This window comes from Anabrus simplex, chromosome X (genome assembly GCF_040414725.1).
Source record: "Anabrus simplex isolate iqAnaSimp1 chromosome X, ASM4041472v1, whole genome shotgun sequence".
NCBI lineage: Eukaryota > Metazoa > Arthropoda > Insecta > Orthoptera > Tettigoniidae > Anabrus > Anabrus simplex.
The window spans coordinates 164234487-164503059 of NC_090279.1; the positions used below are offsets into that span (position 1 = coordinate 164234487).

At 39.7% G+C, this 268573-nt stretch overlaps 4 protein-coding genes across 5 annotated transcripts in view; 1 reads left to right on the forward strand and 3 right to left on the reverse strand.

Annotated features, from left to right (window-relative positions):
• The window catches only part of LOC136886745 (fatty acid synthase), a 367163-nt gene extending 283616 nt beyond the window's left edge, over positions 1–83547 (reverse strand). Inside the window, exons 1-8 of the mRNA XM_067159549.2 lie at positions 83447–83547; positions 68141–68352; positions 46499–46651; positions 37798–37971; positions 26854–27054; positions 18366–18604; positions 9267–9497; positions 2562–2759 (exon numbers count right to left, since the gene is read on the reverse strand). Coding sequence (XP_067015650.2) covers positions 2562–2759; positions 9267–9497; positions 18366–18604; positions 26854–27054; positions 37798–37971; positions 46499–46651; positions 68141–68336 — 1392 coding nt within the window. The 5' untranslated portion in view covers positions 68337–68352; positions 83447–83547. The remainder of the gene's footprint in view (positions 1–2561; positions 2760–9266; positions 9498–18365; positions 18605–26853; positions 27055–37797; positions 37972–46498; positions 46652–68140; positions 68353–83446) is intronic.
• Positions 83548–120303: 36756 nt separating this feature from the next.
• On the reverse strand, positions 120304–133650 carry MED31 (mediator complex subunit 31). Of its 2 annotated transcripts, none has more exons than XM_067159680.2 (4): positions 133504–133650; positions 132824–132913; positions 127155–127251; positions 120304–120755 (listed from the first exon to the last, which is right to left on the reverse strand). In XM_067159680.2, exons 1-4 carry the CDS (start codon positions 133640–133642, stop codon positions 120524–120526), a joined length of 558 nt encoding a protein of 185 aa, XP_067015781.2. In that variant the 5' UTR covers positions 133643–133650; the 3' UTR covers positions 120304–120523. The 2 variants fall into 2 exon arrangements, with proteins under 2 accessions (XP_067015781.2, XP_067015780.1); XM_067159679.2 differs by having other exon boundaries at positions 133136–133509.
• A 249-nt stretch (positions 133651–133899) lies between these two features.
• Positions 133900–243453, forward strand: IntS2 (integrator complex subunit 2). Its single transcript, XM_068230522.1, has 18 exons — positions 133900–134183; positions 150139–150277; positions 154493–154715; positions 166510–166640; positions 172876–173049; positions 174715–174884; positions 175767–175964; positions 179197–179380; positions 188373–188521; positions 201437–201650; positions 213481–213691; positions 218441–218584; positions 221156–221308; positions 227742–227916; positions 230692–230917; positions 232617–232727; positions 237674–237887; positions 243182–243453. Exons 1-18 carry the CDS (start codon positions 133900–133902, stop codon positions 243451–243453), a joined length of 3372 nt encoding a protein of 1123 aa, XP_068086623.1.
• A 23559-nt stretch (positions 243454–267012) lies between these two features.
• Positions 267013–268310, reverse strand: LOC137503146 (uncharacterized). The gene is made up of 3 exons (XM_068230620.1): positions 268257–268310; positions 267966–268155; positions 267013–267874 (listed from the first exon to the last, which is right to left on the reverse strand). The coding sequence occupies exons 1-3, from the start codon at positions 268277–268279 to the stop codon at positions 267671–267673; spliced, it is 417 nt and encodes a 138-aa protein (XP_068086721.1). The 5' UTR covers positions 268280–268310; the 3' UTR covers positions 267013–267670.
• Positions 268311–268573: the final 263 nt, after the last annotated feature.

Consider the following 268573-nt stretch of genomic DNA (forward strand, 5'->3'; position numbering starts at 1 on the left):
GATGATGCTGATTTTATTTCAATGATTTTTATAACGTTGCGAAGTTCTGTTTCTGCGCGCTCACACAAAGTGTTTCTGAGTTCGTGAATGTTTTTTCATTGCGGGTGTTATTGTGTGTTTAATTAGGTTTGTATGAGGAATGTGCTGGGGTTGTTTCAGGGTTTGTTCAGTGTGAAATCTCAGTGGAGAGCCTCTTGAAAACTGCATATGTTTCTAAATATTTTTATTTTTGGATGGGGAATTGGTTACAGCACACACCTGATTTTCTGCACCAGCCGCCACTGATCGGAGAAGGATAGCTGTCGTACAATGGAGAGCAGCTTTATGTATTGCATGTGCTTACTGCATGGTTTCCGAACCTGCAATCCGGCAGTAATAGCTCAATAGACCTACTTGCATTGGAGTGACAAGAAATCTGGCGTACCCAAGGAGAGCTGGGAAAGAAATGTGCAAAGAAGCGTGCCTTCAGTCAACGGATGAGGTGATGGCAACTCAGATGGGAAAGTGATCCTCGGGGTAAATGGACCAAGCGACTGATACCACGCTTGGATATCTGGGTTGAAAGTGTTCATGGTGAAGTAAACTATTACCTCACGCAGCTTCTAACAGGACATGGATATTGTTGGAAATTCCTGCATAGAGTGGGCAGAGCGAGTGATGCAGCATGCATATACTGTGATGACATAGATAACGTATTTCACACCTTCTTTGTGTGCGGCCACTGGATGACACAGAGATGTGTGGAAACTGAACTAGGAGAACTAACACCAGATAATATTATTTCTGCAATGCTACGAAACCAGGAATCTTGGGATCGCATGGCAGTGTACGTGGAGGATGTCCTTCATCAGAAGAAGATTTGGAAGCGTACGAACGTTCGTAAAGGAGAAATGAAGAAAGAAGAAGTCTGAAAGACAAAATAAGCATGATATCACCCTGAAGTAATGTGAGAGTGGTTCCGGGGTGATGATACACATCGTGGGAAAAGGGTGTGTGGTTTTTAGTGGGTAAAGAATCCCACACACTTGTGGAGTGTGGACCCTTCACAAGTGTCTTTTGAAGATTTTCCACAGTCCCTCATAATATTATTATTATTATTATTATTATTATTATTATTATTATTATTATTATTATTATTATTATTATTATTGTTGTTGTTGTTATTTCTTATTCACTGATCTCGATAGCTGCAGTCGCTTAAGTGCGGCCAGTATCCAGTATTCGGGAGATAGTGGGTTCGAACCCCACTGTCGGCAGCCCTGAAAATGGTTTTCCGTGGTTTCCCATTTTCACACCAGGCAAATGCTGGGGCTGTACCTTAATTAAGGCCGCGGCCGCTTCCTTCCCACTCCTAGCCCTTTCCTGTCCCATCATCGCCATAAGACCCGTCTGTGTCGGTGCGACGTAAAGCAACTAGAAAAAAAAAATTCTTATTGATATTACTATTGTCACACTAATTGCTGTACTAATTTATAAACTAATCTTCGTTTATCTGTCCTTAGTATTACTTCTTTGTAGAATTACTGTATCGTACCTTTTTCTTTACATTTTACTGTTTAAAGTGGTTAAGTGTAAGAGAGGGCCGTGAGCACTAACTTCGCCAGAAATGTAAGCTAGGAATGAATGAATGAATGAATGAATGAGTCAATCAATCAATCAATCAATCAATCAATCAATCAATCAATCAATCAATCAATCAATCAATCAATCAATCAATCAATCAATCAATCAATCAATCAATCAATCAATCAATCAGACAATCAATCAATCAATCAATCAATCAATCCTTAGCTTATCAAGTTTTTTTTTTTTTTTTTTGAATTGTGGACCTAAGGAACTTCATCTCAGATGCTTGCAACCTTGATGAGTCTTTCTTAGTGAAGGTGCAGGTTTCAATACCATAGGTTAAGATTGGTATGAAGTACTGATTGAACATCACCAGCTTTGATTTTCTTGGTACTTTGGGATCCCAGAGGAGTGTTTGTAGTTGATGGTAAAAGTGAGAGTTCTTCTGCACTATATTTGCCACCTCCTTTGTGGCTAGTGTATCTCGAGATATTTCACTGCCAAGGTATATAAAGCTTTCCACACTTTCTAGTGGATGGTTTCCTAGCATGATGTTTGCTGGTCGTCCCTCTCTGTTTATTGACATCACTATTGTTTTGGGTTCACTTATCTTGAGATTGAACTCCTGGAACTTAACCTTCCATTCAAGTACGCTGCATTGCTGCATTAAAAAGTACATTTTAAAACTTTTACCAGCATTCCTCATTAAATGCTTCCACCAAGGTACCTATATAAATGGAACAAGAGATTGTGTGTATAGTGATGTTAGGAGATTAATGTAATCTACGTGTTCCAGTTTTTTATTCCTAACCTGATATTCCATTCTCTTAGGATTTCCCCCTATTGGCTATCATTTTAGTGTTGGAAAGGCTAATTTTCATATCATACTGCACCCATTTTCAAGTTGCAATGCTAGAAAATTCTGAATTGAATTTTGAAGAGGCTAAAACCTACCATCTCTAACAATCATGTTTAATAAGATGGTGAACACATACGTCATGTAAAATGGTGTCAACTCCTTCTTTCATTCGCGCTGAGACCGCTACCAATCGGGGCAGGGGATCTTCCGGTGCTCCACCATTAACTTTCTCCTTTGTGTTTCTCCGTAGTAGCAGGTGAGCATTTGCACCTCCAAATCCAAAAGAGTTGAGAGCTACCAACTTGCCAGTAAGAGGAGTATTCTCTGCAATCACCTGCAATACAGATACATATCTACATCAGTTAAGTCTTCTATATTACCTTCAACCATTAGACCTATTATTGCACATTTCGGTTCCAAGCATCAAATTACAATTTTCATATCAACAATAGCAAAATTCTGAGTATCGGGCGAGTTGACCGTGTGGTTAGGGGCGCGCAGTTGTGAGCTCGCATCCGGGAGATAGTGGGTTCGAACCCCACTGTCGGGGCAGCCCTGAAGATGGTTTTCAGCAAATGCTGGGGCTGTACCTTAATTAAGGCCACAGCCGCTTCCTTCCCATTCCTAGGCCTTTCCTGTCCCATTGTTGCCATAAGACCTATCTGTGTTGGTGCGACGTAAAGCAAATATTTAAAAAATCTGAGTAATCTCTCTTTGTTATCCTTCACTATTCATGGATTATTTCAAAAACTGTATTATAGTAATACTTCAGTTCTATGTTTTTGAAGGAGAAAAGCTAATAGAAAAGGAAAAGAAATTAGAGAGGATATGGAAGAACACTCTGGATGATTTGCAAAACAAAAAATATTTTTTTAAATTTAAAAAGGTAAAAATAAGATTTAAACCAAAAATATACAAACATAAAATGAAATGGGTATTTACAGATGAGGAATGACAGAAAAGATCAGAACAAATGTAAAACTACTGGACAATTTGGAAAGAAAACCTATCAAAGTAAATTTCCAAAAAAACTGAAGTGGTCCAATAAGGCTGCAGAAGAAGAAGAAGAAGAAGAAGAAGAAGAAGAAGAAGAAGAAGAAGAAGAAGAAGAATAAGAAGAACATTTACAGGTCCAAAATCCCTTTCCCTTTGCTTCAAACTTTGACACTATGAAACCGTAGTAAGACCTGTCTGTGCTGTATGCCTGAGAATGCTTGAACATGGTCCAAAAAAAAATAATAATCAGGAATTTGGAACTGAAAGAACGAAAGATCCTGAGAAAAATCATGGACCCAATTAAAGAGGGAGGTGAATACAGAATCAAGCATAAGAATGAGCTTTACCAACATTTAGAGAGTATAATATCAGCCATGAGAAAGAGGAGACTTATATTCTATGGTCACATAGTCAGATGGACAACAAGAAACTGACCTCAAGAATCTTCAACATCATTTCCAGAGGGAAGGGGACAAGTGCTAAATGGGCGAAACTGGTTATAATAATTTAATAAAACTGATTCCAAGAATATATATTCAACAGGGGTAAATTTAGAATACTGATCAGAACATCTGACACTCTGCAGTCACTGACAACTAAAACCCTGCATCCTGGAGTGGGAGCGAAGTGGACTCCGGAAAGGAAAGCCACCCACAGTGCAAAGATGAAGGAATACTGAGCTAAGAAGAAACCTCACCAGAGTTCAGAAACATGTGGTCCAATGGGCCTCAAGGATACAGGAAGAAGAACAGTAATGTACCCCACCCTCACATTTTGAACTAGCCTCTGCGTAAATGAGCTTTAATGATGATGATGATGGTGATAAATCCCACGACGTGTGAAAATAGAAAACCATGCCTACCGTTATCGATCTAGCTTCTCTCTGAAGACTGAATTCATGCTCAGTTTTCTGTTGTTCAATCAATCAGTCACTACTGATCTGCATTTAGGGCAGTCGCCCAGGTGGCAGATTCCCTATCTGTTGTTTTCCTAGCCTTTTCTTAAATTATTGCAAAGAAATTGGAAATTTATTGAACATCTCCCTTGGTAAGTTATTCCAATCCCTAACTCCACTTCCTATAAACAAATATTTGACCCAATTTGTTCTCTTGAATTCCAACTTTATCTTCATATTGTGATCTTTCCTACTTTTAAAGACACCATCCAAACTTATTCGTCTACTAATGTATTCCCACGCCATCTCTCCACTGAAAGCTTTCCTTATATTAATACCTAGGTATTTCCAATGATCTCCAAAGGGAACTTTCACCCCATCAACACAGTAATTAAAACTGAGAGGACTTTTCCTATTTGTGAAACTCACAACCTGACTTTTATCCCCGTTTATCATCATACCATTGCCTGCTGTCGATCTCACAACATTATTGAGGTCATTTTGCAGTTGCTCACAGTCTTGTAACTTATTTATTACTCTATAGAGATTAACATCATCTGCGAAAAGCCTTATCTCTGATTCAACTTCTTTACACATATCATTGATATATATAAGAAAACATAAAAGTTTAGAGAGTATGATTTTCAGTTTTATTTTGTCATGGCAGAACAAAATAAGGAAACTGTTTCAGGCATAAAATGGAAATTGGAAGTTACATGGAATAAAAGAAAAATTCAAGAAGGTGAGGTCAGCTTGTAAGCTGATCACAAATTACAAAAAATTTTGCAATTTTAAGAAAAGAAATGCTTTTGAATTTAAGCAGAACTAAAACACAGAAGTTTTAAAATAGTCTACATAGATGTTGCAATTTTTACAGTGGTTCAATTAAGGGGAGACCTATACCTTTGAACATAGAAAATGTGGGCTGTATTAATTTTTTTCCACGGCAATGGAAAGGAATATAAAAGGAAATTTAGTATGACAAACACATTATTCCTTAATAATATACCAACATATTTAGAAATCATATAAACCTATGCCATTAAATATAATTAATGATTCAATATGGCAGTGTATCATGGCCACTACTTTGACATTTCCCTGAATATTTTTCTATGATTCTTTTTTTTAAATGATTAGTAATGTTATAGCTACAATATGTACTAGAATCAGTGAAGTCCACCAAGCCTTTTTTCATGAATTTATTTTCAGGTCATCAATTTTTTCATTAATTTTCATTTGAAAATATTTTTAACTCAACCAATAAATCTACCTCTATAATTCTATTACATCTTCTTCTTCTCTATGATATATACATGCATGCAAAATTTCATCTTGATATCTCAGGTCCGTATTCATGAATGAGACTTCGACTTTGACTTAGAAGGCGGTAAGTCGCCATTTCCATTTCATAATCACTGCTTGGAGATAAGTACACTTAGAAGGTGACTTTACTTCCAAGTCACTGTTGTTCCGTACTTAAGTAGACACTGATATCAGAAAATTAATAAAATATTCTGGGTGATTTCCGACAAAAGAGTAGCATTACAAAAATGTTGCAAAGTTTGGGTTGGGAGGAATTGAGAGAAAGAAGATGAGCTGCTCGACTAAGTGGTATGTTACACGTTATAATTCTCATGTTAGGTCCGTATTGAAATGTACGTAAATACAAAGTATGTTACAAGTGTTATTATTTTTTATATCCACCTATTGAATAGGCGAATATGAAGATAAAGTTGCAATTCAAGAGGACAAATTGGGGCAAATATTCATTTATAGGAAGGGGAGTTAGGGATTGGAATAACTTACCAAGGGAGACGTTCAATAAATTTCCAATTTCCTTGAAATAATTTAGGAAAAGGCTAGGAAAACAACAGATAGGGAATCTGCCACCTGGGTGACTGCCCTAAATGCAGATCAGTAGTGATTGATTGATTGAACCAGGAAATTATTCAGTACATTGTGCCTAATTCTCGGCATGTTATTAAAGATGCACAGAACCCAGTTGAATTTTAAATAGAAAATGAGTTCAGATGACAATATAAATTCGACAAACGCACAGTATTAGATGTACTAACAATGTTTAAAGATGAATAAAAGAAATATAATAATCGAGGATCACCCATATATCCAATATGCAATTGCTAATTTTGTTAAGATTAAGCTACAGGTAAGAGTAAAATTATTGTTACTATAGTGTAAAGTTTTTGCACTTCCTACTGATCGTGTTATCTAGTTAGGTTAAGCAATGATCAGTACAGAATAATGCATTCTTATGGTAAATACAATAGCCTTTCACACTTTCATGGTTTTCAGGTAACTTCCAAATTGATTCCGCTGATTTGAGATGAGTAAGCCAGCCCTCAGTACGTAGAATAATCAGAAGAATATCGATCCTGACTGCCCGAAAGAGACCACAGTTTGTTCCGTTACCAAATGAAGTTGAATGTCAAAATAATGCGCGTCATGAGTATGAAAGATCCCGATTTACTGGAGTGGTTGGAGCTATTGATTGCACCCATGTACCAATAATAAGTCCAGGCAGCAACCATGCTAAGGTTTTACGTAATAGGAAAGGAAATTTTAGTTTCAACTGTCAGGGCATAGTCAACCTCGAGATGAAGTTTACTGATTTTTGTGACGGGTTGGCTGGGTTCTACATATGATAATAGAATTTTCAACAACAGCAGGATTTGTTTACAATTTGAAACGGGACAGCGACGTGGATTAATTGTTGGAGATAGCGGTTACGTTTGCAGGCCATTCTTGATGACACCCCTTATTAATCCTCAAACACCGCCTGAGGAAGCATACAATGCCTCTCACATTTTTGTTACAAATGCAGTAGAGAGAACATTCAGAAGCTGGAAGAAAAAATTTCAGTGTTAATCAAGGAAGTTTACATTGAAAGTAAACAACATACCTCTGGTCATTGTGGCCACCGTTGTATTTCATAACATTGCTGCAGATCATGGTCTCCTGAAAGAACCTGATGAAGGGAATGACGATGGTGATCATCATGACCAACCTACACCCCAAATGTTGGGAGCTGTAGCCAGAAGACGTGTCGTAGAATATATTTTAACTGAAACTGTTCTGTGGCTAGCTAAAATAAACAACATTACCCTTTCATAAATGCATTACCGCAATTATGTAATATCATTTGCCTCATAACATTGTTTTATTAATGCCCTAAATTCTATTTCATAATAATTCTGCACATTTATATAATAATAGTGTGTCCATTAATGTCATTTGAGGTTAGGTTAACGCATACATTATTGGTTATATTTTGCTTTTTTTTAATTTGAAGGAGTTCATTCATCGGCACGAGAGTCAACTTATGCACCTCCTCTTGGAATCTCAACCTCGCTGCATCGAACTCCTTCTCCTGCTGAATCTTGAGTTGGTGAAGTTCTTTCATCTGGTCTATATCGACTTCCTTCCTGGCTTGCGGATATGACTTTGCCGCAATTTGTGGTCAAGTCACACATTTGGACATAATGGTACTCTTTCTTGGTTCTGTGGCTTCCTTTCCAGCTGATGATTCTGCCAGTAATGTAGGCCCACTCTCAACTCCTGATGTTTCTTGCACTTAGGGTATGAAACATCACATATCAACATAAGACACACATTCATCTGTCTTTCTACTTTTTCTTGTAGTTTTGTGATCTTGCCTTCTTTCAGCTTTGCTATCACTGCTCTGTGGTCATCCCCAAAGGCTTCCTGAGGTATAGCTGTAACATCCATAAGGTCTTTCCGATGTCCTTTTCCCACTAAAATGTAATCAATTAACATTTTCATTCTTCTGTCTCTCCATTCATACCTGGTAACCTTATGGCTATTTTTCTACCTGAACCATGTGTTTCCTATTAGCAGTTGGTTCCTCTGACTAAAGTCCCCATCTTGATTCTTGTTACCATATTATCAATACGGCCCCAGAATCTTATCTCTTCCCATTTGTGCCTTCAGATCTCCCATTATAATTACTTCCGTGTCTTCTGTGTATTTCTCCACTTCTTTATAGAATTGTTCTGTATTCTCTTCTTTATTTCCAGTTTGTGGAGCATATACTTGGAACAGTACTCATGCTCCTGTTTGACACTGTATCCTTGCTATGATCATTCTATCATTGATCTTCTTCAACTACTCCACATATTCCAGGACTTTCTTTCTAATGATCATTCCTACACCATTTGCTATATCCTGCCGTCTACTGTAAAACAGCCTGTACCCTACCTTCAATTGTCTTTCCCCACTTCCTCTCCATTTTTTTCCACTAAGACAAAGGATGGCTATGTCCTCTCTTTCATTAACTCTGTCAGCTCTTCGGTCTCATCTGTCAGGGTTAGGATCCCGACTGACCCATTTCGGATATATTGCGATACTGGTTTCCCATTTATCACAATTCCCTCAGTAACTGAAGAACTGCACGTTGGCAGGGGACACCTTAGCATTTTCCGAGGCCACACCATATTTGCACTAATTTTTAGGCTGTTATTATGATGGGTTCACCACTTCCAAAAGCATTTTAGAGCTACTGTCAGCAGGTAATTAGGCTGCTCCTGACATGGAGTAAAGATGCCTCCTGCAGCTGCCCCTGACCTGAGGACAGACGATGCCTGACGGGTTCCACTGCCATTTCCCACACCGAGTGGACCATCGCTCCACCTAAGAGAACTCATCCACCCAAAGCCGTTGCTTCTCTTAGGAGGTCGAGTTATTTCTCGCCGCCCAACACTCAGCACAGAGTTGCTGACTATGGTCTACTCTACATCCTTACTATGACCCCTAAATACCATCATAACCATCTTTCCTAGGTACGTACAGTGATGCCCATAAATTACTGTTTTCATCACCAATCGCCCTCATCAACATAGTAATTAAAACGATACTGCAATGATAATCTCGGGAAGAATTCTGCAACAACCCAATAGATTACAAACTTACCTTAAATTTCCCATTCTTAAATCCTTGTACAGCTTCTCTGGGAGTTTTGAAGTTTAAGTTGGCTGCGATGATTCCTGTCTCCATAGCTATAATCACTTTCCCAAGAGCACAAAGACCAGACGCAGGTTCAGAATGCCCAAAGTTAGATTTACTGGCTCCAACAGGCAGCGGAATGTTACGATTCTTGCAGAACACTCGTTCTATTGCACTCAGTTCTTCTGGATCACCCACCTGCAAGAGTTGAAAGTTTAATAAGTTACAAGTGAAAAAACAAATAATAGACATGATATCTTTTGGGTTTTTGCCATGTTAAAGTGACAAACGGCAGGGAATCTTACATTATGCAAACATTTTGCTCTCCATCTTCAGAAGTGAAACTCGATTGGTGACTGTTGTAGCAATGATGATAGGATTAAAATCAATTGACCGATGCTCTATTGGTATAATGATGCTCTTGTTCCTCATAAGAAGGCTTACTGGAAAGAGAGATACCTTCAGCCATGCAGAGTAAATTTGACCACCGATGCATGGCAATACTGATTTTCTCATAACTCCTATATTATAAAAGATGAGTCACAGTTGCAAAAAACTAAATCATTCATTCATTTCCTTGTCCGGTCGCAATTTCCAAAAACTGCAGCTGTGATAGCTTTGTTGTTTCCTCTAAAAATATTTTATAATGTGCATGGGTTGCCCAGGAGGGGACAGACAAAGTAGGAGGTGGCATGGGTCTTGTTCAGCACTGCATCCACACAAGGTGTCTGCATTTGCTGGAAGGATCCCCATTTCTTCAGATTGGTCTTGCATCGCGGGACGCCCACTCTTAAGCTGATGAGGGACCTCCATACAGGGTAAGGTCGGTCGGTGCCAGGAGTTAGTTCTTCCTTTGGTGACATGTCTGTGGGCAGTGAGCTCCTTCATCTGTTAAGACGAGTTCTCTCTGGTGTTCCCTCCAGCGGCAGAGTCCTAGTAAGGAAGCTCTTGCGGGATCTGAGGCGAGACCTTGCAGCTTGGTGACCAAGGAGTGGATTTTGATCGTCATTCTCCTGCTTTGTTCTCTCGGTGTCTGCAGCAGTGGCCCTCCGGATGTCGGGTGGGGCTATTCCAAGAATCGGGTACAGTTTCTGCACTGGCGTTGGTTTTAGGCATCCCAAGATTATCCTTGAAGTATCATTGACTACAGTATCAACCTGTTTAGCATGTAGTGAAGCGTTCCACACAGGATCGGCATACTCACACACACACAGCACAAGTGCAGAAGTCCTCAGAATTTGCGGCCTTGCCCCTCAGGTGCTAACTAAAATGCATGCACTCTAGAATGCTCTGTCAACACTGACTAGTCCAGAGAACATTGGCAGGCTCATTGCAGAGTAAAGCAATTTCTTTCGCAACACCAGATTTTGTTTTGTTTGGTAACAGCGGAAAACAAACTGTTTTTCGATTCTCTATTCCTGCGGTTTATGGGGTCAAAAGATAAGTACATCTGGTAAATGATCAATATTATGTTATACATTTTATTCAAATAGGTTTTTCAGGGAATAGTTTTCTGATAAAAGTTGCCCTTTTCCAGAGTAACTTGGGCCATGCCAAGAACATGCAGGAAAAAATATGCGGCTGCAGGTGGTGAAATTACAATCCCATTCTTACCTCAAGAACGCTTTAGAAGAGATTAAGAAGGGCAGAATAATGGTTTGGTAAGCCTCTTGAGAATTATGCTCTTCCACGATCAACCTTGCAAGACAAGTTAAACAGGAAGCACACGGGAAAAATAGGATGTCCATGCATTCTTTCTGCTGAGGTTTATTTTGATATCTATATTTATTTGCTTTTTTCTGCTTCTTCAACTTTTTCTCTCCACAAATTGGACTTCAAGAGAGTATGATTTTGGTATCTCTTATTAAGTTTATATCTTTCATGAAATTACAAACCAATAACATGTATTTTGTAATATCATTCAATGTTTGTATGCTTAAGATAAACAAATTTGTTTCTTCTTAGGGGAAAATGTGAAGTGTTTGGAAATATCCTGTAAATTTGATCATTATAGATCTGTTTCACCATAAACTGGTTTTAATTTACTTGGACATCCTGCAGATTTTTTAAAACATTCATAGTGGTCAACGTACCTTTAAGTGGAGAAAATTTTGTGTTTTTAGTTATTTGTATGGTGTCTGAAGTTACCCCAAAACACGGGATAACTCCGGCCACTTTTTTGATAATCATAATTCATTACTGAATAGCAATTACAATAATTGTGAACATATACAAAACTGAAGAACAAACATGACAGAACTTACATTACTTTTCTCAGAAAATTAGAGAGAATACTTCACATTTCAATTTTTTAAAATGTACCTAAATGTGGCCTAAGTTACCTGGCCTAATCATTTTATGGTACTGTACGCTACTGTTTGCTGGATTCAACCATAAGAAATAATCGCTCTAGCAGTTCAGATGTTTGCCGATGATTAGCACTTTACAAGGCAGTAATCCAGGGCTTACCTAAGAATTACAGGTCTGTGTCAGTAGCACACGGTATGAAAGCTGGACCATAAAAAATGTGTGACAGAAAGCGCAGAGCTATGGTGCTGGAGAAGGCTTTTGTGTATACCTTGGACTGCCAAGAGGACAAACAAGTAGGTCATTCAGAACATCAATCCAAGTGTACCTCTTGAGGCATTCATTACAAAGTTACAGCTATCTTATTTTGGGCATACTATGAGGAAGTCTGAATCCTTGGAAAAGGCAACCATGCTTTGAATAGTGAAAGGAACTTGAAGACGACGACAGCCAGCATTGAGATGGATAGATTATGAAACCTGCAATGAATATGTCCTTGCAAGATTTGAACAGTCTTGTAGAAAACAGAAGCATCTGGAGACACTCCATCCATGCAGTCACCAGGAGCAGTGTTCACCCTAGGACCTCTTTTAATAGACGCACTGCCCTACCGTTTTTACCGACCACCTGGCTAACATAACCAAGGTATGTGTTACTTACATAATATTAATACATATTTGAGTCATTGGGTATTCCAAATTAAAATACATATACCGTAAAACTGTTAATGAACATAGGTTTTCATGGATCATTGTATTAACATAAAGAAATAAATGTGTAACTGGATTAAAGCCACTATATGTATATTTATTTAATAAAGCTGAGCTTTCTGCCAAATTGCACTGGCCTTCATCAGGACATGTGAAGTTCTGCCTCCGACAGTGAGCAAAGAAATTCTTCGAAGGAACATAGAAGTCATGACCGTACTATCCACGGCCTACCCCACTAACTACTACTCAAGGATCGTCGCGCTGTGCTGTGGTGGTTGGGAGGGAAGTTACTGATTCACTGCTCTCTGTCGTCAGTTTCTTGAGTGCGTCCCGCTGTGCCATGGTGGTGTTATGCATGTATTTCTGCAGTATAGAGGTCTCCATGTATTTGATAACTTGAAGCTGTCTTCCCTGTTAATGTTATTTGGGCTTCCCTTAAAAGTTGAGAATAGAAGTCTTTTACAGGCACGATGACCTTCGCCTGGCCAAAGATGATTTCATGGACTGTACTGTAGAAATGTTCTGCTATGGCAGACTGGCTTATAGCATTCTCCGTGGAGACCTACTGTGTTCTTTCACCCTGGTGCTAACAAGCCTTTTTGTCATGCCAATATATGAGCAACCACAACTACATGGAACTTCATACACACCCGATGTTTCAAGATGTGGTTTTTCTTTGACTGGTCAAAACAGGGATTTGAACTTCCGGTCTGTGGTGAAAACTGGAATTATATTGTACTTTCTAAGAATGAACCCTATTCTGTCAGTTATACCTGCCACATAAGGAAGGAATACTTTTTTTATTTTTAGTCTAGTCCTAGTTGGTACTATCACTGTTAAGCTCCTTGATCGTCACAGCTCGTGCTATGTCTCCTGACGTATAGCTATATATATATATATAGTGGCTTTAATCCAGTTACATATTTATTTCTTTATGCTAACTGAAAAACTGTATTTAAATGATAAATCTTCATTATTGTTGGCATAATTGCATCAATTACATTGGAGTTTAAATATTTAGCTTGACTATCACGTATTGTCATGTGCGAGCGGTGTCTGGATTAGTGTACAATCACATGGGAACACTTCATTCCTTTTGACGTTACAAAACCGTATGGCACTCCACAGCAACCGAGTGGTAAGCTCCGGTGTTACATTATTATGAACGATCAGTAGAATACTAGAACTTCAAAATACTGTTATGTCTTGTCTGTGATAATGATACTAAAAGTAAAATTTTGCAGTTAATGTTTACCTATCTGATATTATTGTTAATGTCCTGAGGGGAATAAACTGAATTTTTTTTACGATGTATTCCCTACCCTGCTACTCACTCCAGCCACCCGGCTGACAGAAAATTTCTGTGGAGAACACTGAGGGGTCGAAGTTGACCTTATGGTACCATATTCACTCCATGTCTGATATCTTATGCTGTGAGTTAGATAATGATTTTTAAAGTAGAAGCCAATTCTTTTCAGTTTCCACTTAGTTAACATATAAACTTTGAGTTTTCCAGTCAGTCAAAACTAACAGAAGATGAAGTAAAGTCTAGAAAATACTTGACAAAGAAAACAATTTATTAACAAATCTCTAAATATCTAATGTTCTGGTATTAGAGGACTACCTATCCTAGGCGGTCAGGAAGAAGAAAAATGTAACCTGTTTAATGTGGATTACATGCCTAACACATTATAGGAGGAGGGCAAGGAAAACGTGAATCACAGGTCTCCTGCACAGTAAGAACCGTCTGCAGTTGTTGTCATGCACTTCCAGAAAATCCAATAGACATAAGCTGAAAGACATTGTCACATGATTACTCTCCGAGACTTGCCACATGTACAATCTGTCACAGATAGGATTGGCAATATTCTCTGGAGGCACAATATCAAAACCATCTGTAAGTCTAATTTCATCATAGGGAATTATTGATTTTGATGTATTAAAGATCCTACTGGTTTAAACCAAGTACAGTAGAGATAATAAAGGACAGTCTGTGAGATATCGAGGGACAGTGATTAGAACTCTGTCTAGCAGTGTGACCTGGATTTACTTAGCCTGTCACAAGAGCGCGTGCATTAGTTTGTAAAATTTTTGGTGTTATTTATGTGTTTGGAATAAGTTAAAATCAGTAAATAATAGCATGTGCCATTCATTGATATCTCCTCTCATCATGATTAGAAAGATATGGGCTATGTTTTGCTGAAGTGCAGAAGAATTCACGGTCTTTCTTCCATGCAGCTCTTTTCAGGCACACCCCCAATGGAGGTGAGCTGCATGTACCATGTCAACCACATACTAGCCCTCCTGCCATTCTTAAATTTCTGGCAGTACCAGGAATCGAACCCAGGACCCTGAGGACAGCAGGTAATAACACTAACCGTTACGCTACAGAGGCGGACTATTCTTCCAGTGACAAAGAGATTTTTTATAGTACTTCCTAAACTTTTGGGCTGTGCGATCCATCTTGTAATAGCTTAAAATATAATAAGCTTATTTTATTCTATAGTGCAGCAGTTAGCCTTCAATAACAATGTGTTGTTGTAGGTGTGAACTGTGTGTTTTGAAATGTCAGAGAAGTGACTTGGATAAGGAATATAAGAAAGAAGAACATTACGCTTGAATAAGAATTATAAGATGCAGTGAATGGTATGTTATATTCTTACTATAATCATACATAAATACTTCTCAAAACATAACTATAGATATAATTTTCATGCTTTTCTTTCTTCCATCCTTCCCTTCAGATTAAAGCCATGATCTGTACCAGCACAAAATCTCCCAAAAAATGAAACATTAAATGCTATCACCCCTTCCAAAAGGGGTAGTCCTTCCAAGAAAAAAAAGACAGAAATGTGCCGATCTGTTTATTGACAAGTGTCTTAAAGTGATGATACAATGTTTTATTAAATGAGGAAATAGATAAATCTAACCACACACGTTGTCAGGATGACAAAACAGCTGTGTTTAATCGTATTTTGAAAAATGTTGTGCATCACATTATTTTATTTTGGAAAGCCTCAAGAAAAGACATTAAGAATGGTACAGAAGGTCATCGTCTTCATTTTGATATCGTAAAATCTGTTTATTTAAAATTATCATTTTGGATGAGGACAAAGAAGAAGAACTTTTAGAAATTTGTCTAATACTATAGTATAAAATTGTTATTGTCATTTTATTTCCTGTACATCAAGAACAGTGTCATTTAATTTGGGAATGTGGACTCTATAATACAACATTCATGTAACTTGAAATTATGCATTTAAGATATTTAGTGTTATTTATTATTCTGCAACTCTACTAAATTAATTTGGTTATTGTGTAAAATTTTATAATGTAAATAACAGTGTAATTAGCATCTGTAGAAGTTAAGGTAATAACTTGTGACGCAGGGTGTACTGACACGTGTAAGAGGTTTTTTCCAGTTTTTTCTTCATATCTGGTAATATGTTAGTTCAGCGGAAAGATTTTTCTAGAAGCACTCTCCGATAGGCCAGAATAAAAACATCTCTTATTGGTGAATGTAAGAGCCGCGAATGTAATTCCCGCGTCCTAATTGGTTATCTCCCGACTGTCCCATTTCCAGCAACCAGCAGCTCTGTGAGAGCGTCTCTAGTTTGTTCATCTTTGATTTGTGACCAGCGAAGGGAGCAGTCGTCTCCTCCGTCTGTCCTGTGATGGGACTACCGGCCTTCCGAGGTGAATACTGTTTGGTTCATGTTTTGGATTTTTAATTTTTGCGCACCAGAGTTTACCCGCGGTATCTTCCACTTGCCAATTTTTAACTTCAAATGACTTAGCCCTTGTGGCTAGTCGTCCCCCCCTCCCCCTTGCTTTTGGAGGTAATCCCCTTTTCTTGGTTTGAACATTCTAATCTAATGTAAATGTCACTTTGTTTTCACATCTTTTAAGTAGCATGTAATGTGTTATTTCCCTTGGGGTTGCCTCCAGTAAACTCTGGGTCAATTTAACGCACGCCACTTTTAAGCTATGTGCCTTTTACTGAAGTGTTTTAGGAAAGGCTGTAACCTAACTAGCCTCTGCATTAAATTTTATTATGTTGCTGCTATCTGTCATTAATAAATGTTTCAACTGGCCCCTTTCTTAATTTCATGTCATAATTTTCACGTTGATTTCTTTTTTTTAAATGTAAATACCCTGCCATTGTCTATAATTCAATAATTGATTGTCATTTTGATTGTTAATTAATTTGGTTGTATCTTAATCCTTTTACCATATTCAGTCAATTTGAGTGTTCAGAAAGGGATTACCGTTAATCTCGTCTTGCTCGAAATGAACTACCTTTCACTGACCTCGTATGGTTCCCTGGTATTTATACCCCGACTCGGTTTCTGAAGTCTTATCATGTGTGGGTGTTACATTTAACTTTATCAAATCTCATTAAGTTTAAATTTTCTTTATTATGTTTATGATTATAATTATTACTGTTGTTTTTGTGCTGTGTAATCTGTAGCGGTTACATAATGCAGATTTCAAGTCATACAAGGCTTCAAGTTGGGCATCAACCCACTCAACTCAGGAGAAAGCGCAGACAAGTGCTGCGGGAAGAAGTAAAAAAGCCAAAACTGGCCCTGAATACCAAGATGAGATGAAGGGAGTAGATTTACAAGACCAGGTCACCGCCCTTTCTTCCATCATGAGGCGAGCAGAAAAATGGTATTTAAAATATTTTTTCTGTCTTCTGGACATTAGTCTTTTCAGTTCCTTTGTAGTGTACTGTAATTTCCCACAACTGGAGTGCAGGAAACCCTACTACACAGACTTCCGTATGGTCATAGTGACACAGTTACTTGCGACCATGCAGCTGCCTGATTACAAGGTCAGGGGACGACCTTCACATAGTGCAGTCCCTCTTAGGCTACAAGTTAGAAACTGGGCTCATTTCCATGTGCATCCCTAGTACTGAAAAGAAGAACAATACCTCTAAGTGATGTTTTGTGTGCTCAAAGCAGAAGAAAAGAAGTGAGGCAACGTGGCAGTGTAAGATTTGCGATATTCCACTACATTTCCCTGATTGCTTGGAAATCTATCACATAAAAACATAATTTTAGGTGATTACATTAGTTCATTCACCTACTGACAAAAATTCAGGTTAATATCTTGTATAGTTCTCTTTTTATAATATATTTTTCATTGTGCTGCACAAATAGCTTCTCCACTGGGATTTAAATCTGAGTCAGTGTGACACGTAGGGATATTTAAATGAGAGTCCATGTGTTAATCCAGTTCAAAAAATTTACTTCTTTATTTTAATACAATGAGCCACAAAAACTATGTTCATTAGTATGTTCAATTATGTATCATTTCTTTAATATTATTTTGGTTATATTATTAATTTTTGTGAATTTACCGTACATTTTGAGTATGTTAAATAAATTGTTCTCTTAGAAAAATTAACATCTTTTGAAGTTATCATCCACAAAAGGTTACGTTCTCTCTCCTCGTAGGGTTCATTCTGCTTTCCAAGTCCTTGATCTTTAGTTGTCATCGGTTGTATGTATGTTTGGGTATTCAGCCCGAAGGCTGGTTTGATCCTCTGCAGCTCCGCCAACAGCTGTCATAAATAGCTTAGGTGTCACTGAAGAGGCATACTAGGGAAATGAGGAGTGATGTAGTTTCCCGTTGCTTTCCTCACCGAGCCAGCCGTTGCTATTACATATCAGTCTGCCAAGCCCACTGAAATGCATGCACCAACCGACCCTATGACCGATATTTTGACACCATTCACAATAGGGACTGGCTGCATAAGCAATAGTATTACTAGCATCACTCATACCTCAGTCACTTTCATATTGTCAAAGCCAAGGATGAGACTGAGACAGGTCAATGAAAGTAACAAATTTGATATAGCCCATACCAGAAGACATAGTGCACTGTAAACACTATATCTTGCCAGCAATTGTACCTGATTTAATTTCTCTTATTTTGTTTTATTGTTTTTTATTGAAAATTTTCCATGTTGTAATTCCTATTTATTTTACAATAGGTTACAATTATGAAAGTCATATTCAATTTCTCTGAAATTTCTTACCCTAGTTCCAGTAGCATGAGCCTCCATGTAGTCAATACTGGCTGGATTAATATTGCACTCCTTGTAGAACTCTTGAAAGAGTGCTTCATGTAATTTAGTAGCAGGGAATGTAATACCTTCAGGCTTGTACCCATCGCAGTTTAACTTAGAATGAATTATAGTGCAGTAGATACGTTTGGCCCCTTTAGCTCTCTGCAGGAAGGCAATCACAGCTGCTTCAGACCGAGCATATCCATCAGCTGGAAACAGAAAGGAATATCTTAATGATGATGATGCTTGTTGTTTAAAGAGGCCTATCATTTAAGGTCATCGATCCCTAATGGTATGAGATGGATGACATCATATGATAATTACAATTTTAAAATGTATAAACTGACTAAAATTTAAAACAAATGAAGATGAATAATGCTGGTGAATTTAAAATAATCAGTGGATCTAATTTGCAACACCTTATTTTCGGTAATCATAATCTATGAGCTAGTTCCGCTCTCTCCACAGATGCTCCTCCCATCCCTCCAAACTTCCCCTCCGTATACACGAACTACAGCCCCAGAATAACACGTAACAGATCTCGACGTGCAGCTGTGCAACACACACAGTGCCAACACTCAACGTAAGTTATCATATATATTTTACACTTTTCTTAGCCCATTAGACGCCGTTTCTTACACAATCTATCTCTAATTTCAGATATTACAGTCTGCAATATAAAGGAAGCCCTCACGTTATCACCTAGAACTTATGTATATTGGTTGACGTCGACATAGTTTTAATCCCAAGATGCACGGCATTACTTAATACTCCAGTTTACAATAGGCATTATCTTAACTCAGCAATGGTGCACGCAATTTCTCATAATTATTTAGTACATCAAGACAACTGTAATATATCATACCAGCATTAATCAAGATAACATCGGAATGAACAAAAACTATCACAAGTTTAAACATTAGAATACTGTGTACTTACCATATTACAAGAATAATGCAGCAACAACAAACCAGTACAAACTAGAGTTAAATGTGGGCCCATTTTATCTTGTTTTTATCATTTCATCCACTTTTAAATGGCCTGTTATAGCGGGTCAAATTTTATGTGTATATATTCATTTTTAATAGACAATGTATGTTCCAATAATATATATGTAAATATGTAATAATTCCACATATACCGTTGTAAACTTTATTTGATGTTTACTAGACTCAGGCTACAATGAGATGACGCTTTATATAATAAGCAACTTTCTAGTCAATGAGAAAAGATCCATTATACTACTGTTATATTTACTTTTTCATGATTTGTCAAATTGGGTCAGTGATATGAAGGCGTTAGTCCTTATGTGATGTTTTTGAAACCGATTTAATGTATAACAGCTGAGGATGACCCCATAGGGGTCGAAACCAGTACTGAATTTACTGCATCTTGTAAATAAACATTGTATTGATAAGGTGGAGGCTTCTACATTATTTTTATATTATTTTCGGTAAGACGAAAGGTTATGGTAGAATAAGACATTGCCTTAAAAGTCAATAATATATCATGCAAATTACTATTTAAAAAAAACACATTAAAATACACAAACACAAACTAAAATAGAGTCAAATTAATAAAGCGTAGTGAATAATAGTACAAAGAAAAATACGAAACACTGAGTTTATATACAGTAAAACAAACCACCATCCCTCATAAAATGGACGACGAGGTCTACTGACTGCTCGTCATCTCACAGGATGAGGGAGATGGTACTCGAGAGTTTTAGACTACGGCGCAGATCGACCAAGTCCACGCACTCCGTAAGAATGTGTACCACGATAAGATGATCGCCGCAAGTACACACCGGAGGGGGTTCTCCTTTCAGTAAATAGGAGTGCGTTACTATACCGTGGCCGATCCGAAGACGACATAATACCACTGTTTCCATCTAACAAGCCCGAAGGGAAGTCCTCCATACCTTTGTTGTACATTATATCGCTCTCAGCTTATTTGGAAGTGGAGTGGCCTGCCACTCATCTCCCAATGGGACATAACCAAATGTCTCAGCTGAGAGCGAATATCACTTGCTGGAACCTTGTAAGGCAATGGGGGCAATGTAACTGCCTCGTTGGCAGCCTTATCAGCTAACTCGTTTCCCTCTACACCCATGTGGCTTGGGAGCCACATAAACGTGATTCTGGTGCTGGCATCCAAACACCCAGAAAGAAATATCTTAACATGGAGAAAAGCTAAACCTATCCTTCCCCTGTATATTCTAATATAATATAAATAATATAATATAATATAATATATATAATATAATATATTCTAATATAACCAAGCAGAATAGCAAATTAAGGAAACAAAGCTATCTACAATCTGCAAAACTTTTAGTGACACTTCGTTTTACAGGGGCGAGGGGCAAGGAGGGAGCTCAAATGTTCCAGTAGAACTGCCAACTGAATGCATCTGAAATCTGAATTGAATCAATAGTATAATTGATGTGGATTTTCCAAACCTTTATTATCTTAAGCCCACAACTGCATCACAAAATGTCTCAACTATTTTTTCATCTGTGATAATATCAAGCATAATAAAATCATTAGCCTGGTCTACCTTTTCTTATCAGGGTTGCCTGGAGGCAGAAAATGTTTTAATCCTATTAATCGTGGGTAAGGATTTTCCCGTATATGCGGCAGCTCAATCGACTTACAAAGGTGAAAGAGCAATGGTTTATTTTATTTTTCTCTATTACAGCAATCTGCTATTTTTGCTTTTATTTCTCTGTGATGTTTCCGAGTAGGAGTTCTAAGGTGTTCCTGTGATGTAATTGGATTTTCCTCCATTCTAATAGGTTTCAAAAGCTCAGTTTTCAGCTATATTATTCTTTGCTTTACTGTATAAATAACGATAGTAGTCAAAGTTTTGCTATTACACCACCAGATGTCTTACCGGCAATATATAATGGACTCACTTTTGGTGTCATAAGTTGTCAATCCGTATCTCGAAGATAACCGAGGTCTACCAATTCAGCACTAGGGAGCCGAAGTGACACCAAAAGTTTCGCGGATAGTATTCTCTCTTTAGCTCTTTAATAGGTTTTATACACTAAGAAATCTTTACCTTTTATCCTTTTAGGTTTACCTTATACATCACATTTTCCCACATCTCTGCACTAATGTCCATGCAAAATTTCCTGTTTTTGTTGTTGCTACCAGTTCTAAGAAACTGAGGATGAAGGAAGAAAGTAGAAAAGGAAATGGAGGAAGAACAATATGGATCTAGAAGAGATAGATCAATTTTTGCATTAAGAAACATGATGGAGAAAAGATGGGATTTAGTGATGACATTTATAGATATTGAGAAGGCATAGGAAAGTGTACCACAGCAACTGGTCTGGATTGCATTGATAAAAAGGAAGGTAAGCAGAGCAGAAGAACAAATGATCAAAGCCATGTATGAAAAGTGTGCAAGTAGTGTGAAGACTAAGAAGGTACAAACAAAATGGTTCAACTTAGAAACAGGACTTTGACAAGAAAGTGTATTATCCCCTTTACTCTTCATCATGTCGGGGATGAAATCCACAAGAGTGTACAAACAAATTTAAAAAAGGAAGCAAAGAGACTAAGGCCTTACTCTTAATTAATGTTATTTGCTTTACGTCCCACTAATTACTTTTATGGTTTTCGGAGACGCCGAGGTGCTGGAATTTTGTCCCGCAGGAGTTCTTTTTACATGCCAGTAAATCTACCGACACGAGGCTGACGTATTTGAGCACCTTCAAATACCAGTGGACTGAGCCAGGATCGAACCTGCCAAGTTGGGGTCAGAAGGCCAGCGCCTCAACCGCCTGAGCCAGTCAGCCCGGCGGCCTTACTCTTTGCAGACAACATAGTAATATGGAGAGAAAATGAAATGGAAGTTCAAGAACAAGTTACCGTAAGGAATTGGGAGATAGAGGAATATGGAATGAAAATAAATGAGAAGAAGAGTAAGACAGTAATGATGACGAGAGGTAATAGAGAAGGAAGAGGGAATATTGAAGTAAGAAGACAATTAGAAGTTGTGAAAAGCTTCAAATATATGAGGAGTATACTTTCAGAAGATTAGTTAGCATTTGTAAGCTGGACAGAGACGATTTGTGGCAGAACTTTGGCAAGAGTGAAGAAAAAGCAGAACCTTGGTGGAATGAAAAGGTGAAGGAGGTTGTTAAAAAAAAAAAAAAAAAACATGGGCAAGAATGGAATAGAGATAGGAAAGAAGGAAATAAGATTAAGTATCAGGAAATTAAAGTGTAAACATGTGGTAAATGAGGATAAGAAAATATGTTGGGAGAGATTCACACAAGAGTTGGAAAAGGATGTAAATGATGGAAAAAGAATGTTGTATGGATTGATAAAAAATAACAGAAAAGATAAAATCTATACAAAACAAGTGAAGGAAGAGAATGGAAATATAATAACAGACCCAGAGGAGATAAGGAATAGGTGGAAAGACTGTTTTGATAAATTCCTGAATGTAATAAATGATGCAGAAGAGAGTGTAGTGGTAAAAGAGGATGATCCAGAAATGGAGAGTGATACTGCAATGGCAGAGTTGTAAATGGCTGTTAAACAAAGGAAAACAGGAAAAGCAGCAGGGATGGATGAAATATGTGTGGAAATCATAAAGGCAGCAGGACCTATTGGTCTACATTGGTTATAAAGGCTGCTAAGGTGTATATGGAGGAAAAAGCAAGTACTGGTGTAAAGGTGTAATACAGTATTTAAGAAAGGTGACAGGAAGATATGTGACAATTGTTGAGGAATTACACTGTTGTTACAAGTAGCCAAAATATTGGAGAGAATAATAAAAAGGAAGATGAAAGGAAAGGTGGAAAGAAATTTAGAAGAAGAGCAGTATGGATTTTGACAGAGCAGATCAACGATAGACCCTATATTTCCCATAAGATTACAGATAGGAAAACAGTAGAAATATAAAAAAAATATGGTGATGATATTCCTTGATCTAGAGAAGGTATATGATAGTGTTAATAGAGAAAAGGTGTGGGGAAACCCTGGAAAGAAAAAGATGTGCAAAGGAATCAAGGGAACTAGTGAAAACAATATATAGAAATGGTTCCAGACTCCAAAGGGGAGAACAGAGTGGTTTAGAAACCAAACTGGACTAAGACAGAGGGAAGTGTATTATCTCCACTTATGTTCATAATGGTTATGGATGAAATTCTAAAGGAATCAAAGGCAACATATCGAGGGAATATGAGAATTATGTTGTTTGCAAATGATATAGTGATATGGGGAGTCAACAATACAGAAGTGCAAATCCAACTAGAGGTTTTTAATGACAATATCAAGAAATATGGTATGAAAATCAGTGTGGAGAAGAGCAAAACAGTGGTGATGACAAGAGAAGGAAGGAATCGTTAGTATAAGGGGACAAAACCTTGAGGTTGCTGAATACTTCAAATTTTTGGGAAGCGAAACAATGCAAGATGCAAGGTTGGATGGGGAGATCAGCAGAAGAGTACAAGTGGGAAATATATTCTACCAGAATGTAAGGAACCTGGTTTGGAACAGAGAAGTTCTGTGAAGAGAAAAGTTTCAGAAGAAAAAAACCAAGGCATGGAATATAATCACTCAGAAACTGGAGAAAGACAGCATAGACAATAAGAAACTACTGTACAAATAGTGTTATCAGAGGTAAAAGGAAACCAATGAATACCATAAAGGCACTTGAAGATGAAAATGGAAATGAAATCATACTTCCAAGGTATTTGAAGTTAGAAACAGAATGCAATAGAATTCCTTCCAGGAAAATGTTTGAATCGGTGCCTTTCCTGTTGATAGTCATTTCAACAGTTTTTGTTTTACTGATGTTTAGTCCATATTCTTTAAACTTGCCATTCCAAAGATTTAGTTTCTTCTATACTTCTCCTTCATTTTCTGCTCAAATCAGAACATCATCTGCAAATATTAGAGTGTTTGGCTCTTAGCAATATTCTTTGATGGACTTTATGATCCAGTCCATAAGAATGATGAACAGGAGTGGTGATAAGGCACTTCCCTGTTGGTTTCAAACCAATCTCATCTTCCATCACCTACTTGGACACAGCTTAAACACTTTTGATAGAGCACCTTTTCTTTATTGATCAGAAAGTTTGGCACACCTATGCCTTCTAGGCAATCCCAGATTAACTCCCTATAATTTCACCAAAATAATTAAATTTATCGACAATTCTGATTTCAAGTTTATCAATATTAATTTTATTTTTGAGTGGTGGATCAGTTTATTCTAAGACCTGTTTTCTGTGCTATTTCCTGCAAAGATATGTTTTGATTCTTAGTTTCCTGAATATTGTTGGATAATAATGCAAGGTCTTCAGAAAACCCCAAACACATTAAACTAATTTTTTTGTTTGTAACTTCCAATTGTTATGGTATGTTTTTAGGATTCTCTTTGAACCATTCTCCCATTACATATTCTAATGCACAGTTAAATAGCAAAGGTAACAAACAGTCACCTTGTCTTAAATCAGTTTTAATAATTAAAATTTCTCCTCTAAACTCAACTTTTGATTTAGTATCAGGTAAAGTAAGTTCCATAAGTTTAATTAGTTTTGGATGAAGCCCAAAATTCCTTAAAATTTTTAATACTGAAGACCTATGTATGCAATAATATGCCCTCTTAAAATCTACAAATATTATTGAAAGAGACTTATTTTGTTTCTTGTAAGATGCTGTAACTAATTTGAGAGTAATGATCTGCTCTGCACAACTCCTCCATGGTCTAAAACCTCCCTTGTACTCTCCTAGCTCTTCTTCTAATTGTTCTTTAATTCTTTCATATAAGATGTGGGAAAAAGTCTTATATGTACAGTCTAGGAGAGATAAGCCCCTGTAATTATCAAGATCACTCTTATCACTTTTTTTTTTTTTGCTTTACGTTGCACCGACACAGATATGTCTTATGGCGACGATGGGGTAGGGAAGGCCTAGGAATTGGAAGGAAGCGACCGTGGCCTTAATTAAGGTACAGCCCCGGCATTTGCCTGGTGTGAAAATGGGAAACCACGGAAAACCATCTTCAGGGCTGCCGACAGTGGGGCTCGAACCCACTATCTCCCCCGATTACTGGATACTGGCCGCACTTAAGCGACTGCAGCTATCGAGCTCGGTACTTTTTTTTTGTGAAGAGGGTGTCGTCTAATGGTTAGGAAATTTTTCTGTGATCCAAATATTTTTAAAGCCATGTATAAGGAAATCCAAACTGTATTACTTGCATATTTCTGCATTTCTACGAAAGTCTGATCTTCTCTGCATGCCTTAACAGTTTTTCAATTCTCCGAGTGCTTTATCTGCTTCTTGGAAAGTTGGAGTCTGTATATTATTAATTTTGGGTTATATTGGAGTATTTGTAGGAATTTATAGGAATTCCTTTGGTTCTGCGCAACTGAAAAGTTTGCTGAATGCTTTTGCCATGATTTCAGCATTTTCACTATTATTATGCACTAATTTACAATTTTCATCATTTAGCATTAAAGTAGGAGGAACATATTTTTGTAATTGTCTTCCAAAAATCTTATAATCATCTCTGGAATTTGTGTTATGATAATTGTCCTCTATAGAATAATTTATTGTCTTTATGAAACATTACATACATACATTATCATTATAGACTGTTATGCCTTTCAGCGTTCAGTCTGCAAGCCTCTGAGAATTTTCTTTATGAAATTTTCTCTTAATTCTTCTAATATTTTGTGTGATTTCTTCGTAACATTTTTGAGGTTGATAGCATTTTCATCACTTTCATTGGTTTGAAATTTTAACAATGCCTGGTGTACCTCTTCATGAAGTTCATCACAATCTGATGTCCTAATACTGTATTTAAAGATAAAATACCACATTGGAAACATAAATAGAGCACATGGTAGTGATTAAATCCAAAATCTTTCTGTGAAATTCTGAATATAGTAAAAAATCTCCAGTATCCTTGTACCAAGCAAAACTAAAATGAGCAATCTATTAAAGAAACTATTCTTTAATTCTTTAATAGATTTAGACAAATCAATACAGGATCAAATAAAATACCTATTATGGTTAAGTTTATTAAAATCAGCAATGTGGAAAGTGTTAAAAGAATGAATGAATGATAGAATGAATGAATGAATGAATGAATGAATGAATGAATGAATGAATGAATCAATCAATCAATCAATCAATCAATCAATCAATCAACCAATCAATCAATCTATCTATCTATCTGTCTTCTAGCTATTATAAATTATTGGAACTGACACATTTTCTGTGCCTGTTCATGGTATGCAAGTGTATCAGATTGCACACAAATCAGACCAGTTCTTCTGGATTCTTAACTTTCTTTTATCAGTATGTGTAATTCAGTCCACGCCCAACAAATACCCTCACAGATGACCTAATTAACATTGAGAAATTCAGATTTGAATCCAAAGAGTTGTCATATTTTCAGCTATTAATGACTTCGTAATCATCATACATACCAGCCTCATCAAAAGACTTCACTCTTCCATCCTGACACAAGACACCGAGGGATGCGAACTGCTGAGTTGTGTAGGGATCTAGACACAAGTTGGATCCTCCCACAATTGCATAATCAATGACTCCAAGACGGAAATCTTCATACGCTTGGTTCATAGCGAAAAGACTAGAAGAACAGGCAGAGTCTGTGGTGTAGCTGGGTCCTACAAAACAGAAAATTATAGTAGCATATAGATCATTACATTTAATGCTGATATGTTACAGGAAGTTGTAAAAGCAAAACTACTACACAGTCATAACAAACCTTTGTAGATTGCATTAAAATATTTGAAAAAAATTGAAAGGTAAAATTCTGGAGGCATGAGGATGATGTATTCACAAAGACGCACACAAAATGCTGTCACTTGTATATACTGTTTTTATTTACAATTATTTACACATCAATAAACCACCATATTGAACAAGTGCCCATCACAAAGAATAAGAAGAAGACTGCACCAGAGGCATGTCAACTACCAACTCAACAAATCCATTTCACATACTTCAAACACTCACTAGTACGACTTCTACGCAAGTTACATCAAAACAACTCCTGTTAAACAATACCTCAACTCCACCAATAAGACCGCCTCATTATTTATGTTGCCAGGCCAGGCTTCTAGAAGGATACGTCACAACATATCTTCTCGTAATTTCTTTTTTTTTTTGTTAGTTAGTTGGTTTACGTCGCACTGACACAGATAGGTCTTATGGCGACGATGGGATAGGAAAGGTCTAGGAGTTGGAAGGAAGCGGCCGTGGCCTTAATTAAGGTACAGCCCCAGCATTTGCCTGGTGTGAAAATGGGAAACCACGGAAAACCATCTTCAGGGCTGCCGACAGTGGGGCTCGAACCCACGATCTCCCGGATGCAAGCTCACAGCCGCGCGCCTCTACGCGCACGGCCAACTCGCCCGGTACTCGTAATTTCTAGAGTGCCTAATATGTTGCCTGGCCAGGCTTCTAGAAGGATATGCCACAACATATCTTCTCGTAATTTCTAGAGTGCCCAATAATGTAAAGAACTTTTTACAACCATCTGGTGTCAAGAATATGCCAATCTGGATATTACAGTGTGTTGCAGAATATTGTAGTGGATTATACATCATATATACAGGTAATAGTAATAATTTATATACTATTTATTACTGTTCTTACATTAAATAAACTCATATTAATATATACAGCACATGTTTCATGACATAACCTCACTAATACGATCATAAATAGTAATAGCAGTAGTACGAATAAGTGGATGTAGACACTTTATTGCCATACCACACAAGTAGTAATAATAATAATAATAATAATAATAATAATAATAATAATAATAATAATAATAATAATAATAATAATAATAATAATAATAATAATAATAATAATAATAATAATAATAATAATAATAACAACAATAATAATAATAATACAAGCTCAATATTGGCATTATTTACCCATGGGTTAAGGAACATTGTATTTCAAGTTATATCAGTCTATTACACTTGCATCAATATCCCCCCTATAACTTGAAACTATTTCAACAGTTTATCACACTCGTCGACTTTGCCTTGGTCATAGATTGTATCTTCTCTCTTCCTCGACGTTGCTGGATGTGCTCTCCTCCTCTTGACCAAGATTGCGCCGTGTCAGGGGTTGGTGTTGCCTCATTGCCAGCCTCTTCCTTGATGATAGCTGATGCGTTCTCCTCATTACCAGATTGTGCTGTGTCATTAGTAGCCTCTCCTCCAGGTGGACCCATGGTAGTACCAGGCTTACTCTGTATGTGCAGTGGTTGGCTGACTCGCCACAACTCTGATGCGTGGACCTTGACAGGAGGGTTGGTCTTTAGTAAGTAGACCCCATGGCCCAACTGCTTATCCACCTCGACGGGACCAACCCACTTAGGTGCGAGACCTGCGTGAAACCCTCCAATCCTATTACTGACTTGGTGGTTTCGTCACAGTACTTGTTGGTCTGGTAGGAAGGTTTGGGTCTCTTCGACATCTGGAGCCTTGGCATGGGTAAGGGATCTCTTCTTGGCCAAAGCAAGCTTCTCCTTGATGTCCTGCTGCTGCTTATGCTGCCACTCTGTTAGGGAGACAGCTGTATCATCTTGACCAGAAGTGGGTGGTGGACTAATCTCCCATTCCCCGGTGCCGTATAACTCTCGACCAAGGATCAGCTCTGCTGCAGAATAGCCAGCGACATGATTAATACGTTGTTGCAGGGCAAAGAGTGACTGTGGTATCTTATGATCGCACAGTCGACGTTCTTTGTCTATTAGGTGGACCCATAGCATCCTGGTTCCATCATTCCATTGGATTGGCCCTTGGGTTGTAGGTAGGGATAGTCCAGTGCTCCCCACACCATTCTCTGATCATTTGCTGCCACTTCCTTGACGTGAGCTGACTCCCGTTGCCTGACAGAATGCACCGTGGATAACCGTAGCGGCTGAATACTTCATCTTGTAGAAGGCTGGTGATGCGCCCCATCGTGGCTTCTGGTATCGGAAAGGCCTCAATCCATCTTGTGAAGAGGTCAGTGATTACTAGGAGTCCTGTTTTACCCCGTGGTGTTTGAGGGTAAGGACCCAAGTCCAGGGCTATGACCTCCAAAGGTTCTTGCTGTCATCTTCCTTGCTGCCTGGAATCTGCCTTCCTGTTGCTCGCCTTGGTGCAGGCGCAGATGTAGCACTGCTTCACATAGTCCAGGATGTTTTTCCGCACGTTGACCCAAAATAATCTTCGTCAGATAGACTGACATGTCTCTTCACCTCCTGGATGTCCAGCTTCTGTGCTGTCATGGAACTTCTCAAGGATGTCCATTGTGTGCTGTCTAGGGATCACCACTACTATAGACGTGTCAGAGAGGTGTGATCTGTACATTAAGAATCCTCCGTCAATCTGGAAGTTCTTGTAGCACATCTTGAATTCCCTTGGAACGAGTCGACTATTGGTGTTCTGTTTCCTAATCCAATGCGTCATGGTCCTACAGGGCTTGTCTTGTTCTTGCCATTGCTTAATTACTTCCAGATCAAGTTCCTTCTTGATGGTCATAAATACAGGTTCCTTGGGCTCACATTGGTGTTTTCGTGGGAACTCCCTCTCGACAATGGTGCTCCTAGCTTCAGGTTCCATCACTGGGTGCCTCGATAAACAGTCTGCTCCTATGTTCATTGATCCTGGGACGTGACACATATCAAAATAAAATTTTGTGATTAACAGAGCCCATAGCATCAATTTAGATTTGGAGCCAGAGACCGAGTTCAACCATTTGAGAGCGGCGTTATCGGTGTAGAGCTGGAACTTCCTTCCCTCCAAGTAGCCTACACCACGGCTAAGGCTTCCTTCTCGGCAGTGCAGTAGCGTTTTTTGGTGGGAGATAGCTATCTGCTGGCATATTCGATGATGTCCGTTTTGCCGTCACTCCTCCCCTGGAATAACACTGCTCCTAGGCCAGAGTCGCTGGCATCCGTCTGCACGCACATCTTCCTTTGAGGGTCGGGATGGGCTAGACTGGGAGCATTGCATATCGCAGCTTTAATGCCTTGGAATGCTGCCTCTTCCTTGCTGCCCCATCGGAACGGGTGGTTGTTATGGAGTAGATCGGTGAGTGGTATTGCCTTCTCTTCAAAGTGTGGCACGGAGCTGCTATACCATCCATACAAGCCAAGGAACTGACGTACTTGTCGCTTGGTCCGTGGGCGCTCAACTTCTTTGATAGCTTGATTCTTCTCCAGTTGCCTTTCTAAGCCTTCAGATGTTAGGACATGGCCAAAATATTCTACACGGGACTGGGCGAAATTCCACTTCTCCACTTGGCAACTCAGTCCATGAATCTTCAGTCATTCCAGCACTTTCTGTAGATGTACAAGGTGTTCTTGAAAATTCTTGCTGTGAATTAAAATGTCATCGAGATACACTTGGCAAAAATCCCCAACATATCCTGACAATATCATCTGATGGCCAAGCAGGCATCAATTTTTGCTGATGAGACAAAGTCTCTTAGTGCATTGGCACTGCCGGTGGCTCCAGTTAGCCTACACAGTGGCCTCCACGGTATGCACTAGCCAGCGTATTGGTAGGTGTGCTAGGTACCAACTGATGAGCCCACCCTAGCACACGAGGGCGAAACGCTGGAAACCAAGAATGAGTTAGCAGGAAAATGTATAATGTCCAATAACGGACCATTTATATTGGTATTATAAATTTACTCATTCAGGACAAATATTTCAGATTCCCTATGGGAATCAACATCTATATCATCTGATGGCCAAGCAGGCATCAATTTTTGCTGATGAGACAAAGTCTCTTAGTGCATTGGCACTGCCAGTGGCTCCAGTTAGCCTACGCAGTGGCCTCCACGGTATGCACTAGCCAGCGTATTGGTAGGTGTGCTAGGTACCAACTGATGAGCCCACCCTAGCACACGAGGGCGAAACGCTGGAAACCAAGAATGAGTTAGCAGGAAAATTTATAATGTCCAATAACGGACCATTTATATTGGTATTATAATACCTTATCCATCAGTCGCATGAAGGTTGCAGGAGCATTTTTCAATCCCAAAGGCATTACTGTAAACTGGTACAATCCTCTCGGTGTCATGAAGGCAGTCAGTGGTCTAGAACTTTCCTCTACCTCCACTTGCCAGTATCCGAAGTTGAGACCCAGTGTGCTGAAAAACCTAGACCCACTTACTTGTTTCAGCGAGTCTTTCAGGTCAGGCATGGGGTAGGCGTCACTCACGGTCTTCGCGTTCAACTTGCAGAAGTCCACACACAGTCGATACTCCCCATTCTTCTTTTACGGTAGGACGATAGGCGAAGCCCAACAGGATGTAGAGGGTTTGATGAGACCTTGCCTTTCCATTTCTTGAATCTTCTGAATGACAAAGTCATGCTTATCCGGGTTGATTGGATATGGACATTGCTTGATGGGTGAGGCAGTGCTGCATTCAATGGTGTGCGTTACAGTGGTAGTCCGTCCTATTTTATTGGTGATGACTTTCAGAAAGTCCTTTAAGGCACATCTCAGCTCCTCTTTTTCACTTGGTCAAAGATGCGTTAACTGGATATCTCCAGGGTCTACGTCGACTTCCACATCCTTGCGAGTCCGGAGATTTCCATCATGCCAGGTGACCCTCAGACGTCTGTCTTTTCCCAAAAAGACTTTATGAGCAGCATAGTCTAGGATCAAATTGTATTTCACCAGAAAGTCATGACTTAATATGATGTCAGGCATTAGGTTCTGAATCATTGCAACGTCAATTACAATAGGCAGGTCCATGCATTTAACAGTTAGGTTAGTCTGTCCTTGGATGGAATAGGTTACCCCGTCCGCTGCTCCCACTATCCTTCCACGATGGTGAGACTTTATAGGCAGTAGTAATCTGGCAACAGTCCCATTGACAGATGAATGGCTTGCTTGGCTGTCGAGTATGGCTGACCAGGCAAGTTGGCCGTGCGCGTAGAGGCGCGCGGCTGTGAGCTTGCATCCGGGAGATAGTAGGTTCGAATCCCACTATCGGCAGCCCTGAAAATGGTTTTTCGTGGTTTCCCATTTTCATACCAGGCAAATGCTGGGGCTGTACCTTAATTAAGGCCATGGCCACTTCCAACTCCTAGGCCTTTCCTATTCCATCGTCGCCATAAGACCTATCTGTGTCGGTGCGACGTAAAGCCCCTAGCAAAAAAAAAAAAAAAGTATGGCTGAAAAATTCTCTTTGCCTATCCTCAAAATGATAATTGTGCAAGGTTGGCCTGTTCTGCTCACAATCTGACCAGTCCCTCTCCTACTTGACCAGGGTTGCTTGTCTGTCATGTCTTGAGGCGCATTCCTGTTCCCGGTCCCATCCCCCCTCAATCCAAAATGGGCCGGACCTAGTTTTCCGACGTCAAGGCTGGGCACTTGTTCTTCAGGTGTCCTGTTCCTCCACACTGGTAGCGCTGGTCTCTTCCGTATCTTTGCTCTTGTGTTCCTCTTTCAGCTGGGCGATGATTCTACGCAGATCATCAAAGAATCTCGGTTGTGATACTTTCACTAGGGGTCGAATCTTATCATAGAGTAGCTCTGTGATGTCTGGTAAGATTTTGATCTCGCTTCCTTCCGGGTGCAGCTGCTTGAAGACCTGGTACTCCTGGAGGACGAACACGCTAGCTCTCATGGCGGGGGGTTGTGCCTCAGTCAGTGGCTTCTTTTTCACAGAGCTCTTCACCCCTTCGGAATTGAACCTAACAAGGAATTCCCACTTGAAGTCCACCCGGTTTAAATTTAAGTTCTTCAAGTTATTCCACCAAGTAGCGGCTTGCCCCTTTAACTGCGGTGTGATGAGTTGAACGAAGATGTCCTCCGGTAGATTAGTCCGTCATAGTAGATTGCGCGATGCCTCGATGAAGCTAGTTGGGTTCTCTTCCCGTTGCCCATGGAATTCCGGAAGGCTCTCTATAATCACCTTCGGGTCTAGGTGTCCTGTATTGCCAGTTACGTAGGTTTGAGGGGGTTAGAGGCGTGTCGACAGGTCCTGTTTGAGTCAGTCTATCTTCTACTGCATGAAGGATCCTTTCTCTTATATTCTGCACATCTCCCTTTATGGTCGAAAACCAGTTTTCTAACCTTTCTTCAACAGCAGAAATACGGCTCCCAAAATTTCCCTCAATGGCAGATATACGGCTTTCAAAATTTCACTCAACAGTAGAATTTCTCTCCTCAGTCTGTTGCTTTAGGCCAGAAACCTGGATTTACACCTCCTCCTTGAGGTTCGAGATGTCGCATTCCAGCTGGCTTACCCTACTATCGATCTGTTCGACCTGTCCCAGTTTTGAACTGATGCCCGATATCTGCTGCGTTAATCGATAGGTGATGTCGCTAATTTGGGAAGGAATTTTTTTCATCTACGGTTGAAATTATCGATTCTAGGCATTGTTCTACTTTGTAAGCCTGCGTGTACACTTGTGATATTTGTCCGGTTAAAATTGTATATGCTTGAGAAATTTTGTCTGAAATTTTGTCATCTACTTTCGGAATTTGGTCTGCAATCTGTTCTGTTAGGGGTGGAATTGAGTGTCTGTCTCATGTTTGTTAACTTAGGACACAATTTGGTAATATTTACCTCATCTTCCGATGTTTCGTCGACCTCAAAAAAAACTTTTGGGATCTTTGCCTTTTTCAAAGAGATCTTCTCGTAACCGCGTCTGCAGTGATTTCTTCTTGCCTTTCGTCGGAAGATTCCTCTTGGCGAGTTCGTCTTTGAGTTGTTGTATGGACATATTTTCTGGTATCACTTGTATTTCGACCTATTTCGCACTTACACTCATATTCACTCAAAAATTATTCTTCAGCCCTGTCACCACGGTCGCCAATGATGTATTCACAAAGACGCACACAAAATGCTGTCACTTGCATAGACTGTTTTTATTTACAATTATTTACATGTCACACATCCATAAACCACCATATTGAACAACTGTCTATCACAAAGAATAAGAAGACTGCACCAGAGACATGTCAACTACCAACTCAACAAATCCATTTCACATACTTCAAACACTCGCTAGTACGACTTCTACACAAGTTACATCAAAACAACTCCTGTTAAACAATACCTCAACTCCACCAACAAGACCGCCTCCTTATATATGTTGCCTGGCCAGGCTTCTAGAAGGATACGTCACAACATATCTTCTCGTAATTTCTAGAGTGCCTAACAATGTAAAGAACTTTTTACAACCATCTAGTGTCAAGAATATGCCAATCTGGATATTACAGTGTGTTGCAGAATATTGTAGTGGATTATACATCAATAACATCATATATACAGGTAATAGTAATAATTTATATACTATTAATTACGGGTTCTTACATTAAATAAACTCGTATTAATATATATACAGCACATGTTTCATGACATAACCTCACAAATAATACGATTATAAATAATAATAATAATAATAATAATAATAATAATAATAATAATAATAATAATAATAATAATAATAATAATAATAATAATAATAAAGCGTAGACTAAAATTATATGGGCATCTAGAAAGATTGGATGAGAAATGGCTACCTAAGGAAATATTCAAGTACATCACTGGACTGAAAGCTTTGATGAAGTGGGTCGAAGAGGTAAAAAGAGATGCAACAGAAAGTGGACTTACAATGGATATGGTTCACAACAGAATAGAATTTAGAAGCTGAGTGGACAGCATCAAAACATTCCAGGAGAAACCACCAAAATGTAGACCCAAGTTGGTCATATCTGAGAAAGAAAGGAAGATTAGAAGTGAAAGGATGAAGAGGTTTTGGTGAAGAAGAAGAAGAAGAAGAAGAAGAAGTCTTGGGTTCAATGTGGTCCATAGATGACCAAATTCGGAAACAAGAAGAAGAATTTGAGCTTGGTATTGGCATTATTTACCTATAGGTTAAAGAACATTGTTTTAAAGTTATATATATGTCTATTACACTTGCATCAGGGAAAAGGACTAAGAATTTTACAAGGTACGGTACAACAAATACAGGGAGATCAAGTTATTATTCGGCTGGGGCTAGTGTAACACTTGGCTGATAGAAAATCAGACATCTTCTTCCACTTATGAGGTGCATTCAATTTATAACACCTGCGATTTTTTTCTCAGAACTGGAAACAGATAGAAACATGCAGTTTGTTTTAAAATAAGCAGTCACTTGTTGTCAATGTGTGATAGAGATGGCAGCACTGTATGGTACAAAGAACCCTAGCAGCAGTGGCAAGAGTGAGGACTGTTATTGATACTTAAAATGGCCATGTTTACATTACAAGATCAGCGTGAAATCATTCGTTTTCTCTATTTGCGTGGTGTGACACCGCTTGAAATTCATCGCCGGTTGAGTGAGACGTGGTGATGGTGTCATGGATGTCTAATGTGCGTTCATGGGTGGGACAGTTTAAAGAAGGCAGAACGTCGTGTGACAACAAAACAAGACAATCTTGGCTTCGCATAAGTCAGTCTGATGACAAGATCGAGCGAGTGAAGAAAGTTGTTTCCGTGGATCGCCGAACAAGTGTGCAACAGATCGCCAACAAAGATGGGATTTCCATGGGATCGATGCACACAATCCTGCATCATCATCATCATCATCATCATCATTTTACAGTTCCAGTTTCTCGGGTACTGCTGGTGAGCCTCTTCCCTTCTGTCTTATTGAGATACATTCTGTTGTTAACGACGTCCTCCAGTGTCCTTCCCCAATCTGCAATGTCCATCTTTACGACATCCATCCAGTGGGTTCTTGGTCTTCCCACCATCCGTTTCCCTGCCACGTAATTAGAAATAGGAAAGGACTTCCACCTTATCAATACTTAATTATTGCACTTATTATGCTACAGTACCGGTTTTGATCCCCTACATAGGGTCGTCTTCAGCTGAAGAATACATTCACATATAGATCATGAAGCTATGATTAAGATTACATGTCTGGGGAATGCCACATGATAACAAATATTTGGTCACGTCCAAATGGGGCATGTCAAAACGGGAACTGGTGTGTATGTCACTATATGTGACAATGCAATTATATGTCTATAACTAGCTCATGTACCCGTGCTTCGCTACAGGATTCTCAGAAAGACTGACTTTGTGGTTTTCCTAACTGAATTGAACATAGGTCATTACAAAAACGTCAGTAGGAATGTAGCGATTGAAAGCAATGTTATCATATAAAATACTTGATCAAATGAAGAACCGCACACTTTCTCACTTTCAACGAACGGTACTAAGGTGCCGATCTAACAGTCCAAAGTTCCAGAGCTGGAATGACCAGGTCGCAGACTGCCGGGAACACTCCTCTGCCATCATTCCGTTAAATTTGCACACTCCTCATTCTAATCAGTGCCTCAGAGTAGAGACTGAATAGCTCAAATGCTATGATGAACCAGTGTGTTACGTACCAGTAGTATCAGAAAATTTATGAACCAGAGGAATGGCATGCTAAAGAAGAAAGTTATCTAACTCCCCAGCTACTTCCCGCCAATATTCAGGCAGGCTGTTACACTCGGTACGACCGGGCAAGTTGGCCGTGTGGTTAGAGTCGTGCAGCTGTGAGCTGGGAGATAGTGGATTCGAACCCCACTACCGGCAGCCCTGAAGTTGGTATTCGGTGGTTTCTCACAGGGTAAGTGCTGGGGCTGTACATTAATTAAGGCAAAGGCCCCTTACTTCACACCCCTAGCCCTGTCCTATCCCATCGTCCCCATAAGACCTACCTGTGTCAGTGCGACGCAAAGCAAATTTTAAAAAAATACTCGGTACGCAGCAGTAATCCTATCTATTGGAGATGAGTGGAAACAGAAGAAACAAGGCACATCACAACAAACAATGGTCAATGTAATGTTATTGTTGATTAATTTTATGAGCTTTCTATATTGTAGGCCTACACATTAGTTTCTTGATTTTCTTTTCTTTAATGTTTTTATAATAAATAAGTATGGAATATAAGTAGGTATAAACTAAATTAAAATTATTCTTTGGTCAAAGTTTCGGCCACAAAAGTTTTCTGATCCATAACCTCATAGAGTTCCTTCCGTTGTCCACACACTGCCATTAGTTTCCGTGTATTTTACCTTGTTTAATTTTGAATTTATGATATGGTTTTAATGATTTTAAACTGTATTCAATGTTCTAAATGTGTTTTTTTCTTTTACAATTGTTAAATTAAGCATGCTCTGCTACAATTTTGTTCATCTAATTTTGGTCTTCACACTACTTACACACATTTCATACATGGTTTTAATAATTTTTACTTCTACTCTTCCTTATCACTTATTTTTATCAATCCATCCCATACCAGTTGCTGTGCTACACTGCCATATGCCTTCTCAATATTTCAATACCATCGCCAGTATCTGAATTAAAATATGTAATGTATAACTTACCAGTGACCCCAAGCCAATGTGTGATTCTGCTGCAAAATAAGCTTCTAGCAGAGCATGAAACTGGATATCCACTTTGTTCATTATTACCAAAAAACCATGCCTTCTCTGTTTCACTGAAACAGGTGCCTATATAAACTCCTGTCCGCGTACCTTTAAGCGAGGCAGGATGTATTCCTAGAAGAAATGAAAGAGAATTGCCATTAGCAAGTATTATTATTAAAACTGTACATATCATAATCATACCAAGGCAGAGTACGTATGTAACCTAAAGTGATAATGTACAGTACTTCTCTAAAACACTTTTTATTTAATTTTTTGAACAACAAAAACAACAACGAACACCACAACAACAACAATAATTTAATTCAATGCCATCTGGCTTCCTGCTCATCAATTTTGACATTCCATTTTACTCTAGGCCTACTAGATGGCAGAGTAAACTTGTTAGAGTAAGCTAACTTGACACGTGCTCTTAAATTGCTATTCAAGAATGAAAACTGTAAAAAGCAATGATTTAATGTTAAAACAGCACCACACACAATTAACAACCAGATATAAACAAACCGACATAAAGATACATTTCACAAGGAGGTTATACAAACTTAAAAGGAGCAAAGAGAGAATGTAAAGATTGGTCACTAAGTCTTTGGAGTTGTTTTGATGTAGATGGAGCCACCACATACTCCCTCCCCAGTGATAATGGAGAGGTATTTAGCTGCAAATCGAACAGTTCGTCCAGAACGGCTACACTTCTCTTCTGCTGCAGCAGATGGAGGATTGGTCTGTGGTTCTTGGTAGGTGGGCTGTTTTTTTTTCATTTTGTGAAGGAAATTTGTCATCTAGAAGGAAGGCAGGTTTCAGTCTGTCTATTGATACAGTCTGTTCACCATTGGGTAATTGAATCACAAAATGTTTCTCTCTTCTAGTAAGCACTTTGAAGGGTCCGTCGTAGATTGGCTGTAATGGTTTCCGAACTGCATCATGACGAACAAATACATGAGAACAAGTTAGAAGGTCAGAGGGAATGAATGTCTTTCTCACTGAGTGGTGTACTGGTTGGACTGGATGTAAGGACTTGATGTGCTCTTTGAGTTTCAAGACAAAGGAGGTTACATCTGTCATTGGTAGCGTCTCCTCCACGAAGTCTGCTGGTAACCTCACTGGTTCTCCATATACAAGTACAGCAGGAGTAGAACCTAAGTGAGGTTGATGATAGATCGGAGACCAATAAGAACTAGCAGAAGTTGGGGCATCCAGTTGCTGGAGAGTTGTGTACGCAGTGCACCTTTCAGTTGAAGATGCCAATGTTCGATCTTCCCATTAGCAGCAGGGTGATACGCGGTTGTTTTGATGTGGTGAATGCCTAGGAGTTTCATCAGGTTACTGAAAAGAGAACAGTCGAACTGTTCGCCTCAGTCAGTGGTGATAACAGATGGTATGCCGTATCGAGCTATCCATGTGTGCACCAGGGCATATGCAACTGTTTCAGCTGTTATATCCATCAGGGGCGTAGCTTCCGGCCAGCTTGAAAATCGATCAATGGCATTAATACCTGGGTGAGCCATATTGTGTAATGCATCAAATGCAAATTTACGGAACTGACTTGGCAAAAATGGTTGGAGTTCTCCTGTAGAAACATCAACAATTAATTCAGCTCCTGATGGTAATGTAATGGTCTTGAACTTGAGTGTTGTCTCTGTAGATTGTTGTAGTTGGCGAAGTTCATCATCAGAGGCCTGTGCTTGGGCAATTTCATCAAATAATAGTTGTGATAGAATGGAAATGGATGAGATGCATGAACAGAAGTCAGCTGGAATATTGTCTTTCCCACGCAGGTACCGTAGGTGAGTCATGAACTGACCAATGAAGTCTAGATGTCGAAGTTGTCTGGGTGACGCTTTATCAAGGTGTTGTTGAAAAGCAAATGTCAAAGGTTTGTGGTCAGTGTAGATGGTAAAATTTTTGCCTTCTAGTAAGTGACAAAAGTACTTTACAGCTGAATAAGCTGCCAATAATTCATGGTCATACGTGCTATAATTCTTCTGTGTATTGGAGAAAGTCTTTGAGAAGAATCCTAGTGGTTCCATCTTTGTGTCACGGATTTGATGTAATGAAGCTCCCATTGCGAAGTCAGATGCGTCAACCAGCAATGCTAACGGTAAGTCCCCTGAAGGATGTGCCAGAAGGGTGGCATTTGCTATTTGTTCCTTAAGTTGTGTGAAGGATTGTACTGCTTCAGGTGTCCAGTTAACCTCTCTGCAGTCACGCTTGCATGTGTCTTTACAAAGACTGAAGAGTAAGCGCTGAGTAGCAGCTGTGTCTGGTAATGACCGGCGATAGAAATTTACTAATCCAAGAAATCGTCTCAATTCAGCAATAGTACGAGGTTGTGGGAATGAGCAAATAGCATCAACATGGTTGGGGAGTGTTTTAATGCCTGAAGATGACACACTGTAGTCTAGGAAGGAAATTTCTGAGGCTCCAAAAACACATTTTGATAGATTCACATTGATACTGTATTTATGCAGTCGTTCAAGGAGGATTCTTAAGTGATCCTCATGCTCTTCTTCATTTTGAGATGCAATCAGGATATCATCGAGATAGCAAAACACAAAGTCCAAATCTCTCAAAATGGAGTCCATGTACCTTTGAAAAGATTGGGCAGCATTTTGGAGACCAAATGGAAGTTTGACAAATTCAAATAAACCAAACGGGGTTATAATAGCTGTCTTGGCCACATCATCTTCTGCTACTGGGATGTGGTGGAAAACCTCTGATTAGGTCAATCTTTGAGAAAATTGTTTTACCTGATAGTCTGGTATTGAAGTCTTGGAGATGAGGTATAGGATACCTGTCTGGAACTGTGATGGCATTGAGGACCCTGTAGTCCCCACAGGGTCACCATGAACCATCTTCTTTCTGTACCATGTGGAGAGGACTGGACCAAGGACTCTTCGAAGGTCTGCAGATACCCAAGTCGATCATTTTCTGGAACTCCATCTTCGCTTGAGCAAGTTTATTGGGAAGCAGTCTTCTCGCTGTGGCAGCGACTGGTGGGCCGATTGTAAAGATGGTGTGGAAAAAATGTATGTCGGTTGCAGTAAATGCTGGATTGTCCCGAAGTAGGCCTGGGTAGTCATGGAGTAGAACAGAGTATTTGTTGTGAGGGTTAAGTAAATGAACACTTCCTGAGACAGGGGATGATACTGGTAGTCCGTGGGTTGATAAATTAGTTGTGCCATCTAGGAGACGTTTGTGTTTTATATCAACTAACAACCCATAGTTATTAAGAAAGTCAGCACCGAGGAGAGATTGCTGAACATCAGCTATTGTGAATGGCCACAAAAAAGATCGTCTCAAAACAAAGTCAAGTGGAATTAAGCGCTCGCCATACATTTTGATTGGTGTCCCGTTAGCTGCATATAGCAGGCGTTTGCAAGCATGCTTTTTATCTTGTGCTGTGGGAGGAAGAACGGACAAATCCACTCCTGAATCGATCAGAAATCGCCTTCCAGAGGAACGGTCTGTAATGAATAAGCGGCGAGAATTTACATGGCCCACGTCACTATGTGCCGCCTCTAGCGAGGGGCCTGAGCATTTCCCTAATCAGAAGAAGTAAGAGTAAAACTGCATGGGGGAGTACACTTCTTCACCTTTTGTCGGTATGTGAAATGGTACCAGCATAATGAACCACGTGGTTGATAATGTTTATGGTGAGGTGAACGGGACTTTGAGCGAGAACGGTACTGTGGTTGATTCAGAACACTATTTATTGATAATGATAATTGTTCAATCTGTTCTTCAAGCCTAGAAATCCTATCGTTGGGTGATGCTGACAGTTGCGACTGAATAGCAGATATGCTAGGGCTCGAGTAATCCAATATTCGGTCTGCTATTGTTGCTAGGTTGTCCAGTGTATCACTGGAAGTTGCTAATATAGACCTTAAATGTACTGGTAGCCTTTGCATGAAAATAGTTCTTAAAAAGTCGTCCTGAACTTGTGTTCCAGCAAGGGTTTGCATTTCTCTGAGTAACTGACTAGGTTTCTTATCACCAAGTTCGATTTCCGTTAAAAGTTTGGTTACCTTTCGTCCTTCTGATTCCTTGAATTCAGTTATAAGACGAGACATCAGGTTTGAGCGATCCTATTATGTAATTAAATTTTGTCAACTCTGCCGTAATACCGGCCATAGCGAATTGTGCTTCGATTTGCATCAGCCATAATTTTACGTTCTTTCGCCAAATGGGTGGTATTTTTACCAAGACACATGCGGTATGTGCATTTCTGTTCTCATAAATGTCTGTTGATAGTGTTCCTTCTGTATTCTCAGTGTTAGACATGTTTACAGAAACACAATAGTCAACGGTTACACTGCACAACACTCGAATGCACACGTTTTTATTTCATCACATCGTTCAAATCACGTCGGGGTCACCACTGTTAGAGTAAGCTAACTTGACACATGCTCTTAAATTGCTATTCAGGAATGAAAACTGTAAAAAGCAATGATTTATTGTTAAAACAGCACCACACACAATTAACAACCAGATATAAACAAACCCACATAAAGATACATTTCACAAGGAGGTTATACAAACTTAAAAGGAGGAAAGAGAGAATGTAAAGATTGGTCACTAAGTCTTTGGAGTCGTTTTGATGTAGATGGAGCCACCACAAACTGAACCTCTCTAGGGCGTTTATGGATGAGTTTTAACCTTTTGACAAGTGCGCAAGCATATGCCTGCAATAATGACGGCCGTATTCGAGTACGGATTTGACCGGTAAACAACCTCTGGGGAGTAAGAATTTAAAAAAAAATTACAATAAAATTATTTATTAGAACTGTGAAAGCTTTCGAGAGACATGAAAACAGATTTTGGATTGAGAAAACACTGTCATTTCAAAACTTTTTAAATGTATCATACTGTTCAAAGCAAGGATGTATGCAGAGAGCGACCTCACAAGTAGAACACTCATAACTCGTTTCTTTCCTCTTCTGTCCTGATCGGGTAATGTGTTTGCACACGTAGCATTGCCTCAGAAGTTTACGCTTCTTTGATTCACTTTGTGGGAGTGGCCTAAAAAATGGTGACCTTCAAGGTGTAATGGATCTTGTGTCCCACCTCCAAACAGGCGTGCAACATTTAGCAGTAAAGTGTTTCTCAAGCAGTTGTCGACAATATATTTACAGTTATATTTACAAAAACCAAAAATATTTACAGCTATGAAAAGCACAAACAACTATCCATATCAGCGGCAATCGTAACACTAGGCTGTAACCTACAGGCTAACGGCGCACCAAACTCTTACACTATAATGAGTAGCCTATACGCATTCCTGTCAGAGACCACCATCACACAGAACTAGGATTTGTACAGTGACACTATTCAAATAATTGAAAAAGTTTTTAAAAAACGCTGCCAGATGTCATATTATGTCACTAAAACAACGAATGCCATGCTCCTTCACATGGAACCAAATGACAAATGCTGTGCTCACTTTATTGACTGTCCTTTGGCGCACTCGTCAACAGGTTAATGAATTTTGTCAGGTAAACCCCAAATGTGCTACCAGAGATATTTTAGATGCCAATGTCGTAAAACACATGGAGTATAGAATGACATTTTTTTTCTGCCCTTTAAAAATCTGACTACCTCTTCCGGGTTTGAAGCCGCCATCTAGGGATCTGGATGCCAAAACTTTACCACTGATCCACATACAGAGTTTGTTTTTAGAAAATGGTCAACGTCTTACCTCTCCCATCTTCATTCGGCTGAACTCCCCTCAATAAAAACTATTGTCAAAAGAAGCGACTTGATCTTCCTTGAAAAACCCTCATCAGCTCCATTAACTTTGACATTTTTCACTGCCTTTCCCTATTTAAGGTATCCATCTAATCAACACACATCATTTCACAAGTGAAAACACATGCAATTTCAATATTCAAATGCAATACGGTACATGTCTCATTTTAATGAAAAACAGTTACCAGCTGATTGTAGCTTCATTAGAGTTTCAGTGCACTGATTGTGTGTTTCTTGAGCTATAGCTCAATAGGTGGAAGAGAAGAAGGACCTAGGAGAGAGAGAGAGAGAGAGAGAGAGAGAGAGAGAGAGAGAGAGAGACACACACATCGTAGTATTCAAGAACGTAGTTACAAGTCCAAATTCACAATCTTGATGAGGTATGGAATTCGGACTCATATGCATTAATATTGTTGTAGTAGAGAAGAAGTCCCCCCACAATAACGGAAGTCTGCCAAGCTCTGAATAAATTAAAAAACTACAAAGCACCAGGAGAAGATAAGACCTTTGCGGAAATCTGGAAATATGCAGGAACATCAGCAAAAGTTGCCCTCCATCAACAACTTGTCTCTATCTGGATAAAAGAAGAACTACCAGAACACTGGACAACAGCCGTCATTCACCCCCTGCACAAAAAAGGAGACAAAACCGACCCTAGTAACTACAGGGGAATCTCGCTCCTACACATAACATAAAAATATTTTCAATAATCATCCTTAATAGGATAAGTTTACAACTTGAGAAAGAACTAGGAGAATATCAAGGAGGTTTCAGGCCCTGGAGGAGCTGTCCTGATCAGATCATGAGTCTTAAGTTGATAATGGATTATAACAGGAGAAGAAACAGAGATATGGTGATAACATTTGTAAATTTCAAGAAAGCGTATGATTGCATCCATAGAGAATCTGTGTTTAAAATGTTAAGACACCTTGGACTACACCCCAAATTAATAAACATAATAAAATTGTCTCTCACCAACACCAAATCAAAAGTGAAGTTTAGGGGTGAAACATCAGAGACATTTGAAATTAAAACTGGACTACAGCAGGGAGATGGGCTTTTCACCACTATTATTTAATTGTGCTCTAGAAATGGTAATGAGGGAATGGTTAAGGAAATATCCCCCCAAAATAAAGATTGGCCAAAAAATCAAAACAAATTGCCTGGGTTTTGCTGATGATTTAGCATTACTAGCAGTGGACATAAAAGAAGCAAAAACCCAAATATCAGAACTTCAAAACGTTGCAAATAAAATTGGCCTCAAAATATCATTTGAAAAAACAGAAATTATGCCCCAAAAACCAACACAACTAAAAGAAATTACCATAAATGGTAATAAAATCAAAATAGTAACTCAGTTTAAATATCTTGGAGAAGTAATAACACATAACCTAAATGAAAAAATATCAATCCAAACAAGAACAAATAGATTAGCTAAAGCACAAAAAAGAAATGTCTATCAATAAATACAAAAATAAAACACTACAACACAGTTATAAAACCGGAAGCTACATATGCAGCAGAAACACTTTTTTACCTGAATAAACAATCAAAGTCTGTCGACTTCAGGAAATTGAAAGGAGGATTGGAAGAACCTGTATCAACAAAAAATACCAGGAAGATGGACAGTGGCGGTTAATACCTAACAAAGTCGTGTACAAAGAGCTAGAACCCATTACAGATACTATGCGTAAGAGGAGACTGGGATTCTTTGGACATATCATGAGGATGCAGGATTCGAGACTTCTGAAACAACTAGTACAACACAATCTCGTCTCAAAAAATACCACAACAGGACGTAAATGGATCAGAGAAGTAAGAGAGGATCTGAAGGAAATAGGCCTTACAACTGAAGAAACCACAAATAAGACAAAATTGAATACAAAACTCAAGAATACAAACCTCCACTTTAACCTTACACAAAACAAAACAAAACAAAACAAAACAAAACAACATGCATATTTTCAATTGAGGAAAGGACACGAAGATCGGAGCGTCTGAAGAAGTACTGGGAGGACCGCAAAGCCCGAACAATCCCTTCAAAGAGACCTGAACGACGGACTGACTAAAGTGATCCTATGTGGTCATAAAAGAGGAAGAAGAAGAAGTGAAGAAGTCTTTTGATATTCTTCGTATCACTGCAAAGTGTAGATACACTTTTACACTCTAAATCATTTATAATCTAAGTCACTTACAATCTTGATGAGATGTAGACTTGAGCATATATGCAAAGTAATGTCCTGATTAAAATATGAGTTGAACAAATATATTACTGCAGTGGAAAGGAAATTCTCATGTCATTTGCTTCCTAGAACATTATTTTACTAGTACGTTCAACACTTGGTTACGTAAGATGAGCCACAATTTGACTTATTTCTCTGCAATTCTTTATTTCATATTTTTCATTTAATATTTTACATTCCTTAAATTTTGTTAATATTTCCTACATTTTTCTAATTTATTTTTCCTTTCTTTTATATCAGCATTGGATAAGAATTCACTCCACCATTTGAATACAAAGAATAAAAATCTTTTAACTTAATTCAAGTGCCTATTCACTTTCATTTTTTAAAGTCATTAATCTCCAGGGATACCATCAATATTTTTACATTGTTTAAAAAAAAAACATTTATTTTGATTTTTTCTATCATCCCTAGAAGTTGGGGTATTGAATTCTAATACACCCCACAGTATATTAGAAAGATGTACTAACAAAGTGTGCGAGGAATTAAGAGGACTAATATTTTGTTGATTTCCTGCAGTGTATTTCTATGTGCTCTCCCCTCTGACTAAATGGCTGGACACAACTCCTAACTGTATGTTGATTTTTCTAATGGTAGCTGTGTAGTATTGAAACGGATGGTAACGAGAGATTTAAGATTTTTTTAAAACTTACCTGCATCAATGATAGCCTCGTAAGTACGTTCCAACAAACAGCGCAACATGGGACACATGGTTTGGGCTTCCTTGTAGTGGTATCCAAAGAAGGACGAGTCAAATTTTGCCAGTTTCTTGATCTTCCCAGAGCGGTATGGTATATTTGGATATTCTGTAGAGTTAACAAGTACATGAACATCACATTCATTTAGTGGTTATTCAGAAGCTTGTTCCATAGTCACCAGTAAAGATAACAAGGAAAAGAGTCTATAGACAAAACAAAGAAACAAATTATTGTAATTGCAACTCTACCTCGTCCTGTTCAAGTGCAGTTAGTGGAGAATCCAGACTCAATGGAGTTATCTAATTCCAGAACTATCTAAGTTAATTTTAGATCATTTTTGATAAGCAGCAAGAAACTGTGATGAGTTAACAGTGCATGTCTAGAAATACATGATCATCAAAAAAGAATACCCATATTTCAAAACATTGATGCTTCAAGTAGAATGAACATATCAAGGAGATTATGGTCTTAAAATGCTGAGGAAATATGGGACGTTTTTCTTTTTTTTACATACCTTAATACTTTTCTATATATGTCCCATTAGTGACACAGAAGACACCGTCATCATTGGTTCCTTCTGCATGAAGAGCATAGGACAGCAAGCTTCCGCCAATGAGTCCTGTTCGAAGTGGTGTACTCAATATTGTCCCACCTGATGTTCACTATTTGTAGGTCTTCTTTGAACATGTGAAGCCATATTTCACATGGTCTGCCTGATTTTCGCCTTCCTCCTGGTGGCTCCCATCGCATAGCGTTCTTCAAGTGTCGGCTGTCTGATAAGCAAAGAATATGGCCGGCTAGATGCATTCGATGTTTCATCACAATATCTTGCAATTTCTTGCAGACACTCTGCCACAAAATTTCCTCCTTGGTGACTTGGTCATGCCAAGTGACACCTAAAATTTTAAGTAGACAACATTGGTGGAATATGTTGAGTTTCCGTGCTGTCTGCATCACAATTTTCCATGTTTCACTGGTATAGATCACTGTTGGCATGATGAGTGTTTTATAAGGTTTGAGTTTTGTTTTTTATCGATTGTTGAAGCAGACCAGATGGGTCGCGCTGAAAGACTGCTGAGGCTTTGTCAATTCTGTAGTGGACATCTACACTGCCATCTTGTGATAAGATGCTACCGAGGTAAGTGAATTGTTTGACTTGCTTGACTGGCTGCTGCCCAACAGTGATCGGTGTGATAGGATGATTACCAATCAATGTGCTTTTTGTTTTATCAATACTAATAAGTAGTTTAAGTTTTCCAGCTTCAGTGTCCAAGCTGTTTATTCATGTCTCACAGAGAGGTACTAGTTTCCACGTCATTGGCAAAATCAAGGTCAGTGAGCTGCATGTGGACAATCCACAAGATTCCAGCACTTGGTCCATTCAGTGCCTTCAGCGTAACAAAATCGATGGTGAGAAGAAACAGAAAGAGTAATAAAATACATCCTTGTCTGACACCTGTATTGATGATGAAAAGTTCCAAGCAACATCTCCTGTTACGATACAGGCTTTTGAAGATATTGATAAATCTATCTGGGACACCACAGCTTCTTACGAGGGTCCATAATGAGTCTCGATGTATGCTATCAAAATCATCGAATCAATAATAATAAGTTTCTTGCCTAGTGCATTGGAGCATGTCTGGAATGACAGCAGTGATCCTTTCTCTAAGAGGCATTAAAAGAGCCATTTAAAGAGCTTCCTACCAAGCAGCCGGATGAGATTTCAACTATGTGCGACTGAAATACATTGATTCACTTCAAGCGTTACTGCAAGTATAAGAATAGCCCGATATTCACAAAATTTGGAATTCCGTATGATAGAACTATGTACATGCATATAATTACATAATTGTTTCACATTTCCTTAGTAATTTAGTTTCATGTGATAGAGTTAGAAGCACTCTTTGAGACAGAGACCCAAGTCACACTCCTGGCAGCAGTACACCGACGTCTTCTTTTTGCCGTGTTTTGAACATACAATGCAACGTCTCTGAGGTTTGGATTTCTCACTCTTGGATGCTAATTTCCTAATAAAATGTCTTTCCTGCAACCTTGAAACTGTATTATCTGATGTGCGCTGGCCTTGAATGTTTTGTTCCCCGCCCGAGCGAGGGTATTTTGTAAACAAACCTTCCATTGGTTGAACCCGATAAGATAACTGCTCAACGTTTGTCCCTGTGACTTGTCTGAATATTATTAGAGAATTCAGGAATCAGAATTCACTGTTGAAAACTTCCCTTATACCTGTATAATTATCCATAGCCTCCCACATGAAATTTTGAAGTACTGGTTCCTCCTCATCGTCACTCTCATCATTTACCACTGCATCCGCTACAGCCACATCATCTATTTCATTATCACTGCTGGTAATACTGTCACTACTACGTCCAACTAAACTTTCATCTGAATTATACAATATTTCAAGCACGTTACTGTCAGTCAAACCACAGCTGAGCGCGGCGCGTCACACGGACTGATGAAGCTGCAGCGAGACCGAAAAGAGCAGGATGAAACTGAATGAGGGGAATAACATTTATGACGAAAAAACCAATTTGATACATATTTCAGATAAAAGGTCGAGACATCGTCTTTCATACGAGATATATACCATGAAGCAAACAGACTTTTTTAAAAGCAGAGCTACGGAAGAAAAAAGGGTCTATACCACGTATAGAGGTTGGCACTGAAGAGTTAAGTCATGTAAATTCTCGCTGTAAACAATGATCTTAATGTATTCCCAGAAGAAGTAGAAGTCCATTGGAATGAGATTAGAGGGAATAGTCCAACCATTCAGAAACTGAGCATTCAGTGCATTGCATACATTGTCTGGTGCATCACAACACTGGTAAGTTATTTTAATTGACGTTAAACAAGCACATTTGAATTGAATTCCACAAATCGAAGCACGCACTGAGTTTTATGCTGGCCAGTCCACATCGTACTGCCCTGGCCTGGCTACACAGCACACATGCAGACGAGCTATTCATAGCAAGGGTTTACATTACTTGGTCAAGGTAAATGTCAGACTAGTACGCATATGACTACTAGCAGCAGTTGAAAAAAAAACCTCCCTTCTTCAGTTTAAGATCATAATTACTCCAATATGTTTACCCTACTTGAAGCAGCAATTTTTAAAAAATATGGATATATTTTTTCGATGGCCCTGTATAATTAGTCTACAAATTACAAAATATTATTAGTTTTCATATCGTATTAGATTCTGAAATATTCTCTGTAATAAATAATACTAAATGGCAAGTTGTATGAAGATAGGAACATGAAAAGGTAAAAATAACAGAATGAATACAATGATAGGTCAGTGTAGGAAGAGGGAACAATTGAAAGAGAGGACATGTTAATGTTATATGCTTTACGTCCCACTAACTACTTTTTAAGGTCTTCGGAGACGCCGAGGTGCCGGAATTTAGTCCCGCAGGAGTTCTTTAACGTGCCAGTAAATCTACCGACACGGGGCTGTCGTATTTGAGCACCTTCAAATACCACCGGACTGAGCCAGGATCGAACCTGCCAAGTTGGGGTTAGAAGGCCAGCGCCTTAACCGTCTGAGCCACTCAGCCCGGCATAAGAGAGGACAAGGACAGACATAAAAACAAAAAGGACAATGGCAATCTCCACATATACATATACTGCCATCTTCAAATAGATAGGATCTCTCTGCATAAATCCCTGTCCTTCTACACTGATCTCTTCTCAGCCCCTGATGAACTCATTTCTGCTTCCCAGATTCATCAGGAGAGTGAGCATCAGCACTCATTGAAGGGCCATCTTGATAGATCTTCAGTCTTGACACTGCAGGAACTTTAGGATAAGAAGACAGCCAGATAAATACAGGAAGTGCAAAGAAACATAGGATAAAGGAGGTGAAAGATTATAAACACAGGACAAAGAAAGAAAGAGAAATAGATCCCATCACGATAAATTACACTAATGGAAAAAGGAAAACATGCAACATCTGCAAGAGCTGTGTTCAGTGGCACCAGGGTATAATAAGTACATACTGTGTGGTCGCTGTGTTAGGCTTGTTTCACACCTACCCGGCTGCCGGGTAACCGGTGCCGGGTACACAGTTGTCAGGGCGAGGAGTGTACAAGACGTTTCACACTTGCCCAGTAAAAGTCGTTGCCGTATGAACGGCACCCGGCTGCCGTGCTATTGTAGCAGGAAGCCGGCAGCCCCCACTGTCCGGGCCGGCTTTTGGGCGAACAAAACCAGATTGGGAGGGTAGTGGGGGCTGTGAGTCAGTGGAATTTTACACATCTAGCCAGCACGGTAGCTGTCTACAGTCTTCTCGAGTGTTGTGTTTTCTTGTTTTTACGCTCTAGTGTATTACATATTTGTTTTTATGGTGGAAATTGACACAGAATGTTTGCACACTCATCCTAAAATAGTTGAAAAAATTGTCGCTGTCATTTCTTAAGTCCTCAAAAAGTATAAAGAACGCCCCAACCTCGTCTCTTCTCATATTGACTGGATGCACCCATAGCAGTCTATTTTTTCTCCTTTTCTTCAAACGCCTATACAAGACCATAAATGCTAGTAATTTATTGCGATCCATTCCAACCCGTGATGTGTACACAACTGCTGCCGTGTTCTTGCCGGGTATATGTGAAAAGGATTCCCATTCTTGCCGGAGCTGGCTACTGGTTACCCAGCAGCCAGGTAGGTGTGAAACAAGCCTTAGCGATTTGTCATGGACATCAGCGATCAGATAGTGCTCAGAAGGCCTGTATGAGTGCACTCTGTTTTGACTCTGCAGGCAGTAACTGTGCTGAGGTTAGAGGTGAACAGTGTTTGCAACATTCATTCCAGGGTACAACCATGCCCTGCCGATGAGAAAGTGTTCCTGTTGAACAACTGCAGCCATTTGAACGGGATGGCATTGTGCGCCTGCGTAAAGCTGGGTGGACATATCGATGGATTGCTGCACATGTTGGGCACGATGTATCGGTGGTGTGTTGCAGCTTTCAGCAGTGGTCTGTGGAACATTTCCACACCTGTAGAGCAGGGTCTGGACATCCGCATAGTACAGACGCACGTCAAGATCGACACATTGTGCGAGCAGCGGTGGCCGACTGAAAACCATCCAGGAAAAAATCCAGTCACATGTTGCACCTGCTGTATCACCAAGGACCATTGGGAACCGTCTACTTGCAGCAGGATTATGATCACATATGCCTCTGGCAAGGCTACCACTGACACCACAACACTGCCAAGCAGGGCTACTCTGGTGTCGTGAACGAGTCAGCAGTGATAAGAGTAGTAGTTCTGTCTGTATGCAAGTGATGGACTTACACGTGTAAGGCCTAGACCTGGTGAGCGGTCTATTCCAGAGTGCATTCGCCCACAACACCCAGGTCCCACCCCAGGCTTCATGGTCTGGGAGGCCATCAGTTAAAACTTGCAGTCGCAGTTGGTGTTTCTGCAGGGTAATGTGCCCTGCTACATAGCACAGCTTGTTGTCCTGTATTACTGCCACTTTTTCAACAGGAAGGTATGTCCATATACAGTTACTGCAATATGCTCTACGTGGTGTACAACAACTGCCCTGGCCAGCGAGATCACTGAATCTCTCGCCAATTGAACATATATGGGATGTGATGAATTGGGAATTTACACATTCTCCAGAGCCTGCAAGAACTATTGCTGAATTGCATCAAAAGGTGCAAGATGCTTGGGACACCTTTATGATCGTTTGCATGCACGAATACATGCCTGCATTGCCACCAGAGGGTAGTACACTGTGTACTGATGCAACTGTTTAAGCACCCTTTATTGTGACTCTGAATTTGTAAACATATACTCCTGAAATGATGAACTACCTGTCACATCATCATCTTCTTTGCATTTTCCCTGTTAATTTGGGATCTGCCTTCTCGCAATGTTTCCACCACTTTAGTCAATCCATAGCATTCCGAGGGCTAATTGGTGAGCCGCATGTCATCTCTCACCCTATCCAGCCAGCCTTTGAGGTCGCCGACCCTCCACGTTCAGTTGAAGGGCAGTCTTTGCAACTGAGATTTCACTGTTACGGAGTACATGTCCGTATCATCGCAGATGTGATTCATGCATTTTCTCTGTGATTGGGGCAATCTTGAATTTCTTCTGCACAGCATCATTCCTGATATGGTCTAGTCGATTCAAGCCATGGACCACCACAGCATCTTAATTTCCATTGCATGAAGTGCCTCTTTGTGCTTCGATGTTATAGGCCAGCATTCAGATCCATAAAGGGCCACGGGTCTAATCACTGTGCAGTATATTTTAGATGCAATGCAATTTTCTTATCACACAGGACTCCATTCATTCATTCATTCATTCATTCATTCATTCATTCATTCATTCATTCATTCATTCATTCATTCATTCACTCGTTTGTTCGTTCATTTATTTATTTATTTATTTATTTATTTATTTACTTATTTATTTATTTATTTATTTATTTATTTATTTATTTATTTATTTATTTATTTATTTATTTATTTATTTATTTATTTATTTATTTTTTTTTTTTTTTTTTAGTTCCGTTCGGGCCTGCTATGGACCACGTGGTTCTTATCTCTAGCAGCTTTCTTCTTTGACCAGTACTCCTTCATTCTTGCACTGTGAATGTCTTTTCGCTCCTGAGTCCATTTCACACCTCCTCCCGGACGTACTGTTTTTTCTGTTAGTGACTGGAGAGAGTTTGATGTTCTGATCAACGTTCTGTACCTATTCCTGTCATAAATTTCACTGGGAGCAATGTCCAATTCTTGAAGGTCTTTTCTGACGAGTCTTGCCCACTTGGCATTAGTCGCTTTCCCTCTAGAGATGGTGTGAAAGATTCTGGAGGTGAGCCTCTGATTGTCCATTCTCATGACATGACCGTAGAAGTTCAATCTCCTCTTCCTCATAGATGTTGTAATGCTCTCCAATTGTTGGTACAGTTCGTTGTTGTGCCTGATTCTGTACTTGCCTTCTTCTTTAATGGGGCCCATGATTTTTCTCAGGATCTTCCTTTCCTTCAGCTCCAGTTTTCTAAGTTGCCCTTTTCTATTTATTTATTTATTTATTTATTTATTTACTTTTCATGTCAGAGTGTTGAGAAACTTAAAAATATAAATATATACAAATAAAAAACAAAATACATTTTATGTCACAAAACATGTTTCACACAATGTCTGCCCAGAAATGGGCAACAGAAATTCCCTCTTCAGTGGCTTGAATCAAGTCTTGAAGTGTACAACGAACAGGGCAGGACTGACAGTCATACAGATGTTGGGTAGTTTGTTGCTCCCTACAATCGCAGAGGTCTGACTGATCTTTTAGATAACCCCATTTTTTTAGGTTATCCTTGGATTTACCTACTCCACTCCTCAAACGATTTAGTGCCTTCCAGGTTTTCCATTCCAAATTATGACCAGGGGGTGGAGATTCAGAAAGCACCATCCAATCAGAAAGGTGCTCCATTTTTCCTCGCCTCATATCACAACGTGCTATTGTTGTTGGTTTATCCAGAGCCTTGGAGGCATTGAGGAAACTTCTCCTGGACTTCAGTCTTCTGGGTGGAGGTCGATGTCCAAATAATGGGTGGTTGCTTGTGAGATCCACCTTCGACCTCTCTTGACTTGCAAACACTTCTCGCCGAATATCTGGAGGAGAAGTACCAGCCAAGCAGTAGAGTTTGTCAGTGGGAGTAGGTTTCAGACACCCAGTTACTATTCTACATGTTTCATTAAGGGCTGCATTCACCCGCCTTCGTATGGGCTGACCTGAACCATACAGGACACGCATACTCAGCTGCAGAGAAACTCAGAGCAAGAGCTGAGGTTCTTAACAAGGTTGGATGGGCTCTCCATTTGCTTGAGCCAAGTTTACGGAGGATGTTATTTCGGGCTGAGACTTTCTGTCCAGAGTTAACACAGTGTTCCTTGTATGTTAGGGTCTGGTCTAAAGTGATACCCAGGTACCTTGGTGTAAAACAGTGCTTCAGTTGCTTACCCTCCCACGTCACGCACAGCTGTCTAGTAGCTTCTCGATTTCGAAGATGAAATGCACACCCCTGGGTCTTAGTCAAGTTTTGCAGTAGCCGGTTCTTCTGATAGTACACTGAATGTTCCTTAAGTGCATTTGAGAGCTGCATTTCAGTGGTTTGAAAGTCATCGCACTGGACAGCTAAAGCCAGGTCATCAGCATAAATGAAGCTTCTTGTATAGGAAGGCCTTGGCTGGTCATTTGTGTAGATGTTAAAGAGGATTGGCGAGAGGACACTGCCCTGAGGAAGTCCATTCCGTTGATCCCTCCACCTACTGCACTTCCCTTGAAACTCAACAAAGAACCGGCGATTCTGCAGGAGAGTTTCAACAATCTTCGTGAAACCATAGTCTCTGGTGAAGTTATAGAGCTTGGTGATCAAAGTTCTATGATGCAATGTGTCATACACTGTTGTAAGGTCCACGAATACCACTCCTATAACTTGGCACCATTTCATCCATGTGGTGCTGACTCTTGTCTTGACATCAGGAATCGTTCTGCAGTCTAAGGTGATGCATGATCCAAGGTATTTGAACTGGGTCACTTTCATTAAGTTGAACCCCACCTACAGTGATCGTGCCATCAGTTTGGTCACCGCATTCCAGGTACTCCATCTTCTTCAGATTTAATTTCATCCCAAATTCTTCAAGACTCACGTTCCAATCTTGTATTTGCTGTTCGAGGCCCTCACGTGTCTTGTTAGCTAATATAACATCGTCCACATTTAATAATGTCCATGGATGCCTGGTCTGGATGTCATTTGTGATGGTGTTCCTGCAGAGTATGAAGAGCAATGTGGACAAGGCTGATCCTTGACGGACACCAACATTGATCTGGAAGGTATCGGACATTCCTGCTGCACACCGTACTGAACTTGTGGTCTTTCGGTACAGAAGTTTCACCCAGTTGATAAAGGCTTCAGGTATACTGTGTAGTTTCGTTGCCAGCCAAATGAGATCATGTGATACTCTGTCGAATTCCTTTTCCAAATCAAGAAAGGCCAACTGAACTTTCTTCCTTTTCTCGTGGTGCTTTTCCATCAATAGACGAAGTGCATGGATGGAGTTTGTTGTTCTGCTGTTTTACACTGGTTAGATGAAACAGTGATGATGTTTCGTAATCTCGCATCTAGAACACGTTCAAAAATTTTCATATGATGCATATGAAGTGGATTGGCCTGTAATTTCAGCAATCCTGTATATCTCCTTTTCCTTTCCAAATTGGAATTGTGATACTGGTCTTCCAGGCCTCTGGTACTACATCCTCTGTAGTAATCTTGTTGAAGAAGTCAGTAAGCCATACTACACCTTGTTCTTCCAGAAGATTCTATACTTTGGCTGGGATATCATCTGCACCAGGCGCTTTCCCAGACTTCATTTTGTTGATGGCAGTAGACACTTTTTCCATAGTGATAGTGGGCACTGGGCCGTGAATGGGATCAGCTGTAAGTAGAGATGGATGAGGGAACTCATTGTTGCATGTATCCTCAAAATACTCCTTCCAGCGACGTATGTCTCTTTTGTAGGAGGAGCCCATTTTTGATAACATGACCTAGATCTTGTGTGGCGCGCTCCATTTGCACTTTTCTTACCATTGTAGATTAGCTTCTAGCCTTCTCTGATATCTCTTGATTTGGCGCCTGCCCATCAAGTTTCTTGAACGAAAGCTGTATCCACATTCCGCTGCTTCAAAGAGGTGGCCAGTTATGGGCTTCGGCCTGTCATTGTCCCAATGTCGACAGTGGCTATTCTGATATGATTTGATGTCTTTTGGTCTAGCTTCTTTAGCCCTCGTCCATTTTCCACATCGTTCAGGCGAAAACGGTGCGCGTCGTGTAGAGGGGACACCCTAGCATTTATATCCGAATGAAGAGGAGTCAACTGCATGTTGATATGACAAAAAATACTCGACCGACGTGTCACCCCGTCTGTCGTCAAGGGCATTTTATACCTACTGCCAGGGTTTCTTGAGGCCACCCCTAACATGGGGAACAGACGCCTTTGCAGCCACTCCTAACATGGAGTACAGACGCGACACGGTGGTTTTCAGTGGCATTTCCTCCAACTGAGGGACCACCACCCTCCCAATGGAACTCCTCCGCCCAAAGCCGTTGGCTCCTTCAGGGTGTTAGGTTCTTTCCCGCCACCCAACACTCGGCGTAGAAATGCTGGCTGCACAGTCTACTCTATTACTGTGGCAGGACAAAACCTGCCCAGACATTAAACTACAGTACCTGTCACATTGCTTGTGAATAAAATCACCTTGTCCTTCAGGATGTTGCACGTTCCTTTTCTGGCAGTGTAGTACTGACTTGACACTTGTTTGTTCCTTTCCAATACTTACATTATCCCAATGGAATTCTCTCCTTCTGATAGTTTTTTAAAAATTTGCTTTAGGTCGCAGTGACACAGTTAGGTCTTATGGCGACGATGGGATGGGAAAGGCGCAGGAGTAGGAAGGAAGTGGCCATGGACGTGATTAAGGTACAGCCCCAACATTCGCTTGGTGTGAAAATGGGAAACAATGGAAAACCATCTTCAGGGCTGCTGACAGTGGGGTTCGAACCCACTATCTCCCGAATACTGGATACTGGCCGCACTTAAGCGACTGCAGCTATCGAGCTCGGTAAAAATGGGTTTTTAGTTTCCTGTCGGCTCAGTAATTCTTCATTCTCTTGGATCCTAACTCCCTTTCTTGATCTGAATTTGCCTGCCCCATTGTCCATCTGTTGATTTTAGTTCTTAGTCTGGATTGTTTGTCTGTGAGTTTTTCGATTATGTCTGTTCTGTTTTTTAAATCATCTTTTGTAATCTGGAGTTCCCTCATATCTTCCTTGATTTCTGCAGTCCTTTTTATGTTGCTCTTACTGTTTCTTAATTTTTCCATAATTCCACTGATGATTCTGTTTTCTGGTGTTCTGAGTAGATATCCAAAGAATGAGTTTCATTTCTTCCTGATTGTGCTTGTTACCGATTTCTTTTCCAGATAGACTACTTGATTAGAAGGTAGTTGCTAGTCTCCAGTATTCATTTTTTGGGTAGTTTTCATTCATGCACATTCTGGTTATTCTTCTTTCTGCATTGGGTATTCTATTTCTGCAGTGTTAGTTGTTTTGAAAATTGTTTTACTTGCGTATGTTATAAATTTCTGGTTGTGTAACTGTTTTATAGGATTTTAATTTTGTTACTATTGAAAGGTCTCTTACCTAGAGGCTGCGGGTTCGATTCCTGGCCAGGTCAGGGAGTTTTACCTGGATCTGAGGGCTGGTTCGAGGTCCGCTCAGCCTACGTGATTACAATTGAGGAGCTATTTGACGATGAGAGGCGGCCCCGGTGTAGAGAGCCAAGAATAACGGCCAAGAGGATTAATCGTGCTGACCACACGGCCACCTCGTAATCTGCAGGTCTCCAGGCTGAGTAGCAGTCACTTGGTAGGCCAAGGCCCTTTGGAGCTGTTGCACCATTGGGTTTTATTATTGAGAGGCCTTTTTTTTGTATAATACAGGGTTTTTATATTAAAGTTGTGCAAGTCAGATGCAACAGTAGTTATACGTTGACCTTGCTATGATGAGCCGCGGTGGCAGAGTTATCTGGAGCCTCAGGTCGGCAGCTGAGCAAAGCAATGGAATTTTAATAAGTGGGATTGATGAATGAAGTCATGTTATTGACTTAGGCAAGAGTTTAGTACTACCATCATGTCTTTTAGCAGTGTAATTTCTGTATGAATGTTTTCTTCTAGTACAGTGTTGCTAAAAAATGAAACGACGTGTTTTCATTGTGGAGTAATGTGCAAATCCTTGTCTGTCAAAAGGCGTTCATTTCAGTTCATTAAAAAAATTCCTGGCAACAACAACCTGCACACAAGAGAGCTACAGGAGAACATTCGGCAAGTTTTATCGATCACGCAGGTTGAGATTCGCAAAGTGTTTACAAACACATTTATGAGGTACCAAATGAGTTTCAGAACTGAGGTACATCTCTTTTAATGCCACGTAAGTATTTAGCCTCTTAGTTTCTCCAGAAATAGTTTTCTATGACTGTTATTTGATACTGAGTTCAGAGGCATGCATAGTGCTCCTGTAGCTCGTGCAAGCTCAGTTCTGGTGAGCTAGCTCATCGTCATGACATTTGAAGTGCCATGCACCGAGTTCTAGCTTACCGAGTTGGGCTGGCTCGTTTGCATAGTACCATCACGCCAGGTGTTTGTTGAATTGCAAGGTAGCAGCACTGCCAGACCCAATCCCATTCAATAGCAGCAAGACAATGAACAACTATTGATGCGGTAACTTCACGAGAAGTAGCAAGGTTGGTCGTTCGAATACAACCGGAACAGATGGTTCCAGTTAACATCTGACAGGACAAACAACTCATAATTCCTCCCAAGGTTTAACAATGCACCAACGAGAACGTTAATCGACAAGAATGGCACAATATTCCAAAAATTTTTATCAGATGAGCAGTAATGAATGATATCAACAATATGTTTCCAACATACATGATTTAACCTATAAAATATTACCATGCTCCTTTCTAAATGAATATTCAAACCCAACATGATCGGCTTTATACCACGGTTCTGGTTTTGTAACAATATACTTACGACATAGGTGTCCATAGCCTCCTTTGAACAAACCAACTGTAAAACTTTCAACCTAATCTTAGCCTACAAGGAATACAAAGCCTGCCCAATAGCCATTCATAGCTGTCCGCCCTGTGGATGCTATATTTGCCACTAGAGGCGCTGCAATTCAACCTCACATGAACACCTCGGTTGGCGGTATTTCTACACGTTGTATGCTTACTGGTGACGTTTACTACGAAAGCTAAATGTTAATACTGGTAGAAATAATGAAACTCAATTATGATTTTGTTTTGTCCGAATCCTTGACTGAATAATCAGCGTTGAGGCCTTCGGTTCAGAAGGTCCCGGATTCGATTGCCGGTCGGATGGGTGATTATAATCACGTCTAATTAATTCTTCTGGCTAGGGGACTGGTGTTTGTGTTTGTTGATATAGTGATTACTAGACCTCAGATTTTTAGGTGCTAAAATGTTATTTTAGCTGCTTAAAACAGACTCTCAAAGAGGCTCTACAATATTTTTAGGCAGCTGCAGTTTTACGTATCTTAATATGCATTATTTAAAACACCGTGTTGATTTTGCTAAATTGATAATAATTCGTTACGGGGAAATATAAAAACAAGTTTCACTCACCTCTTGCTGAAACGTCGCAGAATATATTTTTACCATCCGATGTGAAACGGGTAAACTCTTGTAAATTGAGGATGAATTGTAACCTGACACTTTCGGCTTAATTCACACACTGACCAAATGGGAAAAGGGTATTGTTAAAATACGTCAATCATATTACAATGGTGTACTGTTGCGTACCGTGTTGTAAACAAGGCTCTCGAAATAAAGTTCCTGGAACTAGTTTCCATGCATTCCCTTGCCAAGAACCAACTAGAGAATTATGGATTAAAGCAAAAAGCAGACAAGGTATGGTACAGTAAATACGCAGACCATGTGTCGGCAAAAATTAGGTTACTTATTATTTCTCCTGTTCTGATGATAATAATTTCCTTATGCTTTTGTGTAAGTGGTACCAAGGGTAAGTTACGGAACCCTAGTGACCGCTCCGTCGAGTGCTGCAATGGCATATATTGGAGGGTATTTGGTAAGAGTTGTCGAAGACCACGTGCCATGTCAAGAGTGTGTTGATAAAATTAGTAGTATCCAGAGTCCATCTCCACTAACGTCATTAATAAAAATCGAAGACAGAGGTGGTCTCACGTCTCAGATATCCAAAGCTAAGTTTCGTTTCACTGCTGATGAAACTGGGGCAAGTAAGGGACGAAATGTTATCGGTAACGCTGGGCAGTCCAAAAATAGCACAATCATTAACCGTGTTGCTAAAAATCCTATTCTACAGTGTGGGAAAAGTGATCATCCTGAGGAACAAAGCAGAATAATACTGCAGAAGTTTCTGCACTCCTCTGTCACTAACTACGCTAATGGCATGACAGATGAGTAGCGCCGAGAATACTTCTCGAGAAGAACAACAATTTATGAGAAGAAAATATCAAGGAAAATAGTTAAAGTCGTTCCTTTTCACAGAAAATCTACGGTGCGGTAGTAAAAATATCTAATGCAGACCTTACATCCTTTTAAATGCCAGACATAAATTTCGACAGTTTTGTGTGTTATCTGAAATGAAAATCCACAGCTGAATTGAACTCTTAGGGGTAAAAGGTGAACATTAATTATTTTCTACTTCATTCTGTTCAGTGATGTATATAATATACAGGAAGTATAGTATAGAGGTCAATTTGTGCTGGTTTTAACTCCCGTTACCAATGCTACTGAGTGCTTGATGTGAGGTGGTATACTAGCGCTGCAGCGGTAAAGACGCGCACTACCAGGCGGACACTGTTTCTGAAGAAAGCACTGCGAGTGAGCAGGCTTTGTATTCCTTGTAGGCTAAGACCTAATGTTCATCCATAAAAATGAAATACGGCGTGACGAAAGTCAATGTTCGGCGTCTAAAAATAGCCTAAAAATGCGTAGGCCTGTAGGCCTGTACCGTATGATTTTACAAACTTCTTTTGAGCCTGATTTAAATTTTTTGAAGGAAAAAGTGGGGTTCATCTAGGATTCGTATAAATACGGCTGCACAATTATTCTTTATACGAAAATATGTTCTCTTTCATTTCGAATTTTCTTTACGGAACAGCTGTCGACCAAATACAGTAGAGACAATACACGACACTTACGGATTTCGCCTTGCTAAAATGGGAGACAATTCGATGGTGGCGCTCTTAGTGACTTGACCTGAACAAATCGCGCTAAATTCAAATATCAATGGAAATGTATATACGGAAATGGATAAATAAATTACGTCTAGAAAGACAGTGGTATTGAGATATTAACTTCGAAGTTGCTAAAGCAATTCTGGATAAATGAATGAAGAATTATTTAAAAAGTTATTATTCAAAGACTGAAATCAGACATATAAACAAGGTGTGAAATGGACTGCTGTGAAATAGCTTGATCTTTCATTTAGGCATTACTTTTTAGCTTTAGCATACCTGCCTGAAATCTTACGGTTGGATTTGTCTTTTTTCCTCATTTAAAAACAATGTATCATCACATTAAGACACTTGTCAATAAAAATATCGGCACATTCCTTACACATTTGATGCAATGAATTAACATTTAATAGCTGGACAATTTTCCTCTTAACATGAAGCCTACTAACAGAAAGAAAATCAGAAAGAAAATGTTGTCGATAGTGATGCTTTGAGGAATATTTACGTACAATTAGAGTAAAAATGTCACATACCCTTGGCTGTATAGTCGAAGATTTTTAAAGTCGCTGGCCTGGAAATGATCTGAACAGATCTTATAATTCTTATACAAGCGTAACGCCCCTTCTTTCTTGTACACTTTATCCAAATCGCTTCTGTGACATTTCAAAACCCACAGATCACACATACAACAACACATCGGTATTGAAGGTTAACTGCTGCACTATACAATAAAATATGCGTATTATATTTTAAGCCCGTTAAAACATGGGTCGAGCAGGTCAGAAGATTATGAAGTACTATAAAAATCTCTGTCACTGGAAGAATATATATGCAAACACAATATTACTTATTTATGTTCTTGCAAATACAGTAGAGACAATACACGACACTGAGCGAGATATCGAGGGACAGCTATTGGATCTCACTCTAGCGGATAGACCTGAACGGTACTGATTCTGTCATAAGAGCACGTGCATTTTTGTGTGAAGTTTTTGGTGTTATTTATGCGTTCTCAGTGAGTTGACATAATTAAATAGTAGCATGTGTCATTCCTTGATATCTCCTCTCAACATGAGGGGAAAGGTATGTGCTGTGTTTGGCTACAGTAATTACGAAATAGAGAAAAATGCGCGGTCGTTCTTCAGGTTCCCTCGTGACAAGAACATGTAAGTAATATTGTGTTTGCATATATATTCTTCCAGTGACAGAGATTTTTTATAGTACTTCATAATCTTCTGACCTGCTCGACCTATGTTTAAACGGGCTTAAAATATAATACGCATATTTTATTGTATAGTGCAGCAGTTAACCTTCAATACCGATGTGTTGTTGTAGGTGTGATCTGTGGGTTTTGAAATGTCACAGAAGCGATTTGGATAAAGTGTACAAGAACGAAGGGACGTTACGCTTATATAAGAATTATAAGATCTGTTCAGATCATTTCCAGGCCAGCGACTTTAAAAATCCTCGACTGTACAGCCAAGGGTATGTTACATGTTTACTCTAATTGTACGTAAATATTCCTCAAAGCATCACTATCGACAACATTTTCAAACTTTTCTTTCTTTTATCCCTCTTCTCAGATTAAAGCTGGGATTTTATAGATTTTCTTTCTGTTAGTAGGCTTCATGTTAAGGGGAAAATTGTCCAGCTATTAAATGTTAATTCATTGCATCATATGTGTAAGGAATGTGCCGATATTTTTATTGACAAATGTCTTAATGTGATGATACAATGTTTTTAAATGAGGAAAAAGACAAATCCTATCGTAAGATTTCAGGCAGGTATGCTAAAGGTAAAAAAAGTAATGCATAAATGAAAGATCAAGCCATTTCACAGCAGTCCATTTCACACCTTGTTTATATATCTAATTTCAGTCTTTAAATAATAACCTTTTAAATAATTCTTCATTCATTTATCCAGAATTGCTTTAGCAACTTCGAAGTTAATATCTCAATACCACTTTCTTTCTAGACGTAATTTATTTATCCATTTCCGTATATACATTTCCATTGATATTTGAATTTAGCGCGATTTGTTCAGGTCAAGTCACTAGGAGCGCCACCGTCGAATTGTCTCCCATGTTAGCAAGGCGAAATCCGTGTGTCGTGTATTGTCTCTACTGTATTTGTTTCTTGTCACGAGGGAACCTGAAGAACGACCGCGCATTTTTCTGTATTTCGTAATAAATGCGTAAATAACGTGTCCGATAACGGTTGTTAACTCGTTAAAAATTAAGGCTGACTAAACGACCGCTTAATTTTGAAGCTAAATACTGCAATTACGTAAGATGGGATACACCTCGAGATATGGCAAAGTGCTTAATTAATTTAATTGATTTCATAGGTTAACTTGTATTTTGTTTTGTCGCGTCTGGTTAAATTACGGAAAGGCTATTATGAAAATTTATAGCGTGAAAGGTATAATTTCTCTACCCGCGCTTAAAGAGTGTTTTCATCATACGTATAGTACGGTAAAGTTAGGATACATGACGCTGTTTGAATAAGAAAACTGAAACGTTTGCAACAAAATGCTATCGATCATCTTCGGTACCGGTAGCGGTGCGGTATAGTTTTCTCACTTCGTGCATTTGCGAGCTCTCTCGTTGACATTCAAAGGCGATGTTGGAGTTGATTAGTAATACCGTACTCAGTGACAGAGTCATAACGCGTCTACTGTACTTGACACTTAGTAAAATTAAGGTTTATAGACAGCAGGAATATTTTCTTGATGGATAGTCGTATTGTAAAGATACGTGGAAAAGGTATTGCCGGCAAATTTTCCACGGGTTCTAGTCGATATTATGATGCCAATTTTAAGTTAATGTTTATAAAACACTCGGAAATGTAGAAAAATTTTGCAGCCGCAAGAAAATACGGCATAGGCCTAACTAAAGCCAATATTTGGCGTTAGCGTGAAGACAAAGAGCTAAAAAAAAATGCATTCAGTGGTCCGCAACAAGGACGCTTTAAAGAAGTCGATGATGAAATTGTGAGGCATGTGCACGAAAAACGCAAGGGCGGTTGGCCATACCGTGGCGCAATAAACTCGTTCGTTGACTTTCAACGTTCGCGATTAGGCCTATACATCGCTAGCCGTTGAATGTGGCCGCACCCGACAAGCGAGACGTGCGTGTAGCGGTAGCCGGTTATAGCTGACGCTGCGTAAAAGTAAGTTTTATAGACAGCAAGAATAATTTCCTGATGGATCGTTGTATTGTACAGACGCATGGAATAGGTATTGCCGGAAAATTTTTAACGAGTTCTCTTCAGTATTATGATGCCAATGTTAAATTAATGATCCTTTAACCCGCGGAAATAAAGAATAATTGTGCAGCCGCATAAAAATGAAATACGGCGTGACGAAAGTCAATGTTCGGCGTCTAAAAAGCCTAAAAATGCGTAGGCCTGTATGATTTTACAAAGTTCTTTTGAGCCTGATTTAAATTTTTTGAAGGAAAAAGTGGGGTTCATCTAGGATTCGGATAAATACGGAACTATATTTTTTTCAGAATGAAATTAAACATACACTTTCACGTAGTATCGGATTACGAAAAATAACAAACAAGTAAGCCGTAGTGTGGATATAATCTGCGGAAACGCAAGTTTTGAACAAACTGATTGCCGTTTCATACCGATTTTAAAGTGCATAAAGGGTTTTCCGATTTTCATACGAAATCGGATATAACGACAATCCGCTATAGCGAGTAATTTTTCGCTGTTAAGAATTCTCGCTACAACGGACTTCCAGTGTAATTGTATTGAATAGGTGGACACAGTAATATTACTCTTGAAAGAATTTTACTTATTGTATCTTCAATACGGAACAAAATGAGATTGGTTACTTGTAATATTCCATAATGTCGCAGGAACTGTACAGTATGCTGCCAAGCAAGCTCTTACTCTCAAACTCGATTGTGACTTTGAAAGAGATGGGAATGGGAAGAATTTAACTCCGTCCACGCAGTGTCCAATGCCATGGACTTAAAAGGAGGAAGGGAATATTTGCATGAATGAAAATACATGCAATGATTTTGACTAGATTACATGTACATTGAGTGGCCAGAAGTCATGCGAAGACACTGAATGTGATGTTAATAACGAGTTGCTCCTCCACGAACCCTCAAAACGGCAGCAATATGGTGAGGCATTGACTGTATAAGGTGTTGGAATCGTTCTGGAGGGATCTAGACCCACGCATCTTGCACTGCTACCCACAACTGGTCTTGTGTAGTTGGTGCGGGGTTCATGGAGCGTACACCAGCATCAACAGCATCCCGTAAATGCTCGATTGGATTAAGATCAGGGGATCTCAAGGGCCAATCCATTGATATAACTTCACTGGAGTGCTATTCCAACCACCTGTGTGCCACCACAGAGCAGTGACATGGCATCTCCATCAGGGTACTCTAGAGCCAGAAAGGGGTGCACATGGTCGAAAAGAATGTCCACATAACGTGCACCTGTCAGCACTTCCTGCAGTCGGACAATGGGGCATAATCGCGGTCATGAGAACGCCACCCAGACCAGAACTGAGCCACCTCCCACCTGGACACAACATTGTTGACACACAGGATCCATAGCTTCATGGGGCATACGCCACACTCTCACACACCCATCAGCTTGATACAACTGGAACCGAGATTCATTGGACCATACAACACACCGCCACTGTTCTATGGTCCATTGCTGATGTTCGCGGGCCCATGCACGTCGCTGAACTCTGTGTCGAGGTGTCAGCAAAGGGAAACGAATTGGTCGTCGGCTGGTGAAGTCTATACGGTACAGTTGCCTCTTTACGGTCCTAGTAGAAATGGGTTCCTGACTCCCAACATTCAACTGAATAGTGATCTGACTCACAGTAGCCCGTCGTGCACCCAGTATGGTTCTGCAGAGGCGACGTGATGTCCGTTCGTTAAGCATCTGTGGTCTTCCCGCGCAGCGGTTTATGGGGGTGATAACATTCTCTCTGCGATATCGAAGATCCACCCTCGACATTGTTGACCTCGGAAATCTGAATTTGCGTGTAATCTCCGCAATGCTATGACCCATGCACGGTGCACCGATGATCTTCCCACATTCAAACTCGGTTAACTCGCAAGGTGTTGCTATCTTCACGACACTGGTGTCTGTGACAGAGCGCTCAGTTACACTAAAGCTAGCCGCAATGCTCAGGGGTCATACATGGCACATTTTCTAATTGGACACTCCTTCCCGTGACTTCTGGCCACTCAGTGCATTTAAAAAGTTGGTCAACCAGTCCTGACTTAACAATATTAACAAATGGTATAGAAATTGCTAATATAATTGTCCACCTAGTCAATACAACTACAGTGATACACATTTTTCAAAATTGCAAAAATCATTACACAGTTAGTAGGACATGTTTCAGCCACTTTGGGCCATCTTCAGCTACATTATATGTTACAATAAAGTGAAATGTTAATTTTTATAAAACAATCGGAATGTTACATCAAAAGATCATATTCTTATGTGGTAAAAAGTTAAAACATACTGTAATACAGTAATCCAAATTTAAATCTTCATAAAATTTTGGAAAAAACATTTTATATGATGAAATTATAAACTTTGAAAGCAAACATACATTTTTGCCCATTTTATGTAACATGTCTGTCACAAGCCCCCATTCCAACACCTCACTCTCCTTGTTTACCTCCTCCCGACCCTCTCCCCCGTTCTGTGATGACACTGCTATCACTTCTGTAGCAAGCGGCCATATTATCGGCTTAGTGTCAGCTCAGCTGGCAAGCATTGAGCAGGTAACATAGCTGATGGAGAGTGTTGGTGGTGGTGATTATAGTTTCAAGGGGAAGTTCAACTAGGCACCCATCCTCTAGCTAGATAACTTCCATATTCCACCTTTGCCTTCTTCTTCTTCTTCTTCTTCTTATTATTATTATTATTATTATTATTATTATTATTATTATTATTATTATATTCTTTTTTCTAATACTTATTCTCTGTTCTTTTAGATACATTTTTACATCTTGATAGTCATGCTTTTTTCATTGCATTCATTTTAAATTTCAACATTTTTCCATTTTTGACAAGAGCTCACAGGCTACTTTCCACAATAGAGAACTTCACAAGTTGGTTGACTGTTTTGGAAAAATGTACATTTTGTTTTATGATAACTTATAATGAAGCTAAAGATGGCCTAAAGATGCGGAAACATGTCCTACTAACTGTGTAACAATTTTTGCAATTTAAAAAATTTATATAAATGTAGTTGTATTGACTAAGTGGACAATCATATTACCAATTTCTATACTATTTTAAATTGCCAATACAGAATTACAATTAAGTTTATGTATGTAGTGTTAACAAATGCAAACAAGAAAGCAGAGAGCAGGAAGTATTCCATACAGTCAGCAGGGCTAGCTGCATTAGGTTCTCATCCTCAAGGCAATGCTTCCGCTCTTGCGATGCTGTAGTGAAAATGTTAACTCAGATGATCAGACAATCCACCAGCTCATTGGAAGCAAGTTGGCACGGCTGCAAGAGCGCAATGCATGCCTCTGGTTGAATACCTCCCAGTTATGGAGTGCATTTTGCCAGCTAACAGACCAGTGTCCATGCGACAACTTGCCCTAACTTGAGTCGTGCTGCTGCTCCTGTACTTCTGAATGGGAAAAAGAAATTTATCTGATAGCAGAAGGGAAATCAGGAACTCCTCTGGAAACACTTGAAATGCCACAATACAAAACAATAAAATGAAACTAGGAAGTCAAAACGTACCATTCTTCCAGCGTCGATCGTCCCCAGTGATCATATCAACATGATTGAACAGCTTGTCACGCAGCTCGTACATGTTGTCACATTCAGGGAAGTAACCAGCCATTCCAGAGATGACTACCTCCTCTCCTGGGGGAGGAGATGCAAGGAACTGGCCAAACCTCAGGCTCTCTTCTCCCTCCCTCATTGATACGCTCATCTTCTAAATGAGAGTTCTGAAAAAAATTGAAAGAAAAGATCCCTTTAAATTAAATAACACTGGTCATGGTCACTATGGGAGTTCCTCAAGGCAGTACCGGTACTATTGGATGTTTATATTTCCATATATATATAAATGAGAAAAGTAAAGAACTGGAATCGTAGATAAGGCTCGTTGCAGATAATGTTATACCGTATAGAATAATAAATAAGTTACGAGATTGTGAGCAACTGCAAAATGACCTCGATAATGTTCCGAGACGGACAGTAGGCAACGGTATAATAGTAAACAGAGTGAAAAGTAAGGTTGTGAGTTTCACAAAGAGGAAAAGCCCTTTCAGTTTTAATTACCGAGTTGATAGTGTGAAAGTTCCCCATGGGGATCACTGTAAATACCTAAGTGTTAATATAAGAAAAGAGCTTCATTGGGGTAATCATATAAATGAGATTGTAAATAAAGGTTACAGCTTCATAATGAAATGAGGGTGATTAGGACTTTCACCAGGATTACTTGATTTGAAAACTGGAAAAAATCCAAAGAAAAGCAGCATGATTTGTTTGCAGTGATTTTTGCCAAAAGAGCAGTATTACAAAAATGTTGCAAACTTTGGTCTGTATAGAGTTGGGAATAAGGAGATGATCTGCTCGACTAAATAGCATGTTCAGTGGAGAGTTGGCGTGGAATGATATTAGTAGACAAATAAGATTGAGTGGTGGCACTACAACCCTTGAAGGGCCTTGGCCTACCAAGCAACCGCTGCTCCGCCCGAAGGCCTGCAGATTGCGAGGTGTCGTGTGGTCAGCACGACAAATCCTCTCAATCGTTATTCTTGGCTTTCTAGACCGGGGACGCTGTCTCACCGTCAGATAGCTCCTCAATTCTAATCACGTAGGCTGAGTGGACCTCGAACCAGCCCTCAGGTCCAGGTAAAAGTCCCTCGCCTGGCCAGGAATCGAACCCGGGGCCTCCGGGTAAGTGGCAGGCACGCTACCCTTACACCATGGGGCCAGCAGGAAAAATCACAGTATGAAGATAAGTTGGAACTCAAAAGGACAAATTAGAGCAAAATATTCTTAATAGGAAAAGGAGCTAAGGATTGGAATAATTTACTAAGGGAGATGTTAAATAAATTTCAAACTTCCTTGAAATTATTCCAGAAAATACTAGGTGATGCAGTCCAGTGGTGACTGACTGATTGAAATGGAACGTCACCACAGTCTGTTGGATGGTAGGAGAGCAGAAAGAAACCGGTCATTGGGGATGAACGATTCAGTGCTTATACCAGACTATTTCGTTTGGAAGTAAACCCATGTCCTCATCCTGACATGGTGCAGTGATTTTCAGGTACACCTCCAATAGAGGAGAGCTGCATGTACCATTTTAACCACATACCAGCCGACCAGTCATTCTTAAATTTCTGACAGTACCAGGAATCGAACCCAGGCCCCTAAGGATGGCAGCTAATAGCACTAACCGTTATGCTATGGAGCTTTGATTCTAAGATAATGCACACAATAAATCCCATTGCTGCATAGACTCTGACTGCTACATATATTGAAGAAGAGTGGAATGGTTAATCGATTGGAACATTTCTTTCCCCAGAAAAGTTCACTTCAAATCAAAGTTCAAACATTTGCGATCAGACAAAGAAAATCTGAAAGAGGTTGCAACAGTGTAGTATAAGGAAACTGAAAAGGAACCAAACAAGTCTCAATTGGAAATTATGTTTAAAAAGGAAAAAACAAAGGTACAATAACTCATTTAAACAAGCCTCTCCAGAAGAAACTATCCCATTTTCACACCAGGCAAATGCTGGGGCTGCACCTTAACCAGGCCACGGTCACTTCCTTCCCACTCCTAGCCCTTTCCTTTCCCATTGTAGCTGTAATACCTATCTGTGTTAGTGCAACATAATGCAAAATTTGTAAATATATATATACTGTATATTTTTAATCATCCAGTTTCTAGGCTCTTCCAATAGGTGCATCAAACAATATACTTAGCTTTTCACTGAGCAAGTTGGCCATGCTGTGAGCTTGCATTCAGTAGATAGTGGGTTTGAACCATACTATCGTCAGCCCTGAAGACCGTTTCCCATTTTCACACCAGGCAAATGCTGGGGCTGTACCTCAATTACAGCCACAGCCGCTTCATTCTCACTCCTAGACCTTTACTACCCCATCATCATCATAAAGCCTATTTTTGTGTTGGTGCGAGATAAAGCAACATTGTAGATGTTGTACTATGTTTTTAGTCCTAGAAGCAATATTGGTACTAATTGTTACATCATTTCACACCCCAATCATTCAGCTCTCACAGAGAGCAACACAATTAAATAATTATAGCAGGAGCCATTTCTTTTCACTTTCTACTTGGTTAATATACACATTACTGCCATAAGTTCTGTCAGTAAAATCTAAATGTGCCCTAATGTGGTAACTGAGAATGAAGAAGTGTGGCAACGCTGTATGTCATCATCCACAAGGTCACCTTCATGACTCCATAGTAACAGGCTTGCAGTGTGCCAACAGAGGCAGCAGTGAAAGATGGAGTGAGGAGTGTATGAGAATCGTATTGCTGTGTTGGCGTTATTTCATTGCGGAAAGCAAGCTAAGGACATTTTTTTTATGCTGAAACTTCTGGGTATCAATGAATGATTTGTGTTTCAGACAATAGCACGGTTTAAACAAATGGGTGCAACTGTTGATCGCGTCAGATCAGGCCATCCTAGATTTGTACGCAGAAAAGAATTTGTGAATGCTTTTCATGCAAGGATTTGACGCAATTGTTTGCGTAAACAAACAATTTTGTCTCGTAAAATTAATATATCTCCACAAGCTATGCCACGTATTTCGAAGGATGATTTACGTGTTGGTGCATATAAAAGATACACAAGGCATTTACTAACTGAAAAATTAGGCTTTGTTAACAACGTATGAGGAAAGCCAGTATCAAGACATCCTATTCACAGATGAAAAAATATTCACTGTGGACGAGTTGTTTAACAAGCGAATCGATCACATGTATGCAAGGTTCTCCAAAAAAGCAAGAGAGAAAGTTCCCATGGACATCACCCTGTTTCTTTTATGGTATGGTGGGCAGTTTCCTGGCAGGGTGCATCGAAGGTGCATTTTTGTGAAGATGGAGTAAAGACTTCTGCAGCTGTCTACCAGACATTGTCAGAAAGGTGATACCACGTATCAATTTGAAGCTGTTTGAAGGGAAATCATGAATTTTTCAGCAGGATAGCACTCCTGCAGACAAAGCAAAAACGACACAGCAGTGGTTGGCAACCAGTGTCTCACACTTCACTGCTGCTTCTGGACTGGGCCTAGTGGAAATCTGGACATCAATCTACTGGATTATTCTCTGTAGGAGAAACTCAAGGCAATAACATGTCTAAAACGGCACCACAACATTGAGATGTCCAAAAAAATCTATCACATCAGCTGTCAAAATAATTCCACTGGTCATGATTCATGCAGCTATTGAAGAGTGGCCTCAACATCTTCGCTGCTGTGTTGCTGCAGATGGTGATCATTTCATTCTGTAGCATTTTTTTTTTTTTCCAGAATATATGTATATTAATGGGTTTGCTAGTTTTATTTAGAAGTTATATGCATTGAAAGTACTGACAGAATTTATGGCAGTACTGTGTACAGGGTGGTCCGAAACAACGTGAGCTGGGTATATCTTTTACGGTTTTTTTTTTTTTTTGCTAGGGGCTTTACGTCGCACCGACACAGATAGGTCTTATGGCGACGATGGGAGATGAAAGGCCTAGGAGTTGGAAGGAAGCGGCCATGGCCTTATTTAAGGTACAGCCCCAGCATTTGCCTGGTGTGAAAATGGGAAACCACGGAAAACCATCTTCAGGGCTGCCGATAGTGGGATTCGAACCTACTATCTCCCGGATGCAAGCTCACAGCCGCGCGCCTCTACGCGCACGGCCAACTCGCCCGGTCTTTTACGGTTTTTGGAGATGCCGAGGTGCCGGAATTTAGTCCCACAGAGGTTCTTTTACGTGCCAGTAAATCTTCCGACATGAGGCTGACATATTTGAGCATCTTCAAATACCACCGGACTGAGCCAGGATCGAACCTGCAGAAGGCCAGCGCCTCAACCGTCTGAGCCACTCAGCCCGGCCGTTGTTATTTTATCAGCTGCTGAAGCTAGCCAATCAGATCACTTCACAGGCAAATTCAAATTGACTTTGCATAGTACTGTTGCTAAATCTCTGTGTGGTTTAAGACCAGCATGATAGCACCAGTCGAAGAATAAAACTTCACCAGTGTAAGGGTTTGAGTACATACCTCTGAGCTGACAGGATTGCTCCATACTAAGTATGCTACGGCGACACTGGCTGAAACCACCGGTTTGTTTGAGTACATACTTCCGAGCTGACAGGATCGCTCCATACTAAGTATGCTATGGCGACACTAGCTGAAACCACCGGTATGTTTGAGTACATATCTTTGAGCTGACAGGATCGCTCCATAGTAAGTATGCTATGGCGACACTGGCTGAAACCACCGGTATGTTTGAGTACATACCTCCGAGCCAACAGGATTGCTCCATACTAAGTGTGCTTCAGCGACACTAGCTGAAACCACCGGTATGTTTGAGTACATATCTCCGAGCTGACAGAATCGCTCCATAGTAAGTATGCTATGGAAACACTAGCTGAAACCACCGGTATGTTTGAGTACATATCTCTGAGCTGACAGGATAGCTCCATAGTAAGTATGCTACGGCGACACTAGCTGAAATCACCGGTATGTTTGAGTACATATCTCTGAGCTGACAGGATCGCTCCATAGTAAGTATGCTATGGAAACACTAGCTGAAACCACCGGTATGTTTGAGTACATATCTCTGAGCTGACAGGATCGCTCCATAGTAAGTATGCTATGGCGATACTGGCTGAAACCACCGGTATGTTTGAGTACATATCTTTGAGCTGACAGGATCGCTCCATAGTAAGTATGCTATGGCGACACTGGCTGAAACCACCAGTATGTTTGAGTACATATCTCTGAGCTGACAGAATCGCTCCATAGTAAGTATGCTATGGCGACGCTGGCAGAAACCACCGGTATGTTTGAGTACATATCTCCGAGCTGACAGGATCACTCCATAGTAAGTATGCTATGGCAACACTGGCTGAAACCACCTGTATGTTTGAGTACATATCTCTGAGCTGACACGATCACTCCATAGTAAGTATGCTATGGCGACACTGGCTGAAACCACCTGTATGTTTGAGTACATATCTCTGAGCTGACACGATCACTCCATAGTAAGTATGCTATGGCGACACTGGCAGAAACCACCGGTATGTTTGAGTACATCTCTCTGAGCTGACAGGATCACTTCATAGTAAGTATGCTACAGTGGCACTGGCTGAAACCACCGGTATGTTTGAGTACATATCTCTGAGCTGACAGGATCACTCCATAGTAAGTATGCTACAGTGGCACTGGCTGAAACTAATGGTACGTTTGTGTTTGATGCCGATTTCTTGGCATGACTCTTCAGCCATTCTTAAGCCACATACAAATTTAGAAACAGTGCCACGAAAAACCCACTTGAATTCATCCGCGAAGAGATCTGATTGGCTAACTTCAGTAGTTGATAAAATGAGACCTGTGTGAGATATCGAACTGTTTCTTTCAAATTATTTATCAGCATGAGCAATCCTCTAACGCTCATATCTCCGTTCGCATTGTTTTTGACCATCCTGTATAACTTTGAAGTTTATCAGTCTGTCAAAACTAATTCAAGGTTAATAAAATGAGAAAATACCTTAAGAAAACCATTTAATTAATAACAGAAATAACTGGAAAATGTCTCCTTACTTCCAAGTCTTCCCAGCCCAAAGCCTGCAACATTTTTTTAACACTACTCTTCTGTCAAAAATCACCCAGAACAATCATGCTGCTTATCTTTGGATTTTTTCCAATCCTCAAATCAAGTAATCCTGTGTAATACTTGTGCAGTGTATAGTAATAGCTAAAACAAACATTGACAAACATTGTGGTACATCGCAGGGTGCATCTGGAGAAACCCTATGAGTCTTGTCTTCTCTGTGGCTGTGTACTGTCCTCCAAGAGAAGACTAGAGCTTAACAGAAATACATATATAGCTTTTGTAGACCTTGAAAAAGCTTTTGACAATGTTCATTGGAAAAGACTGTTCAAAATTATGAAGGATATTCATTTGGACTGGAAAGACAGAAAAGCAATACGAAACCTCTACATCAATCAAAGAATAAACATCGAAAGTAATGAAAAAGTATGCAAGGTGAGGATCAGGAAAGGAGTAAGACAGGGGTGTTCCTTATCACCCTATTTAATCTGTACATTGAAGAGGCCATGAAAATTTTTAAATCAAAAACACTTGGCATTAAAAATAAATGGAACATTTGTACACTGTATTAGATTTGCCGACGATATTGCACTTCTGGCTGACAATGAGAAGAACATGCAGATCATGCTCAACAAATTAACATCCATCTTAAAAGATTTCCAACTTAACATTAATGTAAATAAAACTAATGTTATGGCTGTAAGCAAATCTAAAATGAAGCCAGAGGCACATCTCAGAATTGGAAATATTTTAATAAACCAGGTCCACAAGTTCTGCTACTTAGGATCAGTTATTACCGATGACAACAGATGCACTGTGGAAATAAAAAGAAGAATTTCCCTGTGTAAGAAAGCCTTTGAGGAGAAGAAGCAGCTTTTAATTAATAAATCCTTAGATACTGAACAAAAGAATTGTTTATCAAAACATTCATTTGGAATGTGCTGCTATATGGCTGTGAAGGATGGACTCTCTTGAAGGAGGACATGAAATGACTAGAGGCAGTGGAAATGTGGCTATGGAGGAAGATGACAAGAACTAGCTGGATTGAGAAGAAAACAAATGAAGCAGTGCTTAGAGAAATAAACACCCAGAGACATTTAATAACAACGATAAAAAGGAGAAAAGCTTCAGTTTTTGGTCACATTCTCCGGCATAATGACTTCATAAAGAACTTGTTCGAAGGCAAGGTGATGGGAAAGAAAGGCAAAGGGAAACCACGGAAGAAGGTCATTGAAGAGGTGGTTGAGATGATGGGATGCCAAGGTTATAGAGAGATAAAAAGGATCGCAGAGAGAAGAGTTCAATGGTTGCAGCGACAAGGCAAAGCCTTTAGATAATGATGATTTACTAGAAATTATAATAGAAGTTCAATCACAGCTGAGAAGTAATATCATGGATGCGGAAATTTTCTTCTGGAACTGGAGTGTACATCATACATACAGAATGGAATCAAGAGGAGGGGGATTATTCATAATGTTGAAAGAAGAATTTGTAAGACCAGTAAAAGTTAAGGATGAGAAACAAAATTCTTGATGTAAGGCTCATCTCTAAAAGTAATGGGTATTTTGATGTTTTTGGAGTGTACAGACCTGATGCAGAATTATTTGATAAGATAATGTGCTACATGGGGAATGACACAGAAACTTTTTTTTTTTGCTATTCGCTTTACGTTGCACTGACACAGATAGGTCTTATGGCGACGAAGGGATAGGAAAGGCTTAGGAATGGGAAGGAAGCAGCCATGGCCTAAATTAAGGTACAGCCCCAGCATTTGCCTGGTGTGAAAATGGGAAACCACGGAAAACCATCTTCAGGGCTGCCAACAGTGGGGTTCGAACCCGCTATCTCCTAGATGCAAGCTCACAGCTGCACGCCCCTAACTGCACGACCAACTCGCCCGGTACAGAAAGAAATATGATGGTGGCAGGTATGTCCTCGCAGAACATTGGCGATCATTAGCATGATCTGTTGTTTGTTCATAGCTGTTCTGAACAGAGTAAACTTTGTCACCCCAAACCACTGACTCAAGTTGCCGAGCCATGACGTCCTCCTTCTCCCCGGACCACGTTTTCCATTAATTGTCCCTTGGAGTATTACTTGCAGAAGGTGGTATTTAGAGTTCCGCATCATATGACCAAAGTATTCTAGCTTCCTTCTCTTGATGGTAGTGAGAATTTCTGGTTCTTTGTTCATATTGTGCAAAACGTCTATATTGGTCCTTTTAGCTGTCCAAGGTATCTTCAGCATCCTCATGTTACCAAATGTTAACTGTAAACCATACAGCCAGTGATTCAACACCGAGATTTGGGCTGCATTAAATAACCCAACTCTCCAATGATGATGATGCTTGTTGCTTAAAGGGGCCTAACATCTAAGGTCATTGGCCCCCCTACTCTCCAAAGGGACCACCGGCTTTGAGTGGAGGAGCTCCTTTAGTTGGGTGCTGGACCACTAAAAGAGCAAATGCCACTGAAATCTAGCAGGGAGCGTCTGTTTTCTAGGTTAGGGGCAGCCTCATTGAAACCTGGCAGTTAGGTGTAAAATGCCTTTTAGGTCAGGTGAACTCATCATAATACCAATATAAATGGTCATTTATTGGACATTATAAATTTTCCAGCTAACTCATTCCTGGTTGCCAGCGTTTCGCCCCAGTGTGCTAAGTTGGGTTCATCAATTGGTAAACAGCACACCCAACTGATGAGCCCAATTTAGCACACTGGGGCAAAACGCTGGCAACCAGGAATGATAGTTGATAAGCCGGCCCCGTGGTGTAGGGGTAGCATGCTTGTCTCTCACCCAGAGACCCCGGGTTCGATTCCCAATCAGGTCACAGATTTTTACCTGGATCTGAGGGCTGGTTAGAAGTTCACTCAGCCTACGTGATTGCAATTGAGGAGCTATCTGACAGTGAGATGGTGGCCCTGGTTTAGAAAGCCAAGAATAGTGGCCGAGAGGATTTGTTATGTTGACCACACCACACCTCGTAATCTGCAGGCCTTCAGACTGAGCAGCAGTCATTGATAAGCCAAGGTCCTTTGGGGCTGGTGTGTCATGGGGTTTGGTTTATAAGGTTGATAGAAAAAGGCACGAGGGGATTTAGAAAAGTAATTGTTACATTGTGTGACTCCAGAGAGGCCTGGTCTTTCTAGCTGACATCCATGGGTGACCTGCATATCTGAATGTGTGGTGGTGCTAATGAGGTAGGGAGAAGGTGAAACCAGGTGTCAACACAGTCTACTGCTGCCGAATAACACTAATGGGTCTGCTCAAGGCTTAACGTCCCCATCCGATGGCTGAATTACCATCAACAGCATCATACGGCCCCACTCCGTGTGAACACTGAGGAAAGGTTTGGAATTGAACCCAGGCTCCAGTGATGTGCCACCTACTGTCAAGTTAACAGGTTGAATGACGTATTTGCTTACAATCATTACTTTGGTCTTTTTCGTGTTTAAACGCAGACTTGCTGCAGCTGTTTGTATGACCACATAGTTTAATTAACGCACCCCCCCCCCCCACTTTGTGGAGATAAAAATTTCCATTTTAGCCACCTGATACTTTTTGTTTTGGTAGACTGAAGAATATAACAGTTACTTACAAAATTACCTGAAACTAGGAATTATTAACTAAAAGTAATTTATCAATCCCTATTGTTTCTTCAACTAATTCTTTCCTTTCCTTTCTTCTTCTTCTTCTTTTATGACCACATAGGATCACTTTAGTCAGTCCATCGTTCAGGTCTCTTTGAAGGGATTGTTCGGGCTTTGCGGTCCTCCCAGTACTTCTTCAGACGCTTCAATCTTCGTGCCCTTTCCTCAGTTGAAGATATGCGTGTTGTTGGTTTGTTTTGTGTAAGGGTAAAGCAGAGGTTTGTATTCTTGAGTTTTGTATTCAATTTTATCTTATTTGTGGTGTCTTCTGTTGTAAGGCCTATTTCCTTCAGTCCTCTCTTACTTCTAAGATCCATTTACATCCTGTTGTGGTATTTTTTGAGACGAGATTGTGTTGTACTAGTTGTTTCAGAAGTCTCAAATCCTGCATCCTCATGATATGTCCAAAGAATTCCAGTCTCCTCTTACGCATAGTATCCGTAATGGGTTCTAGCTCTGTGTACACGACTTTGTTAGGTATTAACCGCCACTGTCCATCTTTCTGGTATTTTTTGTTGATGCAGGTTCTTCCAATCCATGTTTCAATTTTCTGAAGTCTGTCAGTCTTTGATTGTTTATTCAGGTAAAAAAAGTGTTTCTGCTGCATATGTAGCTTCCAGTTTTATAACTGTGTTGTAGTGTTTTATTTTGGTATTTACTGATAGACATTTCTTTTTGTAGATATCCCATGTTAATTTTTGTGCTTTAGCTAATCTTTTTTTCTGTTTGGATTGAGATGTTTTCATTTAGGTTATGTATTATTACTTCTCTAAGATATTTAAATTGAGTTACTATTTTGATTTTATTACCATTTATGGTAACTTCTTTTAGTTGTGTTGGTTTTTGGGGCATAATTTCTGTTTCTTCAAATGAATACTTTCATTTCTTTAATTATTAAGAAAAATATTTAAAAGGAAATACACCCAAAATGTCGTTCGTTGTGGCTAACGATTTGTGCAGTGTCACAACAAGTGGTGGAGACTTGTGCAGCAATGTGTAGTTTGTGCTGCTGTGAAGAAGGGTAGCTGGGGCAGTGTTGCCAACATGGTGGTTTCCCCACTAAATCTAGTCCTTTTTACTCTTCACCAGTGAGTAAATTTTAACTCACAGTGGGCAGTGAGAAATCTAGTCTTTTTCATGTATATATAGTAGTAGATATTTTGGTGATCTTTCAACTGAAGTTTCATGCAATGTATAAACATGTAATAGTTCAAATTTAAGTTCTTGGTGTGGACAAGATGCCGTGATGCCATCAAAAAGCAAGCTGGGGAAGATCTGAACTGTAGGCTGAGCTTGGATGCAGGGCATTCCCATAAAAATAAGGAAGCAAGGAAAGCTTCAGTGCGTCTTTCTTCTTTCATAGTGAAGTGTCAAATGTACTTATGAGAGTCATTGACTTTCCCTTTTTTGAATCATGTAACTTTGACACCAGAGCAAAGATGAATTTATCAGTTAAATAAACATGTCTCAAACTATGGACACCCTCTAATTTCTGGAAAAGTGATGAAATATTGATATACAAGTAACACAAATCCATTTCAGGAGCTGGCAACATTTGCACTGCCGCACCTAGTATTTCCAAGGTCAAATGCGGAATTATAGATAATTTTTAGTCAGTCGACCCTTAATAAAACTAAAGCCAAAAATAGTATGGGACCCGAAATGATAAAAATAGCTTTTATGAATTCGGGCAGGACTGAGAAGAAAGAAACAATGCTGCCTCATGAGCAACCATATGAAGTATTACAAATATTAGGGACTGTGAAAACATAGCACACACCTTCTTCCTCTGTGCACTCTATCAAAGTGTTAGGAACATATATCAATAATTTTTGTCATCTTAGATAAGTCCACCTTGAAATATAATCCTATTTAGAATACTTTAACATTTGAACTAAAAGGATATACTTAATTTACCTTTCAAAGTAATATTTTCATAATTCAACAAATCATCAGAAGGGGGAGGGGGCTAGTGATTTCTGGTGGTTTTTAAGTAGCCGTTTAGTGGTTAATCCTTTTCCACTGTTGGTAGCACTGAGCAGAGCTATATTTTTGCCAAGGTCATGGACACTGAGGTATGACGTTGCATGCATTCATCAGTCTGGCAGTCTCGCTCAGTAAATGTGTCCATTTAGTTCTATCTAGTGTCTGTTACTTTGTTAATGTGTAGTCAAATATTAAATGACATTTTAATTGTATAATCATGCTGGACTTCTAGTTAATTGTAATACATGTGTAATTATTGTCCCTTTGGTGAAAATCGAGCTCGATAGCTGCAGTCGTTTAAGTGCGGCCAGTATCCAGTAATCGGGAGATCGTGGGTTCGAGCCCCACTGTCGGCAGCCCTGAAGATGGTTTTCCGTGGTTTCCCATTTTCACACCAGGCAAATGCCGGGGGTGTACCTTAATTAAGGCCACGGCCGCTTCCTTCCACTTCCTAGGCCTTTTCCATTCCATCGTCGCCGTAAGACCTATCTGTGTCGGTGCGACGTAAAGCAAATAGCCTTTGGTGAAAGTTTTACTGTATGGTATAGTACAATTATTACCACACTAAAGTTGTTAGACTTAACCTTTACGTCTCTATTGAAATTCGCTCAGAGAGCATAAAAAATCCCACCATTTTGTACCTACATTTTTTAAATTTTTGTGTCCCCCTCCCTCCCCACCACAGACCTCAGACCCTTGTACTTTTTGTCTGTAAGTTTTTGTGCCCCCCTTCATCTAACTCCCAATTGCTGCTACTGCCTTCACACAATACGATTCATAACGAGAAAAGGGATATTACAATGAAGGAAGGAAAGACCAGAAAAGACTTCTGGACCCTTGAAATAAGGTGTTCAACTGAGTGACAACAGCCTTCGTCCCACTGTGATTGGGGGCGGTAGAATAACACAGTATCCGCTGCCTGTCGTAGGAAGCAGCTAAAAGGGGCTCCAGGATCTCTTAAATCGGGAGCATGGGTTGGCGACTATGGAGCTCTTGGCCGAGTCCTGACATTGATTCCACTTACTTGTGCCAGGGGATGATGATCATGTTTGTTGTTTAAAGGGACCTAACAGCTGGGCTACAAAGTGCAATGATAATCTAAAAGTACAAAATTCATCCACTGACCAGAACTCAAAATGTGATGATGAAGATTGAATGGGTGAATATGAATTTAAAACAATTACCGAGCTCGATAGCTGCAGTCGCTTAAGTGCGGCCAGTATCCAGTATTCGGGAGATAGTAGGTTTGAACCCCACTGTCGGCAGCCCCGAAAATGGTTTTCCGTGGTTTCCCATTTTCACACCAGACAAATGCTGGGGCTGCACCTTAATTAAGGCCACGGCCGCTTCCTTCCCACTCCTAGCCCTTTCCTGTCCCATCGTCGCCATAAGACCTATCTGTGTCGGTGCGATGTAAAAGCAACTAGCAAAAAAATTTAAAACAATCAGTGGATCCAACCCACAATGCCTCACTTTCCTAGAAACTATATGACTGACCAAGGGACTCCTTCCAAAGCACAATCTTTAATCGATGATGCTTGTTGTCTAAAGGGGTTCAACATCCAGGTCAGTGGTCCCTCATAATGGTACTTATCGCTAATAAAGTAGAACCATGGTATTTCTCAATTTGCGGTACTAATCAAAGGTAGCGTAAACTCACGGTATTCCAAACATTATGGTACTACTCACAAGTATTGTACATCGTACAGGTAACGCAGACTTATGGTGTTTCTCACATAATGGCGCCACTCGTAGGCAACGCAAATCCATGGTGTTCCTTACCTAGGTGTTCTAATTACGGGTGCCGGTATTCCGTAGTGTTCCTCATATAGTAGGTACTAATCACAGGCAACGCAGACCCACGGTGTCGCTCATATAGTGGTACTAATCATAGGCAATGCCCAGACCCGCGGTGTCTCTCACAATGGTACTAATCACGGGTAATGGAAACCCACAGTGAGCCACTCTCTGCTGCTACTAATCACAAACCTATTGTGTACCTAACATAGTGGTACTACTCACAAGTACAGGCAACCCATGGTGTTCCCTGTGTGATGGTACTAATGATAAAGATGTTGATTCCCATAGATGATGATGATGATGATGATGATGATGATTGTTGTTTAAAGGGGCCTAACATCGAGGTCATCGGCCCCCCATGGTACGAAATGAGACTAAATGTTATGACAAATTAAGAGTCCAGAATCCTCTGCTGACCAGAATTCAAAGCATGAGGATGACGAATGAAAGGATGGATGGATATGAATTTAAAATGATCAGTGGAACCAACTCACAGGGCCTCACATGCACAGAAGCTGGCACAAAACAATAGTATTACTGATCAAGGGACTGCTTCTATAGCACGATGCTGAATCGATTATGCTTGTAGTCGAAACAGGTCCAAAATACAAATCATCGGCCCCTCATAATGGTACTTATCGCTAGCAAAGTAGAACCATGCTTCTTGTCATTTGGCGGTACTAATCAAAAGTAGTGTAGACTCACGGTATTCCACACATTATGGTACTATTCACAGGTAGTGTAATGCGTACATGTAACACAGACCTATGGTGTTTCGCACATTGCGGCGCTATTTACAGGCAACGCAAACCTATGGCGCTCCCCACATAAGTGGACTAACCACAGGGACCTGAACTATCCCGTGGTATTCCTCACATGGTGGGAACTAAGCATAGACAAGGCAGAACCATGGTGTCACTCATTTAGGGGTACGAATCACAGTTACTGTAAGACCCTCATCCTGATCCATCCAAGAAGCCGTTTTCTCTTCCCCCTGAGGATGGGGGAAGTACAATTCATCTATAGTATCCACTGCCTGCTGTAAGAGGCAACTGAAAGGCGCCCCAGGGGCTCTTAACTTGGGAATGTGCATTGGCGATCATGAGGCTCTTAGCTGAGTTGTGGTATTGCTTCCACTAACTTGTGCCATGCTCCTCACTTTAATTTATCCTTATCAGACCTACCTTGATCAACTCTTGTTCTTTCTCAACCCCGACGGTATTAGAGCATTCCAGGCCTAGGGATTCTTTCATTTTCACACCCTTCGTAGCCCTTGTTTTTCTTTGGTTAATACCTTCATTTTGGACCACTACCATTTTCTCCCTCGGATTAGTGTTATATAGAGGATGGTTGGCCAGTGGTACTTTCTCTTAAAACAATAATCACCATCATCACCAGTCAGACTAATCACATTTAACTTCTTTCAATTTGCTTTACATTGCACCGACACAGAGAGGTCTTATTGCGATGATGGGATAGGAAAGGGCTTGGAGTGGGAAGGAATTGGCCGTGGCCTTAATTAAGGTACAGCCCCAGTATCTGCTGGTGTGAAAATGGGAAAACACAGAAAACCATCTTCAAGGCTGCCGACAGTGGGGTTCGAACCTACTACCTCCTGGATGCAAGCTCACAGCTGCATGCCTCTAACTGCACGGCACACCCGCCTGGTCTAATCACACTTAAGAAAAATTCTCTGTCCTTTCAATAAAACCAGCTCAAGCCATCAAGAGAAAATAAACACCATTTTATACTAGCTACTGCAGTAAAATCTTTTATAAAACTTAAAAAATCAGAAAAAGTCCATACCTTTCAAGATGAGCTCAAATACACAGAGTTGGCCCTCTGTCTAACCACTACTAGAAGGAAATCCTTCACCGCACTGGTGGATATTTAGTCTGATAATTGTTACTGTGTTCACATCAGAATGAAAAAAACAACAGACAGTCATTTACGTCAGTCCCATTGTCTTCTCTTTACTCTGTGTATGTTTCAATTCATGAATATGCTAATAATCCGTCTTCAGCAGCTCACAAACATGCAGCATAAATTAGCATGTATTGTGGATAAAACAGATTTATATTTTCAATATTTACACCATGTAAGAGCAACCTGTAATTGTAGTAGCATGTAACACTCAATGAACAGGGCAGTTTGTAAATGGCAGACTTGTATTGTAATAAAATATTATTATAACCCTGTCTGACTCCATGGCTAAATGGTTAAAGTGCTGGCCTTTGGTACTAGGGGACCCAGATTCAATTCCCAGCAGGGTCGGGAATTTTAACCATAATTGGTTAATTATCCTGGCACGGGGACTGGGTGTATGTGTCTTCTTCTTCATCATTTCATTCTCATCACGACACGCAGGTCGCCTACGGGAGTCAAAACCCCTGCACCTGGTGAGCCAAAGTCCTTGGACACATCCCAGCACTAAAAGCCATATACCATTTCATTTCATTATAACCCTCAGACGGTTGAGGCTCTGGCCTTCTGAGCCCTACTTGGCAGGTTCGATCTTGGGTCAGTCAGGTGGTATTTGAAGGTGCTCAGAAACGTCAGCCTTGTGTGAGTAGATTTACTGCCCATAAAAGGACTCATATGCAAATAAATTCTGGCACCCTGTATTGTCCGAAAATCATAAAAGTAGTTAGTGGGACATAAAGCCGATCATATTATTCATCATCATCATCATCATCATCATCATCTGTTTATCCTCCAGGTTCGGTTTTTCCCTCGGACTTAGCGAGGGATCCTACCTCTACCGCCTCAAGGGCAGTGTCCTGGAGCTTCAGACTCTTGGTCGGGGGATACAACTGGGGAGTATGACCAGTACCTCGCCCAGGCAGCCTCACCTGCTATGCTGAACAGGGGCCTTGTGGAGGGATGGGAAGATTGGAAGGGATAGGCAAGGAAGAGGGAAGGAAGCGGCCGTGGCCTTAAGTTAGGTACCATCCCGGCATTCGCCTGGAGGAGAAGTGGGAAACCACGGAAAACCACTTCCAGGATGGCTGAGGTGGGAATCGAACCCACCTCTACTCAGTTGACCTCCCGAGGCTGAGTGGACCCCGTTCCAGCCCTCGTACCACTTTTCAAATTTCGTGGCAGAGCCGGGAATCGAACCCGGGCCTCCGGGGGTGGCAGCTAATCACGCTAACCACTACACCACAGAGGCGGACAATCATATTATTATTATATTATAACCCCTGAATTCATCAGAAAAAATAAATCAAGGAAACCTTGGAAATTGTACGAATTAAAGAATAAATACTGTATAGTTAGCAGAGTGCCCGCGGATGTTAACATGCTATGGGTTCAAACCCCATCATCAGCTTTCCCGAGAAAGGTATTCTGAGTTTTTCCATTTTCATTTCCAGGTAAAAGCCAGGACGGTTCCTATTCGTATAACTCATTTTATCTCCATCGAGCTCCTCAACTCAACTGATTTTGGCGTCAGGAAGGACATCCAGCCATAAAAACATGCCATGTTATTACATCTCACCTCATCTCTGCCCTGTATGAGGAAATGGGACTAAGGGGTATATATAGAAAAAATACATTGTCTAAAGATGTGGAATCTGGTAACATTCCTGAAATGCTACATGCTTTACCATTCTGGATGGCAGTTCCAACCCTCTGCCACAGATATTCAGCTACTCTATCCCGGTCCTGCTGTCTAGCCGTAGCAAACCTGTTTCTTACCCAGAGGCCCTGGGTTTGATTTCCGGTCAGTTCAAAGATTTTTACCTAGAACCGACAGCTGGTTTGATGTTCATTCAGTCTATGTGATTACAGTTTAGAGACTATCTGAAAGTGATGGCAGTCCTAGTCTAGAAAGCCAAGAATAATGGCCGAGAGGATTTGTCATGCCGATCACGTCATCTCATGATCTGTAAGCCTTCAGATGAGCAGCGGTAGGTTAAAGCCCTTCAGGGCTGTTGTACCATGGGATTGATTGATTGTCCGCCTCCGTAGCGTAACGGCTAGTGTTATTAGCTGCCGTCCTCGGGGGCCCGGGTTCGATTCCCGGTACTGCCAGAAATTTAAGAATGGCAGGAGGGCTGGTATGTGGTTCAAATGGTACACGCAGCTCACCTCCAATGGAGGTGTGCCTGAAAAGAGCTGCACCACCTCGGGATGAGGACACGAGTTTACTTTACTTATTGATTGATTGATTGATTGATTGATTGATTGATTGATTGATTGATTGACTGAATCAGTTACTCCGCTGTCACTGATTATGACCTAAAACTTCTTCTCAATTTCTGAAATGAGATTTTTGGCCTGTTTACTGCAGGAGCCCAAAGTCTATGGCAAAGGTGATAAAGTTATTGATAATATTTTTATATTTCAGCTACTTATTATGGGTTGCAGTTTCTGCCACAGAGCACATTAGGGTGTGATGGAGATGCTGCCAATGTCTCTACCCATGTAGCATCCCACATCAATGATTCTCCTCTGAATCATAGGACTAGAGTTGTTTTTTGTTGCTAGTGGTTTACATTGCACTAATAAATCAAATGCGGCCTTATTTATTTTTCCATATTTCTTCTTCTTGAGGCGCCTTCTCCTAGTGGAGGTTGGCGGTTCACATCACCAGCTCCGAATGTGATGTTGCAGCATGGAAAGCATCTTCTGAAGTGCAGTTGTGCCATCTTCGGATGTCCTTCAATTCAAACTTTGTTGTCGTACACTTTGATCTTTCCAAAACTGTTGGGCTTTCTAGTCATAGCAACGTTGAAAGAATTCCCCCCCCCGGAGATCCGAACGGGGGAATAGAAACTCCGGATAATAATTTTACGTTAAACAGAGCCATGCCATGTGAACTTAAAGGGATATCCTTTAGGATCTTTAATGCAGTGGTATTCCGTTGCCTTCCGCATCCTAATGCCGTTGACCAGTTGTAGGTTCTTCCGCCTTTTGGGACCATTTCCTGTCCCAAGGACAATAGAGTGCCCTAACCTCTACCCGCTCATCCACCCTCAAGGAGACTGTTGGCACTTGGTAGAGGGGATCTTCTTATACCGGAAGATACTCGGTCCCTTCATTCGTTAGCCGCCTGCATATAACAAAATTGTCATAAACAGTCGTTGCCCCCTCTCTACCGTGGGGAGGTGAATGTCAGGATTTCACCGTCATTGAAACTGAGACCATAATGGCTTTTCTCAGTTTCTCTGGATCTTCATATTTGGCTGGTGTGAGAATGGGGAAATTGTGGAAAACTATTTTCATGGCTGCTGACAAATGCAAGCTCACAGCTACACAACCCTAACTGTGTGGCCAACTCACTAGGTGGACTAGAGTTATTCCGTCCGGCAATTTACTCTCAGATCAACTTATTCCAGTAGGTTTCAATTTTGATGGGATAGATATTGTTGTTAATACTCTTTTCACAATGTTGTTGAGTAACCATTGCCTTGGTCACCTTCCATTTCCTTTGACACAGCTTAGAGCATGATGCCCAAATTCGTCAAATACTGCTCCACAGGCACAATTGTGAGACTGGTAAATTTTACAGCGCAGACATAGTGCTAGAGCAATCTTACAGGCATTGTTATCCAGCAGTGTTCCATTGTTTGGAAAAGGTAGGACATTCAGCCAGGAGCCTGCTTCTCTTCCTTGGAGAGTTAGATATCAAGCCTTATCTGACAAAGTAGTAGAAGAAAAAAGGTTCTTAAAAATGCTCTTCCTGTTATTAGTGTCCCATAACTTTTGGTCAAACTGGCATGCCAGAGTTAGCCACATCATTCCACTCAGTAACCCACTCAACTCATCTGATATGATATTCACGCGAGCACTGACTAGGCCTTAAACTCAACTAATGAGGCATTCACACACCACACCGAATCATACTGTATATACTAGCTTATATTTTTAAATTTATTTTTATAAGTTACATAATGAAGCGATAACATTATAAATTGTATTTACAATCCTCCGGCCAAAAATATGGTCTATTTTTTAAAATCTCGGATATGGTTTTCGTATCTTTTAGGGTTGGCAGCACTGGTCACAAGATTGTGTTAATTTGTTGAGTCATGCCTACATCCTGTTAATCTAATTGTATTATAAATACGGAGAAGAAATAATAAAGAAACTACATTTCAGATACTTATTTAAACTACCGTTTGACACACATTTACAAAACCTATTTGTAATAGCCAAGGCTATTCTCACTGTCATAATTGGCGTTCTGTGCTGTCATATACAATACTAGGCCTAGGCCTATAATGTATTAACAATTAACATGCAAGTTACAAAATATGTAGATTAGAGTAGTGGTTTATTGCCGCATGCATTTATAGTATGTGGCTCAATGCTGTAAACAGTTGCCTCGTCAAAATACGTAATAACTAACAAGGACAACAGCAACAACAGATAATACAGTAGCGGTAATGTAGGCCTATATGTATCGTACTATACTTAAAATATTCTTGTTCAGAAGGCTATGCCTGCTGGACAAGTTTTATTTTAACTGCTCGTGGAGAATGGTCGCATGTGTTAACACGCTATGGTTATAGAGCCAAGCTCTGCATTTGGGAGATGCGTTGGTTCGAACCCCACTGTCGGTCCCCGTGTGCATGCGGGCGGTAGAATAACACCCACCGTATCCCCTGCCTGTCGTAAGAGGCGACTAAAAGGGGCCCCAGGGGCTCTGAACTTGGGGGCGTGGGTTGGCGACCACGGGGCCCTTCGATAACTTCTGGCATTGCTTCCACTTACTTGTGCCAGGCTCCTATGTATCTATCCTATCCGTCCTCCCTCGGTCAACACTTATTCTTTACCGAGCCCAACAGCATTACAGTACTCGAGGCCTAGGGAGTCTTTCATTTTCATGCCCTTCGTGGCCCTTCTCTTCCTTTGACCAATACCTTCATTTTTCGAAGTGTTGTTTCCAATCCATTTTTCCCTCTCTGGTTAGTGTTATATAGAGGATTGTTGCCTAGTGGTAGTTCCTCTGAAAACAATAATCACCAGCACCACCCATCATTGGCTGTCCTGAAAATGGGATGCTGCGGTTTCCCATTTTTCATTTCCAGACAAATACCAGGACATGTCCTGTTCATAGGCCACGGCTGATTCAAATTCTTCCACCTCCTTATCCAATTTCTTCCACCATCATTCATTTCATACTCATAAGCTCCTCAACTAGGGAGCCTCCGTGGCTCAGGCGGCAGCCTCTCACCGCTGGGTTGCGTGGTTCAAATCCCGGTCACTCCTTGTGAGATTTGTGCTGCACAAAGTGGAGGTGAGACAGGTTTTTCTCCGGCTACTCCAGTGCAACAGGCTTCGGCAGCCGGCACAATTCCTATCCTCGCTGCTAGATGGGAGCTTCATTCATTTCATTCCTGACCCGGTTGAATGACTGCAAACAGGCTGTGGATTTTCAAACTCCTCAAATGATGGTGTCAGGAAGGGCAACTGACCATAAATACCTCTCAGCTCATTCCTGACCCCGTATCAGGTTATTAATGCTTTTATATTGTATCAGCACACCTGATCTGTCTCTGGTGAGAAACAATGTGTCCTGGTATCGGCTAGATCAAGTTACTTTCATTAGCTGTCCCTGTGGATCAGTTGTAGAGTGTCGGCCTCTGGATCCCAAGATAGCAGGTTCAAACCCGGCAGGATTTTTGAAGGGCGGAGGAAAGTCCATTCGACAAGCCATGTCATACGATGTCGGCATGTAAAAGATCTCTGATGACAAATTTTATGTTTACCTTAATGAAATTAATTAAATCTCAGCCACAGGCGCCCAAGACACTTTGGTTTACTCTGTCTGCCATCTAGTAGGCCTAGAGTAAAATGGAAGGTTGAAATTGACAAGCAGACAGCCAGATGGCGTCAAATTAAAATGTCCACACACGGTAGCTAAGCCCATATGATTATTATTATTAGTTACTTTCATTTTTCTGTGTTGGTCTGACATATGCAATGGTTAGGGACTAGCCATAAGAAAGGGACAGATGAATTAGGCACTCCACCAGGCAAATGCAGGGACTGTACCTTATTTAAGGTCACGGCCGTTTCCTTCCCACTCTAGCCCTTTCCTATCCCATTGTCGCCATAAGACCTATCTTTTTCGGTGCAATGTAAAGCAACTTGTAAAAAAAAAAAAAAAAAAAATATTTAAAAAAATTAGGCAATCACAGTCCATTAAGTATATGAAGTATTTTTTAATTATTTAAAAAACTGTGGGTCATTGCTCAACCAGATACTAAGAAAGCAATCATTTGCTAACAAATAGTCAACATGATTTCAGGAAGAACATTTGGTGAAAAATATTCTTAGGGTGGAGTGAAAAATCCTTCCGACAGGACATACTACTGTGTGGTGTAGTGACAGTATTTGGCTTGCCATGAGATTGATCTGGACTGATAAGCAAGTTTACGGAGGTGGGAAGATGTTTCCATGCATTATTAGCCTGATATTTCAGGGCTTCTTTCTCTGATGCATCTCTCCAAGATACTCAAAAAGAATGCAATGTTTGATTTTTTCACATTCAATATCAGGTAATTATGTGGCATTATGACAGACAGATATTATTTCAGTTTTTTCAAAGAAATGTGGAGATCAATAGCTTAAGCTACTTTTTCGACCTGGTCCAGCCAGTGACAAAGTTGTGGATAAAGTGATGTAATGTTGCCAGAAACATTACTTCCACAAATCTGCAGTTTATTTTTGGACAGTGTGTGTGAGAAGATATGCATCTACTGTGGTCTAGCCAACTGCAGCGTTCTATATCTTCAGATATGTTTATTGTGAAAGGAGGCTTGGTATTTTTGTGGTGATAGGAGCAGGTGCACTGTATCAGCAACATTGCGGGATGATCTGTAAATGCCATTGTTCATTCACAATGTGAAAATAGCTATGGATGTGGGAAGAGGGAAAGGAAAAAATCCAGGTAAAAGGTGGAAAAGGTAAGACCAAGATCAAAGATTAATTATACAGTAAAAGACAAGCAACATTAGAAAATGGAAGGTGTCCTTGCCTCTCTTTCTCTCTCACACAGACCATTTAATCACTCTGAAATGCAAACCGACTGTGTCATATGACTTGGAGCATGAGAAGTGAGAGTCAAATCAGTCACTCAGACCAATACATGAATGATTTACTTTCACCTTGATGTTTTCTCCTACTCTAAAATGATTAAATTTTAAGGACTATACAAATCTTATCTGAATATCAATGCTGGGTAATATTATGAACAGTAACAGCCATATCACCCTTCCTGTAACTATTAACACAGCTTTGTAGACATCCTGCTTTGCTTTCAACTTCTCAAATACTACTATGATGATATTTGAATTTCAGATGTGGCTCCTTATTGTATTCAAATCCACAGTTACAACATGGAATTGATTAATTAATTTCCGCTTCTGATAAGTACTTGAACATTTAACTGGACAAGGTTATCGTCAACTAGATTGCTATCGTATAAACTAATTTAACAAATGAGGTACAGTAATCATTCTTCAAATGTTATGAACTGAGACAGTTCAGTGAAGTTCAAGGGAAATAAAAATGTTGGCTATACATAACAGATGCCTTTTAAAGATAAAAATTTCATAACATTCCATATTGAACTGAATCACAATTAAATTGAAACAAGAAATAAAGTGGTTCAACCTATTCAATACAAGGAAAATAAGAAATGTAAAAATAAATTTTCCTATGCATTGTTTTATATTTTTATTTAATCGGCTGATGACCCAGAATTGTGGTCGAAACCGGTCCCACTTTTAATCAAATAAGAATGTAAAGTTTGCATTTCTTATTTTCCTTGTATTGAATAGGTTGAACCACTTTATTTCTTGTTTCAATTTAATAACAAATACCTACCATAAGTTGGTATCATTACAAATGGCCATGCTACTTTGATGCCAGAGTGGGAGACTGTTCTGGTACACAACATGGAAGTACATTCAATCAATGGAATATTTAATTATCATGACAATGTGAACTTGAATTTCACATTGAGAAGCTACCATATAGAGTTTCATTGTCAGCTGTTACTTGTTTAATTTGGGGTACAATTTCTTTTGCTTACAATCCACTTGCACTCAATGCTTCTTGTGTTTGTACCTCTGATGATTGAATAAGCCAATTCTGTTGATAAATTTGAGCACAACAGGTGCTGTTTTATTCCTGTATTGACTTGTATAAATAAATTAAAAACTATTAAAAAAGTATTCCGGTTAAATCTGCCTTGTCAATATACTTTTTGCTAATGAACCTTATTTATTCATTGTACATGTTTTGAGATAAATGAACATTCTCTTCATCAGCAATCATACAAACTTACTGAACTGTCAAGGTCTAAATTAAAACAGAGATTTTAAATAATTACATCAAAATTTAAAGAACTATTATATCGCAATGTATAATATCAATGAATAAAGAGCGATGGAACTATTTAAATTTAAGGTCATACCCGTAACTAATGTTTTTTTTTTTTTGCTATTTGCTTTACATCGCACAGACACAGATATGTCTTATGGCGACGATGGGATAGGAAAGGCCTAGAAATGGGAAGGAAGCAGCCATGGCCTTAATTAAGGTACAGCCCCGGCATTTGCCTGGTGTGAAAATGGGAAACCACGGAAAACCATCTTCAGGGCTGCCCACAGTGGGGCTCGAACCCACTATCTGCCGATTACTGGATACTGGCCGCACTTAAGCGACTGCAGCTATCGAGCTCGGTATACCCGTAGCTACGTATGGGTTACATTTAATCTGGGAATGCCTTACGAAAGCAAACTTGAAGGACATCGAAAATGTTAAGGCCACGTATATGAAGCGAGTCTTCAGCGTCTCCAAATTTTCCCCATCCACATTGATCTACGAGTTGTGCAGCGAAACGATGCTTTTAGAAGATCTCTGCCTACAGCTTGGACTGCCATCCACACCAGCGTACGAAGAAATAGTCTCCGAACACCAGACGAAAAAGAAAGACATCTGGATTGACTTCTACAACACAGACGCGATGATGACAAATGACTGGAAGGAAGCGAACTACGAGCTGAGGTACCTTGTGACAAGGTTCGCGATCCACGGCTTTCACTTCAAAGTCTGTTGCACGGATCGATTCCATGAATCATGTGAAGACTGGAGGTGTTCCACGTGTGGCAAGCTATGCGATCGATACCACGTGCAATTTTGTGAGAACCGGCGTATGTTGATTAAGAAATTCTGCTCGGAAGAGAGTTAATACTGTGCAGACTGAGAATTATTTAATGAAATTGTAATTTGTAATCATCTACTTATATACAGTATGTAAGTTTCTCTATGGCCATTGGCTGCAATAAACGTATTATTAATGGTACATTAGGAAAATTATTACACTGTTTTTATTTAATGGATACATCCAGAAAGCTCTAGATGAAGCAAGGGAGAAACTAAGACACAGAGGTGGTACTGAGATTCAAGGAGAGAGAATAAATACAATTCATTTTACTGACGACATAGCAATAATAGCAAAGAGTGAAGAACATTTAATGACAATGCTGGAAGTAATGGACAATATTTTTACACATGGATATAACATGAAATAAAATTCTGACAAAACAAAAGTAATGGTGATAAGCGAGCAACAAAATAAAGATAGTTCTATGTGGGAACTAACTCAGTAACGTTGAAGAGCTTTCCTACTTAGGAAGCAAAATAACAACTGATGACAAAAGTAAGAGAGATCTGGTCAGCAGAATTAACTAGGCAATAAAAAGAGAAAGCTCTTCACATTTAAAATTATCAGCTTAAAACTGAGGAAACAATTAGTTAAGACATATGTATGGAGCGTATTTCTGTACAGAAGTGAGACCTGGACACTAGAGGTGGCAGAGAGGAAGAGAGTAGAAGCCTTTAAACAATGGTGCTATAGATGAATATTGAAAAATCCTTGGACAGATGGAGTTACTAATGAGGAAGTAATGGAAAGTGTTGGAGAAACCCCAAGCTTGTCAATGAATGTGAAGAAATACATGGATTGGGTATATAATCAGACATGAGAGTTTATTAGCCTTCATCCTGGAGGGCTCTGTGGAGGGAAGAAATTGTAGGGGAAGGCCTAGACTGGAATATATTGGTCAACTGGTGGAGGAGCTGGGATACCAATCTTATGTAGAACTGAAGAGAATGGCACAAAACTGGAACCTTTGGAGAACTGCTGCTAACCAACCCTAGGGTTGTAAACTTAAGTAGTAGTTTTATTCATTGACTAGCAAGATACCCATGCTTTGCTACGGTTTTAAACTGAAAGTTATTATTCATTTTACATTTTGGAGAGTCCAATGTCAGCTGAGCCTGTAAAATACGCCTTCAGTTTGTACGTGGGAATGATTATTTATTTTCAGATCTAACACTCATTTGAGTCCCATACAGATGAATTTGAATGTTTTAAATCAACCAGTGAAATTTTTATTTTGTACGTCGAACAGTAATGGAGGAATGAATACATTTTTAAGGGGTGAATGTTTTAAAATATTTATTAATATCTAGGATATATGACAACCCTTCATTAAAAAAAAAGTTTGTGCCTGAAACGGTTTTGGAAGAAAGGATATTGTGTTTTTGAGAGTCAACCACCATCTAAACCCCATAGGGGAGAAATATTTTGAGTATATGATATTTTACACCTAAGACATAAAGGAAGACCCTTTTCATAAAATTACAACTTTGTAAGCCGAATGGTTTTGGAGGGATGAATAATTTAGTTTATGGAGCTGACCTCATTTGACACTTTGGCGGTGGAATGTTTAAAAATATTTCCTATTTCACACCTAGGATTTAAAATATATACCACTATTTGGAATTTTGTCTTTGTACGTTAAACCGTTTCGGAGGAAGGAATTCATTTTTTTCAGATCTTAACCCCCATTTAACTCTCTGAGGGGTTAAATTTGTTTCAAATCTCCTGTTATTTAACACCTAGGATATCATTTGATGTTTTAACTTCGTAATTCAAACGGTTTCATATAAATGTTTATTTTTTTCATAATTCCTCACCCCCCAGTCTTAGAGGTGTATTGTTTTAAGTCCACTTCTTATTTGTATCCTCATACAAAGAATTCAACTCCTTTTATACACACCCCCACCCTTGAGTTGATTCCCACCACCACAACAAAAGTGCATGTTTCTTTATTTTTAAAGGAGATTCCAAATACCTATTTTCTCGTCTGTAACATCCTTCGTTTGTGTGGTATAAGTATCCTCATACCAAAAGATCTTTCTAGGTTGACACCCCGAACAAATAGAAGAAAAATCCTCATACAAAGAATTAAACTCATTTTCCAATTCATTTACCCACCCTTAATTGGAATTTCCAAAAGCAAAAGAATGCGTGTTTCTTTATTTTTAAAGAATATTCCAAATACAAATTTTCATGTCTGTAACATCTTCAGTTTTTAAGACACAAGTATCATCAGGAAAATAATTCAATCCCTTTCCAGTCCTTTTTACACCCTCTTCAAGTGGATTTTACAAAAAAAAATGTTTTGTTTTTGAGAAATACTCATTTTAAAATTTCACCCCCTTTGTCAGTCCTGTTATGCCCGCCCCCCAAGTAGGTTATCCAAAACCAAACAAAATATGAGTTTCTTTATTTTTAAAGGAGATTTCAAATAACATGTTTCATAGACATGATATTGTGTAGGCTTTTGGGCTTGTGCCATGTCAAGAAAATAAGGAGAAATTCTTAACGTTTCGCAGAAAACTGTGCTCTGCATCCTCAGAAGAATTCTAGACTGTCCACGAGAAAGGCTCCTTAAACAATGACACTTTTGAATTTGGAACGTTATAATAGAAGTAGAAATGGAAATGGTACGTTCATTCCCCACCAGATGGCCCCCAGGATGTGGCACAATGCTAGCGTTCAAAGCGGAAGCTGACTGAACCATCACAATCAGACTAAGCAGTTCACATAATGTGTTTGCATAACATATGACAGTGTAAGACACAGACATAAGCCTGGAATGAAACATCTGGCGACGAGGAATGTACAAATTTGTAAAAAACACCGAGACAAAATAACAAAAGTGAAGGGGCAGGGAAGGAAACTACCTGCGTAAATTCTTAATAGCTGGCAACCAGGTATTACTTAATTGATAGCCGGTGTCCTTGTTGAAATTGTTAGGATTTCTATGTATTTCCACAGCTTCCCGTATAATCCTGGACCTGCAGTGTCTAGTGTGGGTAAGAGCTCGAGCATCTTGGACATGACATCATGACCCGACGACAGAGTGTGCTCAGCTATTGCCGATTTGTCAGGTTGTTTGAGATGAATATTACGTTCATGTTCTTTGATATGGGTACCAATGGACCGGCATGTTTGGCCGATGTATATTTTGCCGCACGTACAAGGAATTTCGTATACCCCAGGATGTAAAAGTGGGGACAATTTGTTCTTGGTTTTACTCAGACCATGAGCAATTTTAGTGGCGTTGCCAAACACGGTTTTTATATTGTGTTTGCGGAGGACCTTGCCAATTCGATCTGTGGTGTTGTGAATGTAAGGCAAGTAGGCAGTTCCCTTCACTTCTTCCTTCTATGAGATTTGCTTGGTCGTTTCTCTGGTATGCAGGGCTCTATGAATTTGTAAATCGCTGTAACCATTACCCTTAAACGCGACTTGGAGCGTGTCCATCTCCATCTGGATATGTGATGGCTCACAAATTTGTCTCACCCTCTTGGCGAGTGTTGTGAGGATGCCTTGTTTGTGTGCAGGATGGTGGTGAGAATCTGCATGGAGATAGCGATTTGTGTGGGTAGGCTTACGATAGACGGTTTGTTAGTTTTAAAGGTGATTCCAAATACCAATTATCATGATTGTAATATCTTCAGTTTTTGAGATATAAGTATCCACATAAAATGTATTCAACCCATTTTTAACCTTTTTTCACCTGCCTTAACATGATTGTCCAAAACAAAAATATATGGGTTTCTTTATTTTTAAAGGAGATTTCAAATACCAATTTTTATATCTTTAAACTGTTTGGTTTTCGAGATATACATACACTCATTTTAAAAATTCACCCCCATTTTCACCCCCCTTAGCAGCGGAATATCCAAAAATCCTCCCTTAGTGAGTACTTACATCATAATATGAATGTATCTCCAGAACTTCATTTCTTTATGTCCAGTAATTTTGGCTCGTCGATGATGAATCAATCAGTCAGGTCAAGTTTTTTTATATATATAGATGTAAATCTTATTTTTACAGCAGAACTATTGTTACTATTAAATTCAAGATATCTTCAATGATCAACCCACCAAGTTTCATGCTATGTAGGTGTGTCAATGTTCTACTCCATCTGCAAACATAGCACCACAGAAGTGATGGACGTTCAGTCTAGTGTTCTGCCCAGGCAAGGCAGTGAAGAATGGTTCACCTGAAAGAACGCAGGTTTAATTCCACATCAGCGAGTTGAGAAATTTAAGAATAAAACTTCCAATTACTTAATATGTTGATGTTTTTTACCCTTCAACCTATTGGCATACCAATTTCTAGCCCTTCGCATGCCTAAGTCACAGTTAACTTATTCATAAATTCTCTTTTTATGCCAACTTAAATTTATTAGTTATAAGTATTCATAGGTTCTCATGCTAATATTAATTTATAACATGAAACAATCACGAATCTTACCTTTGGACTTTTTTTTTTTTTTTTTTTGGCATTTCAGTAGGTTTTCGTAGTCTGGAAAATTCTGAAGGTATGTGCTAAATCACAAAGACATTTATTGTATTCATACTGTAAAGGAATTTTGTGGGCCACACAGTCGCATCAGTAATGTAGGAGCTATAAACTTGTCCTAGACATGTTTTGTGGTTTGCTGCCTTTCTCTTTCCCTCTACTGTTCTTGTTTTTTTTTTTTTTATTTATATTTATAACTGTTTGGTTCTTCAGTCTGCAGTTTGAGTAATAAATGTATAAACTACCTGAAAAAATAAAATATATACTTGAAAAAGAAACAACTTAATTAAAATAGAATAACATGTTTTGTCTTAAAAGAACATCATCAGATTTATCAAATCACACTCAAATATTTAGAAAAGTATAGCCATTTATGTTTATTCCGTTTAAATACTTATGGACTTGAAATCTGGAACTTACATTAATGAAGTCTTGTTTTCTCTTCACTGCAGCACAGAATGCAAGGTACTGAAAAAACCTGTTGCTATGTCATTGGCGCGAGTTCAGCTGGCTAGTCAGTCCGTTGACCTTCCGCTACGCCACACCCCCTGTCCTGGCTAGGTGAATGACACACTGTATTTTATTCTTAGATGTTTTATGTTTAGTGTTTTAAAAGTATAATGTTGTTATCATTTTTCAGGTAGTTTATGAATTTATTACTCAAAATTAGTTCTGTCAGACTGAACATCCTAACAGTTATAAATTAACTGAGCCAAAACTGAAAAGGGATGGCTTCAGACATTACAAACAGTTTTTTTTAAAATTTGAACCCAATCATGCTTTTACTCTTGCTTCTGTTCAGAATTTCAGAAATATTACTACCTGCTAACAACGGCCATCTTCGTGACAAGATTACTGCTACTTGCCTTGGATTAAACTTATTCAAGGTGGGAAGGTGCCACATAAAATCACAAAAGAAAAATTTTCAGTATCAACCAAATTAATTATTTGTAAACTGCTATTATAGCAATTATATTTAAAACATATTCAACATTTTTTATAAATAAATAAATAAATAAATAAATAAATAAATAAATAAATAAATAAATAAATAAATAAATAAATAAATAAATAAATGTGTGTTTTCATCATTAACAATTCTACATCCTTACTTCTTATTAAACTTTCTAATCTTACCTTGGGGTATATATATTTTTGGCATTTCAGTAGGTTTTCATAGCACGGAAAATTCTGAAGCAGACAGTGGTAGTTCATGACATTTTACTCTGGCAGGGCTGTGCCACCATCTCTTTCCCCTCCCCAATCGGTCCAGATTTCACTGACCAGCACCACGATACTTTTAGGTGAATAATAATAATAATAACAATCAGATGGCACTGGCTGAATAGAAATAAGCTCGTACTACAACAATAATTGATTAACTACTCTACAATGGCATTTATGCACACACATTATCAGGCTAAAATGCAATCCTGACTGCTATGTCACTGCACTGTTACACTGATCACAGTCGCAAGTGATAATAACGACATTCATGAAAACAAATAAACAGTGCACCCCGCGAATTTCTCTCTCCTTGCTCAAATTTTGAAGTATGACAACGTGTTTAACAATTTGACCACCTTACAAATAGTGCCGCCACATTATGGTTACATTTTGAATCTTTACATTAGCTTCTTTATAGAAGTAAATTGTTTAAATAGTCAGTATAATGGAATTCATTGTTTTGTAAAATGTTTTGGAATTAAACTCTAACAACAATAAAGTATAAGACTGGGGGGGGGGGGGAGCCAAGGTACATTGTAAAGTGCCTGGCGATGTGCTGAAGGCTCCACCATTCAGCGCTCACACCCGCCTGCATTTTTCCTTCCCATGACAAGCCCATATCATCCTTCCAGACTACTCCTGCACCCTGCACACTCGCTAAACTCTAGGAACCTACTGAGGGCTCTGCCGGACAGACCATACACCCGTCTGCACTCTTACTTCCCCTGACAAGCCCACATCGTCCTTCCAAGCTCTTCCCGCACCCTGCACACTTGCAAAGTCTGGGGACCTACTCAGGCCTCTGCTACCACAGTCCGAGCGCCTCAAGACTAAAGAGAATACATCGTGCTTGCTGGACAGCAGCCTCGATCTAAAAGCCTTTGCCATTTTCTTGAGAATAGAAAAGCAAAAGCTTTACAACTGAAATAATAAAGATAACATTCTATAACTGAATATCATATCACATAAGTTCGACTTTCCTACATTTGTCCATCTCCGTATGTAATCAGTTATAGAGTGAAATAACGTTAAGTGTTTTTGAAAAGGTGGTGTCCAAAAGCCCTTCATGCACGAACCGCCACTGGAAGCAGACAGGGATGTGCTAAACCACAAGACATTTATTGCACTCATACTGTAAAGGGCTTTTGTGGGCCACAGAATTGCCTGAGTAATAGAGCAGTTATACAACTTGTCCTTGGATTAAATTTATTCAAGGTGGGAAGGTTTGAAATCAACATACCTATATTAGAAGTGCATAAAACCAATTGATAGCAAAAGAAAAGTTTTCAGTGTCAACCAAATTAATTATTTTGAAACTGCTATTATTGCAAGTATATTTAAAACATATTCAACAATTTTTATAAATAAATAAATGTATGTTTTCATCATTAAAAATTCTTACTTCTTACTGAACTTTCTTATTCTTTCATTAATACTAGCTACCTGCTATTTGTTCTTAATGTTAAGGGGAAGACAGTAATGTATTTTAGGATTCCATCGTATTTTTACACAAGCCTACACTGTACTCTAGTTATACGTGTCCACTGCAGCCGCACTCAAACAACTGTGTCTCGATGCTCGCTTGCTAGCAATAGAATGTGCTGATCTTCCCTTTTTTTAAAATATTTTATTTATAATTTGCTTTACATCACACCGACACAGATAGGTCTTATGGCGACGATGGGATGGGAAAGAGCAAGGAGTGGGAAGGAAGCGGTCATGGCCTTAATTAAGGTACAGCCTGGTGTGATAATGGGAAACCACAGAAAACCATCTTCAGGGCTGCTGACAGTGGGGTTCAAACCCACTACTTGCCAAATACAAGCTCACAGCTACTTGACCCTAACCACATGGCCAACTCACTCAGTGCTGACCTTTCCCTCTGGCTGCTTTTCTTTGAGTAGAGGCGGCATGTGGTACATTTTACTAAAATGCCCTGTACAGACGGAGACATTTCTTGCACAATCTGTTGTTACCATTTATTGTACGATGTACTGGTATGCCTTCTGCCGGTAGCACATGAACACATGATGCCTTGAATGGTACAAATTCCATCAGGAAAATAACTGATAGTGAAATCAAGGTGGTGGTAACTGTTGTACAAGTGATTATTCACCAGAGAAGAAAATTACAGCTATTGAATTGAAGATGGTGGACAAGACCATGGATATTATAGCAAGATGAAGGTGAAAATGAATTACATAGTCTCTTGGGCCTTGATCTGTGGACAGAAGACATTTATTCCTTACATATCTCCCCAAATACGTTGTCGCTGCATTTGTGCTTATCACGGTATAGCTTGCAGTGGTGGTGTTATTGGCACGCTGGCTGGCCAGTGTCTTGGAAAGGTGCGGTTTCCAACCAATGAGCCCACGCCACACTGGGGCAAAACACTGGTGAGTTTATGATAGAGTTTCCTGAATTTAAGTACTGTACGTCTATTACCTTCAAAAAACTTATTTAACAACATCCAGCAGTTTTGATATAATTGTATGTTGGGGATATAAGGTTGTGTTATATACTGTATACACATAAGCTGCCACGTAATCCCCAACATACACTTACATAATTTAGTAGTCGTGAAAGTCTACATTTTGAGATGGAACAATTTTCTTACCATCATTATGCCATCAGAATCTGGCAACAAACTCACTTCTGCATTAAAAGTTCATCATCTTGGCAGAACATGCTCTGTTAGAAAATGCTACTTTTCAAAATACCAAATTGTGGGCTTATGTATTTGCCCTGAACCTACTCCACTCTTCTTCGACTGTTTGAACTTGTGTCACATGAAATGAATTTCATTTTGGTCCGTATTGATGATTCACCACTATTAACAATGATGAGAATATTATTATAATAATAAATTAATAATGTTATAAATAATTTTAACTATAATATACAGTATTGAATATGGGGACCTTCTCATCCTTGTTGACAGTGTTTGAAATTGTTCAGTTAAGCCACAAATGAGATATATAAACTTTCATTTTAAACATACTGTTGCTGGCAGTTTGAAGGTCTAACATTATTCAACACATATTCAATTCTTCCCAAAGATTCTTTTTCTGGTAAGTTTAATATGGTAATTTGGTGATCTGGTGTTATTTAAACAAGTCTCTTCCTTGTAGGCATCAACTAAACATTTTACTGGCAGCCTGCTCCACTCCATTTTATCACACACAAAACAGTGGTAGCACTACTTCAATAACCTCTACCAAATTACAATGGCTAGGAAAATAGCACAATTAAAGGGCTTATATCCAAAGTGATGCAATTTCACTTTTTTTTTTTCGGATTTCAAGCTGAATGTGCAAATGCATTCCCACAATAGTTCTTTATCATATGGAAATTTATGTATTTACAAAGTGGAGTATATCGTGGTTAAAATGGCATCCAAAAGTTTTATTTATTTCCAAAGTGACACAACTCCTTGCTGTTTTTATTTCCAAAGTGCTGCAACTCCGCCTGACCAATAGCCTGGCGCGCACATATCAGGTGACCGCTTACCGGTTGTGGCGGGACTCTGCTCTTTTGCTGTGTGTAAACACACCCTGCTGAAAAGAGGTAGGAAATGATGGTTTCTTGAAGTGGAACAAAGATCATTAGGCAATTTATTGAAAGAAGACCAAGTCAAAGAGCCTCCTCGATAAACTGGGTGTCCGTGAAGGACATCCTGCCATGCTTTCTTCTACTTCAACTGCTGAATATTGAAACCTACAAAGAAAAACATTACATCCTTCAATTCAAATGTATTAATGTTTTTTTAAAATTTTATTTTGTAAGCTGAACATGTGACATTTATGGACCAAGAGGTCCTTGTAGACATCCCCCACCCCCACCCAAATTTGTGTGTAAAAAATATGAGATATAACTCGAGACAATCATCTTTATATTTGTTTCCAGGTATATGTTAGGTTTTGCTAAATTCATTTATGTTTCTTGCATTGTATGCATTTTTATTTTCTATTCATATTATAATACATTTTGAAATTCTTAAATTGTGAATAAATCAGTATTTGTGAAGTATTTGATTAAATATCGTATATTATTATGTTTGAAAGTTTGAGCACCTACAAAGCAACCTAGCCTACATCATTCTGCGTAATTCCCACTTTGAGCCCCTCTTTAGTTGCAAAGTGACGTAAATCCAAAGCCCTCCGCCCATTATGATGGTATTCTTTGCACTAGGATTTTAGCCACTATGACAAGCAAATTTTGTTTGAAGTTATGTTGCTACATAGAAAAAACAAAGTTTCTATCTTATTAGGAAATCCATTTATTAAGAAATGGCATTCATTTCCTGAAAAACTGTGTTGCTTGGAGATGCGTCACTTTGGAAATAAGCCCTTCAATTATCATCCTCCTTGTCCCTTTTCTAGTTCCTCCTGGGTCAGGTAATTTTTTGGCACTTCTCCACTTTCCTTTCTCCTTCTACCATTCCTCTTCCATCATTTTGTCCCAGTCCAGGTTTCTTCTTCTTGCACTTCTCTTCATCAAATCAATCCTCCTTGTTCTAGGTCTCCCTCTCGCTCTCTTTCCCTCAAGCTTCATCATCTGTTTGGTATTCTTTCCTCCTTCATCCTTTTTACATGTCCAAACCATCTTACTTTACTCGTTTCAATTCTCGCATTTAGGTTTTACATTCCGACCTTCTTTTTCACATCTTCGTTTCTCATTGTGTCTTTCCTGTCATACTTCTTCAGTATTTCATTTTGCTGGCTTGAATTCTACTCTCCTCCCTCCTTGTCACCGTCCAGGTCTCAGCCGCGTAAGTCAATATCGGTGCATTTTGTACATTATCCCTTTACACTTCCTTATTCCAGACAAGACTTCTTATCGTCTGGTGGATTGCATTGCCCTGTTGCATCCTCTTGCTAACCTCCATGTCCAGCCTTGTATTCTGCATTAATTCACACCCTAGGTATTTGAAACTGTCAACAATTGTCACATTGCCTTTCCCTTGTCTTTCTCCTCTTGGTATCACCATGGTCTTGCTTTTCTCTGTGCTGATTTTTATACCATACTTTTCAATTTTCTTGTTCAGTAGATCTCTTGTACTTCTCTGCTGTTTGTTCTCCAGACCACAATATTGTCTGCAAATAGTAACAGACTTCATCTCCCTATTCCCATATGCTTCCTTTGTCTCTTTTACAATTTTGTCCATAACCATTAGAACCATTTGGAAAATGGCACAATATCTGGCATCTTTTGTTGGCACGCAATCTACAAGCAAGTTCATGTCAAAGTTCACATGAGAACATTGTGTTCTTGTGCTAGTTCTAGTGCTACCGGGCGAGTTGGCCGTGCGCGTAGAGGCGCGCGGCTGTGAGCTTGCATCCGGGAGATAGTAGGTTCGAATCCCACTATCGGCAGCCCTGAAAATGGTTTTCCGTGGTTTCCCATTTTCACACCAGGCAAATGCTGGGGCTGTACCTTAATTAAGGCCACGGCCGCTTCCTTCCAACTCCTAGGCCTTTCCTATCCCATCGTCGCCATAAGACCTATCTGTGTCGGTGCGACGTAAAGCCCATAGCAAAAAAAAAAAAAGTTCTAGTGCATGAAATGTCTCCATCAATAGAGGGCTTATTTATTTATTTATTTGTGTCAGTAGCACAAATAGATTACAGATGCAAATTAGAAAATATATGAAATTACAATATTACATAAAAATTGAACAGTTATTTACAAAATATCGGCCCAGAATTTGGCCACGTTAACAGCACTGTTACTGGCCTGTGCCAGATCAAGTTCTGTGCATTTAACAGGGCATAGAGGACAATCAATAAGGTGCCTTGTTGTTCGTACCACGCCGCATTCACATAGGGTCTGATCGCCCTTCAGGAGGCCCCATTTCTGCTCTTAGTCTGTTCAGTGCCTTCCATGTAGTCCAGGTTTCTTCATGACCAGGGGGAAGTTTTTCCTTCAATTGCATTCTGGATGAAAAGGGATCTTCTTATTCCAGAGTAGAAGTCTGGTCTTCCTTGCATCTGCACTAGCAGGGGATGAGGAGTGCATAAAACTGTTCCTGGACTTCAATCGAGTTGGTGGTAGTTTGTGTCCATTTAGGGGGTGAGCTGAGCTGGTAGAAGCCTTTAACCTCTCCACATTTGCAGCTACTACGCGTCTGATCTCAGGAGGGGCTATTCCTGCAAGGGAGTACAGTTTGCCTGTTGGTGTTGGTTTCAGACATCCTGTAATATGTCTGCATGTTTCATTCAGGGCGACATCGACCTTTCTGGCATGTGTGGATTTATACCAAACGGGACTAGCATACTCCCCTGTTGAGTAACAAAGTCCTAAGGCTGTTGTCCTTACTGTATGAGGGTGGGCGCCCCACTTTGAATCTGCCACTTTACGGAGCACGGAGTTCCAAGAGGAGATCTTTGCCTTGATGTTTGAACAGCGCTCCCTGTAAGTTAGAGAACAATCCAAAGTAACACCCACCGCGCGAGTTGGCCGTGCGCGTAGAGGCGCGCGGCTGTGAGCTTGCATCCGGGACATAGTAGGTTCGAATCCCACTATCGGCAGCCCTAAAAATGGTTTTCCGTGGTTTCCCATTTTCACACCAGGCAAATGCTGGGGCTGTACCTTAATTAAGGCCACGGCCGCTTCCTTTCCACTCCTAGGCCTTTCCTATCCCATCGTCGCCATAAGACATATCTGTGTCGGCGCGACGTAAAGCCCCTAGCAAAAAAAAAAAAAAAAAAAAAAAAAAAAAGTAACACCCAAGTAGGTGTATTTCGGTGTATAATTATGTTCTAGAACTTTGTCCTTCCACTTCATTTGCAGCCTCCTTCAGGCTTGTTTGTTGTTCAGATGGAAAGCACATACTTGAGTTTTTGATGGGTTTTGGTTTGAGATTATGGGTCTCATAGTAGTGAGACAAAATATCCAATGTTGAAGTGAGATTGTTTTCTACTCTTCCAAAGCATTCACTCTGAGTAGCCAAGGCCAGATCATCAGTGTACAGGAAGCTTCTAGTACGAGGTGGATGTGGCTGGTCGTTGGTATATACATTGAAAAGTAAGGGAGCTAGCACACATCCTTGAGGAAGACCACTATTGCTTCCAATACAGGGCTTAACTGATAGTACCTAGTGGCACATAGTTTACTATCACGAAACTAACAATCGGTTACTGGTTCCTAGGCAGGTACTTTTATGCACATGTTTGTTAACATAATACTCTGTGAATACTCAACTATTTTAAAGAAGTAACATTTGGTTAAGTCCCTGCAAGATGGCCATAGTACAAATCCCAGCCAATGCAATGTGGGATTTAAAAAATGAAAATTCACATCCCTGCAGTTCAGGATTCACATAAAGGCGCTCTAGCTGGGATCACAATCTTCTTTTCCTACCACTTTTTCCCCACACCTGTGGGATTGTGGGTGAGAACTACGTCGCACATGCAGATTTGCCCCAGTTTTAAGGCTGGATGCCCTTACTGGCACCAACCGTATATGTGGGTACGTAAGCACTATTGCATGTTTCTGTGGTGGTTGGTAGTGTGTTTGTTGTCTGAATATGATGAGGAGAGTGTTGGGACGGACACATACACCCAGTCCCCAAGCCAGAAAAATTAATCAGAAGCGATTAATATCCCCGACCCGGCCGGGAATCGAACCCGGGACCCTCTGAACCGAAGGCCAGTACGCTGACCATTCAGCCAACAAGTCGGACTCTAGCTATGATCAAATTATGAACAGATATTTAAAACTGGAGATCTCGTAGCTATAATCATGATATCAACAGGTATGTAAAAGATGATGGAAAGAAGAATTAGAGAAAAGGTGGGAAGTCAGTTACAAGAGGAACAATTTGGATTCAGAAGTGGAAGGTCAACAGCAGAACCCATTTTCATTCTGAGACAGATCATGGAAAAGAGCTGGGAATATGAGAGGGATATATTAATTACTTTTACAGACTTAAATAAAAGGCATACTACAACATCCCCAGATCAAAAGTTTGGGAAAGCCTGACACACAGGGGCATTGGCAAAGAAATCCCGCCTGCTGGCCAGGACCGTAAAGGCATCAAGTTTGACACTGTGATTAGCCGGTTCGAGTCCCATTGGTCGAAAATATTTTCACCATCAGAATGTTGTCCAATAGGGTAGGAGAGGTGGTAGTATACAATTTCTAATCACTAGACTGCGTGCCAAAGGCCTGGATTCAATTCCAAACCTCTCTGCCATGTTCATATGGAGTGAGGGCATATGACTCTGTTGATTGTGATCCATCTGTCGGATGGGGAGGTAAAGCTTTGAGCAGACTCTAGGGTTGCCATTTTTTGATATAAGGAATAAGGGACATTTATCCAAAAGTACAGAATTTTTCACAAAAATAAGCGACAGGTTATAAATACTTGAAAATCAAACGTTAGGTACCAAATTCAATTAGATTATAATTAGTTTCATTAACAGAATAAGATTATTATTGGCATTCGTAACAGAAACTAACTTACACAACAAATGCATTTGATCCAGGAACACTCGTTACAAAAGACACAAGTTTTTCTAATTCTATTAGTTTCTGTTGTCCTTTATGACTAGTAAACACTGAATTTTCATCAGAATGTGACATCTTAACACTGATGTCTTCGATGAGCTTTGATAACTTCATAATTTACGTTGATTTAGTCTCAAACAGCATGAACAATCACGTTGGAAATTTGAATGGAAGACTTGTGGATGTACGCGGCAAAAGACGAGGTAAATAACCCAGCATGCTCGGCTTTACCAGCAAATGGCGAGACATCACAAGATTTCCGTCTTCTGAGGCTCCAAAGAGAAAAAAATAATGGAGCTACTTTGAACTACAAATGGTGCTTGAATCAAATGCAGATTTTAAAATATTTAGAGGGGAAGAAAAAGACAAACGCTTGTTTTTCCGGGGAAACAATTCATAATATGGGATGCAAAATTTTCAATTCAAATATGGGATGTCCCATAAAATACGGGACAGGAGGTAAACCTAGCAGACTCCTTGGTGCTGTTTGACAGGAGTAGGCTATGTGTTGACACCGGGTTTCACCCTCTCCCTGCCTCATCAACACCATCCCACATCCAGACGTACAGGTCGCCCATGGATGTCAAATAGAAAGACCAGCACCAGGTGAGCCGAACATGTCCTCGGACGCTCCCGGCACTAAAAGCCATACGATAAGTAAAACGGCAAGGAACTAATAACAATTATAAAAGCAATATATGATAACTGTTACATCTGTGTGAAGACAATGGGTGGGTAGAACAGAATGGTTTGGAACTGACAATGGAGTGTGTTTCACCTTTACTGTTCATAATCATGATGAATGACATCGTGAAGGCAGCAAGGGAAGATTATACAGGGGCAAGAACGAATCTAATGATGTTTACGGATGATGATGTGGTCTGGGGAGAAGATTGAGCAGGAGGTACAACAACAGCTGAATGTACGGATAGAAGGATTGAACAATGGGGACTGAGGATCAAGACAATGGTGATGGGCAGAGGAAGTAAAGAAGGAAGGAGCAATCAAAATAGGAAACAGAGAACTGAAATTATTTGAGAAGTGAAGTGACAGAAAATGGAAGACTGGATATGTTAATTAGTACAAAGATACAACTTGGGAGTGCCTTTTACCATCAGGTACGGAGATTAATATGGTGTAAAGACATGCCAAGGAAGGCTAAAGGAAGTCATATACAAGGGATATATATATCTGTCTGTCTGTTAGGTCATCAGCCCAGAGGCTGGTTGGATCCTCAGATAGGACCACCAAAGGTTATGCAGTTATAAGGAAACCCCAAAAACCAATGGCAGCACCAAAATAAGGCGTACTAGGCAAGAGTGAGGTAGTTTGCCATTGCTTTCCTCACTGGGTCAGAAAGTACTATTGCAGCACGACTGACCCTATGAGCAACACCTTTCATAACACTCAGATGCACTAGTCGTGCTCTGAATGTCATTACTCAGCACTACCCATACCCCAGCAGCTTCCATATTGTCACAGCCATGGATGTTGACTGGGACTTTGGTGGAAGCTACACTTTACTCTGGCCTGTGCCAAGATATGGATGCAAAAGTACTGTATCCAACAAGAAATGACAGCAGGATATATATATATTTGCAATTTGCTTTATATCACACCAACACAGATAGGTCTTATGGCGACGATGGGATAAGGAAAGGCTAGGAGTAGGAAGAAAGCGGCTGTGGCCTTAATTAAGGTACAGCCCCAGCATTTGCCTGGTATGGAAATGGGAAACCATGGAAAACCATCTTCAGTGCTGCTGACAGTGGGGTTCGAACCCAATATCTCCCGAATACAACCTCACAACTACGCAGCTCTAACCGCATGGCCAACTCACTTGGTACAAGGGATATTGCTTACCTATAATGACATATGCAGCAGAAACCTGGACAAAGACTCAGAGCGATTGAGGCAGCTGAAATGAAATTCCTGAGGAGCTAAATGTGCAAAAACTAAATGACAAACTGGGACAGAACAGACTGAGGAGGTTTGAACATGTCAAGCGGATAAAAGATGAAAGACTGCTAAGACAAGCACTGGAAAGACAGATGACAGGGAAGAGAGGATGAAGGACAACGGAACCTGAACTGGAACACAGTGTTGGATGAGGAATGGTGGAGAGACTGGATGAAGTGGAGAGGAACCATATTTGCTCCTACCAGGTGTGAACTGGAAAAGGGGAACTGATGATGATGATGTAAAATTGGAGGTCGCGTGGCTATAATCACAATGTCAACAGATGCGAAGCTGGAGGTTTGTGGCTATCATCATGGTATTGACAGTCACGTTAAACTGCAAATAAGGTTATAGAATCCGATGATGATATATTCTGTCGTAACCGTTTTGTTAGCAATGATGGTTATGTTGGTTTATAACTGCTGTATCTTGCTGGAATCCTGCAAGGTTAGCTTCCGCAACTTTCTGCCAAAGCTTTCTTGGATACAGACCAAACCTTGAAAGATTAAAATATTGGAGCTTTATCCAAAGGATATTGTATGATAATAAACAAGGTTAAAATTCAGGTTATGAGTTTCACAAATAGGAATGGTGGATTGATTGATGCACTGACGGGGTGAAACTTGCTTTTGGGGATCACTGTAAGTACCTAGGTGTTAACCCGTCAAAACCCAAACACAATTCATGAAATAAATCTGTTTATTTCCTTTCAGATTATGTTAGCTACACTACAAAAAACAATGCAAAACTAAAAATCTACAGGAAACGTGATCCACAAAGAAAATATAGGGGCGTCACCTGTAGGTGACATTGGTCAGTATAGTTACAGTTCACAGATTGTTGGTAGCCTACTTTCAAGTCGAGGACAACTGATGCCCGTAATGCATATTCGGACTGTCCTGGATTCTGAACCGATTTAGACCCTTGGTAAAGCTCAAAGGCTATGAGGTAACCAAATCATGTAATAACTGACCACAGTTATGTCTAGCATATGGTTCTTGTGCAGAGCATACAACTTGGACATTTTCACAATGAGATTCTTCTTCTTCAATGAACAGTAACTCAAAAACACAACTGGAGACAGTTGCGGTTCATCATATTCAGAAGGTTCCTCACGCACGTCACCTCACCCAATCGGAAAATAAAATTCTTCTCAGTAGCTGCCCACAATGTATTGTATCTTTTCGTAGAAGTTGCTGGTTTATTTGTCCTAGAAATACCAGATACCTGCCGCATTTCCTTAGAATGTATCGATGTACCATCATGTGTTGACATCACATTTATTTACACTGTCTGTCAACCTCGACTTTCTACCAGGAAGGTGATTGACATAGACAGAATTAGTTGCTTCATCGTTACTTCTCTCATCCATAAACTGTCCATCGTTTGGAGGAAACATAGTAATATCATCTGCATGGTGCATTATTACTGTCATCTTCCAACATTTGTAGTAGCTCATCCAGTGTCAGCCTGAAGAGAGAGAAAAAACATGAAGTGAATATCAGATACTATTCATAATTGAAACTGGACAAAAAGGCCTACTTGATGTGACCAATGTCACCTACAGGTGACACCATGCTTTTTCATGGCAATAACATATGCTTAAATTATAATACAGTGTTATGCTTAAGAATGTATCACTTTCATTATTGAACCTTTAAGCAATATACATGCATAAAATGCAACATAAAATTACCTTTTATCACATGCTTTCCATGCCACAATAACTTGCGGTTGCTTCACCACTTCAATCCAGTCTGTTTCCTCTTTTGTCTGAGCGAGAGCTGACTGATGAGTGCAAGCTGCGATGTCAAAAATGGTCCATTTCAAATTATAAGACCTTTCTTTAAATACTTCCAACAGGCAGAAAAGTTCAAGCAGCCTGATGAGCAGGAAATGTTATTAATATTAGGTGTCACCTGTAGGTGACATTGCGCTTTGACGGGTATAAGGAAAGATCTTCATTGGGGTAATCATATAAATGGGATTGTATATAAAGGATACATATATAAATGACTGACCCTGATAGCTCTAAAGCAATCAGCCAAAATCTAATGTGCTCTATCAACAGCATGGATGCCTTTATTTGATTTACCAACGTCATTAGGACTAATTCTATTATTAAATAAAGGACCGTATTAACTTCCGATATGCAAGATGAAGAGTAATGAAACAATCATTATCACACTAAACTGTTAGAAACGAGGTAGGGATTCCTTATTGCAATGTGGATTTTGCCAACAAACGAGTCTGCAAAACGTATTTTTAATAAGTGAAATATTGTGTCTTCACATGTACATGTATGTGTATCTCTACAACAAACAGATGATCAGAACATAGAGAAACACTAACAATAAATCCTTCAACATAAAAATAACATATCCTCAGATGCTTTGTGTTACAATCTCACTTGGAAGATTCCGAAATGAACTTCATCTATTCAGAACTTCTGTAACATCTGCCTTTGGGAATTCAAAAAGTTTAAACCTTGATTAGACAACAGCATAATCTTTTGAATAAAGATCCATTATTTTAACCACTCAAGGTTTTGGTCTATATCTAAGAAGGCTTTGGCACACAACTCAACTTGTAGGATTTCAGCAAGAAAGAGCAGATATCCTGGATTCAGGAGGTCAAATGGACTGTATCGCGCTTGACCTATCTAAGGCATTTGATGGGGTAGAAAATGGGAGACTACTGGCAAAAATGAGTGCAATTGGACTAGACAAAAGTGTGACTGAATGGGTGCCTATATTTCTAGAAAACAGAACTCAGAGAATTAGAGTAGGTGAAGCTTTAGCTCTGTAATAATTAAGAGAGGAACTTTTCAAGGCAGTATTATCGGACCTTTATGTTTGCTTATACTGTATACAGTGTGATTCAGCCGCCCCTTCCAATGTAGTTTGAAGCAACTCACAATATTTGTTCCGTCCTGAAAACATCTGCCCTGCCAGTATGCTCATACAATACAACCGTATATCTTGGTATTTACCGCCTCACCATGATAGGACGCTGTAATGTTATACTCGTATTAAACACTGGAAGACATCATATGAACCTGACATGTCAGTGAAACACTAAATTGATATTGTGACCGCAGTAAACTTAATACTTGCTATAAGCTGCCCAGTGTGCCATATGGAACTGTAGTGTAGTTGGTAAAGGGGTGGCAGAACAGGCATGCATGTAAGGTGGGAGGTTCAAGTCTGGTGCGAAGATTACAAATTTTTGTTTAATACGTACCGCACGCAATATAAGTTCAATACCCGTTTTCATGAAAATTGTGTGTGAATGAATGTATTTTTGGCTCTAAGAAGGGCTGATTAGTTAGCAGGCCGGACACATACAGGCCGGAAATAATAGGAACATAACTGCCCTGACAATGTTTCAATGTTTTATCACAACAAATGCTTGATGTGGTGACCGTTTTGGTTTATGATTTGGTAATGAGTTGCCGGAGCTGGCCGGGGTTTTCTCGCGCTTGAGTGTAAACGACGTTCTTCAAATGTCCCCACAAGAAGAAGTCTAATGGCGTTAAATCTGGTGATCTGGCGGGCCAAGAAACAGGGCCTCCTTATCCTATCCATTTCCCTGGCAGTTCCTTGTTCAGATGGTTATGAACGGGCGAAGTCGAATGTGGTGAAGCTCCATCCTGTTGCTACCACATTGTCAAATGATCGTGCAAGGACACATCCTCCAGCAGCAGTGGGAGTTCCTGAGGCAGGATGTTCCCATTATTGTGGAAACGCAATTCGTCCGAGAACAAGATATGAAATACGAATGCTGCATCATTGTCCAGCCTTCCTAATAGCCGACAGAATGCCATTCGAGCTTTGAAATCCCACCCATGAAGCTCTTGGGTAGCTCAAGATGTTATGGGTGTAATTTATGTTTATGCAATATTCGCCAGATGGACGGCTGGCTGGTATTCACCTGCCATGCAGTCGCCCTTGTACTGATGTGTGGATTATTACAAGCTGCCTCCAGAACGGCCTCTTCTGTTTCACCTGATGTAACAGGCCTAACGCAGACTGGTGGCTGGTTGGAAATCAGGCCTGTTGTTCTTAGGCGTCTTTCAACACAGCGGAATGTCGTAGCAGCCGGGTGTCGCCTGTCGTGATACCTTTCCTGGTACAGATGTAGTGACTAGCATGTGTTTTGTCTTGCTTCCCCATAAATGAGGAGCATGTCAACGTATTCCTCTGGAAAACATGCAGAATGGTAGCAGAGATTTTCAGGCCCTAACCAGTGGAGTATGCGCAGGGCACAAGATTAATATTGAAGGATGCAGGATTCGAATCACCGCTAACCACATCCGCTACGCTACACTGCTGGAAACATGCTGGTAGTACTGTACCAGTAAAAGAGCCCGACTTTAAGATTTATTTTCAACGTAAGCATGGAATAGTTCTCAGGGCTAAACTGGATGAATATTAGCTAGGGCTTGGTACAGGAGGCAGGGTCCTATCTACAAGAAAAGTTTGAATCTGATTTGATAAGAGTTTATCCATGTAATGCATATTAAATTGCACATCACCTCATGGTAGATAGGGGTTGTCTTCCACATTGTCCTTTAAATGGCCCGGGTCTCCAGCTCTCCAGGCCGCACCGGCTGGAACACGTTCCAGAAGATGCCCAAGTACTCCGTCAAGATGCAAGATTGGTTGCATGGAATACGCCTCAAATTCCCGATGCTCGGGATGACCTCCGATGGTTCCTGGCGATGTTGCAGGTAATCACATTACCCAAGTACAATGAGGTGGATAGAATCAATGCCCACAAAACTCCGAAAATGTTCTCCGTCACTCGCAGAATTTATAAGTCAAAGTTCATGAAAACCTTGAATAATTAGTTTTCTCACCACTAGTAAAATCACTAGTCAATGTTCATAAAGACTTTCAAGAATTCACTCTTTAACACTCATGAAGACTTTCAATAATGTTATAGTTCATCAATGGCAAAAATTACAAGTCTTTAAGTAATCACTGGCAAAAATCACAAGTCTATGCTCATGAAAACTTTGAATAAATTTAGAGTTCATCACTCATGAATATTACAAGTCTTTGAATAATCATTGGCGAAAAGTTAGAGTCTATCACTGGTAAATATTACTAGTCTTTGAATAATTACTGGCGAAAATTTAAAGTCCATCACTGGTAAATATTACAAGTCTTTGAAAAATCACTGGTGAAAATCACAAGTCTATACTCATGAAAATTTTGAATAATGTTAGAGTTCATCACTCGTAAATATCACAAGTCTTTGAAAAATCACTGGTAAAATTTTAGAGTCCATCACTGGTAAATATTACAAGTCCCATTTATAAAGACTTAGAAGAATTCGTTCCTCAACACTCATAAAGATTACAAGTCCCATTTATAAAGACTTAGAAGGATTCGTTCCTCAACACTCGTAAATATTACAAGTCCCATTTATAAAGACTTAGAGAATTCGTTCCTCAACACTCGTAAATATTACAAGTCCCGTTTATAAAGACTTAGAAGAATTTGTTCCTCAACACTTGTAAATATTACAAGTCCCATTTATAAGGACTTAGAAGAATTCGTTCCTCAACACTCGTAAATATTACAAGTCCCATTTATAAAGACTTACAAGAATTCGTTCCTCAACACTCGTAAATATTACAAGTCCCATTTATAAAGACTTAGAAGAATTCAGAGTTCCTCAACATTCGTAAATAAAGACTTCGAGGAAATTCTCAGTGAGACTATAACCACACGAAGATAGCCTCCGACGATTATGGCAGTCAGTAGAGCCATGCTGACTACTCGACTGTGACTGACTGACTGAGATATCAGGCTATATTGAGCCCTCCTTATATTCGGTTTGGCGACATCTACATCACATATGCCGTGAAGCTACTTATCTCCTGAATCCATTGACGGATTTTCTTGAAATTCAAGCATTGCGACATGTTGCTCAAGTCGCTACCATAATTATTATAGGAGTTTTAAATTTTTTCTCCGTCGAATGTTCGGGAAGGTGTGACGCTTGAATCTAGAACATACGAGTTCAGGCCAGCTGCACGCGGCATGACAGGCGGGTGATCTAACTAGCCCCTGCAGCTACGTCACACATACAGCTGTCCTCAGCTTGCTCGCTCGTCCCGCTGAATGTAAACAAACCAGGCTTGTGCGGAGTAATACACGTGATGATTAAATACAATTAACTCTAAAAAAATATGCAAGTACAGGTCGTAACCGGTACAGTACGATGAGAGCAGAGTACATACGCCACCCGATTTTGGTGTTTAAGACATTAATTACTGCACTGTCACCTAGTTTTATGTATTGTCTTCCCTCTTCGTTACACCCCATCATGAGGCACGATACATTTAACATACTTACATGGTAAAAGAAGGTTGCTACATGATTTCAAGGCGTCATGTTTTGCAAATAGATGATATAACATTTTGCTAGGGTTCAGAATCGTGCGCAAAATGTGCTCACTGAACATTAATACCATACAGTACGCCTGCAGGGGAATAGCACCCCTATAAACATGTGGACGTTAGTTGGGCTGCAGCAAACGATATAGGAAGGGGCTGCTGAATCACACTGTATATAAATGATATGAGTAAAGAAGTGGAATCAGAGATAAGGCTTCTTGTGCATGTTGTTATTCTGTATAGAGTAATAAATAAGTTACAAGATAGTGAGCAATTGCAAAATGACCTCAATAATTGTGAGATGGACAGTAGGCAATGGTATGATGATAAAAGGGATTAAAAGTCAAGTTGTGAGTTTCAAAAATAGTTTTAATTACTGCGTTTATGGGGTGAAAGTTCCTTATGGGGATCATTGTAATTACCTAGGTGTTAACATAAAGAAAAATCTTCATTGCGGTAATCACATTACAGTAAAACCTCGTTAATTCGAAGTCGTTGGGACTAAAAAATCGGACTTCGAATTACGTGATTTCGAATTAACCGCCAATTCGCAATTCAGAAGTACCAACCCTTGCCGCGTTACGAAATATTCTAAGGCCCGTTACTGCATGCAGTTAACCTTGATTCACAGTTTATACCCTTCAAATGCCATGAAAAAAGAACTATTTCCAAAATGTATCCAAAAAGGTGCATTTACAGTATTCAAATAATGCACTTGCATATCTCACGCAACGAAAGAAAAAAAAAAAAAAAAGCACGATTCAAAGACGAGGAGAAATCTATGCTGGCTCCCATGTGCAAGTGCTTTATTCATTGGAGTACTATACTGTATGCATTTTAGATGCCTTGTATTTACACAGAAAGTACCCGATGCCCTTAAAATCAAACTTTCCTATGACTCTATCCTTGTACGATTTCCCGCCATGGCACTTTTCTCGTACTTCAGAAATGTAAACACTTGCCGCGTCACGAAGTATTCTAAGACCCATTAATAAATGCAATCACCTCGATTCACAGTTTAAACCTTTCCAATGCCATAGAAAATCTATTTCCGAAATGTATCCAACAAGGTGCATTTACAATGTTCAAATAATGCACTTGGATAAATCACTGACGAACATAACCTCACGCAACGAAAGAAAAAAATCACACAATTCAAAGACGAGGATAAATTATGCTGGTTCCCATGTGCAAATGCATTATTTTTTGGATATCTGTACTGTTTGCATTTTTAGATGCTTTGTACTGGGATGGAAAGTGCCCGACGCCCTTAAAACGTAGCTTAACGAACTTTTCTATGACGAGGGGATAAAGTTTCTCGCTTCCATCTGCATTGCAATTGCAACGCACTACAATGACCCCCATCCCCGACCCTTGTACGATTCTCCAGCTGGCACTTTCTCCTTCAAAACCATAAGACCGTTTGGGCTCGCATTAAAATAAAGCAATGCAGTTTCATCGGCAATGCCAGTATTGTTCGGTGCCTACGAATTTATTATATGAACCACGCTTTTTCGTCAACTGTCGGCATCGCCAGCGTTCGCGCATTCTGTTTTCCCGCACACTGCCTGTTGCATGATATTACGGCGTTCCTGAAAAGGTTGAATACAAAAGAATTCCGATTTCATTCAACTTGGCAATCATGAAGCGCACTGTAGACCCACCGAAGTGAGTGTAAGTGCGGAAAGCTACCCCTCCACGTTCCGGAACACGCGTTCTATTATGACGCGGATAAATTTCGAGTTGAATTTACTCTGTACCATACTATTGTTTTAAAATGTAAAGGCAGTTTCGAACTAAAAGTCTGAATTTCGGTAATGGGGCCGACATTGTACTTCGAATTACAAATTATCCGTATTTCGAATTAAACAATTTAAATAACATGCAAAACTGTATCTCATGTTTCCGGGAACGAAAGCTTCTTCGAATTACGTGGGATTTTGAATTAACCGATTTCGAATTATCGAGGTTCAGATCAAAAATTAGATGTTGGCTTTTCAGGCGTTTGCTCTATTAACCAGCATTTCGTCTTAGGTCTGACACTAGACTCGTCAGAGTGGGATGTGTCAGACCCTACCCACTGATGCTGGGGTGTATGCAGGTGAACTTATCAGAAGCCTCTTATGTGGCACAATCTGATAACTGCATACAGGAGATAAAACTCCACAATGGAATTAATGCCCGCCTAGCAATTCCAAATGGTAATTCTAAATTCCCATGGAGGGAATTAGATATTTTTCCACCAATAGAGCATATCAAAAATCAGATCAAAAATTAGATGTTGGCTTTTCAGGCGTTTGCTCTATTAACCAGCATTTCGCCTTAGGTCTGACACTAGACTCGTCAGAGTGGGATGTGTCAGACCCTACCCACTGATGCTGGGGTGTATGCAGGTGAACTTATCAGAAGCCTCTTATGTGGCACAATCTGATAACTGCATACAGGAGATAAAACTCCACAATGGAATTAATGCCCGCCTAGCAATTCCAAATGGTAATTCTAAATTCCAATGGAGGGAATTAGATATTTTTCCACCAATAGAGCATATCAAAAATCAGATCAAAAATTAGATGTTGGCTTTTCAGGCGTTTTCTCTATTAACCAGCATTTCGTCTTAGGTCTGACACTAGACTCGTCAGAGTGGGATGTGTCAAACCCTACCCACTGATGCTGGGGTGTATGCAGGTGAACTTATCAGAAGCCTCTTATGTGGCACAATCTGATAACTGCATACAGGAGATAAAACTCCACAATGGAATTAATGCCCGCCTAGCAATTCCAAATGGTAATTCTAAATTCCCATGGAGGGAATTAGATATTTTTCCACCAATAGAGCATATCAAAAATCAGATCAAAAATTAGATGTTGGCTTTTCAGGCGTTTTCAGGCGAAATGCTGGTTAACAGAGCAAACGCCTGAAAAGCCAACATCTAATTTTTGATCTGATTTTTGATATGCTCTATTGGTGGAAAAATATCTAATTCCCTCCATGGGAATTTAGAATTACCATTTGGAATTGCTAGGTGGGCATTAATTCCATTGTGGAGTTTTATCTCCTGTATGCAGTTATCAGATTGTGCCACATAAGAGGCTTCTGATAAGTTCACCTGCATACACCCCAGCATCAGTGGGTAGGGTCTGACACATCCCACTCTGACGAGTCTAGTGTCAGACCTAAGACGAAATGCTGGTTAATAGAGCAAACGCCTGAAAAGCCGACATCTAATTTTTGATCTGATTTTTGATATGCTCTATTGGTGGAAAAATATCTAATTCCCTCCATGGGAATTTAGAATTACCATTTGGAATTGCTAGGCGGGCATTAATTCCATTGTGGAGTTTTATCTCCTGTATGCAGTTATCAGATTGTGCCACATAAGAGGCTTCTGATAAGTTCACCTGCATACACCCCAGCATCAGTGGGTAGGGTCTGACACATCCCACTCTGACGAGTCTAGTGTCAAACCTAAGATGAAATGCTGGTTAATAGAGCAAACGCCTGAAAAGCCAACATCTAATTTTTGATCTGATTTTTGATATGCTCTATTGGTGGAAAAATATCTAATTCCCTCCATGGGAATTTAGAATTACCATTTGGAATTGCTAGGCGGGCATTAATTCCATTGTGGAGTTTTATCTCCTGTATGCAGTTATCAGATTGTGCCACATAAGAGGCTTCTGATAAGTTCACCTGCATACACCCCAGCATCAGTGGGTAGGGTCTGACACATCCCACTCTGACGAGTCTAGTGTCAGACCTAAGACGAAATGCTGGTTAATAGAGCAAACGCCTGAAAAGCCAACATCTAATTTTTGATCTGATTTTTGATATGCTCTATTGGTGGAAAAATATCTAATTCCCTCCATGGGAATTTAGAATTACCATTATCGAGGTTCTACTGTAATGGGATTGTACATAAAGGGTACAGATCTCTGCACATGGTTATGAGAGTATTCAGGGGTTGTAGTAAGGATGTAAAGGAGAGGGCATATAAGTCTCAGCTAAGACCCCAACTAGAGTATGGTTTTTGCATCTGGGAGATAGTGGGTTCGAACCCCACTGTCGGCAGCCCTGAAGATGGTTTTCCTGGTTTCCCATTTTCATACCAGGCAAATGCTGGAGTTGTAACTTAATTAAGGTCACGGTCGCTTCCTTCCCATTCCTAAGCCTTTCGCCTCCCATTGTCACCATAAGACCTATCTGTGTCGTGCGACGTAAAGCAAATAGGAAAAAGAAATGAAAGAGAGTATGGTTCCAGTGTATGGGACCCCTACCAGGATTTATTGATTCAAGAACTGCAAGAAACCAAAGAAAAGTAGCTCAATTTGTTCTGTGTGATTTCCGACAAAAGAATAGCATTACAAAAATGTTGCAAAGTTTGTGCTGTGAAGACTTGGGAGAAAGGAGACGAGCTTCTTGACTAAGTGGTATGTTCGGAGCTGTCAGTGGAGAGATGGCGTGGAATGACATTAGGAGACAAATAAGTTTGAGTGGTGTCTTTAAAAGTAGGAAAGATCACAATATGAAGATAAAGTTGGAATTCAAGAGAACAAATATTTGTTTATAGGAATGGGAGTTAGGGATTGGAATAACTTACCAAGGGAGATGTTCAATAAATATTCAATTTTTTTGCAATCATTTAAGAAAAGGCTAGGAAAACAACATGAGGCTTGTTGTTTAAAGGGGCCTAACATCTAGATCATCGGCCCAGTAAAACAACGAACAGGGAATCTGCCACCTGGGCGACTGCCCTAAATGCAGATCAGTAGTGATTGAATGATCTCATTGATTGATTTTACGCTTAATAAGGAAATACATTTCTTTGATAACTGGATTAAAATTAACTCACGAAATATCAACACACTGCAGTATAACATAAAGCAGTCTTTAATAATTCTATCACTTTTTCATATTCTTTGTATAACAAATGTCACTTAATCATGCACATAATTATCAATATATATTTACAGATCTCTGTTGCTAGATGAAAGTCACCATTTATAATGTTCTTCCAGCAGTTCAGTTTACACACATAACACCGTAATGTTGAGCATGAGATCACAGGAGTGAGTCTGTATGGACACGCCTTCATTACGTTTTCGTAACAGATTGAGCCTGACCATTAGTAGCACTGGCAGGGGCAACAGGCTGCGCCTGATGTTGCTCGGCCTGCATCTGGAGTAGCCGAGTACGCCGCCTGGTATAGTGCTGCCACAGCAGGATCTGTTGGTCATCGATGAACTTGGTGCACTGCGCACTCACTACTTCGCGTCGGAAATGCTCATACTGTAGCAGGTCCAGGAAGTATAGGCACATAGGATATCTGGAAAAAAAAAAAGTGGGATAATTATTACTTGTAAATACATGTGTTGGAATTTTAATAGTGGCAACACTACTGTGGATATGGAACAAAATGGAATTAATTATTGTCACTTTACCATGTTACTCTATGTCTAACCTACTTCACTGTAAATGGAATTGTCCACCTGTTGAAATGCGACAATGCTGTGGGGAGAAGAAGTAAATCTTAAGTGATTTGCCGCTCTAAATTGTCGTGTGCTGTGTATTCACCATGTTACAACTTTTAAATATCATTGTTTTGATCCTGTATTGGCATTAACTCAACTAAGGTTGAAAGAAGAATCCCACTTTCCAATACCTAATGGTTTTATAGCTAGTTCATGAAAATACAAACATAATCCAGCTTAACCTTTTGCACTCCTATATCGAGTGCAGTTCGACATTAAAATATTAGACTTGCGCTCCGATGTCAAGCTCCACTCGACATGACAATATCTCGTACTTTCAGTGCTCGTATGACGGCTGTGCTGTATTCTGGTATTATAGAGCTATCTAACGGTCTCTGAGGGAACACGTTTTCCTATTTACAACAGTTCGCGGGAATTGTGGTAACTTTTTTAAGCTCTGTTATTCCCGAATGTTTCTGCAAGTTCACAGATGTTGTTTGTTTGAATGTAAACATGGCTTCTGCTTCATCTTCACTCATGGAACTGGATATTTTAGAGCAGTTAGTGGACAGTGATAGTGACAATGATGAACCAACAACTGACTTGGATGATTTATTAGTGAATAATGTAAGTGAAAGTGAACAAAGTGACAGTGATAATGAAACCAGAGGTGGTGATGCTCCTCCATACCCATGGTGCGAGTGAAAGCTGGCAATCCTGATTTACCTCCATTCTCATTCAATGAAACAATTTGTGGATACAAAGCATCAGGTAGGAACAATCCCTCAACACCTTACGGATTTTTTCAACTTATTTTTAGTGACGAGTTATTCAAGCAAATTGCCGACGAGACCAACAGATATGCTAAAGTCAAAATTCAGAAAGTGACACCACTTACAAGGCATTTGACTTGGTGGGGTTAGACTGATGTTACCGTAAACGAAATGAAGGCTTTCCATGGAGTTTTACTGAATATGGCAATGCAGAAAAACGACAGAATGCAGGATTTCTTTTCAAGAGGTTGATTAGAATCGTCCAGTTTTTTTGTAGACTGTTTCAGCCGCAAAAGATTTTTTCAGATATTCTGGGCCCTGCATGTTTTTGCTCCAGTTTCAGCAATCCATTTGAATCCTCAAGTTAGGCCTCGAATGAGCAAGGTCAAGTACGTTTTGGACTATATCAGTGAAAAGTAAATATCTAGCAGCTGATGAATCAACAGTGTCTTTCAGAGGCCGTGTGTTATTCAAGATGTACAATCCGCAGAAGCCTACTAAATGGGGACTCAGAGTTTACATAATATCCGATTCTACAAATGGATACGGTTCTGCAACTACAGAATCTTTGATTCGGCCGGACTTGGCTTTCACAGAAAGAATCATGCTTCAGTTAGTTGCTAATGTTACAAATGCAACAGGTCAGTCTAGGTACCATGTCTACACTGATCGTCTCTATACAGGTGTTACTCTGGCTGATGAATTCCTGAAGCAAAACATCCATATCACTGGAACAATTCAACCGAATCGCAAGCACTTGCCAAATGGGTTCCAGAAGAAAAATCTGCGCCTAAAGAAGCATGAAGTCAAGTGCTTACGCACAGACACAATGATGGTTCTGGGATGGCATGACAAGCGAACAGTACTGATGCTTTCAACATCTGGAAACAATTCAACCTCGGTTATTGTCAGAAAGAAGAGAAACTGTGTTGAACAACTAGAACAATTAGAGAAACCAAACGTAATTGTTGACCACACGTCACATATGGGAGGCGTTGATCGCTCGGACCACTATACATCACGCTACGCTTTTGTAGTGAAAAGCTTGAAATGGTGGCAGAAATTGTACTTCTGGCTATTGGAAGTGGCAATAGTCAACAGCTTTTTGCTCTATAAAGATTACTGCACCATGAATCGCATGGAGATTCCGTCACAAAAAAACCTTCCTAAACAGGTGATCAGCAAGTTGGTTGGCGAAGTACGCAACAAAGGTCAAAAGCGAGGAAGACCATCTACTTCTGATGTTGAAGAATGTTTGAATGGTAAACTGTACATCATCAACAAGCTGCCTGGAAAACAACATAAAGACTGTGCTGTCTGTTCAAACAGGAGCAAGAAAGGTGGTAGAAAGGAAACAGTTTACTACTGCAAAACTATCAAAGGGTAGGAAGGGTCCACCTATTCAATACTATTAGTTTGTATATTGTCTTATAAAACTGGGACTAGTTTCAACCCCATATATATTGGGTCATCTTCAGCCACACTCCAATTGGAAGACATAAACAGCATATATAACAAATACTGATATGACACAATTTATAGTCTTAATTTAAACTATTGATGAAGTCTGAAATAACATATCCACACTTTAAACTAAATAACACATCAAAAATGTTGTGGTTGATGGCAAACTATTTTGTCGTTTCTACAGCAGCTATCGTTTTTGAGTTGATCTGGTAGTTGGTATCTTTTTCTGTGTAAACACTGATATAATTTAAACCACTGATGAAGTCCGAAGAACATATCCACACTTTAAAATAAATAACACATCAAGAATATTGTGGTTGATGGCGAACTATTTTGTTGTTTCTACAGCAGCCATTACTTTTGAGTTGATCTGGGAGGTGGTATCCTTTTCTGTGTAGATGAGCAACTTGATTGATATTCATGTTTGTTCATAGTAATATGGGTCAAGTCTTATGTAGCTTTAAGAGGAACATTCGTACTTTGAATAGGTTTTCCTTATTATCAATGTAGTGAACTATTGTTTAATTAATTTGGAGGTGAATGTCTGAAAAGAAAATAATATGAAGTAAATAATTGAGAATATAAGGGAAACAAGAAGATCAAGATAAGTATGTATAGTTATATGAGACTCACCCCTATGTTGTTCGTAAGTTACGTGCACTTTGTTCGGATACCAACACCAGACTGATTGTTGAGAGGGAGCAGGAGTATAGCTTATGATGGCAGGGATTGGAGGAGGGATGTGTGAGGAGGAGCGGGTGTGGGGCAAGTAGGTAGATTTGAACTGATTGGTGGACTTAACGTGTCTTTTTTCCTTTTATACTTTGTGTATATAGGAATGAGAATATCGAATAGAATATTAGATTTTTTATTAATTTCATTGATATTATGGTTAGGGTTAAAGTATTGTTCTAAATGTATGTAACAATTCTCCAATATGTTGAGCATTTCTTATCTACTTTTAAAATGCTTAGATCTTGGTCAATTGATATAAAATTATGTTTTGAGTCTGTCATGTGCTGTGCCATGGCAGAGAAACAATTGTATCTTGAAGCATTGACATGTTCCATGTATCTTATTGAAAAGTTACGTCCTGTTTGCCCAATGATAGATTTTTGTACTCGGTTGCGGAGTAAGAAGGGAGCACTGCTGGTTCCGGTAGTACTGCCAACTGAATGAAAATGAAATCTGAATTGAATCGATAATATGATCGATCGACATGAATTTTCTAAACCTTTATTATCTTACGCCAACAACTGTGTCACACACACAATATATAATACTATATAACATTTCCCGATGCGAAACGTGTTCCTAGCATGAATTCTATAGTTTGGCTTTGCTGTGTAAACAACAACAGTACGAGTACTTAAAGTGTACACCAGATGTCGCACAGTGATGATAAGCGATTCTTAGTTTGTGTTTCAAAGGTTGCCAACACGAATCTTGAAGATAACTGAAGTCGACCGATTCAGCACTAGGGTGTAAATCTATCGCTAAAAAGTGCGCAGATAATACCTTCACAGCTATTACATTGCAGTTTGTAGACAACTGATTGAGAAAACTTATTAGTTTGATTGACAGTATGTGTGTTAAAGAAATTGGTTAAATTGTTATTATTTGTTTTGAAAGCTATTTGTTGGTTATGCTTCTTGAAAATATTAGTAATTTGGTATATGTTTATATTATTGAAGGTGAAGGAGGAATATGTATTTTTTTTTTTTTTTTTGTCTACTGATTCTCTGTTTAAAGTGGAAATTTGACGTCTTTTATTTGTGTTAATTATTTTATTGATAAATTGTGCATTATAACCATTTGATTTAGCTATTGATTGTATAACATTTAGTTCATTTTGTAGGTCTCTTTTAGATAGGGGGATGGTGAATGCTCTATTTACCATACTATAGTATGCAGCTTTTTTATGGGATTGGGGATGGAGAGAATCATTTTGGATTGTACTAACTGTTTGAGTTGGTTTTCTAAAGATACGATAATATAGTTGGTTGGGATGTCTAGTAATACTTAAATCTAATTAATTTAGATTCTGTTAGGATTCAGATTCCAGTGTAAAATTAATATGCGAGTCTAGGGCGTTTAAACTGGTTAGGGTATTGGCCGCATTTCCAAGGTCTTGATTTAATATAGCCAGAACATCGTCGACATAGCGAGCCCAGTAGCAGATATTATTAAATACGGGTTTGTTTAAGATCTTTGTGTATTCTAAATTATCCAAATAAATTACTGCCAATATCCCTGAAACTGGCGATCCCATGGCCAAACCATTCTGTTGGTAAATGACATTATTAAAACTGAAGTAGCTGTTATTTAGAACCATTTTCAGAATGGACATAAATTCCTGAATCTCTTGTATGGATAATTTACTATACTTTCTTAAATTGTTTTCTATTATATCCATGGTTTCTTTTATAGGGATACTTGGATACACGTTTTTAATATCAAAAGAGTGGATTGTATGGCTAGGTTGAACTTCAACATTTTTAAGATTTTCGACTAATTCTATTGTGTTCTTAATGGATTTGTTGGCTAGAAACTTGTAATTTTTCTTTAAGAACTACTGTACTGTGAGGTTTTATATAAAGGGCTCGGACTATAATTAATGATAGATCTCATGGGGACGTCAGTTTTGTGGATCTTGGGTTGTGCTCTAGCTTTGGTGAGTCCTGGGTTCATATTGATTAGTTCAGTGGCTTGTTTGTCATTTAAGAGGAAATTTAGACTTTTAAGCATATGTTTTAAGTTTTTTTGAATTCTAGTTGTAAGATCATTTTTGATAATGGTGAAAGTTTCGTCAGAAAAAAAAAGTGTTTGTTTTATTGATGTATTCCTCTCTATTCATGACAATGGTTACATTGCCTTTGTCTGCTTTCGTTACAATTAAGTTGTTTTCTTTAATTTTCTTTTTAAGTTTTGAAACTAAGTTAATGGTGTTGGCCTGATTAGTTTGAGAATTGGTATTATGTAGTTTAATCATATTATTTAATTTCTTCCTAACTTTGAACCTAACCTCATCTTGTTGATCGCTAGAAGTTTGGTAATTGCTAATTCTGATTCTGTTACTGTTGTAATGACATCATTAAGATGAAACACATTTGGCCAGTTGTGTTTTGGGTTCCTACTCAACATTTTGGATTCTTCTTCATTTAGTGTTACATCGGATAAGTTAATGATAGGTGGGTGGAAATTATGTATGGTGTTGGTGTCCGAATGTTGTACTTTGACACTAAGTTTACCACTGTGGGCTGCATTTTTTAGCCTTTGCAATTTATCTAAAACTTCTTGTTTATGTTTCAGAATAATTTCTAGTTTTTGGTTGACCACTGTTTGAAAGAAATCCCATTGGGGTTTGGAAAGGATTTTAGCTACTTCTAAGTGAATCTGATATAGCTTTTCGTTAAGATGTGTTTTCTTTTTGTATAGTCCCAGTTTTATAAGACAATATACAAACTAATAGTATTGAATAGGTGGACCCTTCCTACCCTTTGATAGTGATCAATTGTCAATACGGACCATAATAAAATTCATAACTTATGATATTGCAAAACATGTTCGAGAAAACCCGGTCTCCACCCAGAAAACTGTTATGAAAAGTACCACACAGTGAAAACCTACAAGGATTAATGTATTTTGTGTGCGTAATTGTAAATATATTCATGTAACATACGTATATTTTGTGTTGGATTCTTTTGCATTGTTTTCACATCCTAAAGCTATTCATAGTGCAGAAATTAATTAGCAGTGGAGCAGGAAGCATACGCTAAGGGTAATGGAGTTCAAAAGGTTAAAGTCTAACTACTTAATTAAAAGGTTAGTACATGTTTCGTTCCCATATTTTTGGTGATGTTTAATATGTGTGTGTTCAGATTTAATTTTATTTCCTTAGTTTGATATAGTTAAACTTTGTTCTTGACCAGAATGTTTGGAAAATTATTGAGTTTCTCAATACAGTACATATTTAGGAATACTACATAAAACTTAAACCTGGAGAATACTTACTTCAGAAAGCGAGCATATTCCGGTTCTTTCCAGTACAGTAGGTATTTCAGGTAATTTACAAATGTCTGATCTTTGAAGTAGCCGCGTTGAGCAAGAACTGAAGGAAAACAGAAACAGAATAATACATCAGTATCTTATCACACTATTTCCAGCATCAAATCAATGAATTTATCAATCTGATCTTAAAACAATATTAGGTTGCTTTTTTACACACAGAATATAATTTGTGACATTTGAAATAATTTCTCTTCAGTTTCAACTCAGTTAATTTATAACTGTTAGGTTCTCCAGCAGCCGAAATTATATTCCTCAGAAGAATAATTGGGAAGACATGAAGGGATAAAATCAGACATAGAAATAAGATAGAGAATCGGATTCCGTAATCTGCAAGACAAGATAGAGACCAGTAAGCTGAAGTGCTATGGACACATGATGAGAATGGAGGAGGATAGAGTTCAAAAGCGAGTATTTATGGAGAAAATAATAAGAGGAAGACAACGGCCAAGGCCCAGAAAGAGGGTGGGGGGAGTAGAAATGGAAGAAATACTGGAAATACAAAATGAAATAGAAGGAGGTTCTTCAGTCCATCAAAACTAATTTATGAATAAGTAAATTTAGAAACTATTCAAAAAAGAAAACAGATGAAAACAGAATTATAATTGCAACAGAAAGAAACAACTTAATTAAAAACTGTAATGAAGTAATTGTGAGGAATAATTCTGTTATCATACATTTTCTTTTTTTGGTAGTTTCTAAATTTATTTCTGATAGACTGAAGAACCTAACAGTTATAAAAAATTATAATCATACAAAATATCAGTTTTCCTTTTCCGGAATTTCCAAATTTACTGACTTACAACCAAATACAGGTAATACATTACAAGAGGTTTTAGAAGCAATTCACAAATGTGTTATTACATATATAGGATGTCCCTGTGGTCTTATGTTTCATGCCAGATTTGGTCTCCTTAGCCATCAAAGGCATCTACATCCCTGAATTCAAGGACTGGAAGAATTGCATAAGAAATATGATACCTGGATACGAGTATCAACCACCAATTTAGGATGTCCCACCAAATTTTTTCACCTCAAATTTGAAACTACAGTACTTGAAGGTAGTGACAGGCAGTTTTCACCTAGCAAAATAACAATAAGGGCATACGAAACATGCAAAATGTGTGTCTTGTGTCTTAATAAGCACCCAGACAGTGATACCAAGTTGCTCTGTTTTACCTGTAAATGAACTATATCCATTTGTCCCATTCCTAGTTAATTATAGGCAGTCATGTTCAGCGCTGGAATTACTTCTAAAGTCAGACATATAGCACTGGCAAAAACGAGTACTGACGTGTCTACACTTTCAGATGATTCTTTACTATGTGTTTAATGATATTGTTCTCACGTCCCACCAACTATATTTAATGGATTTTAGAAAGCTCATAATATCAGAAATTTGTCCTGAACTAGTAAATCTACCAACAAAAGACTGGCGTATTTTAACACCTTTATATACCACCTGACTAAGTTGGGATACCAGATGACTTAGGTTCAGGAAGTCAGCAATCAATTGAGTGAACCACTTATTCTGACTGTTATGTGATTTAAGTCATATAGTTCTTCAGTGGCAACGGGATAGGAAAAGGCTAGGATCTAGAGGGTACGGCTATGGCCTTAATTAAGGGATGGTATTTATCTAGTTTTAAAATGGTAAACCAGAGAAGACTACGACAATGGGTTTTAACCTACCCTTTCCTTAATGCAAGCTTACAGTTATATGACCCGTGATGTGTAGCCAACTCACTCGGTATTTAGTACTTTAATGTGAAGGGGACAATTTGCTGATTATACTGGTACGTGCTCTTACGGCCAAATGTCAACTGATAGGCTTTGGTATTTTTCTGAGATATTAGGCCATCTTGACTTTTCAAATATGTCGACGTTTCAACTACTCTTTGGTAGGCACTGTTAAGAGGAAATGACACGGGCTGGTGTACACAGCGCAGAAAACCATCTTCAGGGCTGCCGACAGTGGGGTTCAAACCCACTAACTCCCGTATGCAAGCTCACAGCCGCGTTCTCCTAACCGCACGGCTAACTCGCCCGGTGCAATTTGATTTGATGCCATCTAGCGGCTTGCTCATCAATTTCGGTGTTCCGTTTTACTCTAGGCCTACTACATGGCAGAGTAAACCAAATCTCTCTTGGACATCTATAGCCGAGTTTTAATTAATTTTGTCAGGTAAACATCAAATGTGTTATCAGAGATTTTTTACATATCGACATCATATAACATGGAGTGTCGAATGGACTTTTTTCCGTCCTTCAAAAATCTGAGTACCTCTGCCTGGTTTGAACCCAGATCCAGATGCCAACACACTAAAAATGATTCACAGAGGGAGCTATGTCATGTACATAAACAAAAGCAATCTGAGCTGGTATGATTGTTTACCTAGGTGAAGGCACATTAAACACACCTCGGTTGTTCACTGTAGTGTTTCGATGTCCACGGTAAGAATCGAGCATTGCTAATATGCATTCTACTTTGTTAATTGCATTTCAGTCTTTTAGTGACAGTTGCAGGTGTGAATTGTTAACATGGCTCCAGGCATGGAAATATCCAAAGAAAAATGTGCTGCAATAGTAGCAGGTTTATCAATTCGTCAAATTGCGAAACAATGTGGTGAGTCTATGGGGTCGGGAAAGGGGGTCCAATACACCCTTCACCTCCAGAAAACAGCATGCCAGCTAGCCAAGCGGTTAGGGTCGCATGACTGTGAGTTTGCATTCGGGAGATGGTGGGTTCAAATCTTACTGTCGGCAGCCCTGAAGATGGTTTTCCATAGTTTTCCAGTTTCAAACCAGGCAAATGCTGGTGCTGTACCTTAATATCTTTTCCTAGCGGTTTAACAACACACTATCGTAGGTTTTCGGTGACACAAGGACAGGAAAGGGCTAGGATTCTGAAGATAGCAGCCACCAAGCTCGATAGCTGCAGTCGCTTAAGTGCGGCCAGTAACCAGTAGTCGGGAGATAGTGGGTTCGAGCCCCACTGTCGGCAGCCCTGAAGATCGTTTTCCATGGTTTCCCATTTTCACACCAGGTAAATGCTGGAGCTGTACCTTAATTAAGGCCATGGCCGCTTCCTTCCAATTCCTAGGCATTTGCTATCCCATCATCGCCATAAGACATATATACTATATACTGCAAAAAAAAAAAGCAGCCAGGGCTTCAATAAGAGAAATACGTTCAAAACTGTTCCACAAATACATGCAGAAGTGGTAGAAATGAACAAAAACATATCTGTTGCAACAGTAAAATGGAGACTGAAGCTGGCCTGAAAGGACGTGAGGAAGCGAGAAAACGACCTTCTGAAGACAATACCTGAATGGGCAATGAACAACCATATTTGGACACCTGAAAATTTGAAGGAAGTCCTATTCACAGATGAATCAAAATCTTTGGTACCAGAAGAAAGATATTTGTTCGTCGACATGAAGGAGTAAGGGTGGTCCAGCAGTGCACTCTACCTACAGTTAAACATAGTGGTTTTTTAAAATTATGGTTGGGGATGCTTTGTAAGAGATAGGGTTGGTGACATTGTGAAAACAGAAGGATGTATGGAACGGAACTTATAGCACCATATACTTCGTTATCATACAGAAGCATCTGGATTGCGTTAATAAGCAAAAGATTTACCTTGCAACAGGATAATGACCCAAAACATTTGATTAACTACATGTACATTGCATCCAAGGGTAAATAATAATAATAATAATAATAATAATAATAATAATAATAATAATAAAAAAGACCACTACAGCATGGATTAAGGAAACGAAGAAGGATATGGAAAGGTTAAGCATCTTGGAAGACCAGCTGTTAGAAAGGAATGCGTTTAGGAACACACTGAAGAATTTGGAAGGTGTTCAAGCCGCAGGAAGAACTAGGAAGACCGGAAGAGCCTGGACAGATGAACAACGGAAGCAGGCCAGTGAACGCATGAAGGAGTATTGGACACAGAGAAAACTCCACACGAAGAGAAAGAAATGAAGTTGTAGCGTGATCCTTAGTGGTCCATTCGCTTGTAAAAAAAATAAATTAAAAAAATAAATAAAAATAATAATAATCGTATGGCCTTAGGTACCGTGTGCAGTCATTTCGATCTGACGCCATCTGGCTGTCTGCTCGTCAATTTCGACGTTCCGTTTTACTCAAGGCCCACTAGATGGCAGACAGAGTAAACCGGATCTCTCTTGGAATTTTGTTGGGTAAATACCAAATGTATCACCAGAGATCTTTTACATGCCGACATCGTACGACATGGAGTGTCGAATGGACATTTTTCCGCCCTTCAAAAATCCGACTACCTCTGCCGGGTTTGAAACCGCTATATTGGGATCCGGAGGCTGACACTCTACCACGGATCCACAGAGGCAGCTATCCAAGGGTAAACAGAAGGGGATGAAAGATATGGGCTAGCCGTCTCAAAGCCTTGATTGCCATCCCATTGAAATGGTCTGGGATGAAGAGGACAGATGCATCCAGTTCATATATAGAGCAGAGATCTTGGACAGTTGTTAAGGAAGTATGGCATCATATAAACATAAAATACCTACAAAAACTGATGAACCGTATGTCACAAGGAAGGATGCTTTGATGTAAGCAAAATATAATTTTTCTGTTGGTACTGTATATGTTTAAGTTTATATGAAAAATGAAATGGCGTACGGCTTTTAGTGCCAGGAGTGTCCGAGGACATGTTTGGCTCGCCAGGTGCAGGTCTTTTGATTTGACCCCCGTAGGCGACCTGCACATCATGTTCATATTTGAAATACCAAATATCTGTTATGGTGTAATGAAATTAATGAGTGACAATGTATCCTGGAAAAGGATGTTACACCCCGAATAAGTGCCTTAAAAGGTAATGTTATTTGCTTTATGTTCCGCTAAGTACCGGTACTTTTACTGTTCTCGGAGAATTTGGGGTGCCAGATTTTAGTCCCACAGTTCTGTTACATGCCAGTAAATCTACCGACATTAGCCTGACGTATTTGAGCCCCATGAAATACCATCGGACTGAGCTAGGATCAAAACTGCCCACCTGGGGTCAGAAGGCCAGCGCCTCAACCAACTAAGCCACTCAGCCCAGCGGGATTAGAAGGCCAAAATCGTGAAGTCTGACGGCGTGCTGGACTGGAACACAGTGTAGATTTTGGGATGGTGAAGAGACACGACAAAGTGTAGAGGAACTATATTTGCCCCAACTCAGTGTCAAGTGGGAAAGGGGAAATGACCATCATAATAATAATAATAATGATCACAAGGAGATGCTGGCATGAAGATTGCCAAAATGAAATAAGATGACCCAGAACAGAGCCAAGTGAAGACACACAATCCACAGTGTGACCGAGAGCCATACTCTACTGAAAGGATGAAGAGAGGGGGTTCGAATGTTTCTGAAATTTGCTATTTCAACGAATTCAATAGATTACATTAAACAGTTTCCAAGATTTCTAACTCACAGAATCACACCCTGCCATAATATGCCTTTCAAAACAAAATTATTTGTAAATACACAGAAACTCTGAAGTATAAAAGCAAAGTAAGACAGCTACCAGAATTCAACTTATTTCTCCAAATCATTAGTGAATCTGAATTACCATACTTACAATTGAGATAGTTCGGATTAGCTAAGCACTGGACAAATTCTAGTTCCACTTGAAATCTCAGACGTTGTTGCTCTTCAGTCTCAGGACCTCCTTTAAGAAAGCAACAAAACAATACTAAGTGAAGATATATAACATCTTGAAACAATGTAAACAATGTAGGTAGATCATTATTGCAACTTTGTTCAATAAGGCCTTAGTCTCAAGGAAGGGACTCTTCTAATGCAACTCATATATCTGTACTTCTACCACAGTTATGTATCTGTGGAGCCGTTCAGTTTATACATAAAGTCTTGTGTCCAGGCCGATACTTACCGTTGTTCATGCTGATGGGGACCATGATTTATCTGTTGTGTGGGCCAACGAAACACTATTTTTACCAGATTGCACGATTTTTTCTGACAATGCTGGAAGGAGGAGAGGCGCGAGATTTAACTAAATTCGTAACTGCTGAAGTACTAAGCATATGGCGATATTGCAAAACACGTAATGAATTTTACACAATATAACCTTGCTTTAACCACAAAATTAACTCCTTTTGCTTCTTTAACAAACACCATACATGGTTTGCTACTTTAATATATATTATATTAAACACACGGCCTAATTATTTCTTGATTTATTTTCATCTTATGATCAAAAGCAAAAGCCCAATTTGACAAGTGTCAAAAGTGTAACATTACCTTTATTCGCCATGTTTACGTTTCTTGTTTGTTTTAGCTCACATGTTGGCCAAAATATAGCACCAAATACAGCTAGCACTATGAATACAGATTTGGTCATGATGTTATGAAGTAATTCATAAACTGTTTCCTTTCTCATGGTGATGCTGTACTAGAAAAAAGCTGATATTAAAACAACAGACACCAAATGTTTAATTAGGATTATTCCATAAATAAAAAGTTTACAATACATTTATAGGTCATTATATTGGTAGTACGAGAACTGGTGAACAAACTACACACGTTTACCGGTAGTGTTGTATGCGAGTGTCATGTGTCCGGTAAAATGTTTTGATAACCAAAATACACCTTTATTTTCTTACATTTCAAGAAAAGTACTTGCGTGTTCTATTAAATATGGAATTCAGTTCAACAGTATCTCCTCGTGTATTTAAGGCAATTCAAAATGTCGATGTAGAGGAATTATCGAAGTGCACTCCGAAAGAAATAAGACCTATCCTGCCATGTTTAGTTCGAATGAGTTTGATATCACCTCTAGATAATACAAGGGAATGTGCAGAAGGAAGAAAGGAAATATTAACGTTACTGTCTGGCATTGAACTTGTTAATTCTATCGTTGCTTTGTTATCCATTGATTTCCACGCCTTAGAAAGCGATGTCAAGAAGGAACAACAATTGAGGTTAGTCACATTTATTAAAATTTGTTTATAATCTTATGATTAATACATAAATACGCGCAGTTGTTAAAAAACAGATTATAGTCTCTTTTGCAAGTGAAGTTCCTGTATCTTTGCTATAGTCAACATGTGATGGTTCTTCTGAAGACACTTAAGACGTACTTTTCGTCACACAGTTCATAAATACACTTCTCACTCAGCGAGTGGTCGGTTTGTGTACCATAATCTGTCTTCGTTGCATTTTTTATTTTTCGGGAGTGGGGGGAGGGGGCGCAGCCCCCCCTCCCCGCTCCTCGCGCGTGACCATCGACTCAATCTTCATGGCCTCCGATATGCTATTAATTTCTAAGAAGAAAGAGATAGCAGGGAAGAGTGGGAAGTGATACAAGGAGTATCTGCTGGTTTCCGAGTAAACTCGCTACCACGGCAGCCTGTTTCCATGTCAGACATGTTACCAGGCGAGGTTGTATTGGTTTGTTGTTGTTGTTGTTAGTCATTTAGTCGCTTTCGACTCTCCGTGACCCCATAGACCAAAGTGCGCCATTTCTTCCTGTCGTATACTATTTTCCGAAGTCTTTCTAAATTGAGAGCCATGGCTTCCTTGATGTCATCAATCCACCTCATCCGTTGTATTGGTTGCATAGTGTTAAAGTGTGGTATTGAAGGGTCAGGTAAAAACCACATAGTCAGAAAAGAGAAATAGCCTACATGTAAAACCTGACATCTTGTGATAGCACATGCAAGGATGTGGGCTGGGAAAGTCCAGTGGTAGTGTTAGTTGGGAACAGGTATCATGCACAAGTCATAAACTTATTCCTCGCCATTCCACCTGCCAGCGGATCAGTCCGCCTGGGCACTGCTGTGACTAGCGCAAGCCTTGCCGGTTGCTGAGCCATGCGTCGAGTATCACTAGGGCCCGCTGCACAGCGCCACATCCTTGGGGTCCCTCATACCCAGTCTCCGATCTCGGAGAATGAGGCCAAGCCCGCCAAGGGTGGGTGGGTGGGTCATGACGCCGGGCCTCCTTCCTCTCTGCCTGCGCCATGGCCTGGTAAACAGGGCAACTGCGATGGGAGGTGAGATGGCCCCCCACACACTGGTGCCTCCTTAAGCGCTGCGCAGGCCGTGTAGTGATGATCACCACCACAGCGGTTGCACCTCACTAGGGGCCCACACTTCTCCTGCCGGTGGCCCCACCTCAGACAGCGGAAACACTGCAAGAGCTGCTGATGGGGACGTTTCAATCTCACCTGACTGCCGCTACCCGCTGAAGTCCTCTCCTGATTGCCACCTCGGTCAGTTGCTGTCTCCTGGAAACTATTCTGGGTTGCGGCTGGGCGGCCCTCTCCTGGTGGGCCGACGTCTTCTTCTTCCTCCTGGTCCTGGGATGGTGTCTTCTTCCCAGGGATCTCTTCTCGGCTGGGGGAGAGGCCTCTCCCTGGTGGCCCTCCTCCCGGCTTGGTGACCCTCGGCGTAGCGGGTGGTTCCGCTGTGTAGCCGTCTTCTTACTCCTCCTGGTTGGCAGTGGTGGCGTTGGTCGGTGCTAACACTCAACTGTGTTCCCTGTCCTGTGAGGTGCACATCGAGGTCTGCAACTCGATAGACATGCAGGCAGGCTGCGCCTGGACAGCAGCCTCAGAACGCCAGGGGGCGTCCTTCTCCACTGTCCTGCTACCATCCACCATCACGGGCGCCTTCCTGGTTTGCGCCCGGGTTATGGGCCCTTTTTGATTGGCCTGGGTCTGCGCCCACTTTGCCCTGGCAGGTAGTCGACGTTCCTGGTTGGTGGCCTTGATGGTTGCGTGTACTTCATAAAAGTACAGCGGTCCAACTGGGATCGCGGCGCTCGGGAGCGCTGCCGCTATCCTCGGTTCTCGGCTCCGTCTGCATGGCTGCCTCTTGGTAGCCAGAGACGTCCAGGTGCTCCCTGAATCCTGGTAGCTGGACGACCTGGTATTGCTGGGACACCAGCTCCTTGTAGTCCTTGAAGCGGGCTGTGTCCTTGGGGCGGATGATGACCGCCCAGCCAGGGATCACCTCAGTGATGATCTCGATGCTTGACTCTCCCATGAACTCGGCAGCCGCGTTGAGGAGTTCGAATATGCGGACCGTCCCTCGGTTGGTGTGCATCCCCCAGTGGTTGTACACCAACAGCGACGGGAGTCTGACGTCCGGGGCGACCCCTGAGGTGAGCTCTGTTTGTAGTCTCGCTATGGCTCCCCTGTAGTCATAGCTGGCCAGTGTCGCTGGTAGGCTTAGCTTTTCCATCCTGGTCCTGAAAAGAAATCCTGAAAGAGAATAGAAAGCGAGCACTGAGAAGTGCTCAGGTCTGACAAATGCTCCTTCGGAAAAGTACTAATAAGTACAGTTGCCTGGCTTGCACTTAGGAAGTACAGATCGCCTGGCGAGGAGAGGGACAGTGGAGCGAGAAGCACGTACGTGTTCTCGCTAGCACATCCTGTAGTAAAATCAATGGACGGCTAACTGTGTTACCACTGGACAAGTTGGCCGTGTGGTTAGGGGCACGCAGCTGTGAGCTTGCATCTGGGAGATAGTGGGTTCGAGTCCCACTGTCGGCAGCCCTGAAGATCGTTTTCCGTGGTTTCCCATTTTCACACCCTAGATAAATGCTGGGGCTGTACCTTAATTAAGACCATGGTCGTTTCCTTCCCACTCCTAGCTTTTCCTATCCCATCAGACCTATCTGTGTCGGTGCGACGTTAAAAAATTGTAAAGAAAACCTGTATGACCATATGCCTACTTAGGTCGTAGTTTACGGGGCAAGTTGGCCTTGCGGTTAGAGGCGCGTGGCTGTGAAATTGCATCGGGGAGATAGTGGGTTCGGATCCCACTGTCGGCAGCCCTGAAGATGGTTTTCCGTGATTTCCCATTTTCACACCAGGCAAATGGTGGGGCTGTACCTTAATTAAGGCCACGACTGCTTCCTTCCAACTCCTAGGCCTTTTCTATCCCATCGTCGCCATAAGACTTATCTGTATCGGTTTTTCCCATATTCTTGATCTTTTCTTCTCTCTGAAGCACTGGTAGCCAGGAGCTGTAGTCTTACTTTGATAAGTGAAATGCTCACAAATGTGCAAAGAGTTTAATAGTTAACTATCTTTACTGTATTCGTTGATTGATCTTGTTCTTTTTTTGCACTTAAGTATGTGGTAGCGATCACACGCTTCCTCACATAGAGAGCACATACACACACGTCGTTCACCTCATGGAATCACTTAGTCGCACATAGCTTATGGTGGAAGCCATGGACTGCCATTCTTGTAACTACATGTCGCTGTTCGTAGTTTGCTTCTGTCCATTTTCGCTCCAGCATAGCGTTGGTGGCATAGAATTCGAGTTTGATTTGGGCTCGTTTCATTCTTCTCTCTTGAATTATCTTTGCGCTTTGTCTTGTGAATGGCAGAACTAGACTGATTCTTAGATCCTCGATATAGAATGATTCTTTACAAAGTTCGTACACTAACCTGGACTTTGTGTTACATAGGCACACCTAATACTCGCTTTAAAAATCTGGCTTTTAGTTTCTCTAGAGCCCTAAGGTCAGCCACAGATAACTTTTCCCAAATAATTTCGTGCCATAGGTGGCAATTGGGCTTATTGCAGCATGAAATAACTCTATTGCTGTTTTTAAAGAAATTTTTTGGAGGTCTTTAATTCTATATATCGCTTTGATGGTTGTTGTTGCCCTTTCCTTTATGTGCATTCTGTAGGAGTTGATTGTCTATTGTAAGATTATTCCAAGGTATTTGAAGGAATTCGTTATGTTTAGGTCTCTGTTCTGTAATTTAATTTTGTCCTTCGTTGCAGCTCTTCCTCCTTGTCTGAAGATCATCATTACTGTCTTAGATTTGTTTATCTGCAGATCATTTTCTTCTGACCATGTTTCCAGCTTGTTCACTGCTTTCTGAAGGTCTTCCAAGTTGGATAACCCAATTACCATGTCATCAGCATATATGTGTTGTGGTACTGTTTCACTGAATTCTACTATTTTCGATACATCTGCAGTTTCAATATTGGATAGTATTGGACTAATTGGGTCACCCTGCATTACTCCATTGGTCTGGTAAATATCTTGGGAAAGAAAAATGCCATCACTTATGTTGAATATGTTGTATTCTAGGATGTTCTTCAGAAGGACTGTAATGCTGTTTGTTTCTCTAATCATTTGTGCTAGTTTCTCAATCACTACTTTTCTGTTTAGGGTGTCGAAGGCTTTTGTGTAGTCGATGAATACTGCGTAGTATTTTCCGTTTGGAAATCTTAAGGCCTGTTCTATTTCACTAATTAGATTCGTTACTGCCTGCTGTGTCGAGCGATGTTTTCTTAAGCCATACTGACGTTCTGGGAGGAGATGGTCCGTTTCCCTCATTAATCGGTCCGTGATTATTCTCATAAATATCTTGAAGGCATTGTTTTCTAGGGCGATGCCTCTAAATCAGTTTGGGTCCGTGTTGTCTCCTTTTCCTTTATAGATTACCTTTATCGTGGACCTCCTCCAAGATTCAGGTATTTGTGCGCTGTCTAGACACGCGTTAAAGAACTCAGTCCACACTTCTAGGAGTATGTCTTCGGTTGCCTTGATAAGTTCATTGTAGGTCCCATCAGGACCAGCAGCTTTCCTGCTTTTGGTTTTTGATATGGTTTGTTTCACCTCATGAGTCGTCATTGGGATTGGGTGCAACTGTGGTTGACTTCCTGTTCGTGTTGATACACTTGTGGTTGGAGTAGTGCACTTCAGATTGAGGATGTTATTGAAATCGTTTTCCCACACGTCCATTTGTACTGTCGTGGTTTGCAGGACTTTGTTCCGTTTTAAGACAACGAACGGGTCTCTGTTTGCCTCTTCGACTAACTGTTCTGTTCTTGTTCCTGATGATGTCGTTTTTTATCTTTTAGAGTGAGTTTGTACTTTTTTCGTTTCATTGAGTATTCTTTAATGTCCTTTGTTTTTCCGCTATGTCTCGTTTTATGGAGGGCTTGCAGTGTTGTATGACAGTTCATAGCATTCCCTGTCAAGCCATGGCTTTGCATTTCTTTTCTTATATTGGACGGTCTTACTTTGAGATCCTCTAGGATGAAGCGTTCTTTTGCCAGTTTATAAACTACCCTTGTTGGTGTAGACTTCACTATGTATATAATTCTCTTCAGGGACGCTCATGGGTGACCTTTTTATTTGCTAGTTGCTGTACGTCGCACCGATACAGATAGGTCTTATGGCGACGATAGGACAGGAAAGGCTTAGGAATGGGAAGGAAGTGGCCATGGCCTTAATTAAGCTAGAGCCCCAGCATTTGCCTGGTGTAAAAATGTAAACCCAGAAAACCATTTTCAGGGCTGCCGATAGTGGGATTCGGACCCACTATCTCCTGGATGCAAGCTCACAGCTGCGCGCTCCTAACTGCACAGCCAACTCGCCCGGTATGGGTGACTTGCACGTCTGGATGTGATATTATGATAATGAAGTTGAAAGAGGATGAATCCCAATGTTGCCACATAGTCTACTCCTATTGAATAACACCAACGGGTCTGCTCAAGGCTTTAACTTCCTCATCCAATGAATGAATCTCCATCAACAGTGTCATTGGGCATCACTCCATATGGACACCGTGAAGAGGTTTGGAATTGAATCCAACCTTTAGGCATGCAGATATTGATCAGAAATTGTATACCACCACCTTTCCTACCACGCTGGCTAACATACTGATGATGAATTTTTTTTCCACCATCGGGACTCAACCCGGTACGTAACATGAAAAATGCTCAGTAAAACTCTGAAAAGATTAATAAAAATGGCTTTCACAGACTTCTGCGGAACTCTTGGTATTATGAGTTGTCTCTAGGTGGCGTTGATTCACCGCCCGCTTGACTATGTTGCAGCCCGAAGTCATCTTGATACCCGTACGCAGAACCAAGGGGGTATGTTCCAACATTGTGGTGTTATTAATATTATTATGGACAGCTTTCACATAAGCGGAACGAAAATTCTATTATTCATGTCGGGAGCTTTCACTTTTGAATACTACGAAAGTGTGTGTATTTTAAAAACTCGTTTTCAAACTATTAGAGCTTTTCATTTTTGCTGCCCTATAAATTTGCCACCCTGGTCCTGGGCCCATAAGGCCTATGCCTAAACACTGCTCTGGTGACAAGTATATGCAGCCCCGCGGTATAGGGGTAGCATGCCTGCCTCTTACCCGGACGCTCCGGGTTTGATTTCCGGCCAGGTCAGGAATTTTTACCTGGATCTGAGGGCTGGTTCGAGGTCCACTCAGCCTACATGATTACAATTGAGGAGCTATCTGATGGTGAGATGGCGGCTCCGGACTAGAGAGCCAGGAATAATGGTTGAGAGGGTTCATCGTGTTGACCATACGAATCCTCATAATCTTCAGGCCTTCCGGCTGAGCAGCGGTCGCTTGGTAGGACATGTCCTTTTCGGGGCTGTTGCACCATGGGGTTTGGTTTTGATTTTTGGTGACAAGTATATGTAAACATAAAGGTCAGTCAGAAAGTTCAGTGACATTTTAGATAGGGTGGCTACCCTCAAATGGCAGTGGGCACGCCGTGTTTCTCGGAGAACTGATAGTAGGTGGACAAAGCTTGTACTTGAGCGGAGTCCGATAGATCATCTGAGACCAAAGGGAAGACCACCGGACAGGTGGGAGAAAGACATCCGGAAGATTACTGGGATCATTTGGCAGAACACCGCTCAAGACTGTCCCAGGTGGAGAGACCTCATGAAAACCTACCTTGCTTTGGACTTAGTGGCCACATTGCAAAAATTATTGAATATGACTGATACTGATATGTAAACATGGGATGCACTTGTTAAAAATCACGTATGTTGCTTTGGAACCAAACTGTCATTGCTCCTACGGTCATTCTATTCGAAGAGGAACTTTGCAGACATGATGAGACCAAAGAATAAACATGAGAGCTCTGACAGACCAAATCACATGCTTCTCCATTCATCCTGAGCAATTTGTGTATATGCATATGTTCATTCTACGATCAGTTTTTTTTTTTTTCCTTCATGAGAAACAAGTTACATACATAACTCAAACTAAGTTATGATGAGTTGTTTGGAAAAATAGACAACGTTAATTTGTTTTTAATTCTCACTAATCACTTTTATGGTGTTTGGAGACGTCGAGTTGCCTTAATTTTGTTCTGCAGAAATTCTTTTACTTTCCGATTAATCTATTGACATGAGTTTGATGTACTTAGGCACCTTTGAAATCTCCAAACTGACCTCAAATTTAACCCGTGTACTTGGGCTTGAAAAACCAGTGTTCTATCAGCCCAGTATATTAGGAAGAACTTGTGTATTCTGGAAAGCAGAACAGGTGACGACGGTTTCCTTACTGAATAACCTGAGCTTGGGGTCATTCCATGATTGCATACATAACATTTTGACAGCAAATTTATTTGTAAAGACCCTGAGAAATAGAGTTACTCTCACAATAACAGTTTTTTTTATTTTTATATAGAGTGATCCTTAAATAATACACAGGTAGGAAGATCTTCAACTAGAAGGCCGAAAATATCAAGAGAAGAACGAAGTGTGGTTGATGCTCTTCAGAGCATGTGAGGAGGAACCTTTAAAAGTCACCAGTGACAGCATTTCGTATCATGCTAATTCTGTTATGCTCACGTCCATAGGTTTAACCTCTAATTGCCCTACACGTGCCTCCTGGGTGGTGCTAACTGAGCAACAGTGAAAACAGGCAGCCAGACTATCCACAGGATCTCCTGGCAATGACATATTTTCGACGAAATAATAGAAACAGTTCTTCTCAGAACTCACTGACGAGAAACATTGGTCCATCGATCAGACTCCTACAAGTGAATGTCGAGGGCATTAGCAAGGCAAAGTGTGACTATTTGTCGAAATTCCTGTTGGACAATAACATCGACATTGTCGCCATACAGGAAACTCATGTTTCCAACGAAGAAGCATTCCGGAGCAGAGGTCGAATTCCTGAATATACTGCTCTTGGTGCAACTTATCACGAGGTATATGGTATTGCTACGTATGTTTGGAGCAACCTAAACAAGGCTTCACTAATATCTGTTAATGTGGAGGAAGATATACATAAGGTTGTCATACAAGTGCATGATATCACTATAACAAATGTTTATAAGCCACCTAAGACACCCTGGCCCGATTTTGTCTTACAAACTGCAGAACATCCTACAATTTATATAGGGGACTTCAATAGTCACCATGAATTTTGGAAATACTCTGACAATGATGAGAATGGAAGTATGCTTGCAGAATGGGCTGAAGTGAACAATCTTCATCTAGTGTTCGATGCCAAAGATCAAGGTACTTTCAGGTCAGCTGCTTGGAGCAAGGATTCTAATCCTGACTTATGTTTTGTTACCTGCAATGACAGAGGTTTCCCGATCAATGCCACAAGAAAAGTGATAGATGCCTTCCCCCACAGCCAGCACAGACTTGTAATAATACAAATTGGTTGCACGGTCCCTGTCATACGATCAACTCCACATGCTCGATGGAACTTCCAGAAAGCTGATTGGGCAAAGGTTTTGAGGGAACTGGATAAGTGCATTCGCTGGATCCCTCCATCTCATAAGTGCAGTAACAACAACAGCTAAAAAGTGTATGCCAAGAGGATATCGAAAAGAATATATCCCAGGATGGAGTGATGAAAGTGAAACACTGTACCAACAATTCCAGCGAAGTAGTGACCAAGAGATAGCTACAGAACTTTTGACCAGCTTAGACTTATCTCGAAGGCAGAAATGGACAGACACAGTTGAAAGTATGGACTTTACCCACTCAAGCAGGGAAGCATGGAGTCTTCTGAGGAGATTGGGAGGAAGTGGATCAGTATGCAGGAAACCTTCAGGAGTAACACCTGACCAAATTGCTTCCCACATCATTACCACATCAAGAGTGCCTCCCGACAAGAAACATACCAAACATATCAGACGGCAGCTTCGCGTCTTGAAAAAGACATCATCTCCCTCATCTGAATATGCACGTCCCTTCACAGTTTTAGACATTGACATAGGACTGAAGGACCTTAAACCTGGTTTTGATGGCATCCATCCAGAATTTCTTATTCATTTGGGAGGATATGCTAAGAAATGGTTGGCAGAGTTCTTTACTGACATCCTGCTGACTGGTCAACTTCCATTGGAGTTCAAGAAGGCAAAAATAATTTCTGTTCTGAAACCTGGCAAACCCAGCAGCAAGGTAGAAAGCTACCGACCCATCGCCCTCCTTAGCTGCTGCTACAAACTTTTTGAAAAGTTGATATATAACAGAATAAGTAGCGCAATCCTCGAGCATATTCCAGTTGAATAGGCAGGCTTTAGACCAGGACGTAGCTGCTGTGACCAAGTATTGTCTCTTACACCCTTCATTTTAAGCAGGATATCAAACGAAACTGAAAACATCTGTAGCATTTGTTGATCTTACTGCTGCCTTTGACACTGTATGGAGGGAAGGCCTTATCTCCAAATTTCTTCGTATCATACCATGCAGAAAGATGGCTCAACTGATTAACAACATGTTAAGTGATCGGAAGTTCCAAGTAATCTCTGGATGCAAGATAAGCAAGGAGAGGAAGCTAAACAATGGATTGCCCCAAGGATCAGTTCTCTCACCATTATTGTTCAACTTATATCTTTCTGACCTTCCTGACACTTCATCCAGAAAATTCTGCTATGCCAACGACTTGGCTCTAGCTGTACAGGACCAGGTAATGAAGACGACTGAAGAGATTCTGACCAAAGACCTGTCTTTACTGGAAGACTACTTCAAAATCTGGAGACTCCAACCCAGTGCGAGCAAAACAGAAGTGTCTTGCTTTCATTTAAATAATCGTTTGGCGAACGTGAAACTGAATGTTTGTTTCAGAGGGAGAATTCTTCGTCATAACTGGAACCCAAAATACCTTGGTGTCATCTTGGACCGCACACTATCCTTCTAACAACACCTCCTGAACTTAGCACAAAAGTTGAAGTCTCGAAATAACATCCTTCATAAACTGTGTGGAACTACCTGGGGATCTTCAGCAACCACTTTGCGATCTTCAGCCTTGGGTTTGGTGTATTCAAGTGCCGAGTATTGTGCACCTGTTTGGATGAACAGTCATCATACAAGGCTTGTTGACGCCCAGCTTAATACCACAATGCGCATCATATCTGGCGCAATCACATCTACTCCAGTTCATTGGCTTCCACTGCTAACTGGTATAATGCCACCTGATCTACGCCGATCTAATGCCCTTATGAAGGAATTTCACAAGATCTCAAGAAATCCTAGTCTACCCGTGAATAGTGACCTGCCACTTCTGAATCTTAACAGACTAAAATCACGCCATCCAACTCTGCGTGATGCCTCTAACATGAATGCTAAGGATTTTAAATCTCTTGATGAGTGGAAAAGTAGATGGGAAGCAGCAACGGATGTGCGCCTTCATACCTTCTTCTCAGGTCTCAGACTTCCAAGTGGATCCCACCTACCACGCAATACCTGGACTGCCCTGAATATAATCAGAACAGGACATGGTCGGTGCAGAGCCGCTCTCCATAAGTGGAAAAAGCTACTTAATCCAGACTGTGACTGCGGAGCTCCACACCAGACTGTTCGTCATATCGTCAGGGAATGTAGGATTCGAGCCTATCACAGTGATGAGGATGACTTCCTGCTGCTAACTCCGGATGCTACACGCTGGATCGAAGAATTAGACATTCAATTCTGAAGCACAAGTTGCTTTGTTTCTCAGCTGTAAATATGTATATATGTATGTTACTGATCATGTCTGTATAAGCCATACGCTAAATAATGTTATGTTAGTACATCAATTTGATCAATACAAAGGCTATGCCGAAAGATTTTAGCAGCTTGTAAACCGTAATTCTGAGGACAATGGGATTCTTTTCATTTGAAAGAGCGACCTTGGAACATGCGTACGCAACCCTTCCCAGCGGTGGTTTCTCCACAGCGGGGAAGAAAGCACAGTCAGTGCTGAGTCATACACAGTGCAAGATGGATCTGTTGTGCCGCGATTTTTTGCGCAATGTTTTTTTATGGTTATAAAAAAGAATTTAAGAAGCCCGCCTGGTGGCCATGATCGTTAAGGCGCTGAAGTCTAAACGGTCTGACACCATAGATAGCCAGTTCGAGTCCCGTTGGTTGAAAAAATTTCACTATCAGAATGTTGGCCGACAGGGTAGGGGAGGTGGTATACAATTTCTAATCACTAGATTGCATGCCAGAAGTCTGGATTAAATTCCAAACCTCTCCGCAGTGCTCATATGGAGTGAGGGCATATGACGGTAGATAGATAGATAGATAGATAAGGAATGGGTGAGCCCTGCCTTTGCAGGGCTCCACACGTAGGTCTATGAGGACCCTTTGTGTTCCTTAAACGGGTTTACCTAGTCCAGCCCTAGTGTTCCTATAAAGGATACCAGTGCATATGACGTTGTTGATGGTGATTGATCCGTCGGATGGAGACGTTAAGCCTTGAGCAGACCCCTTGGTGCTATTCGACAGGAGTAGGCTATGTGCCGACGCCGGGTTTCACCCTCTCCGTACTATCATATATCATATCATTCATTTCCTCTCATTAACTCCTCTGATGAGGTTGACGTCAGGAAGGGCATCCGGTCATAAAAATCCACCACAACAGATTCATCTCACCTCATACCCGAACCCGTAGAGAAACAGGACAAGGGTTGGACAAACAAACATAAATAGAATTTAAGTGCCAAAGAATGTCACTCTTCTTTGCTGTATGTTTTTTGGTGAGGCTTCCCCTTCTAGAGCCACAGTTGGAAATTGGTTTTGCGAGTTTTCAAGGGGGTTGGAGGTCATTTGAAGGTAAACCTTGTCCCGGTCACCCAGCAACAGCTGTGACTCAGGAAAACATTGATGCTGTGAGGAAATGATCAAAGAAGATCCACATCTTACATTTTGTGACATTGAAGGGACTCTAAATATTGGGTCAACAGCAGCGCAGACCATCGTTCACAATTATTTAGGCCTTAAAAGAGATGTGCCTGTTGGGTGCCACATTCCCTGACAGAAATCCAAAAGGAGGTGAGAGTGGACTGGTGTTGTTTCATGCTAGAAAAATTCAAGGGAGGGCAGTACCAAGACACCTACAATGTCGTCATAGGTGATGAAACATGGGTCTACCATTATAACCCTGAAAAAAAGAGACAGTCTTCTGTGCTTTTCACGGGAGGAACCACCTACAATAGTTTGATGAAGTTGGAGCTCTGGAAAGAAGATGGTGGCAACATTTTTTTTTTTTTTTACAAAAATGGGGCATCTCCCCTCTGTGACCTTGGACACACTTTGTACAGTCAATGCTGAATGGTATGTGAATGATTGTCTTCCCAAAGTCCTCGCCACATGGAGGTCACAGCACCCGAAGTCCAATAGTGGGCACCTTCTACTGCATCACGACAGTGCATCTGCGCATAGGGCTGGCAGAACAATGGACTTTTTGGAAAAGGAAAAAGTGTTAGTGTTACCTCATCCCACTATTCACCTGGCCTGGCCCCATGTGACTTCTTTCTGTTCCCTAAGACCAAGGAAAAAATTCGTGGCTAGCGGTTTTCGTCAGACGAAGAGGCCATTGCAGCGACATCCCGAAAGAAGCTTGTACTGAGACGTTTTCTAAGTGGTTTCAGAGAACGGAAAAATGTAAATGTGCTAATGGAGAGTACTTTGAAAATTTGTAATTGTTTTGCAAATAAAATTTTTTTTCTCACACTCTGCTAAAAACCTTCAGCATAGCCCTCGAACATATAGCAGATATAAACAAAATATTCCTCTGTAAAATAATATATTACAAGTTATTCAGATGTATTAACAACATACATAGGATAAATTTTAATCGGCTACCTTCCTTAGAAGAACAAAAAAATATACATTTTAAGAAATACAAGGATATTCATTAATCTCTAATGAGAATAATAATAATAATAATGTTATTGGTGTTATGTCCCACTAAGTTCTACTTTGAACATTTTTGGAGATGCTGAAGTGCCATAATTTTGTCCTGCAGGAGTTCTTTTTACATGCTACTGACACGGGACAGACATGTTTGAGCACCTTCAAATACTACCGGACTAGAGGCCAGGATCAAACCTGTTAACTTTGGCTAAGAAAGATATTGAGATCATAGGAATAACTTAATATTTTTTAGTGCTATATAACATCGTTTATCAAGCAGAAATCACCAACCAGTTTCAGGGTAAGGTCAAAGAAAGTTCATTGTCAGCATCAAAGGAGTTGACCTTCAAGATTAAACACCTTCCCTTAACTTGGTAGCACTCTCTCGTTGAGCGCAGATATTGATTCAAAAATGCATTACGGGATTGATTGTGCTTGAACATCTTTATCGAAGCTAAGGTCTGTAGATTTTGTCAACCATAACATCTCATAAGTTATTAATTTCATTATGGTCTGTAATGACGATTGATCACTATCAAAGGGTAGAGAAAGGTCCACCTATTACTGTCACCTATCAGTAACCTTTAGAATGCCAGACAATAACATATCATTGTTTGGTACTTGTGCGTTAAGTGCCAGCAGCGATATATCGTCGTTTGAACAGCGTGCCTTACTATCTGCATTTAGCACAATTATGAACTTCAGGTGGCAATAGCTTATGTTTTGTTTCCACAGAGTAAAAAACATACTTTCTCATTTTATCACTACACGACTCATCTGTTAATTTATTTACACACATTGGATTTCTGAATTTCATGTGTTTCTCTGGTGATCTGATGATTGGCAATTACTTAATGGTAATTACCTACTGAGCTACCGAACAGATACTTTTCAAATTTTCTGTGTTTATTGTAGCTGCATTGCAGAGGGATTACCACATTTTTATTTGTAATTTTAATTTTGAATTATTTTTATTGCTATTTTTGAAATTTGATTTTTTGTTTTCAAAGTGTTCAGAAAATATTAAAAAATAATCATTTTGAAATGGTAGTAAGTACATACCTGGAGCCTCTCTCCACTGGGTTTCCGTTTTCAAATCCCGGTTACTCCATGTGAGATTTGTGCTGGATAAAGCGGAGGTGGGACAGGTTTCTCTCGGGTTATTCCTGTTTTCCCTGTCATCTTGGGCTAAGAAAGATATTGAGATCATAGGAATAATTTAATGTTTTTAGTGCAACACTCTCCAATATCACTTCATTTATATATGACAGGCTTCAACAGCCGGCCCAATTTCTATTCTCGCCACTGGATGGCTTCATTCATTCTATTCCTGGCCTGGGTGAATAACTGGAAATAGGCTGTGGATTTTCATTTTTAGTAAGTACATACCATTCTCAACATTTTCTCAAGTTTAAAATCAAAATTGTGAATTATGTGGCACTTTAAATAGACACTTGCAACATGTTGTTTTTTTTTTTTTTTTTTTACTAGTGGCTTTATTTAAAGATAAAAATTTCATTGTTCCGAATTGAAAAGTATCACAGTTTAACTATATTTTTTAAACTATAGTTTTTTCACGTCAACTGTTCTAAAAATCTTCAAGATCTTAATTACGTATTCAATTACATTGAATAAGTATATATATATATATATATATATATATATATATATATATATAGGCACATTTCGTGAACTAAGCAAATACTTGATCATTAATTTATCCTTCAATCTCCGTCAGCGTATGAAACTACAGCACTTGACGTTGTAAACACCGTGCCGATCTTCTGGAGCTTGCAAGTTACTTCGGTTGAGCTGCTCGTCTTCAGCTTCTTCATGACTTTAGATCTTCATATTTGGATTGTGTTGTGACTTTGTGCCTGACGGTGTATGCAGTCTGGCTCATTTAACTGTTCTCTGCTTTTTGTGAACATTGTGAGACAGTGCCAAACATTGTGTGTGCCGTGCTGATGCTCGGAAGATTACGCATTACTTCTTTTAAGTGACTTACATTCCACTTCGTCTGAATTTAACAGTGCCTACCCCCGTCATTTTTATATCGCCTCTTCAACTGATATTGTGTGGACTTGACTGTTAACTTCTTTCTTACTTATGCATTGTTTTTCGAGTTATAATCGGCTGATGATCACCCAGACTGGGGTCGAAACCGGTACCGTTTCCACTTTTAATTAAATAAGAATGTAATCTCTACATCTCTTATTTACTTGTATTGAATAGGTTGAACTACCATATTTATTATTTCAATTTAATAGTGGCTTTATGTCGCACCGACACAATAGGTCTTATGGCGACGATGGGATAGGAAAGGCCTAGGAGTTGGAAGGAAGCAGCCATGGCCTTAATTAAGGTACAGCCCCAGCATTCGCCTGGTGTGAAAATGGGAAACCACGGAAAACCATCTTCAGGGCTGCCGACAGTGGGATTTGAACTCATCTCCCGGATGCAAGCTCACAGCCGCACACCCCTAACCGCACGGCCAACTCACCTGGTGCAACATGCTTCTAATCAGCGTGACATTCTTGGCACATTCTCAGCATGAGAGCATGGCAGTAAGAAGGTTAAGGATATGATCAAGGCTAATATGAGGATTTGTAGTATTAATATTGATAAGTGGGAGACCTTAGCCCTCATTCGCTCATCCTAGAGGTCTCATTAGTCCAGATTTGAAGAAAACCACTGATGAGCAGCAAATGCCAAAGGGAAGCAAAGAGAGGAGAAATGGAAGGGCTCTCTGCTGTCCCTACTGAGAAAGCCTGTCATCACTGTGGCAAATTATGTGCCTCCTGGATTGGGCTGTCTAGTCATCCCCAGAGTCACATTCTTTGCTGGAAGGACCAACCTACTCGATCCTAGTGTTTGCTATCATGATAATCATTGTAATTTGTCTTGTATCATGTTTGTTGTTTTCATTGAAATGGTAAAATTACATATATGTATTCCATTTATAAAAGTCCTTCCTTATTTTTGTTTCAGGCAAAAGTTAGGTAGTTCACAGACAGACAGTGTTTTAGTGCAGTCATTGCAAAATGGTCTGGCTCTCGAGTTTGAACGCAGTGACTCAACCCGACGGTTACGACTTGTGCTCAGCGAGTTACTTCTCATTTCCTCGCAGGTATGAAATTCTTTTCCCCTTGTACTTTTTTAATTGAACAGCTTTACTTTATGATTTCTAAAGTGTGCAAATATTTTTTTTAATACTTCAGTCTGAAATTAACATTTTTTAAGTTTGAGTAGATGTTCAGTTCTTTGTATTTTAAAATCAGATTGCTGTGAATAACAAGCTGATCATGATAACCTCTTTGCTAATGAGAAAGATACATAGGGGAGCAAGTTCCCAATTTGTCAACATTGATACTTTCACGGCTCGTACTTGTAGACATGATACAGGCTTCAGAAGACATGGAGCAAAGTTCTCTGCGAAACGTAAAGAGTTTCATCTTGTTTTCTTGACACGGCATAAGCCCAAAAGGCTATATCATGTCTACCATGGTTATGATGTATGAAATGTTGTTGTACAAACGTTAAAAGACTGAGCGAGTTGGTCATGCGGTTAGGGGCACGCAGCTGTGAGCTAGCATTTGGGAGATAGTGGGTTCAAATCCCAATGTCGGCGGCCCTGAAGATAGTTTTCCATGGTTTCCCACATTCACATCTGGCTAATACTTGGGCTGTGCGTTAATTAAGGCCACGGCTGCTTCCTTTCCACTCCTAGCCCTTTCCTATCCCATTATCATCATAAGATCTATCTTTGTCGGTATGACATAATGCCAGCTGTACAGTATAAACCATTAAAAGTGATTAGCTTTACTCACTCTACTGTCTTCCCTACCCATCCTTTCTTATTGCTTCCAGGGGCCGATGACCTCGATGTTAGGCCCCTTAAAACAACAAGCATCATCATCATCATCTTATTGCTTCCTTCTTTTTTTCCTATCTTCCTACCTTTCTGTCTACTTAACTCTTCTGCTTAGTGTTTATCCTGCACTTTGCTCTCCACATCGCCCTATTTAAAAAAAATTTTTTTTGCTAGGGGCTTTACGTCGCACCGACACAGATAGGTCTTATGGCGACGATGGGATAGGAAAGGCCTAGGAGTTGGAAGGAAGCGGCCGTGGCCTTAATTAAGGTACAGCCCCAGCATTTGCCTGGTGTGAAAATGCGAAACCACGGAAAACCATCTTCAGGGCTGCCGATAGTGGGATTCAAACCTACTATCTCCCGGATGCAAGCTCACAGCCGCGCGCCTCTACACGCACGGCCAACTCGCCCGGTCATCGCCCTACCCTTGACATTGTTTCGACTTACGCCAACCAAGGACATGTCATCCTTCGGAGCATTGAGCCATAATTTCTTTGGCCTCCCTTGTAATCAGCAGTCCTCAAGGTTCAGTTCTGGTGCTGTTTTCACAACTGAAGTGCCATTGCTGCACAGTACATGACCATACTAGCTCAGATGAGTCTCTTGTATTTTCTCAGCGATTAGAGCCTCACCAAATGCCATCCTTGTGTCCTAATTTCTGATGTGGTCCATTGGCCAGCGAAGCGTCTTCATTTCCATAACATTTAGGTGGTGTTCATGTTTATTTATGACTGGCCAGCACTCTGTCCTATTCAATGCCACTGGATGTACAATCGTACTGTAAATCTTCGATTTTATGTATACTGGTATCTTCTGGTCAAAAATAACTCTCGTAACTGGGCGCCACTTCATGCAGACAGTGTTGGCTCTGTTCTCTTCATCTGGTAGTGTGATAGATAGATAGATAGATAGATAGATAGATAGATAGATAGATATTTTATTTATCTTGGCAAAGTTATGGACAGCTGTCCCTGTCTTACACTTAACCAGTAACATAATTAGATTGATCGTAGTTACAAGTCATTGAAAAGTAACCTATCATAAACTTAAACCATGTAGAGCTACTGAACTATAGCTAACAGTAGCTACTTGTACATTAAAAGTTAAAGGGGAAAGAGCATAATATTACAGAAAAGGGGTAGGCCTAAATTTGTGAAGATCTACAGAAACACTAAGTTGTAAAAATAAAAAGTATTACAAAACTAAATAGAATAGAATAAAAGTGACTCTTTTACTGTGAGTTTCCACTTAAGTTGAGAAAGGTACACGGGAAGGATAAAGTAGACGGGGGGGTGGATGATTTGAAAGAATGGGGGATGACGAAGTAGGAACGTGATTATGTCTTGCTGCCTTGCTATTTGTATCTTTCCATCAGATATTTTGTGCAAGCACGTTTAAATTTCTTGGACACTGATATCCCTCTACAATCCAAACAGAGACTGATCCCAAATACTTAAAAGCATTGATTTTAGGGAGATCAACTCTGTCAATGTTAATTGATCCGTCGTTCTGTTCTTCAACTTCAGTTACGCCATCTTCATCAGATTAATGTTCAGGCCGTATTCATCGAGGCAGGTTTTCCAACATTGGATTAACTGTTGTAAGTTAAGAAATGAAGTGGTGAGGAGAGAAGTTAGGATTAAATCGCGTCTACTAAACAGAGTCCGAACGTCATGACTGCAGTGGTTTGGACACGTGAAAAGAATGGAACCTACGAGGACAGCCCGAATACAGCTGGAAAGAGAGGTAGATGGAAAACGGAGGGTTGGAAGACCTAGAACCCGTTGGATAGACGTGATCAAGACCGATATTGAAATGAAGGGAAGGTCACTAGATGATGTCATGAAGAACAAGGCATACATGAATAGATGAGAGTTGAAGAGGCTTGTCAACAGCACCCGGGAAACTGGAACTGTAAACAGATGATGATGTCTTGCTGAGTTTTGCTGGGAACTGTGGTGTCATCAGCATAAATCAGTGGCCAGGGTGTGGAGTCTACAGGTTTGAAGCTGTAGTGTCCAGGCAAAGGATAAATGTAAGCAGAGCCAAAGCCGATCCATGATGAACATTAATTTGGATGTTAAAAGGTGCGGATGGTCCTACTGCCCATTGGACTTGGCTGGTAACGTTACAGTATAGGATCTGGGTTCATCTAACGTAAACTTCTGGGACTTAATGCATCCTAAGCACATGCCAGATCGAGGCTGTGCGGCCCTCTATCAAATTCCTTTTCAAGATCTAAGAACCCTAGGTGAAGTGCTCTCCGTTTTTCATGGCATAGTTTCATTAGAAGTTGTAGAGCATGTATGATAATCGATAATCCCGTTACCTTCCTTTCACAAAACCGCATTCGTTCGGGGTGATGTTGACCAGGTCACGAAGATGAGAATCCAGAACATATTTGCAAATCTTCATTGTGTGACATAGTAGGTGTATTAAAGAATAGCTGGAAAACCTCTACCTTTCTAAATGGAAAGTGTAATGCTAGTGAGCCAGATGAGAGGAGCTTCATTTTCATAAAAGAAACTGAGCGACCTCATGTTCAAATAGCGTCCACACCTCAGTTGCCATCATCTGCTGAGCTGTTCTGAAGATCTATGAACAAAAACGAAACTACAATAGGCCTGATGATCCCCAACGTCTGGATCGGATAACGCACGAGAAAAAGAATAGTGGCATGAATGAATAATGTATTTAATAACTTAGTTGATCTTAGTTTCATGAACAATGTACTCAGATACATGAATTTCCATTATATATAGTTGTCCCATTGGGATACTTTTTTTTTTAACAATTTGATTTACGTCACACTGACACAGATAGGTCTTAGGGCAACAATAGGATAGGTACGGCCCCAGCATTTGCCTGGTGTGAAAACGGGAAACCACGGAAAACCATATTCAGAGCTGCTAACAGTGAGGTTCGAACCCACTATCTCCTGGATGCAAGCTCACAGCTGCATGGCCCTAACCGCACAGCCAACTTGCCTGGTCTGTTTGTCTTCGCAATGCCCAGTGATTTTCTTTTGGTAAAAATTCGAGTTCAAAAAAAAAAAAATGAAAAAACCCAGCCACCTCAATTTCTTGGTTGACATTTCAGTGTAATTAGATTTACTGAAGAACCACTTTTGAGGGCAAAATTCCAACACTCTCGCATCTCTTAAAACTGATAGCATTGAAAATATGTTTAGTCTTAATAGTATTATGTCATGTTATGCAGAGAAAAATTCAAGAGAAACTAAACTCTTTTTTATTAAAGATGTCCCACTGGTCCTGTCCTGTTTCTAAGTTCCATGATCTTCATTCATAGACTCGTAAGATCACTCTTCTTTCTGTCTATTGCTGTCCACATTTACAGGAATTGAGATGTTAGGTGCCTTCATGAAGGTTCATTTAACCAGCAAATCTTTTTAAGTTAATTGATTAACTGTTGAATATTATCTAATGATCTTTTAATTTTTTCATTTCAGCTTCACGAGCAGCAGAGAGGCCAGGAATTTACCTTGCGTCGTTCAGACCTGTTCGACAACGCTGTTTACATCGAGGAGATTTGCGACGTCATCTGCATCGCTCTTGCAGAGTTACCGGCCGTACTCAACGTTCTCGATATCGTTGAGACCTTGCTACATGTCCGCCATGGACCTGAAATAATATGTTGGGTTGTAGCAAATTCGCCAGATTGCTTCCGAGAAGGTATATGATTCTTACTACATAACCTTCACTTAGTGGAGAATTGGTCCTGTTCTGGATTGTAAATATTCAGTTTTAACTCTCATTTGTAACATTTACAACATCGGTTTGAAACCATAAATTTCAGTGCGAGAGAGGGAGATAGAAATGTTAATTTTAATCGAAAGCGACTTTCAGCCTATTAGGTCGTGTTACGTACATTTAGTACGTGTTGAAGAGATGTTAAGTACAGAACAGAAATGGCCAACCGGACACCAGTGGGAAACAGAAATGGCCAACCGGACACCAGTGGGATCCGGTTGGCCATTTCTGTTCTGTACTTAACATCTCTTCAACACTTACTAAATGTACGTAAGACGACCTAATAGGTTGAAAGTCGGTTTTGATTACAATGCGGTCATGAAAATTCAATATTCGTTAATTTTAATGCTGATAATCAAGCCACAGTGAAAATTGATGGTAGAATGAATTCTTCAAAGAATATGTAGTTACAGGAGTTGGAGGAGGTTGAATCTTATTGGTCATAGTTTACATGGACCATATCCTGAAAGGTGTAAGTGGCATGGAGGGATCCAGTTGGGTGGAAATGTAGTAAGTAAACAGTTTAGCCTTTGCCGATGACTAAGTCTTAATGGCAGACCATGCTAAAAGCTTGCAATCTAATATCTTGGAACTTAAGAAATGCAGTGAGCATGATATGAAAATTACTATTTTGAAGGTGATTAGTCAATTCACAGGGGCTTGCAGACTGAACCCTTGAAAGGTATAAAAATCTATAGCGAAGATGTATGGATTTATGTATAAATTATTATTACTGTATTTCAGTAAGTTGGGCAAAGTGCAGTCTCTTTTCATATTGTTCTTATCTCCACACCCCTTCTCATCCTTCATCAAATTACAGCGAAGATCCCGTTGCTTTAACAATTTTTCAGTTAAGTCCATCCATCGTAATCTCAATCTTCTTCAATCTCTCTTTCCTACCATTTTTGTCTTAGAATATTCTTTTTTATATATTCAAACCGTGTCAGTCCTTTTCCACTCTGTTAGTGAATTTTTCTTTCTCATTCTTTTCTATATTTCTTCGTTTCTTTTGCTCTCTCTGCATCTCTTCTGAAACGTACTATTTTTATTGTGTATGTTAAAATTTTCATGTTTATTGCCTTTTTAACTGTAATTTTGGTAGTGAACCTCAGGATGTGAGGATCTTCAGTAGGCAGAAATATTCAGTCATCAGTATGTAAAGATTGTTGTTTACAAGGATAATGTCCAGGTAGAGGAGGTGACTAATGCTAAAGAAGTATTAAAATTTACATATGATTACAATGACATTTATAATAAGATACAAAAGTTGAAAACTAGAAAAGTGGCTGGAATTGATTAGAATCCTGGGGATATGCTAAAGACAATGGGTTGGGATATAGTACCATATCTGAAGTACTTATTTGATTATTGTTTGGTCAAAGGAGCTATACCAGATGAATGGAGAGTTGCTATAGGTGCCCCTGTGAATAAAGGAAAGTGTGATGGACATAAAGCTCAAAATTACAGGCCAGTCAGTTTAATATGTATTGCATATAAGCTGTGGGAAAGCATTTTCTGATTATATTAGACATGTTTGCAAAATTAATAACTGGTTCATTAGAAGGCAGTTTGGATTTAGGAAAGGTTATTCCACTGAAGCTCAACTTGTAGGATACCAGAGAGATATAGCAGATATCTTGGATTCAGAAGGTCAAATGGACTGTATTGCATTGACCTGTCTAAGGCATTTGATAGGGTGTATCATGGGAGACTACTGGCAAAAATGAGTGCAGTAGAAATTGACAAAAGAGTTGTTGAATGGGTTGCTATGTTTCTAGAAAAAAGAACTCAGAGATAGAGAAGGCAAAGCTTTATCTGAACCTGTAATAATTAAGAGGGGAATTCGTCAAGGCAGTATTATTGGACTTTCATGTTTTCTTATAAATATCAATGATATGTGTAAAGAAGTGGAATCAAGGATTTTTGTGGATGATGTTATTCTGGATAGAAAAATGAATAAGTTACAAGATTGTGAACAACTGCAAAATGACCTTGATAATGTTGTGAGATGGACAGCAGGCAATGGTATGTTGATAAACGGGGTTAAAAGTCAGGTTGTGAGTTTCACAGTTAGGAAAAGTCCTCTGAGTTTTAATTACTGCATTGATGGGGTGAAAGTTCCTTTTGAGAATCACTATAAGTACCTAGGTGTTAATATAAGGAATGATCTTCATTGGGGTAATCAGATAAATAGGATTGTAAATAAAGGGTACAGATCTCTGTACATGGTTATGAGGGTATTTAGGGGTTGTAGTATGGATGTAAGATTCCGTCCATTCCAGAGCTCTTCTTGGTGATCTTTCTTGTCCCATTCTTTTGACGTGGCCGAACCATTTCAGCCTATTTCTCTCCATATTTTCTTTTAGAGGGTTGATCTGTAGAGTGTTTCATATGGTTTCATTTCTTATTTTGTCCCTCCTTGTTTTACCCAAGATCCCTCACAGAAAGCGCATCTCTGTCGCTTGTAATCTACTCAGATCTTTTTTTGTTCAAATCCAACATTCTGATCCATAGGTCAATATTGGCAAATAATACGATTTATATATAATGATTTTTGCTTTGGTAGGTACTTTTCAATTTCTAATTATGTCTGATATGAAATGGTTTAATTTAAGAGAAGGCCTAATGGCCTTAACTTCGCCAATAAAGACATTTATCTATCTATCTATCTATCTATCTAAATGAAATGAAATAAAAATCCACAATGTGTTTCCAGTCATTCGACCGGGTCAGGAACACATTAAAAAATTTTGAGCAATTTCCTATCCCCTCCAAAATTTCTTCCTTGATGTTTCCTTTCCCACCTATCTTCCTTGCTAGGTAATTGAAAGCATTTACTTCTTTAAGAATTTTTCCATTCGGGTCAGTCAGGGTAAATATGAGACATTTTTTACAACTTTGTTCATAAATTACAAACTGCAACAGTGACAGTTATACAAAAAATCATAATAAGTTGTGACTGGTATTACAAAAAACACTGGAAACAACAGATTACTATATATTCATTAACTTTTGAAAAATAAATATAAATGTGCATCTCATTTTTAACCTGCAAAAGGGGGAATTATGAGACAACCCAGGGGAAAAGTGAGACAGTATTGTAGCAGACTGTAAAATCATGTTGGAGAGTTAATAGGGTAATTGTGAGACAGCTTAGGGTCAAAGGAAGACAGGAAGAAATCTGGGTGTAATAGTTTGCAACACTTCCCTCAGTTTTATTATAGGAACAAAATGACCATGTTTTGATACCACGAAATTTAGGCTTGAGATGCATTTTTATACTCATTCCTGACAAAAATTACTTAGTATAGACTGTTGACATTATACCATCTAATTAAATGGTACCTGAGCTTTATGCCTGAATTTATGTTACATTTTAATTATACTAAATAAATACATAGTGCACATTGTAATCAGAATGGTGAAAAAATGAGACTTCACTTGGTTTAAACTGACTTAACAGAAAATGTAGGGGTTCTAGTTTTTTTTTCTTTCTTTTTTTTTTTCAAAAACATCAGATGTTCCTGGGAATGCAAATGTAATGCCTCTACCTTTCCCTGTTATTATTGGAACAGGCAATTTCCCTAGTAATTTTGACTTTTCCACAACAGATACATCATTTTCATTAAGCCTTAACGCAGTTTTGTTGTTGTCCACACAATTGAGACACATGATTTGCATGTCCCCACCTTCCAGAACTTTCTGAACAGTGGCAACATATTTATATTGAAAAGAATGCTGCTTTCCAGAACTTTCAAAAATTATAAGTACAAAGTCACCTGGATTTACTTCATCTGCCATGGTCATTTCGTCAGCATCTGTGTCAAGCAGATCAACTTCATCCAGACTGTCACCGCTACCTTGCCAATCTTCATCTTTGCTTGTAGCTGAGTCAGAAGAATGAACTACTTTTTTTTTTGCTAGTTGCTTTACGTCACACCGACACAGATTGGTCTTATGGCGATGATGGGACAGGAAAGGGCTAGGAGTGGGAACGAAGCGGCCGTGGCGTTTATTAAGGTACAGCCCCAGCATTTGCCTGGTGTGAAAATGGAAAACCACGGAAAACCATTTTCAGGGCTGCCGACATTGGGGTTTGAACCTACTATCTCCCAAATACTGGATACTGGCCGCACTTAAAGCGACTGCAGCTATCGAGCTCAGTGAATGAACTTCTGCTCTTGTCTTAGATGGAGGTTTTACTACTGGAACTGTTGCCTTTTGAATACTTGTACGCTTTCTATCCTTCTTATGAAGTGGTTTCTGCTTTTCCCTCACAAGCTGGGAATACTCTTCAGATGTTATCACATTTGCTGTCGAGTCCACTCTTCTTCGCTTCATCATGGTTTTGGCAGTGTGTTTGATTTTTGAAAGTAGGATATTCTCGAAAGAATTTTCAGGAAGTATATCAGGAAAGGAGTCTGTAGGAATGACAAACATAAGTATTTAGGTACAGAAACGAGTGTACCAACTGTCTCATTTTCCCCCTAAAAGTGTCTCACTTTTACCCTAATGATGTCTCATATTTACCCCCTTTTTTAAAAATGAATTTTCTTCTCAAATCAAAAACTTAAAATTGTGTTTTCAAGCTGAAAAAGAAGATTCTCCCTTACACTACCAAATAAAACCAGAAACACTTTCCTGGATATTTGGGTTGAGCCAGAGTAACAAAATACAAAATGAAAGTTTTTTGGTTAGAAAAAATGCCACTCAGGAAAAACTTGTGTACTGCTAGATATATAGTTCGGACATTTTCCTATTATTTTACCATAATGGATAAAAGACTAATATATAATATCATTCATGCAAAGTGTTGAGATTATTAATTAGAGCAGAAAAAATTGAGTATCTCATTTTTTCCCTTTTTCTTGTCTGTCTCATAATTACCCTGACTGACCCTACACCTAACATCCTTCATTTTTTTTGTTTTCTCTACTGATTTTGATTACCTCACTTTTCGTTAAACTTATTTCCATGCCTGCTTCTTCAATTGCCCTCTGCCAGGTATTTAGTTGTTCTTGCAGTTTTTGTTCATTTTTTCCCATATCATTACATCATCTGCATATGCTATGACTTTCATATCATTTGCTGTTGACCCTTGGCAAACTTTCCTCATAATGTTGTCCATCACTATATTTAAAGAGCACTGGTGAAAGTGCACTTCTTTGTCGAACTTGTCTGTTCTAAACTGTTCTGATTTTTTTTTGTCATTTGTTATAATAACACAGTTCGGACATTTTTTATACACGTTTCTAATTCTGAATTGCATTCCTCTTGACAATTACATTCTATTCAGTCCTTGCCATATCTCTTCTAACCGTGTCATAAGCCTTTTGTATATGAATGCAACTGCGATGTCTTTCCCAAATTCCCATTTCTTTTCTACTACTTGTCTAGCTGTAAAGATGGCATCAATAGTTGATCTTCCAGGTCTAAATCCTTGTTGTTCTCTTAATTATGAATCTATCTTTTCTTAATTTTTGTAAGATTATCTTTTCATAAATCTTCATTCAATGACACAGTAATGCTATTCCTCTGTAGTTCTCACAGAGTGCCTTATTACCTTTTTTAAAAATAGGTACAATAATTTCCCTTGTCCAATCATCAGGAATATCTCCGTCAGTCCATACTATCTTCCTTATTCTATACAGCCACAGCATTCCAATAGGTCTTGCAGCTTTAATCATTTCCACTGTGATGTCATCTATTCCAGGAGCTTTGCCATTTTTCATTTCTAATAGAGCTTTTTCTAAATCCGACATTTGTAGATCTTCTCTTCCTATTTCATCTGACCATTTCTTCATCCCTTCCACTGTAATGGTGATATTTATTTTATCTTCATCTATTTATTTGGGTTCATTTTGTCCCTCATATAGATTTTGGAAGTATTCTTTCCACACTTTCAAAACTTCCTTTTCTTCCTACATAGGTTTTCCACTTTTGTTGATACTTTTGATGCATTTTCTTTTTGCTTCCTTCTGTTACCTAATATGTGGTAAAAAAATTTCTTGTCATTCTTATAATTGAGTCGTATGCACGAACAAACGTCTATGTTACATTCCCTATATATTGAGAAAAAAGGCAATGAAGATAGATTGTTGACCACGGGACATTGCTACGCGAGAGAATGTAACATAGACTTTTGTTCCGTAAACAAACAAGTTGGAAGTGCACGCGCTCACTCATTCGCACATAATGTATGCATACAGAGGAGAATAGTGTTATTTGAAAGTTTTAGCCTAATTATAATAATTTGGTGCATACAACATCTTTCCACTCACTGGGGTCACTTTTCCTTTTCCTGCATCTGTTTTTCGTCAACTTGTGTACACTGCTTGGGGACAACAGTACATTACGATCACTACTATCGTCTGATCGCGTGACTATGGTGTCAATGAGTAACTAAATAAACTCAGTAATATAAGACTGAACAAACCAGAACAATCTCCGGACTAGAATGTGTTCATTACATTGCATTCAATTCCCGACATTGTCAAGCGCTCGCGTGGGAAACGATGTAGCATAGACTTTTGTTCCATTATTTTTCAAGTGCACTTCTCTTCACAATTTCCGGAATACTATAACCATCTGTTGAGATATGCTCAAACTACCTGCAAATACAGATCCAGGACACATCATAGATGTTTGTTCCATAAATATCTCAAATTACACGAAAATGTAACATAGACGTTTGTTCGCGCATACGACTCATTTCTCTTCTATCTCTTTTGTAAATTTTTCCCAGGACATCTTTTTAACCAATGCTATCATTTTCCTTGCTGCTCTGCTTAGTCATTTCCATTTGTCTCTATTTTGTTCTGTTTCTGAACCATTCTCTCCGCGCATTATTCTTCCTGACTGCATCTGCAATTCTCTCATTCCACCATGATGTTTCTTTGTGTCTGACTTTTATTGATGTCCTTCCACAGGTTTCTTCTGCTGCTTTGACTAAAGCCTGTTTGAACTTTTTTTGTTCCTCCTCAGCATCCTTCCTCTCTTAGACATGATACTGTATAGGCTTTTGAGCTTATGCCGTGTCAAGAAAATAAGGTGAAATTCTTTATGTTTTGCAGAGAACTGTGTTCTGCGTCATCAGAAGAAAATCTCGACTGTCCACGAGAAAGACTTCTTAAACAATGACTTTTAAAAATTTAGGTGTTATAATATCTTCACCAGATGGCTCCCCGGATGTGGCACAGCGCTAGCGTTCAAAGCGGAAGCTGACTGAACCATCAAAATCATTGACCCTCTTAGACTGATTCTGTAAGAGAAAATCGGGATCCTGATAATTGTGATTTTGCGGGAGAGGTTTAGGCTGATGATGCTTACAACTAAGGGCGAAACGTGTCCCAATTTGATTGTAATGTATAAGTCATAAGCATTCAGACGAATGTAAGGTATTGAATAGGTTGAACATTTTAATAAACTTGATTGTTTCAAGATAGTAAGTGGTAGGTTCCGAGCTGTCAGTGGAGATATGGCATCGAATGACATTAGTAGACAAATAAGTTTGAGTGGTGTCTTTAAAAGTAGGAAAGATCACAATATGAAGTTATAGTTGAAATTCAAGTGGACAGATTGTGGCACATATTCGGTTATAGGAATGGGAGTTAGGGATTGGAATAACTTGCCAAGGGAGGTGTTCAATAAATTTCCAATTTGTTTGAAATCATTCAAGAAAAGGCTTGGATAACAACAGATAGGGAATCTGCCACCTGGGTGACTGCTATAAATGCAGATCAGTAGTGATTGATTGATTGATTGATTGATTGATTGATTGATTGATTGATTGATTGATTGATTGATTGATTGATTGATTGATTGATTGATTGATTGATATCCTATCCATGAATTCATTTGCTGAAGATATTGATCAAAATTGGTTAAAATTGCTGTAACAAGATGTGTTGTGTACCCTCAGAATCACTAGAGAAGTCATTATCTTTAAAGTTGTTCATTCTTATCATTGCTGCTGCTGCAGTGGATCAGTGGTAGTGTGTCTGAGTTTATAGGTTTCATTCCAGCTGAGGTAGTCAATTTTTCAACGGCAGTGAAAAGTCTCGGCATTCCCTGTTTGTTGACGTTAGTATGTTAAAGATCTCCAGTGGGGGAACTCACTGTCACCTGACGATATTAAAATTAACTTAGCCGTAGGAATTGTCCAGGTAGAAGTCCACTTCCACTACTAGACAGCAGCGCAGTCGCAGTGTCAATATTGATAGGCAAGCCGCCTAGTTGCTACCACTTCAGAAAGTCTACCTCCATAGCTTTGGCCTTACAGTTATTCATCCATTGATTTCTTATTACATCGATCTATGGGCAGTGCTTTCACAGTCGCATCATCCTCCTCCTTTCCCTTTACCCAGCTCCTGCTGGGTTGGGGCATTTATGGCACTTCTCCATCTTCCTCTCTCTTTCTACCATTCCTCTTCCATCATTTTGTCCCAATTCAGCCTTCTTCTTCTTGCACTCCTCTTTATTGAATCGAATCACCTTGTTCTAGGTCTCAATCTTGCTCTCTTTGCCTCGAACTTCATCTTCATCTGTTTTGGTATTCTTTCATCCTCGATCCTCTTCACATGCCCATCGTAGTTTACTCCTATTTATGTTCTCATTTAGGTTTTCCATTCCGACCTCCTTTTTCACATCTTCGTTTCTCTTGTCTTTTCTATCATTTTGCTGGCCTCCTCCCTACTTGTCATTGTCCAGGTCTCAGCTGCATAGGTCAGTATGGTTGCACAATACATTTTGTGTGCACCGAGCTCGATGGCTGCAGTCGCTTAAGTGCGGTCAGTATCCAGTATTCGGGAGATAGTGGGTTTGAGCCCCACTGTCGGCAGCCCTGAAATTGGTTTTCCGTGGTTTCCCATTTTCACACCAGGCAAATGCTGGGGCTGTGCCTTAATTAAGGCCACGGCCGCTTCCTTCCCACTCCCAGCCCTTCCCTGTCCCATCGTCGCCATAAGACCTATCTGTGTCGGTGTGAGGTAAAGAAACTAGCGGAAAAAAATCTTGTACCATTTTTACTTGTGTATTAAACCCCCTCGCGTATTAGACCTCCCTTGGCTTTTCGAGACAAAGGAAATGGAAAAATAAATCTCGCATACAAGATCCCCCCAATGTAATTCGTCAGGGAAGAACGTTTCCACTTCGAAGTGGGTACAAGCCTTCTGCAGCTCCGATGGCATCACACAAATTTGTGAATAGTTTTGTTCGTACGACCCGCGCAATGCTACATCTGTTTTTTATAGTTAAGATTGTCCGCCAGTGTAATGGTTAGCACAATTAGCTGCCTTCTTGGGGGCCTGAGTTTGATTCCCGGTACTGGAATAAAAGAATGCTTCAAGTTACTATATATTACATTTGAAAGTACAATTCTTAATATACGCTAGTTATCAGCTGGTGGTTTGGCACGCTTTCTACAGCACAGCTTTATTCGGAAGAAGTGGCTTCTGCTACTCATTCACCAACTGGGAATAACAGACACCATTTCCAGAAACCATTTGCGAATAGATTCTTACTTTTCGGACTGTATAGTCTGGAACTAAACTATTTTTAAGAGTTTAAAAATGACTGGATCTTGAATGCTCTCGATGGCAGTGCATGGTCGACGAGATGGCAGTGAAGGTGACGTCATTTGGAATGAGACACTCTGGTAGCCGGGAACTTGACAGCACAAGACAATGATAATTCAAATGAAAGCCGTTATCAGGTTTACTTTGTGGTAGGCCTACTGCTCAGTTGACAGAGACAAATGACTGGCCATTTAATCCTTTTGATTAATACTCCATAATACGATAATAAGATACCCTTACCCCTTTTCTCTTCGGGGTCGAGTATGAATTGAGACGTATCTTCGTATGCAAGTTTTTACGACTGAATGTCCTTCCTGACGTAAACCTCATCAGAGGAGGTCATGGGATGAAATGAATGACGTGATTAAAGATTAACTAAAAGTGACTGTATTTACTTTATATGTAGGCTAAAAGTCACGTGTTAAATATTTGTCTTTTTAAATTTAGAAATACTGCCTCCCAACGAAAATAGCTGGTAAAACTCAGAATACATTCATAAGTTTGTTAAACAACAGTGTAGAATGTTTACATGTACAATTTATAGCTCTTTATATCCTAGAAGTCATGTGTTCACTGCATAGAATTGGAGGTTATCGCATATTAGACCCCGTTACTTTTTTTGGCTGTGAAAGAAAAGAAAGGTCTAATACACATGTAAATACAGTATTCTGCATTAAGGTGGTTTTTTTTTGCTTTACGTCGCACCGACACAGATATGTCTTATGGCGACGATGGGATGGGAAAGGCCTAGGAAGTGGAAGGAAGCGGCCGTGGCCTTAATGAAGGTACAGCCCCGGCATTTGCCGGGAAACCACGGAAAACCATCTTCAGGGCTGCCAACAGTGGGGCTCGAACCCACGATCTCCCGATTACTACTGCATTAAGTATTGGAAGCCATCAACTATTTTAAGACTTTGACTGCCAATTTTCACAGTCTATCTGTCCTTATATCTTTGATTTCTCCCTTCTCTCTCCCCCTCAGAAATATTTCATGGGTTGTCTAGTTTTTTCCTTGGGTGTGTTCTCATTCCTACTATTTTATTCGTAAAGACTGTTCTTTGCTGTATCTCTCCCTCCTCAACACCCACTTTGTGTGTATGTACCTCCCTGAACAACACAGGTGGCCATGACACTGTTACTCAGAGAACGCACGTTCCCTTTTGATTCGTTTGTAATTTTTCAGCCTAATTCAATTATTTTTTGTTTTATTTTGTACTGCGTTGTCAAATTCCTTTGTTGAATAAATAATTTTGTTTTATTTTAATTTTTTTTCCCACTAATTTGTTCAGAGAGGATGATTATCTAGTTGTACTTCCTCTTAAAACAAAAATCACCACCACCGCCACTCGGTAAGGCATCAAGTCTTTTAAGTTCTTAGTGCAGACCCCTTGGTGTTATTTGACAGGAGTACACTGTAAGCTGACACTGGGTTTTATCCTCTCTCTGCCACATTATCATAACCACCATACACCCAGATTTTCAGGTTGCCCATGGGCGTCAATTAGAAAGAACTGTACCAGGCCTCTCTGGAGGCCACACACAATCAATCCATATCTCTTTCTTCAGGGCAGCCTCTTGACAAATCCATAGAAGGTATTCTCTTTTTTCCTTGTAGTAATTGTTATTTTCTCCTCCCTTTCCATAAAGCTCCTGATTTGGTCTCAAGAAGGTGAGTTGCTCCCTTAGCAACTTCTGTCAACCCAAACTTCTTCTTCTTCTTCTTATACTACTACTACTACTACACCAAGCTCGATAGCTGCTGTCGCTTAAGTGCGGCCAGTATCCAGTAATTGGGAGATAGTGGGTTCGAGCCCCCCACTGTTGGCAGCCCTGAAGGTGGTTTTCCATGGTTTCCCATTTTCACACCAGGCAAATGCCGGGGCTGTACCTTAATTAAGGCCACGGCCGCTTCCTTCCACTTCCTAGGTCTTTCCTATCCCATCGTCGCCATAAGACATATCTGTGTCGGTGCGACGGAAAACAAATAGCAAAACTACTACTACTGTTACTACTACTACTACTTTAAAAGGGAAGAATTTTGAATTGCATTCTGCATTATCGGGAATCATTGTCTATTAAAGTTGTTCTGATATTTGTTTGGGCTAGTTTACGACTGTAAATTTAATCTTTTATGCTTGCAGTATGCACGAGTCTGATCGCTAATGGTGAGCGCCAAGAGGAAGACAATGTTGGTGGGAAGATCCGCATGCAGGCTCTCAGTATGCTGTGTCACATGAATCCTATACAGGCTCTAGCCATACGTGCCAAATGTGTAAGAATTGCCTACTTAGTATTTCACACTTTCAACCTGTATATCTTATATATTATGTCCTCCTCTATGGTGTATTGGTAAGCGCTGTTGGCTCCATTGGGGATGTGCTTCAGAGGAACTGCACCACCTTGGGACCTGAACACAAATTTTACGTGTTTACTTTCTCATATGTTACCAATATAAATGGTCTGTTATTGGACATTATATTATATATATTTCAGATTCCCTATGGAAATCAACATCTATATCTTCTCTTATGTTGTCAGTTGCTGAACATGAAACATTTTATTTATTTACAAAACTGCCTCTCAACCCACAAGACAGTAATAATAAACATTAAAATTATAATTACAATATTAAAAATATGATAATATGATATAAATATTCAAACAAATGTAGAAGTGTGGATTAATATGGTGATTCAGAATTTGACAACTCATCTTTAGAACTATGGTGACTATCTCATCTCGTACAGAAGTTGGAATGTGATTTTTTTTTTTTTTTGAAATTCCTCATAAAACATCAGTAGACCTATTACATCAATGCATTTGAGCTAATATCTGTCTATGAAATAATTAACAGTAGATTATTGTATACTTTTATTTTTCTTTATCCACTTTCTCAGCTTGTTGAAGACCAGCTTCAAATCGGAGAGAAGGATCAATTATTATGCCATGCCTAGAGGCGTTAGAATTTATAATATCTTCTGTTGAGCAAGATAGTTGAGAAAATCAGAAACTATTATAAAGAGTAATAAAATCAAAAAGAATAAATCAAGAAAAAATCAGGGCATTAGAGAGAGAAGATGGATGTATAGTACATGACGAAAAGAGTTTTCAGAAGGTGATGGCAAAGTATTTTGAAAAACTTTATAATGAGGTTGACTGCTCGGAGTAAGAAGGAGATAAGAAGATGGAAATAATAGATGGAGAAAAAGAAGAGAACCCGATAACATGGTTGGAACTTGAAAGAGCAGTGAAAGCAATGACCAAAGGTAAAGCAAGTGGAAAAGACAAATTCAATGCTTATATGATGAAGGCAGCAGGAAGCACTGGACTGCAGTGGCTATACAGAGCCCTCAATGCCATATGGAAGGATGAAAGGATACCTGAAGATTGGCAACAAGGAAGCATTGTACCACTGTTCAAAAAAGAGAATAGGAGAAAATGTGAAAATTATAGAGGTATAACCCTATTATCACATGGGCTAAAATAATGGAGAAAGTCATAGACAGAAGACTGAGGGATATAATAGAAACACAGTTAAGAGAGAACAATATGACTTTAGACCGAATAGATCAACAATAGACTTGATATTTACAGTTCAAACGATAATGGAAAAACGTCTGGAAAGGAACAAGGAAATCATATTTGTATTTTTGGATTTGGAAAAAGCCTATAATACAGTTAAGAGAAAACATGTATGGGAATGCCTACTGAAAAGGAATGTACCAAAATCATTAATTAACAAGATAAAAATGTTGTATCATGAGAGTAAAAGCAGTGTACAAGTGGGGAGTGGTGACTGAAACATTTTATACAAAAAAAGTCTCAAGCAAGGAAGTGCACTGTCGATATTATTGTTTATTATATTGATGGATGAAATCATAAAACATGTAAAACAGAGTATCAGTAGTGATGAAGTGAATGCTTTGGTATTTGCAGATGATGTGGTGATTTGGGGAAAGGGCAAAAAGGAAGTAGAAAGGAGACTGGACATTTGGAATGAAAATCTGAAGGAGTTTGGAATGGTAATTAGTAAAAAGAAAACTGTAGTCATGCACTGTGGAAAAGAGAAAAAGAGAAGCCAAGTGAACATTGACAGAGAACGGTTAGAGAATGTAGAACAGCATTATTAATGGAAGTAATGAAATCAATAACAGACTAAGTAAAGGTACAACATTTTATCATCAAGTCAGAGAGCTTTTATGGGATGACAGAGTACCCAAGAGAACGAAATGAACATTATATAAACAGTATTTCACACCAATTGTAACATACGGACTAGAAACGCTGGTAACTAATAAGAGACAAGTTAGTAAGATCCAAGCAGTAGAAATGAAATTTTTAAGAACATCGGTTAAAAAGACAAGAAGGGATAGAATCCAAAATTTTAAAATCAGAGAAGAGCTAAATATAGAACCATTAATACAGAACATGCAGAAAGCAAGACTGAGATGGTTCGGACATGTAAAAAGAATGGGAAAGGAACGGGTAGCAAGAAGGGAAAGAGACCATTTGGAAGACCGAGAAGGTGGATGGATCTGATTTGGAAGGACATTAGAGAAGCTGGAGTGCATGTGGCCGAAGTAATGGAGCAGGAAAAGTGGAAGGTCAGAAAGGAGTGGAGGAGGCTTGTTAACCACACCCGGGCGACTGGAGTGGAGCATTGATGATGATGCTCTTCTAGTAGACCCACCTGAGGAAATGCATGGGATTTCTTCATGCACTTGCCATCCTTTCTGCTGCAAAGCATTAGCGATCTTAGACCTCGCCATGTAATGACGTGAATTACATAGTAATGTTCCTCTAAAACAGAATCCTAAGACATGTCCAAGTGATTAGTTCTTGGTGCAGTGTCTGCATCGGGTACCGTCAAAGGATCTGCCTGGAATGGTCCGGACAGCCACCATGTTTGTGTTCATTTTAAGGCAGGCTGATCCATTCTGGTGTGGATACACCAGCTGAGCACAAATTAATGGTGCATGTCAAAGAAATAACCACATATTCCTCTGTATTCTTCATGAATCAGTAAATGTTGTCTGAATGATTTTTCCACGCAGTAAAGATTTTCATACATACACCATGAAACCTGGTCGCCTCTGACCGAAAATAGTATGATCTTGTAGTGGGGCAAGTGTGCTAAAAAAGGTATTGAAAAGCATGTTGTAATGCTATGGTTAAGAGATATTTTTAAAAACTAGTAAGGTGTAAACAGAGAAACACACGTTAAAAAACTGGGCGAGTTGGCCGTGCGGTTAGGAGCGCGCATCCGGGAGATAGTGGGTTCGAACCCCCCTGTCAGCATCCCTGAAGATGGTTTTCCGTGGTTTCCCTTTTTCACACCAGGCAAATGCTGGGGCTGTACCTTAATTAAGGCCACGGCCGCTTCCCTTCCATTCCTAGGCCTTTCCTGTCCCATCGTCGCCATAAGACCTATCTGTTGGTGTGGCGTAAAGAAAATAGAAAAAAAATGTTTAAAAATGGCAAACATTGTAAATTATATTCATCATCATCCCTTCACGTTTCAGAACTAGTGGCCTGTTACGATCCTACAAAGCATTCTCTCACTAATATTTCATTGGATGACCGATGAATCTTGTTCTTTTAGGGTAGTACTTGAGATTTTTTCTGGGAAATCTTTGTGTAGCGTACCCATTCTTTGAAGATGATTTTTCCAACTTTCTTGATGGCATGTATATATTGTACGGCTGATTCGATTTTGCCCGCCCCGCATTCTAGGGGTTGGGTACCTGCCTCTTACCCGGAGACTCTGGTTTGATTCACTGCTAGTTCAGGAATTTTTTACTTCGATTGGAGAGTTGGTTTGACGTCCACTCAGTCTAAATGAGAACAGCTGAGGAGCTATCTGAGGATGAGGTAGTGGTCCCCGTCTACTAAGCCAAGAATGACGACCGATAGGATTCGGCTTGCTGACTACATGTCACCCTGTAATCTGCGACATGCCGTCGCATTGAACGTCGAATGCGCTTGATGCGTGTACCAGTGCTAAAAAGGGGTATTTCAAACATTTCCTGTAAGAAAGTGTTTCATGTGGTACGTTGGTACTTTCTATTCCCCTGTGTTTCCCATGATTAATGTACTGTGTATAGTTGTAGAAAATGAGTTCTGACATGGAAATGAAGTATTTCCAGACCAATGTCCGTATAGCATATTTTCTTCTTCTATGTGTGAAGATTGTGTCCTGCCGCGTGATCGTACTAAGCAGTAATAGCGAAAATTTGTGTTGCTATAAATGAGGTACTTTTGGCCTGCTCTACTGTTATGCCCTGTAAACCATATTACTCGCTTCTTAGACCCCCTTTTTTTTTCCATTTACCGCAAATAAGTACTGCTGTACACTATTTCCAATTTTTTTAAGTTATGGTAAGTCATATACCATTTGTCTCATTTTTCAAGTACAAATTCTTCCTCACATAAAAGGGGCTCCCTTCATTTTTGTTATAAAAATTCGAAAAGAAAAGTGCGTTTATTTTTATCGACTGAGATTCAATAATTTTGCCAATTCCTATGATCTTTGTTGAGTCAGATCATACTCGTTAGCTGAATGGTCAGCGTACTGGCCTTCGGTTCAGAGGGTCCCGGGTTCGATTCCCGGCCGGGTCGGGGATTTTAACCTTAATTGGTTAATTCCAATGGCACAGGGGCTGGGTGTATGTGCTGTCTTCATCATCATTTCATCCTCATCACGACGCGCAAGTCGCCACGGGCGTCAAATAGAAAGACCTGCACCTGGCGAGCCGAACCCGTCCTGGGATATCCCAGCACTAAAAGCCATACGACATTTCATTTCAGTCAGATAATGAGTTACAGCAAAACCGCCATTTCTCATCATATTCTCGCACTTCGGTAGCCTGTTGATCTTCCATATTTACCATTTTGGTACTACGAAAGAACTGCACACTTTTATTTGTCTTTTTGGTTGCATCAATATTTGATCATGTTAGGTTGAATATGAAATTCTTTGGCTCCTGGCTTCAACAATTTTGTTTTGTTTTTTGTGGCGTTGAGAAAACCACAAATCGACTTGTGTACCTTGTGTACCTTAATGAACAGACTTCAACTCCCGAATCAAGAATTTTATGGATCCACCAATATTGATTATTTTTAATGAAGAACTAACAGTCGTAATCTATAATCTTCATCTCCATATTGACGAACTACACAATTAGAAATAGGAAAGGATTTCCACCTATCAATACTTATTTATTGCACTTATTATGCTACAGTACCGGTTTCGACCCCCTACATAGGATCTTCAGCTGAACAATACATTCACATCTATATCATGGAGCTATGATTAAGATTACATTGTCTAGGGAATGCCATATGATAACAAACATTTGGTCACATCCGAATGGGACATGTCGAAATGGGAACTGGCATGTATGTCACTATGTGCGACAATGCAATTGTATGTCTTTAATTATATGCTTTAGGTCTTAAAATTAGTTTATAAAACACAGCTCTACTTAAAACTAACATATATATAAAAGATAAATACAGTATATGTAGGAACACTTCATGCACATGAACGTTCATGTCTTGTGCGTGTTGTTCAGCTCATTGGTTGACTTCTGTGTTCAAGTCTTATTTACATAGTTGTACACTTGGTTGCTGTTTCTGGAGTTTAAGTGATATGATTTGCTTGTAAAATTGTCACGTTGTATGTATAAAAGATTTTGTCTTCATGCATATACATAGAATAAAAGAGCTGAATATTACAATGAAGCAAATTGAAAATAGAGAAGAAAAAAGGATTCTCAAGAACAAACAAATAAGATTGTCATTAAAAACTGTACAACACAAACAATATGTCATATCTGATGAAGAAAGGTCAGCCAGAATGAAGAGGTTTTGGGAAAGGAAGAAGATGATGCAAGCTAAGTCTTCAGTTAATTCTTTGTTAACATAAATGTATTTGGGTTTGATTTAAGTGCTCCAATGTGGGCGTAAACTATGTAAATAAATAAAAACACTTTCCAATTTTAAAAAAGGGTGCCAGACGTATGGATAGAATTAGGCTAAAATATGTATGTTCAGCTCTGCTGTGTGTTGAATCTTGTAGCTTTGTTAAAATCAGATCATGTTGTCTTATGACGTCCGTAAAATTTTTGAGTGGCATTGGGTTCAAAGTAGTGGCTCCTTTCCCATTTGTAGCTGTGCAGTGATGTTATATTTTTGTTATTGGTGTGGCTGAGTTGTGTTTGATATGAAAGCTTGTTGTGGTCTAATACGCAAGTAAATGCCTTTTTTGTTTTTGTTTTTTTTGCTTCCATACTTACGTTATCACTCAATCTTTTGTGTGGTTTTGTGATCCATCTTTGTTTTCTCTATCTTTTCATGGATTATGATCTTTTTATCTTTCTGCTCTGTTTCTGTTTGGGCTATGTTATTCTCCTTTCCTCTATTACAATTTAAATTAGTACATTTTTCCTTTTACATTTCTTTCTTGTGTTCCTAGTGGAAAATACATTTTGAACCTCTCTTTATAGGTAGAACTGTGTCGAATGCCAGCTCTAGCAATCATACTGAGCCTGGAACACTCAGGCCGATCCATGGGCACCGATGCCGGAGGAGATATGGTTGCATTTGTTTCCGGCTTACTCTTGGGTAATGACCAGCAAGTCCGCAACTGGTTTGCTCTCTTCGTCCGCAATGGCCAGAAGGTGAGATTACATTCCTGTAAAGTATCTACTCTATTATGAAGTGTTGTACTTTTATTTTTTTTACAAATTGCTGTACATTTCACCGACACAGATAGGTCTTATGGTGGCGATGAGACAGGAAAGGGCTAGGAGTGGGGTGGAAGAGACCATGGCCTGAACTAAGGTACACCCTGCTGTGAAAATGGGAAACCACGGAAAACCGTCTTCAGGGCTGCTGACAGCTGGGTTCGAATCGCTGTCTCCCAAATGCAAGCTCACAGCTGCCTGCCCATAATCACATGACCAACTTTCTCAGTTGTCGTACATTTTTGGGCCTGATTAGTTTTTTGGACTGCTAGAGTGGAAGTAATATTTTAGTCATGAGCAATTGATTTTTCATTCAATATTAGATAATGAATTAATATCTTTGATGAAATGAAATGGCGTATGGCTTTTAGTGCCAGGAGTGTCCGAAGACATGTTCAGCTCGCCAGGTGCAGGTCTTTTGATTTGACAACAATAGGCGACCTGCACATCGCGATGAGGATGAAATGATGATGAAGACGACACATACACCCAGCTCCCGTGCCAGTGAAATTAACCGACGACTTAAAATTCCCGACCCTGCCGGGAATTGAACCCGGGGCCCCTGTGACCAAAGGCCAGCACGCTAACCATTTAGCCACGGAGCCGGATATATCTTTGATAAATAGACCATATAACCATAAGTCTCCGAACGCCCCCACTGAATGCGTCTGAGGGTATATAACTGCAGCACAACGCGTCAACATCAGATATACGTTTTCTGTTAGTATAAGTCAATATAGAGGAATTGAGTGAGCTTGGATGGGATATGATCGTAGGGGCCCCCAAGTTTAGGTATTTCGCCGGAGTTACATGTACCCAGGTCCATTGTTAGTGATGTTATTTTGAAATGGAAACATCCGAGAAGTACTAAATCCTATTATCACTCTGGTAGGCCTAAGAAATTAACTGATAGTGATAGCCGAACTGTAAAGCGTACTGTACGAACCAGTCATTGGACATCCTTGTTGGTTATCGCAGAACACTTCCGTTATAAGTCGGTGACAGATCGATCCGATGAGAGGCGACAGGACTCAGGTGAACAAATTTACGATAGCACTTAGAGTGGTGCAGACAACACCATCATTGGTGTGTGGAGCAGTGGAAAAAGGATTTATGGAGTGATGAGTCACAGTACATATGCTGTGGCGCTCAGAGGGTTGTGTGTCTGTGGACCGGCAGATGCCTGGTGGAACAGTATTTACCCAAGTGTGTTATGGCAACAGTGAAATTTGGTGGGGGTGGTGTGATGGTCTGGAGCTTGTTTTCCTAGTTTGGCCTCAGATCATTAATTTTAGTTGATGGCACCAATGAATGCAGGTGTTTATGAAAACATTTTAGACAACAGCATGCTTCGCACAGTTTAGAATCAGACCTTTTCTGTATCGGCATGATAATGCTCCTGTCTACGAAGCGAGGACCATTACATCATGGTTTGAAGAAAATCGGGTAGATATGCTGGACTGGCCTGCTCAAAGCCCTGATCTTAACCCCATAGAAATGTATTAAGTGAGATGTAAAACAAATTATTATTATTACGTGGTTGCTGAGACCATATTATTATTATTATTATTATTATTATTATTATTATTACTGTTACAGAGAAAAGGTGAATCTCATGCTGCACTTCAGCTCCTGCGAGACGAACTGCTACGAAGGTTGCAGACCGTGGTGTTGTTTTCGATGGACCAGCAGTTACCAGATTCATGTGTAGTACAAGCATCCGCTCTGTTACGTCTCTATTGTGCTCTCCGAGGTATTGCTGGCATTAAGTAAGTTTTGGTATATCACACTATTGTGTCAGAAAGCCTTTATTGTAAGGATCTATCCCTGTTCTAAGGGTGTATGGCTATCAATGTTTAGAAAATGAACATTTTTTTGATGGCTTTCATTAGCCATCTTATAAAGAAATTTATATACAGTAGAACCCCTATTTAATGTTTATACAGGGACCTGATTTTTTAAACCTTAAAATGAGGGTTTACCTTAAATCGAGGTTTCAGTAGGAAGCACACCTTTTCCAGAAATCTTTGCCTATATTAACATAAATTGTACCATCATGTATTATTTACACAGTGACAGCAATAAACCAAGGAAATATCTACCCTACACACTGTACTGTAGTTACGGTTTGTGCTTCACTTTGACAAATGGTGCAGAGTATGATTGTAAATACGTTAATTCATGTTCTCGTCTCTCTATAATTGGATTGATGTGTCTCTTGTTTGTTCCACTCTGTTGCTTGCAATGACATATCAGTTTGGATCGTACCGGGCAAGTTGGCCGTGCGGTTAGGGGCACACAGCTGTGAGCTTGCATCCGAGAGATAGTGGGTTCGAGCCCCATTGTTGGCAGCCCTGAAAATGGTTTTCCCGTTGTTTTCCATTTTCACACCAGGCAAATGCTGGGGATGTACCTTAATTAAGGCCACGGCTGCTTCCTTCCCACTCCTAGACCTTTTCCTATCCCATTGTCGCCATAAGATCTATCTGTGTCGGTGCGATGTAAAGCAAGTACCAAAAAAAAAATGTTTGGATCAGAGGAACACTGTTTAGTAATTCTATTATGTTCGTGCTATCCTACTTCCTAGTGTTTTAACTTTGATGCATGTAGTCTGAGGGTATCATGAAGTAATTTTATTGTTTTGCTCTTAGATTCCAGGAAGAAGAGGTGTCTCTGATAGTCCAGCTGCTTACATCACACCCTCCACCATCTCCAGCTGGGGTGCGTTTTGTCTCTCTTGGCCTGTGTATGCTCATAGCCTGTCCATCCCTCATCGGTCAACAAGAACATGAGAAGCGCAGCATTGAGTGGGTGCAGTGGCTTGTGCGTGAGGAAGCCTACTTTGAGAGGTTTGTCTAATTCTCTTTTGTTTATTGAAATTTAAGCAAGAAAGAATGAACCTTGATCGAAACAGAATAATTTAAAGTTATGACTTACTGAGTAAATTTACTTGTATACAATGACGTTTTTAAACATTTTTAAAATTTCATATGTAGCTTTAATCCCTCAAGCGTGACATTGTTAAACTCCAGGCTGCACCCACACCATGCTTTATTTCTAGCGTACTCCCAATGGTGAGTGCGGTATCATAATGAATTTTGCTATAGTTTCCAAATGGGCAGGCAAAAAATATCAAAAATGCACAATAACATATTACATAAATTATTATAAACACAAGCTCACTTGATTTTCCATGGACAGCTGCACATCAGTAATGTGACTTTGTGTAGTAGTCATCCCATGCGTTTGCTTTTCTTGGCGTATTATCATTAATTATGTTATCAGCGTTACTATCTTCACTGGCATTATAGCAAACTCATCCTCTGTATTACTCTCACACTCTGAATTACTTTCCCCACAATTACTAATGAGTGAATGAGCTATTTCTGCATCACCAACAACTCTGCCAGGACCTGCCATGTTTACAAACAATCTTGAAACATCTGTGCAGAATTTTAAAAAAATAAACGACTGTGAATATATGCGGCATCTCTTGGCAATAATGGATAACTCGGAGTATATCTGAAAGTTGCCTCTTCCTGCCATTTTACAATAAAGCAAATAACTATTATGAAATACACATAGCGGGTGTTTCAAATGTCACAGCGCACCCTTGCGCCATACATGCTGTGACTGTAGCAGACCAGTGGGGGGCGCATGCTAGGGAGGTTAATAAATGTGGTACCTAAGAAGTATGATAGGAAAGACAGAGAAAGGCAGATTGAGAAATAAAGGTGTGAGAAGGAAGGTCGGAATGAAAAACCTAAATGAGAGAATTTATAGGAGTAAACTAAGATCGTTTGGACGTGTAAAGAGAATGGAGGAGAAAAAGAATACCAAAACAGATGATGGAGACGAAGTTTGAGGGAAAGAGAGCGAGAGAGAGACCAAGAACAAGGTGGATCAATTTGATGAAGAGGAGTGTAAGAAGAAGAAACCTGGACTGGGACGAAAGGCTGGAATGGGGATGGTCCAAGGAGAGAGGAAGGTGGAGAAGTGCCATAAATGCCCTGATGTGGCAGGAGAAGAATAAGGGGAAAGCAGGGTTATGATGACGATGATTACAATTATGAACCACACAGATAAACTTGATAGTTGTGTTGAATACGTTATGGTACAAGCCGAAGAGAAATTAGGTACAGAACAACAATGACATAATGGACACTGGTGGGAATCAAACCCACAATTTTCAGATTTCGTAGCCAACAGAATAGGCATGACCAGGCCACTCTAGCTCAGTGATAGAGCATCAGGCAAAATCCAAAAGTTGTGGGTTGATCATTTCATAAGTCCTAAACAGAACCAGATTCATTGTAGGAAGAACGTACAAAAATTGTCAAGATTTGGAAATAACAAGAGAAGATAATACAGGACAGAGTTTTCTGATCCTTTGAGCTGGTGTAATACCATCTGATATGACAATTTCCAATTCTCTAGCCATTTTGTATAGTGATCAGTAAAGTTCAGCGGCAGACACTGCAAAGTGTAGGTCTCTAGACAGGGTGTGTTCCCAAATGTGTGGGGAGTAATTGGGAGTTGGGTGGGTATGGATAGCACACCCCAAAACAGCACAAAAGATGCCTATGAACATATGCTCTATGGTCGATTTTTTTAAAGTTATAGATTTTCTAACATGGTATGGGACCTGGCATATTCCTTGCGAGTACCTGTCATCACAGCAGGTATACCGCATTGTAATACAAGAAATCCTAAAAATGGCCACCATGTGCCTGAATGCGTGCCTGAACACGCCACCTCATTCCCAAGCGGAACTTGAAATATTTGTCCTGAATGAGTAAATTCAAATATTTCAAGTTCTCTATGGGAATAGAGATCTATATCATCTGATGGCCTAGAAGGCATCATATTTTGTAAAGGAGACTAAGTCTCTCATAGTGCACTGGCACTGCCTGTGGCTCCAAGTAGTGTGTGGAGTGGCCTCCACTACATACACTAGCTGTGCTTCTTCGTAGGTGTGCTAGTTACCAAGTGATAAGCCCAAATTGGGACACTGGGACTGAATGCTGGCAACAGGAATGAGTTAACTGGAAAATTTATAATGTCCAATAACAAACCATATATTACCTTATTGATTGTTGGACACGTTAGAACACTCCAGGCATTGCACTTATTCATTGGCAACCTTATTCCACACACTGGCAAAGTACTATAATGTCCGTAATGCAGCCTGACTCCAAACTTAATACTAAATACAGACTATCCCCGCCATCCAGCAACAGCTAAAACAGACGTAGCTCATTGACGTGTCAAGAGTGCAAACTTTTAAAGCCATTGGAGTTGCAATAATGGCAAAAAGAAGTATCATGTAAAGGAAATCCGTTACTAAATATTTACTCCACTGAATATCATGTTTTGATGGGTTTAGCTTAGTAACAATTTCGATGTCTGTTATATATTATGTAGTGGTGATAACAGTTAAAATTAATTATTTAATGTCATTATTTTAATGGTAAAGGAATTTCCCCTTTCGAGGATTTTCTACAGCTTTGTGAACTTCATTTTATTTTTCTACAGAAAACAATTAATTCTCAGCAAATGAGTAATTTTGTATTATGAATTTTTTCACTTATTCAGAACAGCTAAACTTTGTAAGCATCTTAAAAACTGGAAACACAAATTGTGAAGTGTGTTTGGCATACTAGCTAGCCCGACAGTCTAGGGGTAGCAAGCCTGTTTCTTACTTCGAGATTTCGGATTCATTCCCAGCCAGGCCAGGAATTTATACCTGGATATGAAGGTTGGTTTGAGGTCCACTCAGCCTGCGTTTTTAACAGCTGAGGAGTTGTCTGATGGTGAGGTAGTTCTAGAAAACCAAGAATATTGGCCAAGAGGATTTGTTGCATTGACCATGGATCATCTTGTAATCTGCAGGCCATCAGACTGGGCAGCTGGTTGGGTGAGGCCCATGAGGTGGGTTATGGTATGGGATTTTTGTTTTAAGGCATATTTATTATATGACAGATGATAAGTACCACAAACTCTACTTATCACGAAGATATAGCTTGCTTTTAAACTAATCAGCAACAAAGTATTATAGCACAGATTTCTCTTCCATTTCAGTGCGAGTGGTGTGACTGCGTCATTCGGCGAAATGCTGCTCCTTATGGCTATCCACTTCCACAGCCAACAGCTAAGTGCTATTTGCGAACTGGTGTGCTCCACACTGGGCATGAAGGTGCCCATACGACCCAACAACATGACCCGCATGAAGCAGATCTTCACCCAGGAGATCTTCACTGAACAAGTAGCTAACTTTATACTTATTACAGGGAGAGGTCTTAAATAGATGGATCTACCCATCTTTGTAAATAATAATAATAATAATAATAATAATACAGGGAGAGGTAGCGAAAATTTACCAGCTCTTTAGCTGGTGCTGCCCTGGAGCTAGACTAGGGAAGTGCTTGCTTTGTTTCCGAGTGACGGGGATGGAGTCCACAGTCTGGCAGCGCAGTGAGCATGGTTAGCGGTAAGCGTGTGGAATGAGTGTTTAGTTGACAAGTGGAGTTCCTGTTGATTGCATGTTATGGTGACATATGGTATTGGACAACAGATAACAATCCATCTGCACTTAGAGCCCTAGAGAATGAAATCAGTGACTCTTCTCCCTTGCATTTACCCCTCGTAACTGCAGGGTGCGCATTGCTTTCCATCACTTCCGATCTTTTGTGTCAACTGGACCAATGCTCACCAAGCGCACATCCTCCCATAGTGGGTAAAGCCATCTCTTCCTCGGTCGTCCCCATGGTTGTCAGTTCCTCAGAGTTCAAATCTAGGGCCATCTTCACAAGTGGTGTTCATCATCAGGCAAGCAGGCATTAACAATCATTGACTGATCTTCAGTCTTGATTTGGGAAGTGTGAGTTAAGTAGAATATTTCCATCTCTCCATATGTGAGTGGATTTGTAATTTGTTTGTTCCTTTCTACTACTTATATTGACAAAAGATTCATTGAAGTACAGGGAGTATAATTTAAGACTTCATGGCAGAGTACCGAGGCATAGGAGCGCAGAGAAGTGGTTACAGGGAGCGTAATACCTGCAATGGCGAGTGGGCGTAATTGTCTAATAGAAGCGCAGTGTTCTCCCCAGAAATTTTCGTCGGCCGAATGGCAGGAATGAGTAGTTGGGCAGGGAGTACAACGTCAAAAATGAATATGATAACATTTCAATTTATTCCCCTCAGGGCATTAACAATAATAAGACAGGTAGATATTAACTGCAAAATTGAACTATTTAGTGTTATCACGAAGAAGACATAACAGACTACAGTGAAACCTCGATTCTCCGTTTTCCGAGGGACCATGAAAATAAAACGTACAATACGGGAAAACGGAAAATCCGGGAATGAATGAAAACCATCATACAATTTGGCTAAACATCACAAAAATGAAATATGTATAATTACAATCTTACAAAAACTCCTAAACCAAACCAAACTACAGCCCCAGTGGGACTTTCTGCCAAGCGACCGCTGCTCAGCCCGAAGGCCTGCAGATTACGAGGTGCGCATGGTCAGTGCGACGAATCCTCTCGGCCGATATTCCTGCCTTTGTAGATCGGGGTCGCCATCTCACCATTAGATAGCTCCACAATTAAAGGTAATCACATAGGCTGAGTGGACCTGGAACCAGACTTACATCCAGGTAAAATTGCCTGACCTGATCGCAATCGAACCCGGGCCCTCTGGATGAGAAGCGGGCATGTTAGGCCGCGAAAGTGCATTAATTACCGGTACGCGAGTTCAAAATCTCGATACTTTATATTCAATTTTACAGGAGAATCTTCGTCATTTTCCCATGAAAACGTCTTTCAGTTCAGCAACTTTGATTACGCTAGCAAACTCTTCGATAAATCTAACAACGCCAAGCCAAACGACAATCGACCAAAAGTAGTTTTTAATTCTCTCATCTAATAAAATAAAGCACATTAGATACAAAAGCACCCAAAATGATGGCGAAATCCGTTCATTTCTTAATCTTTCATTGTAATTTGGTCTCCGGTATACTGTTCGTAGTCAGTTTCTGGAAATCTCGTACCGCGCAAATTAGGCCTACATCGACTTTTAAAGGTTATGTTGAACTCGAAAACATGGTTTCGAATGTATGTATCGATTCTTAAAAGTTCTCGAATGCATTAAATTCAATTATGCGCGTCACAAATCCAATCAAATTGGAAAGATAAAAGAAATATCAAAACTTCAGAAATTACGGTTATTCGTGACCTTGAGGTCATCTGGAAAGCGCGCTCACTGCTCATGTCAGTACGAGTTTGAAATGATACCAACCATTTAAAATGTAACGTGCGCAAATAAAACAACTGCGGGTTTTGGTATTTTAACACGAAAACGTAAAATTCCCAGTCTTACATTAGAACCTAAACAGTAATAGGCAATCCCAAGACCTTCCATGGCTTTCTTTTTTTTAAATGTAAGGTGCAACGTCCGTTTTGGTCTCGCTAACATAATTATGTACGATAATATCAAAAATACTGAATTTGTGTTAAGAAGGAGCAGTTTCGATTCCTGCCTGAAAGCCCAGTTACTCTGCAGTGCCCTGAGAAGTGCCGAAAACCCCTTCGGCAGTACGATCGAAAAAATGTCAAAATATAAACACCTAACCCTGGACATAATATGGACGTTTTATAAGTGCGAACATTTGACGAAACTCGTTCTGTCTTCAAGCAGAGCTGTCGAAATGCGCCGTGTCTCCTTGCAATTGTTGTGGCCACTCTCTGCTTTATAATTTTCCAAGATTCTCTAAACAATACCACCCGAATGCGATGCTAAGATGGTCCCTTATGCAAGTTCACCGCCGACTGCTTTTCCAGTACCGGTACAGTAGGCCCTACTTGCTTTAATTATCGCAGTGATCCATAAATATTCCATAGCTGTCCTTTCGTGAGATACAGTTTATTAAAAAACGATTGATAGAGGATTTAGCATTGATGGGACTGGAATTTCTGGACGGTTGATCCGGGAAATCGTTTCTTCGAGGAACGGATAATGCGGGACTTTTACAACGTGATTTAATTACGATGCTCGCGGGACCGCGTAATTTGAACGCATATTCCGGGAAAACGTATTTTCCGGGAACGGATAATCGAGGTTCCACTGTATTTTGAACTTCTAGTGTTCTACTGCTGGTTCATAATGACTCAATTGCTGTGGAGTGCCAAACGTGTTTGTTACATCCCACGGAATCGAGTACTCGCATGCGATTCCACGCTAATTCAGACACTGCTCGCGCACGACACTACGTGATAAGCTAAACATTTCAATTCTGATGTAACTCGTGCAGTTATGCTGATAATAATGAAGATTTTTTCCTTTAAATAATTTACAGTATTTACATTTTAATTTGGAACACTGAATCACTCAAATATATATTCATATTACGTACACCGAGCGAGTTGGCTGTGCGGTTAGTAGCGCGCAGCTGTGAGTTTTCATTCGGGAGGTAGCGGGTTCGAACCCCACTGTCGGCAGCCGTGGTTTTCCGTGGTTTCCTGTTTTCACACCAGGTAAATGCTGGGGCTGCACCTTAATTAAGGCCTTGGCTGCTTCCTTCCCACTCCTAGCCCTTTCCTATCCCATCATCACCATAAGACCTATATGCGGGGGGTAGCTAGGGAGGGGTTACTGCGGGTTAGGACCCTTCCTCCATGGAATTTTTACCAAACGAAAACAAACAGGAACTGACAGTAAACAATAAATGAAGTAAACATTTAAAGACATTGTAGAACCAACAGATCTGTAATTGCCGGGCTGAGCGGCTCAGACGGTTAAGGCGCTGGCCTTCTGACCCCAACTTGGCAGGTTCGATCCTGGCTCAGTCCGGTGGTATTTGAAGGTGCTCAAATACGACAGCCTCGTGTCAGTAGATTTACTGGCACGTAAAAGAACTCCTGCGGGACTAAATTCCAGCACCTCGGCGTCTCCGAAGACTGTAAAAGAAGTTGGTGGGACGTAAAGCAAATAACATTATTATTATTATTATTATTATTATTATTATTATTATTATTATTATTATTATTATTATTATTAAAAGTCCAATAAATAGCGAACTGCTGTGTCATCTGTCAAGATTTCTTATCACGCCAAGCTTGACACAAACCATATGGCGCTCATTCGGGGATTCCCACAGCCTGTGAGGAGAAGCGCAAAGTCTTAAATTATACTCCCTGTATATAAGGGGCAGTCAAAGGGAAAACAAATCTTTGGCCAAAAAGTATAGTAGAACATTTGTTACCTAAAAAGTAATCACCAGCTGTTAAGACATTTATCCCACTGGGTGATGACAGTGAATCCCATTCTTGAAACAGCTGATGGGCTGTGGACTGAATCACATTTGTACTCAGTCACACACATCATCCAATGTCAATCGATATCTTCAGCTTGAGCATGGGGCCACAATTAATGCAAAGGGCTATGAAGATTCATTGCAGAAACTGAGGTGCATCACAAGATCAAAATGCCTGGGCATGCTATTGAATGGCGATATTCTGTATGTCATTGCTTATTTCCACACGGCCAAATTTATGAGGAGTGTGCTTCAGAGACTTGGGTGGAAAAGTCTTCAGCAACCTCTCCACAGCCCAGACCTCTCCCCATGCGATGCTCTCATGTTTGGGGAGCTGATGAAAGACATTCATGGACGTCGGTTTGCATCAGATGATGACATACACTATGTGATCAAAAGTATCTGGACACCCCCCAAAACGAACGTTTTGTCGTCTTAGCTGCATTGTGCTGCCACCTACTGCCATGTACTCCATAGCAGCGACCTCAGTAGTCATTAGACATCGTGAGAGAACAGAATGGGGCGCACTGTGGAACTCACAGACTTTTGATAACTGCGGCTGTTGAAAACCAGACCCTTATTTTTAAGTATATTTCATGCTTGTTCTCTACATTTATTACACCAGTATTTACCTGAACAGCTGTAAATGAGAAAAGAGAGACCGCATTGTTTATGTTAGGTATGCTATCGCCCGGATAGTGCCAAAAGTTCCACGACGGAAAAAATAAAAATAAATAACAGGAAAGTATGCCGCATTTATTGATATCTACAGGTGTGGCAGTAATGTGTTTTATCATCATCATGTTTAATTTTGTACGTTCGTTGTCTCCATTTTTTATTAACTCATACCCTGGTATTGTTAAAAGTAAGTGGAAACATAACATTATCATTATTTATTTATTTATTTATTTATTTATTTATTTATTTATTTATTTATTTATTTATTTATTTATTTATTTATTTATTTATTTATTTATTATTCGCGCTATCGGCCAACTAGGGACCACGATTAGTTTCATTATACATTCTGGCGTTTACTCAGTTTTCAATAGATCCAGTAGGTTTTCATTAGCTCGCTGTGTTGAGCACGGCGTTCATCCGACCACTTTGTCCCAGTTGTCTCCTTCATATCCCGGAAAGTCCCGAAAGTCAGAAGTCTTTTTCTGAAAAATCTTGTTTGTGCACGTCATTATTATTATTATTATTATTATTATTATTATTATTATTATTATTATTATTATTATGTTGGTAAGTAAAACAATCGTTATGATTGGATAGTTTTTATCACATTATAAACCTACTTCTCTCCAAAAATTACCTATATTACCTTGAGTTACGAGATATTAAACAATCACTTTGTTATTGATCTTGCCTGCTATATTAATAGCAACAACCGTGAATATTTCTCAACCAAAGTAAACTCGTTTTCTCATCCCGAGGTGGTGCACCTCTTTTTAGACTGGCCTCCAGTGGAGGGGAGTTACATGTACCATTTTTACAGCGTATCAACCTTTCTGCCGTTAGTAAATCTCTGGCAGTACGATACCAGGAATTGAACTCAGACTCCCGAGACCGGCAGCTAATTGTGCTAACGATTATGCTGGCAGACATTCTTAAATACAAAACACAGGCGTATAGCATGTCTGATGTGTGCCTAAAATGCGCGGGTCGGACACGAAACTATTCACCTATTTGTGCGACATCATCAGAGCTGCAGTAGGCCTACGCTACTGAGGCGGACATTTCTTAACTATGAAACACAGATATACCGCATGACTTCGATGCGTGTTTTCATTGCATGGGTCATATGGATGAAACTATTCACAAATTTGTGCGATGTCATCAGAGCTGCAATAAGACTTGTACCCGCTTCGAAGCGGAATCGTTGATCTTCTCTGACGAATTACGTTGTATCTTGTATGCAAGATTTATTTTTTCATTTTCTTCGTCTTGAAAAACCAGGGGGTCTGATACACGAGTAAATACAGTAGTTGTCTTGATTTTATGTATTTCTTCTAATCCTACACTTATCCGACATAATGGCTGAAGATCTGTCAAGATGGTCCCTCAATGAGTGTTGATGCCCATCCTCTTGATGAAGCTGGGAAGCAGAAATGAGCTCATCAGGGGCTGAGGAGAGATGGATGTAGAAGAACTGGGATTGATGAGGAGCCTATCTATTGGTAGACAACAGTGTATGAAGATGTGGAGATGTCCCTGTCCTTTTGTGTTCTATTTTTATCCATGTCTCCTCTTTCTGTAGCTTCCTTTTCTCATTCCAATCTCTCTATATATGACTTGATGTCATCTTGTTAATTCCTTTCCACTTATATTACCGTATTTACGTGAATAATACCAGCACCCTAACTTTAGGAAGGCTGATTTTGAAAAAAATGCCAACATTGACTCAAATAAAACCCGCACCCCAATTTTGTGTTTCAATTTTTTTTTTTTTAATATGTGGGTATTATTCGTGTAAATACGATATTATCTTAAGTTTTATTTATTGAATATCCTAATAGTTTGAACCTTTTACAGTATAAAAGAATTGAGGCTGCTCATACAGCATTCGGACGGTTAATGCACCGAGTCTTCATAAATAACGATCTAAAACTGCATACCAAACTCATGGTGTACAAAGCTGTTGTCATTTCCATGCTGCTGTATGGCTGTGAAACTCGGACACTCGTATCGCCGCGATATCAAAAAACTTGAGCACTTCCACCAACAGAAAATGAGATTCATCTTGAATATTAAGTGGGAGGACTATGTGACCAACACGGCTGTTCTCGACAAAGCGCAGCTAAATAGCATTGAGGCAACAATCGTCGCTCATCAACTGAGATGGCTAGGCCATGTTCACCGCATGGGTAATACCAGGCTTCCCTGCCAAATTCTTTATGGTGAACTTTGCTCCGGCAATAGACCTCGTGCAGCCCCTCTTAAGCGTTTTAAGGACCAGCTGAAACACATCATGAAGATAACTGGTATAGATATACAGACATGGGAAGAATATGCTGTGAACTGCTCACTGTGGCGGAACACTACATCCACCGCTGTCAACTTGTTTGAAAGAGAACGCCGCAGACATCAAGAGGCCAAGCGACAAGCAAGAAAACTCTGTCAATTACAACCCCGCCCTCCTCCATCCATTCAGTGTGATTTGTGTGGGTGTATGTTTTATGGCAGGTTTGGTCTGTTTAGTCATCGTAAACACATCCATAAACCGAGTTGAACTGGTTAGTGCATGCAGGAAGAAGTTGGATCGACTTACAGCCAACGACGATTACAGTATACATTATTAGGGTTATAGTTTTGATCAGTTAGTTAATTATTGGTCCTTGACACAAAATTAGGAAACAAAATTATTGAAGATGCGGTGGATGAACTTAAAGAGCTGTTTGTAGCTGCAGGATTTCCTAAGCGGTTGGTATAATGGCTTTGAGAGTTCCACATTATAATTGTTTAAGTGACACTGTAGATTGAATCTTGTCCTATCACACATAGCCCAGTCGAACAGTAAATGGTCCACTGTTTGAAAAGATCTACAAAAGTACAGATAATTGCCTGCATTGCTCATTTTAAAGCTTTCAAAGTTGCACTTAAATGTTCAATGGCCGGAGAGAAAATGAGTGAGAATGAATTCAGGCACTAATGTTTCGCAATGGAGTCGGCAATATATGCCGGGAAAATATTTATCTTGTGATGGACCCTTTTATATTTGATGTCCAGAGGTTTTATTAGATATGTTTAGATTTGGGCTTTTGCATAACTTGGGGGTGTTTTGTTGTAGGTAATTTCTATGTTGGATGAGGAGACTTCTTTTGTGAGGATGTCTGCCTTTTCATTTCCAAGAGAACCGGTATGTCCTTGGATCCAGAAAAGATGGACGTGGTGGCACTGATGTCCTGTGGGTCTTATAGTAGCAGCTATTGGGTTGATATTGTGCTTGTCTTTGGTTGTGTTCAATGCAGCCTGCGAGTCAATTAGTATCCGAGCACTGCTGTTCTTGTGTTCACACCTCACCACACCACAGCAGACTTGATGGCTCCATAGCTCGGTTTGAAATACTGAGCAGCTGGATGACAATTTATATTGAGCTGAAAATACTTCGCTGTTGTTCTCGTAGATAACGGACATGCATCCCACTTTGTCTGATTCAGCGCTATTAAGTATGTGAGGACCGTCTGTATAAATGTAGTAGTCATGGTGGAGTGAGCAGCTATTGCAAACGTAAGTCTTGAAGATACTAAGGTGACTGGATTCCAGGAATTGACAGTTCTTCTCCACTGTGGTTTCAAGAATTGGTGCAGGAGATGTTATGTTTTTCTTCATTAACGTGAGTTTAACCGTTCTGATGGCAGATAAGAACAGTTGCTCTATTTCAGCGATGATATATGATTGGTACCATATATTTACTTACTGCTTATTTGAGAGAGGTACAAAATCTTGAACACCAGCCATCTGTTTCATAATGAACAGTAGTAATGACTTGTGTATGAAGTGGACAGATATGGAACCGCTCAGAGTACACTCTTAGTAGTGTTTTGTTATCCTAGAATGCATCAGAATGTGCAGGTGTAGACTGGTGGTTTGGAAATTCAATGGCTGCTTGTTAACATCTATATCTCAAAATACTTCCAGAGTCCACAATAAATGTATTCTATCTTATGAATACAAACATAATATTGTTAACATTGTAATTAGATCGTCTCAAAATTACGACTGGGTTTTTTTCCAGATGAACGAAGTCTTTTGGGACAAGTAGTGTGAGAACATAGTAAAACGGAAAAGGAAATAACTTTTTTTTTTATTGGGGTGTGTAACATACTTGAAACTGGAAATTAACAAAGGATGATACTCTTCATTGTAGCCTAGACTTATTGGAGATCTTTTGACTATGAATATATAATTTTTCTTTTTTCCCCCCTTTCAGGTGGTTACTTCACACGCAGTCAAGGTGCCTGTTACGGCGAACTTGAATGCCAACATAACAGGTTTCCTGCCCATCCATTGCATCCACCAGCTGTTAAAAAGTCGAGCCTTTACTAAACATCGGGTACCTATCAAGAATTGGATTTACAGGTACTTGGTCATTGGCTACCTCTTATTGGTACAGAGTTTGATTCATAAAAAGAGCAGTGTGATAACTGAAGTACAGATCTCAGTTGTATCAACAGGGGATGTGTATTGGAAAGAATCTATGAAGTACAATTGTACACTAAATTTAAACACGACTTTTATTTCATGTTTTGGGTAGTGGCCTGTTTTATCATTTTTGAAAGTGAAGTTCTTATCTTCATTATTTGTTTTTAACTTTTATTGTGAACTACACTTTTATTCTTTTGACTGTGTTTTAATATGATTTTAGCTTTTAAGTTGAATTATTTATATGATCTTACAAGTCATTGCCTTATTTTACCACATTTTAATTTAAATTATAATAATTTTTTAGAAAATAAGGCATTGCAAATTACATCCATTCATCATTTTTAAATTTTTGCCATCATCATTTAGAAAGGAATCCCATTTGGTGAGTAAATTTTAATTTTAGTCTATCTGATGACCTAGGCAAAAACCATCATCATCCTCATCATTATTTCAGGTTTTTATATGCCTAATATGGACTTTTTTGGGGGGGTTTATATGCCAATCGAGGAATATCTACATCAGTCAATTTTCGTTTTTCTTACTTTATAGAGATTTATTTAACATTGGCTGCCTAGCTGAGGCGGTAAAGGTATACTCGGTTCACCCAGAAGGACCTTGTTCGTTTCCCCATCAGGAAATCCAAAAATTTAATAAATGACATTTCCACTTCTGTATGTCTTTTCACGGGAGTTTAATCCTGATGTAAATATGGTATGTCCACGCCTCCACAAAAGAAAGAGTTGTGATTCGCTGAGCTTGTAATACCGACCTCCGCCCCGTCAACGTCTCGTGTCTGGACGTACAGGGCTGCGCATCACATACGATAACAGTGCGAAGATCTGTACTTCTGAATAAACGACTAAACCTGGATTCTGTTCACTTAGTTTATTAAACACATTCACAATGCACTGCCTATGGTCACTTCTGAGCGGTTTTACTCTTTTGTGCTTCACTACATGCGATGGTCCACTGCTGCAAGATGTAACACCTTGTCTCCACACTGTACAGCTTGAGACTTTCCCCCACTACGAGAAGACTTCCTGTATTACACCACGCCTTGTGCCTTCATTTCTCGTTATTTCATCACTATTTTATGTTTTTTTAAATCATATACCGGTATATATGACAACCATATTTTAATTTGATTAAGTACTCTTCCAAACTCTCTAAACGTAATAAACTAAAATAAAATAAAATAAATGCCATGTACTACTTTCCTTCGAGCTCGCATACAGTCGAGTGAGTGTGACGGTTGCTTCTCCAATCAACTACGTCTATGTGGAAAGGCAACGTGCTCCGCCTATTTGTTTACATCAGGATTAAACTTTTGTGAAAAGACATATAGAGGTGCGTATAGCCCTGACGTACACTCAGCCTACACAAAAAATGAGTAGGCTACCAAGTTATTTCTTGGCGGGAGGGGTGTTAGGTGGCTGAACATACAGTTAACCGCTCTATACCACCAAGTGCTGTGTTTATGGATATTGGTAGCCTTTACCTTCCACCCCTATTAGAGTCTCCATGGCCTGTGTGGAGATGGCTTTTGGTTACTTTTCACACAATCATTCAAACACATCATTGAGATATTTGTTCCAGCATTTCAGTATGTAAGTTGCCTCATCAGTATCAGGAATGCAGAACAAAACCCAAGGAAGCTGTTATGTAGTTTCTCTTTTCAGTGTTGACGGAGAACAGGTGGTAGAGGAAATCAAAGAGGAATTTGAAAAGGAAATCACAATCCAAGGAGAGGAAATCAATACTCTGAGATTTACCAATGATACTATATTTACCCGAATAATTCCCGCACCCTCATTTTAGGAAGGCTCATTTTGAATAGAAAAAAAAAAAAAAAAAAAATGAAATGAAATGAACTAAAATTCCTTCCATCGAAAGAGTAACGTAGACATAAACAAACATTTTATATCACTCCGCGAGGTCCACGTGGTCTTTACGCAAATATGAACATGTAAAATGAAAATGAGCAAGTAGGCCTACTTACGTGATGGGTATTTCATTAATCTGAACTTGCAATAGGCTCGATTCCCTGTAGATGGGAAGATTCGTTGTCTCTTGCATCACTAGAATCCTCTCCTAAATTAATTACAAGTTCGTCACACTCCACGTCTAAAACACTTCTCACGCGTGGTCTCTTTTTACTGAACAGTAACACGACTGGTGGTGGATAATTCTTTTCATGCAATGTAAACACTTGAAATAGACACACCAGCGAAATCTGATGTTAGTTTTGCGATACAGTAAAACATCGTTAATTCGTAGTCTTTGTAATACATAAATCGGACTTCCAATTACGTTATTTCAAATTAACAGCCATCTTGTAATTCAGAAATGCCAACCCTCGCCAGTTTTTGCGAATCCTGCCTTTCTGCGTACTGCCTGCTATGTGATATTGTGGCGTTCCTTAAAACAATGAATACAAAAGAATTGTGATTTCACTCTATTTTCAACTATGAAACACACTATAGACACACCGAAGTGAGTGAAAGTGCGGAAAGCTACCCCTGCACATTCCAGAAGACGCGTTCTGTTGTGACGCGAAAAAATTTTGAATTTAAGTTACTCTGTAAAATATGCTGCTATTTAAAAAAAATGTAAAGTCAGTTTAGAATTAAAGGTCTGAATTGTTTTCCATTTAAATACGACATATGGGGACAGTTTTCTTCCATCTACGGTTGCACTAAGCATAACTGTACATTCAGCATCGAAAACTAGGTGAGCCAGGAGCGTGTTGCCAACCTGGACGCAAATAAAACCTGCACAGCAATTTCGTGCCTCAAATTTTTTAAAAATATATGCGGGGTTTATTTGCGTAAATTACGGTATTTTATCAGATTCTGCAGATCTGTAGAAATTGCTGACTGGTACTAACATAGTCTTGGACAAGGAATATAAGATGAAAATAAATACATTCATACGATAAAAGTCAGGTGATGCAGGAGATCTTAGATTAGGAAATTAAATTTTAAAGGAAGTAGATGAATATTGTTGCTTAAGTGGTAGAATAACTAACAATGGCAGAAGTAAGGACATAAAATGCAGACTAACACAAGCAAAGAAGGCCTTTCTTAAGAAAAGAAATTTGCTCACTTCGAACTTTGATATAGGAATTAAGATGTTTTTGAAGTGACCAGATCTGTTCTCCAGAAGAAACTGCGGTACGTTTTGATCAGACAGAACCTAACTGTTCTGTGCTCCGAGATTGAAGTGGCAATACGCAGGTTAATCCCATGGAGGTCTCCAAGCAATGACACGATAACTGCATCCACATTTGAGGTGTGGTGCTGGTGACGTATGCTTCACATTCCGTGGACAGCACGGAGAACTGGTGCATCCGTCTGTGTGGTAATCTGACCTCAAGAAAGATTGTCTACTCTAATCCACAAGGGGATCCTTATATTCTTTGGGCATATGGCTCACAACCTCCCCCCAACGTGTAGGAGCTGGTGATCTAGGGGAAGACCAACGCAAAGTGATTGCATGAAACCCTGCTCAACACCAACCTGGAGCTGGACACCATAGTTGTTAGTGAGGAGCAGTATGATATGCTCTACGTGCCAGTGTACCCTAATCAAAACATTATAGCCATGACACATCCATAAGGATGTTCTGAATGCGTCTTCTGATCATATACCCATTTGTTCGAGGTCTCTTTTGATGTTAATTTGCCAGGAAATAATTACTTTTGGTTTTGAGTCAAAATTGTTAGAACCAAGCCCTGCATTTGCGCATTGTGTCCATGATCTTTTCTATCATAAGGGTAGATTTCTTTTATTTTTTTTTACAAGTTGCTTTACGTCGCACCGACACAGATAGGTCCTACGGCGACGATGGGACAGGAAAGGGCTAGGAGTGGGAAGGAAGCAGCCGTGGCCTTAATTAATGTACAGCCCCAGCATTTGCCCGGTGTGAAAATGGGAAACCATGGAAAACCATCTTCAGGGCTGCCGACAGTGGGGTTCGAACCCACTATCTCCCACATACTGGTGTAATGTAAATTTTGTCATATAAGTTATTATGGCATAGTATTTTTGCATTGGCGCTGTTTGAAAAAAAACAAGATGGTTCCAAAGCAGTGGTGAGAATACGTCACCGACTCTCCTAACGAGGTTGGTGAGACCAAGATTCTGCGTAAAATAAACAGTAACGAGCAGAGAGATAGGAAGCAACACTGGGAAGGGGATAGGAGAGGTTTTCCGTGGTAGGCACCAGAAATGAAAAGGGGACCATTATTCTACAATTCAGATAATAAAATATATTAGACAATTGACTTTGTAATTACATACACAGATTATCATGGGATTTGAAAAAGGTCCAAGAGATAACATGGATGAAGTCCAGTAATGCGTTTTCCCAGTTTCATTAAAGACCACAGGTTTTGAAACAATCAAAACAAAGGAAGAAAACTGCTACCCAAAATCTTCTCACAAACTTTAAAACGATTTACACATACCGTAAACTCATAACATTCCTTTTTAGGATAACAATGATAAACTTTTCAAAAAGCAACATTTTAGGATTACAAACATAATTATTGGCCACGATTTAAAGAAAACTAACACCTCCGTGGTGTTTTACAAGACTCTAATAATATAAACAAATGAGGGATGGGAAAGAAAGGAGGAAGATATAAAAATAGCAAGGATGAAAGAAAAACAGAAATCCGACTGCGCAATACTTAGAGAGAGTTCTTTCGCCGGCTACTGTGCTATTTTAAGAGGTTTGAACATATCATGTCGACGGTGGTCACTCATAGTCCAAATTAAAGATTTTTCATCTTCATTTTATGTCGTGAAAATTTTAAGTCCAGAGAACGTAGAAACAGTTAATGCACTAAATAAGGCCTTCAACAAGTAGAATGAAAAAACAGGCAGGAGCCTGAAAGGGAAAATTTAGTTATTTGCAAAGTTAGAAGTGAAGTGTTAGCTCACCCAGTGTCCCGACGATACGATGTTTCCAGTTGAACGGAAAAGACTTGCGCTTCATACAGCAAGCCGTACAAGGACAGTGGCCCCCTCCACACATGCACACACTGTATAGAATTCGATGCCAGGCTCGAGAGACGAGCAAGGCAGTGCCTTATATATATGCCAAGAAAGGATGCCCAGTAACTTTGAGAAGTTTAGGGTGACGTAGCAGATGACGTAGTCCGTAGAATGTGAACACAGAGTGGCAGTCAATATGTAGTGAGACACGGGAAGGAAGAGACGGTTGAGCACCAAATATAATAAAACCATTAACACATAGATAATAAGAACAGTAGAAAGCGTGTAGTCCATTGGAAATGTAGATATTGCAGAATATATGGAGACGTAAATGTGACGATGTTTTGAGAAGCTTGTAGATCGAAGCGTTATGGCAGGAGCACGTTACACTGGATACTGGCCACACTTAAGCAACTGCAGCTATTGAGGCATTCTGACTCATACCAGCTTGATGACAGTGTTGTAGTGATGAATTTTCGTATGTATAGAAAAGCACCTTTTGTTGTGGGACATACGAGTCCAGCCCCGCAGTTGGGTGACATAAATGGGACGTATGGTCTATAAGTAAATTAAGCGTGGTGGAAAAAACAGAAATGATGCCAACTTTTAAAGTTGATTTACCAGTTATTCAACTGAACAGTAATAAAGAGATTAAAATTGTTCAGAAATTCAAATATCTTGGGGAAATAATAACATGGAACACAAATGAAAAAGAAGCAATAGAACACAGAACAAATAAATTTAAACAAGCACAAAGACTTACCTGGCCAACCTATAAAATTAAAAAAAAAATCTCTTTCAATAAACGCTAAACTAAAACACTATAATTCCATAGTTAAACCAGAGGCAACGTATGCTAGTGAAACTTTATTGAAATTAAATGTAAAATCTACAACAGACAAATTACAGAAAACTGATAGAAGAATTCTTAGAACAATTATTAATAAAAAACACAGTTGATGGACAGTGGAGATTGTTGCCTAACAACATTGTCTATTGTGAATGTGAATCCATAATATCTACAATGCGTAAAAGAGGAATTTCCTTTTTCTGTCACATATCAAGATTACCAGACACCAGGATATTGAAACAACTATTTGATTACTTAAAAAGAAAATCAATAATAAAAAGAAGTTCAGGATTATTTGGAAGAATTGGGTATAACTTGGCAACAAATCAAGGACAGAAAAGAGAAGAGGATTTGGAAGAACAAAAGCATAAGTCTCAAACTAAAAACAGTTGAACGGAAACAATATACTATATCGGACACACAAAGGGCTTCCAGGTCGGAGAGGATGAGAAAGTTCTGGGAGAAGAAAAAGAAGAAATTAACTCAAATGTATTGATTTAAGTGCTCCAATGTGGGCGTAAAATATGTAAATAATAAATAATAATAATGCGCTGTCAATATCGTTCATCCTACATCATAAATTCATTACAAGCAACAACAGATATGTACATCATGAATCATAATTACATCAAAATCATCGTTAGGTAGGATGTCGTAATGGATATCTCATGTGAGTTTGGCGCATATTCATATTCATCATATCGCTTATCATATTATATTATTATCATATTATATCATTTATGTTTATATTTCGCTTAATTCCGGCAGAACATAAGATTCCTAACTCAAGAGTAGGTTCTCATGACAGTTTCACCACAGTGTTAAAATAATCGTAAAATAATAAAATATACCTGAGACAGGCAGGCGTCTCGTGCAATAGTAATAATTAATTATTATGAGGGAATGTGGAGGATTTCTATCAAATAATAAACTTAACTATAGGATGGCGTATCTAAACAATGACCTTTAAAATGACAACATGTCCGTAATTACAATTGCATTTACAAATTTAATCATTAGTCCATTTGAAATTTTGTTTAGTCAAACATTGGTTCGGTCATAAATAATAAATCTTCAAATGAATATTTAAGTATCTTGAAAATGATTTAAAACATTGTCATAAATGGTGGTTTAAATATCACCTTAATCATTGATTTAATACATGTCACCATGATATAAGTTAATCTTGATTGTAATTGACAATAACATGATTGAATTTGGATATAAATTGGTCCGAATGAGTTTGAGTTGGTTGATTCTCGTCACCTTTACCCGCGGTTCTAAGAAAAATCCTTACATCGGCCAGCATTCGCCTTCAGGTTATATCATTTGAGCAATTATACATTAACGTTAATTCAGCGGCAGCAACATGAAGTTGCTCATAAAATATGAAAGAGATTTTTCCTTTCTCAATGAACATACTCAATTGAATGCAGAAATAAATAATGTGATATTAAAGATCATTTTGAAGAACATAAACGAATGTGGTACCATCAAGCAAAGAATAAATCATGTCAACATACTGATAAAATGAGAATGATTTGGCATCATTCTAGAATGGATGAAGTACATCCCATAATATAACAATATAGCCACACTAAATCAATTCTGGATTACTCTTCGACGAAAGGCTGAAATAAAATTTCATGAAAATGAAAACCTACAACCTGTTTTCCAGTCTTTTAACGGGTCAGGGATGTAATGAATGGACCATATATAGGCTATTATTTCAATGGGGTCGCCACTCCCGAAGCGATTTATTAATGATTGATAAATGCTACGAAATGATAATGGGGAGTGATGCTGGAATGAAAGATAACAACGAAAACCGGAGTATTCAGAGAAAAATCTGTCCCGCCTCCGCTTTGTCCAGCACAAATCTCACATGGAGTGACTGGGATTTGAACTACAGTATCCAGCGGTGAGAGGCCGACACGCTGCCGTCTGAGCCATGGAGGCTCAAAATCTCATGCACATACATAATATTACAGTACTACTGCTGGTGGTTGCAGGATCAATTCTGGTCATATTCTCATGGAAATACATCTGTAATAAATAACAAGAGCAGAACTCGGCATACGGCTTCTAATATTCATTGATTAATATCAAAGATTGCTACATTCTATTAACTTTCTCATTTCATTGTTACAAGCGATCTATTCATTTCTATACTCAAAGACTTTATTCAACAAATACCTCTCATAAAATCACTGCAACATAACACGTAACTTAAATAACACATCGATTCAGTAGCTCATAGACTCACAAACATGTAGATTCAATACATGTAGACCTTCAAAATACATAGGTTCAATAACTCGACCTAAGATACAAAAATTCAATAATATGTAGCTAATACTGTCCTTGATTGTCCGACTCGTTGGCTGAATGGTCAGCGTACTGACCTTCGGTTCAGAGGATCCTGGGTTTGATTCCCGGTCGGGTCGGGGATTTTAATCGCTTCTGATTAATTCTTCTGGCTCGGGGACTGGGTGTTTGTGTTCGTCCCAACACTCTCTTCATATTCACACAACACACTACACTACCAACCACCACAGAAACACGCAATAGTGATTACATCCCTCCATATAGGGTTGGCGGCAGGAAGGGCATCCGGCCGTAAAACAGGGCCAAATCCACATGTGCGCCGCAGATCGCACCCACAACCCCACAGGTGTGGGAGAAGCGGTAGGAAAAGAAGAAAGAAGAATACTGTCCTTGATTCTGTAACTGTACAAATGTACGATCCCCAAATTTTTAGGTTAGGAAATCTTCGTAATAGAGTTTGTAATATTGAAGTCATGAAAATCACGTATTTTTGTTCATTTATATGTAAAAACATAATATTATAAGAAGAATTTGTAGTGGGGAATTTTATATATGTTTAACTTTAATTTGTGTAAGTGTCTGCACATGGCATGGCAGTGTAGGTTGCTCAAGAATTGTGCAACACGGAAAACAGTGGCTGTATCAGCAAAGATGCTTTAAATTAGTTGAAAGTGTTGCAACAAAGTGGCTTGGAAACCCGGGGAACGGCAGGTAGTATAGGCTGAAGATTGGAGTGGATCAGTGTGGATGTACGTGAGTGGACGTTCATTGTCACATCAGACGCACAATAGCCAATACAAGGGCTTTGTTTTAAGTGAGGTTGAGTTGACTGAGTGACACATGAAGAAGTGCCTGTGAGAGCGTTGCTACCAGTGAACTTTTCGGGACGCTATAACCACGTGTAGCAAGCCTATATAAGTATGTATGCATGTGCGGCAAGTCATTCTAATTCTGATTCTGTTTGTGTTTCTCATCCGGAACGGTGCACGGGACCTACATACTTTGCGCAGTTTCCTATGCGATGTTCTATTGTTCTTGAATATCCATTACGAAGTGGGCACTGCATAATCACAGATGCTAACGAGTTTCTGGCTTTCCGATGGCCGTTCTGTAAAAGACGCTACTAAGTGTTTGTTACTCAAACTCTGTATAATAATTAGGCCTGTACTATAATTCTTCTATAAGATAATGTACAGTGGATGTGGTGGTACATACTGAATCTACATTTCTTGGTAAAGGAATTCATCGTCGGCCGAGTATGCAGTTTCAGTTGGAGAAACGTGAGGCGTCACACTCAACTGAGGGAATATGGGGCGCAGACACTGGCTGTGTTTACCTTGCGGTTACGCCGCTAATCAAAGCAGGGAACACTCCTTTCCTATACACAGCAAGCACGTAAGGTTGGTAGGTGCACATGTCATGCAATTTGCAGTCTATTTCCTGTTGCCCTGCTTACTCGTAACTTATGCTTAACCTTTGGACACTAGTGTAGATACATGATCAACATTAAACGTGGCTTGAAATTGTTAATTGAAGATATACTATGTCCACGGTACCTTGATTTATTTGAAGATACACTATGTGATCAAAAGTATCCGGACACCTGGCTGAACATGACGTACAAGTTCGTGGCGCCCTCCATCAGTAATGCTGGAATTCAGTATGGTGTTGGCCCACTCTTAGCCTTGATGACAGCTTCCACTCTCACAGGCATACGTTCAGTCATGTGCTAGAAGGTTGCTTGGGGAATGGCAGCCCATTCATCACGGAGTATTGCACTGAGGAGAGGTAGCGATGTCGGTCGGTGTGGCTTGGCACGAAGTCAGCGTTTCAAAACATTCCAAAGGTGATCTATAGCATTCAGGTCGGGACTCTGTGCAGGCCAGTCCATTACAGGGATGTTATTGTCGTGTAACCACTCCGCCACAGGCCGTGCATTATGAACAGGTGCTCGATCGTGTTGAAAGATGCAATCGCCATCCCCAAAGTGCTCTTCAACAATGAGAAGCAAGAAGGTGCTTAAAACATCAATGTAGACCTGTGCTGTAATAGTACCATGCAGAACAACAAGGGGTGCAAGCCCCCTCCATGAAAAGCACGACCACACCATAACACCACCACCTCCGAATTTTCTGTTGGCACCACACACGCTTGCAGATGACGTTCACCAGGTATTTGCCATACCCACACCCTGCCATCGGATCGCCACATTGTGTACCGTGATTCGTCACTCCACATAATGTTTTTCCGTTGTTCAATTGTCCAATGGTTACGCTCCTTACACCAAGCGAGGCATCGTTCGGCCTTGACCTGCATGATATGTGGTTTATGGGCAGTCGCTCGACCATGAAATCCAAGTTTTCTCACCTCCCGCCGAACTGTCATAGTACTTGGAGTGGATCCTGATGCAGTTTGGAATTCCTGTGTGATGGTCTGGATAGATGCCTGCCTATTACACTTTACAATCCTCTTCAACTGTCAGCGGTCGCTGTCAGTCAACAGACGAGGTCGGCTTGTACGCTTTCGTGCTGTATGTGTCCCTTTACATTTCCACTTCACTATCACATCAGAAACAGTGGACCTAGGGATGTTTAGGAGTGTGGAAATCTCGCGTACAGACTTCTGACACAAGTGACACCCAATCACCTGACCACGTTCGAAGTCCATGAGTTCCACGGTGCTCCCCATTCTGCTCTCTCATGATGCCTAATGACTACTGAGTTCGCTGATATGGAGTACCTGGCAGTAGGTGGCAGCACAATGCACCTAAGATGACAAACGTATGTTTTTGGAGGTGTCCGGATAATTTTGATCACATAGTTTATAATATCAGTCCCATATTTCAAATATTCTTCCTGCTCTGCTGATTGTAAATGATATGTACAAGAATCAAAATAAAGAAAATAACCTGAAAGAGAATTCTGTATTAGTAAACTTAAAAGTAAGAACTTATCTTATGTAGAGCCGCCTCCGCCGGGATCAGGTGAAGTATTACAGTCCATCTTGGCGTTGTCCTGGTGCCTCGCATATTAATTCATCTTGATGTAACACACACTAAAGAAAATACACACCTTCAATGTCGCACACTGTAACATAATAATATACATTATTCTTGGCCAAGCATGCATAAATTACAGTTAATAAAATTAATATTTTGTATATGATCGAGAAATTGTAATTCCAATCTTGAAATGATCACAGCAAGCAGTTCAGTTTAATATTAAATTCCGTCACTCCAACCGTACGACAGAATTCCGGTCGCGTCTGTCGTGAATATCGGCGACGAACCTTAGTGTGAAATACGGCGATGATAATAATAATAATAAATGCTCAGCTTATACGATTGCTTCCTTCCACATCCAAGGCAAGAGAGTGAGTGAGAGTTGTTAACAATGGACAGTGTAAGCTTGCTGCGTCTGTACAACTTCAGTCGTATCCCACTTTAAATGTTGAGTTTCCATTCGCAATTTTGTTAGTTATCCATCTCGTTATTACCTTATAAATCATGCTGTGAATTTAGAAATATTTCTCCGTTTTCTCAAGGTTTAATTAATTCTTTCATTTATATAAATTGCTAGATTGAAATGACGTTGTTCCGTCGTATTCCAAAGATAATTACAGAAGCAGATTCTGTTCTCCGTGTAGCAAAGATGGTTATTATCAACGTCGATATTGAGGAAAATGTCACAGTTGAATATGTTTCGGGTGGTTTGGAAAGCTACCTCCATTATTATTTTCTTCTTTCTTTCTTTCTTTCTTTCTTTCTTTCTTTCTTTCTTTCTTTCTTTCTTTCTCTTTGGCCGCTAACTCCTCTGTATCTAGTCCGTTTGATTTTATCCACTCTCCAGGTTATTTTTCAACCCATGTATTCGGCTTGTTCTTCCGTATTCGGTGTTTTGTTGGATCATGTTGTATTTGATGTTTGATATTACTTCTGTCTTTTCAAAGGATACTATTCTCTCTCTTCTCTTCCGTTTATAGCTTGCTAGAGATCACGTGCCAATTTCAGTTCCTTGCCCTTTCTTTCCAGTATTCCTTCATTTTTTTTTCACTATGTTTGTTCTTTCCCACCTCAAACCCCTTTGGACGAGTTTTCTTTACCATTTTCCTTGTAATCCTTCCATTATTAACACCTTATTTTAAATATCTTTTCTTTGATTTCTTCTTCCTTTTTATTGTTTTATTCCAAATCTATCTTGATTTCTTGAATCCAGGTTGTTGCTGACCTTTTTATCCCAAAGGTATTTGAAAATCTTTTTATAAGTATAGGAAAGGATCAAGCAAGTGTCTAATCAAGTCAGAGAGAAAGTGGGCATTTTCTGGCGGTTTTTCATTCATAACTCATCATTGAAAGCGAAAATGAAAAATCCGGCTTTGAGATTGCATTCGGACCCCATTTCATCTACCTATGTTCAAAATTTCAGATCTCTGCTTACGCCCACATTGGAGCCCCAAAATCAAACCTTATACAACAAAGTCTTCAAAGATTAAGTTCAGCTTGTAACACTTAACAATATTTTCCCTTCCCAAAACTTCTTCATTCTGGATGATCTTGCGGCCTGTTCTTCTGCAGATATAACATACTGCTTACAACACTTCCTTTTTTCTTTGCAATTATAGAATATTGTTATTATTATTTTTGTCATTAATTTTTTCTTTCTTTTCTTTCAGACAGATATGCAGCAGTGTTCCTCCATTGCACCCAGTACTACCTGCCCTAGTTGAGGTGTACGTGAACTCGATCCTAGTGCCCAGTACCAAAGCTCCTCAAGAACACACTAATCAACCCATGGAAGAGGATGAGATACGACGGGTGTTCCAGAATTCTGTGTTTGGTGGACAGTTTGACTCCAAGAACAAGTCGGATCAAGAAAAGATGGAGCAGGTTGGTTCATGATAATAGAGCCTCATAAAGGTTTAAATATAAATTTTTTAAACGCAGTTGTTGTTCATGAGTAGAGATGAGAATTATAGGCACTAGAAACAGTTAAAATAGGCAGGCATATAGGCTCTTAAATTAGTCAAAGTAGGCACTAGCATGTAAAATAGGCAACAAAATAGGCATGAAAAAATTACTAATAATTTAATAACACACTCAGTTGCTATAAAAGGAATTTACAAGCAACGTTTCAAAGTTTTCCGGTAACAATCTTGTTCTCTCATGCATAATGTTTTTGTACTGAGAGAAAGATCTCTCAACATCACATGAAATGATTGGACTAAACTTCAGTGAAGTCACTTCATCTGATTTTATTTCGCTGAAAGTGGCTGCCTTCCCAGAGGTACAGTCAGTACTTCCCCTGACTTTTCCCACAATCCTAGATGACTCCACCAGGGGCATGCCACTCTTCTCCAACCTGGTGATTGCTCCCGGCAGCTTGTTTGAATTTTTAAGATGCTCCGGTTTATGCAGGGGCATATTAGCTCCCAACATGGGAGTGCAAAGGTCTGAAGAAATGGTTCTTGGTCGCTGCCTAAAGTGGATTGGTAGAAAGGCTGCGTTGATACGGATTTCTGTACTCGTATCAAATGCATCGCAGTATTCGTAAGTTGATCTTTGAGGTATTTTTCTCACATTTGATCTGAAAAATAATAAAATTGACTTAAATTACATTGTCCCTACATCTTAAATTTTTACATTTGGACTAATTGGCAATAATGCTTAGTATATATATCATGAATTTGTTTCATAAAAAAAGACTATTAGAGATGATGTTTCTAGAAGTATAAAACTTTAAAGTAGGAACAAGGGAATTAGTAATTTACATGGAAATATGTTCTCAAGGATTTTCAGTTATAATTTGGCAGTGTCGTGTCGAGTTCACGGAGTGAATAATATAATAAAAAAGACTTGAAATGATACCGGAGTAGCGTAGAGGAGAGATCCTTCCTTTATGCTTGCCAAGGACCCATCAAGCTGGCCGTTGCAGTATTCTTATTTATATAGAACAATGAAAACGGAGGCACTATAAATATCAGATTTGTGAACATTTTATTTGTTTCTATTCGCCGGCTTTGGTCAGCCGGATCAGCTGTCATGAAGACTATTTTCTGTTGCCTACAACAGATCAATAGATCCTGCGTGACATGCGCCGCATAACCTTATTTTTGTCACAATTTAGCAAGACTCTAGAGCGGATGCTAGAGGCTTAGGAACTTGGGAGCTTACGCCCCTCAGACTCTCTTTGCTTCCCCCCCCCCAAATACAGCGGTCACTAACCGGACCTCACTAGTCCAGACCAGTGGTCTCTTTGCTGGCCTGGTCTTGTAAAGATAGTCTTGGCAACCTTGTAAAACACGCTGTGGCATCGTCCTAGCCGGACTACATGGAATCTGCAACCTGTGTTTCGCGAAGGCTTAACGGAAGTGTAATAGAATTCACGATTTTAAAGGGAGTTTAAAAAAATGCATTTCATTGGTAAATCTCTATTTTCATAGGAAATGAATCACAGTTCAAAATACCGATTTAATTTTCATCCATTCTGTGACAACAGATCACAGGCGTTCTAACTCCTCGTTCAGTAATTTAATTATTATTTACATTTTAGCAATATGAATTATTGAAAGTTCACGAGTAATACAGCATTGCAACAAAACAACTTGCCACAATACATAAATTAATAGGCCTATATATTTAATGATGAAATGTGATCATAGTTTTCAATCACAAAAAAGATAATAAAGGAACAAACGAACATACCTCATTACAGCAAGCTTGACAGGCTACTCTTCCATCCGTGGTGAAATTGGGATCCGCTGTGATCCACTGCTTCAGCTAGGAGGACTTCAACGATTTTTCTTTGGGCGTACCCGCAAACACACTTCATCATCATCATCTTCTTCTTCTTCCACTTCACAATAAATCGCAACACGTTCTGAACATAAAGCGTACGCATACAACAGTTCGCATCGAAAGGGAGGTACAGGGCATACGGGTTATGCGACATAGTTCGACGTTAACTGGTTTTCGCGTATGTCTTACAAGGTCAAATTGTTCCTTGTTTCTCCTGATGGAAATTTCCCTAGAACTGTTCCTGGTGACTTCTGAGAATTCCCATTTTTGTTCGTGGGGTAAACATATTGAGAAAACAGAAGATAATTCTGTCGAGCACACTTCCTACAATATAATGTACTGGAAGAAAATCGGCTTTATTTAAATACAGTCAAAAGGCATCAAATAGGCAATTATACTCCAAATAGGCACAAACCCCTGAAATAGACATTTATAGGCACAATAAAACCAATGAAATATAGCTAAAAAGACACTAAACGGATTTATATCTCAAAAGCCTATGTTTCTGAACACAGGAATAAAATCGGCAAATAGGCAAATTCCCATCTGTAGTCCTGAGTGAAGAGAAAAGAAATAAGATACAAGGACAATCACTATATCTTCGAACACTGCCGTCTTCACCGAGCAAATCAGCTGTCCTAGTTTGGGTTGCATAGCCAAGTGCTTCCACTATAATTGGTCCATTATTGGAAATTATAGATTTTCCAGCTAATTCATTCTTGGTTGCCAGTGTTTCATCCTAGTGTGTGAATTTGGGTCCGTCAGTTGGTAACTACCATGCCTATCAAGACGCATGGCTGGTGCATGTGGCGGAGGCTGCATCATCTTCTAAAATGCTTAGAGTGCCATTACACAGACTACTCAAAGCCTCAGGCAGTGCCAATGCACTATAAGAGACTTGGTCTCTTTTATATAAATTGATGGCTGCTACGCCATCAGATGATATACATTTCCATTCCCATAGAGAGCTTCAAATATTTTTTTCCTGAATGAGTAAATTCATCATTCCAATATAATTGGTCTATTGGGTTGGCAGCATTTTGCCCCAGAGTGCCAATTTGAACTCATCGGTTGGTAACTAGCATACCTACCAGGACACATGGCAAGTGCATGTAGTGGAGGCCACTGCATGGGCTACTTGGAGCCTCAGCTATGTGCTAATAATAATCGTATGGCCTCAGCTACCGCGTGCACACATTTCAATTTGACACCATCTGGCAGTCTGCTCGTCAATTTTGACGCCCCGTTTTACTCTAGGTCTACTAGATGGCAGACCGTGTAAACCGAAACTCTATGGCTGAGTTTTAATGAATTTTGTCGGGTAAACACCAATTGTGTCACAGGAGATCTTTTACATGCCGACATCGTACGACATGGAGTATCGAATTGACTTTTTTCTGCCCTTCAACATTTCGACTACCTCTGCCGGGTTTTAACCTGATATCTTTGGGATCTGGAGGCCGACACTCTACCACTGATCCACAGAGGCAGCTAGCCATGTGCTTGCATCGGGAGATGGTTTTGAATCCCATAATCTACAGCCCTGAAGTTTCTTTTCTGTGATTTTCCATTTTCACATTAGGCAAATGCTGGGGGCTTACTTAAGGCCATGACCACTAGCAAAGAAAAAGGAAAAGAAAATATGTGTTCACTTAGGTGGGTAATTCCTTGGTTGAATGGTCAGCCTTTGCTTCAGTGGGTCCTGGGTTTAATTCCTCGCTGGGCCGTAGATTTTAATCGCCCATGGTTAATTCCTCTGGCTCGGAGAAGGGGCATTTGTGTTTGACCCAGTACACATCACATAACCAACCACCACACAAATATGCAGTAGTGAATACATCCTTCCGCATAGACTTAGCATCAGGAAATGAATCCAGCTTAAGAACAGGGCTAATTCCACGTGTGTGGCACAGTTCGCACTCGTGATGACACTAGGATGTGGGAAAAGTGGTAGAAGAAGAAGTTTTCTTCACCTAGGAAGGCTCTCTCCCCATCAATCGCAGTTCTTCTAAATCCACCTCTTCTCAGCCCCTGACAAGCTCCTTCCTGCTTCCCAGCTTCATCAGGAGGGCGGACATCAACTCTTACCGAGGGGCCATCTTGACAATCTTCAGTCTTGACAAAAAGGAAATCCATGTAAACACAGCAAGAAAGTAGTAACAAAAAGATTACCAGGTGTATGCATAAGTTTTTGCTGGTTTTTGTGGTAAAGTAAACACGTAATTTTCAAGGGAAATTCAGTTTTTGTTTATTCAAAATATTGGCCATTGGCTTCTACACACTTTGCCCATCTCTCAGATAAGTTAGGAATACCACGCCACAAAAACAGCTTGTTTCTTGCGGCAAACCATTCGTCGAGCCATTTTCCAACTTCCTCAAAATTGCTGAAGTGATGCTCTGCGAGCGTGTGGCCCATTGATGCAAAGAAGTGATAGTCAGATGGTGCCATGTCGGGGCAGTACGGCGGGTACAGAAGGATGTCCCATCCAAGTGATTTCAAGGTGTCTTTCACTGGTTTTGCTGTGTGAGACGGCGCATTGTTGTGTAACAAAATGCTTTTCCATGTCTTCTGGCCCATTCCGGTCGTCTTTTGATCAATGCCTGATTTAAATTAATCATTTGCTGGCGATAGCGTTGTGCATTAACGGTTTTGCCGGGCTTCAAGAGGTCATAATACACCATACTGTTCTGGTCCCACCAGTCACAAAGCATGGACTTCTTGCCGATTAGAACATGTCTCGCATGTTCCACTCGATGGAAAGTGTTCACAATATGTTTCTACCAGCAAACGATGATTTTCCACAGCCTATTTCTTTTGATTAAATAACAAAAGCAGTGCGTGCCACAAATGATCTTTTTCAAGCACAAACGAACAATATAACACAGACGCTAGTGTTTGGCGGACTCAACTTGTGTGTGTTGGTAGGTTAATATCAGACGAACAAACCTATGAATGTGTTAAATTCATACGCTGCGTACTCATCGCTGATGCCTTCTCTTAGTGAAACCGGAAGAGATTTCTACATACGCGTGGTAAGGTTAATATTGGTGATAAGGACACAAATACACAACAGACACAGAAGGAGAAATTGAACTTGATAGGTTAGCTTTACTGTCTTTTTCCCCTGTTACCTGTGTTTAGCTCTAGTATCCATACTTTTCTTTTCTTGTTTGTTATTGACGACTTGGTCTTAATGGCAGATTGTGCCGAAAGCCTTGAAAATTGAAAATAGGTGCAATGAGTATGGTATGGAAATTAGCCTCTCAAAGACTAAATTGATCTCAGTAGGTAAGAAATTCAACAGAATTGAATGTCAGATTGGTGATACAAAGCTAGAACAGGTCGATAATTTCAAGTATTTAGGTTGTGTGTTCTCCCAGGATGGTAATATGGTAAGTGAGATTGAATCAAGGTGTCGTAGAGCTAATGCAGTGAGCTCGCAGTTGCGATCAACAGTATTCTGTAAGAAGGAAGTCGGCTCCCAGACGAAACTATCTTTACATCAGTCTTTTTTCAGACCAACTTTGCTTTACGGGAGCAAAAGCTGGGTGAACTCAGGATAGCTTATTCATAAGTTAGAAGTAACCGCCGACATTTAAGTACCGAGAATGATTGCTGGTACAAACAGGTGGGAACAATGGTAGGAGGGTACTCGGAATGAGGATATAAAGGCTAATTTAGGAATGAACTCAATGGATGAAGCTGTACGCATAAACCAGCTTCGGTGGTGGGGTCGTGTGAGGCGAATGGAGGAGGATAGGTTACCTAGGAGAATAATGGACTCTGTTATGGAGCGTAAGAGAAGTAGAGGTAGACCAAGACGACGATGGTTAGATTCAGTTTCTAACGATTTAAAAATAAGAGGTATAGAACTAAATGTGGCCACAACACTAGTTGCAAATAGAGGATTGTGGCGACGTTTAGTAAATTCACAGAGGCTTGCAGACTGAACACTGAAAGGCATAACAGTCTATAATGATAATGTATGTAATGTAATGTAATGTATGTATGTATGTATGTTTGTTAGTCCTGTTAGTGCCAGCGATCCTTAAAAAAAATGAACGAAACTTGCCAACGTCACTCTGAGATGAGATACACTTAGTTTTTTATTCTCTGAGAGTTTTCTAGACTGAAAAAGGCACCTAATCTTTGCATGACCACTGAAGAGAGTTCAAGCTACCATGTTCTGGCAACATTCTTTTATTTTCTGTCTATCGATAAACTCAAGCGGTGTGTATAAAGTTCCTTGACTTGTTTACATGTGACTTGTAAAAGCATGGCGTTGAAGTGTAGGAAGTGTGGTTTAAGAGCGGAGGAAATTGAAGAACGAATGATTCCAGGAACTGTTGTGGAACCTGTGGGAGATTGTCATGGTCACAGTCACTACAGTAGAACCTTGATAATTCGAAATCGGTTAATTCAAAATCCTGCCTAATTTGAAGAAGCTCTCATTCCCAGAAGCATGAGATACGTTTTGCATGTCATTTAAATTACCGAAATTCAGACTTTTAATTCGAAACTGCCTTTACATTTTAAAACAATAGTATGTTACAGAGTAATTTAAATTCAAAATTTATCCGCGTCATGATGGAACGCGTGTTCTGGAAGGTGGAGGTGTAGCTTTCCACACTTACACTCACTTCGGTGTGTCTACAGTGTGCTTCATGATTGCTAAGTTGAATGAAATCGGAATTCTTTTGTATTCAGCCTTTTAAGGAACGCCGTAATATCACGCAGCAAGCAGTGTTCGGAAAAACAGAATCCGCGAATACTGGTGATGCCGACAGTTGACGAAAAAGCGTGGTTCATATAATCAATTCATAGGCACCGAACAATATTATCATTGCCGATGAAACTTCATTGCTTTCTGTTAATGCCGAGCCCAAACGGTCTTCTGGTTTTAAAGGAGAAAGTGCCAGCCGGGAAGTCGTACCAGGGTGGGGGTCATTGTACTGCGTTGCAGTGCACACGGAAGCGAGAAACTTTATCCCTTCGTCATAGGAAAGTTGGATAAGCCACAATGTTTTAAGGGCATTGGGCACTTTCTGTACAAGTACGAGGCATCTAAAAATGCAAACAGTACAGTAATCCAAAAAATAATGCATTTGCACAGGGGAACCAGCATAATTTATCCTCGTCTTTGAATTGTGTGATTTTTTTTCTTCTTTCGTTGCGCGAGGTTATGTTTGTCACTGATTTATCCAAGTGCATTATTTGAACATTATAAATGCATCTTGTTGGATACATTTCAGAAATAGTTTTTTTCCATGGCATTTGAAAGGTTTAAACTGTGAAGCGAGGTGATTGCATGCATTAATGGGTCTTAGAATACTTTGTGACACGGCAAGTGTTTACATTTCTGAAGTACGAGAGAAGTACCATGGTGGGAAATTGTATAAGGATAGAGTCATAGGAAAGTTGGATTAGCCACGATGTTTTAAGGGCATCGGATACTTTCTATGTAAGTTCAAGGCATGTAATGAGTACAGTACAGTAATCTAAAGAATATAAAGCACTTGCACATGGGAGCAAGCATAGATTTCTCCTTGCCTTTGAATCATGTTTTTTTTCTTTCTTTCGTTACGTGAGGTTATGTTTGTCAGTGAGTTATCCAAGTGCATTATTTGAATACTGTAAATGCACCTTCTTGGATACATTTTGGAAATAATTTTTTTTTTTTTTTCAAGGCATTTGAAAGGTTTAAACTGTGAATCAAGGTTAACTGCATGCAGTAATGGGCCTTAGAATATTTTGTAATGCAGCAAGGGTTGGCAAACCTGAATTATGAATTGGCGGTTAATTCGAAATCATTTAATTTGAGGTCCGACTTTTGAGTCCCGACGACTTCGAATTAATGAGGTTTTACTGTATTAGTATCACCTTGTAAAATGCAGGCCTTTGGGCTGAGAGGTGGTCACTTGGTAGATCATCACATATCAGGGCCATGGGGTTTGGTTTGGTTTGACTTGTTTGTTTGTTTGTTTGTTTGTTTGTTTGTTTGTTTGTTTGTTTGTTTGTTATAACTAGTGTTCGGATTTTGAAGACCTATAAATTGCCTTAAAAGGACTTAAAAACTGTCAAAAGGATGTAAAAATGCGATCCAAATTCATTACTAATTTTAGTTTTAACTAGCTGTAGTACCCGGTGTTACCTGGGTAGTTTTTGCATGTTTACCTTTAAGATTTGTATTTGTATTCCAGACAACTGGAAGTATGTACGACAGTCGTAAGTGTAACCGTAATCTTTAGGATAAATACATTGTCATGGGGTTAGGTTAGGTTCAGTCATTATATATTTTTAGATTAACATAATTTATAAAAAGTAAGTCTGTGTTTAAAAAAATAAAGTATTTGCAGAATTTAGAATGAAATGCTTTTTCCACCTAGAGTGAATTCAGCGAACTTGCAATGCACATCCTGGAGAAAGAATTTGAAATGAGTATAACTGCAATCATATTTGGCTTAACCACACTAGGGTTACAGAAATTGGAATTCGTAAACCTTAATTCAATTGGCTTTGCGGTATATCACAGTAGTCTTCTCTAGGTTCCTAGGTGTAAGGTATCGTCGGTTTTCAAACAGCACGTTGAAAAACATCCGATAAATGTCTCTCCACATCATCAATGCATGATAAGGGTTCATGCTTGAAGCAAGTGAAATCTTCCTCTTCAAAAATACTTCCATCACAATTTTCTCTGTTCAATACTTCACTTATCTTGCACATAGTTTGATACGCCTAGTTTTTTCAAGCGTTAGTTTAATTTCTTTTTCTCTCTTACTACAGAAAAGACATTTAAGAGGTGATAAATGAACTAATGTACAGTAGAAGTCCGCTATAGCGAGTACGGCATATAACGAGAACCCGTTATAACGATGATTTTTGTCCGTCCCTTCAAAATTCCTATATTAAACTGTGTATTATCATTCGGCTACAGCGAGAACCCTATCACAGACGATTCCGTTATTACGAGTGATTATGCGCGCTCGATTTTTTCTGTTGCCGAAATTTATGCACCCAGTCATTATACTGCATGCGATCGATCACCTTCGGTATCATTTTCTCGCTATGCCCACTAGGGAGCTCTCTCGTCGACATTCGAAGGCAATGTCGGAGTCGATTAGTAATACCCGTTGACTGCGCTTCCGCAAGGAAAATGAAAGATGAGAACATGTTTTCGTAATAAATGCGTAAATAACGTGTTCGATAACCGTTGTTAACTCGTTAAGGATAAACGCTGAAAAAACAATCACTTAATTTTAATGCTAAATACCGCAATTAAATAAGAATGGGATAGGCCTACACCTCAAGATATGGCAGAGTGCGTCATTGATGACGAGGTTAGTTTATATTTTCTCGCGTCCGTTAAATTACTGAAAGGTTATTATCATGTAAATTTATAGCGAGAAGGTTATAATTTCTCTACTGGCGCTTGAAATATGTTTTCATCATACATATAGTACCGTTAAGTTAGGATAGGTGACGCTATTTCAATAACAAAACTGAAATGTTTGCCACAAAATGCGATCGATCATCTTCGGTACAGTATAGTTTTCGCGCTATGTGCATTTGCTTGCTCTCTCGTCAACATTCGAAGGCGATGTTGGAGTCGATTAATAATACCCGTCGACTGCTGTTCTCTAAGGAAAATTCGAAATGAAAGAGGATAAATGCGTAAATAACGTGGCCGATAGCAGTTGTTAACTCGTTAAAAAATAAAGGCTGAAGTAAACGATCTCTTAATTTTAATGTTATACCGTATAATGAAATTAAGTAAGAATGTGATACATCTCAAGATATGGCAGAGTACATCACTGATTTCAGAGGATAGTTTATATTTTCTCGCGTCTAGTTAAATTTTAGAAAGCTATTCCCATGTCAATTTTTAGTGAGGATGTTAACATTTCTCTACATGTGTTGCAAATAGGTTTTCATGATACATAAACGGTTAAGTTAGGTGATGCAGTTTGAAGGAAAAAACTGAAATGTTTGCCACAGAAGCCTTTGGAGTGATACCGTATTTCTCCGAATCCAAGACGACTTTTTTTCCTCGGAATCTCATGTGAAAAATCAAGGGTCGTTTTACATTCGCAGCCTGATAGTGATGAACACCACTGGCAACTACCGCAGTAACCACGCTGCTTCCTTTCACCACCGCGCGCGCACACACAAAACTTGTTGACAATAAACTACCACCTCTGTATCATACATCGCTAGCCGCGGCGACCGGTTGTTCGGTGCCTATGTGTAACGTCACTGGATCTCGGGAATGACATTCTAACTTATAATCCTCTGCAAAAACGTTTCTCAAATATGCAGAATGGCATCAAAACATGTGAGCCTTTGAATTCTTGGAAAGGCCACAGCTACTCAGTAGCAGAGTTATAACGCGTCTGCTGTACCTGACGCTTAGTAAAACTAAGTTTTATATACAGCAGGAATATTTTTGTGATGGATCGTCGTATTGTAAAGATACGTGGAACAGGTATTGCCAGCAAATTTTCAATGGGTTCTCGTCGATGTTATGATGCCAGTTTTAAGTTAATGGCTATTAAACACTCGGAAATGTATAGTAATTGTGCAGCCGCAAGAAAATACGGCGTAGGCCTAACTAAAGCCAATGTTCGGCGTTACCGTGAAGACAAAGATACGGTAGCTTAAAAATGGGTACTGCAAAAAAATGCATTCAGTGGCCCGCAACAAGGATGCTTTAAAGAAGTCGAAGATGAAATTGTGAGGTATGTGCACAAAAATGCAACGGCAGAATTGCCATACCGCAGCGCAGTAAACTCGTTCGTTGACTTTCAAAGTCCGCGATTAAGGCCTATACATCGCTAGCTGCTGAAGTTGGCCGAATCCAGCAAGCAAGACGTGCGTGTAGTGGCAGCCAGTTATATCTGACGCTGAATGAAAGTAACAGTTTTATAGTAAGCAAGAATATTTTCCTGATGGATCGTCGTATTGTAACGACGCGTGGTATGTGTATTGCCGGCACTTTTTCAGCGAGTTCCATTCGATATTACAGTATGATGCCAACTATAAGTTAATGGTTAATAAACCCACTTTAATGAAGTATAATTGTACAACCGCAAAATATATGGCATAACTAAAGCCAATGTTCGGCATCTACAAATAGTCTTAAAGTGCATGCTGTATAAAAATATATTCATATGATTTTACAAAGCACTTTTTAAGCCTGATTAAATTTTTTTAAAGGAAAAAGTGAGGGTCGTCTTGGATTCGGAGAAATACGGTAATATATATTTATTTTTTTCAGAATGAAATTAAACACACACTTTCACGTAGTATCGAATTTCGAAAAACAAACAAGTAAGCCGAAGTGTGGATATTATCCGCAAAAACTCAAGTTTTGAATAAACTGATTGCCGTTTCATACTGATTTTAATGTGTATGGGGTTTTCCTGAAATTAAAAAAAAATCGGATATAACGACAATCCGCTATAGCGAGTGAATTTTTCGCCGTTGTGAATTCTCGCTATAACGGACTTCTACTGTATTCGAATTGAGAATGGGCTGTACAAATATAGTTAAAACAAGGTGAAGTTGCAAAAAGAAGCTGTTAAGGGCTAAAAAAATCATAAGCCAAAAAACGCCGAGAAAGGAAGAAAAGGGCAAATAAAATCGACCATTTTCAGGCCTGCAATGACCCAGAATGAACATACATGAGCTTGGGCCTCGTCTTCGGACACTTGAGAAAAAAAGGACTTTTCCTCAACTTCTGAGCCCTAGTTATAACCATATCCTTCAGTATAAGAATTTGAATCACAGTTATTTTCAGGTGCAGTAAATGGAATAACAAAATGTAGTAATGATTAAATCTGTTCATTACTAGATTATTATTTTTTCTCTGAACGAGTTTCATGTGTTCAAGTGTGTAAGCAGATGTTCATTATTGACTTTCAGGACTGTGAAGTAGATATCAGTACACCTTCCCTCACTTCTCAACTTCTACTACTGTACTACCTGCTGCTGTACGAGGACGTTAGACTGAACAACGCTCACACTCACACGGCGTCGGGGCGCAAAGTTAAACGATACTCTACGGAGTTCTTGTCAGAACTGCCCATCAAGTATTTGCTGCAGCAGGCTCAAAAAGATCAACAGAGCTATGCAGGTGAGATACTACACTTACAACCATAACAACCATTTAACCTAGCAGCGCCCGCACAAGTTAAGGTACAGTAACAGAATTTGCTTGTGTGACTGCCAGGCGAGAGATAAATTCCAGATGTTCCAAAGATATCCTCAGGCTCATGGGAACCTGGAGGTGGAGATGCCATATAACTGTAACATGTATTGATTGACCCCTTGACCTGCCAGTTTTTTCGAAAAAAATTGTGCCCTTGCATACTATTTATATTTTTAGTTATTTTAAGGAAATGAAGATGAATATATACACGGATATTACATGCATATAAACAAATTTTTTCATTCCACCATACATTTATGATTTGGAGAAGTCCTTTCATATATGCAACACTAAAGATGATGATGATGATGCTTGTTGTTTAAAGGGGCCTAATCGAAGATCATCGGCCCCACAACACTAAAGAAACAGGTGTCCACATGAATGGCAACCTCTCATTTGAGGTACTCTAATGATGTATCCTTGCAGAGTCCCCATGCTATACCATTCCGCATTGCCTGGATGGCCCAAATTTCTTCTGAGTTGGAGCCATTTTTGATTGGTAGTAGCCAGTATATCGACTCTGAGGTGTCAAGGAAATATTACCAGTGTGAGGGGAATTTGGGAAAGATGCAAGATATTTATACATAAGCATTGGTTTCCTTTGTTACACGATCCCAGGACTGTGGGGTTAGAAATTCATTGATCACTTACAATTCCATTGGAGTATCTTCTAACCTTATCTTTACCATGGAATGAATTTCACAAACTGGCTTACATGTAACGTCAGTAGGTTTATTAGCTTCAAGTTCCCAATTCCAGTCATTACTGACATTCCTACCTGTTGATGTTGTTGTACCTTGTGTAAATCCTGTATTATCCGTTGGCGCTGGCTCTTCAGAAATAGATTCAGATTCACCTTCACCAATATCATTTAAAGATGAATTATTTTCACTTTGCACACTTTCATAGTGAATCTCATCATCAATATTCTGAAGACAATCATGAATAACACCATCCGCTCCACTCCAGGCCACTGTCATATTTGTTTACAAATAACATGTACTGTGGTACATTTTATTTTTCTTATTCCAGGAGCGAGTTAACCGCTTATGATATAAAAGTGAAGTTCAGGTAGTTCCTGACATCTGTTGGTTACATTTTAATACTTACAGAACAAACCTTGCTCCTTTGGTAACCGTAAATATGCGTCTGTAGGTAGTTCGTGCATGTGGATGGACCTGTATGTATAAGGTTAAGTTGATCTTAAATAAAAAAGTACAGTCGAAGTAAGATGTCCCTCTTAGCATATTTTTCTGGTTACTACATCATTATTCCAAAGTCCCAGGCCATTTCCTATTAAATACATGCTTAAGAAATCTGGATAGCACATTTACGTCACTCTTTATTATGTTTGTGTCCGACTCGTTGGCTGAACGGTCAGCACACTGGCCTTCGGTTCAGAGGGTTCCGGGTTCGATTCCTGGCCGGGTCGGGGATTTAATTGGCTAATTCCAGCGGCACGGGGGCTGGGTGTATGTGTTGTATTCATCATCATTTCATCCTCATCATGATGCACAGGTCGCCTACGGGCGTCAAATAGAAAGACCTACACCTGGCGAGCCGAACCCGTCCTGGGATATCCCGGCACTAAAAGCCATACATTTCATTTTTTTTCATTATGTTTGTAACTCCCGCCGTAAGAAATTTAAATTAGCGTTTCCGGCCACGTTGCGCATACGACGCGTCAGCGACGTCTGGCCTGGGTAAGGATTTGGTAGTGAAGTTAATTTTACGGCTCTGGGCAATGGTAGCGTGTCGGCCTACAGCTAGAGGGAGTGTATTTCTCAAGCAAATCTTTGATGTGGGTCTGTGTTTGTCTGGATCGCGCAACATAGCTTATGTGACGTGTTGATGCTTAATTTTATGTTCGTAAGTGAATTGTGTAACAACATACGTAAATTAGGCCTACTGTACTAACGCATAGTATCCCCCTGTGGGTGGGGGTGCCCCCTCAGCCCTGACAAGAAGCGAGTAGGCTTTACAAGCTTCCGGATCAATTTGGCCGAACAGCTGTTGGCAAGTGTGACCTTGCCTGACTATCCAAAATGAGGACGCTGAAGCCCTGGGGATACACCACTGAGGACACTTTCCAACCAAAATACCCCCAACAACGAAGAAGGTTATCCCATCACGGAGATTCCGAGTCTATGTGACACGGAGTCTGAGGAAGGAACCTTCATTTGAATGCCAACGGTGCAAGGTGGCGCTGCACGTATATGACTACCATACACATAAAGACTTCACAAAGTACATCTGACAGTAGTTTGGATATTTCCTCTCATTAAGTTACTGTGAAGCATGCTTTTTCAGTGTCAGTGATAATATCATGTAAAGTAATGAAAATAAATGGTACACCAAGGCATAAATAAGTTCAGATAAATGGTATGTGATTGGGTTAAAATAAAATTGATTGAAGTGGATATTTAACATTCTTTTGAATCCCCATTAAGCAACAACCCATTTTCTCACATCAAACTCTTTCCTTCTTCTCTCTTTCTTTTCCGACTCCTAAAAATAAATGAATATCAAGCCACACTGGCAGATTCTAGATTCTACATCTCTGTTGTACTATAATTATAATCAAGAGGAGTTTCCACAGCTGGGTTTATCCCGTTACTGTTAAAATCAAATACATTTAGACAGCTTAATGAAGATTCATAAAAAAATGACACAGTCCAACTTGGAAAAAGACCATAGAATGTTCATCTCTATGAAACTAAGAAGTGTGTTAACCCAATGGATCTCGTGGACTGACCATGTCTCCAATGCTGTCGTACTCAGGAGCGTGAGGAGGGAACGAATGTTGTTGTGTACAATCAAGAAAAGGAAGACCTTGGACATATTTAAGGAATGAATCACTAGTCTTCTCAGTCTTCTTGTATGGCGCAGAGACGTGGACCATCCTCAAACGTGATCGTGAACGGATAGAAAGCTTTGAAATGTGGTGCTGGAGGAAAATGTTAAGGATTCCTTGGACAGCTCATCGCACGAACACATCAATCCTGAACCAACTTCAGATAAAAGTTTGTCTATCGTGTAAGGTCTCTCAACGAATTGTACGCTACTTTGGACATATAATGCGCCGAGATGGTAGTCTACGAAAGCTGATTGTTGAGGGCAAAGTCCAGGGAACCAGACAACGAGGACGAATACCAATGCGATGGACTGACATGGTGAAAGACCCCCTACAGTGTTCTCTCAGAGTAACCACATTGAAAGCTTTAGATAGGGAAGAATGGCGGAGTATGGTTCATCGGCTAGAGGGCTGAATATTATGATAGTCACGACACCTCAGTCATGAGGCAAAACGAAGAAGAAGAAGAAGAATAAGAAGAAGAATTTGATTTAAAGGGTAAAATTTATGGACATAGAGGTCGTGGTTGAAGGAAACCCTCTTGGCAGAGGAACTTAAGGGATTGAACAGTATTAGATTTGAGTAGACTGATGAGGACACTCGGCATGTTGGACAAGGCAAAAGAAGCACCATCAGCAAATGCATGTAACGGAAATGCGGATGCTGCAATGGTCAGCGGGTGTCACTCCCTTGGAACAAGTGCACATTGAGCATGAACGAGGATCATTTAGTACGGTCCCCAACAGTGAGAAAGTGGAGGAGACCGGGCGAGTTGGCCGTGCGGTCAGGAGCACGCAGCTGTGAGCTTGCGTCTGGGAGATAGTGGGTTCGAATCCCACTGTCGGCAGCCCTGAAGATGGTTTTCTGTGGTTTCCCATTTTCACACCAGGCAAATGCTGGGGCTGTATCTTAATTAAAGCCATGGCCGCTTCAATTCAACTCCTAGGCCTTTCCTATCCCATCGTTGCCATAAGACCTATTTGTGTTGGTGCGATGTAAAGCAACTAGCAAAAAAAAAAAAAAAAAAAAAAAAAAAACATTGGAGGAGCGGCAGTTGCGCTGGTACGTCGAGATGAAGATCTTCCTGTCAAGAGAGCTTTTGCAGTCGAGGAACCAAGAAGAGGACATGAACGTCTGAGAGCAACATGGTGGTGTACAGCTAAATATGCCTTGAATTGAAACGGCATTCCATTGGCGGAGACATCCAACTGCAGGGAGGACTCTCTGAGGATCAGAAGAGCCGACCCTGAGTAATACTTGGGAGTGTCCATTGTGGGCACACGTACGGCCAGGAAAGAAGATAATTGACACTCATAGCTGAAGAAGGTCTGATAAAGGACCAAAACAAGTACTATTAGATGATTGTGTAAAAATATCTGATAGGTGGATTTTGCCAATATAATTTCCTTTTTAAGAAAATTTGTATTATATTTGAAGCATCTTCACACTGATAAGGAAGTGAAAAACATTGGTTCTGGTCGCGAGTGGCAGACTTCTATGACAAGGGTTTACAAAAACTTATCTCACGATATGACAAATGTTAGAACAGGAAGTGGAAGAGTAGCTGAATGTATGTGGAATCAGATAAAACATGAATTGCTTAAAAATATTCAGTAGTTTTTATTTTATTGCAAAATAGTCTTTACTTAAAAATAGCCCTCATAGTTAGGAGGATACAAGATCCAAGATTGCATTTAAATTTTACTGTTAAAATTCTTGTTGCTTCCTGAAAAATGTATGCTGTTTGATTTGGTACCTTTTGGAATCAAGCTCCTTATTTGGCTGAACAGTAAAAAAAATTAACTTAAGTTGCTTTCCAGGTCTGTTCTCACCTCTACTCCGATTGCTTGCTACGCATTTCCCTCACTTGTCTCTGGTGGGAGACTGGATGGACGAGGAACGCACGGCAGTAGTTGCAGGGCGGAGGGAGCGTGTCGTAGTGTCCGAGAGCACCATCAGAGAAGGTAGTAACATCACAAATAACTAGTGGAACTACATAGTGCAATGTAAAATTATTAGTGATGCATGATATTTTTCCTGTGTTTACCATTTTTCTAACACCACATCTCAAAAGCTTCTTGCCTCTAAAAAATATCTTTGTTATTGTGCATCTTAGTTTTCAACTGAGCACAACACAAGGGACCATTGTATTTAGTATAAACCATGCTTTTACGTTCCTGTAATTTATAACAGTTTTTCTTGGTCCCTTTAGTTTTCCTATGTTCGCAATGAAATTCAGTTCCTCCCCCTTTACCTTATCAAAATTTAATTTTCCGCTTTTTACACCTTGTAGAGGAGCGAACATTAAGGGAAGATGGTGATTTAAAAAAAGGGCGACTTGGGATGTGGAACAAATAAAATGCCCTTAAGTGTCGGCAGGCTGCGTCAAGCGAGTGATCAGTACAGAAGCGTAGCCAAACTTAACGAAAGCAGTCACATGCTATGCACTAGCCAGTGATTGCTCATCTTCAGTTTTATCAATTGCTTGCAGCTTCGCTGTATTGTTGGTCTTGCAGTCGATCCTGCTGAATTTTATGTTGCATCACGAGGCAAGCTGATTTCTTGTTTCTAATAAAAGCGAACGTTTTACTTGTCCAGAAATTAACCAAAAAAGGTGAAGAACTTGTTTTTCAATGAAAAAACCTGACGCTGAACACGATGATTAAAAAAAAAAAGACACAGTAATGAAAGCAGTGAATGAAAGTTGACCAAACTAAAAGAAAATAAATTACGCAACATATAGCAAATATGGACAGCTGGAGGAAACAATGAGGAACTGGTTCCAAGACTACATGTCCTTCCAACATTCTGGTCGGTGGGCTGTTGTTGCGTGATAAAGCATGCAGAGTAGCTGATAGGCTCGGCATTGAGAACTTGGGCCAATGACCATCAATGTTAGGCCCCTTAAAACAACAAGCAATCGTTGAGAATGTCTCAGTGAGGTTTGGCACTTAATACTCTTTGTAAGTTCCCCCCCCCCCCCCCCCCCCTTCATGTATGTCCGACTGTTGTCCTGTTTCTCTGCAGGATTGGGTATGATGTGAGATGAGTTTTCATAGTGAGCTTTTACGACCAGATTTCCCTTCCTGGCATCAACCTCATCAGAGGAGATAATGAGATGAATTGAATGACATGATAGGAAGGGAGAGGGTGAAATCTGGTGCTGCACATAGCCTACTCCTGTCGAATAGCTCAAGGCTGGACGAATCACCATCAAACAGCATCATGTACCCCCACTCCTTGTGAACACTGCTGAGAGGTTTGGAATTGAATCGAGGCTTTGATTTAAAATTGTATACGACCACCTCCCCTACCCTACCAGCCAACATTCTGTGGTGAACATTTTTTCGACCAGTGGGACTCAAACTGGCTAACCATGGTGTCAGACCAAATAGAGTTGACAGTACAGTAATCTTTATGTCAGAAATGAACTTTTCTTAGAGTGCAACACTTTTTTATGTGGTAATGTGTATTAAAAAAATAATTTCCCACTATTTATACTTTCCTGCAATTTACAGTTTTTCTGTGAAGTCTCTTGAAAAAGTGTAAAAGAGGGGTTTCATTGTGTTTATAAAGGGCAGTCAAATGATAACTGAACACCCGCTGCAATGTGACCATGGAATGGTTTTATTCGAAAGTAATTACCAAAAGCATTAATACATTTATTCCACTGAGAGAAGAAACGATCAATTCCAGTTTTGTAGAAAGAGGTAGGTTGCTGAAGGAGCCACAGCCGCATCCACTCTTGCACTTCCTTGTCCAAATGAAACTGACGTCCACGAATGTCTGTCTTCAGGTCACCAAAAATGTGAAAATCACAATGTGAATGATCCAAGCTGTATGGAGGATATTGAAGTGCTTCCCAACCAAATCGCTGAAGTGTAGCCTTCGCCAAACTGAAAGTAGGGTGGGGCGAACATTATCATGCAACAGGATAAATCCGTCCAACAGCATTCAGGGCGTTTTGACTTTATGGCGCGTCAGTTTCTTCAAAGTGTCTTCATAGTGCTGCACCACCAAAGAGCGAACCACACTTCTCTGCTCTTCTTTGCTTGCCTCCATGTCTACAGCTGGACGAACACACTAGAACAGTCCGCGCACCAACAAAGACATAACCCAACAACTGCATGCATCTGTGCGTTGTCACTATGCAGTTCTCCTACCACAGCGATGGCAGTATCGATACATAATAACTGTTGCCACCTTTTGTGCGGAATATATCGTCGCTGCCAGGACAAAACCTCCTATGTAAAATATTTTAGCTTAGAACTTTGGCCCGTAAGGTTCTCTCATCTAAGGTGCAGTATTGCGTGAATATTGTCAAGGCATTCTCGCTCTTCATAATGTATGTGTTACGGGTCAGTATATCTCCAAAAATATTATCACATAGGAGGTTTTGTCCCGGCAGTGACGATATGTTATGGTGGGTGTTCGGTTTTCATTTGACTGTCCCTTATACATAGGCTGAGGGGCATTATATTTTGACAATAGTGATTGCTTATATTCCTCTAAAAATAATTATTGACCTTCTTCAGCATTCAGCCACATTACCACCTGTCCGTCAAGAGTGGGGAGACTCCTGCATCAACTACTGGCCATGCCTGCGACAGACGTTTGGCCATTTGCTGAGATCATCATCGATCACTTCCGAGCGCTGCTGGACGAGAAAGTGCCCAGGTATATTAAAGGTAATGTATTAGTATTATCAGTCATTCCTTCCATCTCATCACTTTCTGCATCAGGCTGTCCTCATTCTCAGTTTCACAAAGAACAGGATGACAGGCTCACAACCGCAACATGAACGAAGAACAAGGACAAGATTGAAAACACGAGAATAAAAAGATGAAAACCTCTCAAACCTCTGTTTTTATAGATAGGCTCTCCCATCATCAAACCCAGTTCTTCCAGAACTCACTTCTCTGCCCTTGATAAGCTTGTGTCTGTTCCCAGCTTAATCACTGTGAGAGGGCAAGCACCTGCTCTCACAGACTAAATTCTTTTATCTTGACGTGGGAAGTGTAGGTTAAATAACAGAAGAGGGAAGTGGTTAATGTGTGTGTTACAAGACAAGGAACATGGAACAAACAGAGAAGGAGAAAAAGACTGGGGCAATCTCCACATCTTTGTACACTGCCACCTTCAAATAAATAGGCTTGCTCCTCATCAGTCCTACTTCTTTACATCCATTTCCTTTCAGCCCTTAAGGGGCTTGTTTCTGTTTCCCAGCTTCATCAGGAGGGTGGTCATCAACACTCATTGAGGGGCCATCTTTACAGATCTTCAGTCTTCATGTGGGAAATGTAGGATGAGAAGAAGCTGGATTATCACCAGGAAAAGCATTGTAACTACAAAGACGCACACACGAAATGCTGTCAGTTGTGTACAGTTTCATTTACAAATTACACACACATACACACACTAAATAACTGCCCTCTTGAACAAAACACTCCTATGAAGAAGGAGGGGAAGACTGCAACACTTGGATGTCAACCATCTACCAACCCAACAAAGTTCACATACTTGGCTAACGACTTCTACAACAAGTCTCGTTAAACAACTCAACTCAACTCCCAAGACTGCCTCTTTATATACATTGCCTGCCCAGACTTCTAGAAGAATACGACACAACGTGTTTTCTCATAATTTCGAGAGTCTCCAATAGTCTATTTACAATGAAAGGAATTTTCTACACAATTCCAGTGGCAAGATGCGTTGTTCTGGACTATTACCGTGTGTTGCAAAACATTACGCTGGATTTATACATCATATTTACAGGTAATAATAAATTATATACTATGAATTACGTGTTCTTACATTAAATAAACTCATATTAATATACATACAGTAGATGTTTCAGGACATAACCTCACAAATAATATGATCACGATTTATACCAAATAAAGTCTGTACATAACTATGTAAATAATAGTAATACTAATAGATTTAAACAACTTCATAGCCACACCTCACAAGTCATTAATAATTGATACGGGATTTCCATGGTTTACAGAGGTGAAAGAAGGTGCGGGAATAAATGGGTCAAGATAGGACAATCAGAAGATTGATTTAAAACTTTAAATTTATGGTTATATTTCTCCCCCCCCCCCCTCTCTCTCTCTTTTTTTTTTTTTTTAGAAATAAAACTTTACAAAATGTAGGTACCAAATTTTACTTACAAGCTAATTGAACAACTTTTAGAAAATCAAATAACAAAGTTTTGAGCTTGAAGCACCCTAATTATTCGTGAGCACTGCGGCTCCTTTAAAAAAAAGTAAAGGAGACGAACCTCCCAATTTCTTTTACTACACAAGGAGACTGAATATTCAAAATACCCCATGTTTCAAGAGCACCATCTGCTCTACATAAGTACTTAGGAGAACACACTCCAAACATTACAACATTACTGCCTCCCAAAGGCATCATTCAATGTTTACACTAGAAAGAGCCTCTAGGCTCTATAAATTTTATATTTATGAATTTATTTCCAGAAATATCCAGGCCTATCATAGGCTTAACCTACATTTTACAAATTTCAAGAGTGGGCACTATCTTATGTGCTCAACAGTCTACCTTTTTTATAAAAGAAATAATAATAATAATCGATAATCGTATGGCCTCAGCTACCGTGTGCAGACATTTCAATTTGACGCCATCTGGCTGTCTGCTCGTCAATTTCGACGTTCCGTTTTACTCTAGGCCCGCTAGATGGCAGACAGAGTAAACCGGATCTCTCTTGGGCGTCTATGGCTGAGATTTAATGGATTTTGTCGGGTAAATACCAAATGTGTCACCAGAGATCTTTTACATGCCGACATCGTACGACATGGAGTGTCGAATGGACTTTTTTCCGTCCTTCAAAAATCCGCTATCTTGGGATCCGGAGGCGGACACTCTACCACGGATCCACAGAGGCTCCTATGAAAGAAATGACACAGGGATATAGAGTACCCATTCTACTAGGCCTTTGTGGAAAAACAACAGGTTCAATTACTAGCCCAAAAATCAAAATTAAGTGGAGGCGAACACTTGCACTCCTAGAAGTTTACAATTAAATTAAATGGTTAAAACCCTATTTGGGCTCGTTGCCCGAAGTTGCAGAGGCTACTGATGTGACTAGATGGAGAAAATTTAAGTTACAAAAGGTACAGACAGAAAACGGTTACAGAGTCATAGTCACCTCAAAGTCAAATTAATAGGGAACGCGAGAGAGTGTCACACTTTCGATTCCCGAAATTTCGGCTAAGTTCTTTTGACTAGTTTGAAGGTTATACATTTCAGAAAATTACAGTTACATTGGTAAAGTTCGGAAACCTTCCCCTCGAGCTAGCCTTCAAAGACTATCATTTCTATAGGACTGCCATTACCTTCAGCTGCTGGACTGCTTGATGAAGGACGAGGCCCCCGCCTCCTTAATAACCGCATGCACACTAAACTGGAGGGATGATTAAGACAACTAGGTCGAAAAATGTGCCAGCTTTTATGCCGGAGAGGAAAGATCCAGAAAACTCTGGGCTAAGGCCCGACACACCCAATTTTCATTGGGTAATTAAATAAGTGCAAGAAGTTTGTGATTGGTGGAAAAATACATATGCAAAATTTCCTGTTGGTCAATATTTGAAATTCACGGAAAGAGTTAGAAGTGTTGTAAACTTTAACATACCAGAAACAAGGAATAAACGATTCAGTTTAGTAAACCTTAAAATAACAAAGTACCGTATTTACGCGAATAAAACCTGCATATTAAAAAAAAAAATGAGGCACGAAATTGGGGTGCAGGTTTTATTTGAGTCAATGTTGGCATTTTTTTAAAATCAGCCTTCCTAAAATCAGGGTGCGGGAATTATTCGGTGGCGGGGATTATTCGCATAAATACGGTACTTTACAATCTTAACAGTCCTTCTTCACACTAGAGGGCATAACATAAGTTTTTTAGTAGAGACATCTATTGACAAAAGTTCAAATTCCTTGCGCAGGTATTCCCCAAGGCGCTTTATTTGAATGAACGGGGCGGGTGTACCATTAGGTACAATAATCATAATCGAGCTCGATATTTCCACTATTTACCCATGGGTTAGAGAATTGTTTCCAAGTTATACTAGTCCATGACACTTGCATCAAAGGCAAAAGGAAAGATAAAGATGAGTACTGGTGGTAAAAGACTAAGAATGAAGATGTAGAGATGTCCTTGGCCTTTTTTGTTTTCATCTTTGTCGATGTCTCCTTTTTTCTATTGCTCCTTGTTTCTGCATCACATTCATCATCATCCAAAAATTGTTGCTGGACGGCAGATGGAGAAAAAGAAATTCCGACACACAGAAGTGTCTCCATCTCCGTTCATTAAGTGTAATTTACTTTACATATTAAAATCTGCATATGTTACATGCAGGGTGGTCGGAAACAACGTGAACTGGGTATACGAGCGTTCGAGGATTGGTTATACTGATAAATAGAGCCCAGATTTCCATGCACTGTCAAATCTCAACATATGCACTTTCATATAGCAAAGCATGCACGATAAATGGGAAAATATGCACTATCAAAATTCAATTCCTTTTGAAACGTAAAACAACTATGTTCTCCAAATTGTCTTGATTTAAGCTCATCCGTTTATCTGTCAGCACATCTTAAGCACAGAAAATGATATTTCTACGTCACATGAAGTGACAGGTGCATACTTAAATGAAGAGATTTGGGACAAAGTGAGGTCAAATTGTACGTCTTTTGTATTTTCACCACAATACGTCTTTTATAAGCTCGACGAATTCAAAATCTGGATTTGAATGGTTCACTTTGTTCAACATATATCGAGTTGTCACAGCTACTTGTCCATGCGATGGTGGCAGACATATTTAAATGTCCTCAGTAACTAGTAATGTATTATTTATATTGCTATTTGTTTTACATCGCAACGACACAGATAGGTCTTATGGTGGCGATGGGATAGGAAAGGCCTAGGAGTGGGAAGGAAGCGGCCGTGGCCTTAATTAAGGTACAGCCCCAGCATTTGCCTGGTGTGAAAATGGGAAACAACGGAAACCATCTTCAGGGCTGCCGACAGTGGGGTTCGAACCCACTATCTCCCGGATGCAAGATCACAGCTGCGCGCCCCTAACCGCACGGCCAACTTGCCCGGTAAACTAGTAATGATTGCCTGCAATAACAAAGTGACGAGTGAGGGTTCCGAGTAGGAAAATCCAGGGTAACAACGGAAGAGGATTCAGTGCAAAACCAAGGTTTGTAAACTGCTAGCTCTGTAACGTGGCATCACAGAAGTACGATTCAAGTTTTGTTTTGTTCGTCTTACATACATAGACGAAAAAAATGAGCCACCAGTGAGTAATGCACAATTTATGTTTCGATTTATAACAATGTATAACTGGGATGGCTTATTCCCATGAATTACAGAGTTCGACATGGGGCCTTCTGGCTTGCGTCAATGTTTACTCAAGCAACAGATAAGAAAGTGTTTGGTTAATTGGATTATAGGACCTGTATGTACTAACTTTGATTGTCAGGTAGGATGCCAGGAATACATTCTCTCCGTCTCTCACTAATAGACATACTGTATAACATGGAAAAATGGTCCCAAATTCTGCAAACCAACATTCATAAAATGCACTATCATGCAAGTTAACATTATATATGCGCTAAAGTCAGAAAAAAAAAAGTCATCTTATGCGATATGAAACATCCAAAGATTCGCTATTAAATTCAAAATCTTCAAAAAATGCATTATGCATGAATTTTCTTCTAAAAATGCCAAAACATGCAAACATGCAGGAAAAAACAACGGTTGTTTGGAATCGTTAAGCCATAAAACGAATATTTGCAAAGTTTGAGAATTGTAACCAGCTTATTTAAAAACATGCATTTGCATGGAAATCCGGGCTCTGCTGATAAATAATTTGAAAAAAATAATTTGACGTCTCACACTTTTATCTTTTATGAGCTGCTGAAGTTAGCCAATCAGATCGCTTAGTGAGCGAATTCAAATGGGCTTTGTGATACGGTGCTGCCATATCTGCACGTAGCTTAATACCGGCTCGAGAGCCATGCTGGGAAATCAGCATCAAACACGAACACACCGTGGATTTCAGCTGGTTTGTCCCCAGTATACTTAGTATGGCGCGATCTTGACAGATCGAAGGTCCGTGCTCAAATCCCTCCTGTGGCAATGTTTTTCCTTCCACTGGTGCTTTCAAGCTGGTCTTAAGTCACGTGTAGATTTAGCTACACCGGCTCGCAAAGGCCCTTTGAATTCGCCCACAAAGTGATCTGATTGGCTAGCTTCTGCAGCTGATAGAATGACAATGGTGCAAGTTATCGAATTACTCTGTATGATATAGATATTGATTCCCATAGGGAATCTGAAATTTTTGTCCCGAATGATCAAACCTGATTCACATTGTTTCCGACCACTCTTAATATATATACAATTTTACATCTTTTTTTTTTTTTTTGCTAGGGGCTTTACGTCACACCGACACAGATAGGTCTTATAGCGACGATGGGATAGGAAAGGCCTAGGAGTTGGAAGGAAGCGGCCGTGGCCTTAATTAAGGTACAGCCCCAGCATTTGCCTGGTGTGAAAATGGGAAACCACGGAAAACCATTTTCAGGGCTGCCGATAGTGGGATTTGAACCTACTATCTCCCGGATGCAAGCTCACGGCCGCGCGCCTCTACGCGCACGGCCAACTCGCCCGGTATTTTACATCTTAGCATTGCCATATACGTATAAAACCTTTGCATGATCCCTTGGACACATAGCTTATAAATAAATAGGATAATCACTCATGTACTCACTTGCGCATATGTACAAACACATACACAGTTACTTTTTTATAAACACTTCAATTTACACGGGTTTCAACGTTCTTTAGAGCCTTCGCTATGCAATAAAATTGTTGTAGAGGAAGAAAGGTCCTTTATTACGCAAGGAAGGTATATCAGATTCAAGCAGAGCGATTATAAAATCCAGATTGGTATACTGTTGTTCTAGCGAAAGGGGGAAAGAGAGAGAAACCTTGTACTCTATAGATTGGACGATCTGATAGCTGGAGGCAGTGAAACCTAGTAGTTTCTACGAGAATGAATTCCTATCGTATTCTGTATTTTCCAGAGCTCTACAAACGAGTGTGGCTCCAACTCAACACTGTCTTACCTCGGTGCCTCTGGGTCATGTCCATCAACGCCTTGATTCACCATAGCACTATGCTTCAACATGTGTTCCTCAGGCAGGAGAGCATCGTACTGGACCCTCTGCAAGTCTTGCGCTGTGATGTTGCTGTGTTCAGGTAAATACTAGTATACATACTGTAAATACATGAATAATCTGTGCACCCTAATTTCAGGAGAGAACTTTTAAAAAAATATTGGCTCATTTGTGTTTTATTTACAAGAAATTAATCCTACATGACATACTCCAAAACGGAACATAGTAATATATAAATTTGTTTTAAGAAACTCATCATAATGTTCACATGCTGTTGGGTAGGCATCGCACTGATCAGAATTATTCACTTCTTTTTTTTTTTTTTGCATGCAAGTTCGCATGTTACAAATTTTCTTCTTCTTATTCTTGTTCTATAATCACAAAGAATGGGTACTGTCCACCTAATCAATATTTTATTATATCTTGTTACTAAGCAGTACCGGTTTCGACCTTCACAGAGGTCATCTTCAGCTGGTCATAAGATCTAAAGTTAACTTAAAATAATTTTAAAAACATTACTAAATCTAATGAAGAATGTCACATGATGTGAGTGATAAGATTAATATATACAACATATAAAATATACAATGATATGATGTATCTTCTGTTTTAAAAACAAGCGTCAAAATTCTGTGTTACATAAATTTCTAGTGTACTGGTACTGTTTGTGAGTAGTAGATAATTTGGTGAAATACAATTTCAACAAGTAAAATGTTTATGGCGTTCTTGAAGTACACTTTGAAGTTCAGTTCATGTTGGTAAATCGTTCTATACATTCATTGGTATGTTTATACTAAACATTCTGGAACATTCTATGATATGGATGTAATAAAATTTATCAAATAATACATTAAAATACGAAAAAATGTTCACATGATTCTTGCGGTACGTTTGGAATTATATTAATTTTGTACATTCACAGATATGTTTGTACCAAGCATTCTAGAATATTCAACTATGTATGTTGTTTTTCTTTTAAGTTCATATGATTAAGAATGTTGAATAATGAACATGAAAATATTATGGTGTATCATTAGTTTTCTTGGTACTAATCTCGTTAAAAGATATTGAGTAGGTGCAGATGCTCCCTCTTTGTAGTTGTAGTTTTTTTGTTGGACATTCAGTAATCTGCGAAAACAGAGAAGAATGAAGTATAAGAATTTTCTCAGTGGAATGTCTAATGAACGTGTGGAATAAGTGTTTACTTACATAATCCTGTTGACTGGTCGAATGTGTACTGTTAGGGAGCACGTCGTGTACTGCTCCGTGTACGTCTAGGGCTAGTACTTGCGGTAACGGAGAGGGGAAGTGGAGGGGCATGAGGGGTATTGATTGGGGAAGGTGAGGTAGTTGGTAGAGAGGGGAAGTGGAGGTTCAATAGGGGTAGCGATTGGGAGAGGTGGAGCATGGCTGGGCGTGTCTTCGGGAGGTTCCTTGATATATATTGGATTCTGTTTTTTAACTATTTTTATGTAGGTGTTTTTTAAAATCGGGATGACTGTATTAAAGAGGATATTAACTTTATCTGTAATTTCGTTCAAGTTATAATTTGGGTTTGCGTATTGATCTATAGTAATGTAAAATTCTTCCGTTATATTGAGCAGAGGGCCCTTGGGGATCATACTTAAAATCTGCATGTCGTTCTCAATATTTGTAAAATTATGCTTATAATCCTCGTTATGTTGAGCTATAGCCGAAAAGTGATTATGCTTTAAGGCGTTGATGTGTTCTTTGTAACGAATAAAGAAGTTTCTGCCAGTACGTCCGACATAGCTAGCCTCACAATCTTATCACTCACATCACGTGACATTCTTCATTAGATTTAGTAATGTTTTTAAAATTATTTTTAGTTAACTTTAGATCTTATGACCAGCTGAAGATGACCTCTGTGAAGGTCGAAACCGGTACTGCTTAGTAACAAGATATAATAAAGTATTGATTAGGTGGACGGTACCCATTCTTTGTGTTTATAGATACTAAGTATCAATACGGACATGAAACTGATAGATTACATTATTCTCCAGTTGGTTCCATCACTTTCTGATTCAACTGTCCTTCCCAGATTAACTTATCTGCCATTCATTGGTCATGCTTCCTGCTGTTCGCGTTACCTTCCTAATTGCTCCCGCTACAATCACATTCTTTTCCATGTCGTTTTCTTATCAAATAATTCCAAATCAGCGTCTGCGCCACTTTTTCACGGTCTGTACACTCCAAAAACATCAAGTTGCCTATTATCTCTAGAGATGAGCCTTACACCTAGAATTTCATGTTTGTCATCTTTAACTTTTTTATGGCTTACAAATTCTTCTTTCACCAGAATGAATACTCACCCATCCTTCCATTCCTATCCTATTTCTACGATAAACACTCCTGTTCCATTATATCATTTCTCAGCCATAATCCAACTCCTATTACAATATCTGGTAAGTATATATCTATCAGATTACTTAATTCTATTCCTTTCTTTACAGTACTTCTACAGTTCAACACTAACATTTGTCATCCCTAATTGACTTCCAGATCCCTGTGTCCTTATCACTGCTTCCTAGACCCTCTGTTTCCCTGAATGTACCTCCCTATAACCCTTCTAAAATTTCTAAACAACTTATACGTACCACTGCAGTTCAAGTGAAGGCCATCTGACCGCAGATCTCTATCTCCTACCTACCTATTAGGATCTAGAAATTTCACTTCTTGGTCTTGGCCTTCATGGTCTGTACGAGGATGACTTTTAGTGTTACGTTATTTTCCCCTGCACTAACTTGTATTATGTTTATTTTTCGTAGCTTCCTCCCTTTCATGTATGATCTGCCATGTGGGTAGTGTGTTACACTGTCATGTTGTTTCTACACAGATGTGCCAGTGTTCTGAGTGTGGTACTGAGGGTCCTGGAAGCCTCGCTGGCTGCCTCTCGCTCCCAACTTGCTCGCCACCTCCAGGATAAGCCCTTGACCGAGCGGCTGGGGCAGCTGGCAAGCGAGTCTGAACGTGAGGAGCTGAGGTCAGCTTTGGTTGCTGCTCAGGAGAGTACAGCAGTGCAGATCCTGTTGGAGTCTTGTCTCATGACTGAGGAGGATAAGGTAAGTCTTTATCAGTTCTGACGTCCAGCTCCGTGACTAAATGGTTAGCGTGCTGGCCTTTCGCCACAGGGGTCCCGGGTTCGATTCCCAGTAGGGTCAGGAATTTTAACCATCATTGGTTAATTTCGCTGGCACGAGGGCTGGGTGTATGTGTCGTCTTCATCATAATTTCATCTTCATCACAATGCGCAGGTCGCCTACGGGAGTCAAATCAAAAGACCTGCACCTGGCGAGCCAAACATGTCCTCGGCACTCCCAGCACTAAAAGCCATACGCCATTTCATCAGTTCTGACATTCCCGAACAACTGCAAGATAGAAGAAAACTGGTTAGGAAATGATTGATAGATTTTTTGCATTTGGGAGATAGTGGGCTCGAACCACACTCTCAGCAGCCCTGAAGATGGTTTTCTCTGGTTTCCCATTTTCACGCCAGACAAATGCTCGGGCTCGCAGTATGCAGTTCGATGGTTTCGGTCTTTATGTCATTTGCATAACAATAAAATGCATGGTTTTTGAGAAAACGTTAGCCACTCCTTCAAAGTAATTACCCTCTAGATGAGTAAATTAAATGATGATTGGATAGGCCAGGCCATGACAAATGTTTTTAAATCTAGGAGCCAGCCAGGTAATTTTTTAGTACTCGCAACGTTAACATACTGGCGTCTAGCCTTCTGCAAAATAAAACATGGTAGTTATAGCAATAGGTATTGTGATTTTATACATTACAACAGATTATCACAAAATATGAAGAGACTGAACTATATAAGGCATGCCACTATGTATACAAATTTATGAAATTAGTCAATTATTGCATACCTATATTTTGATACTGTTCTAACAGACTTTTAAATTGTGAATAGCAAAGTGAATATTGTCATCAACTACACCAAATTGTACAATTCCTTTATATATATATTAGTCTGACATTTTAAGGGATTAATAACTTAAAAAGCTTAAACATTATTTGTGTACCTATCTTAAAACTTCATCTGCAAAAAGCCTTACCTCTGATTCCATTCCATTACTCATATCATTTTTATATATAAGAAAACATAAAGGTCCAATAATACTGCCTTGACGAATTCCCTTCTTGATTATTACAGGGTCAGATAAAGTTTCGCCTACTCTAATTCTCTGAGATCTATTTTCTTGAAATATAGCAACCCATCGAAGATGACGACCAGAAAATGATTGACTGAAGTGTCCAATCAGGCCGTAAATGCAGAAGAAGAAGAAGAAGAAGGAGGAGGAGAAGAAGAATAGAAGTAGAAAGCATTTGACTCTGTTGGAGCCACTCTTTCCCTGTTAATTTTCTCTCCTGAAGTGAATCAATGTTTTTGTTATTATGTATATAATTTCCTTGCCATATGCTAATAATAATAATACTAATAATAATACTAATAATAATTCTCTCCTCGCTTAACTATTTGTTCTAACACTAACATAACTAGAAAAATGCAGGATATTTCTAACAGTTGTGGTACCATTTTAGAACACATTCAAATCATTTCCCTTTCACGCCTGAATGAAGTATGCTGAATCATCATCATCATCATCATCATCATCATTCACAACTAGCACAATTACTTTACAACTTACTTTCAACATTGTGCCTTATAAGGTTAGAGGACCTCATCATTGGATTACCCTTGTTCTGTTTATTTGGATCTCTAAAGTGTTTGATTTATTGTGTTCCAGACACATCCTGGTCAAATGTGGGCCTTGAGAGAGGTTCGTAGTTTGGTTTGCTCGTACCTACATCAAGTGTTCATTGCAGACCCAGGCCTGGCTAAGCTGGTTCATTTTCAGGTGAGAAGAATTCTTTAGTTATGTTACTTGATTTGATATAGAATACCATGAATGTTGTTACTTTCTTATTCTGCATTGGACAACATTTTTAATTTATTTTTATAATGAAAGTTTTATTATTCACCTAGTTTTGGTTGAAACTAGTTCTAGTAAAAAATATTGTATTGATTAGATAGTCAATAAAACTTTCATTAAGAAAAGGTCATATCCATCAATACGGGCCTAATAATGAATTCATTGCTTATATGGGCGATGTTTTTGTCATATACTGGGTGTAGGAAAAAGCCATCCAATAATCAGTGATAATAGCAACCAACTCTCTGCCTCTCAGTTTTCATCCTGAGTCAACTGAGGGTATTTAGAGGTGGTAGTAGGGATGTAAAGGAGAGAGCAGAGAAATCTCTGTTAAGACCCCAAGTAGAGTATGGTTCCAGTGTATGGGACCCTCAGCAGGATTACTTGATTCGAGAACTGGAAAAAATCCAAAGAAAAGCAGCTCAATTCTTTTCTGGGTGATTTCCAACAAAAGAGTACCATTACAAAAATATGCAAAGTTTGGGCTGGGAAGAATTGGGAGAAAGGAGACGAGCTGTTTGACTAAGGGGTATGTTATAGATGTTGATTCCCATGCGTCTTGGTGGGTGTGCTGTTTACCAACTGACGAGCCCAACTTAGCACGCTGGGGCGAGACGCTGGCTACCAGGAATTAGTTCGCTGGAAAATGGATCATTTATAAGGGGTATGTTCTGAGATGGCGTGGAATGACATTAGTTCAGTAGACGAATAAGTTTGAGTGGTGGCTTTAAAAGTAGGGAAGATCACAATATGAAGATAAAGTTGTAATTCAAGAGGACAAATTGGGGCAAATATTTGTTTAAAGGAAGAGGAATTAGGGAAACAATGGACAAGGAATCTGCCACCTGGGCGACTGCCCTAAATGCGGATCACTGGTGATTGATTGATTGATTGATTGATTGATTGATTGATTGATTGATTGATTGATTGATTGATTGATTGATTGATTGATTGATTGATTGATTGATTGATTGATTGATTGATTGATTGGCTCTGCCATCGGGTAGATTGAAACGGAATGTTGAAATTGATGCGTGGGCAGCATAAATGGTGTCAAATTAAAATGCCTGCAGAAGTTAGCTGAGGTGGTATTATTATTGTTTTACAGTTTGCTTTATGTTGCACGGACATCATCATTATTATTATTATTATTATTATTATTATTATTATTATTATTATTATTATTATTATTATTATTATTCACAAATGGGTCACTTAGGACCACACAGAATCATTTGTTGAGCTTTCCTCGTTGCCCTATGGTTCTTCATTTTCATCAATAATTGTTGTAATTCCTCTTCCTCCAACCTAGTACGTCATCTTGATTTATTCTTATCTTCCTCAAATCCCCTTGAGCAATTTTCCTGATTACGTTTCTATCCTGCTGATTTGATGATCCTAATTCAGTGAGGTCTTTCTCTACTTGCTTATACCATTTTGATCTCGTACGTTTGATTTGCAAAAATGTGTGTATTCGATAAGCAAGTCTTTTGTTATTTATTCTTTCCAAATGGCTTAAAAATTAACTTTGCTGCAGTCTCATTGTGTCAGTAAGTTTAGATATTTTTAAATATATTTCCGAGTTGGGTTTGGGGTAATGTATTACATTTTTAAATCTTGGCCCTAAGATTTACCTGTCTTTAATCTTTAATTGTTCCTTTAAATGTTTATGGTGTAAATTGAGCGTTTCTGAAGCATAGAGAGAGCTTCAGGTTTGATTGCTGTTAAGTAATGATGAATTTTAGTGTTTCAGGACAAGCAATTTTTGTTATAAACATTCTTTGTGTCTTGAAGAGCAGTGTCCATTTTCTGAATTCTTGAAGCTACTGATTTATTTTCATTGCCATTTTCAGTAATCCGTTCATCTAAGTACTTAAATTACTCTTACCTTTGTATTCATATCAGTGGTAAGTTGTCCACCTCCGTAGCGTAACGGTTAGTGTTATTAGCTGCCGTCCTCGAGGGCCCGGGTTCGATTCCCGGTACTGCCAGAAATTTAAGAATTGCAGGAGGGCTGGTATGTGGTTCAAATGGTACACGCAGCTCACCTCCAATGGGGGTGTGCCTGAAAAGAGCTGCACCACCTCGGGATGAGGACACGAGTTTACTTATTAGTGATAAGTTCAGGTGGAGCAATTTTTTATATTTGTCATAAATTTAGTTTTTTATATGGGATTTTAAGTCCTATTTTTGCTGCTTGCTCTTCCAGTATAGCAGTCTGTTTCTGTGCATCAGAGATGTCTTTAGCAGTTAGTGCTTTGATAAAGAATTCTATAAAGATTCAAAATGTTGCTAAATTTACAGTCGCTCAAAAAAAAACGGAATGAGCGTATGGTACTGTGCAAGTTCCTCGCAGGCACACTTTTCTCAGAAATAATTGATCCTATAGAAATAATGTTTGTCGTGGGTATCCATAGAGTTTGTATCTTCATGGGAAGTAAAGTATGTTTTGATAATTAAAATTAAGTCTGATAAAATATGTAGGCTATCCAGAAATTAAGTTTCCCTATTTCTTTTCTTGTTAAGTATACTTATAGTTGGGAACAAAACATGACGGCCTCAGTTCCTAGAAGCGAGCTGGAAGCCAGTAGTCAATCACACCCTGCACCCTGTTGAGTTAACGAGTTCTAAGTGATCCTTGTTTGTTTTGGAGAGGTTACCAAACCACTTTCTTCCTCACTCTCTGTAGTATTTACCCTTTCTTCGTGTAGAGTGCAGTAGCCGATTTGGCAACTCTGGCTGCAGTAGAGATAGTAAATCCTATAAGTCGCTAATAAGCACCGAGCTGCCGCTGGAAAGTAGTGGTGTGAGGTGAGGTCATCATGATTTGTCCCCAACTATATCATTGTGGGAAATATGAGCACGGGCGACAGGTGTATGACGTAGCAATCATATATCGGCTGGTCAAGTCCCACCTGGTGTCAGTAGCGCAGTAGCAGTGGCTCGAAATAGCGACTCGTATTCTTTCTCCCGCCGCCTGCGAAATTCGGTCTGTGATAAAGTTTCTACATTCAAACAAGAGGCCTGGAATGCTCAGTGCAGGTGTTGGGATGATCCACGGCAATGCTCGTCCACATACAGCTCAGCGCTGAGCAACTGTTCTGCAAGAGTTCGGCTAGGGGGTGTTTGATCATCCACCATACAATCCTGATCTTGCTGCCAGTGATTTTCATCTTTTCTTGCACCCCCAAGAAATTTTTGCCCTCCTGTTAGCATTTTTACACGGACGAAGAGTTGAAAACGGATGTCACGCAGGTTCCATTCCGAGGCAGCAGACTTCTACAACACCGGCTTACAAAAGTTGATCCCATTTCAGTGTGTGTCATTTCTGGTGGCGATTATAATTTATGACTATCATTGTATAATTCTGTATTGGCGTTCACTCAACTTTGGTTTAAAAGAAGATTCCGCCTTCCGGTACATAATTTATTAGCCAATCTATGAACTTACTAAATTTACCTTACTGTCTTATCGTCTAATTATAAAAGGTCTGTTACCATTGATGCTTTCATGGCCTGTACTTATAGACATGATATAGGCTTTTGTTCTTATGCCATGTGAAGAAAATATGGTGAAATTCTTTATGTTTCGCAGAGAATTTTGCTCTGTGTCTTCAGAGGAAAATCTTGACTGTTCACGAGGAAGACTTCTCCAAGAACGAGGTTTGAATTTAGATACTAATAATAGAAGTGGAAGAGGTGTTCATTCGTCACAGGATGGCTCACCGTACGTGGTACAGTGCTGGCATTCAAAGCGGAAGCTGACCGAACCATCAGAATCAGTCTTGAGAGGGAGTCATGTAACATAACAGGTGTATACACATTTGAAAGCATAACACTGACACAAGCCATGAATGAAACATCTGGTGACGAGCAACGTACGAATATGGAAAACACCAAAATGAAATAACAATAGTGAAGGGACATCCTCATCTCCAGATGTTTCATTCCAGGCTTGTGTCATGTGTCATGCTTTCATATGTGTGTACACCTGTTATGTTGTGCGACTCCCTCTCAGAGTGATTCTGATGATTCCATCAGCTTCCACTTCGAATGCTAGCAATGTACTCTATACGGTGAGCCATCTGGTGTCAAATGAACATACCACTTCCACTTCTATTATTAACGTCTAAATTCAAACCTCATTCCTGGAGAAGTCTTCCTCGTGAACAGTCAAGATTTTCTTCTGAAGATGCAGAACAGAGTTCTCTGCGAAACGTAAAGAATTTCACTTTATTTTCTGGACATGGCATAAGCTCAAAAGCCTATATCATATCTATGAAAAGTCTAATTCTTGAAGAGAAAAAACTAGATAACACTCACTAATAGTGTCTCATCCATGGACTCTTCACAGACATGAACATCACTATATTCTTTCATGTGTTTTTTCAGTTTTATCAGTGTCGAACGAAAACATTTAAAAAACAAATACAGCATTTTACATTATTTAATGTTCATGTCAGTTTTTGTAGAGTATGCTTTTCCATGGCTGAAGATGTTCCTCAAAATGGGAACAAAACATGTACAATTATAAATTAGACTTTCAACGATAAGACATTATGCTAAATTTATGTAAGTTTGTAGATTAGCTAATAAATTACCGTTAGTATTGAAAGGTGTAATCTTCTTTTAAACCAAGGTTGCTAGTGAATATGTCGAAAAATAACTCCAACATTGTTGTATCGGGTGCCAATAAAGTTTTTCATCTGGTCCTTTTTGTAAAAAATAAAGAAACTTAATTTCTGGATGGCCCTTATTATTAAGTGGGACATACAATACCATATGGAGAATGTAGTGGTAGTTCAGCAGATCGTGGAAGCTTCAACTCTGAGGAGGTTTGAAAACTATTTACGTGTAATGTGTGCCACCCAGGGTTATCCACGAGAACTCCTGCCTGTCACCGTACCTGGCATTCCGTCTATGCACATCTGTTTGGACTTCATCCCCGAGTTGATGAGCCAGCCTTCCCTGGAGAAACAGATCTTCGCCGTCGATCTCGTCTCTCATCTTGCTGTACAGTACGCGCTGCCCAAGTCCCTGAGTGTCGCCCGGCTTGCCATCAATACCTTGTCTACTCTTCTGGGAGGTACGTATTCAACATGTGTACAGACATGGCAGCCTGAGATCTTTTCTGAAACACTCATACTTTGACCACAAGAAGTTGAGTTTCACACCAAATCTTTATCTTAAATGATTTTTAACACATTGAGGTCTTGCTCACTTTCATACATTTTAAACCTCCAGGCTGGCCATTTCACACTTAATTTTGAATGTTTAAATTAAATACTAGTTTTGAATGTAGGTAATTTTTTTAAAACTATATTTGAGTTCATATTTTCTACTTTATATCTGTAAAAGCTATAATACAGTTGATAGATCCCTCACAATGGAAATAGTGGATTGAATTTAGTAGGTTTTTAATTTTTTTTAAAGTTCAACTTATAATGTTAACTAATCAAATGTGGCTGATATTGAGTTTATTTGGTTTTTAGGCCGTTCAGAATTATTTCTCCAAGAGGTATATGTACGTAATAGTACATAAATATTATTTCTGATCTGTTAGGTCTTGTTCAGTTGGTATAAATCACTGTTATTCAGTCTATGTTCGTGTTCAGCCACCATTACATGCACACTGCTGTCGAGTCGACGCATCTCTGACACGATTTGAAAGGAAGAATGTGATGTGTAGAGTTGTAGTTTGCTGTCACGTATATTTTTTTTCGGGAACTGTATGAACCAGATGTTATCCTGCACTGCTGTTCTATGCACATAGTGCGTTAGTTTCGTAGTAACGACGATGAAAATCAGAGAATGTACACCATGCAGGCTTCATTCTCCACAATAAATAACACAGCCTGTACGACATACGGTCTTCGACCTCAATGTGTTAAAAGATTCCTCATGCATTCTCGTGTAGAAAGATACGACCGTTTATTGGGGAACGTTTTCATGTTTGTCCTTGTCTCTTCTTTCTGTTTTTTCTCTTCTCACTCTGATTTGTCAGTACACAGGTCGGTCGGAAACAATGTGAACCGGATATATGTGCGTTAGAGGATTGGTCATACTGATTTGAAGAAATTAATTTGATATCTCGCACCGTTGTTATCTTATTAGCTTCTAAAGTCAGCCAATCAGAGTGCTTCGTGGGCGTATTCAAATGGGCTTTGCGAGGTGGTGTTGCTAAAATCTGTACGTGACGTAAGACGAGCTAGAGAGCCATGTCGAGAAATCAGTGTCAAAGAAAAACACACTGTGAGTTTCAGCCGGTGTTACCATGGCGCTCTTGCTCTGGTGCGATTCTGTCTGCTCGGAGGTCCGTGTTTCAATCCCTCTCTGGGCAAAATTGAGGAGCTAGATGCGATAACAGTGTAAGTCTACTTACGCTGTTATTGCATGTATACCGTTTTCAAATTTTGCGGTCCCTTCACTACAACCCAGTCCAGGTCTTAATTTGCTAGGGTGCTCAGGTCAGGAGCTCACTAAAACTAGTACCATGCACTATGCTGTTATTGCATGAGGCATGCTACACGAGCGGCGCGTTCAGTTGCGCCAGTTCTTTGGCTGGAGAAGATGTCAGCGAGTGGAAGAGAAGGTTTTGTGGCGTCACATTTAATAAAAGACTGGGTATCGGCACTTCGACCTGTTTCTAAGAATGCCCTCTGCTAAAAGCAACAGATTCATGATACAGAAGTTTGTGCGACTTTATTACCGTAAAGGTGTTGTATCAGGGTCACAGTCCTACAATCCTATGTGCCATTTACCTTCTTAAAGAGGAATGTAGTTTTAATGATTTGAGGCTACTTGATCTAAGAAAGTGTGGTGTAAAAGCAGACAAAAGGGTTGATGTTCTTTCACTAATGAAATACTTAAAACCTGAAAATGTTGAGTGGTATGTGGTCATGTCCGTGATTCCCTAGAGTCTCCTAATGCAGCATGTGAAGATGAATCATGCTGATTTTGGTCAGTGATGCAGTATTTGAGTATTTCAAACAAGTAAGACACACAATGTCTAAATACCAATCATGTACTTTGTGATCTGTTTTTTGTTTCTTTTCTTTTCCTTTAGGTTTAGAGAATCACTTTGTAACTGAAAATAGGAAAGAATGTTCAGAAAGGAATGTTTCTAATTTTATAACATTTCAACTATTTGTTGGGGTGGGGCTTAATACCATAGTTGGGGAGAGCACTGTAACAAACCTCTCTCGGATCTTTACGTAATAAAGAACAAAAAAGGTGAATATTAAATAAAGAATAATTTTTTTACCTTTCTTAGTTGACTTTTTTTTTTAATAGGAATTTGTTCTTAATTTGAGTAAGTTTAGACGTTTTGGAGAACTGAGGTGGGATAAACTACCACTTTTGTTCCTCTATAGTGGGCGATCATGCTTTCCTAACTCCCTGATCAATACTGGTGTATGTCAAAATATAATATTCCTGCTCTTCATGCAATAACAGCATATAAAAGGAAATTTTAAATAACTCTGTCTTTCTTATTAGCTATCAGATCAATAAAATTCTTTGGAAAATACATTTCCTGGTTCTTTTAAATGTCTTTAAATGATATCCAGGTTGATTCCTAATATTACTTTCAACTCAGAACATTTATAAACTTCAAGCTTCTGTTTCTCAAAATAACGTAAATCTTCTTACCCTGTTATTGCATCCAACTCCTCCATTTTTTTCCTTCGATTGGTCAGTTTTAAACCACGTTCAGATTTAGCAGCACCGCCTCACAAATCCCATTTTAATTCACCCGCGAAGCAATCTGACTGCCTATGTTCAGTAGCTGATAAAATGACATTGGGGCGAGATATTGAATGATTGTTTTCAAATTATAGTGAAACCTCGTTAGTGCGTTCCTTATTAACATGTTTTCCTGCTTAGCACGTTGTAAATTCAGAATCCCAATTCTCATCGTATTAAATGTACATAAAAATACGTCGCTTATCACATCACGAATTCTCCCTGTTATCGCTTAGTATGATCACATTTTTCCTAGCCCTGAAAATGTTGTTTGTCGACCCGTGTGGAGGGAACGTGATTTCCAACTCGGGTAAGAACGTTTGCCGCCGTTGTGTGATAACTGGAAAAGGCCTTAAATTCTTGAACTTCACAGGATAAATTGCACCTTCGGGGAGCAAGCCATTAGCCTCAGAAATGCTCAGTTTTGCTTGCCGGTTAGCAGTGAAACTGCTGAGTAACACAATCAGCCTGTTTGTGCTTGTATTTCGCATTCCTTTCAAAAGTTAGAAATGTATTTCATGTTTAGTTGTACAATGACAGGTATTGTGGTGCATATTTGTCTTGGGGTAGCCTAATTATCGATATGGAAAAAGTCATGAAATTCCTTACTAATGGAAGACAAAATTAAAGTTTATCGGCAAGTCGACTAGCATCTATCTACACCTTTAAGCGCGTAGAGTTCGTGGAATGTTGAAACTTGCACCTTCCAGTTTCGACTAGATTGTTTGATGTCCAATAACGGATCAACTATATTGGTATTATTGATCTTGGTCAGTGGAAGTTTGGTTCGATTCAAAATTCTCTTGCAGTCGCACATGGCTGCTTATAAAACCTCCAATTCGTTGTCTAAGTGTATGACCAGAAAAATGTGTAATAATCCACCGGTCCGAAATAAAAGGCTTCTACGAACATTTGTTTTAGAATAACACTGCAATAACACTTCAATATTTTTATGTGCCCCGTTCAAATGTTTTCCTACTTGTTGGTTGATGTTTTTAACACTTTTCAGTGCACTGTTGTTATAAGCCCCAGCGGAATAAGTTCTCATATTTGTTCTCTCGTGTTCCTTCACCTCTTTTAATACTTTCTTATAGAGTGTCACTGCACCCGTGGATATATGATGTAAAATCCCAATATGTCAGAAAAACCGCATGTACTGTTTCCATATCCCTGTTGGATAGTTTTTACTTGTGTATTCAGTAATACGTTTTCTTGCTTAACACATTCATTGTCCTTGTCCCCTGCAGAAACCTCTTAACGAGCTTTCATTGTATTTATCAGTATGGCCACCCTTCTAACGCTCATATATTCGGTTCACATTGTTTCCAACAGCCCTTTATCTATCTCTATATAAGTTCCTAACCTTGTTCCTAGCTCTCCAATATTTTATTTTTATTTTCCAAATGATTTTTTTTCTTTCTGCTACTCATACACGTGACCGCTTACATTTCATGTATGTGTAGACTATCCCCTTATGTTTATGTATCTGCCCACAGTGTCCACGAACCTACTTTGCTGGCGTAGCAGGGGGAGAGGTGATACTCCCACGTGGCGCGTCCCAGGTGGCGGATAGGGGGGTCCAAACTGGCTTGCCAGCGGACTTGAGGGAAATAAAATACCTCTCGCGGACCAAACACACTACCCCCTGCGGGTGGGGGACGCACATGTAGAATACACACGCGGTATCCCCTGCCTGTCGTAAGAGGCGACTACAAGGGGCAACCAAGCGATGATTGAATTAGAACCATGAAACTACTCTTGATTCGTACCATCATGCGGGGAACACTATGGGTTGCATGTACTTGCGAGTAGTATCACTAAATTGGTACGAAATAGGTTTGTGATTAGTTGCAGTAAAAAGCCTGGCCTGGTGGATTCCAGTACCCATGCGTCGTACCCATGTGAGCAACACCGCGGGTCTGGGCGTAGCCTGTGAGTTGTACCGCTATATGAGCGGCACCGTGGGTCAGCGTTGCCAGTGATTGGTACCCACTATATGAGGAACACCACGGGAATACCGGCGCCCATGACTAGTACACCTAGGTGAGGAAATTTACCGGTTTACGTTGGCTATGAGTGGCGCCATTGTGTTAGGAACTCCATAGGTCTGCGTTACTTGTACGATGTACAATACTTGTGAGTAGTACCATCTTGTGTGGAACACCGTGAGTCTTCGCTACTTTTGATTAGTACCCCAACATGACAAATACCATGGTTCTACTTTACTCACGACATGTACCATTCTGTGGGGCCTTAGACATGGATTTTGCACCCCTTTAGTCATCAAGCATCATTGTGCTTTCTAAGTGGTCCCTTGGTCAGTAATACTCTAATTAACTACCTTTTTTTTTTTTAGTCTGATCCACTGTTTTTGTTTGTTTGTTTGTTTGTTTGTTTGTTTGTTTGTTTGTTTTTGTTTTTTGTAGGGTTCATGTCCGTCCATTCATTCTTCATGACATTTTTTATTTTATTTTGGTCAGTGGATGAATTTGAATTTTTTGTTATTTCATTTCGTACCATTAGGGGTCGATGACCTCGATGTTAGGCCCCTTTAAACAACAAGCATCATCATCATCATCTGTCCACAGTGTTACCTTCCGAAAGTCTATCCCCTTATGTTTATGTATCTGTCCACAGTGTTACCTTCCGAAAGTCGTATCGAGCTGTTCGTACCAATCATGCCTGCCCTGGTTCGTATCTGCAAGGCGTTCCCACCTCTCGTCGACGATGTCATGTCGCTGCTCATGCAACTGGGGCGCATTTGCACATCACGGGACTCCCTCTCTGCCACCAAAGACTCTTACGATGAGAAGGATGTTGTTTGTGCTAATAGTAAACTTTGTCACCTCATTCAGGACACTTTCTCTGAGATCTTAAGAGAAGCGGTTCTTAAAGTCAAGATCTACTGAGGAGCATAGACCTGTCATTTACTTTCATGATTAACATATCTATTTATGTACAGCACATTCTTTATTCTTTTATGAGGGTCTTGATAGCTGAGTGACATTGCCATTGGCTTCTCAAAGGGGCAGTTGCCATTCGATTCCTGACCAATTCACGTGGAATTTGTGATGAAGGATCATATCTTTGTTACTTACATTCCACATAGCTCCCCTATGGATCAGCGGCAGAGTGTCGGCCTCTGGTCACCTAGACAATGGGTTCAAACCCGGCAGAGGTAGTGGAATTTTCGAAGGGCTGAAAAAAGACCTTTCGACATTCCATGGCATACGATGTTGATGTGTAAAAGATCTCTAGTGACACATTTGGTGTTTACCCGAAAAAATAATTAAAACTCTGCCGTAGACATCTGAGAGACATCCGGTTTGCTCTGCCAACTTTTTAATTTTTAAAATTATTTGTGGGGTGGGAATTTTATGAGCTTGTAGTAAAGCAGCCAAATATTCATTCCGAATATTTTGAAATAAAAACTGGCACTGTTGATACTACCTGACAGAACATTACACTGATTATGTAAGTGTGTATGTAGATGTTCTAATTTATAAGGGTTTGGTTGTTTTACCTGAAATTGATGATTACATCGTAGGAGACTTCTGCATGTGCCCATTAGTAAGGCAGGCAGTGACACAGAAATGGTTTAGGAAACTTGGGCAATATTAGATTGAAAATTAGGGTGAGTACAAATGAAGGGTCAGGGGGAAAAAGCAGGCGAGTCAATATTTGTGCAACTTGAGAAAAAGCAACTTTTGTGCTTGACTTCACTAGTTCTTTCCCCTAACAGTGAAACTTTGAGTGCTGACTCGCCTGCTTTTTTTCCATTTCCAACCTCTCAATAGATGCGCATGATCACTCTAAAGCAGACTGTAACAATATCTCAGTTTCAATGAAAAAGTGACTTACCTGGTTTTTTCCCCCAACCCTTCAAATATACACATACAGGTTATTTAGAAACAAAATGCAAAACAAGTTACTTTCATATCTTTATTCGTTTGACTTCTATGTTGTGTTCTTTAAAGGGTGACATTTATGTTTCTGCGCCAATTGGGATTTAACATGTTAGCTGCCATGGGGGTCCGATCGGATCGGCAGTATAGGTATTTATTAATACTTGTGCTAATCCAACTGGGCCAACAGTTGGTTGCTAGTTAATGTGAAATTGAATTCTTATACTAACTGGATGCATTCTAGTGTGGAAAAAATTAACCATGGTATCTCAAGAGACTCTTTGTTAATCCAGTGACGTAACACTGTCACCCAACTTGGTCTGCTACACAGCATAGAACACTTTACAAAATGCCGTAATATATGGCGTTACTTATCGGCCCGATTGAATCAGCCTTCGATTTTATGTAGTAATGACCCAGGTGAAATTGAGAATTCAAACAAATTATTTGACATTACAATGTATTTCAGTAGCGAGATGTGATGGTGGATGGTGAAGGGATCCGTTCCTTGTGGAGCCGAGTGAGAATCCATGTTTGGTGGCCTAAGAAATTCTAGTTGGCGGCCAGTCTTGGCACTCGGCGGCAGCGGGCTATGACATTCGTTTTTGGGTCTCCGGCCAGTGAGCCAGCTGGCTCCCTGGTTGCATCTAAATATTCACTCATGTTCATGGCCGATGACCTAGATGTTAGGCCCCTTTAAACAACAACTCATTTTCATAGATACTGACACGCAATAGACTTTGATGCAGTGGAAGTAAGCAAACAATGTGGCTTGAGATTCTCACACCAAATCTCCTGCAAAAGGCAGAACAACGGCCAGTTCCCAGTCACTTGTGAGCCCCTGAATATTAACATTTTGCCTTGTTTGTGATTTATTACCAGTACACATGCACCGTGAAATAGGAAATAAGGAGAAACCATCCTTCATTCAAAATGGCACTTAAGTGGGGGTTGACGAAATGTAGCGTGGCAGGTAACGTGTTAAATTCCCCCGTCAGAGAACATGGTAATTCCAGCTGAACAGTCGCCCTTAAATAGGGAACGCCAGAGAGTTAAATCAAGGAGTGTGCTATACAATAGTAAATGCTGTTTTATAAAACATTGCAACTTAGGTTGCTTTTTTTTTTTTTTTTTGTAAAATAGGATTTTAATATATGTCATTGACAAAGGAAAAGTGAACTCGGTGAAACGCGCAGAAATGAACTCCGAAGCAACTCTTCCTCTTCATGGAGGGATGCTGCAGTATTGAAAATACAATGTATAAATATGTGTGTGTGTGTGTTTTTTACATTCTAGAGAGAATATTTTTACTCATAGTACCTGTAGTCTGTGTCATCTTCCTGGAGACAGAGATATTATGAAAGCGATGTTCTTATTTGTGTATGGTATGAATGAAACTGTGTGTGAGAGGTTTTAATTTACTCTGCAAAGAACCGTCATAAAATGTGATCCACAGGATTCATTTACAGATACGATGCGAGTTAGTAATGCACGTAGTTAGTGAGGTCTGACACGAGGATCAGTGCGAACTTAGCTTGGGAGGGTCTTTATTTTAACGTTGTGCCAGTCAGAACCATGGTAGTGGAGTTATTTGCAGCCGCAGCCCAGTAGCTGAGGCAATGTGATGAAATGTTAACACATTCGCTGCTGTTTGAGAGCTGGCATGTCCTTTAATGCCGGATAAATTTTCACTCTCTTAGTTTCTCCAGACAGCTTTCTTTGACTGTTACTTGACGTAGCTTGAGTGCTGCTGCTGCTGCACAATTATTAAAAAAAGGACCCTGTGTTATGCATTTTTTTATTTTCATAATCAAATCGATTATTGTGTGTAAGCATTTTGATTTGATGCAGTTTAGGCTGCCTGCATGCCAATTTTGACGTCCTATTTTACACTATACTATATGCCGGAGAAACTGGATCTATGTTGCTGAATGTTACACTATTTTTATCAGTTTAAACACCAGATGTGTCGCTGGAGATCTTTGCATGCCAACATTGTACTATACGGAGTATCGAAATATGAAATATTTTCCATCTTTCAGAGTCTGATTACCTCTGCTAGAGTTAAAACCGAAATGCTAAGTAGGACGTAAAGCCAGTAGCATTACTCTATATACTGAACAATCCCTGCATATTTCTCCAAATTTGGCGGTGAAAAGTTGGGGTGCGGATATTACTGTATATACATAAATAATCCATGCACCCTAATTTTTGGAGATAATTTTTTTTTAATCTGTTTTAATTCTTGGTTTATTTACAAGAAATTAATCCTATGTAACAAAATACTCCAAAGCTGAATAAATACATCATAATCTTCACATGCTGTTGGGTAGGTAGCCTACGTGATCAAAATTATATGCAGTTTGTTTACCTTCCTATGAAATTTATGATCGGCTAGTTTTGCCTGTGTGATGTAATGAATGGACTGACTGCTGTTAGCTGTATAGGAATATGTGCAAAATGCCCAGCGATTACTATTTATTTTTTTGAAGACATGGATTTTTTTACCCAGTCACGAGTACAGCTTTCTCTGATATCATTTTTCTTCCTGCTGCGCGGTTTCTATTGTTCTCTGCATCTTCTGCATCTGCTTTTCTGTAGACTTGAACGAGCGATTACAAAAACTTGTAGCCACACTTCATACTGTTACATGTTGGCGGGGTAAATAAATAAACGCAGAACCAGTTAGTGTTTACCTCTAAAATTTATTTACTGATTACTAAAACTACATGTTTACACACACGGGATAACCGAGCTCACTACTTACACAAGTACACACAATTACACACTTACTTAGTTTGCGCTCTCTCTCTCACTTAGTTCTCACTGTTTATTTACACTGAGCTTGCATCCGGGAGATCGTGGGTTCGAGCCCCACTGTCGGCTGCCCTGAAGATGGTTTTCCGTGGTTTCCCATTTTCACACCAGGCAAATGCTGGGGCTGTACCTTAATTAAGGCCACGGCCGTTTCCTTCCAACTCCTAGGCCTTTCCCATCCCATCGTCGCCATAAGACCTATCTGTGTCGGTGCGACGTAAAGCAACTAGCAAAAAAAAAAAGTAGTTTATTTACACTGATACACACAGAGTCTTTAATCACTTATACTACAGACTCACTCAGCCAATCAGTCTCACTCGTTGGCGTTGTCACAGACCACAGTTCGCTGTCCGCACTCCGACGGAACTCCGTTCGCAGCCCACACACGTCGGCACCCAGGGTCCCCTTTAAGCTGCACCAGAACACCCCATGTCCTTCTACACCAGCTGACCCCAAGAGGAAGGGGGAAAAAAAAAATTGCGCGCAATGTCAGGCGACAGCTCCAATAGGCGAACACACTGCAGACTGGCACACACAGACTGACTGCACTCTTCACCCTCTTCACTCACTCACTGACTGCCCCGACTCCAACTCCAAACTTTCACTCAACTCTCAGCTGAGCTCCTCGTTAACTCCTTCCTGGCAAGGCGCTCCTGTCTTATATACCTGTAGCCAGCCCTTCGACATGCATCAGTCTCACAAAGCTCGTGGAAGCCTCCAGACATAGAAGACTTTTGTTCGGCGGCATAGTTTATGTAGTCCTTGCACCACTCCACCGCAGGTGGAAGAGAGGGGGGAGAGGAGGTTCTAGCACCTTAGCCCGAAGATCGACTGGTGTGGCTTGAAGGTGTGGATGGGCAAACTGTGCATCGTGCGCTAAGCCCACGGACAGAACAATACGTAGTTTACACTTCACTTCTAACGTACTACTGACCCCACACAGACCAAGGCCGGACAACCCTATAGTATAACGGGATCCATTGTTTGATGGAAAGCTGTGCCAACCTTATTTAAAATAATGCACACACCCAGTATTTTCTTTGTTAAATTCCGGAAAATGTATGCATGGAGTATTTGCTTACATACAGCATTTACATGAAGGTTGGTTCCTGCCACAAGTGAGAAGCATGTCACATATATATCGCTGCATTTGCTGTTGTCAATTTAAGTAGTAGCACTTGTTTAGGATGGCTGCTGTGAGTTTTCGTTAGAGGTCGTTCACAGCTCGGAAAAATGCTCCACTTTATTGAAGAGGCAGAGCAACTTGGCAATCGCGCTGCAGGAAGAGTGGGGTGTGGAAGGAAGCTACAGCGTGTGATTGTAGGAGAAATAAAGCTTGTCTTCAAAAGACAGACGGTAGCCGCCAGGATTTCACGGACAAGAAGCAAAGTTTCCAAAAATCAAAAACAGTACATGTGAATATGTGACTGAAAGGAGATGGTTTGGATGTATGATCATGAGTGAAATGAGTCTATTGAAAGCTATAGTAATAGCAAGAGAGTTAAATATTGAGGGTTGTAAGGCTAGCCGTGGATGGCTTTCCGTGTTTTTGAACAAAATAACTTCAATTTTCATAGGAAAACCAGCTTTGTGCAACATCTTCCAGCCAGTTATTAAGAAAGGGTTGTGAATTTCCACAGATTTGTTATCGGTTTGCAGCAGAGAAATTTATATCCACTCTCTCAAATTGGTAATGTAGACTATAGCTCATTCCACGTTAAGAAAAAAATATTGCTCTTATGGACCTACAAAGAGTGAACACACCCCCTCTGAGACACCCATAATTTCTCGTGATTAAGGGATATTGTACTGTATGTTGTAATGTACTGTATTATGAAAGATAGATAAAAAGGATGAGGCATTTTTGCCCGTGAGTTATTGAAATAACTACATAACATTTTCTTTTTCATAAATACATTTGTTGGGAGGAAGCACAATGGCGGTAACAGCCATCGCTTCATTGCCTTCCTTCTTCTGTGTTGCTCTGGTACAAGCATCGTTTTTTGAGCCCAAGAGAATCGAAAAAAGAAACCTCACATATTAGACCCCGTAACGAAATTCGGCTGAGACCAATAACAACGATTCCACTTCGTAGCGGGTACTGCAGGTCTGATGACGTCGTACAAATATGTGTACAAGTTTGCGCACATTTTCTTGAGCCCTCGGCTGGCTTGTGCCAGATCGGCACAATCGGAGCTGACAGCTTTATCTGCGACAGCCACTACAGCAGTACAAGCATCACAGAATATTGTCCGAGCTCGTAGGTGGATTACCGTAAACGGAGAAATAGGCCTACTACTTTTTTATTCTCAACTTTCCAACTACGGACTATCACAGTACGTGTGTCTGTGTCTTGGAAAATTGCCAACATGTCAGAAAATACGGTGGCGAGTATTCCTCCGTAGACTCGCAATCGGCCATCAGTGAATGAATTGCAACTTAAAATGTCTCGTAAAAGCTGATATAATCAGTACTTATGACGCAAATGGGGGTTTATGAAAATATGCTTTGAATTCTTAACCTTATATATGTCAATATGACGAACTTTGTTACTGTTGGTTCCATTGCCGGCTGGTTGGCCTCCCTGCAGGAAGAGAGGCGGAAGTGCAACTCTCCACTCACCGCAGCTTTCTACACTTGAGAGAGTTCAAGATTCATCCGTCCGACCCGCCCGATTCAAGCCCACACCAAAGTCGTGTGATACGTCTGTCTTATAGTTAAGAGATGTCTGTCTCCGTAGCTTTAGCACTATTAGCAACCGTCCTCGGGGCCCCGAGTTCGATTCTTATTTTGATTTCTTATTTAAGTTAATAACAACAGCGCTTTTCAAATTTCCAAGTGATCCATGAGGTAAATTATCAAGTGAAATAGAATGTACTCTCTCACTCATGTCTAGAGAATAACAAGACCAACGTAGGAATAACTGAAATATACTTATATAAATTACACTATCATAAGAGATTCTATGGACATTAAACTGATTACCGGTACCTAATTCTAAAAAGTAACAGCTGTTCGCATTCATGCTTCTGGCCATTGTGAATGCTGCTGGCTGCACCTCGCGGAAATGCTTGGTGGGACGGGCTAAATGCCGAGATTACCCGAGTACAGTCGATTATGGCTGCACCTCATTCCCTAGACACAAGTGAGCACGCATGCACGCCTACAGTAACAGTACACATTGCTTACATTACGAAGGTAGTGGTATTGGTACAATAACGGCACAAAATCGTACTATTAACAACTTCCTTTTGATAGTGACGTGTGTCTAGTTCAGTTGCCTGTTTTTAAGTGAGTTTTGCTTTAAATTATGGAGGTAAATAATACGAAACATAAGAAATGTAGTTTCACCGCAGCTTTCAAATTAAACGGTGTGAATTTAGCAGAAAAACAAGGGGTGAAGTCAGCAGCCAGGACATTTAATGTGCAACCAAACATGATCAGATATTGGCGCAACCAAAGAGAGAAACTGGAAGCAGCAAACTTTTTGTGGGACCAAAATGGGCAAATATCCTGAGATTGATACCAAAGTGCTAGATGGTTTTGCTGTAACTCACGATATGATACAGCTTAAAGCACTGGAAGTGGCGAGAACATTGAATCTCAGTCGGCAACAGTTCAAAGCCAGCAGGGGTTGGGCTACACGTTTCATGAGGAGAAATGGTCTGAGTTTGAGAAGACAAACAACTGTTTGCCAGAGACTACCTCATGATTATATGGATAAAGTCATCGCTTTTCATCCTTACATCATTCAGCAAAGGAAATTAAACAACTACTTGCTTTCTCAGATTGGCAATGCAGATCAAACTCCGATCTATTTCGACATGCCCTGAAACACTACTATTCCTGAAAAAGGTGCTTCTAGTGTTGTAATGCGTACAAGTGGTGTTGAGAAAATGAGATGTACTGTCATGCTGGTCATAACTGCCAATGTTAGGAAGCTTCCTCCATACATAATATTTAAACGGAAGACTCTACCAAAGGGATAATTTCCGAGCGATATTCATGTTCGAGTACATGAGAAAGGTTGGATGACAGCAGACCTCGTTCAAGACTGGCTGAAAACCGTGTGGGGTCGTCGTTCTGGAGCACTACTGCAGCAGCAAGCCTTAATTGTGCTAGATAGCTTTAGGGGCCATTTGTTAGATGCCATTAAGGACGAACTGAAATCCCTAAAGATGGATCTCGCAATCATCCGTGGAGGATTAACATCAATACTCCAACCTCTAGATGTGTCCATTAAAAAGCCATTTAAGGGTCACAAGAAAAGGCTTTATTCGGAATGGATGTTTTCTGCTACACATACATTCACACCAACTGGGAGAATACAGTGACCATCTCTAGAAACCATATGTGAAAAGGTTCTCACTGCGTGGACTCTTATCAAGAACGAAACTATTGTGAAAGGTTTCAAAGAAACCGGGATCTCAAATGCTCTTGATGGGAGTGAAGACGACGTCACGTGGGATGGTAATGCCGGCAGCGGGGAAGATGACGACACAGACGATGGTTCAGATTAAAGCAGTGGTTAGGATTGCTGTAAGTTTAACCTGAACATTATAGCTTGCAAATAGACTTTTTGCCTACCGATACGGTTTGCGATCTTGCACATTTTCATCAGTAATTTGTGTTTTTTAAATTGTTATATTACTTCTAGTCTTCATCTCTCTAGGATAGTGTAGTTCACAGCATTAGTTAGTGCAATAACGGGAATTCCGGGAAATACACGTGGCAAGAAAGTGACTTGAGTCTCAGATTAGTGGAGTGTTTCCTTTGTAGACCATAACCTCCTGTGCCATCTCTTAACTGTAAGTACCGTAATTTGTTATTTCCTCACTCTCTTTTATTCTTGTATTCTCACTTTAGTGCCGGATGTTGTTAGTAAGTGTATACTGTATTTTGTTAATTTATTTTCCCTCATGAATAATTATCTTTTTGGAGTACAGTATTACATTTTATGCGGGCTATGCGTCGCGGTCATATTGCGTCAGCTGAGCGTTGGTAACGTAGGTACGGCGATGCTTGCGTGTTTCCCGAACTATCAAATACAACTGACAGTGACAAATGACTGGACATTAAGTTCTTTTTCATTATTTCGTGTTAATATTGCTTAATAGGTAAATAAAAGTGATTGATTATATTTAAAATATATGTAGGCCTAAAAGTCTTGTTCACCATTTATTGTCTTTTTAAATTTATAAATTTTCGAACGAAAATAGCCAGTAAAACTCAGAATACATTTATAAGTTTATTAAAGAATAGTGTAGAATGTTTACATGTACAATTTATAGCCTAGAAGTCCTGTGTTCACTGCACGAAATTTGACGTTATCGCATATTGGACCCCTCTTCGCATTTTTTGACTGTAAAAGTGGAAAAAAAGGGGTCTAATACGCAAGTAAATGCGGTATTTATTCGTTGCATGTGTGTTTTTAGGCTTTAAATCAGTGCGTAATTGTCGTGTGTTGTGTGAGAGTCATGCGATAAGCCTATGTGTGTGATTTCTTTCTTTAACATTAATACTGTGATCTTTTGTAGAGTCATCTACAGTATTTATTTGTTGCATCGTTTCTCTAGCCTTTTATTGCCTGGAGAAATTAAATGCATTCCTCACCCCTCGAGCCTATAAAAATTATTTGTCTATTTTCTCTCCCAATTTGCCGTACACTTCAATGCTGAGGCTTTTTATGTGCTGTAGTTTACCTCTGATTCTGTACAAACCAAAAATAGCCCCTGTAACCACCCCCCTCTTTAGTTCATAAAAGTAATTTGTAGCTTAGTTACTTCTGCTTTTTTGTCTTCAATTTAAGTACTGAATTTCACAAAGTTATGTGCTGCCGTTTTCTCGTGATGGTGTTGAGCAGAGCTGTTCGATATGGCAACTCTGTTGTCTTAAGAGCAATACTGTTTTCTTAACATGGAATGAGCTATAGACACCAGTATACCACTGGACTATAATGAAGATTACGACACAACGAGTTGCTTCAATAATTTTGTAACGTATTGTGCTGTTATATATATGGTTTTTAGTATAAATATTTATTTCGTCTTCAACATTAGATCTCGTTCTGATTAAGGCCCCATCTTCACCCACGCAGATCGCCCATTGGCATCAACTCAAAAGACCTGCACCAGGCCTTTCCAGAGGCCACGTGCCATAGTATTACTACAAGTTTGGATAGAAATACCGTATTTACGCAAATAATCCCTGCCACCAAATAATCCCCCGCAACCTAACTTTAGGAAGGCTGATTTTGAAAGAACATTGATGCAAACAAAAACCCCATCCCAATTTCGTGCCTCAAATTTTTTAAAAAAAAGTGCGGGTATTATTCGCATAAATACGGTATCTATTCACACATTCCATTCTGTTTTATTCAAACTTCATGATGATTAATTGGAGAGAATATTTAAGAGTCCTTACTGCTCCAGGTACTGTTTCTGTCGAAGCATGTAAGTAATTGAACTCACATACAGGGTATTACTGTGTGAACATTATAGTGTCCACATCCATGATGTGCTGTGAGTGAATGAGTGTGTGTGTGTGTGTTTTGTACATAATGTCTTGTATGATACATGTAAAATAAGTCTGTTTGAAAGAAAGATGTGTAACAATAAATATTTTTTAGCATGATGTACTGCATCTCTTGCTCATTGACTTAACAACATAGGTTCCATTTAGATCCATAGTTGCAGCTAAGCATTGACCGATCGATCTGTCCCTACAGCATGTGACAGAATTAAAGCTACTCAAACTGGGAAATCAACATGGGAATTATGAAAATCATAAATGATGTCGCATGGGGTACAGGCGCCATTTGATGCTGCCCACTTCAAATCAGATTCCGCCTTTCAAGCTTTCCTTGCCTTAGCCTTCTGCACTACCCTGCCAGATCTACAGGCAACAGCGTTTTTATAAGAAGTGAGCAGCTTAGCAAAAAATAGTAGCAGGAGAAGAGTAGATATTTTAGCCATCGATAAACAGAGAGATCGTTCTGTAATATTGGACCCAACAGTACAGCTAAAATCAGGTGAACGACAGCAGCACAATGTCCACTCTAAGAAGCAGGTAATTTACCTTCCAGTACCCAATTACATAATGGAGAAATGCGTATCATTGAAACTCCGTCACCGCTTATGGATTGTTAGTGGGAGCAAGAGGTACCATGCTGGGGATGATGGCTAAGTTGTGGAAGAGATTTGCCTGTAAGGAAAGCTACCCAGCCACGATTGCCGAGATGGCTGCGGAGTCCGTGCTTCTTTTAAGGAACCATTTATACTCTTTAAAAACATAAAAATCTTACAATACTCTGTCTTAAGCCAAATCTGTTGAGGGACAGTTTCCTGAATAAAGGATTATTTATATATGTAGCATTTCCTCCACAATGGCTTCATCTACCTGGGCCAGTGACCTAGATGTTAGGCCCCTTTAAACAACAAGCATCATCAACAAACTCGCAAGCTTCATGTGCCGTCTAAAGGAGAACTCTTCTGCCCTTAACCAGCACTAGTAGATGCTGGTAGTGCACCAGCAGCTGTCAAACATGTATCAAACTTCCAGTGTTCACAAAGAAAAGTGATCCAGCAGTGTGCTCCAATTATAGAGATCTCTGCCTTCTGTCACACACATTGAAAATTCTCAAAAGGGTTATCGAAAAGTGTTTTGATATTATATAGTTTAATAGAAGAAGAATCTGTGTGTCTCCCATTCAATACATATGTACCTGTTAGATTATTTTACATAATATGGAATAGGTGGACATGTATATTCTTCTTTTGATCATAGTCGGTACAGAACCTGAAAAATGAATTTCATCACATGTAATTACCGTATTTATGCGAATAATACCAGCACATTTTTTTTTTTTAAATTGAGGCACGAAATTGGGGTGCGGGTTTTATATGAGTCAATGTTGCATTTTTCAAAATAAACCTTCCTAAAGTTAGGGTGCGGGGATTATTCGCGTAAATACCCGCACATTTTAAAAAAAATTGAGGCACGAAATTGGGGTGCGGATTTTATTTGCGTCAATGTTGGCATTTTTTTTTTTTCAAAATCAGCCTTCCTAAAGTCAGGGTGCGGGGATTATTCGCGTAAATTCGGGGGTATACAGTTTATCTAGATTCAATGTGGCTTTGTTAAAGGATGTGGAACAATAAATTTGATCTTTGCTGCTCAACAACTCATTGATAAACATTGGGAGAAAAGAAAACCTCTGCATGTTTCTTGATCTTGAGAAGGCCTTTGATCATATCCCTCGCCTATTAACCTGGTATGCTTTGTGTTATCATGAAGTACCAGAGCAGCTCATTAATTGGGTTCAGATGCTCTAACTAAATACCAGGTACCCCTGTGGGTGGGGGACGCAGGCAGAGAATATACCCATGGTATCCCCTGTCTGTCGTAAGAGGTAATTAAAAGGGGTGGCCAAGGGATGATTGAATTAGAACCATGAAACTACTTGTGATTAGTACCATCATGTGCAGAACACCATGGGTCGCCTTTACTTGCTAGTAGTACCACTATATGCGGAACACCACGGGCTTACTTTGCCTGTGATTTGTACTATTATGTGAGGAACACCACGGGTCTGGGCGTTGGCTGTAAGTAGTACCACTATATGAGCGACACCATGGGTCTGCGTTGCCTGTAATTAGTACCCACTATGTGAGGAACACCACGGGAATGGCGCCCGTGATTAGTACACCTAGGTGAGGAACACACTGGGTTTGTGTTCCCTATGAGTGGAGAAACATCATACATCTGTGTTAACCTGTGCGACGTAAAATACCTGTGAGTAGTATTATAATGTCAGTCTACATTACTTGTGATTAGTATCACAACATGAGAAATACCATGGTTCTACTTTGCATCTGGGAGATAATGGGTTCGAACCCCACTGTCGGCAGCCTTGAAGATGGTTTTCCGTAGTTTCCCCATTTTCACACCAGGCAAATGCTGGGGCTGTACCTTAATTAAGGCCACGACCGCTTCCCTCCAACTCCTAGGCCTTTCCTATCCCATCGTCACCATAAGACCTATCTATGTCGGTGCGACGTAAATCCGCTAGGGAAAAAAAAAGGTTCTACTTTACCAGTGATAAGTACAAATTATGAGGGGCCGTTGACCTGGATTTTGGACCCCTTTAGACAACAAGCATCATCGATTCAAGATTGTGCTTTGGAAGCAGTCCCTTGGTCAGTAATACTATTGTTTTAAGTTAGTTTCTGGGAGGGTGGGGCATTGCGGATTGTCTTAAGTTCATAATCATTGTTCATCATTGTCTTTTTGAAATCTAGTTCCGTGGATTGGTTTTGGAATTAATTTTAACTTTCAGTATTGTGAGTTGGATCTACTCATCATCATAATTTCTTCGCTCCAGCAAGCCGGGTGCAGTTGTGTACGAGCCTCCTCCAGTTTGTTCTATCCATCCACAGATGCTGCTCATATATGCGACACCAGTTCACATCTCTAAGGTCCTTCATTATCTGTTCTTCCCAAACATCACGAGGTCTTCCTCTTGGTCTCTTCCCAGGAACATTGTGGTCAAAGTATGTTCGAGGAGGCCTGTGAGGGTTCATTCTTTTCATGTGACCATACCATTGCAATCTCTTCACTTCTAGAGTCTCCAGCAAGCTTCTTTCCAATACCAGCTGTCCGGATATCCACATTCCTTGTTTTATCCTTTTTTTTTTTTTTATATAAAGACAAGAACGGAGGAACTTCATTTCTGTTGCCTGAAGACTACTCTTTGTTGGTCCAGTAAGTGTTGCTGCTTCCAGGCCATACGTCAATATAGGTACTAGATATATTTTGTACAAGCTGATCTTGGAAACTAACGGTAATGTTTCATCCCAAAGTATTTGACGTACAGCGTGATAGAATTTGGAAGCTTTCTGTATTCTGTTACTAATCTCTTGATGTATGGTATTGTCTGATCTACTGAATATTTTAAATTTGTATTCATCCATTCATTCATCATCATGTTGTGAATTCTGGTCAGTGGATGAATTTTGACTTTTAAATTGTCATTACACTTCGTATCATTTGGTACCATTAGGGGCCGATGACCTAGGTGTTAGGCCCGTTTAAACAACAATCATCATCATCATCTAAGTACCAGCAGTCGAGTGCGGTGTGCCTTTGGCACTTCTCATATGCTTTATGCTGATGGCGACATGTTGAAAAGATCCAAAGGAAATGCAGCACAATTTGTTTCGGGTGATTTCCAACAAGGGAGTAGTGTTACAAAAATGTTGTAAACTTTCGTTTGGGAAGAATTGGGAATAAGGAGATGAGCTGCTTGACTATCGGTACGTTCAGATCTGTCAGTGGAGAGATGACGTGGAATAGCATTAGTAGTTGAATAAGCTTTAGTAGAGCTTATAAAGGAAGGAAAGATTGTAATATGAAGTTGGAATTCAAGAGGATAAATTGGGACAAATATTAATTTATGAACTGAGCAAGTGACTGTTAGGGTCGCGCAGCTGTGAGCTTGCTTTCAGGAGATAGTGGGTTCGAACCCCACCGTTGGCAGCCATGGTAATTTCTTTTTCACGCTACTTGGTTATGCCATACCAAAATTTTGCATCAATGAAAAACAGGAAGGTAAATTTTCAATTCCAGTGAGGTAAGAATAACTGTAGTTATACTGTGTAATTAGCCTGCCTCTTACCCGGAGGCCCCGGGTTCGATTCCCAGTCAGGTCAGGGATTTTTACCTGGACCTGAGGGCTGGTTGGAGGTCCACTCAGCCTACGTGATTAGAATTGAGGAGCTATCTGACGGTGAGATAGCGGCCCCGGTCTAGAAAGCCAAGAATAACGGCCGAGAGGATTCTTTGTGCTGACCACACAACACCTCGTAATCTGCAGCCCTTCAGGCTGAGCAGCGGTCGCTTGGTAGGCCAAGGCCCTTCAAGGGCTGTAGTGCCATGGAGTTTGGTTTTAACTTCGAAAGTCATATTGTGACATTCATAATCTATATATATAAAATAACATATCCTGACTGACTGACTGACTGACTGATTCATCATCGCCGAGCTAAAACTACTGGACATAAAGAAACGAAATTTTTGGGATACATTTATATTAGGGTGTAGGTGCTCACTAAGGGTGGATTTTTGGATATTCCGGCACGAGGGGGTGAATTTTTAAGATGAGGATATCTGTATCTTAAAAACTTAAACGTTCACAGACGTAAAAATTGGTAGGCCTATTTGGATTCTCCTTTAAAAATAAACACATATTTTTCGTTTTCGGATAATCCCTTAATGGGGGGGGGGGGGGGGTGAAAATGGGAGAAAAGGGGTGGAACACCTTTTATGAGGAGACTTATATTTCAAAAACTAAAGATGTTACAGACATGAAAATTGGTATTTGGAATCTCCTTTGAAAAAGAAAGAAACACATATTTTTGTGTTTTTCGATAATCCGATGAATAGGGGGTGAACAGAAGTGACAAGCGGGGTGAATTTTTAAAAATACTACATCTGCAAATTATCTCAGACAGGTAACATATTACAGATTTGAAAACTGGTATTTGGAATTTCCTGTAAAAGTAAAGAAACATAAATATTTTTTTCGGAAAATCCACTTAAGGGGAACTGAAAAAGGGGGTGAATTTTTAAAATTAGCATATCTACAGTATATCTCAAAAACTTAACATGTTGCAGACGTGAAAATTGGTATTTGGAATCTCCTTTAAAAATAAAGAAGCACGTATTCTTTTGTTTTCGGGAAAACCCTTAACGGGGGGTGGGGATGTGAAAGAATTAAAAAAAAATATTTGTATGAATATATATATAGCCAAAAATCTAAAGATGTTACAAACTTGAAAACTAGTTATACATAAAGAAATAATTACATTGATTACATAGAGTTACAATTGCAAAACCACTTGCATAAAGAGATGGACAAATAAAGCAAAGTCAAACTTATGGTGGTGTGCTACTTAGTTATACAATGTGATCTTCATTATTTGTCTGTAAACATTTCAGGCCGTGGCTGCTGTCCAGCAAGCACGATGTTTTCTCAATAGATCAATCAGTTATCTGCATTTGGGGCTGTCACCCAGTTGGCATATTTTCTATCAATTGTTTACGTACCTTTATCTTAAACATTTTCAAAGAACTTGCAAATTTATCGAACATTTCCCTTGACAATTTATTCGAATCCCTTACTCCTCGTCCTATAAATGAATATTTGCCCCAATTTGTCCTCTTGCATTCCAACTGTATCTTCATACTATGATCTTTCCTACTTTTAAAAGCTCCACTCAAGCTCTTTTCCCTACTTATGTCATTCCACGCCAGTTCTCCACTGACAGCGCGAAACATACCGTACCACATAGTCCAGCATCTCGCGTCTCGTTACTCCCAAGTCTTTCCAGCCCAAAGTTTGCAACATTTTCGTAACACCACTACTTTGTCGGAAACCGTGCTGCTTTCCTTTGAATTTTTTCCAGTTCTCTTATCAAGTAGTCCTGGTGAGTCAGTGTTGCCAACTTATATTTTCAAGATCCGCTAAATACTACTAAAAATCCGCTAAAATTCCGCCAAGAAATCCGATCTCAAATAATGAGCAATAATAATTTCAGATGTCATTCGAAAGCGAAGAGTTAAATTCTTTGGACATATTTCAAGAATGCCTGATGACAGATTTGCTAAGAAAATCTTTAACCACTTCAATAGGCCCAATAGCAAAGGAAACTCTTATAAAAAATGGTTTGTTAACACGAAGAAAGATTTGCAAGAAATGAACATCAAACATCAAGACATCCACAATAGAACCACCTTCAGAAAAAGTTCCACACATTTAAGGGTTTCCTAGAGCCAGAAACAGCGACCAAGAAGAAACTACAATGGACGGCTGAAAGGAAAGAAGCAGCAAGCAGGAGGATGAAGGAGTACTGGCGCCAAAGAAAATTTAAATCAAGAGTTATTTACGTGGTCCACAGCTGGCCAAAATCGGTAAAAGAATAATAATAATAATAATAATAATAATAATAATAATAATAATAATAATAATAATAATGAAAGTAAATGTCTGCACTCACCTGATCTGTGAGTTTCACTGGGCTTAACCCCCTGCCTGCAAAGAGAATAAGTAGCCTGCCTGCGAGTCGGCGAGCTAAAACTTGTAGGCGTTTTAGTGCCGGGTACACACTATAGTAATAGCCACGTAACGAAATACCCCAGAAAGTAAATATCGCCGCCCGATGCTCTTCTTTTCTCTATTTTGTAATGGCTGATCACTGCTGCCAACCTGCCTGGTTACATATTAAAATCACCAGACATAACCAAACAAACTAACCTCAATGTAAACACCGATAATAAATGTTTCCCTACCCTAGTAAATGATAAAAGTTAAGATGAAATAAATCAAGATATTCATTATTAAGTCGGTTTCCACGCTCAATGAGAAATTTAGGAAATAAACACCCTTTCTCACTCAAATTAATGTTACATATATCTGTCTTTATTTTGATATGCAGTAGGCGTACTATAACCATATTCTTGAAAATAGGGGCGTGTTAAACGATGCAATTTGTTTAATAAGTCTTTGCAGTGTGATTTTCGAAAGTCCAATGACTTCCCTTTCTTTTGCGCGAACATTTCCTTCTCTCTTCAATACCGGTAACCCGTAGCCTAAGGAGAGAGATTGGGCATATTTTCAGCCTGCAGGCTGGTTATATCTTCACGGTTATCAGGAAACATATAGGAATACTAATGTGCCAAGCTACGTGAACGGAAATTAGGTCAGCTTCAAGCTCACTGCACAATTGAATATTAGTTCTACTATCTACTTCTATCGTTTTCACATACACCGAGGTGCCAGTATTTCGTCCCGCAAGAGTTCTTTATGTACCAGTAGATCTAGACATGAGGCTGGAGTATTTGAGCACTTTCAAATACCGCCGAACTCGAATCCGCCAACATGAGCTAGTCATACATTCTCTCCTTCACTCGCTTAAAATAATGTTAAACATTTCCTGCCTTTATTCTGATTCTGATGTATGCATTACTATAACTGCATTCTTAAAGAAAGGGGGGAGGGAATATAGATTGAATAATTCATTGCGGTTTCTGCAAGTTCAAGGACTTACCACATAAGACATATGTCCTTCCTTTTAATAATAATGCTAACAGCTTTACATCCCACTAAGAACTTTTACGGTTTTCGGCATTTGGCATTTTAAACATATTTTCAGCTTACAAGTTGGTGTATCTCAAGCTTACAACATTACCAGATTTTTACATATATATTGGCTTAAATCACATGAAGACAGGTTGTGATGCAAGAATTGGATAGGAAAGAGGGCTAGGATTTAAGATGTAAATAAGCGTACAGACACAGCACTAGCCTGAAATGAAAATGACTGGCAAAAAAAAACTTCAGACCTGCCAACTGTGGGGTTCGAATACATCACCATCTCCTGAAACCAAGCTAACAGCAATGTGATCAAACTGCACAGCCAGTTCACTCAGTTTCCTATGACGCGTAATAGGCCTACCACATGGGCGACCCACTTACCTGTATATGGATCTTCAATTCTTCAATTATACATGTATGCAAAAACATTATGCACCTTAGTAAGAGGTACTTCCCTAGTTGGTTCTCTGATTGGTGCACGTATAACAAATATGTTTGGGAAGAAATACTTTTATTTTATATTTATTTATATCATAAAGAAGTCATGTTGTCATAGCAAAACGAATACGCAACGAAGAAATGAATCCGAAGAGATAAGCATTATTTACTGCATTAAATATTAGTTTATTTACATGTTAAGCGATATGTAGTAGTAATAACAATAACAACAACAAACGTGTGCAATAAGGAAAAAGGAAATAAATACAAGTAAATATAAATATAATTTACAACATTTAGAGCCATTCCATGGTCACTGAATTACAAAGCAGGGGTATGAATAAACAAACATAATAAACATGAATACTAATATTTAAAAAGCAAAAAGCAAAGTCATCTCCGTACAAACCATGAAAGCCATTGGAAAGGGGGAAGGTGAAGGCTTCCACTATCCATGACGTTGGCACTTGGTGGGGTGGGGTGGAGTGGTTAGCTCAACGCATGACCGCCTTTGCCCCCAATAGTTAACTGGTACTCATTTATCATACGCAAAACATTCCTTCCAAATTACGTTAAACCTCTGTCACTCATTATTATTATTATTATTATTAATAAATTGCAAATGGGAAATACCCCGGTGGCAACGGTCACTTACAGTAATGTGATAATAAAGTTAACATAATTACCCAACTACAACAAAGAAACAAACAAACAAACAAACAACAAGAGTACAAGAAGCAGATATATGGAAGGAAAATATAACAAGAATTACTGCTAGTTTAATATTCTAAATCGAGCAACATCATATACAAATTCACACACAACTTAAGTATTTACAGTGCTTAACAATTTGGCTTACAATATTATAGGTTGACCTTACTACTAGCTTAACATTATAAGTGATAATAAAGTGAAGTTAAACCGTAATTACCCTACAACAACAACAACAACAACAACAACAACATTACAACAAGCAAGAAATACTACTAATTAAACTTTCTAAATCCAGTGTCATTATATACATATTCACACACAACTTAAGTATTTCCAGTACTTAACACTACAAATTACAATACTATAGATTGAACTTACTACTAGCTTAACACTACAAGTGATAATAAAGTTAAATCATACTACCCAACAACTACAACAACTCAAGTACAAAAAGGAATTCCATGGAAAAAAATATTACAAGAAATACTACTAGTCATTCTAAATCCAGCATCATGTACAGTTTCATACACAATTTAATTATTTCCAATACATCCGTATGCTGGTTTCTGGCCCTAATTTTATGCTTATGATAATTTCTCGATAAGTATGAGGGAGGTTAGATAGATACATAGATAGATAAAGAATGGGTGAACCCTGCCTTCGCAGGGCTCCACACGTAGGTCTGTGAAGACCCTTTGTGTCCCTTAAACGGGTTTGCCTAGTCCAGACCTAGTGCTCCTATAAAGGATACCAGTGCCCGGATGTTGGCATTCCTGATGTCTTCCAGGCTCACGAAATGTGAGCCAAGGTATCGATGCCTAGTGCTTGCAAGAGCCTCACACTGACATAACACATGCGCGGAGGTCTCCTCCTCCCTACCGCATCTTCTACACATCGGATCCTGACTGATTTTCATGATGTGTAGGTGTCTCTGTAAGGTATTGTGGCCTGTCAACAGTCCAACTACCATTCGCATTCTGGTCCTATTCAAATTTATCAGGACCTTTTTATAACTTTGGCTAGGCCCTTTGATAAGTTCACGTGCCTGCCTTGCTATAGTTAACCTCTTCCAAATGTCTTAAGTGAGACTGGTTTGTCCACTGGGATATTACCAGTTTCACGCTTCGGAGTGACACTCCCAGGAAGGGCTCTGGTCCTATAAAAGGACCTTTTGAGCCTTGTTTCGCTAGTTTGTCAGCTTCTTCATTTCCACTGATACCTGTGTGCCCAGGGACCCGTAATAGGGTAACTGAGCTAAATTCACACAGCTGATCTAACATCCTTTGGCATTCCCATACCATTTTTGATGTTGTTTTAACTGCACATAGTGCTTTTAACGCTTCCTGGCTATCGCTGCAAATAGTGATACAATGAGGGAGGTTATAACCTATTCCTAATACAACTCCAAGCAGCCCTTCCCGTATAGCTCTTATAAAGACCACACAGGCGAGCTCTAGTTCTTCTAGATTCAAGACTTTCCCAATTAATGGTATTCCTTCTATTCCCAGTTACGAAACGCATCGCTCTTCTTTGAACTTTCTCTAGGGAATTTATTAAACCAACATGCAGATCCATATTCGAGAATGGGTCTTACAACGTATTTATAAGGTTTATTTAAACCTACTAGGGTGGTGAGCACATAAATAAGAATTCAATGAAAGTATTTTCCTTCTGGACCTTCATGCCAGACAGATTTTTTTTTTTAAACAAATTTTTTTTCACTATAATATGATTTATCTATAGAGCAAAACCGCTATGCAGTGTGCGTATCATAGCAATCGAGATGGAATTGGTAATGTACTATGTATCTGTAGAGCCTATATACGACTTTTTACAATTACTTCTAAAGTGAATTTCAGCTGTGTGACAACGCTGAAAAGACTATGGACTTAGAGATTGGCATTCCTGAAGAGGGTTTTCTACACTTTCCCATTTTCACACATTGATTCAAGAGTCTGTATTGACTTGTGACAAAACCACTGTATTCTTCCAAAAACCACTGATAGGGACAGGTTTGGTTGTGATCCACCGAAAACAAATTATAATGACCGGTTAGGTAGTGATCCATCGAAAACCACTGATTGTCGCAGGGTTAGGTTAGGTTTGACAGGATTTGTAATTGAGCGACTGTTGTCATTGAAAAAACTGTCGTGACGACTGAAGGCAATAAACATAAAACTGAATCCATTGGTCTACAAAGTTTTCATTCAGTAGATACGCTAGGAACTGGCGAACCAAAACCGTACATACAAAGTTTACAGGAATCAACAAAACAGGATATTAATTCGTGGTACTCATTGTTCTTTAAAGAGAAGAAATATCCTGTCAACAATAGCTGCAGTGAACATGCTTTTTCACTATTATTGTCTGGCCCCATGGCTAAATGGTTAGCGTGCTGGCCTTTGGTCACAGGGTGTGGGTTTGATTCTCGACAGGGTGGGGAATTTGAACCACCGTTGGTTAATTTCTCTGGCACGGGGGCTGGGTGTATGTCGTCTTCATCAACATTTCACTATTATTGTGTAAAATAGAAACTTACTAGTTTTGACAAGTACAGTATGTTCAACAGCGACTCCTGAATGATGACGCGCAGGATGTCCAACCTCACTAATCTATGTTCCAGACTATTTCTACTTAAAAAATTGTATTTGTCCTTTAATGTGATTTTGCAATTTTTGCTGAATATTTATGTGGCTGAAATGAAGGTGGATAAGCTACATGGTCTCCTTTATATAGGAAGAATGTATCGTGGAAATTAACTCAATTTCGGTTTCATGTACATTACAGTTTCTCTAAGATATATTGATAGTAATTCAGTCATGTACGACGACGATGTATTTCATGGTAAAGACAGCTGCCTCTGTGGATCAGTGGTAGAGTGACGGCCTCCGAATCCCAATATAGCGGGTTCAAACCCGGCAGAGGTAGTCGGATTTTTGAAGGGCAGAAAAAAGTCCATTCGACACTTCATGTCGTACGATGTCGGCATGTAAAAGATCTCTGGTGACGCATTTGGTGTTTACCCGACAAAATTCATTAAATCTCAGCCACAGACGCCCAAGAGAGTTTCGGTTTACTCGGTCTGCCATCTAGTGGGCCTAGAGTATAACGGAACGTCAAAATTGACGAGCAGACAGCCAGATGGCGTCAACTTGAAATGTCTGCACATGGTAGCTGAGTCCATACGATTATTATTATTATTATTGTTATTATGGTAAAGACAAATTACTTTGCAATGCTATCTATCTTAATGGTAATGTACTATGTACCTCTACTAGTGTAGGCTACTGAGTGCTTGATTCGAAGCAGTGTATCGATTCATTCAGTGTCCGAGTGAATCGATTCACAGGAACGGCAAGCTCATGGCACACAAATCATGCACAATCACGGCTCAGTGAGCCACACGACACACACGGCTCCTTATGGGCACACTGGACACTGGCGGGGAGTCGAGCTTTCGCTGCAGTGAGCCACAGTGAATCATGGCACACTGAAAGAATCGTACGCAGTCATGGATCAGTGAGACACAACACACACATGGTTCATTATCGGTACACTGGACATTGGCGGGGAGCCGAACTTCCTCTGAAGCAATACATACAGAGTCATGGTACACTGAAAAAATCGTATGCTATAATGGACTCTCGAGCTCAGCTCATTTGAAAATAATACCTATTCGCATCCACTGTCCTCTTCTTACAGGGAGTTTTAAACAATACATGGATTTATTTGCAGTGTTAAAAAGATACAACACAATTCCAAAGTACCTAGGTTGTAAGTAGGTAGTCAATTAGGTTATTCTAATTACTGTATTAGTTTAATCAATCAGTATCTTTATAAGTAGTTGACGTTCGACAATTACTTAAACTCAGCTCTCTAGCCTCCACACCTGGCTGAGTGGCTCAAACGGTCGAGGCGCTGGCCTTCTGAACCCAACTTGGCAGGGCCGAGCTCAGTGCGGTGGTATTTGAAGGTGCTCAGCCTCATGTCAGTAGATTTACTGACACATAAAAGAGCTCCTGCAGGACTAAATTCCAGCACCTCGACGTCTCAAAAAAAACCTAAAAGTTGATAGTGGGACATAAAGCCAATAACATTATTATTTAGCCTACCCTATGACTATGAGTCATGCTCATGACCACTCGAAATTGTCTGTTTTATATTTGGAAGAACCACTCGGTATTCTCTTAGTTTGTATGTCGCATCATTGCACAATACTTCAATAATCGAATCACGAGGTTACCGATGTACGTGGACAGTGAGTATGTAAGTAGACTGATGCAATAGATTAAATAAATGATGTTTAATCAGAAAACCAGTGGGCTACTGTACATCTCCTGTAGCCTATACAAAATATGACGATTTTAAAAAAGCCTCTGCTGATAGAAAAAGACATTTTCAAAGATGACCGAGTTAGCTGGCCGTGCGTTTAGGGTCGCGTAGCTATGAGCTTGCATTCGGGGAATGGTGGGTTCAAATCCTACCGTCGGCAGCCGTTAAAATGGTTTTCGGTGGTTTCCCATTTTCACACCAGACACATGCTTGTGCTGTACCTTAATTAAGACCACGGCCGCTTCCTTCCCACTTCTAGCCCTTTCCTATCTCTTCTATCCTCTTTGTCGCCATAAGACCTATCTGTGTTGGTGCGACATAAAGCAAATTGATTTATATTTAATATGTGGGCTACTTATTGTGTACACAGGTATTTTTATATGTAATTCTCTCTATATATATACAGTATACGTGAGTTGTGACTTTCAGAGAACTGTGGAAAACCATTAGATAGTGTATAAAATTTAAGTTATGTCAGTATTTTAACAGGCGTACAATGTTTACATCGTGTATTGGTGACAGAGTGCTGTCTCCCTCTCTCTCCCCCCCTTGCCCGCTCCTCATCACATTGCGCCACAGCAGTTCTAGATAATTCCACTCCGATTGGACACTGATCCCCACCTGCACATCTATACCGCCCTGTAACTTGTAGATACACAATTCCCACAATTTTGAAATGTAACTTTGTTATATCAGAAAGGACGGGGCAATCAGAAATGTATTATTTCCCAGCAAAGTTATAACATTCTTAATCTCATGGAATGGCTCTTACAATGGTACAGCTAACTCCTCGGCTTCTCTTCTTTCTTCTTCTTCTTCTTCATCTTCTTCATCTTCCTCCTCCGATTCACTGCTTCCATGATGAATGACTAGTTCCTCCACTTCAGGAAGACCTCTCACCTCATTATTGTAGAACTCGACAATCTTCTTCTCAGTGTGTTTTACTTCATTTCTCCACATCTCTGCTGTCGCCTATAGGATATATTGAAGTATCACAACCTGACAAGTATATTATAAACTCCACTTGCATATATCCAATAAATAACATTTCCACTTGGCCTACCTGATCAAGAGATTCTTTCCACACAGCTGTAGCTCTGTCCAATCCGTGACCAGGTCTTGAAGCCACTGTTTTGTTATAATACTGTTTTGCCACAGACCATACAAATTCGATGGCATTGAAAAATGAGTGGTATGGAGGAAGTCGTAAGACAGTATGGCCTTCACTGTGCAGCATCTCGTCAACAATGTACCTGGTTTTAAAGAAACAGAGAAATATTGTTATGCATACATGAAAGTCAAATACACGAGTGTAAACAACATTATCTAAACTTATGTTTACGTGCTTCTGTACCTCTTTAAGTGACTTCGATTCATATTACACAACCTTTGCAGCTCATCTTTTGTGGCATTTTCTGGTGGAGAAACTCCATTCTGCCTTAACCATGACTGTAAATTAAAGGAAAAATAAAAATTAATTTCTGTAACATCATTAAACATCATTCAGTAGAAGGAAATATTCAATTAAGTATAATTACCACTAATTGATCCTTCCTCCATTTCGTTGTTGGTTGATGCTCAACAAGCTTACAGTGATATGGTGCATTATCCATTACAATAACACAGGGTCCTATATTTCTTAATCCTACGATTAATTGCGTCTTCACCCAC

What these genes read in the sequence shown, in the direction of transcription:
- IntS2 (XM_068230522.1), top strand. Translation starts at nt 133,900, where the DNA reads ATGGAATTCAGTTCAACAGTATCTCCTCGTGTATTTAAGGCAATTCAA. An exon ending in AAGAAGGAACAACAATTGAG is followed by an intron (nt 134,184 to 150,138) that starts GTTAGTCACATT and finishes TTTTTGTTTCAG; the next exon opens with GCAAAAGTTAGGTAGTTCAC. An exon ending in TAGCCATACGTGCCAAATGT is followed by an intron (nt 166,641 to 172,875) that starts GTAAGAATTGCC and finishes CTCTCTTTATAG; the next exon opens with GTAGAACTGTGTCGAATGCC.
- LOC137503146 (XM_068230620.1), bottom strand. Translation starts at nt 268,279, where the DNA reads ATGAATCGAAGTCACTTAAAGAG. An exon ending in AATCGAAGTCACTTAAAGAG is followed by an intron (nt 268,156 to 268,256) that starts GTACAGAAGCAC and finishes CTTTAAAACCAG; the next exon opens with GTACATTGTTGACGAGATGC. An exon ending in GGAAAGAATCTCTTGATCAG is followed by an intron (nt 267,875 to 267,965) that starts GTAGGCCAAGTG and finishes TATATCCTATAG; the next exon opens with GCGACAGCAGAGATGTGGAG.
- MED31 (XM_067159680.2), bottom strand. Translation starts at nt 133,642, where the DNA reads ATGAGAAAGGAAACAGTTTATGAATTACTTCATAACATCATGACCAAA. An exon ending in TAATCCGAACTATCTCAATT is followed by an intron (nt 127,252 to 132,823) that starts GTAAGTATGGTA and finishes GTTTTCCTTCAG; the next exon opens with TTCTTGCTCAACGCGGCTAC. An exon ending in GAATATGCTCGCTTTCTGAA is followed by an intron (nt 120,756 to 127,154) that starts GTAAGTATTCTC and finishes TTTTTTTTCCAG; the next exon opens with ATATCCTATGTGCCTATACT.